A 288,358-nucleotide genomic window follows, 5' to 3' on the forward strand; every position below is an offset into this window, starting at 1 on the left:
TCATTCATTGAGGATGTCAAAAGAAGAAATGTTGCAAGGAGCAGTCTGTTACTGACATCGATCTCTCGCCCTTCTCATCAATGATTGGAATCAAGCACAACATAGTTAGGAAGGTGAGAGGTTAATGTCAGTAGTAGATTGCTCCTCGCAACGTTCCTTCTTTCGGTGTCCTCAATGAATGATTTAAACTGATTTTTCTGCAGACCATATGAATTCACTTTAGTGCAGACTGTTTGGGAATAGAGGTTATGTTTAAGTGCCTACGTGCACTCTTGTGTTTCATATTGCAGTCTGTTTAAGGTAGAAGTTTTGGAATATCTAAGTGCCTTTTGTGCACATTTATATTGTTCATCTCCCAGTTGGCAAAAAAAAAAAATGTTTTGACAGTATAGTTTCACCCTGACGTTTTTTTCTATTATAGTCTTGCTTAAGCTCAGGGAGCCCCCCTTTTTTCCCTTTCCAATGAGCCAAAGCATGAAGAAATTTATTTTGATATGCCAAAGCGGAGTACATGAGAACAATTCAATTGTTTATGTGATTTTTATCCAATGTAATTGGCAGGGCTGGTGCATCCCAATAGGCCAGACAGGCAGCCACCTAGGGGTGCTCAGAGGCTCCAAGCACCTCCGGGTCCATATGCTGCCCATCTGCCCCCCTGCTCAGTCTTCCTGGGTCTGTGCTTCTGCTGGAAGGCTGAGCAGGGGCAGCATGTGCACTCTCAGAGGCACACGCACCGCTTGCCCATGACAGGCAGACCGGGGGCTGCATGCGAGAAGACTGAGCAGGGGCTGCAGCTGAGCAGTGGTGCACAGTGCACTCTTGGAGGTGCTCAGAGACTGCTCTAAAAGGGGCAGTCTCCGAGCATCTCTCCAGCAGCGAATGCACTGCTTCCCCACAGCCCCCTGTCAAGTCGGCTGATTCAATAACGAGGCCTTGTTGATACAAAGTAGCTAGTTTATTGATATCATTGTTCTCGACTACAAGGAGATTGAAAGACTGAGGATCATGCAGTAGAATGTAATCATATAAGGTACACTTCAAAGGGATTCTTGAGGGGGGGGGTGCTATGCGGGGCACATTCACACATTGATGTTACAATTTCGTTCTCAGGCCTGTTCTGGCCTTGAGCGTCTCCTCCCCCGATGCCCAGCCTGAGAAAGCACTATAATCTCTTTCACATATTCCCATTTCAAAGCAAACTACATAACAAAGGAAAGGAGGAGGGGAAAGGAGAGTTCCAGCTAGCAGCATTGGCATACAGTATGGCTTTTACCCAGGGTGCTTTTCTCCTGAACCAAAGATGAAGTACAGACTTGACCAGAGTTAAAGCAGACTTGACACCCCCACTCAGCCTTCTCAGGCAGACTTGTGCAGTGCCATCTAAGAGGCACTCAGAGACTGCCCTCCATATGGCAGTCTTTGAGTGCCTTCCAAGAGTGCACTGTGCATGGCCACCATCGCACCTGCCCTCCTCGCAGGGTGGGGGGTGGGGTGGCGGGGCAGGCATAGGTGCGGGGGAGGTGGCCTGGGGCACCAGAAACCCTAGCGCTGGCCCTGGTAATCGGATAAACTGCAAAGAAACATCTTTTAATTTTGTGAGTCCAGCAACTGTTTGATATGCATATGATTTTATTTACAAATCTTACATTGCTATTTCATGAATTTTATTCTCTTTGTAGTGACAATCAAGTCCTTACATAAACTCAAGAGCTCCCAAAATGAAGCTCCCAGCATTACATCTATCTTGATCCGAAGTAGCTTCTCTTCCCACATTTCGTGGCTCTCACCCTTTCACTGTAGAGTATGAAGCATGTTCCTACAAGGGATTTCGACTCAGCAGAGCACATAACACAAGGTGGATGGAATCCAGTTGCAATGAAATACTATTGTGAGTTTTGGAGGCTCCCCAAGATCTCAAGAGGAGGTTCCTTCTCAGACCTGCCACTTGGAATCCATCAGGGGGATGGCAACAACTGGACCAAGAGCTTCATAACTGCATCTAATGAGAGCTCACTGTTTGATGGACTCTCTCATGTCCGCAATCTGTGCCGCAAGTCTTGTCCAATTTCAGATGTGTCCTGGGTCTTGCCTGGGACCTAATAGATGACAATATCCTCACTTAAAGGAGTCACCAGGATGTCCAAAGGACTTCCTGTTTCCAGTTTGGTGTAGTGAATAAGTGCACAGACTCTAATCTACGACAACCAGGTTTGATTCCCCAGTTCTCCATATGCATCTGCTGAGTGACCTTGGATCAGTCACAGTTCTTGAAAGAGCAGTTCTCTCTCAACTCCACCTACCTCACAGAGTGTCTGTTGTGCGGAGGGGGAAGGGAAAGGAGATTGCGAGCTGCTCTGAGACTCTGAGTGAAATCCAATCTCCTCCTCCTTCTGAATATACTTGATTATTAAGAAATTCTTCAAAAGCCAACTCTGTTACTCCCACCTGCAGAGGCTAGATAGCTGCCCTACCAGAAACAGGGACTCTCCCTTGTGGGGTGCACTTTTCCATGGAATCCTCTCATAGTCAGAAGGGACCTCCAGGGTCATTTAGTCCAATCCCCTGTGGAATGCAGGAAATTCGCAAATACCTCCCCCCCCTCCCAGTTACCTCTGCTCCAGCAGTTGGCAAAAAAAAAAAAAAGGCCCTGGAGGATCCCTGGCCAACCCGATCTGGAGAAAATTGCTTCTATCCTGACACCAAAGTGGTGACCAGCATTTCTCCCTCAGCCTTCTTGCCTGGGACTTACATTGCTAAACTTTCAGCAGATCTCCTCCTGGCTTAGGAACTTGTTTTAGTTTGTTTTCATTGGTCGTTTTCCCACTGACCTTACTCCGGAGCGACGTCCCTCTTCACCGCGCAGCGTCTGCGCGGATTTCGCACCAACTGCTCCGCAGAACCCGGAAGAGCCGCAAAGTCCCGCGGCTTTTGCGTCGCAAATGTAAACCGCCAAAAACCAGTTTACATTTGCGACGCAAAAGCCACGGGACTTTGCGGCTCTTCCGGGTTCTGCGGAGCAATTGGTGTGAAATCTGCACAGACGCTGCGCGGTGAAGAGGGACGTCGCTCCGGAGTAAGGTCAGTGCGAAAACGCCCATTGTGTGCTATTCTCATTTACTCTTCATATTGTGTTTTTAAAAGTATCTATCACTCAGCTTCCTTAATTTATAGGAAGTGAGTCTTTGCTGGAGAGTAATGTATGAATAGCGATACTTGCACTTTAAGCTTTCCTTAATGGCATCAAGATGTGGGTGATTTAATTACCTATAACAGAGGTAAAGAGTTCTGGAGCAGAGCTGCCAGCCGCCATGAATGTTGCTCCCGCAACATCTTCACTGAGATGCAAACGCTGTGAAGAAAAAAAAGGGAGAGTGTCTTTACAGGAAGCAAAACAGAAAAAGTCCCCAGTCAGAATCTCCTCCAAAGCAGAACAGTGTGGAACTGAGGCTGCAACCGAATCCTCTTTCCACTCCCCAGTACTGCAACATCATCCCAAAGCAGGAGAATATTTGGAGGAGAGATGTCTGGAGGTTGTGGCTCAAGATCTTCATTATGGTTGCCAATTCTGTGCTTGAACATTCCTAGAGGTTTGGGGGTAGAGTGTGGAGAGGGCAGGACTTGGAATGGGGAGAGACCTTGGCAGGATATAATTCCCTAGAATTAACCCCCCAAAGCAGCCTTTTTCTCTAAGCGAACTGACCTCCGTAGTCTAGAGATCAGCTATAACTTCAGGAGGCCTGCAGGCCCCACCTGGAGGTCTAAATCCAAAGAGATCCATGGAATAAGGTTGAACTACGGAATAACAACAAAATGCGAATAAATAACTAACACCACATCACTATATACAAATCTGAATATTTCAATAGTTCATACGCACAACATTATGGTCCCTCAATTACACACAGGAACAGTCCACTGCAGAAAAATTCTCATAAATGTCCTTAAAGTGCAAAGTTCTTCTCAACCCCAGATGAGTGGGGGAAAGTGCTTGCGCCGATCCTATGCTTGATTAAAGTACTTTCAAAAATCTCTTGTCGATTTCAATTTCAATTCAATTCGGCATACAGAGATGTGGTGTTAGTTATTTATTCGCATTTTGTTGTTATTCCGTGGTTCAACCTTATCCCCCTTCTGCTGGCCCAGGTCCCAGGCAGGCAGGGGTGATGAGGTGCCTCTGCCTCGCTCCACGGCCTGGTTGCTACCAGGCCACGGACCGCTACTGGTCTGCAGCCGGGTGGTTTTATTCAGTAGAAGTTTTAAAATCTTTACTTAATTCCTCTTTTTTCATCAAAGCCTTAGGACACCATTAGCTGGATCCCAGGGATCCTTTCTGCTAATGGATATGGCTTCTCCTAGCAGAAAACTCTTGCCCACCAGGAATAGGTGCCTTATGGGCAGGGTTGCCAGCTCTGGGTTGGGAAATATTTGGATATATCAGGGTGGAGCCCGGGGAGGGCAGGGACCTCAGCAGGAGATGTTGCCGTAGAATCCATCCTCCAAAGCGGCCATTTTCTTCCGGAGAACTGATCTTGGTTGCCTATTTATGAATTGTAACAGTGGGAGATCTCCAGGTGTCACCTGGAGGCTGGCAACCTCGAGGGGCGGGACGGTGGCTCAGTGGTAGAGCATCTGCTTGGGAAGCAGAAGGTCCCAAGTTCAATCCCTGGCATCTCCAACTAAAAGGGTCCAGGCAAACAGGTGTGAAAAACCTCAGCTTGAGACCCTGGAGAGCCGCTGCCAGTTTGAGAAGACAATACTGACTTTGATGGACCAAAGGTCTGATTCAGTATAAGGCAGCTTCATATGTTCATATGTTATGGCACATATCTATAGGATCATGGAACATATCTATAGGATCCAGCCCCACCTCTCTGGTTGTTTATCACTAAAAGTCAACACGATACTACCTGAGAGTGGTAGCTTGAATTTAGGAAATAATGATTAATGTTATAAATATATATTTGTCTTCTGGAAACTACACTAACAGCCTGGGCCATGCAGCTCCTCTGTATACAAATTTAATGCAACTATGTTGATAGTTTCTTAATAAATTGTTTCAAATTCCAAATTTCATACACCCAATGGTAGCGCATATAATTCCTGAACTTTCTAATTTACTTTTGACAGTGATGCGAGAAGTATAAAGTAGGAACAGTTCAAATATTCAGGGAAATTATGCTCCTAGAAATATCTGAATACCAACAACTTCTGCCAGAGGACAAAACAGAGGGAGATCTTTCAAGTTCTCCAGAACTCCATAAGGATGGGTGTTCATTTTTAAAAAGACAGAAAAAAAAGAGTTGGGAAGACAAAATTTTTAGGGCACTCCAGAGATGCTCCAAGTCTGCAGCTTGCAGAGTTCCAAAGTGCATAGAATATGTAGCCTTTTTCAGATGTGTGTAGCTTTGATACACATGAATATGCCTCAGATTTCTTTAAGGGAACATATTCCATACATATCTAAGCTGTACATGTATGGGATATAGGTTTTTCCCTATTCACACAAAATGGCAACCATGTTGATCAGGAGTAGCACGCTCTCCTGTTTATGCATAGTGAAAGCACCAAAACTGAACATCTTAAAAGAGCCTGCATTGCACACTTAATTGCACACTTAATTGCTGCTGAGTGCAAAACAGGTTTTTCATCATCAAATTGCTCACAGAAATGAACACTCTAAAGCCAGTCAAACAATTTATACATCAAAGATGATGGAAAGTATAAAGATTACAATTCTGGGTCACTGCAATCTGTTAATAAATATGGGAAGGTAGTACCAGCAGATACTTACTTCACAAATCTTTTCCAATGAAGGGACAAAGAAATCATCACAAACGATCGCCAAAGCATAGAACATGTAGACAGCCTGGAAAAAAACAGAACATACTCTATGTAGAAGGGCCAGTTTAAATAGGATACTATCCCAATTCCATTATTTCAAATTATTTAATCTTCAAAGGACTCAGGACTCAGCTGCCTGTTGGTTTTGAAAGACACCAGAGGAATATCTACACTGCAGACTTAAACTGGGTTAACAGCAATCCCTGCTTCCCAGAGAACCATGGGAACTGTAGTTTTGCAACGGCTGCTAGAGAAACCTCTCATAATCCTCACTCTCCATGTTTCCATTCCTACTATTATTTATAGCAATTTGCTATAAAATAAATAAGTGCGTATAATGTAGAAACATCCTAAAGTGAATTTCAAGGGAATTGAAAACAAATCAGCCAGTATCATAATGCCCCTGTATAAATCGATGGTGCGGTCTCATTTGGAATACTGTGTACAATTCTGGTCACCGCACCTCAAAAAGGATATTATAGCATTGGAGAAAGTCCAGAAAAGGGCAACTAGAATGATTAAAGGGTTGGAACACTTTCCCTATGAAGAAAGGTTGAAACGCTTGGGGCTCTTTAGCTTGGAGAAACGTCGACTGCGGGGTGACATGATAGAGGTTTACAAGATTATGCATGGAATGGAGAAAGTAGAGAAAGAAGTACTTTTCTCCCTTTCTCACAATACAAGAACTCATGGGCATTCAATGAAATTGCTGAGCAGTCAGGTTAAAACGGATAAAAGGAAGTATTTCTTCACCCAAAGGGTGATTAACATGTGGAATTCACTGCCACAGGAGGTGTTGGTGGCTACAAGCATAGCCAGCTTCAAGAGGGGGTTAGATAAAAATATGGAGCAGAGGTCCATCAGTGGCTATTAGCCACAGCGTGTGTGTGTGTGTGTGTGTATTTTTTGGCCACTGTGTGGCACAGAGTGTTGGACTGGATGGGCCATTGGCCTGATCCAACATGGCTTCTCTTATGTTCTTAAAGTGCAGTTGATGCATTTCCAAATACCTGCAATACAATATGCATGAAGGTATCACTAGTGCTGATAACCTACATTCATCCAGCACTCCACACCACAGAAAGGCATCAGCCCACAGACAGGCTCAGCCATCTGCCTTATCAGCTATGCCAGAACAACAATAACTGCATCTTTTAGTGTCAGGACTCAAGTCCACCAGCAGCTCTTGAACCAATGCAGCACAGAAACACCACCCAGGTCTGGTTAAATGAAAGAACAACTGGAAGATCAGTCACACCAAACCAGCAAGTCTTCCTATCCCCATATGCTAACCTAGGGGAGATGATACATCCTGCCCCCTATAAAAGGTTTCCAGTTGAGCTAGTTTGTTGATCAGAGCAATTAGGATACCTATCTGACCTTGGTCATCCTCCATCTCCACAATAACCCCTCTCTACAGGAATTGGGTCTGACATCTAGAGTCTCTTCACATGGGCTTCCCATATGTTTGGTTTAGCACCTCATTAAGGAAAACAGCCATGTCGACAGGTCCTTCATTCACCAGGTATGTCCCTGAGGAATATAGGAATCCTGATGAAGCTACACAACACTGGGTATTCTGAGCAAGGATTCTCTAGAAGCAGTTGAATAGGATGGGGTCTGGACTCCCCTTGGCTCCAAGAGGTATTTAAGGACCTCTGACACCATCCACAAATTAATTAACCGCCAGGACAGCAGTACACAGTTAAATGAGATGCCATTAACTGAGGCATCTGCAAAAATGAGCGTCACTAATGAACAAAAAACAAGGCTGCAGACATTACTATGTGGGATGGCAAGTGAAATGGCGTCATTATTTAGTGTGGGGGCCTAGTTGATAGCAGAGTAACCCCCATTGTTAGACACCTCCCATTTGTTCCTCTGTCTATCCGGATTAATCCAGTTCCTCTTCACAGTAGAAATGCATCAGTGTCTCCCTTTGGCTTCTTTGCAGTTCAAATCCGAAAATATTAAGAGAAGCCCTACGAGAGTGAAGAAGCTGAGCTGGAGAGGCAGCCGAGCGTTTGGGAACTCAAGAGCAATTATTCAGATGAGGCTCAGAGTCTGCTCGAGAGCAAGCCCAGATCACAGGGCCAGTTGGAAGGCAGAGCCAATTGCCAGGCAGGTAATCGAAAGAAAAGCAGGTGAACAGGCAGGGAAGCTGATGGGTAGAAAAGAGAGAAGACAGGCAAGGGCACTAGAAGCAAAGCGGAGTGAGCCACATGGGCAAGACCAGAGTTTGGCTGTGGTTCGGCGTTCAGTCAAAAAACAGAAATGTGGAGAGCTCTACTCAACAAGTGCAACTGGATGCCTATTCTGTGGAGGGGGTGGCAGGTCAGACCCCGCCCCTCCAGCAAGTTCTCATGGGAGACTAGCTACTGCACTTCCAAGGGGGCTGGACTGGGTCTTGGACAATACTCCCTCTAAAGCTGTAGAGCAAAAATTCACCTTTGTGAGCTACTGGAATTAAAGTTGTGAGCCACTGCATAGATTAGTTTGCTCTGGGGCCATTTTTCCTGAGGTAAGACAAAAGTGTACCGGAGGCTAAAAAACTGTGAACTAGCTCACACTAACTCAGCTTAGAGGGAACAGTGGTCTTGGGCTGAAGAAAAGGCTGTCCAGGGCAAGCAGAGCTTTGCTGGGAGCTGAACACCAACACTGGCTCTCCTTTCTCTAGAGAGCCAGTTTGGTGTAGTGGTGAAGTGTGCGGACTCTTATCTGGGAGAACCGGGTTTGATTCCCCACTCCTCCACTTGCAGCTGCTGGAATGGCCTTGGGTCAGCCATAGCCCTGGCAGAGGTTGTCCTTGAAAGGGCAGCTGCTGTGAGAGCCCTCTCAGCCCCACCCACCTCACATGGTGTCTTTTGTGGGGGAGGGAGATAAAGAAGATTGTGAGCCGCTCTGAGACTCTTCGGAGTGGAGGGCGGGATATAAATCCAAAATCTTCATCTACTTCACAAGGTGTCTGTTGTGGGGGAGGAAGGGAAAGGAGATTGTGAGCCGCTGAGACTCTTCGGAGTGGAGGGCGGGATATAAATCCAATATCTTCATCTACCTCACAGGGTGTCTGTTGTGGGGGAAGAAGGGACAGGAGATTGTGAGCCGCTCTGAGACTCTTCGGAGTGGAGGGCGGGATATAAATCCAATATCTTCATCTATCTCACAGGGTGTCTGTTGCGGGGGAGGAAGGGAAAGGAGATTGTGAGCCGCTGAGACTCTTTGGAGTGGAGGGCGGGATATAAATCCAATATCTTCATCTATCTCACAGGGTGTCTGTTGTGGGGGAGGAAGGGAAAGGAGATTGTGAGCCGCTCTGAGACTCTTCGGAGTGGAGGGCGGGATATAAATCCAATATCTTCATCTATCTCACAGGGTGTCTGTTGTGGGGGAGGAAGGGAAAGGAGCTTGTGAGCCGCTCTGAGACTCTTCGGGGTGGAGGATGGGATATAAATCCAATATCTTCTTCTTCTTCTAGTCTGTGGCCTCGAGCTTCTCACTACAGAGGGAGCCAGTATACAGAGCGGCCAGCCACCTTCCCCTTCCCGTTCAAATCCCAGCCAATCCTGACAGAGGCCTCGTGAAAAAAACCTGGTTCTCTAAAATTTATTGTCTGTTTAAAAATTTGGTTCAGACTTCGGATGTGGCCTGTTTGGTCAATACAATTCAGAAACGGCCTTGCTAAAGCTGGAGCACCCTGGCCTTGTGAAACCACAGATAACACCCAGCGGGAGGGAGGAGGAAGATATGTGGTCCCAGCTTCCAATTAGCCGCATTCCATTCAGTTAAGGTCTAGGATTCTCACCTGTGAGAAAGAGGGAACCAAGCTGCAGATAGTTTTGCTTCTTCTCCCCCTGGTCAGATCACTGTTTAGGTCATCAGCTTTGCTACTGGCCTGACAAATTCATCTGGGGTCCCTATTGATCTTTAGGCCTGAGACCATAAGGGTCTTCATTTACGGACAGACTGCATCTTATTCAATCTTTCGTATTTCCCAAATGGTTATTTTTATTTCACTCCATCCTGACCACTTTATCTTCTGAGCTCATCAATTCATGGCAAAAAAGTTTGAACTCCTTTTTGCAGCAGCACAAGAAACCCAGATGCACAAGGGTGGCCTAAATTTTCTTGACCTACGCACTTACTAACAAACATAATGAAAATGATACAGAAAGGTGATCCAGCCAACTGGCTGAAACTTCTATTCATACTCCATTCACCTTTGACCATTCAAGAAGTAATTTGAACAGACTCTCACTCCCGTCCTGCCTCAATTTAACATCTATTTAACATCTATGCTTCGCATATGGGACACAGACAAATTTTTTCCAGGTACCTCTAGATACTCATCTTTTCTGTTTCAGAGACGGTTTCTTCCTGGCAATGATTCCAAAATAGCCAAGATCTGGAGACCAGCTGATTTGACACAATTAGTGGATATAGCCTCCGAATCTGGACTTTTACCCAAAACAACGCTGGAACACAAGCTACACAACTCTGTTCCTTGGTTTTTCTATCTGCAACAATCAGTATGCAACAACAACTCTTAATCTTCCAAAAATCATGACTTCTCATTCCTTCTTTGAAACTTTTCTCAACAATTCGGAAAATACTTCAAAAGGACTGATACCATGTTTTGTTTTGTTTTGTAAAAGTTTTTCTCAGTGTCTATCTGGAATTTAATTTTCTTTTGAAAAGACCCTAATTAAGAATTAGAACTCTTGGACTGGATTCCATAGTTTAATGACTGGAAGTAGATGACTAAGTACTAAAAAAAAATCATTTATTGTTCCATATGTTCCAGCTCATCTCCCTCTCTGGCTGCATTTCTAGCACTGATGCACTATCACTGATTTTACTCAGTCTGAAATCAACACATTATTTCACTTGGAGAGACCCCTCTCTTCAGTTTAAACAGATGAAAAGGGGGGTGGGGGTGGGGAGGAGAGAAACCTAACAGTGCAGCATGCAATCTTTATTCGTGGAAAGGAACAAGAGTCCAGTAGCACCTAAGAAAATTTGTGGCAGGGCATGAGCTTTTGTGGGTCACTCCTCATTTTTCAGATAAAGCTAGAATGTGAGTCCACTGGTCCTTATATCTTGGAGAGTGGAGAGATTTCAGATGACAAAAGACAATAGCAGGCACTGGTAATGAGACCAGAAACCTAGGTCTCAATTTAATCCTGGAGGATGCATTGAGCTTCCTCAATTGCAATTCAGTAGTCTCTCTATTTCTAATCTCCCTTTGAAATTCCTTTGTAAGAGAATGGTTACTCTTAGGTCAGCAACTGTATGTCCTGGAAGGTTAAATGTTCCCCCAATGGTTTTTGAATGTTTTGTTTTCTAATGTCAGACTTATGCCCATTTATTCTTTGCATCCTCCTGGATTGAATCCTTTTGGACCAAACTGAGACCTAGGTTTCCTGTCTCAGTGTTCGGGTGTGGCAGGATCAGACAAACCAGTTCACAACGAACCACGAATTGGCCATTTTAAACTCAAATCATGATTCATGTTTTGGTTCATTCCCATCCCTACTCATAAGGCTTCTTTTTCTTACCCAATACTTAGGCTCATAACAACACAAAACATTTACAAATCAAAACACCACACTCACCAAGTCCTGACTGCTATTATTTAACAGCAGCTACCTCATGAAAGCTGAGTAGTGGTTAGAGATTCATAACTAGGATCTAGGAGACTCAGGTTTGAACCCCCATTCTGCTGCGGAAGCTCACTGGATGACTCTGGGCCAGTCATCTACATTCAGGCTGCAATCACACACAAAGATGCACTTTCAGTCCACTTCCAATGCCCTTTCCAACTGGATTTTGCCAGTTTACACAGCAAAATCCATTTGGAAAGTGCACTGAAAGTGGATTGAGAGGGCATTATTTAGTGTGTGTGATCACAGATTAATTTACCTCACAGACTGCTGAGAGGATAAAATGGAGGAAAAGAGAATGCTGCTCTTGGTCCCCATGTAGGAGAAACACTGGATATAAATGAAGTAAATATATAATAAGTATAGTTGAAGGGGGAAGGCAGATAAAAGATAGGGTTAGTGGGTGAGAAAGAGAGAAGGAGAGAAGAAAACAGGAAAAGGTGAGGATATGGCAGGCTATAGGAGGGAAAAGAAGAAGTACCGCATACGGAAAGAGATACAGGGGAAAGTGAGGTGCTCCTCCCAAGTCCTTGAGTGTTCTCCAGGACCTCATTGCACAACTGGACCTGGCAGACTGAGCCAAACTGCCAGGGTAGGGAAGAAGGGAAAGCTGAAGACACTGAAGCAGATAAAGGTAGATGAAGATGTTGGATTTAAACCCCGCTCTATACCCTGAATTTCAGAGTCTCAGATTGGCTCACAACCTTCTTTCCCTTCCTCCCCCACAACAGACACCTTGTGAGGTGGGTGGGGCTGAAAGAGCTCTCACAGAAACTGCACTTTCAAGGACAACTCTGCGAGAACTATGACTGACCAAAGGCCATTCCAGCAGCTGTAAGTGGAGGAGTGGGGAATCAAATCCGGTTCTCCCAGATAGACCACTACACCAAACTGGCTCTCAAGCAGGTTGGCTGGTCTTACAGGTGGGGAGAAGAGAAGAAAGCAGGAAAACAGAGATGCCAAGGGGGCTGCCGGAGAAGGTAAAGATGGTTAAATGAGATGGCCCCTTAGCGTTGTCATGTTCCAGAGATCAATTTCCTTGGAGAAAATGGCTGTGCTGAAAGGTGGAGTGTATGAAATTATCCTCTGCTAAGGTCCCTCCCCTCCCCAAACACCACCATCCCAGGCTCCACCCCCAAAATCTCCAGATATTTCCCAACCCAGGTCTGGCAAACCTATGGCCTCCCTGCAAGTCCTTGCAGGCCCTCCACTTGTCTATATGTAATCTGCATGAGGGATGTCTCTGTGAAGGTGAGAATTCCGCCTTCTGTGGCTCAGGCACTGGAATGGAGCTCGGTAGGTAAGGGGTGCATGGTAGAAAAGGGGCAGGATGCAATGGTGCCTGGGTAGGGGATGCTACAATGAATGTTGCCTGGCAGGTCATCGGAACAGCATGGAAAGGGCTGTGGCTTAGGGGGAGAGCATCTTTGCATGCAAAGGGTTCCGGCTTCAATCCTTAGCATCTCCAGCTAAAACAATCAGGGAGCAGGTGATGTGAAAGTCCTCTGTCTGAGGCTCAGGAAAGCCACTGTCAGTTAGAGGAGACAAGATCAATTTTGATAGATCAAGGGTCTGACTCAGTAGAAGGCAGCTTCATACGAGCTAACGGCAAAATCCCCAGTTAAGCCAAACAGACAATATCCTTGGTTTTGGCCACATGCCTCCAGGTGTCACTCCTTCCCTTCGATGCCGAAAAGGTGCTGAAGTCCTGAAACCTCAGGTCCAAATGAGACCCTGACGTCCCTCTGTTTGCCTTTATTTGAGAGCAGAGAAACTGTGATATCTGAGCACAGCAAATAAACGTCTTTTCTCTGTATAGCAAGCCAAACAATAATGCCTGGTTGCCTCGTTACAGCTTAGAATGTTCCATTACAAAATCTAGCACCTAATAACCAGCAAACTTGATCAGGTTTGCAGCCCATTAGATGACTTGCCAGTTCTCTCGTACCAGGGCAGTCATCCGCTTGGAATTCTTCTCTCACTACAAGAAAGTCTGCAATGGAGAGGAAATGCTGATCACTCAAGAGACATAAACCTTGGGCCAATATAAACATGCAAAAAATAGTATGCGGTACAGTCCTTCCTTGACAGTGTCACTTCAGACTGCAGCTGAGAGACGGCTGAACATTTACTTTTGATTTATTCAGATCATTTCTTATCCTGCTTTTATCCCCAGTGCTGACCCAAAGTGAAGTTTGAAAAATGTAAATACAATTTAAACAAACAAAACAGAGTATTAAACAAGCAGAAAAAAACAAGTGGCAAGCCCTGTTTCCCTATAGCAAGAAAGCTCCCTATATGTGGAAAGGACCATTCCGGAGAAAATATTAATCTACAACCTGAATATTTCGAAGTTTTGGCAACTTTTGATTTACTCATTTTCCTTTCCCCCACTATATGTTGTATGCATTTATTCTGTAATAGTCTGTCTCGTGTTACTGTCAGAAACAGTGCCTGTCAGTTAACTGACTATAATATTTTTAATTTCATTTGGTAACATTAAATCATAGAATCATAACAGTTGGAAGAGACTTCCAGGGTCATCTAGACCAACCCCCTGCACAATGTAGGAAACTCACAAACACCTCCCCCTAAATTCACAGATCTTCATTGCTGTCAAATGGCCATGTAGCCTCTGTTGAAAAACCTCCAAGGAAGGAGAGAAGAGCACACCACCTCCCGAGGAAGCCTGTTCCACTTAGGAACCGCTATAACAGTTAGGAAGTTCTTCCTAACGTTGAGCCGGAAACTATTTTGATTTAATTTCAACCCACTGGTTCTGGTCCTACCTTCTGGGGCAACGGAAAACAATTGCACACCATTCTCTAGATCAGGGGCTCTAGATCATCTAGAGCAGGGATGGCCAATGGTAGCTCCCCAGATGTTTTTTGCCTACAACTCCCATCACCCCCAGCCATTGGCCATGCTTGCTGGGGCTGATGGGAGTTGTAGGCAAAAAACAACTGGAGCGCTACTATTGCCACCTCTGCTCTAGATGACAGCCCTTCAAGTACTTGAAGATGGTGATCACATCACCTCTCAGCCGCCTCCTCTCTAGGCTAAACATGCCCAGCTCCTTCAACCTTTCTTCATAGGACTTGGTCTCCAGACCCCTCACCATCTTCATCGCCCTCCTCTGGACCCATTCCAGCTTGTCTATATCCTTCTTAAAATGTGGTGCGCAAAACTGAGCACAATACTCCAGGTGAGGTCTTACCAGAGCAGAGTAAAGCGATACCATCACTTCATGTGATCTGGACACTATACTTCTGTTGATACAGCCCAAAATTGCATTTTGTCTTTTTAGCCACCACATCAAACCTCACAAAAGCTGCGGTGATGCTAGAATAACTGGGGCTGAAATGCCCTGAATATTTATTATTTGAATATGCAGGGGGGAGGGGTTGGGGGGGGGGTTGGAAGAGAAGCAATGTGCTTATGTCCTCATGTGCGTGTTTTTATATTAATTGGCACAAGTTACAAGATGATTCTGCTTGTCACTCAGAGATTTAACCTCTAGAGGCTCAAAGGATGGAAGATGCAAACAACATGCTTGCAACCTTGTAAAAGATATCTCTGTAAGGGCAATTTGGACAGTTTTTCTTTTATAACCAGGGACAGGCACCTGGAAATAGGAACAATCCCCAATGAATGGGAACAGCTGGAGTGCGTAGACGTCACCGCCTGGAGGAAAAACATCTCTGACGAAGGGGCCAGGCATTCTGTGCCTCAGTGGTAGCCCTGAGAGTGGAGGAGCAGCGCAGAGCTCTCTTGCGGTGAAGTGTCACTCTGGGACATGAAGGCTTCCTGAGCCATCTCAGCAGAGCTTTTTAAATAGGCGTGTTAATATTTAATTTTGTTTTCTGTTTTTAACATAGTGCAGGATTGCTAACACAAGCAGCAAAGCGAGGAAACGGCAAGCAAGGACGTGCCCAAACGTGACCTCGTACTGCAGAAAACCAAAAGGGTACATGACATAAACCGGGGAGGGATGAATTAATGGCCTGTTGGTTGGGACAGAATCCTCATGATTGCAGCTACATAAGCTGCATATAAAAGTTGGGGGTGGAATCCCCCTCACTGAATAAGCAGTCCACAAAAACTCAAGTCTATTTTCTTCAGCCAAGCAAAAAAGAAGCACTAATGGCAAGAAAGCACACAACTCCCCCTCTTATTTGAAAATTGATTTTAATTATAATGGAATTGAACATAAGACTATGAAACACTCAGCCACGTGGATCAGTTTCCTAACAAGCCTGCTCAAGGTGACCACGGCCCCCACGTGGCTCTTCCTACCTCACAGCCACCTCCACAAGTGACGCCAGATGCCTTCATGAAATCTCCAGCATGCTGTGAAAATGATGTACGCCAACCATTTCCTTTTCAAGCGATAATCTCTCAAAGTGGCTATTAATTAAATTAATGGGGTTTATTCGGTTATAATAATCCGACGGATATAACTTTTCAATTCCCATGAACAGATGTGGATTTAAAAGTTACATGTTATTAGTCCTCAGCTGCTATTATTACTGTAAAGAAACACAGCATACAGGTTCCCTGTTTAAAAATACGCTTTCCGAAGAAAGAAGAAGGGAAGTTTTATGAGGGCGGGTGTAAACTCCCTAGTGAATCAAATCAAAGGAAATTCTCCAAGAATGAATCATTCTTTCCATGCTTTGTGATGTGTAAGAGCTCCGAATCCTCTGATGATCTTTGCTAGATAGATCATAGATCTTTGCTAGATAGATTTAGATCTGATCTATACAAGAAACACAAGTTTTGAAATCCACAGAGCAGGTTATGTGGGGGAAAGAAACGTTAGGGATGCTTTGAGGAAGAAAAGGGCAGTTGGGGGAAAGGTTAAACACCCCTCCCCATCTCTCTGCTTCAATTCACCCCCTCCTGATGCTTCTTTATGGCAAAGAATGAGCTGTTGAAGATTTCTTACATGCATTCGTGTGCACCATGGGGTCTCTCCCACATTTGAGTAAGGACAGAACTATATATTACAAGACAAAAAGGGGTTTCTCGCAGTATGATTGCCTTACAATGCAAATGCAAAAATGGGGGGAGGCATCTGCTGCACAGGGGTACTTAACCCCTTCCCCACCCCGTCTCCCTTGTAAATGCCTCCCCAATGTTTTAAATTTGGGTCCCCCCCCCCTAGTCAGAGCATCGGGATCCAAACCAAACAAATTTGAGGAAAAACAGCTGGGAAGAAAAAGTGAGTCCCTATAGGATGAAGTACTTCTAACCGAAACTCCCTCTAAGCTGTGGAGTCTTGTGAGCAAGAATTCTACTTTGTGAGCTACTGGCAATAAAAATGTGAGCTGCTGCATTCGTTTGCTCTGGGGCCATCCTTCCTGAGCTGAGACAAAAATTTGTGAGCCGGAGGCTAAATAAACTGTGAGATTGCTCACACTAACTCAGTTTAGAGGGAACACTCCTTCCAACCATCCAAAAAAACCTCATCCACAAGCGCCTGCCTCTACATTTTGTTTGTGTTTAAGTTCACTAGTTTCCTATTATCTAACTGTACCGCTATATATTCTTGTTTTTATTCCTTCTGTATCATGTTTCTCTTAATATGCCAATAAAGACAGACTGATTGATTGACGGATAATTCCATGCATTCCCATCATCAGGTTTGATTGACGAATAATTCCATGCATTCCCATCATCAACCCACACAGGTTTCAGAATAGGCATTTGTTGAGGTATTTAATCATTCTGCTTTTAGACTGTTCATCTGAGCAGAGCCTTCTTCAGGTGCCAACATACAAATGGGCAAAATCAACAACTGTTCATGCGTGTCCCTTCAGTGTTGTGGCTCCCACCTTGTGGAATGGTCTGCCTTAGAAGGTCAGGAAAACTCCCAATTTTCTGGCTGTCTGCAAACTATGCAAAGTGGATGATTATTTGTCAGAGATGCTGTAGGCTGATCCTGCATGGAGGAGGGGGTTGGACTAGATGGTCTGTATGGCCCCTTCCAACTCTATGATTCTATGATTCAAGAGGGCCTTTTTGCACACGAAAAGGGGACTATATTAGAATGAAATGGTTCAAAAAGTTGCATTGGTAAAGGGATAGGCACTGTGGCCTATTCTGTTATTTTGCTACACCGTTTTAAATTTCTGCTTGTTTCCAGATTTCTGTAGTCCAAATCCTATCGCACTCTTCATTGGAGGTCCCATTCCATTGATTGTACTTGATGTACACCATGTAAACCATCTTGAGTCTCAGAGAGAAAGGTGGACAATAACTAACCTAAATAAATAAATGCCCTTAATAGTAAAGGAAAGGCTATGTGCCACATTTAAAAATGAAAGAAAAAGGCAGCCACATACCTAAAACATGGGATGGGGGAGACTGATGGCTGTTAATAGGCAGGTCTCTCATTTCAGTTACAAGCCAAGAGGAAGCTGGGCTCAACTGTGCTGAGACCAAAAGAGAGTCTGTCTTAAGAAGGCTGAGACCAAAAGGATAGCTATGATGTCTCCAATCCAAACGCTATGCAAATTCTGTGTCTTTGCAAAGGAGATTTGACCCCTCTTCCTTCTGTTTGTGAGCTTAGTTATGGTAATACAGTCCTTAATTCCTACCCTTAGAAGTGTATTTGTGCAAGCTATTTAAAAACCTTCAACATACCAAAACTTTTACATGGGCACATCCTTTCAAAAGGTCTATTTTGTCCTTGTGGTACAGAGGCGATAGAGATGGTGTCCTCTGTGCTGCTGTTGTGTAACTACTGCAAAGGAGTGAGAGCTGATGTAATTGCTCCATTCTTGACTACAGTACCACCTGATTACCCTTTTTTCCCCCTTGCTGAAGAGAATGTAACGTATCACTGAAAAAGTGCCTCTCTTTCTCAGTGTATCCACTGAGTCTAGATTCTGAATGCTGAATGAAGTCTGTTAATCAAACACGTACAATTGCTTTATTTTGTTTTAATGATTATGTTATTGAATGGCATATGGACTGTATAAAACTATCATGTCTTTTTGAGTAGTTGGCAGTCTCTGAGAGGGCATAGTGCTTCATAGGGAATTCAGGCAAAACAGGAGAGCACTTCAGAAGGAAGAAACAGATTCCAGCAAGAGGGATGTCAGTGTGGTGACTCTTTAGTGACCATGGCTAGCAGCCACTGATAGACCTGTCCTTCCTGAATCTGTCTAATGTCCTTTTAAAGCTGCCTTTACCTGTGGCCATCATTGCATCCTCTGGCAGCAAAATCCACATCTTAATCACTCACTGTATAAAGAAATATTTCCTTCTTTATTAGTCAGTCTAATACGAACATAAGGATCATGTGGAAGCCACTGTATCTGCTAAAGGGAGGAACACTTGAACATGAGGTACTGACGGATCCTTCCATAAAAGAAGAGCTCTCCTTTATGAGGAAGAGGCACCTGACACTCCAAGAGAACATCCAGATGGCCAGTGTTGTGCTGGAGATGAGGGTAATGTATTATGTATTGTAACGTCACTGGCGGAAGTGGAGTGCAGCTTCTTAAGTCTTGGAAGCCACACCTAGGTTAATGGATAAAAACCTGGCCGAATGTTCTGTGCCTTTCCCCGCCTGGACTAAAGAGGAGCACAGCTGTGCTCAAGAATCCCTTGGCAAATTATCCCCTGGGAAGATGGATGATCATCAACTGGGAAGTGAGAACACAATAGGAATATGCAAGAAGGGGAGATGACAAGCAGCTACCAAACCAAGGAATGAATGGGTAGTATAGAGTAAGGTGGCAAAACCACACTGGGACATTGGAGAAGAACTTCTTACTCCTCCAGGCAGCTTAGAATCTAGGCACTAAAGCAAAGAGGTTCCTGGTTCAGTGCTCAGATTAGACTAACAGATATCCAGGAACCTCCTGCATACAAATAAATACAGTGCATATCTGTTCATCTGTTACTTTCTCCCTATGGGGAGGAGAAGAGTGCATATGCGACTTGCGAATTCTCCCGGGCATTTAAATGCTGAACTGGCCCAGTTGCCTGGAAAATATGCCTGTTAAATCAGCCTCAGTGTAGCTCTGACTCAAGATCAATTCAAAATGGATTCAAACCCCTCAAAGGAGACTTAGTGTTTCTGCAAAAGCTTTTAATGTACTGGCATGAGAACTGATAAGAATAAGCACAACAGAAGACAGTAACAACTTGCTGTAAGAACCCTTGCAAACACGCTGGTTCCAATGAGCACCCCTGAATCAAAAACAGCCCGCTAAAGGAAGTGAGAGATTCCTTTCTGCCGAAAAACTAAAATGTTAATTTAAAAAATGCTGGTGGTATTTCAGGCACAAGGCTTACTGCTGATTCATGTTCTGGATTTGCTGACTGCTTTTTAAACCTTCTGATTAATTTTACAGACTGCTTCACATTTTCCCTTCTACAGTGTCTCCCTCACCTGCCCCGAGATCTTTTGAAGGAAAATGATTAAAACCATTCTTAATAATCCAAGCAGTAAATATATACATTTGTATATAGGAAAATGGGGACTCACACAGAAAGCGTGCAAGAATACTGCTCCGTGCCGTCGATCCTCATTTGTGAAGATGTCGCTTGGGAATTCATTGAGAGCTGAGAAGGAATAGAAAAAGAGTCAAGCTACTGGAGACAGTGCGTTCATCGTAAAAACACTTTAATGAAATGAGTCAAGTGCCACTTTAGCTTGGTGAACCTTGTGTGGTCCCCTGCCATGGAAACCATTCAACTCTTTCATGTTACTTTTAATTTATTTCATCTGTCCCCAGGCCATTTAAAGCTTTCAGTGTTCTATTCCATGATCCTGGGCAGCATGGGGAAATTGTACCCCCATATAACAACAAAAGAAGTCCTGTGGCACCTTGAAGCCTAACCAAATTTATTATGTCAAAAGCTTCTGTGAACCAAAGACCTCCTTGGGGAGGGACGGTGGCTCAGTGGTAGAGCATCTGCTTGGGAAGCAGACGGTCCCAGGTTCAATCCCAAAAAAGGGTCCAGGCAAAAAGGCATGAAAAACCTCAGCTTGAGACCTGGAGAGCCGCTGCCAGTCTGAGAAGACAATACTGACTTTGATGGACTGAGGGTCTGATTCAGTATAAGGCAGCTTCATATGTTCATTTGATGAGAGGCAGAGTGTAAACGTACTGGCCAAGGGGCGCTGTTTACACACAACAGCATATATCACATTAGAAAGTGTCCCACAATGAGCTCAATGAAATTAGAAAGTGTACTGGCCAAGGGGCATTGTTTACAAACAACGGCATATATCACATTAGAAAGTACTGGCCAAGGGGCATTAGAATGTACTGGACATTAGAATGTACTGGCCAGGGGGCATTGTTTACACACAACAGCATATATCACATCAGAAAGTCGCAAAATGAGCACAATGAAAGCGTCTCAGCAAATGAGCTCATGCTGGGATCACTGATGTTGCTGGACCAGCCTGGGTTAGTGTGCCAGCGAGACCCACCATTCTGCAGAAATCAGAGTGTCAGTTCAGAACCTGGGAGCTCCAGAGGACAGAGCCGGCAATAGGGGGTTGCTGCAGGCACTAGTCCCTGGAATTGTATTTTCATTGGATGGTCTACTGTCTGTAAATAAGGGTTGGCATACCACTAATAGCTAGGGTTGCCAACCTCCAGGTGGGATCTGGGTCTCTCCTGGAATTCCAACTGACATTCACATGACAGCAATCAGTTCTGCTGGAGAAAATGGAAATAACAGAAAAACCACCGGAAGCAATTAAATTTACACAGAAACGGGGTGGTTTGCCATTGCCTTCCCCAGTCATCTACACTTTCCCCTCAACAAGCTGGGTACTCATTTTACCAACCTTGGAAGGATGGAAGGCTGAGTCAACCTGAGCCGGCTACCTGAACCCAGCTTCCGCCGGGATCGAACTTGTGAGCAGAGCTTAGGACTGCAGTGCTGCAGCGTTACCACTCTGCGCCACGGGGCTCTTATAAATATGTTTTAGTGCAAGCTTAAATGAAACTTAAACAAAACAAAACTAAGGAACACTGAACTTTCAACATATGAATTTTCCCACAGTCTTTCAGTAGCCCTATAAATTGGCTTCCTTCGAGTAGACTTAGTTGTGGGTGAACACTTTTTCCCTCAGTGCCCGACTTTTCCTGAAAGACTGTGTGGGAAAATTCATATGTTGAAAGCTCAATGTTCCTTAGTTTTGTTTTGTTTAAGTTTCATTTAAGCTTGCACTAAAACGTATTTATACACGTTTCCATGTACATTTCATTGCTTCTGGTGGTTTTCCTGTTATTTCCATTGATTCCACCGGTTCCAGTTGTTTTGATCATCACTGCTGGAGAAAATGGCTGCCCTCCCCAGGCTCCACCTCCAAAATCTCCGGAAACTTTCTCAACATGGAGTTGGCCATGCTAGGCCCGGAAAGAGGGAACCTGGAGATCCCTGATGATCTGCCGGAGAGCTTTTGGCTAGAGACAGTAGGTGATACGTGGGGATATTTTGCTGTTTTCCCTGCCGATTATGTCTTGAAGAAGGTAACTTTGGGTACCTGTCTAATCTTGCCTAACTGCCCCTACATTTTAGGAATCCTTGTAGTAAATCCTGCAGATGCCCCACTCTGAAAGACTGCTGAAAATGGGTCGTATGATATATCAGTTCTTAGCTATAGACCATGGTCTGTGGATGTCCCTCTTCCCTTCATGCTGGCCATACTGCACAGTCCCTATGAAAGAGAATACGTGGCCACCGATGAGATATTAAGAACGGAAACAAGAAGAAACTAGTGCTGAAGCATTTTAATTTCCCTGGACATTCGGTAATAGACTTATAGTACCTTAGCAGGGAACTTTCAGAGGGAGATTCCAGGGGGAAGCTGATTATCTGGAGTTTATTTGATGTGACGCTCCCAGTCATAGACTTAAGAGGGACTTGGGATAGCTGGTTCTCTACGATCCCCCCCTCCTTCTAATAGGTTTATATGATGCATTCTTCTTTGCCAATTCATCAACAACTAGGAACAATCCGCATACATTTAGAGTGAATCTTTTACTCTTGACTGGATCTTGTTGTCATTTGCGTTCTTAACAATCCTAAGCATGCCTACATGAAAGTAAGTCCTATTTTAGTCAAACGCTTACTCTCAGGGAAGTGTTCTTAGGGCTGCAGCCATAACGTCTCATACTTTCTTATCTGTTTTTGTGATAGCTCATCTTTCCGTTCTGCTGTCTGTAGTTCTGCCAACTGAATATAACATGCGATCCAGATACTGGAGCCGTAAACAGACAAAACAGGTATTTCTACAAACCTCAGAAATGCCCCAGGTTTGCAGAAAAACCTGAAATAAAAAAACAAACACACTGGGGGTTAAAAACCCCAAATGATAAAAGGTATGTCTGTAGCTTTAAGAAAGGATGCTCTCAGTGGCCTGGCTTGGCAACCACAGCAGTTTTGCAAGTATTCCTGACTTGGTTTCTGTCAGTAAAAGGTAAGGGGAGGGCCCTTCTCAGAGCAACTTTGGTCTTGGAGGGAATGCTCATTGGGGTCAGGCCTGGCAGAAACCTTCAGGCAGCTTGCGATTACCCAACCTGCGTGACTCACCCTGGCCTAGCTGCTTGCCACCCTATGAAAGCCAGTGTGGTATTGTGATTAGAACTTAAGACCAGGGCCTAGGAGATCCAGGTTCAAATCACCAATCTGCCATGGAAGCTCACTGTGACCTAGGCCCAGTCACATACTTTCAGTCTTATCTATCTCACATGATTGCCGCAAGGAGAAAAGGGAGGAGAGGCTAATGATGTAAACTACTTTGTCCCCACTGTGGAGAAAGGCAACGTATAAATAGATTAAATAAATAACAAAAATATAGATAAAGATGAGATGTAGATAAAAGTTATGAGACAGGGAAAGAGAAGATCTGGGGACTCCCAAGAAGAAGGAAAGATGGACTAGTATAGGTAGAGGAATACAGGGAAAAAGTGCCCCCAGCAAGTCCTTGAGGGTTCTCTGCCATGCAAGTGGCCCTGGTCACAGTTTTCCCAGGTAGAGGCTGCTGGGTGGGGGGAGGGAAAGTTGAAGATGGGAAAGTTGAAAAGAAAGGAAGGTTGGCTGTTGGTTGGGAAGGAGAGAAAGAAGCAGGAAAAGAAGAGAAGAAGAGATTGGAATTATACCCTGTCCTTCATTGCCCAAAGGAGTCTCAGAGCGGTTTACAATCTCTTTTTTCTTTCCCTCCCCACAACAGACACCCTGTGAGGTAGGTGGGGCTGAGAGAGCTCTGACAGAAATTGCTCTTGAGAGGAACAGCTCTGTGAGAACTTGTGACTAACTCAAGGAAGATCACATCGGTAGATGCATGTGAAAGAGTGGGGAATCAAACTCAGTTCTCCCAGTCCGCACACTTAACTACTACACCAAACTGGCTCTGGGGGCTTTTAGAAAGGAAAAAAAAAACCATGCAGGAGGGGAAGATGAGATGTCCACTGCGAGTCCATGTGGGCTCGCTACTTATCAATATATCTAATTCTCATTCTAATTCTTATTCTGATCATATATCTAATTCTCAACCTAAGAATATGTAAATCTGAAGATCAGAGTCACAAATGGACAAAACAGATCTTTCAACAAATCTGAAGAAAACCAATAGTCTAAAACAAACAAACAAACAAACAAAAACCAAAGTTGAGGAGCTTTGAAAAAACCCCAAATGATAAAAGGAGCACATGTAGCTTTAAGAAACAACTACCCTCAGTAGGCATGACTAGGCAACCACAACTGTTTTGCCATCATTCCAGGCTTGGCAGGGGAAGGGACCAGGGCCCCTTCCCAAGGCTTGTTTTGGCCTTTGAGGAAGGACTCATTGGGGCCAGGCCCGGCAGCAACCAACTTGCTACCACTAGACTTGCATGACTGACCCAGGCCCATATGCTTAATACTGTCCAGCAGAAGCCACCTCACCAAAGCCAGCATCATGAAATGGTTAGAGCTTCAGACTAGAATCTGGAAGACCCATCTGAATCCCCAATCTGACATGGAGGTTCATTCAGTGATCTCGGCTAGCTATATAGTCACATACTAATCTACCTCACTGGGTTGTTGTAAGGATAAAACAAAGGAGAAAAGAATGATGTAAGCTGCTTTGGGTCCCCACTGCGGAGAAAGGTGGGGTAGAAATGAAGTAAATAAACACATGAAGCTGCCTTCTACTGAATCAGACCTTTGGTCCATCAAAGTCAGTACTACCTACTCAGACTGGCAGCAGTTCTCCAGGGTCATAGGCTAATGTCACCTCCTACCAGATCTTTTAACTGGAGATACCAGGAGTTGAAGCTAGGACTTTCTGCATGCCAAGCAGATGCTCTACCTCTGAGCCACAGCCCCCCTAAATAATAATATATATAAATAGCAAATATAGCTGAAGATGGGGGCAGATAAAAGGAAGGTTGCTGGGTGGGTCAGAAGGAGAAAAGAAAGCAAGGCCAGGTGAGGTTATGGGGCTGATAGGAAGAAGGACAAGAGGGAATAGTGTGGGGAAATGGATACAAGGGAAATAAGGTGCCCCTCACAAGTCCTTCTGGGTTTTCTATTGCACAACTGGGCCTGACCCAGCGACCGGCAGCATGCAACCGGGCCACTCTTTTCCCAGGTAGAGGCTGACAGGGAAGGAAGGAAAATTTAAGAGGGGGAGGAGAAAAAGGCAGGTTGGCTGGTGTGTGATAAGGAGAGACATACATAAGTGTCATCAAGTTGCAACCAACATGGCACTTCCAGCATGGGGCTTTCCATTTGAGTGAGAAGCATAGGTAGTTTGCCAGTGCCTTCCTCTGCAGTGTCTTCCAAGTACCAACTCAGCTTAACTTCTGAGACCTGATAAGATAGGGCTATACCATGCCACCATGACATGGAAGGAGGCAGGAAAAGAGAGAGGCCAAGGAGGCTTTCAGGGAAGGGGAAAAGGGATAGTGAGGAAAGGAGAAATGAAATCCCCCTCCTCCACAAATCCTTGCAGGTTCCCATTTGTTACATTATATTATCAAAGCTAATCTCTACAATTAAACATCTGTCAATCATAAATCAACAATTATACTTTTACAGCTCAAATATTTAAAGCATATATAAAATAAAAAAACAATAAAATGGATTATTATTATTATTATTATTATTTTAAAGGGGTTTTTATTTCAAAAGGTAGAAGGTAGGGGTACAAAAATATTCAGTCCAAAGTGAAGCTATAGTTTTGATCAGAGAGCCAGGCAATAAGATCTATAGTACCATGCCTCTTTTTCTCCAAGTACAACTAAAGGATTTCTGTCCCCCGTGGTGTAAAGGGACCTGAGTGTTAGAAAGGAAGCAACAGCATTTTTGATCCTAAGGCAACAACAGCCTTTTGATCACAAGCGTTTTGATCCTGAGATAACAGACTCCTCACTTTAAAAAAAAAAAGAAGAGATCAAAGGCTTATGCTATCTATCATCCTCTTTCCAGCAGCAGCCAGCTAGGCCTCTCTGGGATGCTTTGAAGCAGAAGGGTCAAAGACCATGCCATGGGTCCTCTGCATCTATGGGGTTCACAGCCCCTCCACACTAGTTGGGGGACGGTGGCTCAGTGGTAGAGCATCTGCTTGGTAAGCAGAAGGTCCCAGGTTCAATCCCCGGCATCTCCAACTAAAAAGGGTCCAGGCAAATAGGTATGAAAAACCTTAGCTTGAGACCCTGGAGAGCCGCTGCCAGTCTGAGTAGACAATACTGACTTTGATGGACCGAGGGTCTGATTCAGTATAAGGCAGCTTCATATGTTCATAGTTATCAATCACTGAATTTTATTTATTTATTTATACCCTGCCTTTCTCTGTTGTTGCCCCTGAGGACTTGATCTGCCCCTGAGGACTCTGATCAGGGCTTTGAAGGCCATTGCTGGTTGGTTGCAGCAGAACCAGTTGAAACTAAATCCAACGAAGGCGGAAGTCCTGTTCCTGAGTGAAGGTGAGGAGCTTGGGGGTGATCCTGGATGCCTCATTTTCTAGGGAGGCCCAGGTCACCACAGTTGCTAGGTCTGCCTTCTTCCATTTCCAACAGATTAGGCAATTGGTCCCCTAACTCTTCCCCCAGGACTTGGCTACAGTGACCCATGCAGTGGCTCATGATAGCCACAAGGTATAGATGGAACACTCTGTCTGGGGCAGTGAAGCTCTGTCTCCTTGGTGCTTGGAGGGGGGGCAACAGTGGGAGAACTTCTGGGGTTCTGGCCTTACTAGTGGAGCTCCTGATGGCCCCTGGGTTTTGGCCACTGTTGGACTGGATGGGTCACTGGTCTGGTCCAGCAAGCTTCTCTTATGTTCTTAACTGGAGAACCCACTGTAGAAGAAGATATTGGATTTCTATCCCGCCCTCCACTCCGAAGAGTCTCACAATCTCCTTTACCTTCCTCCCCCACAACAGACACCCTGTGAGGTGGGTGGGGCTGGAGAGGGCTCTCACAGCAGCTGCCCTTTCAAGGACAACCTCTGCCAGAGCTATGGCTGACCCAAGGCCATTCCAGCAGGTGCAAGTGGAGGAGTGGGGAATCAAACCCGGTTCTCCCAGATAAGAGTCCGCACACTGAACCACTACACCAAATTGTACTATCCTAACCAGAATAACTCCTTTCCTTGCCCACTGATTTCAGTGGTCTTGGAATGGTGTAACGAGCAGGAGAGAACAAAATGACCTCTGCTTTCTCATTGATAAAGATGTATCATATCCCTCCTGTACTGTTGTCATTTTAATACATTAAGGAAGAAAAGCGAACTCTTTTGCCCTTTCTCATAGGGAAGGTGCTCCAGATCTTTACTATTTGGGTTGGCTTTGCCCATTTTCATAGCAAAGAAAGTGCACTCTGTTTGGTAGGAAGTACAATATAATTTCCCCCTCCGATCAAAGGAGCTGCAGGCTTATACTATAGTAAACTACTCATTAGTAAAATTACGAACACTACTCAGAGGGCGTTTGCACAAGGCTACATACACAGCGTGCCAACAGACTGCAATCTATATGGTGGGAAAACACATCAGGCAGGTTTCCTAGGTTGCTCAATGACAGGCAGGAGATAAAGCTGTTTGTTAATCAAAAGACATCTGATGGCATCCGTTCAATCAAACTCTGCTACACTGATGTGTTAAGTGGGTTCATGAGCACATCAAGGTTGACAGCTGTTTATGTGGTCACACAGGCATGCACTGCAAATTGACTCCAAAACCGGGCAACCTGAGAAGCCAGTTCTCCTACGATAACACAAGGCTGGATTCTGCTGAGCTTCAAAACGTCAGGTTCCCTGACAATGTGTTATCTTTTTCATGTATTCACAAATCTATCCAACAGGTGTTGTAGTGTCTGCCTTGCATGCTTGCTTGGAACTATATTTTCCCAAGCTGTGCAGCAGGGTGGTTATCACCGGGAGCTGGCTTAGCTGGTAGTTATAACAATGAGTTAGAATAGTGGAGGGGAGAACACATTGTAACCTTGATGTCTTGCATTTACACCAAAGTCCGAGAACTAGGGTTGCCAAGTCCTCTTCATCCCCCAGCGGGGGACATTTGTGTGCGCAACGTGCGCGCACAACTAAGTTACGTCACCCGGAAGTGACGTCATCAAAATGGCGGTACCTATTGTACCATAGAGTTTTACCTCCCAAATGGCTAGAGCATCTGGGAAAACCAGAGTTTTCCCAGAAACACCTAGAACGGCCCCACACACGCGGCACCATTTTGATGACGTCACTTCCAGGTGAAGTCATTGCGCCAGCAACGCAGGGGGAGGTACCTGGAGATTCCCTGCCCGAACCGGGGGCTTGGCAGCCCTACTGAGAACTATAACGCATGGGGGGGGGGAACTTAGCTTTTGTGCACTATTTGTTTCCTATAATAATCGTCATTGTTTGTATTCAAACCATTCTCAGTAATGGCCCTTCGGCAGAAGGTCATTGCTATGTATCTGATTTCCAATAAACCTTGACCCTGTTTATATGTGCTTGGATACTTTGGGTCAGCAACTGGCAAAACCTTACGCAAAGCAAGCTTCAGGTCTAGCTGGCCCTAGTTCAAGATGGGTAGCCGTGTTAGTGTGTCTACAGCGGCAGAAAAGGGCCAGAGTTCAGTAGTACCTTCAAGACTAGTTTTTAAGGTGCTTCTGGACTCTTCCTCTGCATTACGAGAAAGTTCTCTGCTGCTGATCTCAGCAAGAGGGAAAGTACCAGCTCCTAGAACTTTCTTTGGAAACTTACTGGCAACCAAGAGAACGGGTTTCATGTGCAGCTCATGCCAAGAAATGCTTGGGCTGCCACATTCTGGACTAACTGTAGTTTTTGTTCCCAATTTAAAAGTTTTATTGAATTTCAAATACAGGAAAAGGGGGGAGGAAAGAGTCATACAGGGAGATATGAGAAAATCAGGGTTGGAGGGGGAGAAAAATGTCTCTCTTGCTTACATTTTCTTTCTTATTACAAACATGTCTAAACCTATTAATTCTCAGTCTGTATATCATTTACAGTTTATATCTTCCATTTTATTTCTTATAACATTCTATCTTTTTATAACTCTATCTTTGGCTTACAAATACACATTTCTGTATAATATGCAGTACTCATTCCTTATCTTATATTCTTATATACAAATATGTTGCCATTTACTTGCCTCAAATTCCAAATTCATACTACACCCAACCAATCCTACAGCGGCTGCCAGATCTTATTGTCTTGTATATTTCCTTCTCATAATTACTAATTGTAGTTTTTGAACTGCCTTTAAAACAGGTTCATATAGCTCACTTTGTGGTAATCTAACCAGGAGTATCAAGGTCATGGAAGACAGTGATCAAACATCTCCATTTTTCTCCCTTTCTCACAGTGCAAGAACTTATGGGCACTCAGTGAAACGGATGAGCCGATCAAAAGAACTCACCCAAAGAGTAATTAACATGCAGAATTCACCACTACAAGAAGCGGTGGTAGCTACAAGCATCGATCAGTTAGAGATCAACTGTAATTTTAGGAGAATGCCAGACCCTACCGGGAGTACAGCAAACACTCCCACTATAGCAGAACACCACCCAGTCTGGGACCCCAGTTCCCCGCTGCTACGTGAAAGGCCAGCAGGGGAGAAATGAGGGGCTCTTCAGCATTGTGTGTCATTTCCAGCTCAGAACTATAAGTGATGTCATCACATTATGTCAGTGCTCTAGCGTTCACCCCCAACTCTATGGTTTAATCACAGAATTTTGGGTAAATCCTAGAATACTGCCCCCAACATGATAATGTTGGTTTCTGTTTTGCGCTGGAAGTGATATTGTGTGTTGGGCACAACACTGAAAAAATTGTCCCTGCCCCCAAATGTTCCCATAGCTGGCAACCCTAATCTGGAGGTTGGTGACCATATTCATGAATGTATTTACTTATTTGATCCAATTTGTACCCTACCACTGCCTCAACGAGCGAGGCTCAGGGTGGCATACAACAAAGTAAAATGCAGTTCTCTCAGCTGAGAGTATTGTGTGTTTTAGTCTTGACCCCCCCCCCAAAAGCTTCCTGTGGGACAAAGGGGCTTTGATGTTGAGTGAGGCACCAATAGGTGACCAAGCAGGGTCTTGAGGGGATTTTTTTGACCAGTACCATAATGAAGAAGAACAAAAAGAAGGTATTGGATTTATGTCCCGCCCTCCACCCCGAAGAATCTCAGAGCGGCTCACAATCTCCTTTCCCTTCCTCCCCCACAACAGACACCCTGTGAGGTAGATGAAGATACTGGATTTATATCCCGTCCTCCACTCCAAAGAGTCTCAGAGCGGCTCACAATCTCCTTTCCCTTCCTCCCCCACAACAGACACCCTGTGAGGTAGATGAAGATATTGGATTTATATCCTGCCCTCCACTCTGAAGAGTCTCAGAGCGGCTCACAATCTCCTTTCCCTTCCTCCCCCACAACAGACACCCTGTGAGGTAGATGAAGATGTTGGATTTATATCCCGCCCTCCACTCCGAAGAGTCTCAGAGAGGCTCACGATCTCCTTTACCTTCCTCCCCCACAACAGACACCCTGTGAGGTAGATGAAGATATTGGATTTATATCCCGCCCTCCACTCCGAAGAGTCTCAGAGCGGCTCACAACCTCCTCTACCTTCCTCCCCCACAACAGACACCCTGTGAGGTAGATGAAGATATTGGATTTATATCCCGCCCTCCACTCTGAAGAGTCTCAGAGCGGCTCACAATCTCCTTTACCTTCCTCCCCCACAACAGACACCCTATGAGGTAGATGAAGATATTGGATTTATATCCCGCCCTCCACTCCAAAGAGTCTCAGAGCGGCTCACCATCTCCTTTACCTTCCTCCCCCACAACAGACACACTGTGAGGTAGATGAAGATGTTGGATTTATATCCCGCCCTCCACTCCGAAGAGTCTCAGAGTGGCTCACGATCTCCTTTACCTTCCTCTCCCACAACAGACACCCTGTGAGGTAGATGAAGATATTGGATTTATATCCCGCCCTCCACTCCGAAGAGTCTCAGAGCGGCTCACAACCTCCTCTACCTTCCTCCCCCACAACAGACGCCCTGTGAGGTGGGAGGGGAAGAGAGGGCTCTCACAGCAGCTGCCTTTTCAAGGACAACCTCTGCCAGAGCTATGGCTGACCCAAGGCCATGCTAGCAGGTGCAAGTGGAGGAGTGGGGAATCAAACCCGGTTCTCCCAGATAAGAGTCCGCACACTTAACCACTACACCAAACTGGCTCTCCATTTGCAGACTCCTGATGTAATAGTTTGTTTTACAGAAGGGTGTGCGAATGTGCAACTTCACAGGCAGCAGCTTCGTGGCCACTGAGGTAACTCTGGAATTAGCCCTTAGTATTCCTCACAAAAATGCCCTCCGCCAGGCTGGTCTCGATTTCCTATCCCTCTTCTGAAGTGCTAAGAGCACACTTATTCTGATACACTAAATAGCTTTTCTGTAGGAGGAGCTCTAGATTCAAGCTGTACATTAAAGCCTGATTAATAAGGAAGGCCACTTAATCCCTTTGTATAAATCCAACTGAATGGAAGGTTTTCATCCCAGTTGATTAAAAAGGAGATATCTTGTTTTTAATCCTAAAAGTAGGGCTCGCAGAATGGTAAAGTTTGTTTTTTTTATTTTTAAAAAATTCGGAAGAGACACGGCTGAAACAAATTTAATAACTGAAAAATTAAAAGGTGGTGATGTAAGATGTTTTATGTAATTGATAATACTGTTCAATGTAATATAATTCAGCACCCGTAACTATATGCCGTGGGGCAAGCAATCTTGGCTGGAAGAAAAACGAAGCAGCCTAGCAAAATATCAGTAAAAACAGAGGGCGTGCTCTCTGGCGGGTTTTTCACTGTCTCTGGAGTAACATTTCTAAGTATTCTAATCCCTGCGTGAAAGCTCAATAATACTTATTTTAGCCAGTTTTCCTTACCCCAGCCATGGTTTCCATCCCCCAGTGCCTGCCCACAATCCACTTATTTATTTTTATATATTTATCTTAGTATATTTCTATTCCGCCCATTCCCCATAGGGCTCAGAGCGGAGTACAACGTATAATAAAACAATAAAATACAATACAATATTTTATAAACAGACAACTCAGCAGCACTCAGAAAATTTTACCATAATCACATATTACCCAGCCTGGCCGTCTCACATCATGATATCCCATAGAGATGACAGATATTATTCTGTTTTATAGCACAGGTGACAATGCTGGCAGGGGAAGGCAACCAGATCAAGAACAGACGCCCGCAGCCTCAGCTAAAAGCCTGTTGGAACAGCTCCGTTTTACAGTCCCTACGGAAGGCTAATAAGCCAGGTAGGGCCCGGATCTTTGTAGGGAGCTGATTCCACCAGGTCGGGGCCAGGACTGAAAAAGCCCTGGCCCTAGTTGAGGCAAGGCGGGCGTCTCTTGGGCCGGGGACGGCCAACAGATGTTTGGAGGCCGAACGTAACAATCTCCCGGGCATATATGGAAGGAGACGGTCCCGCAGGTATGTTGGTCCCAGGCCACGTAAGGACTTCTTGTCCCAAAACAAATCTGAACTCCAGCAGTCCTCAAAGTTACAGGACTGTTCTTTATAATTCTGGAGGGCTTGGACTCCGTTGAACAATTTAAATTCTCAGATCAATTTCAGAGGAAGGTCTGCTGCTGCCAGGGCTGGTTCCATTTTGGAAGACCCCTGGGAAGATGCTGCCCAGCAGGCACTATCCCAGGACCTCAGGGGAGGGACGGTGGCTCAGTGGTAGAGCATCTGCTTGGGAAGCAGAAGGTCCCAGGTTCAATCCCTGGCATCTCCAAAAAAGGGTCCAGGCAAATAGGTGTGAAAAACCTCAGCTTGAGACCCTGGAGAGCCGCTGCCAGAGAAGACAATACTGACTTTGATGGACCCAGGGTCTGATTCAGTATAAGGCAGCTTCATATGTTCATATGATATGACCGACCAAGACCCAGAGGTGAGGCACATGGATGGCAGATCTGTTTGATTTATTTGCTTCATTTATACCCTGCCTTTCTGCCAAATGGGGAACCAAAGCGGTTTATACTGTTCTCTCATTCTCAACAGCTGGCCATCAGTTCCACGCAGAGAGATCTCTTCCAGTGGAATCGTAACCCAGGCCTTAAACAGAAACTCAGTCTCCTCCACCGGAAGAGACCAAGGCAACATGAAAGTGAACATTTAATGCTGTTATTAAAGGCCTAAGTAATGCAAAGGATCTTGCCTCTGCAGAGCAGTCAACAAATGGTGTGTTTTTGCTAGGAGGGTGTTCCATGGGTCGGTGCCACAACTAAAAAGACTCAGCCAGGCACCCTTGGAAGAGTTAAATTAACACAAGGAAGGAATTCAGGCCAGAGAATCCCCTAGGGATGGGGGTGTCAACTGGGCTGGAAGTTATTTGCTTTATTCAATTATTTGCTTTAAAAACTGTTTTAACAATTATACATTTACTGACCTGACTGCCCAATCTGCCCTGTGGGCTGTCTGACGCCGCAGGCATGGGATACACAGCTGTAGGTGCGCTCTCAACCTGTGTTTGCCTACCAAGAGGGTCTCCCACAGGGATGGGTTAGAGGATACCATGGCTGCTTTGGCAGTGGCTGCTGCATCCCCCGATTCCAAATCATCCCAGTGAGCTCAGGAACCTACAGCGCCCCTCTGAATAGCTGGTGTGTGTGTGTGTGTGTGTGTCACAAGAGCTGTTTATTCTCTGTGTTCCCACAACTGCCCCCTCAAAACACAGGGGAATTATAGGGGAATGGGAGGGGAGCTCAGAAACAATGTATTCATATCAATCAGACCTTAGATTCTGGTCTCTCTGGCTGCCTTCTGTCCCATTTTTAATTCTGTGTGAACCACTGCAACTGTATTCAGCTATTTTTTTAAAGCACTCCCAAGTTATGCAGCTTTATGAAGGTCCAAAAGGTCAAGATCATAGGCAGGATGGCACTTAACTAATCAGAACTTTGAGGAATCAAATAGCCTGGCTCTATTTCTTTGACAGGCAGAGTAGGTCTCTCTCCCCAATCCCCAAGCAGAGCGGTAGCCTGTATGGTGAGTATTCCCATGAGGTCGCCTTGCCCTGATCCATTCAGGCAGTCCACTGGTATTAGGAATACAGGCAGACAATGAGTTGATGCAGGGTTTGGGCTCCAAAGGAAAGAGCATGGGATGGCTTCCGCTTACTGAGCTGCAGACCTTCAAACACTACTTTGGCATCATGGAACATAAAAACATAAGAGAAGCCATGTTGGATCAGGCCAATGGCCCATCCACTCCAACACTCTGTATCACACAGTGGCCAAAATACACACACACACACACACACTGTGGCTAATAACCACTGATGGACTTCTGCTCCATATTTTTATCCAATGCCCTCTTGAAGCTGGCTATGCTTGCAGCCGCCACCACCTCCTGTGGCAGTGAATTCCACATGTTAATCACCCTTTGGATGAAGAAGTACTTCCTTTTATCCGTTCTAACCTGACTGCTCAGCGCTTTCATTGAATGCCCACGAGTTCTTGTATTGTGAGAAAGGGAGAAAAAGGACTTCTTTCTTTACTTTCTCCATCCCATGTATAATCTTGTAAACCTCTATCATGTCACCCTGCAGTCAACGTTTCTCCAAGCTAAAGAGCCCCAAGCGTTTTAACCTTTCTTCATAGAGAAAGTATTCCAAACCTTTAATCATTCCAGTTGCCCTTTTCTGCACTTTTTCTAATGCTATAATATCCTTTTTGAAGTGCGGTGACCAGGATTGCACGCAGTACTCCAAATGAGACCGCACCATCGATTTATACAGGGGCATTATGATACTGGCTGATTTGTTTTCAATTTCCTTCCTAATAATTCCCAGCATGGCGTTGGCCTTTTTTATTGCAGTCGCACACTGTCTTGACATTTTCAGTGAGTTATCTACCATGACCCCAAGATCTCTCTCTTGGTCAGTCTCTGCCAGTTCACAACCCATAAACTTGTATTTGTAGCTGGGATTCTTGGCTCCAATGTGCATTATTTTGCACTTGGCCACACTGAACCTCATCTGTCACGTTGACTCCCATTCACCCAGCCTCAACAGATTCCTTTGGAGTGCCTCACAATCTTCTCTGGTTCTCACCACCCTGAACAATTTAGTGTCATCTGCAAACTTGGCCACTTCACTGCTTACTCCCAACTCCAGATCATTAATGAACAAGTTAAAGAGCATGGGACCCAGTACTGAGCCCTGCAGCACCCCACTGCTTACCGTCTTCCACTGCGAAGACTGCCCATTTATACTCACTCTTCCTATTAATTAGTCAGTTTTTGATCCACAAGAGGACCTGTCCTTTTACTCCATGACTCTCAAGCTTACTAAGGAGCCTTTGATGAGGAACTTTATCAAAAGCTTTCTGGAAGTCAAGGTAAACAACATCTATTGGGTCCCCTTTGTCCACATGTTTGTTCACCCCCTCAAAGAACTGTAACAGGTTAGTGAGGCAAGATCTTCCCTTACAGAACCCATGCTGAGTCTTCCTCAATAACTTGTGTTCATCAATGTGCCTACTCATTCTGTCCTTGATAATGGTTTCTACCAACTTTCCTGGTATTGAAGTCAGACTGATTGGCCTGTAATTTCCCGGATCTCCTATGGAACTCTTTTTAAAAATGGGGGTGACATTTGCTACCTTCCAGTCCTCAGGAACAGAGGCATATTTCAATGAAAGATTACATATTTTTGTCAGGAGATCCATAAGTTCAACTTTGAGTTCTTTCAGAACTCTTGGATGTATGCCATCCAGACCCGGTGACTTATTAGTTTTTAATTTGTCAATCAGTTGTAGGACCTCCTCTCTTGTCACCTCAATCTGACTCAGGTCTTTCAACACCCCTTCCAAAATTAGTGGTTCTGGAGCGGGCAAACACTTCTCGTCTTCCACAGTGGAGGCAAAAAATGCATTCAGCTTCTCAGCCATTTCCCTATCCTCCTTCAGTAATCCTTTGACCCCTTGGTCATCCAAGGGCCCCACTGCCTCCCTGGCAGGTTTCCTGCTTCTAATATATTTGAAGAAATTTTTATTGTTGGTCTTTATGTTTTTTGCAATATGCTCCTCATAGTCCCTTTTTGCCTGCCTGATCACAGTCTTGCATTTGATTTGCCACAGCCTGTGTTCCCTTTTATTAATCTCACTTGGACTAGCTTTCCACTGCTTAAAGGAGTCCTTCTTACCTTTTACAGCTTCCATTACTTTGTTTGTTAACCATGCAGGCCTTCTCTTATACCTGTTTGTGCCTTTCCTAACTTGTGGTATATATTTTATATGAGCTTCTAGGATTGTAGCTTTAAATAGCCTCCAAGCTTCCCCAAGGGTTTTGACTGTATTTACCTTTCCTTTCCGTTTCCTCTCCACATGCTTCCTCATCTCAGAGAATTTACCCCTTTAAAGTTAAACCTGGTTGTGCTGGTCTTTTGGAGCAACTCCCTATTTATACAAATGGTGAAATCAATAACATTATGGTCACTGCTCCCAAGCGGTGCGATCACTTTTACATCTCTCACCAAGTCTTGGGCGTTACTTAGGACCAAATCCAGGATTGCCCCACTCCTGGTAGGTTCTGTGACCATCTGTTCCATAGCACAGTCACTGAGAGCATCTAGAAACTCAATCTTTCTCTCGACCTGAACACATATTGACTCAATCAATCTGCGGGTAGTTAAAATCACCTATTACGACACAGTTTTTACATTCAGCTGTTTTTACATTCAGCTATCTTTAATTCTTCCATCATATTATAATTGTCCTCTATCTTTTGATTTGGTGGGCGATAACAAACTCCCATAGTTAAATTTCCTTTTGGGCCCTCTATTTCAACCAAAAGCATTTCTAGAAGGGAATCTAATTCTCTGACCTCAGTCTTACTGGACTGTATACCCTCTCTGACATACAGAGCCACCCCACCTACTACCCTTCCCTCCCTATCCTTCCGATATAACTTATAACCAGGAATCACCATGTCCCACTGATTTTCCTCATTCCACCAAGTTTCTGAAATTCCCACAATGTCTATGTTTTCCCCCAACACTAAACATTCCAACTCACCAATTTTACTTCAAACCCTTCTAGCATTTGTATACAAACATCTATCATTTCCCAGGCAAGTTAGACCCGCAACCTTCCTCCTGCTGCCTTGAGACTTTGGCAGGCAGCCCATACTGTTTGTCACCATCTCAGTGGACAACTCTGATCCATTACCTGGTAGAAAAGTAACAGCTAACCCTCCATCTCTTTGAGATGAGTCCTCCCAGACCAGAGACATTTCATCTCCTGTCGGCTTTCCCCCAAGATTAGTTTAAAAACTGCACTGCCACCTTTTTGATTTTAAGCGCCAGCAGCCTGGTTCCATCTGGGGACAAGTGGAGACCGTCTCTTTTGTACAGCTCCCGCTTGTTCCAGAAAGCATCCCAGTGCCTAACAAACTTAAAACCTTCCTCCCTACACCATCGTCTCATCCACACATTGAGGCTTCTAATTTGTGCCTGGAAGAAACCTCCGACAGAAGCCTCTCCCATCATGCTACACTACTGCAACGTGGAAAGGGTCCCTGTACCCACACAGAAAGAATGGATGACTTTGATGTGCTCACTAGAAGAAATCTGTCTGCAAATACATTGTAATGCTCCTCCTGTATAGATTACAGGACTGACTAGAGATGGCTGTGGGACTATACATAATTCAACTTTGCTTCTCTCATCCATCTGGTGGTGCTGGTGGGGAAATGTCTGGCTAACCCACTCTGACAGCAATGTTTGCTGCCGCTGCCCAGAGAGCTGCCCAAAGATGGCTGCCTTCTGAGAGGCCCCAGATGGAGCCCAAAAGCTCTCTGAGAAGTCTCTACTCTCCAGGGAGCCTGCAACCACCACCTTCATGGGAGTACAGCATCAGGGTCATCTGGAGGCATGGTGGCAGCAGAAGTCTCTTTATTTGTCATCGTCCCCTCCCCAGGGCCTCATGTGGCCGCCAAGTGCAAGGAGTTCAGAGAGCTGCCTCCTCTGAAGCCTCACTCACTTGAAAACTTCAAGCATCTTTCGCTGAGCAGGAGGCCAGCAGCTAATTTGGGTTTTTCTCCAGGGCCTGTTACGGCTGGTGAAGGCGCCACCACCTCTAACCCTGCCTAGCCTTTTTAACTGATTCTGTTGAGGCAGTGGCTATTTCAAACTAGATGATGGGAATCAGGAATAAAGCGAGAAAAACTGAAACTCAGTCCAGCCAAGACTGATGGGCTATTGGTGAATAGTACCGACAACCAGAAACCGAGGAAAATATGCTCAAGATGAGTTAGTGCTCCTCCTGGGGTACAAGTGAGCAGCTAGGGTATTAGTATTGGATCAGTGCTTCCAGAGGGTTTCATCTGTGCCATGCAAAACGTTTAACCAAGTCTGCTTGGTTCCCCAGCTGTGTTCCTTCCTGGAAAAACAACAAGATCTGACTACAGTTACGGTTGTGCCTGCTGTGATCACATCCAGTTTAAGTTACTTCAGTGTGTGGGGCTAATTTTAAAGACTATTCCGAAACTTCAGTTGGTTCAGAATGCAGCTGCGAGACTGCTGGATTGCTGAGCAAGTCATACCCCTGGGAACGTATCTCATCAGTTTAGAAAGAACTTCACCAGCTGCCCAATCATTTGAGGTCAAAATTGTGCCTTCTGGGCATTCAGAAGTTTGGAATGAGGGTGGCAAAAGAATTTCCAGGTCTGAGATGAGCAGACCGAGCCATCCAGACTGTTGCAGAGGCCATGCCCCCTCCATACTCCCCTTCTCCTGAGTTCAGCTGCTTGGCTGCTAGGACCAGGACCTTTTCTGCCTTGGCCTGTCTTCTGTGAAGCCCCCCCCCCCAACCTCCAATCTGCCTGGTGCCAACCCGGGCGAGTTTAACATACCAATGGATGACATTTTTATTTGCCCAGACCTTTGGTACTAGATAACTGTTCTTTGGGTTTTTATCCTCTGAATGACCACAGCTGGTAAGATCTGTGAATATGAACATATGAAGTTGCCTTATACTGAATCAGACCCTCGGTCCATCAAAGTCAGTATTGTCTACTCAGACTGGCAGCGGCTCTCCAAGGGTCTCAAGCTGAGGTTTTTCAAGCCTGTTTGCCTGGACCCTTTTTAGTTGGAGATGCCAGGGATTGAACCTGGGACCTTCTGCTTACTGAGCAGATGCTCTACCACTGAGCCACCATCCCTCCCATGCTCTCCAGGGTCTCAAGCTGAGGTTTTTCACACCTCTTTGCCTGGACCCTTTTTAGTTGGAGATGCCAGCGATTGAACCTGGGACCTCCTGCTTACCAAGCAGATGCTCTACCACTGAGCCACCGTCCCTCCCTTATTAAAATGGAACTTCCTGTTCAGAGTTGATACTTCTGATTATCAGGCCAAATCATTTTGTTTAACAGATCTTTGAACATATGAACATATGAAGCTGCCTTATACTGAATCAGACCTTCGGTCCATCAAAGTCAGTATTGTCTACTCAGACTGGCAGTGGCTCTCCAAGGTCTCAAGCTGAGTTTTTTCACACCTCTTTGCCTGGACCCTTTTGTGTTGGAGATGCCAGGGATTGAACCTGAGACCTTCTGCTTACCAAGCAGATGCTATACCACTGAGCCACCATCCCTCCCCAACGGCTGTATCTATTGTTACTAATGCTGCACTGTTTAGCACAGGCTCTTTGTTGTAGCTTTAATATTGATACATCTCTTTTATTATTATTGATTTCTTGAGCTTTACTGTATTTTTATGGAACTTTTGTGAGGCACCCTTAATGACTCTGTTGGGAAATAAGACTTAGAAAGGTGTAACTCTGCTTAAGACAGCTATATTCACAATTTCATAAGAGAGTTAACAATTTAAAGCAAAGACTTTCTGATTCAGCTTTTTTGATTGTACACTGGCTGTTGTCAGGAACCTAAGAAACAACGGCACAGGGAAAAAAGGGAGCCCGGTCCACATTTCCCGCCCTCCCCCATACCATTTCCCCCTCATGTTTCAGGATCTGCTTAGGCATATGATCACAGCAAATATCCCACAGTTTCTTTTATGAAAGAGATAAATAAATAAAATGCAAATTTCACGCTTCAAGGATTGCTAATTAGGCACCCAGGAGACAAAACCCAGTTGGTTAACATTAATACATTTATTCAGGTAGATCATAAAAAAAATAAGGAGTGATTAGAACACAGCTCCTTAGAAGGCAATAAGGAGATTCTGTGCATATTCTTCAGTCAGTTCCAGCTCTAGCTGTACCACTCCCCCCCCCCCCAAAAAAAGGATCACCAAACATTCCTAAAGGAGATGGTCCCTAGCACAAGCAGCTTTTTGAGATTAAAGTAACAGAAAATACACACTAAAACAGAAGAAGGGCCAAAGGAGGCAAAATTACAGAGTACACGGGCATGGGCCTTCTCTGTTATAGCCCCGTGCCTTTGGAATCAACTTCCGGAGGAGGTACGGGCCCTGCGGAATTTGGACCAATTCCGCAGGGCCTGTAAGACCATCCTTTTCAAGCAGGCTTTTGTAGACGTTGATAGGATGGCTGTTTAATCCACCAATGATTTATCTAGTGACCCCTGCCATAATATAAGTGTACAGAATAACATCAGGAAGATCACCGCCGTTTAAATTATGGAATGACCCAGACATTCGAACTGGTTTTAGATTGTTGTTTTAAATTAATGTATAATTTCAATGTTTGTTTTAAATCACCTTATATTGTATATTCTATATTGTATAATTTTATTGAACTGTTGTTAGCCGCCCTGAGCCTGCCTAGGCGGGGAGGGCGGGATATAAATAAAATTTATTATTATTATTATTATTATAAGAAGTGATTTAGTAATTAAAACAGACACAAACTGATGAGAAGAGTTTAGAAAGTAAACATGTTTGCAAGAAGCACAGCTCAAGCGTCATGAATATTGTGCGCTATTCTCTGGCCGTTTTCCCACTCACGTTTTACTGGCGCCACGACCATCCTGACGCCGGCGAATCTGCCTGGATTTCGCAACAGAAGCGCCGGCGCTCCCAGAAGCGCCGGCGCTTTCCGTCGCTAAGCCAGCGCAAACGTTTTCCTGCATCTTTGCGATTTCCGTTTGCGCTGGCTTAGCGACGGAAGTAGCCGGCGCTTCTGGGAGCGCCGGAGCTTCTGATGCGAAATCCAGGCAGATTCGCCGGCGTCAGGATGGTCGTGGCGCCAGTAAAAGGTGAGTGGGAAAACGGCCTCTGCATTCTGCTCTGTTTGGTTCCTTTTTCCTTTGAAGTAACTTGAATCCAGCCCTTTTTCTGATGCACATACAATGGGTAAATTGGCGGAGTAAATATTGCAACACATTCCAACATGCCTATATTTGCTTGCATTTATGTTGGCTAGCTAGAGACTTGGCCTGGGATGACTACGCTGGCTCTGAGACAAGAAAGGGAATCCAGAAACATGATCCAAGGTTTCCATGCTCCCTGCCAACCAATCCAAATTCAAGATATATAAAAAGACTTGTCTGAACAAAAAGAGCTAAATAAATATTACCTCCCCACCACTGGAACGGATCAAAGCGTGTCATTCTTCCTTGTTATTAGGGAGGTCAGAGAGGGAACAACTTTTAACATAAATCTGGAGTCGCTCAGCACATTTAAAAGGGATCACTTCACAGTGAAGAGAGACGCCTTTTACAACTCATGGCTAGCATTGGAATCTATGAGGTTTGCAAAGGCAACCCTTTACCATTTGGGGGGCAAATTATGCCACTCTTTTAATAACTTTTGTGGTCATATGGACTTATAAACTCCAGTTAGATCCAAACTGCTCTGCTCACCATACCCAGAATGCATGCATCAATAACACAACTGGCTCTCACTGTTCTTTCGCTCCCCTCTGCTCTGCTCTTATTCCAATACTGTCCCATATTCGGGGCCAAACTATACACAGTGGCAAACTATACACACTGCCACCATTTAAAAGTGGTTTCAAAATGACATGAGGTCCTGATCCTGAGTGCTCTTGCTTCTCCCCAGCCTCCACCACGGTGGATTTGGCACTGTGATGGTGCAGGGGGAGGGGAGACCAGAGCGCCTCAGCACACCACACCCCAGGCTCAATCAAGGCCACCATGTCATTTGTAACTCACTTTAAAATGATGTTGACATCTGCACAGCAGACAAGAGGATTTGCCACATCTAGTTTGGCCTTCAGTCCTTATTCTTTGTGTGTAAAACAATTTTATTTTGCAATATATTGTTATAATACTTTTAAAAATTAATATAAAATCGACACCAACACATTACATTTTTTTTCCCTTCCCTTCCCTTTCCTCCTCTCCTCTCATCTTTTCAAGACCCCCGCCGGTGTTTACTTAATTACTAAAAAACCCCCAAGGTAATTCTAATCCTAGAATCTTCAAATTAAAAGCCTTATAACCAACATAAAAGAAATAGAAACTAAAGAAAAAACTAAACCCTATAAATTCATTATAGTCTATCCTTACTCTTATCATTTAACCCTTATCAAAGAAGATAAAAAAAAATACAAATCACACAGTAAAAAGAAAAAACCCAAAGAAAATTATTCCTTTGTATTTTTAGTACATTAGTCCACAGGATTTCAACTGTTGTCAAAAATCACTAAATGTCCCTTTACCTTCCAGCATTTTTCCACATATTTTTGAAATTTCTCCCATTCACGTTTACATTTCTCCAAATCATAGTCATTTAAGATTCTTGTAAGTTGTCCATTTCACTCCAAGACAAAACTTTCAAAATCCAGTCCCATTTTTCTGGTATAACCTTCAGTTCCTATTCTATGCCACTGAAGGCAGACAAGGATCTCTAACTTCATGGTTCTTAACCTTGAATCTGCTACTTCCTACCAAACATGTAATAGGATCATGGAACGTCCACCAAACTGCAGGAAAAACTGAGCACATGAAAACAGCTCCCTTGACAAGGCACCTTTGTCAATGGAGGTACGCTACATGCATACAATGCACAGATCTTAGGCATACATTCAATGAGGCCCTTGTGCCAGGAGGAAAAGGAAAGCACCAGTCGTTTCTGACTCTGGCGTGACGTTGCTTCCACAACGTTTTAATGGCAGACTTTTAACAGGGTGGTTTGCCACTGCCTTCCCAAGTCATCTACACTTTCCGCTCAGCAAGCTGGGTACTCATTTTACCAACCTCAGAAGGATGGAAGGCTGAGTCAACCTCGGGCCGGCTATCTGAAAACCCAGCTTCCACCAGGAATCGAACTCAGGTCGTGAGGGGGGAAGCAGTCTAGGCTCTCAAATTTTATCCTCAGGGTGAGGTGAGCAGTATATACCTGCTCTTCCCCACAGGCCATCCATTGCAGGTGGGGATAAGGACCTGCCTAGCACCTAACCGCCCGCCTCCAATTGCTACTAAAAGCTCTCAATGCCTCACTCCCAATTTGAAGATAGTTCTCTAGGAGTATCTATAGTCTACCTCCAGTTCCCACATTCTTCAGCCAATACAGAAGGATCTCATCGTTGACAGGGTCCAAAGCTGCTGACAGCAGAGATGCCGTGAGACTCACCACAGCCACGACTAGTGTCATGGGTGCTGGGGGCCCTGCAGAAGAAGCCGAGCCTGCAGAAGAAACTGTGCCCCTGCCACCTGCACCAGTGCCCCTGCCTCCTGCTGGAGAAGATCCAAGCCCCCCTGCCTCGCCCTCTCGGGTGGCTCGTGTGAGTGACCGCCTTCGTCAGGACCTCAGGGATCGGAGGAGGGCGGCACGCTCACGAGCAAGACGCTCCCTGAGCCCTGAGTTTTGAAAGGATTCTGGCCCTTCTAGGAGTGAGGGTGCTTGAGTCTCAGCAGGATCCTGGCTGTCCTCTGAGTCAGCAATTAGCCCAAATGGGCAACAGACAGCAGAGGGCTATATAGCTGTGGGCTTTTAGAGAAGGCTTTGTGGAAGCAACTAGTCACTTACCTGACGTTCTAGCATCCACTTCGGCTTCTGACTTCGGCTTCTGGACCCCCTGACTCTGGCATTGACTTCTGAACCCCCTGACTTCGGCTTCTGAACCTCTGACCTACGATACCTGGACTGTGATTTGGTTTTGGTGCTTTGGACCCTCCTTGCTACCCAGCTACAGACCTTGGACTGCCCCTGGACTTCGCCTGGCCTGGCCCCAGCCCATGACAACTATCTGCCAACAGAGCTGTGCATCTCCTTGCCTCAAGAAGCTGCCAAACAAGAAGCAATGCTGGGTGGAGGCACAGGCGGGATTGCTGAGCATCCCCCTTCCACTCACCAGACCCTTTGCTCCTTCCTCCAACCTGGCTGCCACGTCCCCCCGCCCCCGCCACTGCTGCCACGCAGAAGGCTCCCCTGCCTCTCCTCCTCCTTTGGCACTGTGTTGTACACGTGATGGATGGCCCAACAAATAGGGTGGGGGCTGCAGGAAGCCGCCCACCCACTGAGAGGTCAGCTCCTTGCTTGTGCCAGACAGACAGGAAAATAACAGAGCCAGTTGGAGTTTAAGCCTCCCTAATTGACTGGTCCACGAGAACCGCACATCTTCTGCATCACACATCTTCTGCATAGCTCCTGGCACTGATTATCAATCAGGTTGACTGAAGTAGGGTCAGAAGTGTAGTTCATCTAGGTAATCTTTCCCACTCAGGAGCATCTAAAGTTCATTTGGAGTACTGTGTACAATTCTGGTCACCACATCTCATAAAAGATATAATAGCATTGGGAAAAGTCCAGAAAAGGGCAATTAGAATGATTAAAGGGTTGGAACACTTTCCCTATGAAGAAAGGTTAAAATGCTTGGGGCTCTCTAGCTTGGAGAAACGTCAACTGAGGAGTGACATGATAAAGTTTTACAAGACTACACATGGGACAGAGAAGGTAGAGAATGAAGTACTTTTCTCCCTTTCTCACTATACAAGAACTTGTGGGTGCTCAATGAAATTGCTGAACGGTCAGGTTAGAACGGATAAGGAAGTACTTCTTCACCCAAAGGGTGATTAACACATGGAATTCACTGCCACAGGAAGTGGTGGTGGCTACAAGCATAGTCAGTTTCAAGAGGGGATTGAATAAACAAATGGAGCAGAGGTCCATCAGTGACTATTAGCCACAGCGTATTGTTGGAACTCTCTGTCTGTGTAGAGCGATGTTCTGCATTCTTGGTGCTTGGGAGGGGCAACAGTGGGAGGGCTTCTAGTGTCCTGGCCCCACTGATGGACCTCCTGATGGCACCTGGTTTTTTTTGGTCACTGTGTGACACAGAGTGTTGGAGTGGATGGGCCATTGGCCTGATCCAACATAGAATCATAGAGTTGGAAGGGATCTCTAGGGTCATCTAGTCCAACCCCCTGCTTAATGCAGGAAACTAACAAACACCTCCCCCTAAATTCACGGGATCTTCATTGCTGTCAGATGGCCATCTAGCCTCTGTTTAAAAACCTCCATGGCTTCTCTTATGTTCTTAGCCACAACCTGTTCAACCTCTTCTAAAATCAGGAGACTGTAAAAAATAGTTCAGAAGAGATCATAAAGATGTTCAGAAAAATGGCAAAAAGGTAGTAATTATAGGTAAGATCCAGACCAATCAAACACCAGCACTTGTAGAATCATAGAACCATAGAGTTGGAAGGGACCTCCAGGGTCAGTCAGGCCGACCCCCTGCATAATTCAAGAAATTCAAAAATACCTCCCCAACACACACTCCATTACCTTGCTTCATGCCCAGAAAATTCTTCTTGTGAAGAAGAATTGTGAAGAATTAGAAGAAAGCTTAAGTCTAGTGGCACCTTTAAGACCAACAAATTTTGATTCTGGGTATAAGCTTTCATGATGAGGGCAGAAAAGTGGGCTATAGAGCGAGAGAGACAGGGAGGGAGGGAGGAAGCAGTGCCGGATTAAACCCTGTGGAGACCCCTAGGAAGTCAAAATCTCAGGGGACCTCTCACAAATTATCTCAGAATCGGTGCACCCGTCCCACTGCCCACAGCCCTGTTGCAGCCTGCAGGCACCTTCTCAAAATCCCCTTTGACAAAACTGTGGGGGAGAGGCAGAGAGAGAGGCAAACTTGGTGATGACGCCAGCAGCAGCCACACCAGGCAAGATGAGCAAAGTTGCTGACTGCTCATGCAGGCTGGGAGGGCTGCAAGCAGGGTGAAACCAGGGGGGAAAGCCAGCCCGGAGCCCCTAAGAGCATGGGGTCCTGGGCTAGTGCCTACTTGGCCTAATTGTTAATCCGGCCCAGGGAGGGAGGGAGGGAGGGAGGGAGGGAGGGAGGGAGGAAGGAAGGAAGGAAGGAAGGAAGGAAGGAAGGAAGGAAGGAAGGAAGGAAGGAAGGAAGGAAGGAAGGAAGGAAGGAGGGAAGGAGGGAGGGAAAGAGGGAAGGAGGGAGGGAAGGAGGGAGGGAGGGAAAGAGGGAAGGAGGGAAGGAGGGAAGGAGGGAGGGAAGGAGGGAGGGAGGGAAGGAAGGAAGGAAGGAAGGAAGGAAGGAAGGAAGGAAGGAAGGAAGGAAGGAAGGAAGGAAGGAAGGAAGGAAGGAAGTTTCACCTGTCTTGGGGAAAAGTTGTAGATATCTGTCTTTTCTGTTCCCAAAAAACAAACCAAGAACTCCGTGTGTAGAATGGGTCCAGCCTCAATTATGCTGGTCATGAAGAAACATTACAGAGAGCTGCAATAAAATAGGCAGCAGACAGTTTCCCTCCCACTCACGGTAAAGTCTACACTGCAAAAGTAGTTCAGATTTCAATTAATGCTTCAAAACCTAGCAGCAGTTTATGGCTGTACTAGAGAGAGAGAGAGAGAGAGTGTCTCAGTGCAGACCATCAAGCCAAGCCAGGGTGATCTGAACTTCCAAATGAACAAGGGATTCAGCATTCCTAGTTATAATCCTTTGGGGTTTCTTTCAGACTATCAGTTCTGTACTATTATTCTGAACTTTTAGGCTTGGCATATTTTCTTACTCCCTTAAACAATGTGTGCTACAGGCACCCTCTTTGTTCCTGCTCTGTAGTGCTATGATGCCATCTGGATTATGCCAGGTGAGATGCCAAAGCCATCGTTGGGGCAGACCTGACGGACATCTGATGCTTCTGAAGGTTACGATCCTTTGCTTTTAACCAGTCAAATAAAGCAAAACAGGCAATGGAATGGATGGCTACATCAGTGACGGCCCCAAATTGAAAAATTAGCATTCAAGCCTCCTAGGCAGCCGTGTTGGTCTGAAGTAGTAGAACAAAATAGGAGTCAACTGCACCTTTAAGACCAACTTAGTTTTATTCAGAACGGAAGCTTTCGTCTGAAGTTGGTCTTAAAGGTGCAACTGACTCCTATTTCATTCAAGCCTCCGTCAGGTCAGCTCTGGCGAGTACTTGGATGGGAGACCACCAAGGGTTGCTACACAGAGGCAGGCAATGGGAAACCGCTTCTGAACGTCTCTTGCATTGAAAACCCTACAGGGTTGCCACCAGTTGGCTGCGACTTGATGACCCTTTCCAACACCATGTGCCTTATGACAACATCACTTGATGTCCCTCAGTGACTGTCTAGATCCTGATCAATTTTCTCAAGCACACTGTAGCATGGATTCAGGGGAATTGTACCCTCCCACATCTGCAAAAAAAAGTGTGGTAAGCCTGGAGAAGCATCATTTTTAGAAAAAGGTGTGGTGTTTTGTTTTTTTAATTTTTACTAAAAATGATGCTTCTCCAGGCTTATCACACTGCACTAATCTAGAACATGCATTATGCACAATGAAAGTTAAAAGAAAAGGCAACCTAAGTATCCTCACCAGGGATAAATTCACACTCAAGGAGACTCAGCCAATAGAAGGAAGAGAGGCTTGTCTCAGTAGCTCTGTTGTGTAATTGAGAGTCTGGCAAAGTAAGCTCTCCCTCCCCCCCTCCTCCCCAAAGGAGGAGCCCCAGTCAATGGAGAAAAGAGAGGCTTTGCTTTATAGCTCCTGTGCAACTGAGCAAGCCTGGCAAAGCAAGCTGTGATGCAGAAGAAAGCAAGAAAGAGGGAGAAGGAAGCAGATGACAGCCATTTGCTCAGGGGTCTGATAAGAGCCCTCCGGGGGCCTGATTTGGCCCCTGGGCCACACGTTTCACACCCCTGATACATATTTACTTTTCTGATGTGTGCTGGGAGACAAACTCTGCAAAGCGTCCACAGTCATGCATGTTCCTGACCTGTCCGATCAATATCTTCCTTCATCAAATCGGGCTCGGCCGCCCTGAGCCACTTGTGGGAAGGGCGGGATATAAGTTACGGAATGAATGAATGAATGAATGAATGAATAAATAAATAAATACTCAATTTAATATTGACCAACTTGACTTAATATTGACCAACTTGACTTAATATTGACCAATTTGACTTAATATTGACCAACAGGCAAGAGATGGTAGATGGAGTGGAGGTGGTGGGGACCTTAGAGGGAAGTGACCATGTCCTGTTAGAATTTGGCTGTGTGGGACCAAAGAAAGTTCATAGCCATACATGTATGTTAGGTGTATGCTTGAAGAGATTTGTATAAACTGAATCGAAAACACAGCTGCAAGTTATATGAATTGCACAATTAACTTTAATCCTACAACACTTAATAGGGCCAGTGTAGTTCATCTACTAGATTTCAGTGGGTCAGACTTTTATAAATACAGAGGCATGAGAAGAATTGTTACATGGGCAAGGAGCAAGTGAGGGGGTGGGCTCCCTTCAAACAAGAGTTCTCACTATTCCAACAAGAAGGAAACATGGTAGGGGATCCAAAAAGCCAATGTGGATCAGCAGAGAACTCTGTGATATGCTGAAGGAGAAAAAGGAAATGTCTAAGAAGGCAAGGACATACCTCTAAAGAAGAGTATATGCAGGATGCTAGGCACTGCAGGTCAGTTTTCAGAGAAGTCAAAGTTCACAGTGAGCTAAAGCAGGCCATGGAGGCTCACTACAACAAGAAAATCTTCTTCTGATATATGAAGAGCAAACACAAGATAAAAGAAGCGATGGGCCCACTCTTGGGTGAAAATGGAGCAACTTTGACAGAAAGAAAGCAGAAAGGCTTAATGTCTATTTTGCCTCAGTTTTTTCCTTGAAGATGAGAACAAACTCATCTAGAAATGGTAATAGGCAAGGCATGGCATCCAGGCTGCTGGCTAACATGGACAGAAACATAGCTGAGAAGCATCTGGCTACAATAAATGAGTACAAATCCCCTGGGTCACATGGTATTCACCCAAGAGTGCTCAAAGAACTTTCTCAGAGAACTTACAGAACCTTTGTCCATCATCTTCCAGACCTCTTGGAGGATAGGAGATGTACCACAAGACTGGAGGAGGGCAGATGTTATCTCTGTTTTCATAAAAGGGAGAAGGGATGACCCAGGAAATTACAGGCCAGTCAGTCTGATCTCTGTCCCAGAGAAGATATTGGAGCAAATTTTAAAGGGATCAACCTGTGAGCACCTAAAGGACAACTTGGTGATCTGGGGAAGTCAGCATGGATTTGCCCCCAGCAGGCCCTGACAGACCAGCCTCATTTCCTTCTTTGATGGAGCGATGCACTTACTAGATCAAAGGAATGCTGTTGATGTTGTTTACCTGAATTTCAGTAAAGCTTCTGACAGGATTCCGCATGATGTTCTGATGGGTGAACTAGAGGACTGTGGACTGGACTGGTGGATAGGGAACTGGTTGGAGAACTGCACTCAAAGAGTAGTTGTCAGTGGCATTTCATCTGGATGAAGGGAGGTGTCCAGTGGGGCTCAGTTCTGGACCCAGTACTTTTTAAATATTTTTATCAGTGATCTGGATGAGGGTGTGGATGGGCTACTCATTAAAATATGAGCAGCCAGTGTGATGCAGGAACAAAAAAGGTTAATGTGATCTTGGGGTGTATCAATAGAGGCATAACATCCAAATTACAAGATGTCCTACTCCCACTGTACACTGGAGTGTTATGTGCAGTTCTGGCGGCCTCTATTCAAAAAGGATGTGGACAGAATATAGAGTGGGTGCAAAGGAGAGCGATGAGGTTGATCAGGGGCTTGGAGACCAAGCCCTATGAGGAAAGGCTGAGGGGATTTGGTATAAGGTTTTGCCAGTTATCTATCCAAACGACTCGTTCTCATAATAAAATGGTAAAGAGTTTATTGAAATCATATACAGAGCATGACCTTGTGCTTTGGACAGCCAAAGTCAGGAATGACGAAAGCAATTCAGTTACTTAGAATTATAGTCCAAAAACCCAATGCAAAAAGTCTCCACCCATGTCTGCTGGTTCTCAGGAAAGGTGATACTCAGAAATATTTAGCATTAAGGTCAGAGACGATTCCCTACGTCCCCATCGTCAGGACAACATGATAAGTGAGCAAGCCATTTCTAAAATACATACAACTAGAAAGCATTCTCTTCCCCCATCCATCCTGCACATGTCTTGGAAGTTAGATACAGGTTTCTTTAGGCAGCTACAAGAAATGAAAGTTAACACAGTTCAGAGCAAACAGAAACCAGCAACTAATGTTGTTACAAAACCATGGCAGGCTCATCCTAACACTTGGGAATGTTCAATTTGGAGAAAAGGAGTTTGAAAGGGGATATGATTGCTCTCTTTAAGTATCTGTCACTTAGAGGGCAGGGAGCTTTTCCTGTTGGCAGCAGAGGATAGGACTTGCAATAATGGGTCTAAATTAAGGGCGCCACTGTAAACCTGTAGATGGGAGACAACCTACTAGATTGAGATTTATTGCATGGGGCCAAAGACCCTTACAAATCTGGTATACAACCAGGATATCAAAACAAGTCAAAAAACAAACACCACCAGCAAAAAACTTTACTAAAATATGACTACTAAGATGTTTGGCTATATTCTTAATAGTCCTTTAATTTACACAACCACACCTATTGCTTTACAATTTTGGAATGGCGCTATTAAGTCCTAACAGGCAGGAGACAGAGCCAGTGCAGTTCAGATCTTATTCTCGCAGTTGTACCACATTCACTGGAACTCCCCGGATCAAATCTTGCACCATCCAAAGAATTCCCTCCACACAGGTAACTGCATCAGAGAGAAGGGTTCTAGCCTAGTCTTCTCCCTAACAAGCTAGTTTTCATTGTGGAGGGAATTCCTGAACAGAAGAGCATTCGAATACAAGGGCCCCTCAAGTTCCACAGCCACCTTTGGAAGAAGGAAGCTGCAAACCAACCCGTAAAACGTCTGCTGTGAAAACGTTGTGATGCAATGTCACCTCAGAGTTGGAAACAGAGTTGGATGGGGTTGTCATATGACATCTCAGAAGTGGACAGCCCCGGAATAACATGAGGCCCATTGATAGGAAAGGAAACATTTCAAGGGGAGATCTCCACATTTAGAGGCCCTAATCCTCTGAATCCCAGAGCCAGAAGGCAACATTCATATAATCACAGAATCACAGAGTTGGAAGGGACCTCCAGGGTCATCTAGTCCAACCCCCTGCACAATGCAGGAAATTCACAAATACCGTCCCCCCTAAATTCATTAGAGGAAGGCCTTGGCTATGCCCTGTTGTTGGCTTTCCAGAGGAACTGGGGCCACTATGTGAGACAGGAGGCTGGAGCTAGATGAACCCTCACTGGTCTGATTCAGCAGGGCTCCTTCTTATGTTCTTATTTTGCTGCCAGAGGATGTAGTGCTGAGCACAACACGTCACTGGTGGTGGATTTGCTCAACGGGGACAAAAGAGTTCAGGATGCTTTGAAAAGATACAAGATAGAAAAACCAGATTGGATCCCATCCTATATGCCTTTGGACATATAGACATATGAAGCTGCCTTATACTGAATCAGACCCTCGGTCCATCAAAATCAGTATTGTCTCCTCAGACTGACGTATGTGACCATATGTCTCCAACAAGGAAGGGGGGGAAGCCCCTTGTGTAATCAATCTTATCCAAGAGAAGTCTACTTTCCACTAGGCTCTAATTGAACTTTCCTTCTCTCTTTTAAGAAGCTATTACTGAGATTGGAGCCCGTGGACCTGCAAAGGAAGGCTTACTTAATTGAGCTGCAAAGAAAGATGGGCAGGCAGAATCACAAAACCCCCTTCCCCATGGCTTACGGCAGCCTTAGCCAAGTCTATTAATTAGAAAGAAAAAGCAGTGGGATGAAGCAGATCAAGTTATTGCTGATATGCTGCCATTATTTAGCCCAAATGAGTGTTTGCAGCTGGTCTTGAAAGAAAAGCAAATCATGATGCACACTACATCTGTACACTTCTCCCAAAGATATCATTATAGTTCACCCCATCTTGAGTTTAATCTTCAAAAGAAGTCCATAAGAAGTGAACAGTCCACAAATGTTTTTAATAACTGCTGTTTCCACAGCATAAAAGAAGATAAAAAGAATCAACCACATCTTTCTTGCTCTCCCCAGGAAAAGGTACAGAAAAGGACAAGTAAAATGATTAAGGGAATGAACACCTTCCCTATGAAGAAAGATCAAAGAGTTTTGACCTCTTTAGCTTGGAGAAACGACAATTGAGAGGTGACATAACAGAGGTTTACAAAATTATGCATGGGATAGAGAAAGCAGAGAAATGCCTTTCTCCCATTCCCACATTACAAGAACTCATGAGTACTCAATGAAATTAATGAACAGTAGGTTTAAAACAGATCAAAGGAAGTTCTTCTCCACTCAAAGAATAATTAACATGCAGAATTCATTGTGGTAGGAGGTGGTGGCGGCTATAAGCATGGAAGGTTTCAAGAAGGGATTGGAAAAGCGTATGGAGCAGAGATTCATCAGTGGCTATTAGCCACAAGGTATAGTCCCATGGCGCAGAGTGATAAAGCTGCAGTACTGCAGTCCAAACTCTCCGCTCATGACCTGAGTTCGATCCCGGCAGAAGCTGAGTTCAGGTAGCCGACTCAAGGTTGACTCAGAATTCCATCCTTCCGAGGTCGGTAAAATGAGTACACAGCTAGCTGGGGGGAAAGTGTAGATGAATGGGGAAGGCAATGGCAAACCACCCCGTAAAAAGTCTGCTGTGAAAACATTGTGATGCAATGTCACCTCAGAGTTGGAAACAACTGGTGCTTGCACAGGGGACTACCTTTACCTTTATAGCTAGAACACTCTGTCTGGGGGCAGTGATGCTCTGTATTCTTGGTGCTTGGGTGGGGGGCTCAACAGCGCAAGGGTTCGTGGAGTCCTGGTCCCTCTGGTGGACCACCTGATGGCACCTGGGTTTGGGCCACTGTGTGACGCAGAGTGTTTGACTGGATGGGCCATTGGCCTGATCCAGCATGTCTTACGTTCTTCCAACCTTCAGAGGCAATGAATTTTTCCTCACGGGCTATTTGGTTCCAGATCTGATGCTGCTGAGAAGCAATTTTTTCCCCACTTGCCCACATTCTTGTGGCATATTTCTGCATCTCCTGAATCTTCACAGCTTTCATACAACCTTTTCCAAACTTGGTTGGCTGCAAAGTTCTGGGGAAAAAATTAGGCAAAGCTTGGGTGGTCACTGTGGGGGCGGGAACATCTAGATTTCCCCAGTGCTGCAAACATGGCAGTTACCTTCCTTTCCCCGCTGCCCTACCGCTGCCATCTCTCTCCCATGCCAAGCATATATCGCTATGGTAATTACAGGTTTTAAAAATCCCCCAAAGGCCTCTGGTGGCAAATGTGGGGCTGGGAGGGGGAATGAAAAACACAGGGCTACCTGGAAGCCCTGTTGCTGCTGTGTTACTTTGGTGTCAGGCAGTAAGGGGGCTCCCAGAGAGAAGGGTCACCACGTGAGTCAGCCCAAAAAGTTGCTAAGGATAAGCCCAGATAGACAACTGACAGGAGGGAGGCGGCTATTAGCACTACTGTTTCTTGGAATTTCCTTCACATTTCTCGCTCTCTCAGGGGGCGGGGGATAAAAGATAATAAGTACCACTTTTAGTTGTTTTCTTACTAGCACTCTACGATTCCATCGTGGCTTCCTTTCACCCCTGCGATTCTGGGAGCTTCCTCACAGATATGCCAGAACTGCAAACTGGCAACTGGGCTTTCTGCTTCTGCCTTGTGCTTACAAGCGGCTTGTGAGGTAAGTACTGAGGTAAGAAGCTGCTGACTGGGGAGGTTTCTCCACTGCATTGAGAAAGCCCCTTCTCCTCTGGTGGGCCATTATCCACAGGGCTTTTTTTGTAGAAAAAGCCCTGCACGGACTCATTTGCATATTAGGCCACACCCCTTGATGCCAAGCCAGCCGGCACTGCGTACCTGCTTTAAAACAACAACAAAAAACCCTGATTATCCATATGGGGGATTCTGAGCTCCAGGCTGAGGAGATGCCACCCAGCTTTCTTTCCTCTTCTCAGCTTCCTACTATCCAGTTGCAACTCCAGGGATCTTCCTTGGCTCAGCTGCTTCTAGCCATTATATACCACCTCCTGACAAATTTTCCAGTTTCTTCTTACACAACGGCTATATCTTGCAAGATGAGGGAATAGTTACACCGCAAGGGGGCAGGGGGGCTCCTTGAAGGCCATCCACTGTGAATAAGTGGGGCCATGTTAGACTTCAACTTCAGGGTTGCCGCTGCATTTTTTAAAAATATCCTGCAGCCTTTATTACTCATTTCACCAACCAATTTATCCTCATCAACTAACAATGAGCTTACAATGAGATTCTCTGTCTATTTTTATGTGGTGGCTTAAAAATAGCTTTCACATTCTGCTAATCAGCTTTTTTATGTCTTATTGGAACAGCGGGCCTCAAGTGAGCAGTTATTATCATAGGTGTCAAAGGTACACAATGCATCATATTAAAATGCAGAGGCCCTTTCTTATTGGACTCTCCCTCTGAGCTATGCAAAGCCAAGAAAGGGAAAAAATCTGCATTGAAAGAATGGCAAGGCAATGTGGGAGGAAGTGTTAATTGGAGCTCTTGTGGAACAAAATGGTTTTGATGAGGGATTAGGGTGGAGTTTAATGATGAATAATGGCAGCCATTCCAAGGAGGTGGAGGGAGAGGAGGGGGAGCAGAAGGAGCAAGAGGAGGAGTTGGCTTTATACCCTGCCCTTCACTACCCAAAAGAGTCTCTGAGCGGTTTACAATCTCCTTCACTTCCTCTCCTCACAACAGATACCTTGTGAGGTAGGTGGGACTGAGAAAGTGCTAGGAGAACTTGTGACTCATCCAAGGTCATCCCACTGGCTGCATGTAGAGAAGTGGGGAATCAAACCCAGATCTCCAGATTAGATTCTGCCATTTTTAACCAGTACACTAAAATGGCTCTCGAAATACACCACAGCAAGCACAGTATAAGGTACAAAACTAGAGTTGCCAAGTCTTCAGCTATGTCAGGAGATTTCCCGCTGGCAATTCCTGCTGCCAGTCTGTGCTCCATTGGCTAGTGGTAGAAATTTCTTTTTTTAAAAAAAAAAATTACCTTTGGTGCAATGGCATTATGTAACTTCCTGGGGAAAACAGGGGATGCTGTCATGCTTCTCTAGGTTCTATGGTTTTACTATTAAGTTTCCAGAAATCCCTAGAGCAGCATGACATAAATTCTGGGTTTCCCCCTAGAAGTAATGAGACAATGTCATCCTTATGGAGAGCCAGTTTGGTATAGTGGTTAAGTGTGCGGACTCTTATCTGGGAGAACCGGGTTTGATTTCCCACTCCTCCACTTGCACCTGCTAGCATGGCCTTGGGTCAGCCAGAGCTCTGGCAGAGGTTGTCCTTGAAAGGGCAGCCCTCTCCAGCCCCACCCACCTCACAGGGTGTCTGTTGTGGGGGGAGGAAGGTAAAGGAGATTGTGAGCCGCTCTGAGACTCTTCGGAGTGGGGCGGGATATAAATCCAATATCTTCATCTACCTCACAGGGTGTCTGTTGTGGGGGGGGGGGAGGTGAAGGAGATTGTGAGCCTCTCTGAGACTCTTCGGAGTGGAGGGCGGGATATAAATCCAATATCTTCATCTACCTCACAGGGTGTCTGTTGCGGGGGGGGGGGGGTAAAGGAGATTTTTAGCCGCTCTGAGACTCTTCGGAGTGGAGGGCGGGATATAAATCCAATATCTTCATCTACCTCACAGGGTGTCTGTTGCGGGTGGGGGGGGGAAGGTAAAGGAGATTTTGAGCCGCTCTGAGACTCTTCGGAGTGGAGGGCGGGATATAAATCCAATATCTTCTTCTTCTTCTTATGTCCCCCACCCCCAAACCAGGTCTCTGCCCTCTCAGCTCCTGCCAGTTGCCAGCCACTGATAGTAACCCTAAGTAAACCCCTAGTAACCCAAAGCAAAGTGAAAAACAGAAAAGGGGACTTCTTTTTCCACTGGGCCAGCCTTTTCACTCACCACTTCTAAAATACTTCCCTTAATACTGGCTTATTTGAATAAGGCAATTGCCTTATAAGGTTGGAGATTTGAAGGTCCAGGGAAGAAATGGAAAATACTGGGAAACAGTCAAAGGCAACACAATAGTCACCATGCATAGGGCTAATCCTGATTTGAATGGGAAGCACCCATGCAAGAACAGAAAGACCTCATCTCCACTTCAGTATTGATCTTCCCTCAATCAGCCAAAAGTCACCCTAATGTAGGGCTTGATTTCAGCAGCTTTAAGGCTGGGAACAGATACATTCATCAGGCTGGCACATTTCTAAGATCATAATATGTGTGCTGCTGCTGGTGGAAAGTGCCATCTAGTCACAGCTGACCTAAGGCGACCCTGTACAGTCTTCAAGGCAATGGACATTCACAGGTGGTTTGCCATTACCTGCTTCCATGCCACAGGCCTGGTAGTCCTTAGAGATCCCCATCCAATACTTGCCAGGGTTAACTTTCAAAATCTGATGATATCAAGCTAGCCTGGCCAATCAGCTTCAGGGTAATCTACATATTCAGAACATGGAAAGTAAAATCACAGAACTGGAAGGGGCCTCTAGGGTCATCTAGTCCATCTCCTTGCACAATGCAGGAAATTCACAAATACCTCCCCCCACACCCCCAGTGACCTCTGCTCCACACCCAGAGGATGGCCAAAAAAACCCCACTCCTTCCAGGATCTCTGTCCAATCTGGCCTGGAGAAAATTGCTTCCAGATCCCAAAGGTCATGGCACAGAGATAGTGTTGGTCACCCTCACAGATGATCTCCTCGGCCTTGTATGGCCGAGGACCAGCCTACCTGAGGGACCGTCTCTCCCCATACGAACCCCAGAGGGCACTGAGGTCAGCTGGAAAAAATAAAATGACTATCCTTGGGCCGAAAGAGATCAAGTTTCAGAATACCAGAGCACGGGCCTTTTCAATCGCGGCCCCTGCCCTATGGAATCAGCTCCCTGAGGAGGTGCGGGCCCTGCGGAACCTTGATCAGTTCCGCAGGGCCTGCAAGACTGCCCTCTTTAAACGAGCATATATCGACTGCTGAATTGTTGTTAACTAAGGACCCGCCAACATGGTCCTGTTTTAAGGACCTATGTCATCATGGAATTTGTTTAAACTGGCAGAAACTAGCGTCAAAATGCCATCATTGCTGCCAGATCAATTCAAATTATGATTTTTTAAATACATCAACTGGTTTTTAAATAATGTTTAAAGTTCTACTGTTAAATCTAATGTTTTTATTTATTATTGTATATGTACGAAATGTTGTTAGCCGCCCTGAGCCTGCCTAGGTGGGGAGGGCGGGATACAAATAAAATTTTACTTACTTTTACTTACTTACTTACAGTGTCAGCTGGATTGAGGTGGGTGGGGGATGCTGCTGTGGTTAAATCTCACAGCAGTATTTGACACAGCTGACTATGATCTTCTGACTCACTGCCTCACCAATGTGGGAGTTTGTGCGGTGGCCTTACAGTGGTTTACCTCGTGGTCAGGAACAGAAGGTGGGACTAGGGGATATAGAGTGTCGCCTGGGTACCTTCTGATGTGTGCGGAAGGTTCCCCAAGGAGCAATCCAATGTTATTTAACATCTACATGCACCCCCTTGCCCAGCTGGTGTAGACTTCAGGCTGCAGTGTCCCTAGTATGTTGACAACACCCACCCATATCTGTCATTGGATGGCCACCCAGATACCACCCCCAATAATCTGTCCAAGGATGTGGAGACAGTGGTGGGGCAGCTAAAAAAGAGCAGGCTGAGATTGCATCCAGTAAAGATGGAGGTTCTGCGGCTGGGAGAGAGCTTCAGGGGTGGAGTGCAGACTTCCCACTCTCAATGGGATGCCACTGATACTGGTGCCATCCGTCGGGAGTTTGGGCATGATTCAGGATGCCTCCTTGCCTATAGAGGCCCAGGTCACGAATATTGCTAGACCGGTGTTTTTCCATCTACCTCAAGTTAGCAGGGCCAGATCTAGGGGGGAGCAGAGGGTGCGCTTGCCCGGGTGCCACTGGAGAGGGGTGCACCAAATTGGGTGTGGAGTCCATTCTGTTCTGTGGGTCCATAAGATAGAATGGGCCCATAAGGGGGTGTCATATTTTGATTCCCCCTCAAAAAACCTGTAGATCCGGTCCTGCAAGCTTGGCAATTGGCCCCTTTCCTGTTGTACCCTGACCTAGCCACTGTAATCCGTACAACGATTACCTTCAGGCTACACTACTGTAACTCACTCATGTGACTGGCCTGCCCTTAAGACTGGCCTAGAAGCTCCAGCTGGTACAGAATCCTGATGGGAACTCCATGGACAGCACATACATAACCTGCGCTGTGCCAGCTACACTGGCTCTCAGTGAAATAAACTGAACAAATTAATAGAGAGTAGTTGGTAAATTTGAGATGAATTTGTAGAGAAGATTATGAGATATAGCCAGTTCAGCTTTCTTAACGAGCCTGGAAAAATAACAGATCACCCAGATCTGATTCGTTCAGTCAATTGGCTTTTAACTTAATGCTGTCTAAAGATCCAGAGCGTCTTAGCTTCCTCAACAACTTACTTGTAAAATATTCCATTCCTGATGACCTTCTCGCTGTCTCAGTAGACAAGCGGCATCTTAGAGATTGGGTATTTAAGTGCGATGCCTTGTTAGACCGACAAATAATTTTAAAATGTCAGTCAGCACTTTGGTTTAAACTATTTAAGAATGATCATTCTAGGTCTCCCTACTTGGCTAGTATAGCTAACCATAAACTCAGAGTTGCCTTCACATCCTTGCGCTTTGAAACAATGCCTACGGCAGTGCTTGCTAGCCGCTATAGTAAAATCCCTAAGGAACAGCGACTTTGCATCTGTGGCATTTCTGTGAGTGAGGATTTACCTCATTACATTCTTAACTGTCCACTGTATGCTCAACCCAGGGTAAAAATTCTCTCTGGGACATTAATTAATCTACATGCCTATTCAGATCCTGAGAAGATTGTACTTCTGTTAGCTGACGTTGATGTCAATATATCTCACAGAATGGCATTGTATGCCCTTGCAGTGAAGAAACTACGGGCCAAAGCTGTTTGTACAGGTGCTAATTAATTACTGATTCTGTGGCTATTTTATGATTGTAATTTCTGTTCTTATTTTGTGGTGTATTTTGCTCGGTTTGTTTTATCTGTGGTCTTCAGTACAATTTGTTTCACGGTTATATGATATTTCACTTATATTGTATCCCATTTGTATATTTTATCTTTACGGATTTTTTGATATTTTTGTTTGTGATAGCCTATGGCTTAATACAAATAAATAAAAGTACTAAGTATAAGCTTTCTTAATGTTCTTAGCTGTAGAGACTAAACAGGCCAAGCCACCTTTTAGGCAGCCTTTAGCTCCCTTTATAGCATGACAAGAGAAGACAATGTATCCAGGGAAAGAAATGTCCTCCAAAAGCCCATGTTTCTTGAACTAAAATTAGCATAGCGGATAACCCCAAGATGGGAGAACACTTCGTGGAGAAATGGTTTCCTTTTTTGAACTTTGTTAATAATAGTGTTACTAAGAAATGTAAAATGCCAAAGAGATATTTGAATTTTATTTTATATTGACAGGCATTCATATGAACTGCGAATGAGTATAATTGGCAGTCCATCCAGGTGTAAGGGAAGGGTTAGGCGCCCCCACTTTTAAAAAATATATTATTACTATTATTATTAGTGTGTATATGTATTGTGATTATTGTTATTTATTGTCTGTTCAAGCAGTATATATATGTAATCAGATCCATGCCTATGATACATGACTATAATGTATACAATAATTGTTGTTATTATAAAATAATAAACTTTAAGTTAAAAAAAAAATTATGTCAAAGGCACACCCCAAAAAGTTTGATATTCCTTGCATCTTGATTTTACAGACTAACCCACGACATTCCAAGAGGCAATTTTAAAATAGGGAGATAATCCACTGTAGAGAGATTTGAATTTGGGAGAAGCAAAGAAGTTGAAAAGTTAGAGGAGAAAGAATGATCACTTTGAGATCTAAAAGTACAGAAGGAATACTTTTCCGTCAGATGCCAACCTGACGGGCCAACAACATAGAGGGCATACAGGCTGACACCTTCCCCTGATGTTGCCTCCTGGCTCTGGGATTCAGAGGTTGACGCCTCCGAATATGGAGGTTCCCTTGAGTCACCATTGCTAGTTGCCATTGATAGACCTGCCCTCTGTGAATCTGTCTCATTCCCTTTTAAAGCTGTCTACACCTGTGACTATTACTCGGGCAGCAAATTCCACATTTTTTTTTTTGCTTGTTGTATGAAGAAGTATTTCCTTTTGTCTGTCCTGAACCTACTGCCCGTCAGCTTCATTGGATGCCCTCGAGCCCTAATATTTGGGGAGAGGGAGGGAAAGTTCTCTTTGTCCGCTCTCTCTGTCCTGTGCATAATTTTATAAACCTTGATCATGTCCCCCTTTGGTCGTCTCTAAAAGTCCCTGTCTCATTAGCCTCTCCATAAAGGATAGGTGCTTCAGTCCCTTAATCTGAGCCAGTTTGGTGTAGTGGTTAAGTGTGCGGACTCTTATCTGAGAGAACCGGGTTTGATTCCCCACTTCTCCACTTGCAGCTACTAGCATGGCCTTGGGTCAGCCATAGCTCTGGCAGAGGTTGTCCTTGAAAGGGCAGCTGCTGTGAGAGCCCTCTCCAGCCCCACCCACCTCACAGGGTGTCTGTTGTGGGGGAGGAAGGGAAAGGAGATTGTGAGCCGCTCTGAGACTCTCTGGAGTGGAGGGCGGGATATAAATCCAATATCTTCATCTACCTCACAGGGTGTCTGTTGTGGGGGGGGGGGAGGGAAAGGAGATTGTGAGCTGCTCTGAGACTCTCTGGAGTGGAGGGCGGGATATAAATCCAATATCTTCATCTACCTCACAGGGTGTCTGTTGTGGGGGAGGAAGGTAAAGGAGATTGTGAGCCGCTCTGAGACTCTTCGGAGTGGAGGGCAGGATATAAATCCAATATCTTCATCTACCTCACAGGGTGTCTGTTGTGGGGGAGGAAGGTAAAGGAGATTGTGAGCCGCTCTGAGACTCTTTGGAGTGGAGGGCGGGATATAAATCCAATATTATCATCTTCTTCTTCTTCTTGTTTCTCTCTTCTGTACTGTGCTCTGCAATGGTGACCAGACAGCACACAGTATTCCAAGTGTGGCCACACCACAGCTCTAGGTCCTGTGTTAGGCTTACCCCAACCTACTTTTCATCCTTTTCCCTGTACTTCTTCTGCCCCTTTGCCCTTGCGTTAGTACTTTGTTTCCAGTCCTTGGGTCCCTTCCTCAGACCACAGTCTCTTCTGTACCTCCCCTTCAGCCACCTTGCTCTTTGCCAGCATTCTCCCATCGAGAGTTTCAGCTGTCTGTCTCTCTGCCTACTACTCCAGCTACTACAGATATACTAGATTTTATACCTGAGGAAGAATAAGCAAATGGGGAAATTTCTGCATAGCAGCACAGAAAAAAATACCATAGATTGGGGAGGAGGGATTAACTGTGATGAGGACTGGAAGAGAATGCCCAAGGGCCTGACGGAATCTGGTGGTCTTTTAGAGAAGGTTAGATGATCATTTCATGGAGATAACTTAAATGGATTATACCTCTGGGGCAGGAGGCTTGACCAGAAACCTTTTAAGGTCACTTCCAGTCACATATCCTTGGGTTTGGTAAGAATAGCTTTAGACAGGATGTCTGCTTCTGGCAAGGAGTTGAACTTGATGACATGTGAGTTCCTATCCAAGTCAATGTTTCTTCAACTCTTCCTTCCAATGAAACAACTCTAGTCCTTAGGAACTGTGTAAGGTTATATACATCCAGAACAACCTTTGACTTCCCTCGCAGGAGCTGCATATGTTGCCAATGTTCCATTGTCTGCTGTTAAACTAAGATGTTCTCTACCATTCTGATAACAGCATTGTTGCTTGCCTGATGCACCTTACTCTGAAGACTGTGGTATAAATTTCAGGTCCAGTGGCACCTTGATAGAGGTCACAGTCTTATATCACTCACCAGTTCTACCCCCAAAACTGTTTTCCATTCTTGCTCCTTGACAATAACCTCCACACACACTGCTCCATGGAGATTTTAGTGTTCATGATGTTCCCTTTGACTAAGGCCCTTTTCACACTTACCAGTGGAAACCGGAAGGGAGTCGGTATCGTGCCGCTTGCAGTAATCCGAGACAGGGATGGGAGTTTTCAGACACGTGTTTTTTTTTCCGGTAGGGTTCCGTGATTGAACCGAGCCATTTCACACTGTTCCGCTCTTATCTCGCTTCCACCAGCGCCAGCCGTTTTTGCCTGCCGGCTCGCGATCTCCAGCTTATTTTTTTTTTTTGGAACGTCGGCTAAGATCGCTATAGCGCTATAGCGATGTATCACAACAGCAACACCATAGAGATGGCTAGGCTCTATTGAGATAAGTTACCAGGTTTCAGCAGTGGCGATATCTGGCATCTTAATGGAGCCCAGGCATCCCTATGGTGATGCTGTTGTGATACGTCACTATAGTGCTATAGCGATCTTAGCCCGACGTTCCAAAAAAAAAAAGCCGGAGATCGCGCGCACCGGCGGGCGAAAAAGGGCACGAAAACTGCTCCCGGGTTAGATACTGGACATTTCACACAGCACCCCATAGCGATTTCAACCCGGAAGGAGGGGTTGAAAAGTGGAAGAAGCTGCTCTTTGTTTGTAACGACTCAGGCATGCCTCACTACTGGGACAGCCGCGGGAGTGTGTGAAAAGGTGAGAGTATTCCGGTAGCAGCCAGTTACTGAATCGGGTCTGTCTGAAATGCCAGCAGAAACCCGTTACTGTTCAGTAACTGACCAGCTTCCATACCGGAATACATAGACTGTGTGAAAAAGCCCTAAGTTACTGCCCATTTTCCTTCCCAAATCTCTCAATTTGGGGTGTTTTACCCATCCTTGAACTCCCTCTCCGTGCTGCCTTCGATTCTCTTTTTGATTTTGGCTTCAGCAAGGATTAGTCTGTCTCTGACCTCTCAAGTTATCTGACCATCCTTACTGCCTTCAGTGTGGTGCCTGGGTCACCATCTCTGTGCTCTGCTGCTTGGTTGTTCCATAACGTGCAGTCCATCGATTCAGGAGCTCATGTAACTGGAATGAAGCCACGCTTCCTTTGCTTATCATGACTGTCACACAAATCTGTTCCTGACCAACAGAAACACTCAGTAAAGTCCAATGGAGGAGGAAGGAAAAAAAATTATTGCAATAAATGGTGAGCAGAGGCAAGCCAAAGCCTGCATACTAAGCTGCTCTACCCCCTTTTCAGGGTGGGCAATACGTTATATAACCTTGATGACACATTGGCACGTTAGCATATAATTGGCTGCAACATCTAGCATTATTTCATTGCAAGAGCCAACTACACACTACTGAAACATTTTGCCAGGTTGGCATCAATGTTCCCTCTAAGCTGCAGAGTCTTGTGAGCAAAAATTCTACTTTGTAAGCTTCTGGAATTAAAAGTTGTGAGCTCCTGCATAAATTATCGTGCTCTGGGGTCCTCCTTCCTGAGTTAAGACAAAAATGTGTGAGGTGGAGGCTAAAAATCTGTGAGCTAGTTCACGCTAACTCAGTTTAGAGGGAACACTGGTTGGCATCAGTTCAATGGTCAGGATTTATGTTGCAGAAATAAATTCTACTTTGCATGCATCTTGACCATATAAATCCAGTTTGGGCTCTAAGAACCGCCTACTTCTATTGTTACTTAGAAACACAGTAGAGATTCAATAAGGCACAGTGCAAGTCATGTTTCTGTTATAGATAAGACTGGAATGTTGGTAACTCTTCTGTCTTCACTTCTTCTCAATCAGGCCTAGACATGTATTAACCCTTAAGGATGTTATTTAAGCATACTTGTGGCCTCACCCCTAACTCTTTTACCCCCCCCCCCACTTGCTATCTCTCTAATGTAAAATTTTAGATTGTACTTGTACAGCAAGGGTACTAAGCAAGCAAGGAAATAAATAAAAGTTTGAATGTTTATGAATGTTCCATGACATCACAACAGCTCATTTAATATCAAAAAAGTTTGCAATCTGACAGATTGAAGTAATATGTAGGTTTTAGTCCATGGTCCACAGGCTACATATGTCCTGTCACAGCCATGTTGTGTGGCCTGGATCAGAATGTGCAGTTTGGTATTATGATCTCCCCCCCAACACACACAACCAGCATGCCTCCTTCCCAGTCCTAGGGCAGTTGTGGCAAGAGGCTTCCTAGGAGGGGAGGGGAGTGCACATTCTGATTTCTCCTCCTGGGGGAAACAACGGGCTGTGCCCCAGCCATGATACAGAAGCTTACAGATCAGCAGGGTGAGGAAACAGAATGCAACCAGGGGTCTGATTCTCCCCGCCCCCCCCCCGCCCTAATTTCTTGTATTCCAGTGGCTTCTGTTTCATTTAACTTAAGAAGAGCCCTTCTGGATCAAACCAGCGGCCAGAAGCCCAGCCTCCTGTCTCACAGTGATCAACCCCATCCTTCCCAGGCTCCACCCCCAAAATCTCCAAGAATTTTCCAGCCCAGAACTGGCAGTCCTACCAACCAGTTACCCTGGAAGACCAACAGCAAGCCACAGAAGTTGAGGCCTTCCCCTAATGTTGCCTCCTGTCGCCGTCATTCGGAGGTTTACTGCCTCTAAATATGGAGGTTCCCTTTAGTCACCACGGCTAGTAGCCACTGATGGACCTATCTTTTGTGGTGAAATTGCTCCCTCGGAAGTCCCTGGGATGCAATGGGGGAAACTTCCCATCTCAAGAGGGGCAGATTACTGCCTCTCTGACCCTGCCCTTTGTGGAACAGAAACAAAGAAATTCCCCATAGGGTCTGGAAAGAGAACACATCTCTCAGTCTAGACAACAGCTAAGAAATGCCTCTAACACCATTATTATCATCCATAACTAAACAGATGACATCAAGGGGCAGAGCCAGGTGATGTCACAGGTGGAGCTTTTTTGTAGCAAGAACTCCTTTGCATTTTTGGCCACACCCCCCCCCCCCAATGTAGCAAATCCTCCTGGAGCTTACAGTAGGCCCTGTACTAAGAGCCCTGTAAGCTCTTGGATTGGCTACATCAAGGGTGTGTGGCCTAACATGCAAAGGAGTTCCTGCTACAAAAAAAGCCCTGCAAAAAGAGATTCAAACTTTGGGTTGTCCTCACCCCCTATCAAATATATAGGACTACATTTTTTGAGATACAAACCATGGAGAGAGGGGATAAAGGAAGAGCTAGGTTTGGTTCTGGATTGTTTTCTTCTGTTATACGCATCCCTCTGTAATTAATTCTCCCCCTCCGGATTAGCAGTGTATCAAACGGTGGTGGACTGATGCTATCATTAGCAATGCCATTAAATTGTGACAGCAACAGATCACACTCCAGGGTTTGTTTATGATATGCCCCCCTCTTCTCAGATGCATTAGTGGTTTCCAAGGAGATCCCACAGCGAGGTCAAACGGGAAGAGGGCTGGTCTTGGTTTTACAATCCTCGGATGTAAATCGAAGCTATGTCAGGGATTCACCACAGAAGGCAGATGAAAAGGGAAAGGAGCCCTGGCTCTTCATTTCCTGCGTGCAAAGGGAGAACTGAAGTGGCTTGCCTCTCAGAATTCTTGCACGAGGGACCCAGACCTGTATTTGCATCAACAGCAGCTGAACACAGAGGCGAGCGGTGTCCTCATATGACCTGTCAAAACAGTATCTTCATTTGAGCCAAGAATCAGTGACCAATAACAGCACAAAAAAAGATTCTGCAGTTAATACGCAGCTCTACTGGGACCTATGAAAGACAAGGTTGAGGGAATGAAGCTGAAGTCCTCTGTATTGCTGAGAGAAATGGATTCATAAAACATCTTCAGAAATAGATGAAGCAGGATTTTTTTTAAAAAACCAGGGTGGCTTTAAATTAATGTCTCCTTGAACATTCAAGGATATATTTTTTAAAAAGTGACAGTCTGGCTCTTCGTCTCAAATATCTAATCTAAGCCATGGTTTGAATGACTGGGCTTGCATGGTTTTTGTGTACCATTACTGGATTCTCTGTTGTTTGGATTGCACTAACCATAACACAGCATGACTAAGTATTGCTCTGATACAGTGTTTTAATGTATTTTAATATTATATGCTGTATGTTCAGGATACTGTTGTTAGCCACCCTGAGCCCTGTTTCCAGGGAATGGGCGGCCTAGCAAATCAAAAGAAATGGTGGTGGTGGTGGTGGAGGAGGATGTGAGGGCGATCTGGCTGTGAAATCTGCCACCCCATTGATCGCCAGAGTTGATTTGGCTGATGTGGCTGGCTTGGAGGGCGTCCCCTTCCTCACTGCTCCATGGGCATCCCTCCTGAAGCTGCACACTTGGTGGAAGAGGACGACCATCCCAGATGATAATGATGATGATCATGTACCATGACATCCAAATAAGATACACTGCAGTTAGAGCTGGTGCCGGTGCATCCCAGTATGCCAGGTAGGCAGCCTCCTAGGGCACTACTTGTCTTCAGAGGTGGCCGGTGGGCGCCCCCTGTGGGCACCCCCTCCCCACATACACCCTGCTACCCCCAGTGCCCCTTCCCCCCCCCACCACCGCACTCGTCCTTGCTGCCCACCTCTGAGCACACATGCTGCCCCGCCAACTCCGCTCTGCCTTCCCAGGTCTGTGCTGCCAGCATGGTGGTGAGGGGGCTGGGGGCTTAGGGCACCAGAAACCCTGGTTAGAGCTCATCTGCAAACCTTGGTTTGAAACCATAGCCTGAAATGGATAGGCAAGCATCTCAGCAGAGAAGATGGGCTATAAATAAAGCCGATAAATAAATAGACCATGCTTTGGAAGTTAGCACTAACCATAGTTTGCCGGATCTGACCACTGGGCAAATTAAAGTTATAGCAACCTAGAAAAGAAGGCACAAAAGAATAAGGAGAAATTTCAGAAGTGTTTTACGCCAGATATCTTCTGTAAAAAGCTGCTTCCACACAGAATCGACTCCCCATTTCATTGCCGCCATTTCACAGAGCCACCAAATGAGAATTCTTTTCATGCTTTCCCCTCCTCACTTCTCCCACTGGAAGGTTTCTTAAAAACCACTTGTAATAGCCATGCTGTTATAGTGCTTGTCCAGGGACATAGCTAGGGTTGCCAGCTCTAGATTGGGAGATACCTGGAGATTTTGGGGTGGAGCCTGAAGAGGATGGGGTATGGAGTGGGACCGCAGTAGGATGCAATACCATAAAGCCCAGCCTCTAATGCAGCCATTTTCTCCAGGGGTACTGATATCTTTATCTAGAAATCAGTTGTAATAGCAGGAGATCTCATCCTGGAGGTTGGCAACCCTAGGAGCAGCATCCTCCACCTTTTCCCACAATGGGCCTTTAAAAAGCCTCAGTTACCAAGAGGAGGGGGGGGGTTGCTCACACACTGGTCTCTCTCTTCTGGCTGTCTTAGAGGGTGATCTGGCTAGGGGGGAATAATGGAGAAAGAGAGGGTGAACATAAGAACATAAGAGAAGCCATATTGGATGAGACCAATGGCCCATCCACTCCTACATTCTGTGTCACACAGCAGCCAAAGCCCAGGAGGTCCACCAGTGGGGCCAGAACTTTAGAAGCCCTCCCACTGTGGCCCCCCAAGTACCAAGAATACAGAGCATGACTGGCCCAGGCAGAGTGTTCCATCTATAACTTGTGGCTGATAGCCACTCATGGACCTCTGCTCTCCATATGTTTATCCACTCCCTTCTTGAAACCATGCTTGTAGCTGCCGCCACTTCCTACAGCAGTGAATTCTGCATGTTAATTACTCTTTTGGTGAAGAAGGAGTTCCTTGATCTGTTCTAAACCTACTAATTAATTTCATTGAGTGCCCATGAGTTCTTGTATTGTAAAAAATGAAGAAAAGTACTCCGCCATTCTCTAGGTTCCCTATCCCATGCATAATTCTGTAAACCGCTATCATCATGGTCAGAGGCTGGAATGTAACCTCCATATGCAAAGGCTGTAGATGTTGGAATGCCACTTGCTTGTGTCTCATAGTGGGGACAGTTGCACCCTTCATAAAACACTTGTTGATTTCTCAAAAACATATAGTTAGCCATGACAGAAAATGGAATGCTGAACTAGATGGTTGCCCGAGGTCACAGCTCACCTAGGCTTCTGAAAACCTGGGCCAGGCTTAGCTAAAATTTGGACTTGTGAGTCTCCATAGCGAAAAGATTGAGAAGTGCTGCTGTATAGCAATACACCCAGTATTGGGAGGAAGAGGAAACGACAGTGGTTGGACATAGGGAGATGTGGAAATCCACTTCTCCCCATTCACACTTTTCCCAACCCTTCTTTTGGTACACTTTTTCAGAAAGAATGTACCAAAGCAAGTTTGGGGAAACGTACGGTGAACTTAGAAAACAGAGAAAGTCAGGGGAAGCACAGCAATGTCTTGTGGAAGGTAAAATAAAACCCCCGACTAGCTTGGGGTTGGAGGGGAGGGAAAGTCCCAGACAAGAGCTCTAGCGGAAGCCACTATGAATATGGCCACTCTATTGGAATGTTAATTAATTACCAGCAGCCAGCCATGAAAGCAATGGCTGAAGAGAGCCATAGTTGCATTTCCCAGAACAACACCACTTTACTAATTCACCCCAAATTGCTTTATGCGGTGTCATGAGCCACAAATGGGACAGCCCCACAAAAATACCGAGTTTAGTCTTGCTCACTTCCACAATTGTTGGGGGAAACATCACGCATGAAAGCTGTTCACGCCATAAAAGGATGATAACCCTGGGAAGAAGAATGTTGGAGCTGCAAGCAGAGCCTGTGAGGCAGGATCATGGGAACTCTGTGTACATTTTAAGGCTACCCCTTTAGATTCTTCATGAACAGGCAGGAATGCAATGTTGTGGTGGCTGATAGCTGCCTGAACAGACATCACAAATGTTTAAAGCAGGGGTCCCCAACATGGTCCCCATGGGTGCCCACCAAGTGTCAAAAGTGGATGGGGCCAGGTGAGTAGGGTTGCCAAGTCCAATTCAAGAAATATCTGGGGACTTTGGGGGTGGAGCCAGGAGATGTTAGGGGTGGAGCCAAGATCAAGGCTGTGACAAGCATCATTGAACGCCAAAGGGAGTTCTGGCCATCACATTTAAAGGGACGGCACACCTTTTCAATTCCTTCCTTCCATAGGAAATAATGAAGGATAGGGGCACCTTCTTTTGGGGCTCATAGAATTGGACCCCCTAGTCCAATCTTTTTGAAACTTGGTGGGTATTTTGGGGAGAGGCACTAGATGCTGTACTGAAAATTTGGTGCCTCTACCCCAAAAAACAGCCCCTCCAGAGCCCCAGATACCTGCAGATCAATTCTCCATGATTTTCTATGGGAATAAATCTCCATAGGGAATAATAGAGTTCCCAGCAGACATTTCCCTCCCCTCCCCCACTTTCTGACAACCCTGAAGTGGAGGGGGGAGGGCCTCCAAACTGGGGGATCCCCTGCCCCCACCTGGCAACCCTACAGGTGAGGCTTTTGCCCAGCAAGGCCTTTTATTGGCTATTGGAGAACAGATTGGCTTTGCATATTTTTTTTTTTTTTAAATGTTGGTTTGGCAAGAGTTGCCCCCACAACACAAGGATCTTCCCTGCCTGGCTGAAGTTTGTGGCTGGCTCCGCCTCCTGCTGCACCAAACACACTGCGTCAGGACTTCAAAGGGGCCTGCAGGCTCAAAGGGATTACCAACCTCCCGATGGTGGCTGGAGATCTCCTGGGATTACAACTGATCTCTAGGCAGCAGAGATCAGCTCCCCTGGAGAAAATAGCCACTTTGGAAGGTGGCGTCTATGGCATCATATCCCACTCAAGTCCCCCCTCCTCAAACCCCACTCTCCTCAGGTGCCACCTCCCCAAATCTCCAAGTATTCTACAATCTGAAGCTGGCAACCCTGTTTGCGGTGCATTAACATAGATGAATTTTCAAGTAAGAGAACAAAGGATTTAAAGACGTTACCTTCAAATATAAATCCTATGCACCTCCTTGAGAATAAGCCCTCCTGAATGCTCCTCTGTAACAAAACATTCTCTCTGTATTGACCAGGGAGAAGACTGGCCTTCTCTATGATGTGTGTGTGTGGGGGGGTGTGCTGTTGTTTATATGGGAAAACACTGGAGGAGGAAGACTCCCCTGCAGCTTAAAGTGGTACAGCCCAGACATGAGTTCACTCATTGAAAAAGACAATGGTCTTATTTCTACGCAAACATATATAGCATCGGACTGAATGTCAACACAGTGAATTGGTACTTAAGGAACATGGGCTTCTTTGAGATTTTGCCAAGTACTTCATTTTTCTTTCTTTGGGCAAGAAGGAAACATGTGTTGATGTGTTCTGTTACAGACTCATCCAATTCTTCTATGTTTTCAGTTATGCACTAAAAGACTGCTTCTCACATAGAGAATCTGAACAAAATGAGCTAGTCCCAGCCTGGGCCTGGGCCTGAGGGAAAGGGCGGCACAGCCCAGAGAAAAGTTTGAGCCCAGTGGCACCTTCGAGACCAACTGATCTACCAAGCAACTGTGAGCAAGGGAGGAGCGTTGTTCTTCTGACTGCCCTTCAACCTGATTCAGCGCTGGATTTATGCCCTCAGCGGCGTTACTAGGGCGGGGTCAAGGGGGCCATCGGCCCTCCCCCAGAGAATTCTCATTGGCCCCAGGCACTGACCCATGACCCCCCCCCCCATAGGAAGGGGCTGGCCCTGGGACTAGAACGCTGCTGCTGTGTGTGGGCTGGCCGGGATTCTGAAACCGGGACCGCGCTGCCGCCGGCTCAGCTAAAAGCATGTGGGTGAGTGGGGGAAACTTAAATGCTGCAAAACTGGTATCTTGGATTATGGGGGCTGGTCATGTGACCAGAGGGTGGATGAGGGAGGGGCCATGTGAAGTGGGCGGGGTTGTGTGCAGAGGGGGTGACGCAGCCCTCCAAAAGGGGTGATGCCCAATGGAGGGGGTGACTTGAATCAGTTACACCCCAGGGTGCAACCCACCCTAGTGACGCCTCTGTATGCCCTTAAGGTTTTGCCAAAGTTTGGCCCTTTTGACTGCCACGATGCAACTTCCTGTTACTGGACCAAACAGCTGATGCTCAACACAATTGCAGGATATAATACAACCACTTCCTATATACCTTCCAAATACATCCGAACTTTGCACGATAGCAAGCTGAGAACGTGTTCTGTGCGCCCAAGCCTGACAAGATGGTTTTTATTCCCTGAACGTATCGTTTAATAATTTAATAGTTTGTATCGTTTTAATAAGTTTTGACAGGAGCTGCTTTGAGCACAGGAAAAGTAGGTTATAAATGTTTCATTAATTGGCAGGTCTTGCCTATGTCGAGATGGAACTGCTGGGGCCTGTACAGAAATGAACTATTGTTTACCAACATGATGTTAGGCTTGGCTTTGGTATTTCACAGTGGCGAGAAATATATGCCCTGATCCGAATTAGCCCAGGCTAGCATGATCTTGTCAGAACTATGGCTCTTAAGCAGGGTCAGTCTTAGACAATGTCTGGATGGGAGACCATCGAGGAATACCAGAGTCACTATGCAAGACGCAGGCAACGGCAAACCGCCTCTGAACGTCTCTTGCATTGTAAACCCCATGAGGTCACCATATGTCGGATGTGACTTGATGGCAAATTTTTAAAACCTTCATTGGTAAAAACAGACATTCTTAAGAACTGCAGATAAGATCATTCATTTCAGTGGAGCTGGCACCGGAAAACATCCCCTGGATTGCACCCTCCTGTTAATCTGCGAGACAAAGTTTTAACCAATAAGGTTGAAAGTTAAAGGTACACTTTTTGGAGACTGTGTTGGTACTTGTATGTTAGTGTAACAGAAGAGTTTTTTTTTTTTTTTAAAAGAGAAGAATTTAAACAGCAGGTTGGCTTCTAACTATGGCTGGGAGCTTGTACTTGGCTAAGTGAAGAAGAAGATGATATTGGATTTATATCCCGCCCTCCACTCTGAAAAGTCTCAGAGCGGCTCACGATCTCCTTTCCCTTCCTCCCCCACAACAGACACCCTGTGAGGTAGATGAAGATATTGGATTTATATCCCGCCCTCCACTCAGAGCAGCTCACAATCTCCATTACCTTCCTCCCCCACAACAGACACCCTGTGAGGTGGGTGGGGCTGGAGAGGGATCTCATAGCAGCTGCCCTTTTAAGGACAGAGTCTCAGAGCGGCCTACAATCTCCTTTACCTTCCTCCCCCACAACAGACACCCTGTGAGGTGGGTGGGGTTGGAGAAGGCTCTCATAGCAGCTGCCCTTTCAAGGACAACCTCTGCCAGAGCTATGGCTGAACCAAGGCCATTCCAGCAGGTGCAAGTGGAGGAGTGGGGAATCAAACCCGATTCTCCCAGATAAGAGCCCGCACACTTAACCACTACACCAAACTGGCTCTCATTTATTCAGTATCTCAAGACATCTATACTGTAGGACAACTAATTAGCTGATTGATTCATTATAAGGTAGATTAATCAAAATTCTGTAGCTGGACTAACAACTGTGTTACCTATGAAATAACAAACCTGTTATTTTTTTTACGTGTTCAATATTCTGAAAAGGAAGCAACTTAACCCTGGCTCACGGAATCAAAGCCAACAACTTATTCTTGAAGAATTGCAAGCAAAGTGAGTTATCTCTACTCTTGCCCTTTATGAGCAGGACTCCAGCTGAGCAAAGTGAGGAGGGATCAGCCTAAGAAGCAGCTCAGCCTCAGCAGACGTACTTCACCCACTCAAGACTAACGGAAGGCCCAGAGGTCAGTGGTGGAGCACACCTTTCCAAGGACTGGTTTTATTAGACACTCCTGTTTTAATATTTTATTTACTTTTTAGATTTGAATATTTTTGACTGTGACCTTTGAATTCTATGAATTGTGTGAGTAATGTTGTATTTTGATAATTGATACATTCTGAGCGTAAGACATTTGGTCATAGAAGTTAATAAAGGAAATGGAAATGACTTTGCAAGGAGAATGTCCTAAAGTCAGTTCTGAAAATCACCAATGGAAAGACTTCTTCCAGACACCTTAAAGCCTTACTGCCTCTCAAAGATAGGACTGATTTCTCACCACTCCAGTAAATCCCTGGAAATTTGGGGGAAGGGTAAAGTTTGGGGAAAGAGAGGAAATATCATAGAGTCTGTCCCCCAAAAGTGCCATTTCCTCCAGTGGAACTGCTCTCTGTTGTCTGGAGATCAGTTATAAGTCCAGGAAAACCCCAGGCCCTATCAAGAGGTTGGAAAACTTAGGTCAGATGCATAATGAGGCCACTTCACCTGTTTAGCAACAACACATGGAGGAAGGCGAGGCCAGAGGGTTGCCAATCCCCAGCTTGGGGGGGGGGGGGGAGGCAAAGCCACTGTGTATAAACATCGAAACAATCTTGAAAAAAATCACAACACTTAATGTACTCACAATATCACACTAATATGCATTACAAAAGTTCAATATAAGTCACAAGCAAGCACAGAAATGGTGCAGTGCCATGTGCACAGTCCAAGCTGAAAGTCCAACTGGTAAAGCTCAAAAAAGTGATGCAATCATCAATATTTTTTGTAGGAGGACATCTTCCGTTCCAGTGAACTGACTAGAATCCACTATGGACCAAAGTCCAACATGTATACGAGAAGTCGCTAAATGAGCATCTCTGGATAGTTGGACCTCATTTTCTCCGAAAGCTTCATCTAATAATATATAATAAAATAATAGTATAATAAAATATAATATTATAATATAAATATTATAATAAATAGTATAATAAAATACTGCATTTAAATACCAACATTTGTGATAATCATTTTAACCTAGGGAACACCCCCCCCCCAAAAAAATGTTTAATGTGTATAATGGAGAATTGATCTGTGGGTATCTGGGGTTCTAGGGGGCTGTTTTTTGAGGTAGAGGCATAGCATCTGGTGCCTCTCCTCAAAAAACTCCCCAAGTTTCAAAAAGATTGGACCAGGGGCCCCAATTCTATGAGCTCCAAGACAAGGTTGCCCACATCTTCCATTATTTCCAATAAAGGGAAGGCATTTAAAAGGAGTGTGGTCCATTTAAATATGATGACCAGAATTCCCTTTGGAGTTCAATTGTACTTGTCACAAGTACAATTGTACTTGTACTTGTACTTGGAGTTCAATTGTACTTGGCTCCACCCCCAAAGTCCCCAGATATTTCCTGAATCGGACCTAGTAACCCGAGGTAAGGGTTCCAGATATTAGAATGAGGAGAGAAAATCAGGCATCAGGCAAAGCACCTCAACAGTGACAATAGTGACCAGATTTTTTTAAAAGTAGGCCTAATTCCAGAGTGATACTTGAACAGTGGATATTTGAACAGAAGCAGCCCATCATATGTTGATAAGACTTCTTGGTCCAGCTTACAGTGAATCAACAGAAAGATGTTCAAACACCGACATTTGTGATAATCTGTTTTGAGATGCTAGCTCGGAATTCAGTGAATCTGTTACACCTGTTGTTACCTGGTCCAATCTTTTTGAAACTTGGGACTCTTTAGCTTGGAGAAACGTCGACTGCGGGGTGACATGATAGAGGTTTACAAGATTATGCATGGGATGGAGAAAGTAGAGAAAGAGGTACTTTTCTCCCTTTCTCACAATACAAGAACTCGTGGGCATTCGATGAAATTGCTGAGTAGTTGGGTTAGAACAGATAAAAGGAAGTCCTTCACCCAAAGGAAGTTCTTCACCCAAAGGGTGATTAACACGTGGAATTCACTGCCACAGGAGGTGGTGGCGGCCACAAGCATGGCCACCTTCAAGAGGTGTTTAGATAAAAATATGGAGCAGAGGTCCATCAGTGGCTATTAGCCACAATGCGTGTGTGTGTGTGTGTGTGTGTGTGTGTGTGTGTATATATATATATATAAAATTTTGGCAACTGTGTGACACAGAGTGTTGGACTGGATGGGCCATTGGCCTGATCCAACATGGCTTCTCTTATGTTCTTATCGTATAATGACTGTCTAGTGCTAATTTTTTTTTTTTAATTGCAGACGCCCCCATGGCCAGGGGGTGGCTGCTTGCTGGGAAACTAGGGGAAGGAAACTGTGGGGAAAGCTGGCCATTGCAACAACTGCACCAGCGGCAGGAAAACCACACCAATCTGTCTCTGCATGGAAACCTATGACTATATCACTGTAAACAAAGCTGCCCGTTGCCCTCGCTCTGAATAGGAGGTGATAGTGCACAAATGCATCTCTGTTGCCCAGGCAACTGCTTGTACTGTGCAGGCAGATCCATTACATATCAGTGCTGCCCGTCGCAGGCCTTATGCCCTGGTTCCAGTATGGCTGTTCATAACTTTGAGGCAGACCTGATACGGCCATGCATTGCTTCAGTGCTACCTAACTGTACTTAGGACTGTCACCTGACTAAAGAATCTTAGCTGACTAACTGTATCATATTTAATTGATCAATTAATGGAATAAATCTGCACACAGCTGTATATATAGTTGGAAGGGACCTCAAGGGTCCTCTAGTCCAACTCCCTGCACAATGCAGGAAATTACAATTACCTCCCCCCCACACACACCCCCAATGCCCAGAAGACGGGGAGAGGGGGACCACTCCACTGGCCTGGAGACAAATTGCTGCCTGATCCCAAAGTGGCAAACAGCATTTCCCTGGGTGTGTCAGAAATACAAGTGAGAACAATAGTATCTTATAAGTGAGAACAATAGTAGTGAAAAAGTACCCTTTGTTATATAATGTGCACATTATGTCATAGATGGAAGATTTGTGCATTACATAACAAAGTGTGTGTGTGTGTGTGTCCCCCCTTTAGAACTATTGTTTCAATTTATACAGACATATAAAAAGCTTTTGAGTGTCAGGGAAGTGGGAATTGACTGTTTTGAGCTGCTAGCTTCCACCAGAAGTCTCTGAAAATACAGTGAAAATAGTTAACAATCTACACTCCCACCCTGCATCTGCTCCCAGTTAATTGAAAGGGGCACATTTTTAACTGATCAAAATGTCTTTAATTGACTGGCTAAATGTTGCAGTTCTATCATTAATGAGATTGGGTTAGGATGCTCTAAAGCAGCATTTCTCTAACAGGGGCCTGAGGACACCCTCCGAGGGGGGGGGGGGCACAAGGAACAGGGGAACAGACTAATCAGAAAATAAAACAACAGGCTAATAAAAAGTCAAATTCTTACAGTTTTCTCAAAACAGAAACAGGGGAAAAGGACAGCCTGGCTTCCCCCTCTTTTACAACGGACAGGAATTTACAGAGCCGCTGTCTACAGTCTCCAACAGGGCTAGTCTGTCCATTAGGCAGCCCTAGGCAGCTGTCTAGGGTGCGACCCTAGGGCTGCCAGTTTGGGTCCTCCCCCCACCCTTGTCTCCTCAGTAAGAGAAACAGGTGAGCATGGTGGCACGGAATGGCTCCTGAGCCTCAGAGCACATGCGCCGCTCAGCCGTCATCACTCAGCCTCCTGGGTTCCAGAAGCTTCTGGAAGCAAAGGCCCGGGAGGTTGAATGATAGATGCTGGGTGGTGCATGCACTCTGAGGCACAGGAGCCATGCTGCCACCATGGTGCTCACCCTTGCCAGGGGTGCGGGCCTCGCTTCGGGCGCTAGATGCCCTGGTCTCCAAGTATCCAGATCACCAGTAAGACAGGTTTTAGGCTGAGACTGACTGACCCAAGATGACCCAACAAGCCTCTGCTGCAAAGTGGGGATTTGAACCTTGGTCTCCCAGATTCTAGTCCAAAACTGCTCCATGCTGGTTGTTAGCAGCTCTGTGATTATTCTCAACTGAAGCTGGGGTTTTGTATGACTTTGGGTCCTCTTCTGTTTCTATAAGCTGCTCCTTCCTCAGTTCTTTTTTTCTTTTCCAAATTGAAAGTCATTCTGTTACTTTAGGAACATAAAATATGACTATGGACAATTTTACTTGGCATGAAACAATTACGGTATTCCTATTTCCTCTCCACAGTGTTTAATTGTTGTTAGCCACCCTCGGCCTGCTTCGGCAGGGAGGGCGGGATATAAACGTGAAGAATAAATAAAAAACTCATTCTCATAAAAAGAATTGAAAAGGGAAGGAAGTGTATAGAAGGGAGTGTAGGACTAAGTTTCAATGAATGGGCAGGACCTAGGACTTGCTTGTCCTCAGTGCACAGAAATTAGAATAATCTGATATCATACATATTTTTTAGAAATGCTTTGGAAAATATTTGAACACCTTGTCTTAAAATATTTTATCTATCATGTTAAAATAAAACATTCCATAATCAATTTATTTTATTTTTTTTTAATTTTTCCAATTTTTCAGGGAAAAAAAAACAAAAAAAGGCTTCAGGAAAAAAATGGGGGGGGGGGAACGTTTTTCCCCCAGAATTTTTCCGGTTTTTTTCCAGGCCTTCACACCTTTACTCAGACAGGACACATCTCTTCAGAAAAAAAGCCCTCCTCCTGACCAGCGGCATGTTAAAAATATTTATTTTAGGAGCACAAATACTATGGCTGCCAGTTGGGTAAATTAACGTGTATTGTTAAGAAATGAAAGCAGAGATGATCAGTTTCTGTATTCTGGCTGGTCCCTCCATCAGAGATATTGCTGAGGCTAGTGCAACCCACCACAGACCCCAAGACAATTGTTCTACTAACAAATTTATCATCCCTTAGCAGCAAAGGCATCAGATAGATGAGGCAGAACTGCTTGTACTCCCGTCCCCTGCTGGCACTCAATGGGGTGGCAGGGGAAATGGCGTCACATGACATCATTTCCAGCAGAAAAACTGGAAGACATGTCACACTGTCCTGTGATGCTCTAGGAATCACCCAGATCTCTGTCATGGGTCAGCCTGAAACAAGCAACGCTGAGCCAAGGCCCAGTTATGCGAGATCCATCTACCCTTCAAGCACCAGAGACAAGCTTAGAAGAGAGCTGCAAGCAAGGAGACACAGCACACATCTCCTAGCCCACTGCCAGCAGCCTGGAGTAGTTGCAGCAGGACTCCCAAGCTGCAGGCTGTTAACAAGGGCTTGTTAGGAAGTGCCTATAAAACCCAGTGCTGGGAGCCTGCACGTTGCGGAAGCAAGAAGTCATCGACCCCTTGATTCAGTGACTACAGTGGTGAACTCTGCTTTGTTCCTGCAACCCTTGGACTGGCTTTCACTCTGCACTTGTGAATAATCTTAGACAGTTGGACTTTGCTTCCTGTATAACACTTTGAACTGGATTCTGCTTGCTCAGTAACTGACGTTTGACTCTGGCATTTGGCTTGAACTGACCCTAGATTCTGACAATCTCTATGGTAAAAACTATAGAAGTTGGGAAGGGAATTCCTAGACCTCCAGTTTTTCAGCTAGAATTGATGTGGCATCATGAGATGCCATTCCCCCTGTCTCTGCCCAATCTTCTTGCAAAGGACTGGCAACCCTAGATCTAAGATTTCAACTGAGGGGGCTAAGGAATGAATGTGCTTCCTTAAATATCTGACTGAGAGGCAAGCTATTGGTGTTTTAAAATGGCTGGACGATATCGATGTAGACCTGCCAGTACAAGTCCGGTTTGGCTCTCTGTCTCCAAAGTGGCCTTCAGAATTCTCAGCAGACAAAGCCTTAAATTTCTCAATAGACAAAGCCTTAAAGCCTCTCCTTCCTTGGAGGTTTTTAAACAGAGGCTAGAGGGCCAGCTGACAGCAATGCAGATCCTGTGAATTGAGGGGGAGGTGTTTGTGAATTTCCTGCATAGGTTGGACTAGATGATCCTAAAGGTCCCTTCCAACTCCACAAATGAGACAGCTTTTCACATGATTAGAGGAACACAAGCTAGGTTCTCAGACACTTTAAACGGTAACTAACTAATGATCAGAACAAAGTTTGAGTCCAGTGGCACCTTTGAGATCAAGTACATGAAAGCTTATATCAAGAATTAAACTTCATTGGTCTTAAAGGTGCCACACAAACTTTGTTCTGTTGTATCGGACCAACACGGCTAGCCACCTGTAAAATGAACAGGGAACCTAAATTGCAGAATGCCAGAACAGAAAAAATTAGCTAACTGGAGTGCGACTGATGAACACATGCGGTACTTCATTCTATCGTTTTCTCAACGCAAGAATAAACTGTTCTATTAATTTAAACTACAAAATTGTAACCAATTAACATTAAATCCACCTTTAAGCAGGAAAGAGATACTGGCCAGAAAAACCAGGGACAGCGTAAGAAGTATTGACATTCTCATCATTGCAGTGCAGAAATCAAATTGTGCTTCAGAGCCCCCTCTGACTCAGTAGTGCCTGAGGGGGAGGGGGTTCACAGGAAATATCCCACCTCCAAAGGGACAGGGGTGGGGATTCACAACCTTTCTGTGACACATTGGGGGGCAGTGGTAGAACTGTGGCACCATCAAGCACTTAGGGCCTGACTGTATGTTACGTTACCATGACACCCTCCCTGGGTCAGCCGCGAGGGCTTTTGATCAATCTGTGTTTGGAATTCAGTTCCCAGGTATATGGCAGCCCTAGGGATGCCAGCCTCCAGGTGGGGCCTGGGGATCCCCTGTAATTACAGCTCATCTCCAGACTACAGAGATCAGTTCTTCTGGAGAAGATGGAAACTCTGGAGAAGAGACTCTGTGGCACTGTACCCACCCCCCCCACTGAGGTCCCTGTCCTCTCCAGGCTCCACCCCCAAATCTCCAGGAGTTTCCCAACCTGGAGCTGGCACCCCCACCCCCCCATCGCCTGCTGGTGGCCAGGAGGGACCCGGCAACCCCACCCAATGCAGATGAAGACTGCAGCATGCATGGAGAAGGGGCTTTGCCTCTCCTGCCGGAGCCCATTTCCTGAATGCACCCCACCTCCAAGGAGCCACTATTTGCCACCCTGTGCAAAGCTACCTGTAGCCATCAGGACAATGTAACCCACAGGTAGGTCCTGAGTGGTGAGTAGAATCTAGTGCTGCTGGAGCAGAGCTGTTCCCTGCAACCCACCCCATCGCTTTGCCTTGCAGGATAAGCGCAGCCATCTGTGCTTCTCTCTCTCAGATTTTCTAAATATGTAATCCATATTACTGTTTAGATGTGGTTGACGGATCAGGCTTAAGCTAAAATTTTCAAATGCACGGATCTAAGTGGGACTTCTCAAGGAGAGCTAATTCCAGGTTACAGGGTTAAGTGGGCAGGGCCAGACGGGGCTATTTGCCCAGCAGGGCTTCTGATTGGCCACTGGAGATTTGATTGTTGGGCATATTTCTATAAACACCGCTTTGCAAGCAGCTGCCTCTTCAGCACAAGCATCTGCACTGAGTGACAGAAGGAAAGCTCAAGCTGGACAGCCGTCTTTGGCTGTCTGCAGCAGTAGAAAAGAGCAAGAGCACCTTAACAACTAACAACGTTTGTGGCAAAGGATGAGCTTTCATCAGCCATTGGTCACTTCTTCAGTTAAGCAGAAAAGCTGTGGGTATGCAAAAAATATTTACAGATTTTATAGATTGTGCATTTTAAAAGGGATACTATATATACATTTAAAAAGGAATCCTATTAAAACAGCTTCTGCCTGACAGAGAGCCAGTTTGGTGTAGTGGTTAAGTGTGCGGACTCTTATCTGGGAGAACCGGGTTTGATTCCCCACTCCTCCACTTGCACCTGCTGGCATGGCCTTGGGTCAGCCAGAGCTCTGGCAGAGGTTGTCCTTGAAAGGGCAGCTGCTGTGAGAGCCCTCAGCCCCACCCACCTCACAGGGTGTCTGTTGTGGAGGGGGGAAGGTAAAGGAGATTGTGAGCCACTCTGAGACTCTGTCCTTGAAAGGGCAGCTGCTGTGAGAGCCCTCTCCAGCCCCACCTACCTCACAGGGTGTCTGTTGTGGGGGAGGAAGATAAAGGAGATTGTGAGCCACTCTGAGCCTCTGTCCTTGAAAGGGCAGCTGCTGTGAGAGCCCTCTCAGCCCCACCCACCTCACAGGGTGTCTGTTGTGGGGGAGGAAGATAAAGGAGATTGTGAGCCACTCTGAGCCTCTGTCCTTGAAAGGGCAGCTGCTGTGAGAGCCCTCTCCAGCCCCACCTACCTCACAGGGTGTCTGTTGTGGGGGAGGAAGATAAAGGAGATTGTGAGCCACTCTGAGCCTCTGTCCTTGAAAGGGCAGCTGCTGTGAGAGCCCTCTCCAGCCCCACCTACCTCACAGGGTATCTGTTGCGGGGGAGAAAGGTAAAGGAGATTGTAGCCGCTCTGAGACTCTGTCCTTGAAAGGGCAGCTGCTGTGAGAGCCCTCTCCAGCCCCACCCACCTCACAGGGTGTCTGTTGTGGGGGAGGAAGGTAAAGGAGATTGTAGGCTGCTCTGAGACTCTGTCCTTGAAAGGGCAGCTGCTGTGAGAGCCCTCTCAGTCCCACCCACCTCACAGGGTGTCATAGGGGAGGAAGGGAAAGGCGATTGTGAGCCGCTCTGAGACTCTGTCCTTGAAAGGGCAGCTGCTGTGAGAGCCCTCTCAGCCCCACCCACCTCACAGGGTGTCAGTTGTGGGGGAGGAAGGCAAAGGAGATTGTAGGCTGCTCTGAGACTCTGTCCTTGAAAGGGCAGCTGCTGTGAGAGCCCTCTCCAGCCCCACCCACCTCACAGGGTGTCTGTTTTGGGGGAGGAAGGTAAAGGAGATTGTGAGCCTCTTTGGAGTGGAGGGCGGCATATAAATCCAATATCTTCTTCATCTTCTTCTTCTCCTGACATATAGAAAAGCCACTCCTAGAATTATGCATGACCTCACTCTCAGACATTCTGTGGCCGGCTCCACCTTCTGTGGCAGTCATTGTGTATTTGCACCAGTGTCTGGATTCCATTTTGTAGTTGCCCTCAGTCTCAAAAAGGTTGGGGACCCCAATCTAGGCAGTCTGTGACAGAGTTAGAAATGAATAAATGGCAGCTGGTCTCATGCGCACTGCTTTCGGACACTGTGGTGGAGTATTCACATGTCAGCAACAGACCAAGTCAAGGGCTGGGCTGACCCGTCCCCACACCCAGCGAAGAAACCAGTCGGCTTTTCAGAGACTTGGTGACACATAAGCTTTTAAAAGGCAGAGGTAGCATCTACCAGAAGACAAAAAAGACACCATTCAAACAAATAACACAGCAACTGTGATCCTTGAGCATATAGATCAAGATGGGTAGCCATGTTAGTCTGTCTGCAACAGCAGAAAAGAGTACAGTAGTACCCTGAGGATTAACAAAACTTGTGGCAGCGTATGAGCTTTCATGAGTAGCTGAAGAAGCAAACAGTGACTCACAAAATGCTCCTTTAACACCACTGCCCACCATCAAGCGCCTGGGTGTGCTTCTGGATGCCTCCTTATTGATGCAGGCCCAGATCACAAATGCTGCTTGACTGGCATTTCTTCAACTGTGACAGGTCTGGCAACTGGCCCTCTTCCTGTTTTGTCCTGACCTAGCCACAATCCATGCAATGGAGACCTTCAGGCTAGATTACTGTAACTAGCTCTGCATAGGGTTACCCTTGAGACTGACCCGAAAACTACAACTGGTCCAGAATGCAGTGGCTTGGGTTCTTACTGGAACCCCATTGACAGCACATATACAACCAGTGCTTTGCCAGCTGAACTAACTCCAACATGCTGGCATTAACCTTTAAGGTTCTAAACCAGGGGTGTCAAAATGTGGCCCAGGGGCTGGATCAGGCCCCTAGAGGACTTCTATCAGGCCCATGAGCAAGTCTGCTCCCTTCTCCCTCTCCCTTGTTTCCTTCTGCATCACAACTTGCTTTGCCAGGCTTATACAATCACACAGGAGCTACAGCGCAAAGTTTCTATTTTCTCCATTGGCTGAGGCTCCACTCTTGGGGAGGAAGGGGGAAAGCAATCCAGGGTTGCTATCTCAATCGCATAGCAGAGCTACTAAGCCAAGCCTCTCTTCCTTCTATTGGCTGAGGCTCCTTCCCCTTCTCATCCCCTCCTCAGTTCTTCCTTTGCCGAGTTCCCTCGATCACACAGGATACAAAGCACCTTTAAGGCCAACAAAGTTTTATTCAAGGTATTAACTTTCTGCCTTGCTACACACACACATACACAGAGAGAGAGAGAGAGAGATTTGTTGGTTTGTTATGCCAGGGCTTTCCTGGGTGCAACTGGGTTTGCTTCCCTCTTTTCACTGTATTTATGCCTTCATGATCCAGTTTTTCTCAGTGGGAAAGCAATGAGAACTATTTAGATGAGGAATAACAAGTCACTGAGTATGTGTCCAGACCAAGTTCACCCAGCACATTTCCTTTGTAGAGTGCGAATCTTTTAAGAACATTTTAATAATAATAATAATAATAAGTTTTTATTTATACCCCCCCCTCCCCCCCCCCCAAGGCAGGCTCAGGGCAGCTTACAAAGCATGATATAATATCATATAACAATAAAGATAAAAAAATCAGTAAACAATGGCATAAATACAATATATAAATTAATATTAAAATTAATCTAAAAACAATATAATGGTGCTACAATCTCTGTTTGTCCAAGATAGCGTAATATTAGTTCTGGTTCCATCTTAAAAGGCTAATTGGAAGAGGGCGGTTTTGCAGGCCCTACGGAACTGATTAAGATCCCGTAGGGCCCGAACCTCTTCCGGCAGCTGATTCCACCATTGGGGCGCTTTTATGGAGAAGGCCTGCTCCCTGGTTGTTTTTAGTTTGGCCTCCTTAGGCCCAGGGATTTCCAAAAGATTTTGTGAGCTGGAGCGCAGTGCTCTCTGGGGAACATATGGAGAGAGGCGGTCCCTAAGGTAGGCAGGTCCTCGGCCATATAGGGCTTTAAAGGTAATAACCAGCACCTTGTAACGAACCCGGTATACAATTGGCAGCCAGTGCAGTTCCCGCAGCCTAGGTCGCACATGTTCCCACCGAGGTAGTCCCACTAGCAGCCTGGCTGCTGCATTCTGCACTAGCTGCAGTTTCCGAGTTCGGTACAGGGGCAGTCCCATGTAGAGGGCATTACAGTAGTCCAATCTCGAGGTGACTGTCGCATGAATCACTGTTTCCAGGTCGCCTCGTTCCAAGAAGGGGGCCAACTGCCTCGCCCGTCTAAGATGAAAAAAGGCGGATTTGGCAGTGGCAGCTATCTGGGCCTCCATTGTCAGGGAACACTCCAGTAGCACTCCCAAGCTCCTGACCTCGCGCACTGGTACCAGTGGCGCCCCGTCAAAAGCTGGAAGGGAGATCCCTCCTTCCGGACCGCTGCTTTTAAAGCTTTTAAAGAAAAAAACAATTTAATTGTGTTGGTCTGTGTCAGTTATAAAGTTTATATCTCTGCTAACTGATATTACATTAGGTCAGATCCAGTCAGAGAGCCAGTTTGGTGTGGTGGTTAAGTGTGCAGACTCCTGTCTGGGAGAACTGGGTTTGATTTCCCATTTCTCCACTTACAGCTTTGGGTTAGCCATAGCTATCGCAGGAGTTGTCCTTGAAAGGGCAGCTGCTGTGAGAGCTCTCTCAGCCCTCAGTCTCAAAAAGGTGTCTGTTTTAGAGGGAGAAGATATGGGAGATTGTATGCCACTCTGAGTCTCTGATTCAGAGAGAAGGGTGGTGTATTGATCTGCAGCCTTCTTCTTCTGCAATCTCACATAATAAATAAACTTTGTTTGACACCCCTGTCCTAAATGTTCTGAGACCAATGTATCTATGAGACTGCCTCTTCTAGTATACCCCCAGAAGAACATTATGCTCTGGGGAGAAGATTCTTCTCGTGACTCCTGAATCGAAAGATATCTGGATGTCCTTCAGCCCTGGCACCTAATCTTAATAGGTACCCACATGGCTCAACAAGGTCTCATTTAGGTCAGATCTGGCCCTCACGACAGATGAGTTCGACACCCTTGACATACACTATGGGTCACAAAGCATCTAAGAGGTTTTTGCTCCAAAAACCACAGTGCCAACGATAGGAACCTCAAACTACTTGTGTTGAGAATTCCCTATTTGAATGCCATAATACTGTCAACAAAAGTTGGCCCAGGTTAACTCAGGGTATGACTGGAGGGGGTGGGGGAGAATACATGGTCAGAAATTCTTGTCACTCTGGACATATTAAAATTGTTGCTACAAGGAATGAATTTATTATAATGGCTAAGTGATCCTGAAAAAGAAGCTTACTTCCTTTAGAATCAGAGAACTACAGGTTTAGAAGAATAGAATCATAGAACCATAGAGTTGGAAGGGGCCATACAGACCATCTAGCCCAACCCCGTGCTCTATGCAGGATCAGCCTAAAGCATCTCCGACAAATAATTGTTTTGAAGACTGCCAATGAAGGGGAGCTCACCACCTTCCTAGGCAGCTGGTTCCACTTCTGAACTACTCTAACTGTAAAAGAGATTTTCCTAATATCGAGCCAGTACCTTTCCACTTGTAATCTGAGCCCATTGCTTCAGGTCCTATCCTTGGCTGCCAAGTGGAACAGCTCCTTGCCCTCCTGCAACCCACTGTCACTGGGGAACTGAGAATCTTAGCCAAGCTTTTTCATTCATTCCCCCCTCAAAAAAAGGGGGACTCAGGCTTCAAACACCTAGAATTTTTCAGTGCTGGAAAATGCACATATAAAAGTGAGGAAACAGAGTATATTGTACTGTAATATTGTATATCCACAAAGAAGTGACTTAATTTATCAGTTTCTCTCTTGTGGAACCATTGTGTGTGCACAACTGTAAGTATATTAAGAATGAGGGGGGCCATATGTCTTGGTGAGAATTTCTGGGGGGGGGAGGGGGGAGATGAAACACAACAGCAGCCTGGATGGGTTACCAACTTCCAGGCAGGGCCTAGAGTTCTTCCCAAAATCAGAACTGATTTTCAGGCCACCAGAGATCAGTTTCTCTGGAGGACATGGCAGCTTCAGAGGGCAGATTCTATGGCAGCACATCTCTGCTGAGCAACTTTCCCTTACCACTCAGCCATTGTCCCAAAATCTCCAGAAATTTCCCAAGGTGCAGTTGGCAACCATAGAACGGGTAGATGTATATGTGTGTTCAATAAAGAAGTCCCTTCAAGACAGCAGGTCATGGGGTCCAGGTGGGCTGCCTCCACCTCCCTCTGTTCACCGCAGTTCCTACGTGCCCCACTTGGGGCTCCCCCAATCCCCTCTTTTACATCCTGATTCCACCCTTCACACAAGTCAAGAATTCCTGCTGGGTACAGAAGTGCCAGATGATCCACAGCAGGGTGGCATCACCCAAAAAAGTATGCCGTGTACAGGGGTGTTCAGTCTCAGTTCAGGGTTTACAGTCTATGTCATACACCCTTGGCTTGGGGCTTTAAAATTTGGCTCCTGGAAAGAGAAAAACAGGGTTCCGACCTGTAACTGATGATCTTTGAGTGGTCATCTGTGCAGTCACACTACCCGCCCTCCTTCCCCTCCGCTGCCGGTCCATCTTGAGGGGGGTTACGCAGCGGCCAGAAGGAACTGGCGGGATGTCCGCTCCCGTCTCAGTGAGCATGCGCAGTGGGGCTTCTGGGCATGCGCACTGGGACGTAGGCGCGGAAATCCGCAGTTTTGAAGTTTACCGATCGTGATTGGCGCTGGCGCCTCATCCCATCAGTGTGACTGCACAGAGACCACGAAGAAGATGTAAACATTCTCTTCTGGGGACAGAATTACATAGTTAGCTGGAAGTTCAGCATGAACACTGAACAGCCTGCAGTGGTTGCCCATCAGCAAAGGATAAACGTGTGAGCTGAAGTGTATAGAGGGTAGGCATCACGGGGTTACAGTCAGAGTGCCACACTAGGATCTCAGAGGCCCACATTCAGATCCTCACTCTGCCATGGAAGGTTGCTGGGAGACTGTGGGCTGGTCACATACTTTCAACCCAACCTACTTCACAGGGATGTTATGGGGATAAAATGGAGAAGGGGGAATGTTGTAAGCCACTTTGATTCCCCAGAAAGAAAAGAGTGGACATTAAATGACGTTAAATAAGCAATCAAAACATAGCGAAAGACTGCTTTTGTCCATTAACGGCAGAGCTAACTGAACCTCCAGATCTTCGACTTACTCTGTTGGCCCTTTGGTTAAAGCAAGGCTTGTGCTCATATGAAGCTGCCTTATACTGAATCAGACCGTCAGTCCACCAAGGTCAGTCTTGTCTCTTCCGGGTTTTTCCACAGAGGTGGTTTTCATCAGTTCTGGCCCCATACTGCTTCAGGTTCCTTGCTGATTTGCACAGGTGTTTTGGTGTCAATAGGGTTCCCTTTGGGTTTTCACAATTTTGTCGGGAGCACTTTTGCCCCCATCTTTTTTACAAACCAGTTTGGAGTCACCTTTGCTCCTCATCAGTAATGCTTTCATTGACGTTTTCTGTTTTGCTCACTGATGCCCATCAATGCCCACCTTTCACTGTCAAACCAGGCCCTCCCATCCCTCTCGCCTTTCCCCTCCACCCTAATTTCATTTTCTTTCTTCTTTTTGAAAAATTCAAAGCAATATTAATAGTGCAGTATAAGAATGGGGCTATCCTACCCAGTCATACAGCAGGAGACTAGGAAGGGCCTCTACTGGTTGCCACCACTCTAGTAAAGACCCATGACCACTGTGTCTTCCTTCTTACCAAGTACCTTTTAACCATGACAGAAGAGATGTAAGGACCCAGGCAGTATAACAATAACAAATTTATTGTTAAGTGCTCAAAGCAGCAAGTGGTTTTAATTACTAGTTCAACAGTGAAAGGCAGAAACAGTAAAGGTGATACAAAGCAAAATAACAGCCCTAACACGACTAGCTATATGTTCCTTTGCTGTAATGTCATCACGGTGATATAAAGCAAACTAACAGCCCTAACACAACTAGCTATATGTTCCTTTCCGTAATGTCATCACCTCAGGTGAGGGCACACTCCTGACTGCAGCCTTTCCAGTAGTTCCCAGCCTCCTGCTGGGGGTGGGTTTTCCCCAGTTTGTAGGCCCCCAACCCGCAGGCACAGAGTTGCCCCTGGGGATCCCCGCCCCCAAAGAGCTCCATTGCATGCCATGTGCCCAGTGTGGTGACATCACCCATAAGTGACATCATCATGCCGGGCATGTCACACAGGGGACGCCCTAACAATTTGGGTAAAAACTCTGTGGTGCCATAGAGTTTACAATACACACATGCAAAGAGAGACAAATGTCTCCTGTTTATTTCTTTTAACATTCAATGGCTATCTCTATATGTCCTACAAAGCCATCTTCTTGCCCTAGCAATAGAAAATTCTTCTTTTAAAAATGACGGCATTCTCTCTGTATATTCCTGATTCTTTTGGCAGGTCTAGAACAAATAAACCGGCTCTGCACCTGAAATAATGCAGAGAAAGAAAGGGCGGGCATGTGGAGTAACCATAAGCAAGCCACTTCCCATGTCTGGAAATTGACTACTGAAAAATCCATAATAAGTCAAGCATGCAGAAAAGCTCCCAGACCGGTAACAGCTCTCCATGGAGGTCTTTCACATTGCCTACTACTTCTCCTTTTAACTGGAGATGCTGGGGACTGAACATGGGACCTTCTGCATGCCTATCAGTTGCTCTGCCACTGAACACATGCCTCCCTCCCCCTTGTGCTTCTTCCTACTTTCTCATAAGGAGTAAAGCCATTGGAAGGCCATACACGATTCTCAGGTGCTTTCACTGAGGGGTACTTATTATTCAGAACCGAGCCTGCAAATCCACGAGAAGCAAGATGAATGATGCAAATCACACTAATCATAGCTCTGCTGATCCTCTGCAATCTCCCTTCAAAAGGCATTGCTGTTTCCAGTGCTGATCAGAAGAAAACTGTGCAGGAAGATGGCAATGATTTCCCTACATAACAAAGCAGAACAAGATGCAAATCTGAATCTCTGCGCTGTTACTGTCTAGATCAGGGGTGACAAACTCATTTGTTATGAGGGCCAGGTCTGACATAAATGAGACCTTTTGGGGTCAGGCCATGCATGTCACAAAATAGATGTCACAAAATGTGATATCACAAAATGTAATATCAGGTAGCGGAGATATAACCTTTATAAAAGACATAGACAAACACAAAGATTTCTTTTAAAACGTAAAAGATTCTTAGAAGATTAGCATTCTTGCAATATGCAGAAAAGATAAGAGGCGGGCAAGGCAGTTGGCTCCCTTCCTGGATCGCGACGATCTAGCAACAGTGATCCATGCTACGGTCACCTCGAGGTTGGACTACTGCAATGCCCTCTACATGGGGCTGCCCCTGTGCCGAACTCGGAAATTGCAGTTGGTGCAGAATGCCACGGCCCAGCTGTTATTGGGGCTCCCAAGATGGGATCACATTCGGCCGGGTCTTCAGGTTCTGCACTGGCTGCCAATAATATACCGCGTCCGGTACAAGGTGCTGGTCATTACCTTTAAAGCCCTATATGGTCTAGGACCTGCCTACCTGAAGGACCGTCTCTCCCCACATGTTCCCCAGAGAGTACTGAGATCGGGAACCCAAAATCTTCTTGTTATCCCTGGGCCAAAAGAAGCCTGCCTAAAATCTACTAGGGACAGGGCCTTCTCTGTTATTGCCCCTACATGGTGGAACCAGCTGCCAGAGGAGGTGAGGGCCCTGCGGGACCTTACTCAGTTCCGCAGGGCCTGTAAGACAACCCTCTTCTGGCTAGCTTACACCTAACTAACATAGGAAATTAAATGTAGCTCTATCAGATTCTTGCTATGCATACTGCTGCAATGCTTAATGTTTTAATGTTTTGAATGTTTTAAATGTTTAAATATCTTAAATACCTAACTTAAAATTTTATGTTTGATTTACCTGTTGTAAGCCACCCTGAGCCACCTTGGTAGGAAGGGTGGGATATAAATTATAAATAAATAAATAAAATATTTTGTTTATTTAACTATCTCTGACAACTGACATCTCCTGCTCTCACTTATTGCATCAAAATCTGGAGACAACGTCTGTGCTGTAGCAATCTTGAGTATGCTGTTCAGGTGTTGTTCAGGTGTGCGTGTCTGTAAGTTGCAAACCTACTTTCCATGCATTGACATTTATTACAGAAATCTCATGGTCAATGCCTTGAGTCTAAAACCCAGGAGAAAACACAACATGGTTGTGAGCTTTTGTACATAAGCTGCTTCATGTGCTGGCCAGCCAATGGAGGAAACAGAGGCTTTCCTCCATAGCTCCTCTGTGATTGAGCAAGCCTGGCAAAGCAAGCTGTGATGCAGAAAGAAGCAAGAGAGAGAGAAGGAAGCAGATGACAGTGAGGTGCTCGTGGGCTGATAAGAGCCCTCCGGGGGCTTAAGTTTGGGCCGCAAGTTTGACACCCCTGGTCTAGATACTAATACAGTCCTTTTGTGTGCTTACGACCTGTTGGTCTTCAAACATTAACAAATGACTGAGAATGAAACTGCACTGTGCAGAACTGCTTACAGAATCACAGAATCACAGTTGGAAGGGGCCATACAGGCCATCTAGTCCACCCCCCTGCTCAATGCAGGATCAGCCTAGAGCATCCCTGACAAGTGTTAGTTCAACTGCTGCTTGAATACTGCCAGTAGCTGATTTCACTGTTGAACTACCTTTACTATAAAACAGTTTTTCCTAATATCGAGCCAGTACCTTCCCACCCCTAATTTAAACCTGTTATTGTGAGTCCTTTCCTCTGCTACCAACAGGAATAGCTCCCTGTCCTCCTTTAAGTGACAGCCCTTCAAATACTTAGAGAGAGCAATCTTCTCCCCCCCCCCCATCTCCTCTTCTCCAGACTAAACATTCCCAAGCCCCTGAGCCTTTCCTTGAAAGGGCTTGGTCTCCAGCCCTGTGTGGCAGTTCTTGCCATGAGACGTGTACGTCTATGGGCTATGCATGGGAAGTAGCATTACCAACTCTGGATTAGGAAATTCCAGGAGTTTTAGGGGGTGCAGCATTATGAGGGTGGAGTATTCAATGGGGCACAATGCCCTAGATTCCACCCTCCAGAGCAGCCATTTCTCTAGGAAAAATGATCTCTGTAGTCCAGAGATCATATCCAGGATATTTCCAGGTCATGCCTGGAGGCTGGCAACCCTATTGGGAGGAGAGGCAGATTTTTGTGCTGCTACACACATTATATCATCAGTTCCTTCACAATAGTTACCAAAACTGTTTTAAGTAATGGTGACTGGGGACCCCTGGTTAGCTCATAATGCAGAAGAAGTATGGTTAAAACCAGAAGGGAAAGGGAAATCCAGAAGGCAGGAGAGTCTAATGCTGGCTTCCCAGCCCCTTTACTAACAAGGAACTTGGGGAGTGCTGCCCTGACCATCTAGTAGTCTTCAATAAGGGTGACTCTAGAGAACAAAAAAGCCAGACAAAGATCAAGCTTCTCCATCAGATGCAAAGCAGCAGGCTTGTATAGCCTCAATTTACCTTGCAATCATGCAGCAAAGGCAGAAGGTGTCAGCCTCCACTACATTTCACCATTCTAACCTGGGCTCCCTTCTTTGCTATCAGACTTTAAAGGGGAGAGAGAAGGTGTGTTATTAGTGGACACACGGTTCCTCCTTTCAATGGCTAATATCAAAGCAGCAAGCTTGGTTTCAAATAGCAAAACCTCTCTCCCTTCCCAAGGCAACGAAGCCAAAGTTTGCATTTTATCTGGGTCCTTAGAGCACAGTGTATTGGTCCATCACTGATTGCCACTTTACCCGATACTAATCAGTGGCACAAGAAAGGAACTTCCCCTCAAAGCCTACATGGAAGTTTCTGGAATATGTTTGTTCTTGAGATCAGGTAATACAAAGAACGTTCAAACCACTTAGCATCAGAAACTTTTCCTCGGTTCCTTAAATCCTTCCTGTCAACATAGCATCCCCTCTCCTCCATCAAATGAGAGGGAGATTTGGAAAGGAAAGGTCCCCTGTGCAAGCCCCAGTCATTTCCAACTCTGGGGTGACGTCGCATCGCAGCGTTTTCACGGCAGACTTTTTACGGGGTGGTTTGCCATTGCCTTCCCCAGTCATCTACACTTTCGCCCTAGCAAGCTGGGTACTCATTTGACCGACCTCAGAAGAAAGGAAGGCTGAGTCAACCTCGAGCCGGCTACCTGAAAACCCAGCTACCGCCGGGGATCGAACTCAGGTCGTGAGCAGAGCTTAGGACTGCAGGACTGCAGCTTTAACACTCTGCGCCACGGGGCTCGTTTCAAAGGAAGATTTGGGAGAGGGTCTAATTTTAAAAGTTAAAGCAGTCCCCAAAAGCCTTGCCATGCCTGCCCACAAGTTTGCCTCACTGCAGCTTTTCCCTTTTCAGCATATTCTTTCATTTGGTGTATCTTTATCCCACCCTTTCTCCAAGGAGCTCTGGGTGCCATTCCTTGTTTTGTTGTCCTCATTGTCATCCTCTCAACAACCCTATGAGGTAGGGCTGCAAGCAGGAGTGGGTACGGGAAGGGCCCGTCATCCACATGCCCCCCTCGCCTTAAAAACAGGACTCCCCAATCCCCTCTTCCTTTGGGGCAAGAGGAAATTTGTCTTCAAACCCTCAAATTTTCTACCACCCTCTGTTTTTTTTGCATAAGAAACTGCTGCAAGCAGGTGCCTCAAACTGTTTGCCAATCTAAAACTCTCTGATATCCACTATAGACACACTTGCTCTAAAAGTCCTTTTCCAGCACTCAGTATTTGTTTATTCAAAAGCAGTCCACATTAAGTAAAACAATCACGAGATGCATCTGTAATTTCATCACCACCATGAGAATTTTTTTTTATCACACCTGCCATCCACTTACAACGAATCTCAAAGTAAAATCAAGAGGAACAATTTCAGAATGGAAAAGGCGGCATTTTGCGAGGGGAGGAAGGTAGAAATCAAGCCTGATTGTATGAAAAGGCAGCAGCCATGTGGGGAAATCGTTTGAGGGCGCAGCTGGGTCCCACTTACCCAGGGACTGCTCAAAGACGGCAATGCAGATACTGCTGGAAAGACGGGCTCCATCTGACAGGAAATCTGAATCCAAACAGTATCCAAAACACAAGCCCTCTACTGTAAGGGGTGGGGGGAGGTTATACATTGCTAATGGAACGTCTAGTAGAAGGTCACACTAACGTAACTAGCACGCGTACACAAATTCTGAAAAGCAGAACCAAAATCCATGTTTTGAGAGCCCTATCCACAATGGGGGGGGGGGGGGTTGGCGGGGGGGGTGGAATCCTGTTATGGATACAATTTATTCATAATTCGCCCATCCTTAAAGCAGAGTTCTCCAGATTTTGAAAATACAAGTTCCATAGCAGATATATGGTGGCGATGAGATTCTTGGCAGATAAACCATTTGCAGACTGATCCTTCTGAAGGCAGAAAGTTCCAAACCATAAATGCAGTAGAAGAAGATGAAGAAGATATTGGATTTATATCCTGCCCTCCACTCCAAAGAGTCTCAGAGCGGCTCACAATCTCCTTTCCCTTCCTCCCCCACAACAGACACCCTGTGAGGTAGATGAAGATATTGGATTTATATCCCGCCCTCCACTCCGAAGAGTCTCAGAGCGGCTCACAATCTCCTTTACCTTCCCCCCCCCCACAACAGACGCCCTGTGAGGTAAATGAAGATATTGGATTTATATCCCACTCTCCAGTCCAAAGAGTCTCAGAGCGGCTCACATCTCCTTTACCTTCCTCCCCCACAACAGACACCCTGTGAGGTGGGTGGGGCTGGAGAGGGCTCTCACAGCAGCTGCCCTTTCAAGGACAACCTCTGCCAGAGCTATGGCTGACCCAAGGCCATGCTAGCAGGTGCAAGTGGAGGAGTGGGGAATCAAACCCGGTTCTCCCAGACAAGAGCCCGCACACTTAACCACTACACCAAACTTGCTATGTCAAAAAAGCCCCAAAGAAACCAGATGTTCAAAATAAGACTTAAAAAATGAAATGTTTGACAGCATCCACAGTTTTCCAAAATTTCTCTGTTGCTGCAGGTTTTGAAATTTCCAAAATTTCTCTGTTGCTGCAGGTTGCTGGTCTCCCAACTGGTCCCCATGGAAGGAAAGAGAGGATTTACTGTGTTTAATTCAATTTAATTTAATTTTTGGATTTATTCCCTGCCCTATCCCGCAAGCATTTCCTGAATGAAGACCTTGTGAAACTTGTATGCATAATCTGAAGTCCAGTAGAGCCCTGAATACTGATTAGATCTATAATTCTGCCCCAATGGACTTAAAAGTACAGCACTAGTATCTGGAGACCAAGTCCATGAGGAAGAGTTGAAGGAGCTGGGGATGTATAGCCTGGAGAGGAGGAGGCTGAGAGGTGATATGATCACCATCTTCAAGTCTTATAGAGGATGGGGTGGAATTGTTTTCTGTGGCCCCAGGAGGTAGGACCAGAACCAGTGGATTGAAATTACATCAAAAGAGTTTCCAGCTCAACATTAGGAAGAACTCCCTGACCGTTAGAGTGATTCCCCAGTGGAAAAGGCTTCTTTGGGAGGTGGTGGGCTCTCCTTCCTTGGAGGTTTCTAAGCAGAGGCTAGATGGCCATCTGACAGCAATGAAGATCCTGTGAATTTGGGGGGAGGTGTTTGTGAGTTTCCTGCATTGTGCAGGGAGTTGGACTAGATGACCCTGGAGGTCCCTTCCAACTCTATGATTCTATGATGAAGGTAGCATTTCAAAAATATTTCTACCACTGATATGTCTATATGGGACTCAAATGTAAAGGGAGCTCTAGAAAATAACATCAGAACACTCCATCTTCATTGTCGCAGGAGACAAAGCAGAAGAAGACAACCATACGATACAACCTTAGCAAGTTGTCTGACATTCTTAGGAGAAACTGGATCTGGTAAAGCTGATAGTCTGGCTACAAAATCCCTTCCTGGATGCTTGGCTTATTTCAGCAGAGCTCTCCTTATGCTCTGATCTCTCCACTGTGTGACCAGGACTGGTTCTCCAGCCAAGCCCCCCAAGTAACTGATCAGAAAGCACAATGAAGAGGGTGACAATGCCCCACAGCGGCTCAGGTCACTCCCAGCCCGGTCTGAAGCATCAGGGATCACAGATTGGCACCTGCATCATCAGTGTGGCAACATGGAATGGACTTAGCTTGGACCAAGCTGGCTGTTTGTACAGGAGGAGACAATGAATGCCCAGAACCAGAAGTGATTGAGATATCTATACCAACTTTATCAGTTGCAAAGTAGTGGACACAAAGGGAATATTGACAACTGATATAAGTTGAACCCTACAAGATAACAAAATTTCAGTAACACCACATTTTGTTTCTGATGATGTACTGTATTATATTTCTGTTTGTAACCCACCCTCAGCCTGCCTTGGTGGGATGAGTGGGACAGAAATCCCATAAACAAACAAACAAACATCAAGGCACAACCAATGAGGTGAAGGAGACAGCCATAGGCCCACCACAGGCCCATTGAGGGACGGTGGCTCAGTGGTAGAGCATCTGCTTGGGAAGTAGAAGGTCCCAGGTTCAATCCCTGGCATCTCCAAAAAAGGATCCAGGCAAATAGGTGTGAAAAACCTCAGCTTGAGACCCTGGAGAGTCGCTGCCAGTCTGAGAAGACGATACTGACTTTGTTGGACCAAGGGTCTGATTCAGTATAAGGCAGCTTCATATGTTCACCATGTTAATTTGCATTCATTAGAAAGGCTCATTAATATTTATTTCCCTGTCACTAAAGCAAGAGGACTTTGATACTTTTTACCCACATAACAATGATAGGACACTCCACCAAACTCAAATAATTATTCTAATCATTCTAACTATTCCAGTGACTCCAAAAAACTGTTAACCAGAAGGAAAGGAGGATGGATGAGCACCCTGGAACTCCTGAGAAAGGAAACTCATGGAAGAGAATAAAATTCTCCATTCTCCAGTGGTTCTTAGGATGCTGAAGTCTAGGCTGTTGGGGAAAAGCTGTCAGCACTAAGGCAGGAACACCAAACGATTGATCAGTGTTCACTTGCTGGAGTCCCTTTCAACCAATAGGAGCATCCCAAGAAGTCAGTATCATTATATAACAATGCAAGGTAAACTTATGGACAGATTTCCATGTGGATCCCCTATAAACTGATTCCATGTCAGGAAGAAAAGACAATCAGCTGCAGAAGTAACTGTGTTCCTGGGAGAATGAATCATATCAGCCTCTGGTAGATCTCTACCCTGAGCCTTGTATGCTGCAGATGTACAGCCTTTAATCCAACATCTGAACATCAACATGGAGATTTGGGACCCCAAGGAGGATTTTCTAATTAAAACAAACCTCAGTGATTACCAATAACTCAGCATACCTTGAACATCTAAAAGTGAAAATCACTCTCTCAGTGGGGTACTTGGTAACGTCAGACTGAAGCAACCTGACTTCTTTTGAACTATTAAAAGGAGAATTTACTCTAAGAATAAGGATGTGCTTGGTTGGTCTTAGGGAGAGACCCAACGTTCCCTGTGTACCAACAAAGCGTCCAGTTTGAGGGAACCTACATACTTATGGAATTGCCACTAGGAAAACAATTTTGAAGTGAATTCCCTAAGTGGACTAGTAACTCAAATGTTCAAAAAGACCCAAATCAGAACACTGAGTACAAAACTAGGAAACCTGCAGATGGTGGAAGATTTAATGAAACACTCTCTTCCCAGAAATGACTTACATGAACTCTCCTCCCAGAAATGACTTACATGAAAGAGCTGGAGGAAAGGACTGTATTCAATTAGCACTGCCACTGCTGACAAGACCACCATTAATATCAGGATGTCTGACCTAACCCTTACTCAAGGCCACTCAACAGTAAAGAATGGAAGTCCCTAATATGAACTTCAGGTATCTCTAAACACCAAGAAACTTAATGGCTGCTTTATAGTGTACTGTCAGGGTATAAATAACAGGGACTTGGATGTTCCCACCATAGTCTCCCCCCCCCCACACACACACACATACGTAAGACATCTAGCTGCAGTAAGTCTGGACAAGGATCAGGCATGGATGGGGTCTTAAGATAAGAGATATGGAAGAAATGGGGTTGACAAGAGGGAAGGCCAGACCACTGGAACAGATCCCAAAACCTTCTGTAGTCCCTCCGGGGTCCTATGGGGAAGGGGAGGTGATAATTGCTCCTTGATCTATACCTCTTTGTACTACCTTCAGGGGGAGTTTCATGGAGGCAGAGAAGTCTTAGGGTGTGATAACACAGCGGATTTGATCCACCAATACTACACACACGGATGTAATGTTCATGTGTCTTTGCCGGCTGCGACTGTCCCCCACAGTGTATTGCCCTTACCCCAATGTAGGACTAGTTGCCGCCACATTAAATAGTTCCCGGCATGCTTCAGTGACATATTTCCAGCCATCTGAACAGCCAGGGCACACCATGCTTGCACCGTGCATGTGCAGGAGCATTTGGAACACTCCTCTGGCGCATGTGCGTCCCATGCAGGAGTCGGTGGCCTCCTGGGAGCTGTGTGGTCACCACAGTGCACCGCTTTTAAGATTGGCTTTCTTCAAGCTGAGGCCACCATGGCAAATTCCTCATGTAACCACACCCTTAGTGGTTACTCACTAAGAAAATGCCGTCTCCTTTTGCTTATGGGTACCTATGAGGTAGCTGACTTGCGGCACAAAGAAATCTAGGTACAGGGCTCATTTTAATTACATTTCTGTTTGAGGATGTCTGTATAAGACTTCCATTCCGCTTGGTTTATGTTATGTATTGACTTTAAAGTGTACCGCATGGCGAGCCCTACAGAAGGCGACCCCAGGGTCCCCGGATGTAGCTCGCGATTCACCCCGCCCACCAAGACCTGTGACGGGAAGTTTGGATGGACCAGGATTGGCTGGGTCAATTCAGGGGGGCAGTTCCGGGCAATGTATATAAGCGGAGCCCGGCCCGCGTGCTCTCTCTCTTGTTATGTGCTCACAATAAAGAATGTTGCCTTCCAACCGTCTCGGCTTGCAGTACATTACAGTTTAATTTACATCTGTTTAGCCAGTCTGCTGTTACAGAGGACATTCACATTACAAGGACTGACCACATGGGCTGCAAGATACAGTTCCACTTCATTTTGGATTTCCACTGCTACTGAGTGAAGCACCTGTGCCCAAGTTTCCTCATGTCAGTTAATCAACCTGATTACCATGTATGTCAGCCCATTCTGACTCTCCAACTGACTTTGGAAGGAAGAACTAGCCCAATTTTACCCCTCTCAGTTCCAGCTGAAAGCTATGATCCTAATTTCTGGTCTGGAACTGAATCCCTGAGCTGGTTGACCCCCAGGGGTGAACTCCCTCCTTGCCTAGACCAATGTCCATCCCAAGGAGTCCTTTCTTAGGGACCCAAAGAGGGGACCTTCATGCTGTCCAAATGGAAGGTCTATGCAAACGGAGAGAAAATGTTGTGAGCATCATAAACTGTTTTAATTAAGTACACTTCCAACAAACCCACTGAAGCTACAAAGTCCCCTTTGGTATAATGGCTCTGAATGTCTCCCTTCAGAACTTCCCATCTGCACATCCAATTAAATATCCAGTGGCCAGTCAGAAGCCCTGCTGGGCAAAAGTCCCACCTGGCCCCTCCCACTTTTCAAAAACTCTTGGTTGGTACCAGGAAATGTGTCAGTGGGTGTTCTGGTGCCCACAAACACTATGTTAAGGACTCTAAGGAGCTCAGAGTGATGGAAATAGCTTTCCCCTTCTTCCAGTTAATCTCCACAACATCCTGTGTAGTGGAGTAGGCTGAGAGAGAACATTGTGGCAGACTGGGTATTTGAACCTAGAGTTCCCAAGACCTAGTTCAATACTCTGACTAGTACACTGCAATGAACACACACCACATGTTTATTTAGCACATCCCTTTAACCAACCAGGTACATGCAGGGGTGTCGAACTCATTTGTTACAAGGGCCGAATCTGACATAAATGGGACTTCATGGGGCTGGGCCATGCATGTCATTAAATGAAATGCCAGATAGCAGAAATATAAATTTTATAAAGGACACAGACAAACACAGAGATATTATTTTTTATTTAAAATACAAACATGCTTAAAGCTCTTGCAATATTTGGTTTAAAATGCAAAGGTGGAGGAATAGTAGAATTTGACAATGCGATTTTTAAAATACAACATCAAGAAAAAGCACAAGGATCGCAGCAGAAACTAAAAATATAAACTAAAAGTATAAAATGCCCTGAGCCTAGGAAAATATGAAATGGCTGGACATTGCAAGCTTCTCCCTCTCCCCCTCCCCACACACACATACTGGGTTTACTCAGATTGGCAATGGCTCTCCTTTTGGCTATGGGTTCCCATTTTAGAGTACTCACTAGGCACCAGTGTCCAAGTCCATTCAGCAGACACAAGCTGACTCAAAGCAAGGACATAATCACAGGAAGCACCAGCTTCAGCTGACCATAGGAATGCTGGAAAGTGAAACTGAACTCCACTCCATTAAATGCATTACAACACAGACAAAGTTGCAAGGAAAATGTGGAATGGATGCCTGTCTGGCCACAGAAACCTGAATGGAAAACCCATTCCACATTTTCTTTGCAGCTATGCAAGCCCAGAAAAGCTTCCTGTTGCAGCTGGCAAAGCCAAGGCAGAAGGAGCCGGGAATTTCAGCAGCCTCAGAGTTTCAAAGTGTGAGGACAGGAGGGGGGAAGAGGGCGAAGAAAAGAAAGTGGGCCTGATTAAAACAAGGATCCGCTTTTTAAACCAGTATATATGTTCATCTCTCTTTCCTGTAGAACAAAATTCGAGTCCAGTGGCACCCTTAAGACCAACAAAGTTTAATTCTGGATATAAGCTTTTGTGTGCATGCACACTTCTTCAGGAAACTTTGCCCATCTTAAAGGTGCCACTGGACTCAAACTTTGTTCTATTGCTTTAGATCAACATAACTACCACCTGAATCTTATTTTTCTTGCAGTCTTTTCCCTCTTTACAAATAGCAACGGCATCATATGTGTGGCTGCCAGAATATAGATGGTGCCTGGCCATTTCATATGCCCAGCCATTTCATATTTTGTTAGGCTCAGGGCATTTTATAGTTTTAGTTTCTGCTGCGATCCTTGTGCTTTTTCTTGATGTTGTATTTTTAAAAGTTTAATTCTGGGTATAAGCTTTTGTGTGCATGCACACTTCTTCAGGAAACTTTGCCCATCTTAAAGGTGCCACTGAACTCAAACTTTGTTCTATTGCTTTAGATCAACATAACTACCACCTGAATCTTTTTCTCGTGCAGTCTTTTCCCTCTTTACAAATAGCAACGGCATCATATGTGTGGCTGCCAGAATATAGATGGTGCCTGGAGATCTCCGAGAATTACAGTGGATCTCCAGACTACAGAGATCACTTCCCCCAAAGAGAAAATGGATGCTTTAGAAAGCAGATTCTATGACAGGTCCCGGGCCATATAGGGCTTTAAAGGTCGTGACCAGCACCTTGAACTGATTGCCACAGGTTGGATGTGCACCCGTAAAGGCAGCTCCAGTACCAACCTGGCTGCAGCATTCTGCACCAGTTACAGCTTCCGGGTCCATGTCAAGGGCAACCCCATGTAGAGGGCGTTACAGCAGTCTATTCTTGAGGTGACCGTTGCGTGGATTACTGTGGCTAAGTCGCTGCGCTCCAGGTATGCAGCCAACTGCCTTATCTGCCTAAGATGGTAAAATGCAGATTTGGCAGTGGCAGCCATCTGGGCCTCCATAGATAATGAAAGCTCCAGGAGTACCCCTAGGCTCTTGACCGAAGCTGGCTCTAAAGGCTCCCATTGAAGGTCAGCAGAGGGATCGCTCTTCCCCAGTCACCACGATTTAGGCACAGAACCTCTGTCTTTGCTGGGTTCAATTTCAGTTGACTCTGTCTGAGCCATTTCACTACAGCTTGTAGTGCCCTGTCCAGATTTTCCAGGATGCAGTCAGCCCGGCCACCCATCAAAAGATAGAGTTGAGTGTCATCCGCATATTGGTGACCATGGCATCTATGGTACCATGGCATTTTTACCATGAATCCTAGAGTGTCCCCCAGAGCGATGTGCCTGGCGTGATGACATCACTTCCGGGTGACATTATCACACTGCATGTGCAAAGCACACAAGAGAGAGGAGTCCCCCACCAGAGCGGCAGAGGGACTTTGAAGCTCTATACACAACACGCTTCATGTTGTAGCATGACCAACTGTAAGTCCACAATCACCAGCTAAAAACCAGTGGTCTAGTGTGACTAGGAAACAGGCCCGGCACTAGGGCCTCGGGCGCCCCAGGCTGGCACCTGCCCCGTTCACCTCTGCCTGCCCTACCACCGCACTCCAACCCGTGGGAAGGGCAGGCATGGCGAAGCAGTAGAGGAGGTCTGGGTGGGCTCCTGGAGCCTGCACAGTGTGGTCTCAAAGCGCCTCCAAGACCGCACTGTGCTTTGTGTGGCTCACCCGCAGCCCCTATTCAGACTTCCTGGGCAGACCTGAGAAGGCTGAGCAGGGGCTGCGGGTGAGCCGCCCCGCCTGGTGGCTCTCACCAGGTGGGGGGTGTTCTCCTCTGAGCTCAGCTTCCCTCGTGAGGGAAGCCGGGCTCAGAGAAGCCACACCACCCGGCTGCTTTCACCTGAAGACGAGAGCGGCTGGGCGAGGGTTGTTCTCCTCTGAATTCGGCTTCCCTCGCAAGGGAAACCAGGCTTGTTGGAGAGCACATAGCCACGTGCTGTCTTGGTGCTCTCAGCTACTAAGGTCTGCAGCCTAGGAAGCGGAGAGCAGCAAGGCAGGGGGAGGAGGCACCCAACTGCATTCCATAGTCGAGGTGGTGCCCTAAGCTTACCTCACCTACTCCCACACGCTGGCCATGCTAGGAAATAGAACCCAAAATTTAATTCAAACACTAGTAAGGTCCACAACTTTCCCATGGACTTGCACATGGCTGCCTTTCAATGCCCACAGATATATGAAAGACATCTAATCAGAAGCAAACTTGCGTTCGAGAGTTCTGACACTACGAGCAGACAGACAATTCCCGCAGTATGTGGGCCCTCCCTCCATTTCCTGCTGAGCCTCTCTTGCAAGGGATTATTCCAGTAGTTCCTAACAAACATTATTCTTTCTTGCAGGCTCAAATAGAGTTCCCTCTTATCCTGCCAGCTCTCTCCCTCTCCCCTCGAGCTTTTTTGAATCTTTGCTTAATCAATTTGATCTGTGATCACCCCTCACTCTGTTACCCCATGGAATCTGCTGGGACTAACCTCTATCGACAACAGAAATGGCTTCTCTCAGATCTCAACCTTTTATCTCCCTTTTCACTTTTGCTTGGCTGTTTTTTTTGAGAAGGCTGTTCTGGAAAGGGAAAGAAGAGGAATCCTTCACTGCATCTGCATATTTGCTTTGGCAGAGTTCAATAGGAGTTGTGCAGAACCACCAGGTCAACAATAACCATCCCCTGCTAGGCACTGCTTGGCAATCGATCTCCAGCTAGGCAATGGATTCCACAAACAAGCTACACAGCAATCTGGGAGGCGCTGTCATCAGAACCAAACAAACAGTGTTGACAAAGGATGTGCAGAGCAAAACCATGAGCAGGAACTCACACACCACGGGCGCATTCACACACTAAATAACGCGCTTTGCAATTGGATTTTTACTGTGTAGGAAAGCAAAATCCACTTGCAAACAGTTACCGTGTGAAAGCACCCAACGATAATTTTGTATCCCAGAAGCTACTGTGGTTGACCTCACCTGCTTGTTGTTCTCAGAACCCCCTCAGTGCTCATATTTATTTCTCAAGAGCAAAATTTACCCAGTTAGGTTTCATCCTCGGGCTGACCCCTTGTCAATACACCCTGAAAAGCAGAAGTAGGGTTGCCAGCTCAGGACTGTGAAGTTGTTGGAGATTTGGGGGGTGGGGCCAGGGGAGGGCAGGGCTTGGGGAGGACAGAAACCTCAGTGGGGTGCAATGCCATAGAATTCATCTTCCAAAGCAGCCATTTTCTCCAGGGGAACCGATCTTTTACCTGGAGATCAGCTGTAATCCTGAGAGATCAGCAACCCTAGGCAGAAGGCACCGTTGCACTGACCAGTAAAGCGAGAAGTTCAGCTCCTGTGGGCATTTTTAAAATTGAACTGAGGTGGTTCACACCAAAACAAATCAGCCAGTATCATAATGCCCCTTTATAAATCGATGGCGCGGTCTCATTTGGAATACTGTGTGCAATTCTGGTCACCACACCTCAAAAAGGATATTATAGCGTTGGGGAAAGTGCAGAAAAGGGCAACTAGAATGATTACAGGTTTGGAACACTTTCCCTATGAAGAAAGGTTGAAACGCTTGGGGCTCTTTAGCTTGGAGAAACGTCGACTGCGGGGTGACATGATAGAGGTTTACAAGATAATTGCATGGGATGGAGAAAGTAGAGAAAGAAGAACTTTTCTCCCTTTCTCACAATACAAGAACTCATGGGCATTCAATGAAATTGCTGAGCAGTCAGGTTAGAACGGATAAAAGGAGGTACTTCTTCACCCAAAGGGTGATTAACATGTGGAATTCACTGCCACAGGAGGTGGTGGCGGCCACAAGCATAGCCAGCTTCAAGAGGGGGTTAGATAAAAATATGGAGCAGAGGTCCATCAGTGGCTATTAGCCACAGTGTGTATGTATATGTGTATGTGTGTATATATATATATATATATATGTGTGTGTGTGTATAAATTTTTTGGCCACTGTGTGACACAGAGTGTTGGACTGGATGGGCCATTGGCCTGATCCAACATGGCTTCTCTTATGTTCTTCTGTGACACAGAGTGTTGGACTGGATGGGCCATTGGCCTGATCCAACATGGCTTCTCTTATGTTCTTCTGTGACACAGAGTGTTGGACTGGATGGGCCATTGGCCTGATCCAACATGGCTTCTCTTATGTTCTTATGTGACACAGAGTGTTGGACTGGAGGGGCCACTGGCCTGATTCAACATGGCTTCTCTTATGTTCTTATGTGACACAGAGTGTTGGACTGGATGGGCCATTGGCCTGATCCAACATGGCTTCTCTTCTGTTCTTATGTGACACAGAGTGTTGGACTGGATGGGCCATTGGCCTGATCCAACATGGCTTCTCTTATGTTCTTCTGTGACACAGAGTGTTGGACTGGATGGGCCATTGGCCTGATCCAACACGGCTTCTCTTATGTTCTAATATTCTTAGCATAAATCCAGCCATATGAAAATGAAACAAACAAGCAAAATAATGAATATTCAGATGCAACAGAATCGAAATGCCATTCATCAGGGTACCAGTCAGAGTCAAAAGGAATCTACTTTTATACTGATATCATACTTACTACACAAAATCGTGTGTTCCTATCAGCTTATCATTGGCTGGGGAGGAGCCAGTGCAGCAAAAGGAACTCAAAGTTTTCACAGGATGGTGGGGTTTGGGGGTGGTGGTGGGGATGGGGGGGGGTATGCCCACTGGATACACTGGCATGCAGGAACGACAAATGACTTGGATGGTTTCCATCACAATGTGTCATAACTACATCACTAAACACTGAAATAATGGTGAATACACAGTGGATTTAGAATGACAGTTTCTGGCACTGATGTGTCAGGTTTTGCTCAGTATCCATCAGTTAGACTTCTCTGAGATGTACAGAAAAAGCTTTAATGGAAGATCAGAAGCAAACACTGGTGGGAAGATACCTTGCCAGAACTGACTTAATCGAAACTACACAGGTATTTATAAGCAGACAAAACGATTCTATGTTGCGTGGCCAAACTTCACACACTGTACACATTTAAAACAATTCCCAAGCCTTCGCAGTATTTACATTCAGTTCGAGGTTAGCTCTCTGGGGGCAGGAGCATCTGTCTGTACCAGTCCAGTTCATTTCCATGGATACCAGATAAAGACATTCATTAAAATAACACGCTGAAGCTGATGCTGCTGCCCCCCTACAAGCTACAAAACAGAAGTCTGGTTACGGGGAGGGACGGTGGCTCAGTGGTAGAGCATCTGCTTGGTAAGCAGAAGGTCCCAGGTTCAATCCCCGGCATTTCCAACTAAAAAGGGTCCAGACAAATAGGCATGAAAAACCTCAGCTTGAGACCCTGGAGAGCAGGGGAGGGACGGTGGCTCAGTGGTAGAGCATCTGCTTGGTAAGCAGAAGGTCCCAGGTTCAATCCCCGGCATTTCCAACTAAAAAGGGTCCAGACAAATAGGCATGAAAAACCTCAGCTTGAGACCCTGGAGAGCCGCTGCCAGTCTGAGTAGACAATACTGACTTTGATGGACCGAGGGTCTGATTCAGTATAAGGCAGCTTCATATGTTCATATGTACATGATAACTATAAGGTGAGTAATATAATTAGTGGATATGAAATGAATATATATATGATGAATACATGCCAAAGAATATGAATAAAAAAAGAAACGTGACAACAACCCTATGTGAAATAAGTAAAAACATGATTAAAAAGCAGTGACAATAATGCTGAGGGTTAGTCTCTCACTTGTCTCAGAATCACAGCACATAAAACTCATGACAATGACCCAGTTTCTGACAGTCTCTTGAACTGGAATGATGGAGCATTGAGTGGAATAACAGTCATGTTATTCCCCCCCCCCCCCATTTTGGGGCCCCGGAAAGAGTGAGCAGCAGTCCAAGCCAGTCTCATGGGACCGCAGCCAGCACCCTCTGAGTCTGGGAGTCAGTCAAACATGGCTGCGGGAGGCCGGATGCGGGTCTCACCCTGGATGGGAGGACAGCTGTGAGAAGGCGTGTGCCCAGTAGTTGCGCCTTCCCAGCTTCCTTCCCCCCAAGGGCCAATGAGCTGCTCAGTCTGATGGGGGCATTTATGTATTTCGTCGATTTGTATTCCGCCCTTTCCCAAGAATGGGCTCAGGGTGGATAACATCATTTTAAAATAAGTTTAAATTATACAGTTAAAGACAAATAAAATAGCAATATTTCAAGCAATACACAAGTTATAAACCAAACTCTAGATCAGGGGTCCTCAAACTTTTTAAATAGGGGGCCAGTTCACTGTCCCTCAGACTGTTGGAGGGCCAGACTGCCGTTACTGTACAAGGCCGCGGGCCATCAGTTCTCCGTCTTCTGCATCTCTCTCCCTTCCCCACACCACACACCCCGGCCTGGGAACTCACCTCACCTCGGTATCACCTCACACTCTGTCTCTGCCGCCTCAGCCCAGTGCCAGAAGTGTGCATTGCTAACGCGAGTTTAGGTCGAACGTCACTTCCGGTCTGATTTTGCCATAACCTGGCGGGCCGCATAAACGTCCTCAGCGGGCCGCATCTGGCCCGCGGGCCATAGTTTGAGAACCCCTGCTCTAGATGGTGGCATAGTTAATACATTTGCAGCATGCTAAGGTCTGTGACTATAGTTGACGGTGACGCAGCAGAGATGGTGTCATAGCATAGAGGCTGACCGATGGAGTGGGATGCCCGCTGCCTCAACCGAAGGCCTAGCAGAATAGCTTTGTTTTGCAGGCCCTGCAAAAAGGAAGTAATTCAGTGAGGGCCCAGATTTCTACAGGAAACTGATTCCACCAAGCCAGGGCCAAGGCTGAAAAGGCCCTGGCCCTGGTCAAGGCAGGCCGGCGATCTTCAGGCCAGGTACAGTCAATAGGAATTGTGAGCTAGATCTTAGTGCTCAATCTTCAGGGCACATGTGGGGAGAGGTGGTCCTGTAAATATTTCAGTCCCAGACGGCACAGGGCTTTAAGTGTCAGAACTAAGACCTTGAAACAGATCCAGTACTCAACTGGCAGCCAGTGCAGTTGACACAGTGCTGACTGGATGTGTGCCCAGATAGGTACTGTTGTCAACAGCTGAGCCACTGCATTCTGCACCCGCTGGAGCTTCCGGATGAGTCTCAAAGGTAAGCCTGTGAAGAGCGAGTTACAGTAATCCAATCTGAAAGTGACCATCGCATGGATCACTGAGGCCAGGGGGCTAGTTGCCTGGCCTGCCAAAGATGATAAAAGGCAGACCATGACTTATAGGTTGAACTTCAGAAAGGCAAACTTTGATAAACTTAGAACTATGCTGGGTAAAATCCCATGGTCAGAAATACTTAGGAGAAAGGGGGTTCAGGAGGGGTGGGAGTTTCTTAAAAGCAAAATACTGAAAGCGCAATCACAGACGATTCCTATGAGAAGAAAAAATGGAAAAAGCCTAAAGAAGCCGAAGTGGCTCCATAAACAGCTCTCTAAAGAAAAATAAAAAAGACTCCTTTAGGAACTGGAAGGAGAGCCTTATAACCAAGAATGAATTTAAACAAACCATCAGTGCTTGTAGAGAAAAAGTTAGGAAAGCTAAAGCTCAGTATGAGCTTAGGCTGGCCAAAGATGCTAAAAACAACAAAAAAGGGTTCTTTTCTTATGTCCAGAGTAAGAAAAAGAGCAAGGACATGGTAGGCCCATTGCGAGGGCAAGAAAGTGAAATTGTAATGAGTAATGAAGAGAGGGCGGAACTGCTCAATTCCAACTTTTTCTCAGTCTTCTCTTCTGAGGGGAATGGCAACAACATGGCAAAAACAGAACATATAAGGAGAGTATGAAGTTCCAACCTAGGATCAGCATAGGGGTAGTACATAAACACCTAGTTTCTTTAAATGAAACTAAGTCTTCAGGCCCAGATGAATTGCATCCAAGGGTCCTAAAAGAGCTTGCGGATGTAATTTCTGAGCCTCTGGCTATTATTTTTGAGAATTCTTGGAGAACAGGAGAGGTGCCAGAAGATTGGAGGCAGGCGAATGTTGTCCCCATCTTCAAGAAGGGGAAAAAAGACCATCTGGGTAACTACCGACCCATCAGCTTGACGTCTATAGCTGGAAAAGTTTTAGAATAAATCATCAAACAGACGGTCCTGGAACATTTAGAAAGAATGGATGTGATTACTAAGAGCCAGCATGGTTTTCTCAAGAACAAGTCATGTCAGACTAAGAAAGTGACTACCTTGCTGGATCAGGGGAATGCTGTAGACGTCATTTATCTTGATTTCAGTAAGGCTTTTGATAAGGTTTCACATACTACCCTTGTTGACAAGTTGGTAAAATGTGGTTTGGATCCTGTTACCGTTAGATGGATCTGTAACTGGTTGACAGATCGCACCCAAAGAGTGCTTGTGAATGGATCTTCATCCTCTTGGAGAGGAGTGATAAGTGGAGAACCTCAAGGATCTGTCCTGGGACCTGTTTTGTTCAACATCTTTATCAATGATTTGGATGAAGGAATAGAGGGGATGCTTATTAAATTTGCAGATGATACTAAATTGGGAGGGGCTGCAAACACAGAAGAAGACAGAAACAGGATACAGGATGACCTTGACAGGCTGGAAAATTGGGCTAAAATCAATAAAATGAATTTTAACAGGGATAAATGTAAAGTTCTGCATTTAGGTAGGAAAAAGCCAATGCATGGTTATAGGATGGGGGAGACTTCTCTTAGCAGTAGTGTGTGCGAAAAGGATCTAGGGGTCTTAGTGGATCATATGCTGAACTTGACTCAACAGTGTGATGGGGTGGCTAAAAAGGCAAATGCAATTTTGGGCTGCATCAACAGAAGTATAGTGTCCAGATCACGTGATGCGATGGTATCGCTTTACTCTGCTCTGGTAAGACCTCACCTGGAGTATTGTGTTCAGTTTTGGGCACCGCATTTTAAAAAGGATATTGACAAGCTAGAACAGGTCCAGAGGAGGGCGATGAAGATGGTGAGGGGTCTGGAGACCAAGTCCTATGAGGAAAGGTTGAAGGAGCTGGGGATGTTTAGCCTGAAGAGGAGACGGCTGAGAGATGATATGATCACCATCTTCAAGTACTTGAAGGGCTGTCATATAGAGGATGGTGTGGAATTGTTTTCTGTGGCCCCGGAAGGTAGGACCCGAACCAAAAGAGTTTCCGGCTCAACATTAGGAAGAACTTCCTGACCGTTAGAGCGGTTCCTCAGTGGAGCAGGCTTCTCCTCAGGAGGTTGTGGATCTCCTTCCTTGGAGGTTTTTAAATAGAGGCTAGATGGCCATCTAACAGCAATAATGATCCTGTGAATTTAGTGGGAAGGTGTTTGTGAGTTTCCTGCATTGTGCAGGGGTTGGACTAGATGACCCTAGAGATCCCTTCCAACTCTATGATTCTATGATGCTAAAGGCACTGTGACCTGTGCCTCCATTCAGAGTGAGGCATCCAGTGTCACTCCCAAGCTCTTCACCTTCTGAGCCAGGACAAGAGGTGCACTGTCCAGGGCTGGGAGCCGGATGCCCGACCCTACTCCCCTCCTCGGGCCACGCACAGGACCTCCATCTTCTTTAAGCTACAGAGAATTTAAGCAAACTGACACAGCAAACCAAGGTCGTTTTCGCACTCACCTTAATCAGCAGCGACGACCCTCTTCACCGTGCAGGATCTGCGCGGATTTCACACTAATTGCCGCGGAGCACCCAGAAGAGCCGGAAAGTCCCGGCGCTTTTGCGGCGCAAATGGAAACCACCAAAAACCAGTTTCCATTTGCGCCGCAAAAGCACCGGGACTTTCTGGCTCTTCTGGGTGCTCCGCGGCAATTAGTGCGAAATCCACGCAGATCCTGCGCGGTGAAGAGGGTCGTCGCTGCTGATTAAGGTGAGTGCGAAAACGACCCAACAGAATGATACTGTTCTCATTTAAAAATTGGAGGCGCAGATGTAATTACTTTCTAATGCTCACTTTTGGCTTACCCTGAGTACCGTAAACAACATTAAATGAATACACACAGGTTTTTATAGAGGGCGTTTTCGCACTTACCTTAAGCCAGAGCGACGTCCCTCTTCACCACGCAGTGTCTGCACGGTTTTCGCACTAATTGCAACGCAGCACCTGGAAGAGCCGCAAAGTTCCACGGCTTTTGCGTCGCAAATGTAAACTGGTTTTTGGCGGTTTACATTTGCGACGCAAAAGCCGCGGGACTTTGCGGCTCTTCCAGGTGCTGCGGAGCAATTAGTGCAAAAACCGTGCAGACGCTGCGCGGTGAAGAGGGACGTCTTAAGGTAAGTGCGAAAACGCTCAGTGTTTTTACACCCCATGCGCAGACTTATTTATTTATTTATTTATTTATTTATTTTGATTTATATCCCGCCCTACCCCACCGAAGCAGGCTCAGGGCGACTCACAACACAGAATTCTAACAATAAAATTGCTAGTTCCATCAGCCAAAACAACTCCTAAATTCTATTCCTCTCCTGACTTCCTTCCAGTGTGTATCAATTGTTCCATATCAGCAGTATCCTAGATTGGGTGTGCCACTGACGTCTACCTAGAGGACTACCAGGCATCTAACAGTTCACTCCGGTCACAGCTACGGTGGATGCTACCGAATATTTTGGGGAACAAGTACTTGCTTCTGTACTGATAAGAGATTAAGTGCAGCCTGTGCTTTCTAGAATGTCTGTTAATACCTAGAGGCAGAGATTTTGCATAACAGGATGCTCTTCCAGCTCATGGACAGGCAACATGAAGTGCACAGGCCAAATGCTGGACAGTGTGGAGCCCACTTGAGATTTTTTTAGCAAAACCATTTTAGAGTTGTTCAAGTTTAATTCCACTACAGCCTGAAACTGGGGAGTTCTGAAGAACTGCTGATGAATGGAAACTAGCGATGAATGTTTCCATTATATTCAATTTATGTTTGAGTTGCATCCAATATTTGCACGTCAAACATGAACCATCTTGACTCTGGCATTCGGTGATAATGTTGCTGTGTCATAGATCATGTCGCCTCGTAGATTATGTGGACCGCTATTTTTTTAAAATTAGACATCCCTTCTCTGTCTAATGTATTTGATTTAAAAATGTGGACATTCTGAGCGCAGATACCGCTGAGCCAAAATATGATTAATGAAAAAAGCCCACTTTTTTCAATGTAGGATAATTTGAAACTTAAAAGCTGGATGTGGGCGGAGGGAATACGTAGTTCCAGATTTAGATCATATGATGAAAGCCAGACATGTAAGATATACACAGCTCAGGATAAGGGAAGAGTAAGGGGGAGGATCCAGGCAACAAAATAAGCTCTTTTGGAATCTTCATGCCTATTTGTAGAGGCACATATACACTGCCTATTTGTAGAGGCAGGCTCACAAATGCTCAAGGAAGCAGATCTAAAACAAACGTTGCAATATTATGAAAACACAAGTGTAGGAAAATAGAAACGATTATCAAGATCTTTAACTGTTACCCAATAAACTCCCACCAGGAACACAGCAGGGAAGGCATAATTGCCGGCTCTGGAAACATTCAGATTAATTGGAAACAGTTTGTTAGGAGATCCGCTTTCCGGAATGATGATCTACAGTTCAGGAGACTTACTTTAAACTACAACAATTGCCTTTCCCCCAATAGGAATCCAAACACCGGCCACTGCAAACTGGTCTCCTTCCACCCTTTGAGAAAAAAAGATACATACAACCCAACAGAGCAAAAATTCACAAAGCAGAAAGCTCAGAGTTGATCTTGATGGGCAGCTTTTGCTTGACAGATGTTAACCTGCCAGAACATACAGAAACTTTGGAAGCTTTAGGATTATCCAGACCGCACTTGCAGAAGAGACACACATTCCTTTCCTCCTGGGAAACTGAAGGCAACAAAGAAAGCCTACGTGGTTTTTGCTAGACACTGATGTTTTCATTCATTGCTTTTCAACTCCAAGCTCATAGATCTAAACAAAGTCATACCAGGGATGGCAATCCCCAGTTGGGGGCGGGGGATCCTCTGGATTGGAGGCCCTCCTCCCACTTTAGGGTTTTCATAAAGGGACACTCCATTATACCCTAATTTCGCTGGGCACTCCATTATACCCTATGGAGACTGGTTCCCATAAGGTATAATGGAGAATCAATCTGTAGATGTCTGGGGCTTGGGGGGCTCTTTTCTGAAGTAGAGGCACCAAATTTTCAGCATGTCATCTAGTGCCTCTGCTCAAAAAACCAAGTTTCAAAAAGATTGGTCTAGGGCGTCCCAGAAGAAGGTGCCTCTACCCTCCATGATTTCTGATGAAGGGAAGGCATTTTAAAGGAGCATGGTCCCTTTAAATGTGGTGGCCAGAACTCCCTTTGGAGTTCAGTCATGCTTGTCGCAACCTTGCCCCTGGCTCCACCACCAAAGTCCCCGAATATTTCCTGAGTTGGACCTGGCAACCCTAAGTCACACGATGGGAATGACCACGAGCACCAGGTATCTGTCTACAGCTGACCCAGCCAGCACCCGGGGCCAACGGCATCACACCATCCAGCACTATATGTTATTGCTGATGCAGAAAACGCCAGTGATACACAAGTGCTTTTTTGCAGCATACGCATCAAGAGTGGTAGAGACGCATACCACGCACATGCATATTTGAACAGCCATGGAACTACCTTTGGGTTAGGCTTCCCAGCCTCAGGTGTTCCCACTTCTGAGGTGCTTGAAGAGCTGTGTGCACATGCTTGTACTAGTCGCTCACCTGAATCAGTTGGTGTAGAAAACAGCTACATCAGTGGGGCGGGGGAGGTGCCTTCCCTGGGGTGGCGGGCATGGCAGAGCACCCTAGCACCACCCTCCGAGTGTCAAAAAGACTGGACCAACCAGGGGGTCCAATTCTATGAGCCTCAAAAGAAGATGCCCCTATCCATTATTTCCAATGGAGGGGAGGCATTTAAAAGGTGTGTGGTCCCTTTGAACATATGAACATATGAAGCTGCCTTATACTGAATCAGACCCTCAGTCCATCAAAGTCAGTATTGTCTTCTCAGACTGGCAACGGCTCTCCAGGGTCTCAAGCTGAGGCTTTTCATACCTATTTGCCTGGACCCTTTTTTGGAGATGCCAGGGATTGAACCTGGGACCTTCTGCTTCCCAAGCAGATGCTCTACCACTGAGCCACCGTCCCTCCCTTTAAATGTGATGGCCAGAACTCCTCCCTTTGGAGTTCAATCATGTTTGTCACAACCTTGCTACTGGCTCCACCCCCAAAGTCCCCAGATATTTCTTGAATTGGACCTGGCAAACCCTACCTGCTTTTATAGCAGCAGACATGTTAATCTAGTCCAGGCCCACTGGCTGGAACCAGTCCATCCAGGGCTCTTATCCATCCAGTGAGCACCTGGTCGTTACCTTTATTGCCTGACGACAGAGGTTATATGTTATGTGCTAGTGCTAGTGCCTAACTTGTGGTGGAAGTGGGAGGGTGGGCATCAACGAGATGCTTTAAGGAAATACTGTAAGAGTGTTAATGTGTCTAAGCATGTTTGTATTTTGAGTAAAAAATAATATAGTTAATTGAGTTTGCCTGCGTCCTTTATCAAGTTTCTATCTCCCTTACCTGGCATTACATTTTTATGGCATGCATGGCCCAGCCAGACAAAGCGACATTTATGTCAAATCCATCCCTCGAGTCTAGTGCAACACTGAGAGCTAGTCTTTCAGCGTTGTGTTTTGACACTTTAAAAGGTAAACCGTGCATGAGACAAGCACATGTTGGGAGGGACGGTGGCTCAGTGGTAGAGCATCTGCTTGGGAAGCAGAAGGTCTCAGGTTCAATCCCTGGCATCTCCAAAAAAAGGGTCCAGGCAAATAGGTGTGAAAAAGCCTCAGCTTGAGACCCTGGAGAGCCGCTGCCAGTCTGAGAAGACAATACTGACTTTGATGGACCAAAGGTCTGATTCAGTATAAGGCAGCTTCATATGTTCTTATATGTAAGCAATGAATCATACAGGTTCCGAGGGGTCATTTTGTAGAAAAATAGGTGGTGGAGAGCTCATCCAAGGATTGTTATGCAGCTGCACCTACTATTCAATGGGCAAGGTAGGAAGGAGGAGGGGAAACCGTCAGAAAGGTTCAGGAGCTGCACTCCTGTGAGCTCCTGCTGAATCCGAGGCCTGCAGGGACCAGATCAGAGAACTAATAGTAATGCTGTTTAGCGTTGCCAGCCAAGTTCTTCATTCCAGCAGAAGCAAAATGGAAAATGGAGCAATGTTGCGATGCTCTAGGAATTCCCTGATCTCTACAGTAAAACCATAGAGATCTGGAGGATCCCTACAGCATCGTGAACTCACTTCCACATGCAATCAGAAGTGACGTAGCCAGCCGTTGCCTCCCACCCCTCACCCCCGTTTTGCGCCTGCTGGAGTGAAGAGCAGTGATGGGGGAGGGGGGGGTTCCCACCACAGCAGGCAATCGGGTAAAGCTTGCAGCTCCCTGTTCAGAACACTAAAAAGTGCTATATAAATGCTAAGTATTATAAACCTGCTAGTTAGTGGCAATGCAATCATTTGCAAGGGAAAAAGAAACATCACTGTTAAAAGCTTCCTGGTCACCAATTCAACAACTAGTTCGAATCAGTAGGCTGATATGCAAACTTCATCAATTAACTGGGACGTTCTACACGTACAGCTAGAAGTCCCCAAACATAAATAAAACCCCGACAGTCGCCTACCATTACAATTTCTGATAATATTTTTGAGAAATACTTTTGCAAGGATAATTGTGGCAGGGGATAAGAGGACAAGAGAGCCATTACTTATACGTCCTGCAGCCTGCCCAATTCCAGAACACATTTCAAAGCATTCTGACATTATGGTATACTTTCATCTAGCACTGTACCAGCATTTGGCAACTCCAAAACGACAACAGCAAGAGGAGGAAGAGGAGGCAGAGTTTAATTTATACCCCACATCTTACAACCTCCTTCCCTTCCTCTCCCCACAACAAGTTAACAACAGTTGTTTCCATTTGCAGCTGTATGTCAATTAGTATATATGCCCCCCACCAGCGGCCAGAGGGGACCAGGCAGCCGTACCTAACTGAACTGTTACAGTTCTGAACCAATACTCCCTGTAAATTCTGGATTCTTAGGAGCAAAAATTCTACTTTGTGAGCTACTGGCATTAAAGTCGTTAGTGAGCGATTTGGCTACTGCATAAATTAGTTTGCTCTGGGGCCATCCATCCTGAGCTAAGACAAAACTGTGTGAGCTGGAGGCTAAAAAACCGTGAGCCAGCTCACACTAACTCAGAGGGAACACTGGTTCTGACATATGAAGGGGCGGTTATTCATGAAAATGGAAGGAACTATTCATGTATGGAAAGTGAAAGAACTTCATGGGTAGGATCCAACACATTAGAGTTCATTAACAAATTTAAGACGGCTTGGATTCCTTCATCACTATTGATGTTAACATCTTGCATAACCCATGCTTAGAGATGGTAATAATTTCTTCCATAATCTCATTTCACCCTCCACCAGACTTGTATATTCAATTTTGTTGTTAGTTAGTTAGGAATATCCCACTCTCTCTCTCTCTCTCTGTATAAACAGATTGCTCCTTGCGCTGGATCGTATTTTGCACTGGCCTCTGTTTGTAATATTCCCCTCCCCAGCTATATTTAAAATCAGACCCAATGTTTGTATGCTTCATGCTTCTTAAACTGACTCACAAAGGCTTCTCCTGAAATAAACTCTAGAAGAGACTAAGGTGCTTCTCCTGTGTAATTGTGCTTGAAGACTTCTCTGTGTGTACACCTGCGTGCACAAGGTGCTCCTAAATCAATCTGCTGCAGGTGGCGTGGCTTTCCAAAATCCAGAGAATTATCAGACCTATGCAAACAAGAGAGCATATATACAATGGTGGAGCCCAAAAGACGACATCCTGATCAGGCAAACCTGGCTGTTAACTTGACAGTCAAGTTTATTAGTACGAGGAGCCATAAGCATCTAAGATTAGTGACTTCAAATGACAATGAAACAGGGATGTGAAATGTCGCACTGTGATTCTGGATGTCACAGCTGCAGTGCTGTAAGAGGTTACAGCAATATCCCCAGCTCCTTCAAGGGGCACAACAGAAGGGACAGACATCCCAGTTTGCGTGACTCAGTGATCGCATTGACTTTATGCATTCCGACAGACCTTCCCAGCACGCAGCTCGCTCAGCTATTACTCTAGCAAGTCCAACGACTGTTTCTGGCTGTACAGCGTATATATTTCATAGGGGTATAGAATCAAGATTTTCAGGTTCCAGAAACAAAGAATCCTCTGCTTTGCTTGGCAGCCCCTGCCAGCTATTGACCTTAGTCACTGCAAAAGTTTTGTGGCTCAATAACAAACTGAATTTGTCCAACCTTCAGTGCCAAAAGATATCCAAAAATACTTCATATTCACAAGGCGAAAAGGGCTTATACTTAGATAATCTCTTAATCCAGCCTTGCAATTTGCAATTTAGCAATTCATCTGGGACAAGATAATGCCTTCTCTAATGCAAACGCCCAGAGTGGCAAACTACTTGGTTGGACACGTTCAATTGCTAGGATTGCCAAGTCCCCCTGGCCACTGGCGGGGGATGGGAGGTCAAGGTTGCCAGATCCAGGTTCGGAAACTTCCAGAGATTTGGGGATGAAGACTAGGGAGGATAAGAGACCTCAGTGGGGTATCATGCCATAGAGCAGGGATGTCAAATGTCCACCCTGTGGGCCTGATCTGACCCTCCAGAGGGCTTCCACGCAGCCCGCCATGGTCTGCTTCCCTCTCCCTCTCTCCTGCTTCTGTCACCACCATTTTTTGTTTTCTCCATGGGATTGAGGCAGCCGAGCAAAGCAGCCTCTCCTCACTCTTCCCCAAGAGAGAGGGAGTCTCAGCCAACGGAGGATATTAGCTCTGTAGCTCTGCTTGGAGCATGGAGGCACACCATCCACCAGGCTGTCTCTTCCTTTGAGAACGCACGCATAGCTGGTCTTGAGGACAAAAGGAGATTGAGGAAGAATCGCACTGCTACAGCACCAACCCCAAATCAGACTTTTCCCTGCAGCCACTGTGGCCGGATCTGCCTGTCCCGCATTGGTCTTGTCAGCCACCAGCGAGCCTGCAGCAGACGTGGACTACTGCACCCTTCTTAAATCTTCGTTCGCGAAGTCAAGCCAAGAGAGAGAGAGAGAGCTCTGCTATGTGATTGAGAAAGCCTGGCGTAGCTGGAGCTCTCCTCAAGCAAAGCTAGAGCTGTTCCAGGCTCTCTCAGTCACACAGCAGAGTTAGAGAGCCAAGCTCTTCCATTGGCTGAGGCTGCCCCCCCGCCCGCCCTTGGGGAAGAGAGAAATGCTGTTTTGCTGGCACATTTAAGATCAACACCATTTTATTCAAGGTAAGAGCTTTCTGACTTGCTTCTCTCTCTCTCTCCCTTGTTAAACTGGTTTTGCCAGGTCTGGGTTCCCTCTTTTTTTCCACTGTATTCATGCTCTTTCTCACTGGGAAAGCAGTGTGAACTATTTAGATGAGGAATAACAAGAAGCCAGTGAGGTGGAGACTGGGGATTTTGAATTTAGGCTTCCCAGATAGTAGGCTGATACCAACGAGTATACATTGCTGTCTCCCTATTTTTGCACTGCCTCATAAGAACTGCAGTTATTTTTCTGGGGTAGACTATAGTTTCGTAGATAAACACATAGCCCTCAATCTGTGCCATGGTGCCTTCTCACGTTCTTGACCAGCACACAAAGAAACTTATGTACAAAAGCTCACAATGCCCAACCATTTCATGTTTTCCCCTGGGTCCTAGGGCACACAGCATTGACCATGAGATTTCTGTAATGAATGGCAATAAATCAGAAGTAGGTTTGCAGCTTACAGATACATACCTAAACAACACCTGAACAGCATACTCAAGATTGCTACAGCACAGACATTGTGTCTCCAGATTCTGATGCAATACTTCAGACCGATAAGTGTCAGTTACCAGAGACTGTCAAATAACCAAAATATTGCAAGAATGCTGTTTTCAGCATGTTTTCTTTCAAGTTTTTTTTTTTTTTAAAATCTTTAAATGTGTTTGTCTTTGCCCTTTGTAAAGTTTACATCTCTGCTACCTGGCATTACATTTTATGACACACGTGGCCCAGCCCAACAACCCAGGTATGTCAGATCCATTTCTCATAACAAATGAGATCAAGACCCCTGCCATAGAGTCCACCCTCCATTTTTCCCCCAGGGAAAGTGATCTCTATAGTTTGGAGGGAAGCTGTAATTCTGGGGGAATTTGAAGGCTTATACCCCTATCAATTGCCCTGATTGTCCTTGCAGAACAAGGATTAGATGACCACTCTCTCAAACCTTATTTGGAAGACCCTTGTTATCTTTTTCCCTCCACCCCCATAAACCAACCAGTATGTGCTCTTTAAACCTTTTGCAATAGCTTTCATCCAGCAGAAGGGGTTGTAAACATTTTGTACTCTAAAATAACTCCACTCACTTCCCTTTGCTGATCCATGCTCGAAATTTTAATGCTTGTACCTCTTTTAACCTTAATGAGGCCATCCTTCTGTTTAATGCCTGTTAAAACCCACCTTTCCCATGAAATTTGACTCATCCTCTTAGTCTCTAACTGAAAACGCAGCCAAAAATACATGTAACTGCCTTTTGCTAACATTTTCCTGATGTTCACACACGCCAAATGTCAGCCCTTAAAAGAAAGACAAGTTTCCTCAGATGCACATGGGATCGCTTGAGGGCACGCAGATTTCCATTTTTTATTTGAGCAATTATGCAACTGAACAAATCAGAAACAATGTCCAAAAAGGAAATGAAGGAATGTTACAAATATGAGCAGATACATGCATTTCATTTTTCCTTTTAATTTTATTTAGTTTATATCTTGCCCTTCCCACCAAAGCGGCTCAGGGCGGCTCACAACACAAAAATTCTAACATAGGATTAAGTTTTAAAATACATCAATTTACAACATTTAAACAATAGACCAGTAAAAACAGTAAAACAGTAAAACAAAGCCATTTACCAAAGTACCATACTACAGCCTTCTATTTGAAATTTTCAAGTATTGATCAGTTGTATGCCAACAGGAAGAGGACTGTCTTACAGGCTCTGCGGAACTGCCCAAGGTCCCGCAGGGCCCTCACCTCTTCCGGTAGCTGGTTCCACCAGCAAGGGGCTGTGATTGAAAAGGCCCTGTCTCTGGACGATTTAAGTCGGGCCTCCTTTGGCCCGGGGATTGCAAGCAGGTTTTGAGAACGAAGTAAATGCTTACACCTGCAGAAGACTGTGGTGCTTCAATGCGAAACCGATCATAACATTATGAAGTAGGAACTAACTCCGGTTTTTAAACTGCCACGTCCAAGAATCTTTTATTTCCTGCATTGCCTCTTATGATCCAGCAGGCATAGTACAAAGCAGCTGGTAGACCATAACATGTAGCTTTTGTCATAAGTCACATGAAAATGTCACTAAAGGTCAGAGAAAAAGGACACATTTTTAAAATGCTCTTAAATTTGGTTCTATTATGCTGGGTTCTTAAATTAATCATAAATTTGATTATGGTGCAGCCAACATGTTGGGGAGTATGTTAAAAGCTCCCCCATTTAAACTCGAGTACTTCTGCACAGTAACTAGAATTGCCAGCCTTCCGGTGGGGCCTGGAGATCTTCCATAATTAGAATCAAATTCCAGATTGCAGAGATCACTGCCCCTGGAGAAGTGTGGTGCAAGGTTTGGTGTGGAGAGCCAATTTGGTGTAGTGGTTAAGTGTGCGGACTCTTATCTGAGAGAACTGGGTTTGATTCCCCGCTCCTCCACTTGCACCTGCTGGAATGGCCTTGGGTCAGCCATAGCTCTGGCAGAGGTTGTCCTTGAAAGGGCAGCTTCTGTCAGAGCTCTCTCAGCCCCACCCACCTCACAGGGTGTCTGTTGTGGGGGAGGAAGGTAAAGGAGATTGTGAGCCACTCTGAGACTCTTCTGAGTGGAGGGCGGGATATAAATCCAATATCTTCATCTACCTCACAGGGTGTCTGTTGGGGAGGAAGGGAAAGGAGATTGTGAGCCGCTCTGAGACTCTTCGGAGTGGAGGGTGGGATATAAATCCAATATCTTCATCTTCAAGGTGGACTCTATGGTCTTATACCATGCTGAGGTCCCTCTCCACACTCTGTCCCCAAATCTCCAGGAACATTCCAACCAAGAATTAGCTATCCTGCCCTGCACTGATGTTGTTGTTCAGCATGCTCCAACCCAAACAATGTACACAGTGGTGTTACAGTATTGCTTTGAACAGGTGGGCATTGCTATATGTGTGCATGATGCCTGCATGGTGTGGTGGGTAAGAGCAGTGAACTCTAATCTAGAGAACCAGGTTTGATCCCTCACAAATAAATACCACATGATTCCACAGGAAGTCTGCTGGGTGACCTTGGACCAGTCACGGTTCTCTCTGAACTCTCTCAGCCCTACCTGCCTCACAAGGTGTCTGTGGTGGAGAGAGAAAGGAAAGGAGATTGTAAACTGCTTTGAGATTCCTTAATGTAGAGAAAAGCAGGGTACAAAAACCTACTCTTCTTCTTCTTGTTTCTGAGGTATTTGTTGACTGAAAAACTATTATTCAGGGACAGTTCTTACACTGCTTGCCTCACGTATCCCGACTCCCATGTGGAAGATTTTCAAGAGGCTTCCCACAAGGTACTATAAACACAGAAAGAAGCTGTTAGCAGCTGTGTGGGTCTCAAAGTAAGATCCAAAAATCAGAAATACAATCTACATAATGCCTTTGATTAGGACCAACCAAATGTCACCTAACAGTATGAGATCTTTCGAGTTCAATAGAACCTGAATCATCCAGCCCGATGAAGTGAACTCAAAAGCTTGCATGCTGTTAGGTGACATTTGGTTAGTCCTATTAAACATTATATGGGAATTGTGTTCTCATTTTTGGATTTTCCATGAGGTGGAAAGAGAAGATCTGGTCCTGAATGGAAGTCTCATGAGAAACAGGAGTCGAAGTAAAATGGCTTCCAAACAAGGAACGATGGAGAGGAGTTGTGGTTCACTGGCAGAGAATCTGCTTGACATGCAGAAAGTCCCAGGTTCAATCCCCCTCATCTCCAGTTAAAAGCAGGAATCATCTCCAGATTCAGCATGAGCTCACAGGAGCACAGTTCCTGAACCTTTCTGAGGGTTCCCCCTCCTCCTTCCCATCTACCTTGACCTTGAGTAGTAGGTGCAGCTGCATAACAATCCCTGGATTAGACGAGCAGGCAGCTGGCCAACCACGAGGGGCTTTGCCATGCCCCCAGCAGCCCTCATTAACCCCTGGAGAAACCCGCGCCACTCTTTCTCCACTTTTATAGAGCCAGTTTGGTGTAATGGTTAAGTGTGCGGACTCTTATCTGGGAGAATTGGGTTTGATTCCCCACTCCTCCACTTGCACCTGCTGGAAAGGCCTTTGGTTAACCATAGCTCTGGCAGAGGTTGTCCTTGAAAGGGCAGCTGCTGTGAGAGCCCTCTCAGCCCCACCCACCTCACAGGGTGTCTGTTGTGGGGGGAAAAGATATAGGAGATTGTAAACCGCTTTGAGTCTCTGATTCAGAGAGAAGGGTGGGGTATAAATCTGCAGTTCTTCTTCTTATGTGATTTTGGGCAGTGGGTGGCTCACTGGCCTTTTGACTGGGCGAGGGGGCAGCCCAGAAGAACCTGGGCCAGCAAGGCCTGCTTGGGCTGGCTGGATCTCTAGCCAGCCCAAGCAGGCCTCGCTCGCCTGGGGCTCTCCTTTCTTGAGTCAGGTTTCTTTTGGCTGGTGGGGGCACCTGTTATCATCACTGAAATTTTTATCAGGGGCTCACAAACTATCTGAAAGCAAACTATAAAACTCAGTTTTTAGGAATCAGCACCACTCATGCCTAGGGTTTAATGAGCCAAATCAGATCAAAATTCTCAAAGGAAGTCAGCTTTTTGTTTCAGGAATCCTTGTATTCTGACCAATATCTCCTCACACTTTTGGGTGGATCATCATCACAGTACATGAATAGCTATTAAGTGGCTGAGAACAGACAGGCATTTAAAGCTGCCCGGGGGGGCTGGAGGCAGGCGGTCCAAAAAAGTGCATCCACATGAGCACATCGCCAACTCGGAAAGGTACCACTTTGAAAGTGATGCCTCTGGGCACCTCTGAGGCTGTTTGGTTGGCTGGGAAGTCCCCAGAGAGCACCCAGGGAGCTGCGGATGGGACGCATGAATGTTCCAGACACTCCCCGGGTGCCCACGCCCTGCTCCTTTTCCAAGTGTCATCCAGAAGCTCTGTGGCGCTTTATTTCTGGCCAGCTCTCTTTGGGGCAGCTTCAAAACGCCCCGAACCAGCCATCTCCTATCAGCCAGTGTTCCTCAAAATAAGACGCAAAGTGACTGAAATGCCCAAACGCTCTGAAGCAATGACTTTTCTATGCACTCTTAGTAGGGTGAAAACCCATTAAATTCAGTGAAGCTAATTAACTGGGCAAATGCATAAAATTGGGTTGTCGCTACATGTAAGCTTGGCTCAAGCACACCAGTTAGATGGGTGCCCCAGTAGTGAGAGTGTCAGATTAGGATCTGAGAGACCCAAGTTCAAATCCCCACTCTGCCATGGATGCTCCCTCTCTAAGTGAATGAAGGAGGGAGGGGAGAATGACAGAAGCCACTTTGGGTTCCAACTGCAGAAAAAAGCAGGGTATATATACCTAAATAAATTAATATTATAATATGCAAATCGGCATTTGAAAGGGCAAAGTGCTTCAGATCCACTGCTTCGTTTTAATCCTTACAACATCTCTGTAAAATAGGCTGGTCTTCCTACCCCTATACTACAGATGAAGAACTGAGACTGAAACAAAATTCATTTCCTTTATATCCCATCTTTCTCCCCAGTAGGGGCCCAAAGCATCTGACATTGTTCTCCTCTCCTCTAGCCTTACAATGACCTTGTGAGGAAGGTTAGACTGAGAGTCATGTGACTGGCCCAAGATCATCCAGAAAGTTTCCAATGGCAGAGCGGAGATTCAAATCTGGATTTCCCAGATCCTAGTCTGCTAGTTTAACCCCTGTACCATGCTGGCTCTCTGAAACTTGGTGACCTCATGACAGAAAAGGGATTCACACTTAGGAACTGTGCAGTTCATGGCTCAGACTCTTAGAAAGGAGAACCATCCACATCTGTTAAAAAACACTGCTTCCTTCTCGCCTTGCTCTGATTTCAGAATAACTGAACGCATTTATAGGAAACGGCACAGAGTGAATAAACTGTGACTGAAAGCCTCGCCAAGCTCCCGCCTGCCTGAGGATAATCTTTATGACATAACAGCGAATGAGCATAATGTGCACGCGCGTGGCTGACTCAGGGAGAAGAGCGAGCCGCAGCGCAGCAAGGTTACCCTCACGACTCCAGACAAGCTGGCATTCCTATTTCCAGCACCATTATCAGGCTCTATTTAATGCTGACAGCCGTTGCCACACCAATTGTGCCACTGTAATTTCCTCATTTCATTCCAGTCAGCTGGGGTTGCTGAAGGATGCATATCCTCATCCTCCCCGGTCGAGAAACGCTCCTTTGGGGCTCTAACTTGCTGAAGGTTGTCCAAGCGAAGGATGATGGGAGTTTTTAGCTAAGTTGCACACATGTGGCGCCTCTGCCGTTGCCCACGGCCTCCCAACTTGTTTACAGAGTCAGCTGAGGAAAGCAGAGCCAAGGGTTACAGGCCAGTTTGGAACAGAGGACAGGAAAGAAGGATCCTGCTCAGGAAACAGAACAACATCCAGTCACTCTTCTGGCCTTCTTGCATCAGTTTCTCCCATATAACATCCGAAACAAGGAGCCCTGCTTTCTAACCACCTACCCAAGACCAATTTCTGAGTCTGGGCAAACTATGGATAATCCCCTGGAATAACAGTTCATCTCCGGACTACAGAGATCAGTTCCCCCAGAGAAAATGGATGCTTTGGAGGGTGGACCCCTTTGGAGGGTTGCTTTGTACCCCTCTGAAGTCCCTATCCCACCCAGGCTCCACCCCCAAATCTCCAGGAGTTTCCCCACTTGGAGCTGGCAACCTGCCTCCCTACACTGCTGGCCAAGGAGGAGTTGGCAGGCCTAGGGCAAACATACTTGGCTGTCCCATTCTTCCTTACAATCCAGATGCCCCGTCCACAGTGTCCATGCAGTTTCCTCAGGAACAGAGAGCCCACCAACAGAGGAAGGAACCAGAGTGCTAGGGCTCTTAAGACAAGGGCAAGAGGCAGGTCTCAGTGGATGCGTCTTGAGAAACAGCCTCAAAAAGCTCAGAACGGCTACAGAAACTGAAAATATATGGAATATAGAGAGGGGGCTTTGTTTAACCGTAGCATACAATTGTGCCCCCAATCTAGGCACAGCGAGTGACATTCTAGTCAGGACTGCCAGCTCCAGCTTGGGAAATCCATGGAGATTTTAGGGACAGAGTCTGGGGAGGGCAGAGATTGGGAGCGGAGGGAGCTCAGAGGGCATATCATCCCATGCAGTCTACAATCCACAGCTGCCGTGTACTACAGAGGAACGGATCTCTGTAGTCTGGAGATCAGTCGTAACTCCGGAAGAACTCCAGGCCCCACCTGGAGGACGTTGCTGTACAGGATTTGCGAAACAGCATCCAGTTTCCAAAGCATCTGTACGAAACAGTTTCCAAAGCATCTGTACGTTGCTGTACAGGATTTGGGTTGTATATCCAACCAGAAGTTTAAAAAAGCAGAACTGAAGCAAAGCGTAAGTATTAACATATTAAATGATGAAAAAATACACGTACACTGTATACGCATTCTACATGCATTCACTGTAACATGTAACCATTGCTAGTGCTTCTCCCATATTCTGGAGAACCAGGGAGTTCATATGCTTCCATTACAAAAATCCCTCTTACCGACTCACCTACAACACCCACGTGCGCCCCTCTTCTCTCCCACCAACACACACACACCTTGTTTTCACTGCTGCCTCCTACGACTGAATGCACCTCCATACAAAAAAAGAAGTAGTCCACTGCACGGAATGCCAAGGTTAGGCCAGAACCCTATTCTTACTGGAAAGGTTTGTTGTTGTCGTTGTTATTTTTAATACAGAGGTGCATTCTGTCTTGGTATCCCCCACCTGGAGTGTGCAGTGGTTTAGTCCACACACAGGATGAGCACTTCAGCAATCGGGGGGGGGGGGGGGATACAAGGTTTCCAACCTACTGTCTGAGGAAGGGTGCTTGGCACACGAAAGCTCACAATGCCAGAGTGTCCCTTCTGACCTCCGGTGATGAACTGACACCACTTCTGGGCACACAACGAGCAACGGCAGGATGTCAGGCCACTGCCAATGCTTCCCCCCCCTCATTAACCACCATTCCTTCTCCCCCACTGGCCAGCTGAGCAGCAGTAGGAAGCACTCATGCATGGCGGAGGATCTCCAACAGCAGGGGCTTGGTGAGCTCATATTCAGAGCGCAAATCCCAAAATATAAGCCAGACACTCTGGAATGTGAGGATACCGATACTTCTAAACATCACAAAATTAGTAACAAATGAGTAGAGAAAACAAGCTGATCATCCACAGAAGTTACTGTGCGCTTGGCACCAGACGTGACTCTAATGCTTTGTGGATGCTTGTAATGGGTGACTCCGGTTTAAGGTCTTTGGTCCCGCCCCCCAAGCAAGGTACACCTGGCCCCTGTTGTCAGTGATCCAAGCCCAGCCCTTGTCATGAGTCCAGGGGAGGGTAACTAGCATTATATTATAGCATTGGAGAAAGTCCAGAAAAGGGCAACTAGAATGATTAAAGGGTTGGAACACTTTCCCTATGAAGAAAGGTTGAAACGCTTGGGGCTCTTTAGCTTGGAGAAACGTCGACTGCGGGGTGACATGAGAGAGGTTTACAAGATTATGCATGGGATGGAGAAAGTAGAGAAAGGAGTCCTTTTCTCCCTTTCTCACAATACAAGAACTCGTGGGCATTCGATGAAATTGCTGAGCAGACAGGTTAAAACGGATAAAAGGAAGAACTACTTCACCCAAAGGGTGATTAACATGTGGAATTCACTGCCACAGGAGGTGGTGGCGGCCACAAGTATGGCCACCTTCAAGAGGGGGTTAGATAAAAATATGGAGCAGAGGTCCATCAGTGACTATTAGCCACAGTGTGTGTGTGTGTGTGTGTATATTGGCCACTGTGTGACACAGAGTGTTGGACTGGATGGGCCATTGGCCTGATCCAACATGGCTTCTCTTATGTTCTTATGTACCACCTCTCACACTGCAGATGGCTGAAAGCCCCACAGTGCATCAATCCCTTCTTGATTGTGCTGACCCCAAAACTGATTTGGGGTAACTTAACAAGAGCACTAGCCATGAGGCCACTAGAATTTATAGATATCACAGATTTCTAAAGGAATGATATCCTAAGGAAGTCCCATGCTTCAAGGAGATAACCATGGCACATCTGTCATGATGTACTTGCCGAACATGTGTGTCCTGATGTACTTTTCATAACCTTTGTAGAAAGTTCACCAGCTGGTCAGAGAACAGCCAGTTAATGTAACTGAAGAAAAAGTAGCATCGTCACCTTTTAATTATCACTAAATCATCTCTTAATCAATGTTCCCTCTAAGCTGCAGAGTCTTGTAAGCAAAATTTCTATTTTGTGAGCTACTGGCATTAAAGTTGTGAGCCACTGCATAGATTATTGTATTCTAGGGTCATCCTTCCTGAGCTAAGACAAAAATGTGTGAGCTGGAGGCTAAAAATCTGTGAGCTAGCTCACGCTAACTCAGCTTAGAGGGAAGACTGCTCTTAATCTAGTTTGAGCAGCTAATGAGCATTATCAGACATCTCTCTCAGCATACCTGTGTTTGACTCATCAAATCGTTTGGAGAACCAATTACTTATCTATAGAATCATCACACAATGAAGTTATTATTTATCCAACTTAATGGATGCCACCTTATCTATTAAGAAAGCATCACACAGGGTTGATCAGGCTTACAGAATCATAGGCTGGGTCTGGACAGCCAATCTGAGCTGTGTCCAGATTGAAATTGTACAGTCAAACACACACATCTGCCTCACTCCTGCTCTTAACCTTGTCCTTTGCCGTCTTCCTGGCACTTCAAAAATCTACCACTTACAAAGTGGTAGCAAATCCAGGGCACCTTTCCCAGCCATCCCGGAGTGCCAGGGAAGTGCCTCCCCTTTGCTTGTGCGGTTTGACCGCTCCTCCCCAGCATGTCCAGCCTGTCCCTGTTCCAGCAGTGGGCCATGCACACCGTCTGACCAACCCTGGGGGACTTTCCCCTCTGCCAGCTTTCTTCTGGGAGAGGAGGCTGCTGCCCTAGGCTGCCAGTCTGGATGCAGCTATAGAGTTGGAAGGGACCTTCAGGGTGATCTAGTCCAGCCCCCTGCACAATGCAGGAAATTCACAAATACCTCCCCCCACGCACACCCAGTGACCTCTGGGTAGCAAAACAACAACAACAACAGGATCCCTGGCCAAACTGGACTGGAGAAAAACTGGTGCCTGAACTCAAGACAGCTAACAGCATTTCCCTGGGCATGTAAGAAGGGGCCACAAGAACAAGGCACTGATGCAACCCTTCCTATCCTCCCTCCCATGATCTGCCTAAGTTCACAGAATCAGCATTGCTGTCAGATGGCCATCTAGCCTCTGTCTGAAAATCTCCAAAGAAGGAGAGCCCATCACCCCAAGGAAGCGTGTTCCACTGAGGGATTGCTCTGTCAGGAAGTTCTTCCTAAGGTTTAGCTGGAAATTTTAACCTGCTGGTTCCAGTCCAACCTTCTGGGGCCTCAGAAAACAACTCCATACCATCCTCTATATGACAGCCCTTCAAGTACTTGAAGATGGTGATCATATCACCTCTCAGTCATCTCCTCTCCAGGCTAAACATACCCAGATTCTGTGGCAGGACTGTCAAAAGGATCTAGCTGAGATTTCTGTGTGTTTTTGTGTGTTGGCTTCCAAATCTTTCTAAAGCATTCTGAGATAGCTATTTGAAATATTGTTTGCTTGAAAGCTCATATATTCAGTCATGTTTGAGAAACATTAGGAGAGTTGATTTTTCTCACGTGCATTTTTTTCAGTACTTATAAGGTTAATTTTGCCCTGAGCTGGATAACCCAAGCTAACTGATCTCATCAGATCTTAGAAGCTAAACTGGGTTGACCTTAGTCAGTATTTGGATGGGAGACCATCAAAGAATACCAGGGACACGATGCAGAATCAAGCGATGGCAAACACCTTTTAATGTCTCATGCCTCAAAAATCCTATGGGGTTGCCATAAATCAGCTGTGACATGATGGCAAAAAGGGTTAATTTCAGGGCTTTTTTGTAGAAAAAGCCCAGCAGGAACTCATTTGCATATTAGGCCACATCCCTGACACCAAGCCAGCCGGATCTACATTCCTTTGCATTCCTGCTCAAAAGAAGCCCCAGTTAATGTGTACTTGTTTCTATTTCTTATTATTTTCTTACTTCTTATTATTTCTTATTATTAACAAAAAGAGTTAAAGTTTCGTCTAGTTTGCCGACACAAGGTTAAACACAGACCTCACTTACTGCAGATAAAGTTGCCCTCTTAGCAGGCCTTTTCTATGTCAACCCATTTGAAGTCTCAGTGGCCACTCGGCTAAAGAAAATAATTCTTGTACAAGCTAATTGGTACAGGCTTTTTAACAGGATATGGAATAATTATCCTGTTACACGTCCTCATTGGGCTGCAGGTTTAGGTAGAGCAAATCATGGATCTCTTCTTTCCTGAACGCAATCCCCCAGCAATTTTTTTTTAACTCTCTTAATATTTTTTAGTTGATAAACACATACCTTTTGGCTGTACTACACACTACAAGCCCAATGCCAGGAACAATTCTACTCTAAAGCCGCATCCTCACTACAAGATTAAAATAGAGAATGCTGGAAACTCAAAAAAGAGCATAACTAGGAATACAACAGCAAATCGTTAGCTCCTTTGCCAGACTATGATCCTCAGGATGCTTTGGGGGAAGCTATGACTGTAAAACTGGCACAAAACTGATATACGTTAAATACCCATGTTGTTTGTTTAACACAGGGATCAAAGCGAGGCACTGTATGAGACTCATTCTATGGAAAGGCGCCATTGCCAGGTGGAGCAGAATCCTTCCTGTACTGCTAGATTTTTATCTGCAGTGAGCATATGAACATATGAAGCTGCCTTATACTGAATCAGACCCTCAGTCCATCAAAGTCAGTATTGTCTACTCAGACTGGCAGCGGCTCTCCAGGGTCTCAAGCTGAGGTTTTTCACACTTATTTGCCTGGACCCTTTTAGTTGGAGATGCTGAGGATTGAACCTGGGACCTTCTGCTTACCAAGCTGATGCTCTACCACTGAACCACCGTCCCCCCCTCCAGTGAGGGCTGTCCCCCTCCCCCCTCACATACAAAATGTAATCTATCTTTCTTCTGCTGTATGTACACAACACAGTATTTGCCCACCAAGCTTAGCATCTCAGCAACCCAACAGGTTTTCATTTGTAAAACCTTTGTTGATGACCCAACTGTTCAGAAAAACAAATCCCCTGAGTGACACTGTGGTGTTGCGGTTGCCGGGTGACACTGGCCCAGTCACACACCATAAAGCCTTGGGATCATTTTGTAGAAAAAGAGATGCTGGAGCTCATCAGCACAACTCATTTGCAAATGTCACACAGCCCTGACATCGCTGGAAGGTGTACTAGATTATGTCAGCTCAGCATCTACCTTAAAGTGGTTCTTGAATTATAACTGTCATAATAAAACCTTACTCCCATCATACTTTTTACATTAATTTCTCCTATGTGGCCACAGCAGCATGAAGATGGAAGATTTCCATCTGTCTGCTGCTTTATATGTTTTGGTTATTTCCCCTTTTTTTGTGGGAAAAAATATTAGAAAGTTTGTCAAATCTTAAGAGTTCAGCAAAATTCTCACAGGGGGTTTGAACAATGGAACCCAGAAGCAAGTATTGGGGGTGGGAGGGAGAGAAAGAAAGAGCACAATAAAATTTAGAGGTTCCAGAGCTCTATTCCTGTGAGTTCCCGCCCAAAATGAGGCCTGATAAAGCCTATCCTCCCTCACAGAGTTGTTGTGAGGGTAAAATGAGAAGAGCATTACAGGTCACTCTGGGTCCCCAATGAAAAGATAAATGGGGTATAATTGTAGTAAATAAGTATTAAAACACTCCACCTACTAATATTCAAAGCACATGCAAGCTTGCCTGCCAACAAGGAGATTTAAAAATTATTCTGCAAAGAATATTTCCAGTGTGAAACATGGCACATTTCAGCCTGCACTGAAAAAAAGGCAGACTGAAAACTGGTAGGAGAAAATATCTGCAATAATAGATGTTTGTTTCTTTAAGAAACTAGTTTCATTTTGATGAATGAATGAGAGGAAATTACTCTTCAAAAACAGAACGTAAAAAGCATTTCAAGAATTCAGCAGCACAAATTGTTTAGAGTGAAGAGCTAATATTTTAAGAGTGGCATAGTTGGTTTCATATACCTGTTTCCTGACCTGGGGGCAAACACTAGAAAGAAAATTTTCTCCAAGTTTTCAATGGTTGAGAGTACGTACCCCTGTTTCATACCCTATAGATGCACACAGACCCAAACCCCCAAAACAATTTTGGCTCTGCTTTTAAATTTTTACTTTGTAAATACACGCAGACAATGGGAGAATGCAACCCATTGGTCCAGGAAGAAAGGCTGCCAGTTCAGAGTTTGAGTTGCTGATATGCAGGGCTTTTTTGCAGCAGGAACTCCTTTGCATGTTAGGCTGCACCCAATGTAGCCAATTCTCCAAGTAGAAGAAGAAGAAGAAGATATTGGATTTATATCCCGCCCTCCACTCAGAAGAGTCTCAGAGCGGCTCACAATCTCCTTTACCTTCCTCCCCCCACAACAGACACCCTGTGAGGTAGATGAAGATATTGGATTTATATCCCGCCCTCCACTCCGAAGAGTCTCAGAGCAGTTCACAATCTCCTTTACCTTCCTCCTCCACAACAGATACCCTGTGAGGTGGGTGGGGCTGGAGAGGGCTCTCACAGCAGCTGCCCTTTCAAGGACAACCTCTGCCAGGGCTATGGCTGACCCAAGGCCATTCCAGCAGGTACAAGTGGAGGAGTGGGGAATCAAACCCGGTTCTCCCAGATAAGAGTCTGCACACTTAACCACTACACCAAACTGGCTCTCCGCTACACCAAACTGGCTTAGTACAAGTAGGCCCTGTACTAAGAGCCCTGCAGTCTCTTGGAGGATTGGCTACATCAGAGGGGTTTGATCTAATATGCAAAGGAGTTCCTGCTATTAAAAAAGCCCTGTTATGTACGTTTGTAACGCAAGACATGAATGTGCATTCATTGTGTGGGTAAAGAACCTGTAGTGACCATTGTTAAAATGTTCCATCTGACTTCACTCTTATGGGAACTCTCTGCCAAACAATCTACAGTATTTTACCTAATATGGCACTCTTTCTTGTCCTGAAGCATATGTAATACGCAGATGGACCTCCCGCTGAATCTTACGTAATAGTCCTTCATCTGTCTGAAGGTAATTCAGGATGTGGGAACCCTGTAAATATTCGAGATGAACAAAGATGCAATGTATATTTGCGTCTCAGGTGCCCCAATTTCAGTTGAACCTGAATTTGGTTCCCTCCAACTTATACAAGAAAGCGGCCAAGGGCTTTAAGCTGGGCATAATTACAGGCGAACAAGATGAATGGACGTGTTCTTTTCAAATCAACTCTGTAACTCCACTTAAGCCAGGCTGCAACTAAAGGAACCCCACTGGGAAGAGGAAGGGGGAAAAACAGACAGCAAAAGAGCTTTTAAAAATCTGCAATGATTTTTATGCATGGAGGGATCAGAAAAATGGTCCATGCTAGCCCTCACCGTTTATAAATCAAACAATGTCAACATCAAATGCCATAAATCAAACTACTGGACAGCGGAATTGTTCATTTACTTCAGGTAAAATGCCTTTGTTCTCTCATTGAAGATGACACTTCTTGTGTGTGACTTGGGATGAGTTTAAATGAATCCATTCTTGTGTGTGTGTGTGTTTTTGCCACAAATGTGCTTCATTTTTGTCTCTTTCAAAGCCAAAGAAGGGGTTCAACACCGCATCAATTTGACCTTGAACTAGCACATGCATCTCAGAAATTAAATCACATGTTGTGAAATTAGAGTTAATTTATGTTGCACCAACATATCCCCAGATTTGCCATTTTGGTCCATGGGACTTTTGCTCATCTATCTAAAGCATGTAATTTACAATTTTCCAAGCTTTTCCTGGCCCCAGGATGGCTCAGTTAGCTGTCATCAGGGGAAGGGCCTTCTCAGTTGTGGCCCATACCCTGTAGAATGCACTCTTGGATGAGCATTTTAATATTTTAATGTTAATATTGTATATTCGTGATATGTTTCATGTTGTTTTTACCTTATTGTTTTTAATGATGTTGCAAGTCACCAACTCAACGATGTTGCAAGCCACCAACTCAACCTTCAGGTGAGTGGTGATTCAGTTCAGATCTCAGCGCCAACACCAACAATAAGAGGTCCTTGGCAGCTTAGATCTTCCATATAAGGAAGGAGGAGACATAACATGGGGAAGGGCAAGAATAAGCCATTTTTGCATCAAAAAAAGATTATCTGAAAGAAAGTACTGAATGTTGGTTGAAAATTTCAGGTCATTCAAAAGAGGAACTTCCATACTGGAAGTGTGAACATGGCAAAAAGTGGTACAGTCCTATCTGAAACACTGGAAGAGAAAACTGCACATTTAAGGCTTTACTGGATGTGGAGGCATCTGTGTGTAAGAATTATGTCTGCCGCTGAGTTGCAATAAAATTGGGCTAAAAAAAATCTAAAGTGTATTTGTTATAGAAAAGAGAGTAGCGCTGAATCCTTCTCCTGTGCATTTCCCCTGAATCTGATTGTAAGCTTTTTTTAATTTGAGAGCCAGATCCAAGTAGGCAGCCGTGTTGGTCTGAAGTAGAAGAACAAAATAGGAGTCAATTGCACCTTTAAGACCAGCGTAGTTTAATTCAGAGCGTAAGCTTCCGTGTGCATGCACACTTCTTCAGACGAGGAATGAGGTACAGGAAGCAGAGACACATATAGCTGGTGGGGTTTGGAATGCAAAGTGGCACAAAGTTAAAATCCAAAAGCAGAATAGTAAAATTAACAAATTCAGAAAACCTTTGATCTGCGTTGCATTAGCGTGGGAAACCATAAAACAGTAACATGTCAGAATGTGAGAATGCCTGTTAATTATTCTATTGCTAATAAACCTGGGTCAAAAAGAAGGCATTTCTTTCCCAGAAGTTTTTCCTATCCAACTAATTTACCATTTTTGAGAGCCACTTTGGTGTTGCGACTAAGTGCGTGGACTCTTATTTGGGAGAACCAGGTTTGATTCCCCACTCCTCCACTTGCACCTGCTGGAATGGCCTTGGGTCAGCCAGAGCTCTCACAGAGGTTGTCCTTGAAAGGGCAGCTCCTGTGAGAGTCTTCTCAGCCCCACCCACCTCACACGGTGTCTGTTGTGGGGGAGGAAGATAAAGGAGATTGTAAGCTGCTCTGAGTCTCTGATTCAGAAAGAAGGGCGGGGTATAAATCTGCAATTCTTCTTCTTTTTCTCCTGATGAGACTCCAAGAGGGATAACAACACCCATGTAGGTGACTTCTGTGCAGGCTTTTTGCTCAGTTTTGAGCTGCAGCTGATTATTTCCAAGCTTCTAGATGACCCTGGCGATCCCTTCAAACTCAGTGGGCTTTTTCACACAGTCTATGTATTCCGGTATGGAAGCTGGTCAGTTACTGAACAGTAACGGGTTTCTGCTGGCATTTCAGACAGACCCGATTCAGTAACTGGCTGCTACCGGAATACTCTCACCTTTTCACACACTCCCGCGGCTGTCCCAGTAGTGAGGCGTGCCTGAGTCGTTACAAACAAAGAGCAGCTTCTTCCACTTTTCAACCCCTCCTTCCGGGTTGAAATCACTATGGGGTGCTGTGTGAAATGTCCAGTATCTAACCCGGGAGCAGTTTTCGCGCCCTTTTTTGTCCACCGGTGCGTGCGATCTCCGGCTTTTTTTGGGGGGGGGGAACGTTGGGCTAATATCGCTATAGCGCTATAGTGACGTATCACAACAGCATCACCATAGGGATGCCTGGGCTCCATTAAGATGCCAGATATCGCCACCGCTGAAACCTGGTAACCTATCTCAATAGAGCCTAGCCATCTCTATGGTGTTGCTGTTGTGATACATCGCTATAGCGCTATAGCGATCTTAGCCCGACATTCCAAAAAAAAAAAATAAGCTGGAGATCGCGAGCCGGCAGGCAAAAACGGCTGGTGCTGGTGGAAGCGAGATAAGAGCGGAACAGTGTGAAATGGCTCGCTTCAATCACGGAACCCTACCAGAAAAAAAAAACATGTGTCTGAAAACTCCCATCCCTGTCTCGGATTACTGCAAGTGGCACAATACCAACTCCCTTCCGGTTTCCACTGGTAAGTGTGAAAAGGGCCTATGTTTCTATGATTCCACACAGCATCATTGCCTGTTTGTTGTATTTATGTGGCTTCCACACTCTTTGCAAACTGTTTTTGAGTTGATGTTTCCTGGCAGTAGGCAGCTGAAGGGCATTTGCCTTCTCTGTAGAAGGCATGCTGTGCTTCAAAAAGTGCCACTGACTTCAGTGCCCCACCCACCTCCTAAAGACAACTGGTGGATGCCAGAAAACGTGTCAGTGGGCACCATGGCACCCATTGGCACTACACTGCAGATCTAGCAAGTCCTCCAGGAGGGAAGCCAAAGTGGTGTGGCCCCATCTTGTCAGATATCAGAAGCAAAGCAGGGTTGGTACTTGGGCAGGAGGCCTCCAAAGAAGATCATGCAGAGGACCTCTGCTTCTCACTTGCCTTGAAAGTGCCTTGGTTGGGCTGCTATGAGTCAACTGCAACTTGACAGAACTTACATGTGTTGTAGGTTGTCCAAATTACCAGCTTTCCTTTTTTAAAAAGAAAAAAAAAAGGTCTCTAGTCCTTTTAGTTGCCGAATCACTTTTTTCCCTTCCATCTCCCTGTGGAAGACTCCTTAGAGAAAAAACAGTTTCACAAAGCAGTTGTACAGGTAATCAGAGGCATATGGAAGGATTCCACGCCCACCTCCTGCCCATTTCAATGTGTTCTTATTTATTTTAAAAACAGTCAAATCCCTGCTTTTTAACAGCTGAGTGGCATACCCAGTTCTGACACATGGGCACGCTGCCACAGCATCTGTTTCAGCCTTCACTGAACAACCGTCACAACGATTACTGAGAGAAGTATTCCTGACTCTGCATTGAATGAATTCATAGCCCTTTTGGAAATACAATGAAAGGGGAGATCTGAGGGCACTCACGGGGGAGGGAAAATCGAGTTCGCCCCACTAGCACATCACTGGTTCCACATTGCACCTCTCTCCAGCAGTCCCCCAGCCACTTTCATCTCATTCCCCTCTCAGCAGTCGGGGTTGCCTACAAGTCCAAAGTGACTGTCAGGGTCTCATAAGACTCCATCATGGGACCTTCTCTGCCATTTTTGGGTTGCTGCTAAGGTCCCCAGATTTAGAAAGAGTGTAATGCGAAACTTGCTGATGTGTTTAGAGCCTGTTTTCAATGCATCACAGAAAATAAGATTCACCAGATGCACTGACAAAGGTCTGCCAGTAAATTCCAAAGCACCCCAAGTGCAACCCAACCGGAAGTGGGGAGGGACGGTGACTCAGTGGTAGAGCATCTGCTTGGGAAGCAGAAGGTCCCAGGTTCAATCCCCGGCATCTCCAACTAAAAAGAGTCCAGGCAAAGAGGCGTGAAAAAACTCAGCTTGAGACCCTGGAGAGCCGCTGCCAGTCTGAGTAGACAATACTGACTTTGATGGACCAAGGGTCTGATTCAGTATAAGGCAGCTTCATATGTCCATATGTCCCCAAAATGGCAGCCAAGATCTCATACACACTAAATAACACACTTTCAATCCACTTTCGATGTGCTTCGCAACTGGATTTCACTGTGTGAAATGGCAAAATCCGCTTACAAACGGTCGCTGAAGTGGATTGAAACTGCATTATTCAGCATGTGTGAAAGCACTCAAGTCAACATTGAGTTGTGAAGGGATTTGTATTCCTCCCTATTATCTATGGGATGGGGATAGTTTGTCCCACCTCCCTGAAATATGGGATGAAAGATCTCTAGGTGACACAATTCATACAAATTTAATCTCAACCAGTGGAAGAATTGTATTTCCAAGCAGTGTTTCCCACTGAAACCAATGGGAACTACTGAACACATGAAATTGCTTTATACTAACTCAGACTACCAGTCCATCAAGGTCAGTACTGTCTGCTCAGGCTGACAGCAGCTCTCCAGGGTCTCAGGTGGGAGTTCTTTCACATCACCTGATGTCTGGTTCTTTTAGCTGAAGATGCCAGGAATTGAAGCTGGGACCTTCTGCATGCCAAGCAGATGCTTGAAGACTGAACCACAGCCCCTCCCCAATCAAACTGATTTTCTAATAATCCAGCTCAGGTTTTTAAAAACATTTTATTTATTTACTAGCAGTAAAGCCCGTTGTAGGAAAAATACAACAGGCCCTAGAAGCCAGTTTGGTGTAGTGGTTAAGTGTGCAGACTCTTATCTGGGAGAACCAGGTTTGATTCCCCACTCCTCCACTTGCAGCTGCTGGAATGGCCTTGGGTCAGCCATAGCTCTCGCAGGAGTTGTTCTTGAAAGGGCAGCTTCTGTGAGAGCCCTCTCAGCCCCACCCACCTCACAGGGTGTCTGTTGTGGGGGGAGAAGATATAGGAGATTGTAAGCCGCTCTGAGTCTCTGATTCAGAGAGAAGGGCGAAGTATAAATCTGCAGTCTTCTTCTTCTTCTTCTACAAAAATATTTTTTGGGGGGAGAGGGGGGGGAAGGTGATGAATGTGTAGGTGGCAGGAAGGAAGACAAAGAATGAAAGGAAAAGAGAGATTCAGAGACAGAATGTGAGAGAGAACCATGTGAGGTTGCAGAAAAGGGCAAGAGACCGGTAACACCTTATAGTCAAGCAATATTTGTGGCAGGGTATGAGCTTTTCTGAGTCACTGAGTAGTGACTCAGACAAGCTCCTAACCTGCCACCAATTTTGTTAGTCTTGAAGGTGCTACTGTGGTTTTTGCTGTTTTCTACTGCTACAGACAGACCAACGTGACTACCCATCTGGATCTATCTCCTGTAAGACTGGTTAGGCTGAGAGGCAGTGACGGGCCACGTCCTTTCTGCCCCAACTACAGTCACTTCTGGTTGGACCAATCATGAGCTGTCCTCACAGAGCCACAAGAAACACATCCTTCAAAGAAGCCTCACTAAACAGCAAAAGCTAATTAGGGTCGCTAGCCCTCTAACCCCAAGTATAACAACCCAGTTACACCCTCAGCATCAAAGACTATGTGGCCATGAGACTGTGCACAATTGTTGTAAGTGTGGCTGCTAGCATGGAGGACAGCAGTTGTTCCCCTGAAGCATGAGGAAAGCCTCAATGCTGGAGGGTAGAATCATGCCTAATATTGTCAGACATCTCCACATACACAATCTGGGCACAAAGCTCCCTGGTTGCTTACCAATTAGAAAAGACAAGGATGGGGAATCAAACATATAAAGCAATACCAATAGTCTCCTTTTTGGTTGGCACAGAAGTATGAAAAAGAGGGGTGGGTACTCCAATACAGGGCCGAAGCAGACAAAAAACATGATGCTGTGTTGTTGGGTTTTTTAAAAAAATTATTCCACACAAAGATCCCAACGCATTTCACACGCTGCTTCACCAGGAGATCTAAAATACCTGTGCAGGTATAGGGAGCTTTGTGTGAAATATTCTTTCCCCACCGCACTATCGTTTTTATTCTCTGCTTTGGTACAAAGTACAGAATCTTTTCATATAAACGGCACCGTAAATTATATTCCACTGAATGACGAGTTCTAAGCATCTGAAAACGGAATGTTTTCCTACTACCCCCCCCCCCTCCAAAAAATATTAGTCCAATGCAAAGGTATGGGGGTTTTTATCTTTACAAATATTAAATATTAATTTGAATTCGACATTTTCAGGGATAATGGAATGGAATCACAGAGTTGAAAGGGGCCATGCAAGCCATCTAGCCCAACCTCCTGCTCAATGCAGAATCAGTTCAGAACATCCTTGACCAGTTTTTGTCCAGCCACTCCTTAAAGACTGACAGTGAGGGAAAGCTCACCATCTCCTTATGTAGCTGATTTCACTGTTGAACAGCTCCTACTGCAAAAAAGAAGTTTTTCCTAATATCCAGCCAGTTCCTTCCTGCCCTTAAGGCAGACCCATTTTTGCAAGTCCTCTCGTCCGCTGCCAACAGCAACAGCTGCCTGCTCTCCTCTAAGTGACAGCCCTTCAAATACTTCAATAATAATAATAATAATAAATTTTATTTCTATCCCGCCCTCCCCACCTTAGCGGGCTCAGGGCGGCTAACAGCCCTGATTCAAGAGAGCAATCACGTCCCCCCTCAATCTCTTCTTCTCCAGACTGAACATTCCCAAGTCCCTCAGCCTTTCCTCACAGGGCTTAGCCTCTAGGCTCTTGATCAGCCTCGCTGCTCTCCTCTGCACCCATTTCATTCTGTCCACATCCCTCTTTACATAAGGTCTCCAGAACTACACACGATACTCCAGGTGAGGCCTGACCAATGCAGCGTACAGTGAAACTATGACATCTTTGGACATTATGCCTCTGTTGATACACCCCAAGATCGTATTAGCCTTTTTTGTCGCTGCATCACACTGGCTGCTCATATTAAATTTATGGCTCACCCATACCTCGAGATCCTGTTCATGCACACTGCTACCAAGAAATTAAATTTGAATCTTCTTCACATCCACCCACTTTTCCACCTTGTTCAGATCTCACTAAATTCTGTCTCTATCATAACAGCTAAATGCACTGTGACTTCTGTCCTAAGGTTGCCAGCTCTGGATTGGGAAAAACCAGAACTTTGAGTGGGGAGGGGTTTAGGGAGGGGAGGAACTGCAATGGGGTATAATGCTATACAGTCCACCTTCCAAAGTGTCTATTTTCTCCACATGAATGTCACCTGAAGTTCAGTTGTGATCCCAGAAGATCTCTAGCCATCACCTGAGGGTTGGCTCCACCTCCAAAATCTCCAGGTATTTACCAACCTGGAGCTGGCAACCATAGGAATAAGGGCTAGCAATTGGAGCTGGAGAGGGAGAGACTCACAACTCTGTTGAAAAAGGATTCTTGCTGTACAGCCAGGGAGCAGCTATTCATATCAGTTATGGTAGATAAACCAACAAGCAAGAGTTATGTTGCCATATGGTTGGCAACACTAGGCTTGGTAGCTAAATTGCCCTACAATTGTCCATACATTATCACATGTTTCTAAAAATCTGTAATGAAATATTTTCTGGATTCTAGTGCTAGGAGAATTAGCTTTAGGGCTGTGGCCAAAAGAGCTGTACCATTCAAGGAAAGATAGTGCTAGGAGAATGTACAAATATTTTGGTTTTCTGATCTCATTATTTCCCTCCCTTTTTATGTGAATACAGCATTATTTGTGGATCCACAAAGAAGCAGCCTGACTAAATACTCACAATACAAGAACTCGTGGACACTCAATGAAATTGCTGAGCAGTTGGGTTAGAATGGATAAAGGAAGTCCTTCTTCACCCAAAGGGTGTTTAACACGTGGAATTCATTGCCACAGGAGGTGGTGGCAGTTACAAGCATAGACAGCTTCAAGAGGAGATTGGATAAACACATGGAGCAGAGGTCCATCAGTGGATATTAGCCACAGCATATTGATGGAACTGTCTGGAGCAGTGATACACCGCATTCTTGGTGCTTGGGGGTGGGTGGGACAACAGTGGGAGAGTTTCTAGTGTCTTGGTCCCACTGATGGACCTCCTGATGGCACCTGGGGTTTTTTTGGCCACTGTGTGACACAGAGTGTTGGACTGGATGGGCCTTTGGCTTGATCCAACATGGCTTCTCTTATGTTCTTATGTGACACAGAGTGTTAGACTGGATGGGCCACTGGCCTGATCCAACATGGCTTCTCTTATGTTCTTATGTGACACAGAGTGTTAGACTGGATGGGCCACTGGCCTGATCCAACATGGCTTCTCTTATGTTCTTATGAATGATTCAGCACTTCCTTCTCAACAAGCATAAGATGCCAGGTCTCCCGTATCTGCAGCAATGGCATAGTAGGGATTCACCCTTTTCCTTTCAGAGTGCTCCAGGGTCACAGAGATCTGCAACCCATAACATTTCCCCTTATACAGGGCTGTCAGGTCCACAGAGACCACAGAGACTCTGCCAAGCCAGAAGTTAAGCAAAAACAAACAGGAAATTTGGGCCACAGTCCAGCAGGGCATTTCTCAGCACAAACCCCACGAATGAATGAAGATGCACAAGTCAAAGAACTTGCCAATGATTTCTGTGACTCTCATTCATTTCCATGGGAGTAATCCTTGAAGAACTACCCACTTCATAATTACCCCAAATTTTCTTCATAATTACCCCAAACATAAACATGTTGATCTGAAGAAATAGAACAAAGCTTAGCCTTTTAAGTCCAACAATGTTTACTTCTTGGTATAAGTTTCCATGTGCATGCCCACTTTTTCAGATACATTGAACCAAGACTTCCTCAACCATTACATATAGGTAGAGAGAGTGTGGGAGGGGTTAGTTGCCAGGAAGCACTAATTAGGAGTCAAAATATATTTTGACTCTAATTAGCCCTTCCTGGCAACTAACCCCAGGCCCCGCCCACGCTCTACCTATATATAATACTTGAGGAAGTCTATTTTAATGTAGCTGAAGAAGTGTGCATTTATACAGGCTTCTACCTATAAGTAAGGTTCGAGGAAGTTTGTTTTAATGAACCCGAGGAAGTCTTGTGATCTTACCATGCTGCTTGCGCTAGTCTGAAGCCTTCCTCTGGCTCAAGGAACCTTCCTCCTATGGAAGTCCTTGGGTGGAAGAGCCAGGCCTGTTGGTGGAAGCATCAGACTTGCCTAAGTGGTAGAGTTGTCAACCTCCAGGTGGGACCTGGAGACCTCCCCATAAAGTCTACAGTTTCTCTTCAAACTGCAGTGCAGAAACAGTTCCTCTGGAGAAAATGGCTGCTTTGAAGGGTAGACTTTACGGCATTATACCCCAACGAGGTCCTTCCCTCCCTGAACTCTGCCCTCCCCAGGCTCCACCCCCAAATCTCCAGGAATTTCCCAACCTGGAATTGGCAACAACACTGAGCGGGTTCAGGATACAAGCCGATGTAAGTTACATTTACAAATCCATCTGACAATTCAAATGCGTTGGGTTGAAGAGTTTCTTCAACAGAACCTCATTTCAACAGACCGGAATTACTCCAAGCAGACCCCAGAAAGAAGAAAATGATTATTGCGGGCATCCTATTATTATGCAAGAAGGCATGAGAAGATTGCCTTCGAGGGGAGGCTTTTTTTAAAAAAGGCACCACCTTTTTGGTGCTGAAAATAGAGCATGCTCATCCAACTGCCTCAGCAATGTTATTACGGATTAAGGAAGAAATTAGATGCACAACGGCAGAGTATGAACTGTACTTAACAAGACTTCCCCTGAGCTTTTAACCTTTATAATCCTGAGATGACTACAGAAAATCCTTTTCTGCCTCTGTGACTCTGAAAAAAGATTTCTAATCCACCCTCCCCGTTTTATCATACACATTTTTTTTATACAAGTCTTGACCCTTCGGTTTTCATTGTCATGGTTTAAGCAAAACAAACATTGATAATTGTGCATTTGAAATATGAAAGAAACCTCACCCGCTTTTATCTAGAAGAGAGGCTTTGATAATTCTGTGCAGAGCTGGAGAGATTTTTATCTTTTAATTAAGATAAAGGAGCAGAAATGTATTTTAAAAAAAAGTCAGAAGAGAAAAACCCGACATGGGTAAAATTAAAAAAAAAGGCAAATCAAATAAATAAACACAAATAGAAACTCTTCCCAAGCAAACCTCCCCCCTCAAAGTCCATGTTTATATTACATCTTACACAGAGAGTAAGTATCACAGACAAGATAGCTGAAAAGTTTGTTACGCGAACACATCGTTATCTGAGACTCCAGAGAAACATTTTTAATTCCCACGGTGTATCTCTGTATGCTCAGCTCTGAGCAACAGCTGCACCACCTCTGACATTCTACCAGCCTCCCACTCTGGAGGTGACATTAAGGAGGGATAATCAACATTCACATATCATATGTCCAGGATTATAAACCCGAAAAAGGCACAGAGGCACAAAAGCTGTGTTTCTGCAGCTCAGCAGCAAGGTATCTTGAGCGTCACAAGCCTGCTGAAACCACGCATGGGGGAAGGCCAAAGCCAGTCCTACCTGGCTCAGTGCAGTTCTTGAGATAGAGAAATTCGGTCTCCTCAGGATTATCCGTGACATTTTCTTCGCCTTCCTGAAGCAGCCGCCGTCCAAGCCACTTGTCATTAATTTCCAAAGCAGAGTTCAGAACACTGTAACCTAAAGGACAAAAATACTTGATATCAATGTCAGGGTCTGGGGGTGGGAGGTAGGAACACACAGAACCCCATTCACGCAGCTACATGGAAGAGGAGTCATACTGGAGCAGGGGTCTGCAACCTTTCTGAGCCCGTGGGCACCTTTAGAATTCTGACGCACAATCACAAAATGGCTGCCAATTTAAGGCAGTGGGATCAACCACAAAATGGCTGCTGCAAGAGACAGAGCCAACCAAAAATGTCAAGGAGTGAGGTTATCTATAGCTTCAGAAGCAACTCTTCAGCATTTCAGACAGAAGCTGTTTAACAGGATGCCTTTTAATATACACAGCCAACCAGAAGCCTTTCTGGGCAAAAGTCCCACCTAGCCTTGCCCACTTTGTAAACTTGGGAGGGCACCAGGAAATGTGCTGGGGACACCTGTACTGAAGCAAGAGAATGGCCAAGCTCCCTGTTCAGATTCCAAAAACAAACCTACATGCCCTCAGCACCCGGAGGTTCCATTTAACCACTGTAGCTAACAGCAGTTGTCGAACTCATCCTTTGTGATTTGGTCTAATCTCTTTTTAAGGTCATTTAAGATGGTGACCCTCACGACAGCAATGATACGTTCATCACACATTCTGAGAGGAAGCATTTCGACCAAAGAATAAACAGTTCTAGATGCAAGAGAGGAGCCTTGCTGTTGAACCCTCCTCAGGTGATCTGTTTTGCAGGCAGAAAGGGCAGTTACTTTCACTACTTGCACTACAATGGGAACATCTCAATTCCCTCTTTCAACAGGTACATTCCACATCAGGAAGAGGATCCTTGAACATGGTCATAACCCCAGCACATAACCTAGCTAAAACATAAGGGAATTGCTGACTAGGAAGGTCTATGGAGACTGCAGCCCGGTGGGCAATGCTGGATGGAGACTTCCCACATTCCTGAGATAGGCTGGCAAAGAACCACTGACACAGGCAGAGAAATAACTTGGGAACTCTTGGTTCAGCCAAACCAAAAACTGCACTGCAGGAAACCACAAAAATCAAGTTAAAGGGAAAAAGGGGAATGAAAGAATGAAACTAACAGTCATGAACAAAATCTAGATTGGCGAGGGAAGATGAGAGCCATGCTGCCCTGAGAAATCCGTGATGAAGATCTCCTTCTTTTAAAACACCAAAAGATTAAAAGCAGCCAGAGGAGCTCCTAGTTGGGGTAGAGGGATGGGAGTCAGAGAGGCCAGTCCTTCCTTTCTGTATCATCTTCCCAATCTCAGTCCCCTCCCTCTCCGCCATGGGATACCTTTGGTTCAAACAAGGTGGCCACCGCACCAGGCCACAATTTCAGTGGCCAATCCTGCTTTGTCTAAGGCCAGATGTCAGATTACGTCAAATGTGGATTTGCACATAAAGAAAACTGCTTGGCCTTTCCCTGGCCAATCCCCCCATACTTGCTTCCCTACATTAAGGCCCCAAACTCACTTGTTCACTTGCTCCCCTCCAGTCTGGCCCCTCCCTCCCAGAACTCTGGCAAAGAGAAGGATTCACACATGAAGGCCTACAGAACATACACAGGGTGACGTGTTGTTTTTACATGGGGGAGCAAGACGCATCAGCCCTGGTTCTGCTCACCCTTTGGTCTGTTTTTCTTTCCATATTCTTTTCCAGCGTATTAGTCTTCAGGCTCCCTGCCCCACAGAGATGCCAGCCTCCAGGTGGCACCTGGGTATCCCCCAGAATTACAGCTCATCTCCAGAGTAGAGAGATCTGTTCCCCTGGAGAAAATGAATGCTTTGGAGGGTGGTCTCTAGGGCACTGTGCCCCACCAAGCTTCCTGTCCTCCCCAGGCTCCACCCCCAAATCTCCAGGAATTTCACAGCCTCCATCTGGCAACCCTACCCCCCATCCCCTCCTGGAGGCCAGGGGGAGGGATCTGGGAACCCTACCTCTCCATTCCTTCTTTGCAACTCTCGAGTTCCTCCGCCCATCACCCTTGATAGCTTTCCTCCTCTACGCCAGCTCTGGGTTGGGAGATTCCTGGAGTTTTGGGGAGGCAGAGCCAGGGGGGGGACTTCAGCAGAGTGCAGTGCCATAGAGACCAACTTCCAAAACAGCCGTTATCTCCACAGGAATTGATTTTTCTCAGCTGGAGGCCAGGGGATCTCTCACCACCACCTGGAGTTTGGCAACCCTACATTTTTTCCTCCCCTTCCACCTCCTGGATAAAGTAAATTGGCATCATATATGCCTGCCCCACCTGTCCTGCCAACACCAAGAGTTGGGCCTCCCTCCAGAAGCAGAGCGGAAGAGACACTCTGAGGGTGTGTGTGCACATGGGGACATGCCAATATGTGGTCTGAGTTCTCTGTACTATGGATCTGCTTGCTCTGCAGTTTGGCTCACTGTTCTGAGTGATGTGCTGCTTCGCACGGACTCTGAATACCCTGCCATGGATCTGATGATTATCCCGCAACAAGGCTCACTTTCCTGATACACCTACTCTGTATGTGTTTGAAGTGCAATGCTCTGGATTCATTGATTATCGTTTAAACTAGAGACTCTCAGCGTCACTTTTCTCAATCGATAAAATTGATTCATTATTCCAGGATGTATTCAAAATGCTTCTCTCCATAATCAAACGCCACATATTTTGGGTTATATCGTTGATTAAATATGTAAACTACAGTGGTGTCATCTGCTTGAGCTGTAGGCTGGCCCACAGCCACAGTGGGACATCCCATGGTCACGCCCCCAATTTTCTATTCATGCCCCACAAGTGAATGGCTGCCAGTGAGTAGGCTGTTCAAGAGCTCTCTACCAGTTCCTAGGAAAAGACAGCTCAGAGGGCATTTAAATGCCTTTTGAGTTCCCTTCTCTGGGGCAAGAAAGTTTAGAAGGGCATTCAAGAGTGGTACCTTCAACACCTGGCGAGACACCTGAGCAGGCATTTAATTGCCTTTAGAAGAGTGGTACCTTCAATACATCTCCAAGAATCCCCCTTTCTGCTAGCCCAGTCCTGCTAAATACCACGTAGGTCATGATGAGTCTTTCAAAAGCATCCCCATGAGCATTTATGTTCCTCAAAGGCTCATGGGGATGCTTCTGAAAGACTCACCATGACCTAGGTGGTATACAGCAGGCCTGGACTAGCAGAAAGGGGGATTCTTGGAGATGTATTGAAAGTACCACTCTTCTAAAGGCAATTAAATGCCAGCTCAGCTGTCTTGCCGGGTGGATTGTGGGAGACATGGTTCTGTTTTGTGCTTGAACTGGGGTTCATTTGTCAGTTCATGCCCATCCCTAGATGTCACTATTGATATCACCATGCTGGGGGGCATGATGCCCCCCCCAAAAAAAATTTCACAGCCCCACAAACTATGGGGCTGACTGCAGGGCCTTTTTAATGCCTTCTTTGTGCTCATGGCAGAATAGCAATCTGGAGTGTGGGTCGTTTCTCTGGGCTTGCCTATTATCGTGACCAGGTACACTGCTTGATGAGATTAGTAAATACTTTGAAGAGTTGTGCATCTTCGATGAATACAGCAGGTTGTATTTGACTCTGCCCCTTTACCCTTTCACTCCACCCTTTCCCCCTTGGCTCTGATCCTTGTTACTCGAGCTCGACCCCTTGATCCCACTGGGCTCTGCCCTTTGACCCCTCTGGCCACACCCCAAAGTGGGGTGACCCCAGGCAAGGGCGGCCTCAGTCCTTATGAGATTTGTGTCACAGTCTCCCAAAAGTCGGCAACCCTAGAGGCAAATAGCAGCTCAAGAAGAGGAAAGAGTAAAATCAGTAAAACAACGTAAAATATCACACACACCCCTGACAAACTTCAATCCAAAATGAGGCCCTTCTATAGAGACTGTTAATCTTTAAAAATGGATGTCAAAGGTCCCTTCTATTTTGGCCTTGAAAAACAGCAATCTTTGGTGAGGAAAAAAATCAAGAGGAATTTCAAATGAGTCAATTCACCTTGCCTGGTCTTAGTCTTTCTTAACTCAGGTATCTAAAATCCTTTGAACTAAAGCTGCCAGGGACTGAACCTATGGCCCTCTGAACAAAACACAAGTATGTGCTCTACTACTAGGGCTGCCATTGGTCAATTTCAGGCTGGGAAAGTCCTGGAAATTTGAGGTGGAGCCTAGGGAGGATGGGGACCTCCATGGGGTACAAGGCCATGGAATTCAGCCTCCAAAACACCCATTCTGGGGAACTGATCTTTGTAGTCTGGAGATGAGCTGTAATTCCAAGGGATCCCCAGGTCTCACCTGGAGGCTGGCATCCCTGTGAGCTGCAGCCCCTCCACACGCACGTACAGTTACTGCATTTGCTTTCCCCCCTGCTCAAGAGAAGGCAAAAATGTAAAAGACAGAAGCACCATTTTTTAAAGAAGCAAAAACAAAAGAGGCATCTGGTGGTTAGAAGCATGATAAGGGACAATGGGGTCTAGCATTTTTGAGGCTGTTCAATTCTAACAAGCAGCCTTTTCTCTGCTTGCACATTGCAAGGAGTGTTCTGGAAGGTACCCAGACATGCATGGCCAGGTTCTATGGCAGACTGTGCTGCGGGTGCACCCCCTTCCTTCCCTGCTTTGCTTTGGAGGGGGCGCCGGAGCAGTGCACTGGCAGCATCAACACAAACACATGGCCCCCGTCCAAAGCGTTTTTTGACGAGAGCCTGTTCATCCTGGAAAATTGCATGTTGCTCTGATTAAGCAGAGAGCGCATGTTCATGCGCCAGCAACATCTGGCATGGCTGCAAACATTGCAAAAACAGCAGGGTGCCCATTGTGAGCTGCACAGCTCAGGGCTCAGCCCCTCTCAGTAAAGGGTGAGAGAGTTCTGTGCCAAGTTTCCATTACAAAAAAATCACACTCTTTTCTTGCTGTAGTTAAACACATTGCAGCTCTTCCCTCCCTCTCTCCTTTCTCACTGGGCTTTTGCCTTGTCAGACTCAGAGAGGGAGGAACAAAAAAAAAAATCATCTGGACACCAAGGGCCTTTTTTTCTGGAAAAAGAGGAGCTGAACTCTCAAGACGGAAATGAAGGAGAAACACATGGGTGCCCCTCATGAACTTTTAAATGTTTTTTGAGAATTTTGTTTCCGCAAAGAGATTCCACAACTCGGTTCCACTATGTTCCCTTAGGGGAAGAAGCCCTGTGGACACCCATTCGCCAATCCAACCAAATAAAAAAACTGTTTGCTTTTCAATAGTCCAGGCTCCTGCCTTTTCACTCGGCCCTGCTCCTGGTCTTTCCAAAGCCATCAGCACACAGAAATCCAGCAGTTCAAGCTTCCCCCCAAATTTATTACTTATGATTATTTTAATTTAATTTCTATCCCACCCTCCCTGCAACTGGGCTCAGGGCGAGTTATAACTTAAAAAAAAACTATAACAATGATCGGATTAAAACTTTAGAAACATCTGCTCCAATCAGAAGAACAATAAAGATGGCAATCTAAGAAACTTGTCGCCATGCCACGTGCCAGGAAATTTATCTCCATGTCAGGAAAATGCCTCACCTGCTAAATGCTTGCACATCCAACTGCTGTTAGAAGCACAGGATAACAAAGAAGAAAGGATGTGGCTCTGTCCAGTTCATGCTGGATCAAAATGGAAGTTCTAAAATGGCCTGGGTCCTCCATTGTGTGAATGCCAACTAGAGGACAGTGTGTGGTGTCTATAGCTAGACAAACAGCACTCCAGGCTACTTCAACTAGTGGTGTTCCCAATGTCCTGAGATGCGTATGATAATGCAGTTGCCCCCTCCTCCTCCCCTTCCCCCTCCACCTAGGCAAGAGAAATACGTTATGCCTTTAATTGTTGCCATTCAGGTAGCGATTCAACAGGTGCTGCTTTCCTCATTACTCCACCCTCCACAGCAGGATAGCTGTGTGTGTGTGTGGAATCTGTGTCCATAACACAGCAGCTGAAGGGAAGGTCTGTTGCCAGGAAAACAGGAAACAATCCTAAACCAGAATAACCTAAACCAGATAATTTTGGAAAACTCAAGAAAAGCGTCTGTAAGTGCCTTGAATCCCGTGTTCTAGGAGTAAGTTTTTTAAAAAAGGTAAAGGTGCAAGCACCGGTCGTTTTCAACTCTGGGGTGACATTGCATCATGACGTTTTCACAGCAGACTTTTTAATGAGGTGGTTTGCCATTGCCTCCCCCAATCATCTACACTTTCCCCGCAGCAAGCTGGGTACTCATTTTACCCACCTCGGAAGGATGGAAGGCTGAGTCAACCTCGAGCCGGCTACCTAAACCCAGCTTCCACCGGGATCAAACTCAGATCGTGAGCAGAGGGCTCCGACTGCAGTACTGCAGCTTTACCACTCTGCCACGGGGCTGCTTTCTAGGAGTAAAGTGGCATATCGATATGATAAATAAACTGTATTGACAACTCTGAAATCTGCAACTCCATTTTACACACCTGTACAGCAACCAGGAAGCAGGAGGCAGAAGTAAGCAGGGCACGATTCCCCCCTTGGGTTCAGTAAGAACGATGCTTTGCATTTATACAGCACTTCTTTAATTTTCAAAGCACTTAAGAGACATTCTCATTTTGTAATCCTTCTAGCAACTTTTCAAGTTAAGTCAATATTACAGTCCCCGTATTTCAGATGAAAACGCTGAGGCTGAAAGAAAACTGCTTGTCTAAATCTACATAGTGAGTTCATGACAGAGCTGACATTCACACCAGGGACTTCCTCAACTCTGTCCATTCTCTGTGTGTGTGTGTGTGTGTGTGTATGTGTGTGTGTGTGTTAAGTGTTGTCAAATCACAGCAAACTTATATCAACTTCATAGGGTTTTCAAGGCAAGAGACATAGCAACCTTCAAATTCCTTAGCGGTCTCCTATCCAAATACTAAACAGTGCCCGGGCTTCTTCTTTGTAGTAAAAACTCCTTTGCATATTAGGCCACACACCTCTGATGTAGCCAATCCTCCTGGAGCTTACAGTAGGCCCTGTACGAAGAGCCCTGTAAGCTCTTGGAGGATTGGCTGCATTAGGGGCGTGTGGCCTAATATGCAAAGGAGTTCCTGCTACAGAAAAGTCCTGAACAGTGCCATCCCTGCTTAGCTTGCAATATCTGTCTGTTACTGTGACACAGAAAGCTGAAATGGAACACTGAATTTGCTCCCAAAAGTTCTTCTCAAAACTCTCATCTCCCAATATGGCTGTCCAAAATTCAGCAGGTATTCTCTGAATATTCAAGTGCAGCCAAATAATCAGCATCTATATTCATCGATAGCCAACAGTGGTTCCTATCAGCATTAGCTATTCTATTTCAAATATTTGACATTTGCTTTAGAACAGAATTTGATAACTGACAGCGATAATTTTTGTGAAATATTTAATATTTATTCTGCATTTGACGATAGCCTCATTTTGCTCCGTGTGTCCTGTGCCTGACAAGTTTACAAAATTCTGTAGGAGACACCCACAAAAAAACAAACAAGACAAGAGATGCTAACATACCACGAACACTCTAATCACAATAAAACGACACATTCAAAATTTTGCTATATTTAAAAGCTGTGAAATTCTAGCAAATGTTATTTCAACATCTGCAAATATTCATTTCAGGCTGGTGTTCACTGAACACCTTAGGAAACCTCTTCCAACCATCTTCAGTGATGTGTGTCTGGTCAAACTAAAAATTCATCAGAGAGACAGAATAAAAGAAATCCATCACAAAACATTCATGCCTCCAAAGTGCTGCTTAACTACAGCAATGTGACATATTTTATTTGTTTTCCACAGGTATCATTTGCCATTTCTGTTTGGACAATCTCAGCTGCTAATCCAGATGTAAAGTGGACACAAACAATCCCATGAGCTTCTTAAATTTCATTCACACCAGTCTTGTAACTAAGGACAGAATAAGAGAATATGATCCACTTTCATACTTAATCATAATCAAATATGCTTTCACAACCAAACCCCAATTCAGGGACAAAGCTAAGTATCAGCTTCTGCCAGTCCTCGGTTAGAAGCCAAATTGTGGCTTGAGCTTCCAAAGAAGCAACAGGAATGAATTTGAGCTCATGCTAATAGGTCATCTTTCCTTGTCTTTCCATTCAGTACATGCTGCAATGCTAGAAGTGTAGAAACATCCTTAGCTCTATTAGGGTTTGTAGAATCTTTCGGAATCAAGTGCCGTGTTCTACTGGAGAAAGTTTTCCTTCCAGACGTTTCGTCCTCAGCTGCGGAGAACATCCTCAGTGGCGTTGCAGCCGGAGCAGTCGCTCAGACCTTCTTGGCTGCTGTGCATTGAGTGGGGCCAGGGCTGCTGGAGAGCTGCTATTTGTAGGCTGGAGGGGGTGTGATGAAAGGGCAATTGGTTTGTGGATGTGCCCATTGTTTGGTGGGGCTTCCTGGAAGGGTAGTGATAAGGAAACTGGCTGTTGAATGTGACCATTGTTCTGTGTTAATTGCTGGGAGGGTTGGAAGGGGTTTGAAGATAAGGAAGATGGTTGTTGACTGTGCTGATTGTTCTGTGGAATTTGCTGGTTGTTCTGAGACTTTCTGCAATTTATAGTCTGTAGGGTGTTTTGCAGAGCTGGGTACCAAGATTGGTGGATGAAAATGCCTTCTTCCTTTCTGTTAAAATTGTGCTCCCAGCAATTAACACAGAACAATGGTCACATTCAACAGCCAGTTTCCTTATCACTACCCTTCCAGGAAGCCCCACCAAACAATGGGCACATCCACAAACCAATTGCCCTTTCATCACACCCCCTCCAGCCTAGAAATAGCAGCTCTCCAGCAGCCCTGGCCCCACTCAATGCACAGCAGCCAAGAAGGTCAGAGCGCCTGCTCCGGCTGCAACGCCACTGAGGATTTTCTCCGCAGCTGAGAACGAAACGTCTGGAAGGAAAACTTTCTCCAGTAGAACACGGCACTTGATCCCGAAAGATTCTACAAACCCTAATGATGTTACCAGCCGTGAAAACCTGAAATCTTTGATCCTTAGCTCTGATTAAGTCACACAATACAGCAAATCAAAGTTAGCACTAACCATAGCTTGCAAACCCACTTCAAACTATGCTGATGATGGTCACAAACCACAGCTTGTTCATTTAGCCCTAACACCAAACCACGTTGTGTTATTGTTTTGCCATACTAGAAAATGCCTGGTTCACTTTCCACTGCACTTTCTCTCTTGCTAGCTGCCAACTTGGTCCAAGGTTTCTTCCTGTTGCATCTCTGTGGTTACAAACAGGTTATCTGTTTGTTCAGCATCTTCTACATGGCCTCCTCCTCATGATACATAACCGTGCAGTCTGATGTCTCAAAACCTGCCTCTTGCTTCTCTCTTACAGATGGAATAGTTTTAAAAGAATGCAAGAGCCCCATCAGGGGGAATTCCGACCCAGCGTGCAACCGTTAAATAGATTCTTTTCAAAGGGGGGGGGGGGTTTACAGTAACTCTTATGGAGCTCTTAATGACTCTCTAGGGTTGCCAATTCCCAGGCAGGGCCTGGAGATCTTCCAGAATTACAAAGATCAGTTGTCCTAGAGAAAATGGCTGCCGTGGAGGGTGGACCTTGTGAAATGGTACCCTCCCCAAGCCCCACCATTCCCTGGTCCCACTCCCAACTCTCCAGGCATTTCCCATCTCAGATCTGACAACCCTAAATCCTCCTTATAGAGGACGCTGTTGGGTTGCTTTTGTTCCCTTGTAAAGTTTAAATGGGAGAGGCAAGGTAAAGATCACTTCTAGGGACTTCTTGGTCCAACTAATCTAAAGTTTTCAGTCTAGAAAAAAGACAACTAAGGTTTATAAAATATAGACATATGATGGGAAAAGTTAATAGAGGTCGTTTTCGCAATTACCTTATTCCGGAGCGACGTCCCTCTTCACCGCGCAGCGTCTGCACGGATTTTGCACTACTTGCTCCGCAGAACCGGGAAGTCCCGCGGCTTTTGCATCGCAAATGTAAACCGCCAAAAACCAGTTTACATTTGCAACGCAAAAGCCACAGGACTTCCGGGTTCTGCGGAGCAAGTAGTGCGAAATCCGCGCAGACGCTGCGCAGTGAAGAGGGACGTCGCTCCGGAATAAGGTAAGTGCGAAAACGACCAGAGATAACTCTTCTCTCTCCCATAATACTAGAATGTGGGGCATCCAATTAACTTGCTGGGCAGGGCAGACTAAAGGAAATGCTTCTTCCGTCAATGAGTGAGTCAGCTGTGGGCGTGACACTAGCCACAAGCACAGATGAACAGATCCATGGAAGAGAAGTCCATCAATGGCTACTAGCCATGGTTAGTAAGAGGAACCTCCACATTCAGGTGTAGTGCCCTCTTAATACTAGGCCCAGGAATCAACATCAGGAGAAGGCCTTGGCCTCCATGCCCAGTTTGCCCTTCAGGACAACTCCCACCTTTGAAAAGTCAATCTACTGGATGGCTGCTGTGCGAAGCAGGATGCCAGACTAAATGAAGCACGGTCTGATCCAGCAGAGCTCTTAGGTTCTTCTCAACTTGTTGTTCTATGTTTTGCAGTCATCATGGAATCCCTACGAACTATGAAGTCAGTACTCTCTTCGCTCTTTGGAGCTGGGTCTTTGGGGCATTTCTTTTACCTACTGAGAGAACACAGGATACTGACTCATTATGTTAATCCTGCACTGTCTTGGTGATGCAGCAGCATCCGGGGCTCAGGAATGAGCTGTCCGCAAGAAAGATCTGCTTGTTCAGAGGCAAAAGCCCTCTTTCCATCTTACCGTGAAAGCACTTACAATTTGGTGTACAGTTTGGAACAGTCAGTTTGGTGCAGTAGTTAAGAGCAGTGGACTCTAATCTAGGAGAACTGGGTTTGATTCCCCACTCTCTACGTGTAGCCTACTGTGTGATCTTGGGTCACTCACAGTTCTCCCAAGAGCAGTTCTCTCAGGGCTCTTTCAGCCCCACTGACCTCACAGGGTGTCTGTTGTGGGGAAAGGAAAGAAGGAGATTGTATACTGCTCTGAGACTTCGACTGAAGGGTGAGATATAAATCCAATTTCCTCCTCCTCCTCCTTCAGTTTGGTGTAGTGGTTAAGTGCGTGGACTCTTATCTGGGAGAACCGGGTTTGATTCCCCACTCCTCCACTTGCACCTGCTAGCATGGCCTTGGGTCAGCCGTAGCTCTGGAAGAGGTTGTCCTTGAAAGGGCAGCTGTTGTGAGAGCTCTCTCCAGCCCCACCCACCTCACAGGGTGTTTGTTGTGGGGGAGGAAGGTAAAGGAGATTGTGAGCCACTCTGAGACTCTTTGGAGAGGAGGGCGGGATATAAATCCAATATCTTCATCTACCTCACAGGGTGTCTGTTGTGGGGGAGGAAGGTAAAGGAGATTGTGAGCCGCTCTGAGACTCTTCGGAGTGGAGGGCAGGATATAAATCCAATATCTTCTTCTTCTTCATTGCTCTTCCATAATTTTAGCTGCTGTTCAGATGAGCACTTCTTTATCTACAAAATACTCTTCTAGCCATTTTTGTTTTGGGGGAAGGGAAAAGCCCCCAGGTATGGGCACGACTAATTATGACAATGCAGAGGAATTGTCATCAGGAACTTTTCAAATCAAACAAGCAAAGAGAAAGCCCTGACTTTTCGAAAGGCCAGAGCAAGCTGAAAGGCAGACCATCATGAAAACCTCTGAACTTCTCTCACTAATGGAACTCACTCTAATTAGCTTGCAGAACTCTCACTAGCTCATCCCTGCTTCCTGCAGGCTGGCACTTGGTGCTTCCATGGAGTCAGAGATGATTCAAGAGATACAAAGCAATCTCTCTCTCTCTCTCTCTCTCTCCAGGTCACTTCTTCTGGCAGACGTGTCATAGCGCAAGCAAAGGCTCTCAGGAGTTTCAAGCCAGAACAAACATTTTTGGGGTAAGGGCTTAAGCTGAGTCAGGACATGCCAAAGCTTAGCTGTTTGGGTTTCAAGACAAATGTGAATTACATTAGTAGGAAGGTGACTTGTGCGCAGGGAATGTTTTCATAACTATTGAGTTATCACATTCCACATGGGGCTGTCCTTGAAGATAAACCAGAAGGTTCAACTGGCACAAGATGCAGCAGCCAGGTTATACCTAGGGCTAGATCATACGTTGGCTATAACTTAACAGCACCTTCTACTATTCCCTTGGAATATGTACTATCTGTGCTTACCTATTTACTTCCAGACTCAAGAAAAGGCACTGGTCCTGATCTTCCACAGCCTGGAGCCCTCACACCAAATAGATCACTATCGTTTTCGCAAACAGCTTACCTCGCAGTCACAATCCTGTTCCTTCCGCAGCGTCCGGTCGGATTTCCCACCATCTGCGCCGGAGTTACAGGAAGTGCCGCAGCTTCTGCGTAGCAAACGTAAACTGGGTTTTAGCGGTTTACGTTTGCTACACAAAAGCCGCGGCACTTCCTGTAACTCCGGCGCAGATGGTGGGAAATCCAACCGGACGCTGCGGAGGGAACAGGATTGTGACTGCGAGGTAAAATGTGTGCGAAAACGGTACAGGTCTCTCAATATACTCCCCAAGCCCCACCGTGCTCCTCAGATGCCTCCCCTTGAGTTTGGCTTGGGCAACATCCTTTTTGATGACAGGCCCTTAATCACAAAATCATGGAGGACACGCAGTGGCTAACTTTGCTTTCTACTTTCCAGAGGATTTATAAAGAATCAGAGACTTTTTTGAAGGGAGTTTAACAACATGGCAAATCTTTTGGTGGATGGTTGCAGAATTTATAAGAGCCTTGCAAACCTAATTAGGAGGGCTTTAAACTAAATCTTATGGGGTAGGAGACAAGACTAATCTTGAGAGAACAATTTCTGATATATTTATGTCACATTAAACAGTTGAATTAATAGTCATACTTCCACACACATAAGAACATAAGAAGAGCCCTGCTGGATCAAACCAGAATAGACCACCTAGTCCAGCACCCTGTCTCTCACAGTGGCCAACCAGTTCCTCTGGACAGCCAACAACATAGAGGGCATAGAGGTTGAGGCCTTCCCCTGAAGTTGCCTCCCGGTTCTGGGATTCAGAGGTTTAATGCCTCTGAATGCAGAGGTTCCCCTCAGCCACCATGGCTAGTAGTCACTGATAGATTTCTCCTCCATGAATCTATCTAATCCCCTTTTAAAGCTATTTACTCCTGTGGCCATCACGACATCCTCTGGCAGTGAATTCCACATTTGAATCATTCTGTGTAAAGTAGTATTTCATTTTGTCCTTCCTGAACCTACTGACCATCAGCTTAACTGGATGCCCTCAAGTTCTAGGATTTTGGGAGAAGGAGAAAAATTTCTCTTTGTCAACTGTCTCTACACCATGCATCCTATATATATATATATATGTATATATATAAGCGATACAGTATTGGCTGTAGTCATAACCAAGAGGCTTTGAAGTGATAGGCTATTTAATCAGACTAAACATTATGGAAATTAACAGTGTGCTATGAACATATATGAACATATGAAGCTGCCTTATACTGAATCAGACCTTTGGTCCATCAAAGTCAGTCTTGTCTTCTCAGACTGGCAGCAGCTCTCCAGGGTCTCAAGCTGAGGCTTTTTCACACCTATTTGCCTGGACCCTTTTTTGGAGATGCCAGGGATTGAACCTGGGACCTTCTGCTTCCCAAGCAGATGCTCTACCACTGAGCCACCGTCCCTCCCCAAATGTAAAGTAATTATTGCCCCCATCTCCAATTGCCATGTGCAGCAGTTGGCATAAGCAGGCATGTGTAGAAGTCTTAGAAGAAGCCATTTATCTACAATACAGCACATCATCAGCTGCCCAAGGAAAAATGATTAGTTTATGACCATCTTATGAATCCTCTACAGATTTAATCAAGAAAGGAGTGAGGCAGGGTTCAGAAACTATGTTGGGAAAGACAGGGTGGGTGGGGGAGACAGGAATTTATCAGTGCCTTAATTACTGTAATGGGAGATTTCTAAATTACACCTGCTTGCAAATCACTTCCTCCAAACCAGAAATTATCCCACAATACCACATAGATAGATGTGAGAGGTTATTACATAGTGAAGGGAAAGCACTCTCCAAGACATGCAAAGTGTCTGCAGACTCTGCGTTCGGAGAACTATTCTTGGCACAGAGCTACTTAATTCCTCCCAAGGCCCTACTTTTCTGTAGCGAGAGGAGATGGGGTTTAAAACTGTCTGGATAGGAAGCCCCCCCCCAGCACTCTGGCCCCTTCTCTTGGAAAGTACTCCTTTCTCTGTAGTAAAAGATTCTGGAATTTAAACCTGCCTAAGCATTCTCAGCGTGATCCTAAGCCATTACACCCTTCTAAATCAATGAGCTTAGAAGGATAATAACTCTGCTTAGGATTTGGCCTTCCTTTAATATTAAGCTTATATGACCAAACGTCTTAAGCATAAAAGCAATACATCACGGCGGAACAATGAAATGTATAAACTTATAAAAATGTATAAAAGACGTAGGAGAATGAGATATAATAGCCAAAATCTGTAAAAGACAAGAAACGACAATCAAAAGCAAAAGATCAGTAAAACCTAAGCAGAATTTTTAAAAAACCACTCCGATAAAAGGTATAATTACTCATAAAGTCAGCAAGATAGTACTCATTTTAGCATTCTAAGGAGATCACTATTGTCAAATAGTTTGCAAGAGACCAAGTTATTTACTATATGCCTCTGGATGCCTGAATCTCAGTTTTTTTCCAGTGTGTGTGGGGGGGGGGGGAGAGACAAGAGTGGATAGGGAGTTTTTTTTCCTGTTTGCGAGTAAAATATGCTCAGAGGCATGTTCTCCTCTCCTACCAGCAATGGAAGAGCAAGTAAACCCGCAGAAATCCATTGGCAACCTTACATAATCTAATCACTGACATTATGGTCTCCTGTCCTATCTACAGGGTCTGGAATGTCTTATGAAACATGTAAGTGAGAGACTGCAAATTCCAGAAGGCTGCCTTCATGTTTTACACAGTACATCATTTTTTCAAAGGGTAATCCAAGATCAGAACTGCGCAATCCTTCCAGATTATCTTTCATTATAGCCTGACATGGAGAACGGCTCCTTCCACAGACGTCAGTAGTGTATGCAACATACTTCCAAAAAACAAAAACAAAAAAGCTGCATCCTGTCTCCCAATGAACACAAGATTTCCATAATGAATTGCTTCATATGTGACCATCCCAGCTAAGAGTCTTCGGGGAGCAGATTAGGAAGGAGATGCAAATCAGAAGGAACCTCAGCAGGAATCTTGGTAAATGCTGAAAGCAAATGTTCAAAGCGAATTTCCATTTCGACAGAGGTAATACATTTTCAGGGTGCAAACACGAAAGCCTCTTTGAAATCTGCACATTTCGCAGTCAGAATCAACACACTGGTCAGGCTTATAAATAGCCCTTTGTCTGGCTGTGGCAAAAATTGCCTTCAAGCGGGGAAGCTGTATGGAGACAAGTCCTTCTTCCCATTCAGCCGTGAGAATTATGAATCATTCAAGAGGGCCTTTCTATGCATTCAAGAGGGTAACACCACACAAAATCACTCACAAAGTTACCTGGATAAATTATTAGGGACTGTGGCCTATACTACTGTGCATAGTTCACTCTAAGTGGGATCCTACTATGTAATTCTGCATCATCTAATGTATCGTGTTAACACTTATGCTTTGTGTTGCTTCAGTTTCTCCAATTCAATTTGAGTACCAGTGATAAAGGCCAACAAGAAATAAATATTAAATAATAAATCTAATTGGATGAGGGGCACATCTAACCTTTCTGTGTCAGTCTTGTGCAGAGTTGCTGCACCCTGGCTAGGGCCACAGGGCCCTGCCCCACCACCAATCAGCTGGCCAGCAGGGGGACCTACTGACCAATGGAGGAGAAGTCTAGGCTGGCGTCACACTGAAATCACTGTCAATCGCCTCACTTCTGGCACCCACCCTTGTCTCACCAGCGACATAGGACACTCTGATATTTGGGCAAAAATGTTACGGTGAAATGGATTCTGCCACTGAGTTTTTCCCAAATACCAGTGACCTCAACATTACAATGACATCACTTCCGGTGCATATCAGAAGTGACATCGCTGTATCACCAACAACATGGCTGCCACACTGGCCTGTGCCTTCCCCACTGCTGGTAAGTCCCCACACACACACAGCCCATCAGCTGCCAGAAGGGACCTCATCCTGGGTACATTTGCAATACATTTCAGGCCTCAACTGTGCCCTCCTTTTTTCTTTTGCAAATGCAGCCTCAGGAACCGGGTGCGGAAGCAAGGATAACCCTTCCCTACCTTGCCAGTATTTTACTGGAAAAAGTTCCCTTGCATTGTTTTTACTCCATAGCCTTTTCCCCAGCAGAATTAAAAGTTGCTCTGGGTGGCTTTTTCAGTTAAAAGCTTGACTCGTTATAGAGTGCACAGAGCAGGTCCAGGTCCATAGTTCCTCAGTCCCTATGTGTGCAATGCCCTGTACAGATCACGACCGTAACTGTGATGTGCATGGAGGAGGGACTTTAGTCTTCTCCCTGCACCTTTTCCCAAACCTAAAACAGTCTAGGACAGGGGTGGCCAGCGGTAGCTCTCCAGATGTTTTTTGCCTACAACTCCCATCAGCCCCAGCCATTGGCCATGCTGGCTGGGGCTGATGGGAGTTGTAGGGGAAAAACATCTGGAGAGCTATCGTTGGCCACCCCTGGTCTAGGAAGGTGCTACTCGGCCTGCCAGAGAAAGCTGACATGTAAATGAGCAATCTGATAATGGTAACTCTGGATGTCAATTGTTCTTATTTTTGAAGCTTGTACCATCCCTAGATCATGTGCTGGTTATGTTAGGCATGGGAATAGGCTACACCACAAATCTACACCACAAATATACTAGGCTACTTTATACCAAGACAGATCCAAGGTCCATCATCCCTAGAACCATCAGCAACACTCCAACTTCTCAACCAGTTAGGGGGAGATGGTTTCCCTCTGCCTGCCTGATGGTGGCACTCCAGAGATCTTATTACAATAAGAGAGGCTAGGAGAAAAAGGGGTACACCTCTGGGCATACAGACATTACAGGCTTAAACTGCTATGACAACCACTGCCTGTTCTCAAGGAACGTTGGTAATTGCTGCTCAGAGGGCAGAGAAAGGAAGCAACTCTTTAACACTTCCGAAGATCTTTCAATAATAATAATAATAATAATAATAATAAATTTTATTTTATATCCCGCCCTCCCCCGCCGAGGCAGGCTCAGGGCGGCTCACAGGACATGGTATATACCATGATTACAATAAAAGACAGTCATTACAACAAAAGACAGTTAAAATATAATTAAATTACATTGATAAATTAAGTTAAATAAGTCAGTTAAAACCATTATAGATTATAGAATTAAGGTGCTACAGTTCGATATATGAATAAGGATGGCTGGGTGTCATTACCCGGGTTCCATCTTAAAAGCAAGCTGAAAGAGGACGGTTTTGCAAGCCCTGCGAAACTGATTGAGGTCTCGCAGGGCTCGCACCTCCTCTGGTAGCTGATTCCACCATTGGGGAGCCATTGTTGAGAAGGCCTGCTCCCTCGTTGTTTTCAGTCTGGCCTCCCTTGGTCCAGAGATTTTTAAAAGATTTTGAGAACTAGATCTCAGTGCTCTCTGAGGAACATATGGAGAGAGGCGGTCCCTAAGGTAGGCAGGTCCTCGGCCATATAGGGCTTTAAAGGTAATATAGGGCTTTCAAGAGAAACCAGAGCAGATAAAGAGGTCTGTAGACACCCTGAGGCCTGAGTGATGGGATGGGATATAACTAAGTGGAAGAGCAGGTGTCTGGCAGGCAAAAAAGTCCCTGGAATTCACTTCTGGGCATCCCCAGTTAAAATCTCTTAGGTTACAGGACTGCCAGCCAGTGGATGGCAACCAGTGTGCGTCTAAGGGGTCATTATGGAAAACCTGGAAGTGATGTCATACTTCTCTAGGAATTGCCAGAAATGGTGGTAAAACTATAGAGTTCCTGGTGATTCCTACAGAGGTATGACACCATTTCTGGGAGTTCCCTGGAAGTAACATCATGCTGTTTCAAGACAGTGATGTTTTAATTTTTTTTTTTTTTTACCTTCTACTGGCTGCTGAGGTGCTGGTAGGCAACAGGAGCTAGGGACAGGAGAGCTCTTCAATGTTCTTCATGTCTAAACACGAAGACTGAACCGATCTCCTTCCTAGAAGGAAGGGGGCATTGCTATTTAAAATACGGGCATCCAAGTATTTTTAGCTATTACTATTCCACTGCTGCTCAGGATTGTTAACTTTCCCACTAGAACATTTGTTTCTTTAATGATTTACACTGTAGAAACACAAAGTCTGGACACTGTTGATATTATTCCTGACATTTGGCAGATGCAGCGTGTCAGGCTGGCTTCTGTCTGTCGGTCAGATGCTACATCTCCCAGGTTGGAAGCTCTATCAGCGCTGCTCTTTCCCAAATATGGTGCAAACCATCAGCCTCCCTGGAGACACAGTTCGTCGTGCAGTTATCTACTTCTAGCCATTTTCATTCCAGCGAGTTGAATTCATGCCATTAGGCTAGTGGCCCTCCGTGTGATCTCATCAGGACTGGCACAGAAAAGACTTATTCCGTTGCTTTACTGCGGTTAAAGAATCCAGGATAAGAACACAAGACAAGCCATGTTGGATCAGGCCAATGGATCCAGTCCAACACTCTTGTCACACAGCGGCCAAAAAAACCAAGTGCCATCAAGAGGTCCACCAGTGAGGCCAGGACACTAGAAGCCCTTCTAGCACCAAGAAGACAGAGCATCACTGCCCCAGACAGGGAGTTCCAACAATAAGCTGTGGCTAATAGCCACTGATGGACTTCTGCTCCATATGCTTATCCTGGCAAAACAGGATTGACTCTGGCAAGTACTTGGATGGGAGATCTCCTTGGAATACCCGCAGTTGGGAGGTGGGGCAGGCTTTATTCAGCCACCTCTCCAAATATCCTCCAGGCCCCTCGTAGGAGTCAGTCATCAGAAGTTGCCATGACTTCCAGGTGCAGACACACACACGCTCGCATTCTAAAAATACAAAAATCCCTCCCCCCCCTCAAAAAAAAAGAGCTTGAAGAACACAAGAAAAAAAAATTACTCCCTTGGAATTACAGCTCATCTGCAGACTACAGAAATCAGTTCCCCTGGAGAAGATGTATGCTTTGGAGGGGGGGCTCTGTGTCATTGTACCCTGCTGAGGTCCCCATCCTCCCCAGGCTGCATCCCCAAATCTCTAGAAGTTTCCCAAACTAGAGCTGGAAACCCCATCAACCGCGCCCCTCCAGCAGGGGCCAGGCCTAAGTACAAGCCCAAAAGGACTGCGCCAAAGACCAGTCATATCCAGAGATCTACTACTGATGCTGTGGGAGTCGGACTGTTTGCACATGGTCAAAAAAGCACACAGTTTAGGTTCTCATTGAAGACAAGAAGTCATAAGAAGAAGACTGCAGATTTATACCCTGCCCTTCTCTCTGAATCAGAGACTCAGAGCAGCTCACAATCTCCTATATCTTCCCCCGCCCCCACAACAGACACCCTGTGAGGTGGGTGGGGCTGGAGAGGGCTCTCACAGCAGCTGCCCTTTCGAGGACAACCTCTGCCAGAGCTATGGCTGACCCAAGGCCATTCCAGCAGATGCAAGTGGAGGAGTGAGGAATCAAACCCAGTTCTCCCAGATAAGAGTCTGCACACTTAACCACTACACCAAACTGGCTCTCAGTTGGGACACTTTAGGACTGCACTGTAAGAGACTGGTCCTAAGAATACTTTCCTGGGAGTATGCTCCCCTAAATAAAATGAGCAGACCTGCTTAGACTTCTTCCCTTGAAGATACACACAAATTGGATCAACAAAGAGAAGCATAACATTGTCACTATAGTATAGTCTCTAATATACTTGTATAGGGAGTGGTCTGGACTACAGTATATATAGTTTCTACTGTCTATTGTTCCAAGTTGGATCCTACAATGTATCATCTGCATCACTTTGTGTCACATTAATACTTATGCTTTGCCTCGGTTCTGTTTCAGATTTCTACATAGTGCAGTTTATTGCAGGGGTGTTAAATGTCTAGCCCACAGGCCTAATCTAACCATCAGAGGGTTCAATCAGGCCTGCCAGCAACCGGCGATCACCTGCTTCCTTCTCCCTCGCCTGCTTCCTTCAGTTGCCATTATTTCTCCCATGATGAGGCAGCTGAGCAAAGCAGCCTCTCGCTCTTTCCCTCTTCGCCCCTACTTCTTCCCAAAGGGAGGAGGAGCCTCAGCCAATGGTGGAGCTTGGCTCTGTAGCTCTGCTGTGTGATTGAGATAGCCTGGGGTGCCAGGCTTTCTCAATCACCTAGCAGAGCTACTGAGCCAAGCCTCTCTTTGTCTGTTGGCTGAGGCCCTTCCCTCTCCTCATCCCCTAGGGCAGGGGTCCTCAAACTTTTTAAATAGGGGGCCAGTTCACTGTCTCTCAGACTGTTGGAGGGCCGGACTGTTGTGGTGGCTGCCGTTACTGTACAAGGCTGTGGGCCATCAGTTCTCCGTCTTCTGCATCTCTCTCCCTTCCCCACACCACACACCCCAGCCTGGGAACTCACCTCACCTCGGTATCGCCTCACACTCTGTCTCTGCCGCCTCAGCCCAGTGCCGGAAGTGTGCATTGCTAATGCGAGTTTAGGTCAAACGTCACTTCCGGTCTGATTTTGCCATAACCCGGCGGGCCGCATAAACGTCCTCAGCGGGCTGCATCTGGCCCGCGGGCCGTAGTTTGAGGACCCCTGCCCTAGGGAAAGAGGGAGAGCTTTTTTTGTCCAGTTTCCTCAATCCTATGGAAGAGATACAAAGAAAGCAGCTTTACGATCAGCAACGTTTTATTTTGGGTTTAAGCTTTTTGCCTTACTACAGGGAGAGAGAGGTTTTTGGGGCTGTTATGTCAGGGCTCTCCTGGGTGCAACTGGATTTGCCTCCCCCTTTTCACTGTGTTCATGCCTTCAGCCAGGATTAGGCTGAAAGTGTGTCCAGACCAAGCTCACCCAGCACATTTCCTTTTATCTTTTATCTTTCACATTTCACATTTTCCTTTGATTTCCTTTGATTGATTGGGGATTTTGAACTTAAGACTTCCCAGTGAGTAGGCTGATGCTGAACACTATACATGGCTGTCTCTTTAATCTTGCACTGCCACACAGGAGTTGTAGTTATTTCTCTGGGTAGTCTGGTAGACAAAAGAATAGTCTGTGTCATGGTGACTTCACATGTTCTTGACCAGCACACAAAGCAGTTTATGTACAAAAGCTCTCCTTTACACTCCAGAAAAACATTCAGCATTCCAAAACCCTTCTTGCACCATGGTTACTGTGGACTCATCTGAATTTGGCCTGCCTCTTTGGTGTGGTTCTGGTACCACACTGGGATTAGAGAAACCTGGCCATTTGCTTCTTGGCATTTTGGTGTGCCAACTGGCTTGACTGTAACTACCAGGTCCCTTTTTTGTGCATCTGTTTGACTGGAACAATCCACATCATGGTTGCTTCAGTTGCCGAGCCTTCCTTTCAAGTACATTCACTGCACTTTTAAGAAGTTTTGGGGCAGATCTTAACAGAACCCAAATCTCTTCTCGCTGCTCACCCTTCTCCAGGGAGAGAGACACAAACTGCTCCAGAAGGCCTGGGCACAAAAACATTCACTATACATCTTTAAAAAAAACCAACCTGAAAATATCTTTAAAAAAATTGATTTTTATAAAGAAAAATCTTATAATTTGCAAACTGTGACTGCTTACCTGAATAACAACAACAAAATTTGTAGCATAAAAGCAGAGCCTTAAGTTGACAAGGAGCTAAAATATTTTCTTGGTTTAGGGTTTGTAGAATCTTTCGGGATCAAGTGCCGTGTTCTACTGGAGAAAGTTTTCCTTCCAGACGTTTTGTTCTCAGCTGCGGAGAACATCCTCAGTGGCGTTGCAGCCGGAGCAGGCGCTCAGACCTTCTTGGCTGCTGTGCATCCCACTCAATGCATAGCAGCCTGCAACGCCACTGAGGATGTTCTCTGCAGCTGAGAACAAAACGTCTGGAAGGAAAACTTTCTCCAGTAGAACACGGCACTTGATCCCGAAAGATTCTACAAACCCTAATGATGTTACCAGCCGTGAAAACCTGAAATCTTTGTTTTCTTGGTTTGTTTGCAGCATTTGTAAGCCACCCTTCTCAACCAAGGGGCATGTACCATCATAAGCAAATCTGAATGCCTAGTGCCAGGAGACTGATCTCAGCAGACTACCTGGGAACAGGAAGAAGGCCAACTCCAGGTTTCTTGAGCCTCTGAGCAGTAACTTCCAGCAGCCTACTAGTCCTCACCAACGTTCCCTCTATTTTTTCCCTTTGCTGAGCAGAGCAGTTCCCACCCTGAGCAGATTATCACTTCAAATGGGTAGTGCGAGACCCTGCGTGGCTCCAGATTGCTGCTGAGCAAGGCTTCCTGTCTTAATAAGTGGCTTCCTGTCTTAATAAGCTTGGACCGAGCGCTGGTCCTCACCCTATCACCAAAGCTGGTCTGTAGTTGTCACACACACGGCAATTCCCTTTATTGGCATTATAAAAAGTGTCAGCATAGATAAGAGCAGGATAAAAAGGAAACGCAGAAATTGAGCATGCACACGTATAAAAACACATCCCATATTTCAATTCAATTTCTTTAAAGTTACAAATGAAATCATTATAAAATAGCTTAGTTTACCATAGTACTACGTATAAGTAGACCTGCTTGGAGGAACTTTGCCACCTTTCAATAATATAACTGGTAGTGTGTGCAATGTTGTCACTAGAGTGTCGGACTAAGACCTGTGTGACCGCACATTCAAATCCCCACTCAACCATGGGAGCTCACTGGGTGACTTCCAGGCCACATGCTCTCAGCCTAATCCACCTCACAGGGTTGTTACGAGGATAAAACAGAGGAGAGGTGAATGATGTCAGTGACTCTGGATCTCCAGTGAAGAGAAAGACAAGTTTGTGGTTTAAGAGCTCTGTCACACAGAGACCCCTATGAAACTCTGCTGGAAAGATCTTGGTTCAAGTTCCCATAATCAAAAGTCAGAACTGTACAGCGGCAGAAATCTGGCTTCTGTATCCACCGTTCCTTCTCTGTGGTATGAATAGCAGGGCACTATTCATGAATACTGAACTTTACAGACCTTTACAGGCCTTCAAAAAGGTTTATGAGACTTTTAATGACTGAATTATTTTTTTTAATGATTTGTTCCATTCCATGTTGTGAGTTTACCAGACATATTAGCCAGTTTGGTGTAGTGGTTAAGTGTGCGGACTCTTATCTGGGAAAACCGGGTTTGATTCCCCACTCCTCCACTTGCACCTGCTGGAATGGCCTTGGGTCAGCCAGAGCTCTGGCAGAGGTTGTCCTTGAAAGGGCAGCTGCTGTGAGAGCCCTCTCCAGCCCCACCCACCTCACAGGGTGTCTGTTGTGGGGGAGGAAGGTAAAGGAGATTGTGAGCTGCTCTGAGACTCTTCGGAGTGGAGGGCGGGATATAAATCCAATATCTTCATCTACCTCACAGGGTGTCTGTTGTGGGAGGGGGGGGAGGTAAAGGAGATTGTGAGCTGCTCTGAGACTCTTCGGAGTGGAGGGCGGGATATAAATCCAATATCTTCTTCTTCATTTTCAATCCGTTATTTTTGGTTTGGAAAAACAAAATGTGTTACCTAGAGGGGTGCCTTAGACATTCTGATGCCTTCAGTGAAATGTCTGGAAATGTTCTTCCAATGAACCTCAAAGGTTCCTTCCCTTGTGATTCCTCTGTCACCTTGCAGCTACATTCCACCTGGTCACCTGCCAGATGCTCAAGGGCCAGCAAACTCAGGCCTTGGTCCCTGGAGAAAATGGAAGTATCTGGAAGCAGAGAAGGTGCACCAGCATGAGGCCGAAGGTGCAGCACAAGCCCAGGTCAATGCTACAGTTCTTCAGGTTGAAGGCCATGGGAAGGTGTGGCTGGGAAGCTACCCAGAAGACAACAATGAAGTCAGGATGCAAACAGGCTGAAAGAACTAGGAGGGCAACCCAGTTGCTTGCATTGGAGACACCAGCTTGTATCCTACTATTTCAGTCAGCCAAGCTGAAGCCTTCCTTTGGCCCAAGGAGCCTTTCTCCAGAGCTCTTTCGCCAGGTCCAGTGGCCACTTGTTTAGTGGGATGGCTCCTTGGCTCAGTACAGTGCTCAGATACAAACCATCATGCCTAAACTACAGGAGTGCAATAGACCTGAGAGCTATATAACAAGCACTGAGATGGAAATCAGCTCTTCAGGACCTCCTGATTCCAAAGACCAGCAGGAGTCTGGTTCACAGCATTTGTACCCCGGTGTTAGTTCCCTCCTCCAGTCAACAGACCCCCAACAGTGCACAAAATCAGTGACTAACCCACAGCTCCACTATGCCTCTGAATCGCCTCATAAACTGAAACTTCCTCTTTCCCACAGCGTTACCAGGTCCACCCTGATGAATACAAGTTGTTGACAGAGAGAGAAGCTCAGAGGGATTTTCCTGCTGAAATGGACAGAAACCCCACCAGTGTCCTATTTGGCCTCCAAAATCAGAAGGCCATGAATGTTGTAGACCCCAGTGGCGTCACTAGGGCGGGGCCAAGGGGGCCATCGGCCCTCCCCCAGAGCATTCTCATTGGCCCCAGGCACTGACCCATGACCCCCCCCCAACAGGAAGGGGCTGGCCCTGGGACTAGAACGCTGCTGCTGTGTGTGGGCTGGCCGGGATTCTGAAACCGGGGCCGCGCAGCTAAAAGCGTGTGGGTGAGTGGGGGAAACTTAAATGCTGCAAAACTGGTATCTTGGATTACGGGGGCTGTTCATGTGACCAGAGGGTGGATGAGGGAGGGGCCATGTGAAGTGGGCGGGGTTGTGTGCGGAGGGGGTGACGCAGCCCTCCAAAAGGGGTGATGCCCAATGGGGGGGGTGACTTGAATCAGTTACACCCCAGGGTGCAACCCACCCTAGTGACGCCTCTGGTAGACCCTACTGCTGCTGAATGCCCCATCCCAGATCAAGGAGCTTCACCAGCTCCTTGGTCTTCCTAGGATCTAAGGGCCTTGAATGGTCCCTTGCACTGAAACCAAGAGAACCCAAATTAGATCCCGTTACATGGCCGTACGAGGCTGGGGCTCAATGGTAAAGCATCTGCTTTGCATGCAGAAGGCTCCAGGTTCAATCCCCAACATCTTCACTTTAAAGGATCAGGTAATAGGAGATGTGAAAGACCACTACCCAAGAGCCACTGCCAGTCTGAGTAGACAATACTGACCCCGATGGACTGATGGTCTGATTCAGCATGGCAGCTTCATGTTTGGGTGTGTTCTGTTGCAGGAATGATGGAAAAGAAATTATAGTTCTCTGCCATTATTACATCTGCTGAGTGCCAGCCAGCGATGATATTCCCAGTGACAGAAAGCCTTCTAACACCTGAAGGCCTAGGAAGAAATAGAGGATTTCACCCTAACATACCCTGACTAATTTGCAAAGCACTACAGATAAAATCAATTGCATTCACTCCCACTTGGATACCTTGTTAATGAAAGATGGAACAACTGTTGCTAAGGGTTCTACTTATCATGTCGGTACCTTTCAGCTGCTGCAAACGGAGGATGCACACCGAGCATTCAGAAGGAGAGCGACAAGCCTGTTTTTTCAGTATTTGCCCTTTCTGGCTAGTTAAATCCGTCAAAGGGGAACCGGTCCAGTGGATGGGACATACTATAAATGTTCCCTTAGCAGAAAGAAGAGGGCCTATGGCTTTGAGGGTGGTTGTTGAAGATGGTTGCTTCTTTTTTTAAAAAAAAAATCCACAGTCATATGGATATAAACAACTTTAGACTAGTCTCTAATTTGCCACTTCAGGAAAGTGACTATTTAAAAAAGTGGTGGTGTCTCTGTCCCAGATGTTTCTGGATGGCACTCTTTCTCTTTTCTAACATGGTTTCTGATCTGGTTATGGGACAGAAATCAACCAGGTTGCTCTACGGGATGATCGATGCTGGTCTGCTGAAGGGGTGCTGGTATCCCAGTTGGCTCTCCTTGACCTTTCCCTTGCTTTCATTCACCATGGAATCCTTCTGGCCTAACTGGAAGAGATGGGTAAGGCACAGAGCATCTTACCAAAGTTCCATTACTTTCCAGCAAGTCTCAAAAGGTAATTCTGCCCCTGGACATCTAGCCAATGGAGTACAACAGGCCTCTATTCTCCCAATTATTTTAAACATTTTTTAACATCAGGAGCCTTGAGAATTGAAGTGTGGTTCCATCAACATGTGGTGATTCTCAGCTCGCTCTTTCCTTTCCCTTGAATTCTCAACAGCCAATTCCACATAGTGAATGCTTGTTTGGAGACAGAGAAGGCAGAGGACGGTGGCTCAGTGATAGAGCATCTGCTTGGTAAGCAGAAGGTCCCAGGTCAATCCCCAGCATCTCGCAACTTAAAAGGGTCCAGGCAGGTAGGTGGGAAAAGCCTCAGCTTGAGATCCTGGAGAGCCGCTGCCAGTCTGAGTAGACAATACTGACTTTGATGGACCGAAGGTCTGATTCAGTATAAGGCAGCTTCATATGTTCAAAGGCACACGAAAGTGAAATTTAATCCAGGTAAGACAGACTTGGGTAACCTGACCTGGATGACCGATGCTTGCCCAATCTTGGCAGATCTTGGAAGCTAAGCAGGGTTAGCCCTGATTAGCACATGGATGGGAGACCACCAAGAAAGCCCAGGGTTGCAATACAGAAGCAAGCAATGGCAAACCACCTCTGAATCTCTCCTTCCTTGAAAACCCTACAGGGTTGCTCTAAGGTGGCTGCAACTTGAAGGCACTTTTCACCAAGAGAGAAGTGTTGTTGACTGCGACATAGTAGCCCAAACTGGGCTACTGCAAAACACTGTACATGGGTCTACCACTGAATGGTCAACTAATACAGATTACAGCAGCCGGGATGTAAACAGGCAGCTATCAGCATGAACAGATTGATTGGTCACTAGTGATTTTTTTCTGGGTTCAGTTACCGATGTTGACCTTTAAAAACCCTAAATGGTTTAGGCTCAAAGCACCATGAACTGCTTCAGCTCACGTGCACCTACCTAGGACTTGTGCTAGGCCCGTGAATTACTTATCCAGCAGGGCCAGAAATGCCACTGACCTGGCAGGTCCTCAAATTGTGGAATCCCCTCCAGTCAGCGGTGTACATCAAGCCCCGTGGCCCAGAGTGGTAAAGCTGCAGTACTGCAGTCCAAGCTCTGCGCACGACCTGAGTCCGATCCCGGCGGAAGCTGGGTTCAGGTAGCCGGCTCAAGGTTGACTCCGCCTTCCATCCTTCTGAGGTTGGTAAAATGAGTCCCCAGCTTGCTGGGGGGGAAGCGTAGATGACTGGGGAAGGCGATGGCAAACCACCCCGTAATAAAAAGTCTGCCAAGAAAATGTGATGTGGCATCACCCCGTGGGTCAGTAATGACTCGGTGCTTGTACAGGTGCTTTACCTTTAGAGGTGTGCATACCTCTTTGCTGGCTTCTGGGCAGGATTTGAAGATTTCTCTCTTCCAGAGTTCTTTTTTCAGGGCTTTCTTTTTTAAGGGCAGAGGGTGGGTGGAAACTGACTGTAAAGGTTTTTAGAAGACTGCTCTGACGTTCTACATCATGCCTCTATTTTGAAGCTGCTTTTACTTTATTCTATACTGTTCTTTTATTCTGCTACTCTTATATAGATTTTATACTTGGTTTTGCTGTCTGAATCTAACTAGAACATTCTTGTGCCTGCTACTTTTAGCTTTAGGGATTAATATATACATTATATTGCAATGTTTATAGCAATTGTGTTCCACTTTTGTTTTGTAAGTTGCCCAGAACTCCTTTTGGAGTGGAAGCATGGGATAATAGATTTCTAAATGTTACAGCAAACTCAGCCCACAGGATTCCCAGTTTGCGCCCTCCCACAGTCCAAAGAACGCCCAAAGAGCCATGCAGGATCAAACCTCCATCTTATCTAGTATCGTGTTTCCCCAAGTGGCCAGTCAGAAGCTCCTGGTGAACCCAGTCCCTTCCTGCTTTGGCTCCAAAAACTGCAGGGACCTGGCAAGGCAGGCGGGATGGCAGAGCCCCATCTCATCAGATCTCAGAAGCTAAACAGGTGAGAGGCCACCAAGGAAGCCTCTGCAGAGGAAGGCAATGGCAAACCACCTCTGCTTCTCACTTGGTGTAGTGGGTAAGTGTTAAGCCAGTTTGGTGTAGTGGTTAAGTGTGTGGCCTCTTATCTGGGAGAACCGGGTTTGATTCCCCACTCCTCCACTTGCACCTGCTGGAATGGCCTTGGGTCAGCCAGAGCTCTGGCAGAGTTGTCCTTGAAAGGGCAGCTGCTGTGAGAGCCCTCTCCAGCCCCACCCACCTCACAGGGTGTCTGTTGTGGGGGAAGAAGGTAAAGGAGATTGTAAGCCGCTCTGAGACTCTTCGGAGTGGAGGGCGGAATATAAATCCAATTTCTTCTTCTTCTTGCCTTGAAAGCTCCTTGCAGAGCTCACCATAAGTCAGCTGCAACTGGATGGAACTTTATACATATGCACAACTGGCATGTTTACACACGCACACAACTGGCATGGGCCAAACTAAACAAGGCTGCCTCCCTAGTCTGCCATGGGGACATGGTGCCATTTTACAACCTGGATTTTTTTTTCCTTTCAAAACACCATAGCACCCCAAACTTGGAGCCCCTCATCCTCCAACGCTGGCGTCCTCAGCAGGATTTAAAAAACCCCAAACCATGGCATTTTAAAAGATAAAAATCCAGGCTGCAAAATGCCCCCACAGCCCCACGGCAGGCTTGCGGACGTGGTCTCATCCAGTTTGGTTCTGTCTCTAAATATGGGAACTATATTTAGCAACCTTGTCTAGCTGCAGTAGACAGCTACCCTCTGTGAACATATCTGATCTCCTTTCAAAGCCACTGTCCTGAGTGTATGTGTGTCCTCACACTGTGGCAGCAAGACACCTTGCTTGCTGTTTGAGCCCTATGAAGGCCCCCGGGGGTCCGCAGCACCAATTACACACCGCATTTAAACGAAGGCTACTTTCAGCGGCTGCTGCCATCTGCTGTGGCAGTCTCCTAGAAGGGAAGCGAGCGGCGACATCAACTTCAGCTGCATGGTAATTAGTTTAACGTATTAATTAACTCCAGCTCCACTGTCACCTTGAAATTGTTTTGGCTGGCCGCTGAGACTGCTTCAACCAGCCACAGCACTTCATATTCTTCCTCAGCAAATGTCTTCAATGTAAACAAAGGCATTAAGCTCATTTAAAGAATAGTTGAGTCACCACCAAGATAAGCTCCTTGTAAACTAAATGGAAACACAAGAACCTGAAGTAGATGTCTACTACAGAGTTGGTAACACCTACGTTTTCCAGAGAATGCCAAGTGGTGTCTAAGTATGTTTGGGCCCACAGAGCCATGGCCATGGGGAAATGCTTCACAGAATGTTCGAGAGACAGTAAAGCAGCCGGGAGGGAGAAAAGATCCTTCTTTACTTTCTACATTTATGTCCCGTTTTTCTGCCAGCACCTGTTTTTCTGGCAGCTTGCAATTTTTAAAGAATGACTTAAAATCGGATAGATATGAAAAGAAGATCTGGTTGTTGGGAGAAGGCAAAAGAAGCGTAGTAACAGTGACAATCCTAAACAGGGCTGCTACATTCGAAGCCTACTGACTTCCCTGGAATTCAAAGGGCATAAATGTGTTCAGGAATGCACTGCTGATCTGACTTGTTACACAGCAAGCACGTGGAAGTCCTTGAATTGCACCCTGAAACAGACAACTAATTGGGTGGCTGAGTGGGCTTCCATCTCCCTCCTCTCCTGAGCAGACAAACGGCTACATTCTCTGCCTGTCACATCTCTGTTGGTCTGAAGCAGTTGAACAAAGCAGGAGTCAAGTTCACCTTTAAGACCAACCAAGTTTTTAGAACGTAAGCTTTCGCGTGCTTTCTTAGAGAGCACACGACGGCTTACGTTCTAAATAAAACTTGGTTGGTCTTAAAGGTGAAACTTGACTCCTGCTTTGCTCAGGGAAAGCCATGTGTCAGCCCTCTCAGTCCTCAAAGGTATGGCAAAGTGTCCCGATTTCCTCACTTCCTTAGGACTACACCCCTGAGCCTAATCACGATAGAGACATGCGGCACTTTATGGCTCATTGCCTGCCAAAATATAATCAATTGCAGCTAATTAAGGCAGATATCTCAATCCTTAAAGCAGCAGGAAAGTGTTTCCTGGGAGGTGACTTTGTCTTGGGTTTCTTTGCTAGCCTTTTCAGAATTAGCACGCACATCACCATCATTTAGGATGACAGACTCTCTGCAGGAAGAAAAGATCAGAACAGGCAGCAGTGGAGCCCATGCTTTTGATAGATGGGCTGCTTTTTTTCTGAATTAAAACTAGTCATGTTTCACGCTTACACTCCTTAAGGGTAGAACAAAGTTGGAGTCCAGTGGCACCTTTAAGACCAACAGAGTTTAATTCTGGATAGAACCTTTTGTGCGCATGCACACTTCTTTAGATGCGTGCATGTGAGAGCTTATACCCAAAACGAAGCTTGGTTGGTCTTAAAAGATGCCACTGGACACCAACCTTGTTCTGTTGTTTCAGAACAACACAGCTACTCACCTGAACTCAAAAGTGTGTGTGTGTACACCTGAGTGTATGATGGGCATCCTCCTTGGGTGTATTCACAGTACACTAAATAACGTTTTGCAACTGGATTTTTGCTAATCTCACACAGTAAAAATCCAGCTGCAAAACGCATTGTTTAGCGTAGTGTGAACACACCCCTTGTAACCGCATGACAGCCCAGTTCTGAGTGCTTCGTCTCCTCTCTAACCAACCATTCAGGTTTCTAGGACTGGGTCATCTGTCAGCTGCAGCACGGACTGTCACAGGTCCTTGTTATGTCTTTATCCCTCCTTCAGGATGATCCAGTCGGTCGGATACTGACCAAGAGAAGAGGTGTGGCTCAGTGCTGCATGGCGTCTTCCCATCCTGAGATGCCTGGAGTGACGGATGCAGGGCCAACCTCGACATACCCTGAGATGGGGAAGTTGATGGGGTCCAGGGCTTCTGACAGGGCCCACTGTCACCTGGCCTCTTCACCCTCCTGTGCCACCTGTCCATGCACCTTTCCCTGCCAGTTTTCTTTCAAGCACTCCAGCCATGCTCCCAACACTTATGGGGCAGTGCATGCAGGTGTCACACAGAGACAACTCTCCTTGATGGCTACAGCTGCTGTATGCAACAGCCAGTGCCATGGGGGAGAGGCTATGGATGCGGTAGAGGTGGCTCTTATTACAAGTGGCAAGAAGGCTTGTGAGAAGCAGAAGGATCTATAGAGGTGGGAATACACACGGGTGGGTGAGTGGAGGTATGGGAGGGGAGGTTGCAGGCAGAAGGGGGCCCCTTAGCACTGTCTGCCCAGGACCTCCCATTACCTGGAACTGGCAGGGGATGGCTGCATCTAACACGATTCATTTGTTCATAGGTCATCTCCTTTTGCAGCAACATTGGCCATTCCAGCAACCAGTTCAGGATTTAAAGGTTACTATAATGTGATTGGATCACAAGATATCCCAGGCCAGGAAAGGCCTGCACCTGAGATACTGAAGGAGTCACAACCAATCAGAGAATCCAGCATTTTCCATTTTAACTTGTACAGAATTCAGTTTCTCTCAGCACACAATTTGGGTTGCCTAGATGCAGAATTATTTTCTTTCATTTTTAGTCAAGAGTTCGTCCAATCCTGCGTGCAGAGGATGCTAAGTTCTTTCTGCTTCTGATTGCTCTGAATGTGCTGTTTTTCAAGGTAAACGCCTCCAAAATCTCAGTTTATGTCACATTGCAAACAGATAACAAGCAACTATAGGTGAGAATACCTCCCTACGTAACTGCTTCCCTCCACTTCCTTGCTTTATGCCTTAAAAAGGAAATCTGTGCAACATCTTGCAATGACATGTTTGGTAGTTAAAATTCACAACCATGATTAATGCCAAGAATGCTATTCAATATGCTGACAGGCCATTACAATAGTTAGCCAATGCATTTCAAGAGCATTGCCGAGCTAAATGGCTACAAGGCACCAATTCAGGGCTTTTTTTTGTAGCAGGAACTCCTTTACATATTAGGCCACCCACCCCTGATGTAGCCAATCCTCCTGGAGATTACAGTAGGCCCTGTACGAAGAGCTCTGTACGCTCCAGGAGGATTGGCTACATCAGGGGTGTGTGGCCTAATATGCAAAGAAGTTCGTGCTACAGTAAAAACCCTGGGGAAAGTGGTACAGGAAAAGATACCATTATAATTTTTATTTCATTTCTTAATATTCTGTGAGCATCAGCTGTCTTGTGAAGTTGTAAGAGTACAGAGTGTACCAAGTAATTTTTATAAACTGCAAGAAGTTGTTATTTATTTATTTGATTTATTAATCACCCTAGCCCAGATCACGCCAGGCTCTGGACAATGTACAAGGGCATAATGCCATAAAACCATACACAAGTTATTGTGTTTTTTTTAAAGCTATTATAGAGCTTAAATAGATTAAAAACCAAAAACGGGGGGGGGGGGGGGGGTAAAAAACCCAGATGGCATCCTATGTGTTTTCTGCTCCCATTGTGTACTACAAAGGCATGGGGGGCTTACATAGTGTCTGGGGGTTAAGGAGAAAAGGGGAGGGTGCCAACCAGTAAAAACTGTTGCTGCCTCAACCAAGGAGATCCAGTTTGGTGTAGTGGTTAAGTGTGCGGACTCTTATCTGGGAGAACCGGGTTTGATTCCCCACTCCTCCACTTGCACCTGCTGGCATGGCCTTGGGTCAGCCATAGCTCTGGCAGAGGTTGTCCTTGAAAGGGCAGCTGCTGAGAGAGCCCTCTCCAGCCCCACCCACCTCACAGGGTGTCTATTGTGGGGGAGGAAGGTAAAGGAGATTGTGAGCCGCTCTGAGACTCTTCGGAGTGGAGGGCGGGATATAAATCCAATATCTTCATCTACCTCACAGGGTGTCTGTTGTGGGGGAGGAAGGTAAAGGAGATTGTGAGCCGCTCTGAGACTCTGAATCCAATATCTTCTTCTTCTTCAAAAGCCTGGCGGAACATCTCTGCTTAACAGGCCCTGCAGAACTGCATAAGATCCCACAGGGCCCTGATGCCATTTGGCAGAGAGTTCCACCAGGTTGGGGCCACGACCAAAAAGGTCCTGGCCCTGGTTGAGGACAGCTGGATGTCTCTAGGGCTGGGAATCACCAGTAAGTTGTTGTCAGTACAGCACAAAGTAACATCAGGAGGTGTGGCCTAATATGCAAATGAGTTCCTGCTGGGCTTTTTCTACCAAAAAAGCCCTTAAAGTCAGTACTGTCTACTCAGACTGGCAGCAGCTCTCCAGACTGAAGTCTCTCGCATCACCTCCAACCTGATCCTAAACTGGAGATGCCAGGGACTGAACCTGGGACCTTCTGCATTCCCAGGAGATGCTCTACCAAGCTCTGACAATAATTGGATCTCCAGGATTTTAAAAGCTTCACTATGAAAAATCAGAATGATTCAAGTAAAGGTGCAGAAATCAGATTTTAGAACCATGGATTTTGACAGATGCAAGAGAACTGACAAGAATAACCTGGAGGCTGTTTTTGTGAGCTATTGGTGAAAGAGTACAGCACAGAGAGGAAACTGGAAAGAACACAAGCTTCTTGTGAGGTGGGCTGAAAATTCAAGATGAGCTCAGTAAGCTAGAGATCTGGACTGACAGTGCAATTTCTATCAACCATGACGAAAAAGGACCGATGAGATGCAAGTTCAAATCTCCAAGCATCAGCTAGCCTTCAGGGAAGCCACGGCCTCTCATGCACAACACTCACCTGGAGTATTGTGTTCAGTTTGGGGCACCACATTTTAAGAAGGATATAGACAAGCTGGAACAGGTCCAGAAGAGGGCGACGAAGATGGTGAGGGGTCTGGAGACCAAGTCCTATGAGGAAAGGTTGAAGGAGCTGGGGATGTTTAGTCTGGAGAGGAGATGTCTGAGAGGTGATATGATCACCATCTTCAAGTACCTGAAGGGCTGTCATATAGAGGATGGTGTGCAATTGTTTTCTGTGGCCCCGGAAGGTAGGACCAGAACCAATGGGTTGAAATTAAATCAAAAGAGTTTCCAGTTCAACATTAGGAAGAACTTCCTGACTGTTAGAGCGATTCCTCAATGGAACAGGCTTCCTCGAGAGGTGGTGGGCTCGCCTTCCTTGGAGGTTTTTAAACAGAGGCTAGATGGCCATCTGACAGCAATGACGATCCTGTGAAATTAGGCACAGGTGTTTGTGAGTTTCCTGCATTGTGCAGGGGGTTGGACTACATGACCCTTCCAACTCTATGATTCTATCTCACAATATTGTTGGGAGGATAAAATGGGAATTCATCCCCCAGTTACTTGGAAGAAGAGCAGCATATGAATGTATGAAAATCAGGAAGTCGCAGGCAACAATTAAAGCAGGGGGAGCCGATGAGGCAGCAGCCCTTCGAAGATTCAGGAATCATTTTGCTGTTGTTGTTCAGTTGCACAGTCGAGTCCGACTCTTTGTGACCCCCTGGACAAAGTCACGCCAGGCCCTCCTGTCTCCCACCATCATCCGAAGCCTGCTCAAATTCATGTTTGTTATATCAGTAACGCTGTCCAGACATCTCATCTTTTGCCGTCCCCTTCTTCTTTTGCCTTCTGTCTTTCCCAGCATCAGGGTCTTCTCCAGGGAGGGCTCCCTTCTCATTTGGTGGCCAAAGAATTTGAGCTTCAGCTTCAGCATCTGACCTTCCATGGAACAGTCTGGGTTGATTTCCCTTAGGACTGACTGATTGGATCTTCTCGCAGTCCAAGGGACTCTCAAGATTCTTCTCCAGCACCACAGCTCGAAAGCATCTATTCTTCTGCGCTCGGCCTTCCTTATGGTCCAGCTCTCACAGCCATACATTACTACTGGAAATACCATCGCTTTGACTATACGGACTTTTGTTGGAAGGGTGATGTCTCTACTTTTTATTATACTGCCCAGGTCAGGAATCATACCAGATACCCAAGAGAAGACGTAACATAAGCAACATGATGTGATAATTAAGAGTTAGGGTGGCACAGGCCATTTCCACAGGGGCATCATTTCCACACTCAGGAAGTTTCAGTTTCATACTTTTACTGGCATAAAAGCAGCGGCACTCAGAAAGTAACAAGACTACTCTATTCAGAACTACTTAGGACATGGGGAAAACTTTACCAAGACAGCTACTTGGAGGCTAAATTCACCCCAAATTTAGCCTCCAAGAAAAGAGTTAAAGAAAAAACAATGCTGATGCATTTTAGGTATTTGAAAATGATTTTGACAAAGTGGACTTTATGGACTTCTGGTGGAGAAAACAGCAAACCACCTGAGGCTTCAAGATACCAAACCTCAGAGAGGAAACTTCTTATCTTGTATGTGTGACAAATCCCAGGAGCCTAGAAATTTCATTGTGGCACCTAGTATTTTCAGAAGTATTTTATTGCAAGTGTCTCCTGGTGACTCTTAACAGAAGTACAAAGCTTTATTTAGGTAAGGGATAGAAGTTAGCTTTTTGTGATGATGACCAGGACTACCCCATATTTTATTGTACGCTGTAACTTTTTAAAAACGACCAGAAACTTGAAGATCGAGGATTAAGAACATGAGACGAGCCAGACTGGATCCAACCACTGGTCCATCTAGGCCAGCATGCTGTCTCACACAGCAGCCACCCAGTTCCTCTGGAGGGCATGTAGGCCGAGGCCTTCCCCTGAGGGTACCCCCTGGCTCTGGGATGCAGAGGCTTAGTGCCCTTGAATGTGGAGGTTCCCCTCGGGATTAGGCTTTTTTGGTAGCAAAATTTTAAAAGTATGATCATTTTATACTATTAAACCCTGAAGGTTGAAAAATTCTGAATTTTGGGAGTGGTACCTAAAGCCACAGAAAATGTCAGGGCCTGGATTATATAATCCAATATGTTAGAAAAACAGCATTTGTGGCAAATCAAGACAGTTGGTTCCTCTGCCTAGCAGCTCTGGTCATGTGAACAAGCCAGTGCTTCTTACGTTTTTTGAGCTGAACATCATCTGCTACCTTCGAAGTCCCTCCCCAGACTGGCATTAGAGACCAGTTCCACAACACAGGGGTAAATATCCTTGCACTTGGCTCTTTGATCTTCTCCAACACCATCATTAAAGAAGAGAGCAAGACATCTCTGCTTCTCTTGAAACTGCACAAAGGGAGGAGAGAAGCCAGAGCTCTTCTCAAATCAGGTTGGGGAGATGTGACATGAAAAATAACACATGTTCCTGCCCCCCCTCCAAAAAAAATACAATGAGAATTCTTTGCTCGGCTGGTGGGAAGGGAGCTTCCCATGCCTGGGGATCCCATCCCTTTCTGGAAATGCGCATCCCCTTTCCAAGTGTTCCATACATCCCAAAATTTGAGAACAGGAGAAAGCAAGTTCACGTGGGTTAAAGCTTAAATGCACAAAGCTAAGAGAACCATTTTCACATTGCAGATATTTAAAATAACAGAAGCATTATCGCATGCAATTTTCAGCAGTGGACACAAATGGGACACTAAACAGCCAGTGGTGAACCTATACGCTCCATTCTATTTAATTAGAGACACATTTTATCAGCTCTTACTTTTCACATTTTCAGCTTGGAGACCGTTGCTCTAACCTCTTCCCAAAAGGACAAAAAAGCAGCCTAGTGCCAGTTCCACTTTCACTACTCAAACCAAACCAAACAAGGATGAAAACAAGAGGCATTAAGATAGGGCTGCCAGCTCAAGACTGTGAAGCACCTGGAGATTTTGGGGGTACAGACTGAGAGGGCGGGGAGAGACTTCAAAGGGCTATAATGCCACCTTCCAAACCAGCCATTTTCTCCAGGAGAACCAATCTCTGTTGCCTTTGTAATCCCAGGAGATCGCCAGCAACTACCTGGAGGTTGGGAACCCTAGTTTAAGTGCAGAGCCCAAAACATCTTTCTCCCATCCCTTTTTAACATCTTGGTGAAGAGTTCTGACAAACTCAAAAGCTCTCATACTCTTTTGTGTCATTTTAGTTCAAGGATCCCCAACCTTTTCTAACCCACAGGCACCTTTGGAATTCTGACACAAGGACGGCTGCCATGGGAGACAGAGCCAGCCACACAGAGAGAAACTCCCTTCTTCTACTTCCTTTCCCTAGGCTGCTACTGCAGCTTCCTAGTGACTCTTTGTTTCTTGCGTCCTGACTCTTCCTCCCCATCCATCCTTCCCTCCCTCTCTCTCTCTCTCTCTCTCTCACACACACACACACAGGGGGAGAGAGGAGGGGCTGTTTTTGTATCTCTCCTGCTTTTGCTTCCTTCTCCTTCCTTCTCCGGGGCTGTTCCTCCTCTTTTAGGGAAGGAAAAGGAAGAGAGTTCCATGGAAGCTTCAAGACTAGGGTTCCAGGTCTGGGGGTGGATCCGGGAGAGGGTGGGGTTTGGGGAGGGGACGGGCCTCAGCATGGTACAATGTCATAGAGTCCACCATTCAAAGCAGCCATTTTCTCCTGGGGAGCTGATCTCTACCAGCTGGAGTTGTAAAAGTGGGAGATCTCCAGGCCCCACCTAGAGGCTGGCAACCCTACAATACCAACAACGTTTTATTCCAGGTATAAGCTTCCCTTCTTTGGAGGGAAGGAGGGTGGATGGATTCTTCTGAAAAGCACAATGTACACTGAGGAAATTATTTTGGCTTATTCTGAAAAGTTTTTGTTTTTATTAGATGTCTCTGTTCCTATCAGGATTTATTTTCTTTTTTTAAAAGACCACGATTAGAACACTTGGATTAGTGCTTATATCTTGGAGAGTGGAGTGATTTCAGATGCCAAATGATAACAGCACACATTGGTAACGAGACAGGAAAACGAACTCAATTCAATACAGGATGATGCCTTGTCTTGAACTTAATTATCAACTGCAATTCAGTCATCTATCTTTCTAATCTCCCTTTGAAATTCCTTTGTAAGAGCACCACTACTCTTCGATCAGAAAGTGAATGTTGTGGTTTCTAATGTCAGACTTATGTTCATTTATTCTTTGCATCTTTGCGCACTGAATCCTCCTGGATGGAACTGAGACCTAGGTCTCCTGTCTCATTACCAATGCTGATATCTCCATGCCTACTACCCCTCTGCGTATCGCACCTAATCTAATCAACTGCTATTATCATTCACCTGCTATTGCATTTGACATCTGAAATCACTTTTATAAAGATTATATTTCTGGTACTTTCTGTTACAGGGACCCCCCAAGGCGCAGAGTGGTAAGCTGCAGTACTGCAGTCCAAGTTCTGCTCACAACCTGAGTTTGATCCCAGCAGAAGCTGGGTTCAGGTAGCCGGCTTGAGGTCGACTCAGTTTTCCGTCCTTCCGAGGTCAGTAAAATAAGTACCCAGCTTGCTGGGGGGGAAGTGTAGATAACTGGGGAAGGCAATGGCAAACCACCCCGTAAAAAGTCTGCCATGAAAACGCTGTGAAAGCGACATCACCCCAGAGTTGGAAATGACCGGTGCTTGCACAGGGGACTACCTTTCTGTGTTACATTTTATGTCGCCCATGGCCCAGCCCAACAAAGGGGCATTTATGTCAAATCTGGCCCTCATAACAAATGAGTCCAACACCTGTGTAATAGAAGGTACTGCCTGAATCTCAGGTCCAGATTATGTTCCATCTGCATCAGAAGTATTTTATTACATTTATTGTATTTCTGTATTGAATGTTACCAGCCGAGCCTGGTCATAGGGAGAGCAGGATACAAATCCAATTTAATTAATTAATTTATGCCCATTTTTTGCAATTGTAGAATGATGGGCCCGGTCATTCCGTTTTTGGACACAGGACAACACATTAGAGTCCTAAGACGACTAGTGCTGTAATATTTACTAAATGTTTATGCTAATTGTTGGAATTCTGGTTTAAGACCTTTGGTCAAATAAGCTAATAAAACGATTACATAAGAACATAAGAGAAGCCATGTTAGATCAGGCCAATGGCCCATCCAGTCCAACACTCTGTATCACACAGTGGCAAAAAAAAATTTATATATACACACACACTGTGGCTAATAGCCACTGATGGACCTCTGCTCCATATTTTTATCTAAACCCCTCTCGAAGCTGGCTATGCTTGTGGCTGCCACCACCTCCTGTGGCAGTGAATTCCACATGTTAATCACCCTTTAGGTGAAGAAGTACTTCCTTTTATCCGTTTTAACCTGTCTGCTCAGCAATTTCATTGAATGCCCACGAGTTCTTGTATTGCGAGTAAGGGAGAAAAGTACTTCTTTCTCTGCTTTCTCCATCCCATGCATTATCTTGTAAACCTCTATCATGTCACCCTGCAGTCGACGTTTCTCCAAGCTTAAGAGTCCCAAGCGTTTCAACCTTTCTTCATAGGGAAAGTGTTCCAGCCCTTTAATCATTCTAGTTGCCCTTTTCTGGACTTTCTCCAGATTGATTGACATTAGAGCCTAAGTAACACTGCTGCAACTCAGCAGTAATGTTACTCCTGCATTCAGCATATGTTAAAAATCTATCATGAAAGGCCTTTAGAAACCAGGACTCAGCAGAGACATGGCACAGAAGATTCTCCAAAACTCCTAAAAGCCATAGCACAGAGGAACAAAAAACAAAACCTACACAGCCTACGGTCAAAAATGTTACCCGTCTCTGTCTCACATCTAAAACTTCCTTTGACATCAAATGGGAAAACTGTAGGAAGCCAGTGCAAAGAAAATCCACTTCGGGGATCAGAGAGAGAATACCTCTGTGGGTATTCATCTTCTTTGCTTCGCAATCTAGAACTTACTTTTCCGTGCTCCTCCTCCTCAGAGGTGGTTGCAATTCTGTGGCGTTCAAGTAAGCCACTGAAAGAGAAAAACCCAAACTACCACATGATTTGTGGGTAGTTATAGCCACAACTTCTCCCTATCTTTTCTGCCCACAGGTTGGAAGGAACATGGATGTTCTGAAGACGGAAGCAGCAATGTAGTAAAAAAAATAAAAAATCAAAGAAAACCACAACAAAAACAAAAATAAGCTCTTTAAGTCACACCAATTTCAATATGCGAACTAAGCATATGCTGAAATCTCTTCAAGTTAATTCAATAACATTTAAAAGTGCTTACCCGTTGGATTATGTCCCTAATAGTTAAAGACAGAGGAACCAGCCCCGTAGCTAAGAGTCAAAGAGGGAGGGGCCACGGGGGTGAGAGCAAGAAGCTAGAGAGGCTGGGGGCCACCCCTCTCCTCCCCCCCCCCCCCCACAGTGCGATTTAAATTGCATGTAAGCTCCAGTTCCCCTTCTGCCTTTCCTGGAGTTCAGTCTGCAGTGATCAACTTCCAGTTCTGAAGTTCAAAAGAAGGCTGATTTGTATCTCTGCGCTCCCTCCCCATTTCCCTGCTTTCCTGTGCCCTTCCCTAACCCGGAGCAGCAGGGAACAAGCGCGGCTTGCACATGCTGGCTGGGGGAGACATGTCCTGGCTGCCCTCCTCCCTCCCTCCGTCTAGCTGAAAGGACTCTAGCTGCCCCTGCAGCCTGTGCAGTCGAGGGGCCTCTCCTCTCAACCACCCAAGAACTTAGCATTCAGGTTCATGGAGGTGGAAAACGCCCCCAGCTCTTCATGGCCGGACTAAGGGCTGCTGGGAGCAGGGGGTGGGGCTGGCTGCCCACCTACCCACCCAACTTTCAGAATCTCTACTCAAGAGTGCTTCAGGGGAGAGCTTGCTGGTGCCGCTACCTGTTTCATGTGCTGAGGTGATTGGGGTGAGGGGTCCTGAGGGGGGAGCCAAGACTTGGGGAGGGGGGGTATAAAATCCACATGGGGGCTTGGGGAGGCGGGGCGTAAATCCCACAAGGAGGCGGGGTGTAAAATCCACATGGGGCGCTATGGGCCTGAGGGGGGCATAAAATCCACATGGGGGCTTGGGGAGGGGGGCATAAAATCCACAAGGAGGCGGGGCCCTCTGGCCACATGGGACGCTATGGGCCTGAGAGGAACCATGCCTTCAGAACAGAAAGGAAGTTCCTAAACATATTTGACACAAAATTTGTTCCCCAGAGAGTACTGAGGTCGGGGACGCAAAACCTTCTCACCATCCCCAGGCCTAAGGAAGTCCGTCTTAAGACAACCAGAGACAGGGCCTTTTCTATAATGGCCCCTACATGGTGGAACCAGCTGCCGGAGGAGGTGAGGGCCCTGCGGGACCTTACTCAGTTCCGCAGGGCCTGTAAGACAACCTTCTTCCGGCTAGCCTACACCTGACTGGGAAACAAATGTAGCTTATTAGACTTCTGCTAATTATATTGTATAGATTTGATGTTAAGATTTTATGGTTTTTAGGTTTTTAAATGTTCTGACTTTTAAATGTTTATATATGTAAATGTTAATTTAAACTCTGTTTTATCGTTTGCTGTGAGCCACCCTGAGCCATTTTTATGGGAAGGGCGGGATACAAGTCATAGAATTAAATAAATAAATAAATAAATAAATAAATAAATAAATAAATAAATAAATAAATAAATAAATAAATAAATAAATAAAATGATTTCAAAAGTAGTGATCCACATTAATCCAGAAATAGAGTTTCTGTGCATCTACAATACCTCTGTGTTCACATGTGTAGTCTGTGTAGACAATACTGACTTTGATGGGGGTCTGATAAATAAGTATAATATAAATATATTGGATTTATATCCCGCCCTCCACTCCAAAGAGTCTCAGAGCGGCTCACAATCTCCTTTACCTTCCTCCCCCACAACAGACACCCTGTGAGGTGGGTGGGGCTGGAGAGGGCTCTCACAGCAGCTGCCCTTTCAAGGACAACCTCTGCCAGAGCTATGGCTGACCCAAGGCCATGCTAGCAGGTGCAAGTGGAGGAGTGGGGAATCAAACCCGGTTCTCCCAGATAAGAGTCTGCACACTGAACCACTACACCAAACTGGCTCTCATTCAGTATAAGGCAGCATATGTTCATATACGTTCATAAGACCTACTCGGTTTATGGGGAGGGGAAATGGGTCAGTGGAAGAGGATGTTTTTTTTCTGTGTAGCGCCAACTATGAAGTTTTAATTGCTTAATTGTTTAAGTTTTATCATTTTTAAAATTGTAATCTGTTATTGTCATTTTTAAATGATTGTTAGCCGCTCTGAGTCCACTGTGCAGAGGGCAGGATAAAAATCTAAAGTACATAAAAAATAAATGTATAAGGTCCCAGGTTCAAACCCCCATCATCTCAAGCTAAAAGGCTTCAGTAGTCGGTGATGTGAAGGACTTCTGCTTAAAGACCCTGGAGAACCACTAGGGGTGACAGATCTTCCCTGTCACCAACAGGGGATGAGGGAGTTGGGTTCCCGGATCCAAGTTGGGAAACTCGTGGAGATTTGCAGGTGGAGCCTGGGGAAGACGGAGACCTCAGTGGGATACAGTGCCATGGAGTCCAGCCTCCAAAACACCCATTCTCTTCTGAGGAACTGATCTGTGTAGTCTGAAGATGAGCTATAATTCCAGGGGATCCCCAGGTCCCACCTGAAGAGCCACAACCAGTCAGGGACAACAACACTAACCTAGATGGACAAATAACATAAAACAGTTTCAAGTGTTCTGGTCACCTGTTCTAAACTTCAGAGCGCAGGTCTAGAGGTCATTGGTCCTGCTTCCCGCAAGCCCATGTTTGCACATGGGCTTCCCCTAGCAGCTTTTGAGTTTTGCCCTACAAGCATCTTGGATGCTGCCCCACCTCCTTCCAGCTGCCGCTGATGGCTGGGGGCTGGGACTCCCTTGTGAAGACCACCAGCCCTTCCCATCTCCACCCAGGGCTTACCTGGCCTGGCCAGGCTTTCCAAGTTGTTTGTGCACCTTTTTGCTTCCAGCCATGCCTCAGGGCTTTCCTCACGAGGGGTGGTTTCACACAGGAGATGTGCCCTGACCTAGCCCTGCCTCCCATTCGGATTAAAAGTGCACAATCACACAAGCACATCTGCCCTCTGAGCCGCACCTGCTCTCACCCCGTCTCCAGACTCCTCCTATCCGCAACAAAAAGCTACCTGTATTTTCCCGGTATCATCCCCCTGTAGGTCGCATAATCGGCTACTGTCTGAATGCGCCAGGGTGACTCATATGCAGCAAGGTCGGGGGTTTCTTTCCCCTCTCCCCTCTCTGAGGTGCGCTTCTCCGCTTCTTTGATGGTGCACACACACAGGGGCCTTTTTTAAAGAGACAACTCTTTCTGCAATGGGTCCCTGCTTGAGCTGGGATAGCAGTGTGAATGAAGATATTGGATTTATATCCCGCCCTCCACTCCAAAGAGTCTCAGAGCGGCTCACAATCTCCTTTCCCTTCCTCCCCCACAAGACACCCTGTGAGGTGGGTGGGGCTGGAGAGGGCTCTCACAGCAGCTGCCCTTTCAAGGACAACCTCTGCCAGAGCTATGGCTGACCCAAGGCCAATCCAGCAGGTGCACGTGGAGGAGTGGGGAATCAAACCCGGTTCTCCCAGATAAGAGTCCGCACACTTAACCACTACACCAAACTGGCTCTCCATGGGATGGAGAACCACTCACCGCTGCCGGGATCCAGCCACAGCAGGGGCTGTCTGATAGTCCAGAAACGGTTCAAACTGCAGATTTTTTTGGAACGGGATAAAATCGTGTCAGTTTTACAGTGTGAAACCAGCCAAGGTGCACTTTCTGCTCTCAGGTAAGTGGATTCTCTCTCTGGCCTGTTCCTGTCACATCTGCCCATATTGTTTCATTTCTGGTGTTTATACGCTTTTGCTTTGGTTATTTTCTAATGCAAGGAGAATCTGAACTCAGTCCAGCCAACTAAGCTGGGAGCCAGTTCTATGTCATGGTTGAAATGCTAGACCAGGATCCGGGGACCCCGGTTTGAATCCCTGCTGTCACGGAAAGTGACCCTGGGTCAATCACACACCATGAGCCTCACAGGTTTGCACATGAAAAGGAAATGTGAGGAGCTCTGGGTCTCCATTGGGGTGAAAGGTGGGAAATAATGAAGTACATTAAAAGAATCTCTCATTAATGTTTTGTAACTATCATCAGAAATCTAATCAAATGACCTTCTGAAAAGTCCAGCCTTACACAGTTGCTCCAAAATTCAACCATTTGACAAACTCACAAAGGCTGTTTTGCAAAGCTCCCTCAGTGGGCCAGTTACGCAACCGCAGCCTCACCCACCTCGCAGGGCAGTGACGAGGATAAAATGGAGAAGGTGGGAAAATGCTTTATGCCACTTGACGTCCCAATGTGGAGAAAAGTAGGGCATAAATAAATACTTCACTAAAACTATGCTGATTCATATTATTGTCAGGGCAGTTCCCATGACATAAAGGATTGAAATTTGGGACATGTATAATCCAAGACATATGAATTATTAAGTCTCTAAAAATAGGACGTTTGTAAATCTGCCTCTCAAAATTGGTGACTTAAAAGTATGGATGACAACAACGTTTGTAATTACCTGGTTTGAAGATGGCTTAGTCTTCTTTGCACATGCTTATATGCAGCGGGAAACTGGAGGCATTCTCTGGGCTGCAGAAACTGCTCAGTCCCCATGGAAGCCAAGCTGAAATCTCACTGATGGCTCCCTGTGAATCATGAGCTAGAAGCAGGAGAACCAAGAGTTCTTCTGGGGAAGCATTTAATTAATCTTGGTTTTGTTTTTAATTCCCCCCCCCCCTCTGCATTGGAATGCTGTTATACAGTTGCAAAACAAGAAGAAAAAGACGGGGGAAATTCACGTCTCAAAAGAAAGCGGGAGTTTAACGTTTTTTAACAAAGGTATGCCACGTATACATGTATTAAACACGGATTCGTCACATTAAAATGTGCGCTGTACTTTTTAAAATTATGAGTGTATATTTTTTTCTTTTGCCATAGGTCACAGGTAACTTATGGTGACCCCGTGGGGTTGTCAAGGCAGGGAACATCCAGAGGTGGTTTGCCGTTTCCTGCCTCTGCATCATGACTCTGGTATTCCTTGGTGATCCCCCATCCAAAGACTAGGCAGAGCTGCTTCGCTTTCAAGATCTGACAAAATCGGGCTAGCCTGGGCTATATATAGAATCACTTATATAAAAATACTAACAGTTTAAAATCCAATATTTTTCTTTTAAAACACTTTTTAAAAAATCATTAGGGTTTGTAGAATCTTTCGGGCTCAAGTGCCGTGTTCTACTGGAGAAAGTTTTTCTTCCAGACGTTTCGTTCTCAGCTGCGGAGAACATCCTCAGTGGCGTTGCAGCCGGAGCAGGCGCTCAGACCTTCTTGGCTGCTGTGCATTGAGTGGGGCCAGGGCTGCTGGAGAGCTGCTATTTCTAGGCTGGAGGGGGTGTGATGAAAGGGCAATTAGTTTGTGGATGTGCCCATTGTTTGGTGGGGCTTCCTGGAAGGGTAGTGATAAGGAAACTGGCTGTTGAATGTGACCATTGTTCCGTGTTAATTGCTGGGAGGGTTGGAAGGGGTTTGAAGATAAGGAAGATGGTTGTTGACTGTGCTGATTGTTCTGTGGAATTTGCTGGCTGTTCTGAGGATGTTCTCCGCAGCTGAGAACGAAACGTCTGGAAGGAAAACTTTCTCCAGTAGAACACGGCACTTGATCCCGAAAGATTCTACAAACCCTAATGATGTTACCAGCCGTGAAAACCTGAAATCTTTGATAACTTTTTAAAAACCATGTTTCCTGAAATAAAGAACATTTTATTGATTTATTTATTTGTTTGTTCGTTCGATTTATATCCCGCCCTACCCCACCAAAGCGGGCTCAGGGTGGCTTACAACACAGAATGCTAACAGTAAATCAGTTTAAAATACATTAATGATTATACAATAAAATACATAAAACTCACATTAATATACTATGCTACCTCTTCCTTACGTCAATTCTTCAAGTATTCCAGGGTTCAAATATTCTGATGTTCATAAGTTTAAATATTCAGGCATCCCGGTATCGGTCAGTTGTATGCCAACTGGAAGAGGGCTGTTTTACAGGCCCCGCGGAACTGTTCAAGGTTCCGCAGGGCCCTCACCTCCTCCAGGAGCTGGTTCCACCAACAGGGGGCTGCAATCGAAAAGGCCCTGTCTCTGGTCGCTTTCAGACGGGCCTCCTTTGGCCCAGGGATTATAAGGAGGTTCTGAGACCCCGATCTCAGCACTCTCTGGGGAACATGTGGGGAGAGACGATCCCTAAGGTAACATTTTGAAACAATAATACACTGCAATTATTACAGCACGGCACAGCAAAAAATAAAACCAGTTTTTTAAAAAATAGTTTCCCCAAAAGAAACATTAAGGCTCAAACGCTGCATTATCACCACTCACTATGAGAAAGACCCCTCTCAGGAAAAGGCAAGCTTTACTACAAGAACTCTCTCAGAGAACTCAAAAACATGGAACTGACTCTGAAGTCAGCAGCGGTGAGGTCACCCAACATAAAGTATAATCCAAAATGGCTAAGACATTTTCATAAAGCAAGAGAGAATATCTGGCACGCATACAGCCCTGGCAGTGAACACTTGGTTAAACAGGGTACTGTAAATGCACTCCCAAAATGGTCAGATATTTTCTGTCACCTACAAATCTGAAATGCGGCACACATATTTTAAAATCCTGATTCTTAGAAAAGGCTGAAGAGGCAACAATGGCATGTTTTGCCTTAGAAACCTTACCTGTCTCCCAAAATGGCTAAGGTACTACTAACACATTCCTGAGAATGCTAAATTGTGAACATGCAAAGTCAAGGCACTGTGATCTTCAACATAAAAGGGAACAAGCTGAGTATCCAAAAGGAATAATGGAGGAAAGGATAAGTTACATAGCAATGTCCCACACATACATATTCAAATCTCCACCACCAGGATTCTATAAATTCAGGGGCTCAACACACATGAAGTTGCCTTATACTAAATCAGACCATCAGTCCACCAAGGTCTACTCAGACCGGCAGCTGGTCTCCAGGGTCTCAGGCAAAGATCTTTCACATCTCTTACTGCCTGGTCCTTTTAGAAGATGGCGGGTGCCTGTGAAGCAGAGGCTTTGCCACTGAGTCAAAGTCAGGCTCAGGCAGGCTTTAACGGACTCTCAACCATTCTTAGTTTTCCATACCTCCTGGAGCACACTCAGTCTCCATTATGTCTCTTCTCTTGGTTAATTTACAAAGTCATCCCTCCCCTCCCCCCCCCCACACACACACTGAGAAAATCTACTGAGTAGGTAAAGGCCCTTCCATCAGTTGTGTGGCCTGTTTTGCCGCTTTTGAGATTGGCATGGGACAATTTTGAAACATTTAAATAAATTTGAATAAATAACATTCCCCAACAAGGGGAACCAATACATAACCTTGCAAATACCGTCACATCAGATAAGCATGGGACAATTTTGACAGTCATTGAGTACAAGGAGAAGGCTTGTAGTGAAGTACCGTAAATCTTTGGTCTATCAAAGTCAGTACTGCCTACTGTCTACGGGAGTGGCTCTCTAGGGTCTCAGCTGGAGGTCTTCTGCATCTCCTACTAGCTGGTCCTTTTGACTGGAGATGTGAGGGATTGAACATGGGGAGTTTCTGCACACAAAGCAGACACTCTGTTAAAATGCTAAAGCCCCTGTCTTCTCACAACTAGCACTGCAGCACAAAAGGAGCCACGCACAGGATAGAATCTGCTGATAGTTCGGTTGCCTCTTCACACACTTTGGTATCACCTTTGCATTTTGAGCGGGCACTTCCAATACCAGCCAGGAACATCTGTCTACCCTTGCAGAACACAGCCTGCATTTAATAGTATTTACATAAATCAATACCAGGTTCATAGTGCCCCTATTATATTCCTGCCTTTGTGGTTTGCACAGTTGTACATTCAACTTTGCACTTTCCAATTTCAAATGCAAATATAAATCTCTTGCCAGAATCTGCCTGCATTTCTTTGTTCTACACCTTCCGTAGCTGTGACCAGAAATAAGAAAAATGAAGACTGAAATTAAAGCAGGTCATCAAATTGATACTCTGAAGCTATCATCATTTCCAAAAAGAAAAAGAAAAATCCTCTAGCATATTCTCATAGAACTGCTCCACTGTATTTCACTGCAGCACAGAGATATTAAAACTGTGTCACACGGTTCACTTTCCCAAAGCCAAACAATTCATTATCTCCATACAAAAATCTGGAACAGCACACTAGGCTGTGTGACTCAATGGCTCTGGCTGTATGAAGAAAGAGACAATAGGTAAATTCAGAGGCATTTTCCTTTGTGCCAAAGGTGGGTGATGCATTGTGAAAAGCCTTTTCCGTTCACAAAGTCCAACTGCATTCAGGGGATTACAACAACAACAAAAAAATCTAATGAATAGCTCTTCCACTGGAGTTATATGGCAGTAACTAAACCTAACTCGGTGATATTTGCAACTCCTGGAAAACACTTCCACAATGCTTCCAAAGCAAGGTCGTCGCCTGCATTCTTCCACGCTGGCGCCTGAACCCAGCCGATGGTCGCATTGCATGGAAAGGAGAAACATGGTTCCAAGTAAGTTCAGACTCCAGCAAGCCTGCCCACAGAGGGGGACAGAAATGTGATAGTAGATCAAGGGTATGGCTAAGAGATCCATGAATCAGGCTGCACTGGTCTGAATCTCACCTCTGCCCACAATTCCTGGGGTGGCTCTCGGGCAGCCAACTCTCCCTAAGGCTCCCCGGATGCCCTGCAGGGAATAATCGTCACGCTGTCCTTGATTACAAGGTGGTGGTTCAAATGACTACAATGTGGACGCATTACATAAATGCAACATACATAACATTACAAGATGGCCCCAGATCCTCACTGTTAAAGTCAGACTTTTATCTGATTTAAAAAAGGGGGGAAACAAAAACAAAACCCTTAGCTCTTGAGTTTGTTGACTGGCCTGTTTGCATCAATCTCCATCCCTACGGCACCTAGACAAAGATTTCAAATGGGACTTCCTCCCAAGGCTCAGAGACACCTGCTCGGGATGTCTTGGGTTGGGGGCCGGGCCAGGCTGAGAATCCTTTTCTTTCCCACAAACTGACTCCAAAAGGTGAAGCAGATTTCTGCAACGGGCCCCGGCTCCTCGCCCTCCCAGCCAGCCGGCAGCCAAGCACCTGCTTTAGGGAGGGCACCTTTAACATTCGGGAAGGGCCACAGTCAGGGATTCAAGAGGACGGTGGCGCTGCAGACATTTCCCTCGGGGTGCCCGGGCGCAATCGGGGCCAGCCCAAGCCAGACTCGCCTGCGCTGGAGAGGCTCGAAAGCGGCAGCGCGGCGAGGGCCCAACAACTCCTCCTAACTGCAGGCAGCACGAGAGGCAAGGAAGTTGACTCGGGCCGGGGCTGGAGCCGTCGCTGCGCCTTCCGTGGCCCGGGCCGGGGGGAGGGGGGGGGGGTCTGCCCCGAGGGAGCTGCGCCACGTGGGCCGGAGAGCTGCCCGCCCGCCCGCCCCCCAGCGGCCCGAGCCCCACAAGCGTGCCACACTCACCGGGGGCGCGGGGGCGGGCGCAGGCGAGCAGCAGCAGCAGCAGCAGGAGCGAGGCCAGGGCGCACAGCTGGCCCAGCAGCCGCTCTTTCCTCCGCCGGCCAGCCCGGCCCCGGCGCGGCGGCGGCGGCGGCAGCAGCAGCATCGCCACGGACGGAGCGCCCAGCCGCTCCCCGCCCGTCCTGCCCGCGCCTCGCCGCGCTCTGGGGCAGCTCCTCACTCCGCGCCGCCTCCGAGCCGCGCCGCCGTCGCTGCTGCTGCTGCCGCTGCCTGGAGAGCCGGGCCGGCGCGAGGCGGCGCGGGGGGGGCGAGGCGCTGCGCCATGGGCTGGGCTCCCCGGCTGCCTCGCGCTCCTGCCGCCGCTCAGCTCAGCTCCGCCGAGCCTCAGCCCCGCCGCTCCCGCCCGCCCGCCCGGCCCGCCCCCGAGCCTCTGCCCCCGCCCGAAGCCCCTCCGCGCCTGCTGCACAGCGCCCGTGGCCACCCAGGATGCCAGCCTCCGCGGGGAGGGCCGGTGGCTCAGTGGTAGAGCATCTGCTTGGGAAGCAGAAGGTCCCGTGTTCAATCCCTGGCATCTCCAACACAAAAGGGGTCCAGGCAAATAGGTGTGAAAAACCTCAGCTGGAGACCCTGGAGAGCAGGGGAGGGACGGTGGCTCAGTGGCAGAGCCTCTGCTTGGCAAGCAGAAGGTCCCGGGTTCAATCCCTGGCATCTCCAAAAAAAGGGTCCAGGCAAGTAGGCGTGAAAAACCTCAGCTTGAGACCCTGGAGAGCAGGGGAGGGACGGTGGCTCAGTGGTAGAGCATCTGCTTGGGAAGCAGAAGGTCCCAGGTTCTCAACCCCTGGCATCTCCAAAAAAGGGCCCAGGCAAATAGGGGTGAAAAACCTCAGCTTGAGACCCTGGAGAGCAGGGGAGGGACAGTGGCTCAGTGGTAGAGCCTCTGCTTGGCAAGCAGAAGGTCCCGGGTTCAACCCCCGGCATCTCCAAAAAAAGGGTCCAGGCAAATACATGTGAAAAACCTCAGCTTGAAACCCTGAAGAGCAGGGAAGGGCCGGTGGCTCAGTGGCAGAGCCTCTGCTTGGCAAGCAGAAGGTCCCGGGTTCAATCCCCGGCATCTCCAAAAAAGGGTCCAGGCAAATACATGTGAAAAACCTCAGCTTGAGACCCTGGAGAGCAGGGGAGGGACGGTGGCTCAGTGGTAGAGCCTCTGCTTGGCAAGCAGAAGGTCCCGGGTTCAATCCCTGCCATCTCCAAAAAAGGGTCCAGGCAAATACATGTGAAAAACCTCAGCTTGAGACCCTGGAGAGCAGGGGAGGGACGGTGGCTCAGTGGTAGAGCCTCTGCTTGGCAAGCAGAAGGTCCCGGGTTCAATCCCTGCCATCTCCAAAAAAGGGTCCAGGCAAATACATGTGAAAAACCTCAGCTTGAGACCCTGGAGAGCAGGGAAGGGCCGGTGGCTCAGTGGCAGAGCCTCTGCTTGGCAAGCAGAAGGTCCCGGGTTCAATCCCTGGCATCTCCAAAAAGGGTGAAAATCCTCAGCTTGAGACCCTGGAGAGCCGCTGCCAGTCTGAGAAGACAAGACTGACTTTGATGGACCGAGGGTCTGATTCAGTAGAAGGCAGCTTCATATGTTCATATGTTAGGGGAGGGATGGTGGCTCAGTGGTAGAGCATCTGCTTGGGAAGCAGAAGGTCCCGGGTTCAATCCCCGGCATCTCCAAAAAAGGGTCCAGGCAAGTAGGCGTGAAAATCCTCAGCTTGAGACCCTGGAGAGCCGCTGCCAGTCTGAGAAGACAATACTGACTTTGATGGACCGAGGGTCTGATTCAGTAGAAGGCAGCTTCATATGTTCATATGTCTAAGGGGAGGGACGGTGGCTCAGTGGTAGAGCATCAGCTTGGGAAGCAGAAGGTCCCAGGTTCAATCCCTGGCATCTCCAACTAAAAAGGGTCCAGGCAAACAGGCATGAAAAACCTCAGCTTGAGACCCTGGAGAGCAGGGGAGGGATGGTGGCTCAGTGGTAGAGCATCTGCTTGGGAAGCAGAAGGTCCCAGATTTAATCTCCGGCATCTCCAAAAACGGTCCAGGCAAGTAGGCGTGAAAATCCTCAGCTTGAGACCCTGGAGAGCTGCTGCCAGTCTGAGAAGACAATACTGACTTTGATGGACCCAGGGTCTGATTCAGTATAAGGCAACTTCATATGTACAGCTGCACAGATCGGTTCCCCTGGGGAAAATGGAGGTGGGGGAGGGAGACACTTTAGGACAGTATTCCTCTGAGGAGCCTCCCCTCGCTGCCTCCATCCAAAAATCTCCAAGAGTTTCCCAGCCTGGGTCTGGCAACCAGTCATCACCCCACCCCCAATCTTGTGCTGCTGGCCACAGAGGCCCTGACAAGCCTCCCAGATTGAGCCCCCCCCCCACACACACACACATACAGGGCCTTTCTACACTGGCTACCTTCCTCTCCCTCTCCCTGATTCACGAGTGCATGCTCCTGAGCATGAGGCCCATCACTTAGCACTCGCGGCAATGTGTGAGTGACTGTCACAAACTGGGGTTAGGCAGGCAGGAGGTGAGGGTAGCGTGGCAGAGTTCTCTTTGTGGCAGCTCATTTACCACCTGTCAAGGAGCATATATCGCTTGATGTTGCAGTCGTCAGATGATGGAATGCGTGATGGGCAATAGATTCAGGAAGGACGGAAGAAAGGCCTTCTTTAGTCATTGAGAAATTAAATTGGGAATTCACTAGATGGTAGCTAGGAGCCCGGCTTGCTTTAAAAGGAGATTAGACAAACTCATGGAAGACAAGAAGAAGAGGCCCATCAATGGTTTCTAAGCAAGATCTATGTATGTATTTAATTCATTTGTGCCCTGCCTTTCTCCCCAATGGAGACCCAAAGTGGCTTACATAATTCCCTTCCATTTTATCTTCATAATCACCCTGTGAGGTAGGTTAGGCTGAGAGAGTATTGCCCAAAATCACCCAGTGAGCTTCCATGACACAAGTGAGGATTTGAACCCAGAGTCTCCCAAGTACTAGTCTGAGGCTGATTCCGCACTCGCTTTTCTCCGGGGCAGGCTTCTGTTTCTGGGCGGAGCAAACTGGCAATTTTGCACCAGTTTTGCACCCGCGATTTGCCCCCCTGCAGAGTAAACCTGTGGGGTTTGCCCCACACAAAATGCCAGGGTGGAGCAACTGGTGCAAAATCACCAGTTTGCTCCGCCCAGAAACAGAAGCCTGCCCCGGAGAAAGGCGAGTGCGGAATCAGCCTCAGACTAGTACTTGGGAGATTCGGGGTTCAAATCCTCACTTGTGTCATGGAAGCTCACTGTGTGATTTTGTGCAATACTCTCTCAGCCTAACCTACCTTACAGGGTGATTATGAAGATAAAGTGGAAGGGGTCCTGTTAGGTGACAATGAAAAATTGATATCAAAAGTATATAAGTTATTATTGAAATGGTCTACAGAAGAAGAAGTAGTAAAGTCTCAAATGGTCAAATGGGCAATTAATGTGAATAGAGAAATACAAATGGAAACATGGGAGCACCTCTGGAAGAACTCAATGAAGATATCAACTTGTCAAAGCATTAAGGAGAACTGTTTTAAAATGATGTATAGGTGGTATATGACTCCGAAAAAATTGGCTAAGATAAGTAAGAAAATGTCGGATAGATGTTGGAAATGTAAAAAACATGAAGGTTCTTTCTTCCATATGTGGTGGACATGTGAAAAAGCGAAAGAATTCTGGAAGATGATACAACAAGAAATCACCAAAATTTTGGGCTATGATTTTAAGAAAATTGCAGAGACGTTTTTACTTGGATTACAATTAGAAAAATACCCAAAAGAAGACAGGACTTTAATTTGGTACCTGTTATCAGCTGCTAGGACTTTGTACGCGCAGCTTTGGAAGCAAGAAAAAATACCAGAGAAATGGGAATGGACCATGAAAGTTTTATCGTGGTGTGAAATGGACAAATTAACCAGAACACTAAGAGACTATGATCTAGAGATATTCAAAAGGGAGTGGAGAAAATTTAAAGGATATATGGAGAAAACTTGGAAAGTAAAGAATTATTGGACAATTTTTTAGTTGTAAGAATATATATATGGAACTTTGAGCAGTCAGAAGTGCCTTTAGTATGGATTTGAACTTATAACCTCGGGGAAGTCAACATTGGAGGGAGGGGGGATGGAAATGTCATATGGGTTAATGTGAAAAAAGAAAAAAAAATTAAGAAATAGATAAGTTTTGTAACCATATGCTACCAATAAATTGTTTAAAACAAAAAAAATGAAGATAAAGTGGAAGGGAATTATGTAAGCCACTTTGGGTCTCCATTGGGGAGAAAGGCAGGGCACAAATGAATTAAATACATAAATAAATAAATCTTGCTTAGAAACCATTGGACATGGACATATGAAGCTGCCTTCTACTGAATCAGACTCTTGGTCCATCAAAGTCAGTATTGTCTACTCAGATTGGCAGTGGCTCTCCAGGGTCTCAAGCTGAGGTTTTTCACACCTATTGGCCTGGACCCTTTTTTGGAGATGCCGGGGATTGAACCTGGGACTTTCTGCTTACCAAGCAGATGCTCTCTCTACCACTGAGCCACCGTCCCTCCCTAATGGACCTCCTCTTCTTGTCCTCCACGAGTTTGTCTAATCTCCTTTTAAAGCCACCCGGGCTCCTAGCTGTCATCTAGAGAATTCCCAATTTAATTTCTCGATGACTAAAGAAGGCCAGTTTGCTCCGCCCAGAAACGGAAGCCTGCCCTGGAGAAGGTGAGTGCGGAATCAGCCTTACAGTCTTAGCCACTACATCACACTGGCAACACACATCCCTTTAGATGACTAAAGGGAGGCTTCCATTTTCTGAAGCAGCAAACCTCAGAATCTTTGTCCTGGGGGGCAACATCAGGGCAGAGGCCTTGCCCTCCCGTACCCTGCTTGTGGGCCTTCCAGGGCATCTGATTGGCCACTGGGTGAAGCAGGACAATGGACAGGATGGACCACTGATCTCATCTGACTGGGCACCATTTACGTTCTTAGGCCTCCAGGCAGGAAGGAGCTGAGCAGTTTTCATTGAAAAAAAGTTGCACTGGCTGGCAAGGAAACACAAGGATAAACTACTTTTAAAGGGGTAGGGTTTCCTCCCTGTAAACCTGGCAGTTGCGCCGCCCTCGGGCTTCTGCTTCCCCCAGCTCAAGCAATCAGTTCCCCACCAATTGCTGTGCAGGTGCATTTGGAACTGTGACTCCCTCCAGTTTCCCTCACAGCTTCCTGCTCTTGTTTTTTTTAGAGATCAAGAAGCTATGAAGGAAATTGGAGAGAGCCATGGATCAAAATGCGCCTGGTGGGGAATTGATTGCTTGAGCTGGGGAAAGCAGAAGCCCAGGGGGTGGAGCAACTGCTAGTGAGGAATCAGTCTGGGCCTGCTCCTATAACCCAGTCACGGGAAATAAGGGCAAGTTCAAGGCTTAGGCCTCCTTTGTTAAAGCCCCCCCTCCCACTCACACACCTTAGCTTAAGCAAATTATTTATTACAACAGAGAAAATACAGATTTGCACACAGGGTATGGAACTCCCCATTGCCAAACTCCTCTCCCTTCCCAAACCAAAGTTCCAGTAGAACAAAACAGGAGCCAATTGCACCTTTAAGACCAACTTCGTTTTATTCAAAACGTAAGCTTTCGTGTGCTTGGAGCACACGAAAGCTTACATTCTGAATAAAACGAAGTTGGTCTTAAAGGCGCAATTGGCTCCTGTTTTGTTCTGCTACTTCAGACCAACACGGCTGCCTGTTTGGATCTATCGACAAAGTTGCAGGAGTCAGAGTTCCAGGAGTGCTGTTTCCTGTTGAGGCTGGTCCAGCCACAGTCCCTCAGAAGCCAGGGTTGCCAGTCTACCTTGCTGTCAGGGGTGGGGGGGTGGATCTTGGAGCTGCTCCAGTTTTCTTACTGCAGTGCCAGCGGTCCATATGATTCTCTAGGATTTAGTTTGCATGCACATGAAAGCTTATACCCAGAATAAAACTTTGCTGATCATGGCACTAGACTCAAAACTATTCTAAGGATATCAAAGGGTAAGGGGCATTAATGCTACAGGGCTTGGCTGGTAGCAAACTGAACAGAGGAAAATGGAACCGTCCTAAAAATTTATTTATTTATTTATTTATTTTGGACAGAGGTTTTCTAAAAAGAGTTTCCTACTATGTTTCAGAAAGAGCTTTCCTTCAGAGGCTCTTCACAACGGAACACAACACATGCAGGACTAAATCATACTTTTTATGTTCGCCAGTCCGAATGTCTTTAAAAGCTTTTCTTCCTAATAACTTTGTTAACAGAAATGTTGAAAAAAACCTTTTTGTTTTGCTTTTTAAGTACTAAAATCATAAGCAGTTTATATTCAATTTTTTTTTTAAATGTTGTATAAAAAAATCCAGGGAACTTCAGTAAATAGCCCAAAACTATTAATCTGATAGACCTATTCCTATTCAAAACAATCCTACTTTTCCAGAACTAATTTTTCTATATTTTGTCTGAATGGCAGTACCAGCCTTTGGGTCTCCTTGATCTATCATCTGCTTCCAGTACTGTTTGATTATTCTCTTCTCTGTATGATCTTTAAATGTTCTGTGCCTTTTATGATGCTTCCATTAAAGGTTGTTTCTCTTTTCTTTTTTCTCAGTCCAGTGGGGTTTCCCAAGGTTCTGGTGAGGTCCTTTGTTTTAGATTCTCATATCCAGACGTTTGACATTAATTATAACATGTCTATGCTGAGAATATTTAATTGTTCTCTCTGATTTGTCATCTTTTGTTCATCTTTCATCTTGGCTTCTTGCTATTTTCCCCTGGCTGTCTTTCAAATTAGTCTTCCAAAGGCAGAAGGAACGTTAGATTCAGCAAACCACAGCTGGAGCTCAGCTGGCAGCACGGACCCTTCCCAGCTCCTCCGGTCTTCTGCATTCCCCAGAATGCTGCCCTGGAGGACTGGGGGCCACTCAGCCATAGCTGGGCTGCATTACGGGGCAGGGAAGTTAACTGGTGTAAGAAAACCCACACCAATTGTGTGTTTCTCAGAAGGGCCCAGGTTTATTTTTCCCTCCAGACTTTTCCTGCTTCTTCTTTTCTCCATCTATGTTACCATTTCTTCTTCCCTAGAGCTTTTGGTGGTTTTTTTCCTTCTCATATAACCAAGTCTTTATCCTTTTCGGAGATGGAACATTGCAAGCCTGGCCTATTTTCTTTCAGTTGTGCAATTCTAATACTCTTTGTAGTCTCTTGTCTCCCTGTTGCCCTCTGCTACTCACTTGGGGAGGGGTGTTGTATGCAAATATTATGTTTCTCCATTTTTCCGATCTCTTACTGTCTACATTTTCCTTGTCAGACTCCCCCCCCCCTTAGGATTCGATTACTTCCTTCTACTGTATTCCATCCCACTTGCCTTTTCCTCTCTGACCACCCTTTGTTCTCACCCTCACCCTTCACTTTCTTCTGGTTCTTTCCTGTTTTTTTCTATTCTCACTCCCCTCCTGAAACTCTCTGCTTGGAAGAAATTCTTTAACAGCTGACATGTGTTCATTGATCCCCACCTCACCCCATTCTAAAAAATGCCTCATGTAGTTTTCTCCTCCAGCAGTTTCTAGTTGGCTTGTTTTATTTTGGTTTGGGCCTAGGGTTGCCAAGTCCAATTCAAGAAATATCTGGGGACTTTGGGGGTGGAGCCAGGAGACTTTGGGGGTGGAGCCAGGAGACATTAGGGGTGGAGCAAAGATCAAGGCTGTGACAAGCACAATTGAACTCCAAAAGGAGTTCTGGCCATCAAATTTAAAGGGATGGAACACCTTTTTAATTCCTTCCTTCCATAGGAAATAATGGATAGGGGCACCTTCTTTTGGGGCTGCCTGGTCCAATCTTTTTGAAACTTGGGAGGTATTTTGGGGAGAGGCACTGGATGCTATACTAAAAATTTGGTGCCCCTACCCCCAAAAACAGCCCCCCCAGAAACAGCCCCCCCAGAGCCCCAGATACCCGCGGATCAATTCTCCATGATTTTCTATGGGAATAAATCTCCATAGGGAATAACAGAGTTCCCAGCAGACATTTCCCTCCCCTCCCCTCCCCCTGCTTTCTGACGACCTTGAAGCGAGGGGAGGGCCTCCAAACCGGGGGATCCCCTGCCCCCACCTGGGGATTGGCAACCCTATTTGGGCCTGTCTCTTTATATGAGTTGTACAGCAGAGTTTTACTCCCCCCCCCCCAAAAAAAGCATTTTGCAAACAATAAATACTATTACCATTCTTCAAAAAACCCTATGTCCATTATCTTATAATACTTATACAGTAAGTTGTGAGTCATGTTATCGGAGAACAATTCAACTTATTTCTAGCTGTGACAAATACATTTTTTAAAACAAGGCCTTTTTCAGAAGGAACTGGGCGCAAGAGTTATCGGATTCTGGTCTCTACAGGATCCCATCATCAAAACGTTTGGATTGTTTGTTTCTTCCGGGGAAACCATGGCAACAGTGCCTCTAGAACACGGCTCCTTTCCCAAAGTCCAGGCCTCATCTGAGGCACGAGAAAGTTTGTGACATGTCGCTCACGTTTATAAATCCACTGCCTGAGGTTTTTATCAAATGACTTTGCTTCTTTTTTGGCTTTGCCCCCCACCCCACCCCCCAGACAGATAAAGAGTCTGGCAACAATAGGATGGGAAACTAAGGGCCACTTTTTCCTTTTTAATAGCAAATCAGAATGGCAACGGCAAACAGTTAACTAGTGGCATGGTCAAGACTCTTGACCATGCCCAGCCCCGTAGCTAAGAGTCAAAGAGGGAGGGGGCCACAGAGGGCCGTAGGAGGGGGCCTTGGGGTGAGAGCAAGAAGCTGAAGAGGCTGGGGGCCACCCCTCTCCCCTCTCATGTCAGCTCCAATGCCCCTCTCATGTCACCCCTCTCATGTCAGCTCCGATGCCCCTTCTACCTTTCCTGAAGCTCAGCCTGCAGTGATCAACTTCCAATTCTGAAGTTCAAAAGAAGGCTGATTTGTATCTCTGCGCTCCCTCCCCTTTTCCCTGCTTTCCTGTGCCCTTCCCCAACCGGGAGCAGCAGGGAACACATGTGGCTTGTAAACGCTGGCTGGGGGAGACATGTCCTGGCCACCCTCCTTCCTCCCCACCCCGAAAGGACTCTAGTTAGGGTTGCCAAGTCCAATTCAAGAAATATCTGGGGACTTTGGGGGTGGAGCCAGGAGACATTGGGGGCAGAGCCAAGAGCAAGGATGTGACAAGCATAATTGAACTCCAAGGGAGTTCTGGCCATCACATTTAAAGGGACAGCATGCCTTTTTAAATGCCTTCCTTCCATAGGAAATAATGAAGGATAGGGGCACCTTCTTTTGGGGCTCATAGAATTGGACCCCCTGGTCCAATCTTTTGGAAACTTGGAAGGTATTTTGGGGAGAGGCACTAGATGGTATACTGAAAATTTGGTGCCTTTATCTCAAAAAACAGCCCCCCCAGAGCCCCCGATACCCGTGGATCAATTCCCCATTATTCCCTATGGGAATCGTTCATGGAGGTGCATGATGGCTGTGGGGGCGGGGCTTCTCCTGCCGGCCAGCTGGCTAAAACCGGGGGATCCCCCTCTGGGACCTGGGGATTGGGAAGCCTAACTCTAGTTGCCCTTGCATCCTGTGCAATCTAGGGGCCTCTCCCACCCACCCAAGAAGTTCAGGCTCGTGGTGGAAAACAAGGCAGCACTTGGAGCCCCCAGCTCTTCATGGCCGGACTAAGGGCTGCTGGGAGCAGGGGGTGGGGCTGGCTGCCCACCTACCCACCCAACTTTCAGAATCTCTACTCAAGAGTGCTTCAGGGGAGAGCTTGCTGGTGCCGCTACCTGTTTCATGTGCTGAGGTGCAGGGGGAGGGGGGAGCCAAGACTTGGGGAGGAGAGCCGTAAAATCCACAAGGAGGCTGGGCCCTCTGGGCCCCATAGGGTGCTACGGGCCAGGTCAAGACCAAGGGTCATGCACAACCCCTCCCTTGCTGAACCGTGGGCAAGCCACCCCGCCTCTGGGCAGAGGCAACTCAAAGTGGCTCGCACTTGGCCGGCACAGCAATCAGGATATCCCCCCCAAAAAAACCCCACACACAGCTTAAGTGGAGTATCTATCTTGGCAATCCCGAAAGCAGTCAGCATTTCTCACACACACACCCGCCGCCATGCTACACAGCTTCAGGGGGGTTTCTGTGAGGACCTCTACCCCAACTGGGTTGCTGAATGGTGCTCACCGAGCCACATAACACCATCAACAAACCAGAATATAGTGACCAGTCTAACCAATGGCACCACCCCAGCCAATTCAATCCACTTAACCACAGTGCATGGTAGGCAAAAACCAACCGGCCAATCAGAAAAGGGTGAAAGATTCCTAACACCACCACCACCACCGACAACAGGGGGCAACAGCATCTGCCTGCACTATAGTCTATAGAGAGGGCGAGAGGGTAGGCTGAGCAGAAGGCAAAGACTGAGAGGATGGGTGCAAAGCTGGCCATTGGCACATGCTGGTTCTGCCCCCTGCCAAGGGACCAGCTACAGAACACAGCCCAGTTCTTCCTCCTTTCGAGGAGGCAAAGGCAACCCACCAGCAGCACATCCAGTGTCCTTGCTGCAGGTAGGAGCCGAAATTTGTAAAATGCACTCACTGAGGATTCAGGAAGGCTGGTCTCAGACTAGCTATAAACTACTCATTAATTATTTGTGGGGGGGAGGCGGGGAGACTCAGATGGGTTAATGAGTGGGGAAAACACTGTATGACTAATGGTAAGCTTTAAGAAAGGACAAGGTACATTTATGAAGAACATTCCTTTGTGACTCCAGGGTACTTGAGACTTGCTAGGCAGGCTTTCCTCAGTGATGGAGATTATACAGCAGTGTGAACTTTTTCCCTGTGTATGATAGCCGCAGCAGTCTGCAAATGTACAACACGAGTGCATATTCAAAATCTCTTAACCCTTTAATGACAACCATCTGTGTGCACTAAAAGTGTACACTTACTGCACTTTTGCTTCAAAAATTGCAAATGTCTGAAAAGGTTAGTCCTCTGGAAAACGGCCAGGAGTTCACTGCACACCTGTGGTCTACACTCTGCCCGTCTCTATAAACCATAGTCAGCGTGCGTGGCACTGTCTGAAACAATGAGCCAAAAAAGAGGCCCTTGTCCCATCAAGCTTACCATTTGAACTTTTTAAAAGGGAGGGGAAGTGTGGTGAAATGGTGAAGAGCGGTGAACTCTAATCTGGAGATCCTCGCAGGGTGTCTGTTGGGGGTGGGGGGGAAGGTAAATGAGATTGTGACCCCTCTGAGATTCAGAGTATAGGGCGTGATATAAATCCAGTATCTTCATCTACTTGCTGGCAGGTAGGCAAGGTTGCAGAAAATAGGGGGAGGTTGCCATGCTGGTGATATGTGTGCCTTGCAGGTGGGGGTGGGGGTTGAAGCCAGTGGTTTAAGGCCCACTCGTGACAGTGAAGAAGACACACACATTAACACACTTGGGAGGTACATAAGAGTTCAAAGATGACACGGTCAAATCTGTGGGAGAGAAGCGCTAACTCATAATCTGAACTCTTGCAAATCTTGCAAGAGGAATCAAGTAAGTTCCCTCATATTTTCTTCTCCTGTGCCAAGACCCCTTTCTCCTTTGTTCTTTTTTCCTCCCTCTTCTCCCCTTTACACATTTCTGTGCCAGTTCTTGCTGCCTGTGTTTGGGCATTTGGACACAGAGGATACAGCTGTTCTAATGTCCAAGGTACAGTTTCATCAGACTGAACTTCTTGCTTCCATCAAGGAGCTGCAGAACTGCTCACATCAAATGACCGTCATGACAGCCAAAGTCTTTGAGTCCCATCTTCCTAGACTCTGAAAACCCCTATGGTGTGTTGATGCGGCGAGTGAGTTTCAGAAGAAGAGGTTTTTATACCCTTTTCTCTCCCCTAAGCAGTCTCATACAATCACATTCCCTTCCTCTCACAATAGGCACCTTGTGAGGTAGGAGAGACTAAGGGAGTTGTGAGAGAACAATGACTAGCCCAAGGTCACCCAGGAGGCTTTGGGGAATCAAACTTGGTTCTCCAGATTAGAATTCACTACAGTTTAGAATCTTAACCACTACACCATGTTGGTTTGAAGATTCCTAAAGGAAAATCTTCTGTAAAGTCACGGATGTCAGTTAGGGTTTCAGATGTGAGCCAACGCATAAACAAAACAAATGTTTGCCGTGAGTGAAGGTAACAGGATACGCAATGTGAACTTTTATACAAGCGTCTTGGATCCTTCTCAAGTGCAGCTTCATCATGATAACGCTCTTGGATTTCTGTCAAACGTTCAGCTCTTCAGGATGTGGTTGATCTAAGTAGGAGATCAGGAAAAGAACATCAAGTGCTGTCACAAATGTACACATACGAATTCCCATCTTGTACACAAGAAAGATTACTCTCAGATCTGCTTGGACAGAGTCAAACATGGCACCCAACCTCATAGGGTTTTTTTGGTGGGAGTGGGAAGTGCCAAGAAGTTGCAGCTGACTTATGGTCACCTTGTAGGGTTATCAAGGCACGAGATGTTCAGATATTGTTTGCTGCATAGAGACCCTGGCATTCCTTGGCAGTCTCCCATCCAAATACTAACTAGGGCCTATCCTGCATAGAAGATGAAGAAGATATTGGATTTATATCCCGCCCTCCACTTCGAAGAGTCTCAGAGCGGCTCACAATCTCCTTTACCTCCCCCCCACCACAACAGAGACCCTGTGAGGTGGGTGGGGCTGAGAGGGCTCTCACAGCAGCTGCCCTTTCAAGGACAGAGTCTCAGAGTGGCCTACAATCTCCTTTATCTTCCTCCCCCACAACAGACACCCTGTGAGGTGGGTGGGGCTGGAGAGGGCTCTCACAGCAGCTGCCCTTTCAAGGACAACCTCTGCCAGAGCTATGGCTGACCCAAGGCCATTCCAGCAGGCGCAAGTGGAGGAGTGGGGAATCAAACCCGGTTCTCCCAGATAAGAGTCCGCACACTTCACCACTACACCAAACTGGCTCTCTTAGCTTCCATGAGCGAACAGGAAAGGGCTAGTCTGAGTCATCCAGCTAAGGGACACAGTTCTTTTACATTGACATAAGCAGATTTGTCCAGGGATGGATCTTTAATATAACTAACCAATTCAACTAAAAACGTAAAGGTCTAAATGATTCTAAAGCATTTAGAATTGCAACAAAGAAAAAATGTTTATATGAGCTTTTTTGTAGTAGATACACTTGCATGTGAAGAGGGTCTTATTTCCACCACACAATTTGGCCTGAAAATTAAAGGTCTAAATGATTCTAAATCATTCAACAAAAACATGGTTATTTTGGATCCTGGCTTTGAGTTACTAGACAGAAGCGGCATGATGTGCTGATGTTCACCGTTTCTGTACTAGAAACAGGAATTCACTACAGTCAGCTGATCCCTCACTGCTATTCTCGCCAGTCTGTTTCCTTTTACTTCTAGAAATCTGTTTACTTCATGAAAATCTCTCAGCTCAGCAAGCAGCTCCCAGTCCCAGGTTAAGACAGAGGCATCCCATTCAAGGAGATAATGCCTCTACACGCTTAGAGTGTACACCCCCTCAATGACCAGGCATGCCGAAGCGCTCGATCGAAACAAGAGGAGACCACATCTTCCTGCCTTCTCCTTTCTAGCCTAATTGCAAGTATCAAGCGTAGCAGCTGCTGCATCTCTGGATGCCGTAACATGCGATGGCAGTGTAGGCTTTTTGAAATACGGGGACTGAAACTTCTGCACTTTCTTGCCTTACTAAAGAACTTCATATGCACAGCTTCATTTCCAATGTGACATGTCCTGACGATACATTCACTCCCCTGTGTTAGGGCTCTCACACAACATAGCAGTGATGGTGTGAATGCACATCTCCTGGTGGCACAAAAGTCAGGAACCACACAGACGGAGCCAAACCATGCTCTTCTGCTGTATCTGTATGAATGTGCCATCAAGATGCAGCTGACTTACGGCAATCCCAGCAGGGGGGCTTTCAAACCAAGTGAAAATCAGAGGCAGTTTGTCATTGCCTTCCTCTGCAGAGTCTTCCTTGGTGGTGGCCCTCCACTCAAGTACTGGCCCTGCTTAGCTTCTAAAAACTGACAAGATTCCCACACCATCCCACATCCCTGCTGTGTTATAAGATCTCCTTATATGGAACTGCTGTAAGCAGACATCTGTAACAAGCAGAAAGATCCACTGTCACTCAGGGCCTAGTGGGATGCTTTCTTTTTTACTTCACAGGTGTTAATTATGCACCAGATTGTCACCACTGTGCTTGTGAAGCTTTTATCAACTGCTTTGAAGTGGTACTTTCTAGCCTTGATTCAGGCACATCCATGCACAGCTAATGGCACTGGGTGGAAATGTGCATCAGCATAAAAATGGCCAATCTGTTCAAAAAAGGACTGGCTGAACATTCTGATTCATATACACACACCCAGAAGTTTATTTCTGAGAGCTGATTGGGGTACCTCTCTGTATTCTGCAGGAGGATCAGATACTATTTGTCCTGGACCAAAAGAAGTTACCAGCAGGAGGGTAAATGACATTGCCAGCTCTCTCTTCCAAAAATCATCCCCAGAAATTTGCTTCAGACTTCCCTTCCCCTTCCCCCAAATTTGCAGGCGCCTGATTCAGTTTTTGTGAACAATAAACATGTCAGTATGCATGGCCTGTAATTAAATTAGCTTACATGCATGACTTTGTCCACAAAGCACTGGAGAGTAAAGGTTTCTGCTGAGGGGATGTTCCCTGCTATTGGAGTAATTGGCACTGCAAACTTGAAACTGAAAAGGAAGTTGGATCCCAAGGGGCGAACAGATTTCACGTAATAGTGCCACAGGCACAAAAGGGCCAGAGGATGAAAAAGCAGAGCTGTTCCTTATGAAAGTAGTAATAGCAACAGCGCTACCAATTAGCAGGGTTCTCCAGTCCAAAACCTTCATCACTCACTTATTTTTAAATCTCTCGGGCCCCTCAGCTGGTTCACAGTGCATACTTATTAGAATCACCAGAGGATTCCATCCCTCAGGCTTGGATTTTCCTTGCAAACCGAGAGAACCCGAGACAACCAAAGACACTACTGCAAGTCCATTGCTTTGCAAGCTATCACGGATCAAACACATGGATGGGCTGTTAAGGGCATCTCATGTGGTCACCAAAGGAATACTTTTCAACAGGGTCTGTCTGTGATAATTCAGGGTGGAGATATCCACAATGCAATCCTCTATAGATAGCAAGATTTGAGTCCAGTAAGTCCTTAAAGGAACAACAAGATTTCCAGCTTATAAACTTCTGAAAGCCCCTCCTGTAAGTCTTGTTAGTCTTTAAGGTGCTATTGGACGGGAATCTTGCTCTTTCGCCCTGGACTAATATGGCTACCCACCTGAAACTATAACCTACATGCAGTTACTCCAGACTAAGTCCCATTCAAATCAAGACAGAAAGGACAACATATGAACATATGAAGCTGCCTTCTACTGAATCAGACCCTCGGTCCATCAAAGTCAGTATTATCTTCTCAGACTGGCAGCGGCTCTCCAGGGTCTCAAGCTGAGGTTTTTCACACCTATTTGCCTGGACCCTTTTTTGGAGATGCTGGGGATTGAACCTGGGACCTTCTGCTTCCCAAGCAGATGCTCTACCACTGAGCCACTGTCCCTCCCCCAAGGAGTAATTCTGCATACAACTGCCTTACAAGGCGTTGTTGTAGATAAGACACACCAGTCTTACAATACCGTATGAACCACAATGTTCTTTGGAGATGAATGCAGGAAGAATGTAATGGGAGGGGGGAGGCAGACTAGTAGCATAAGGCTGTACAACAAAGGTTCCTTTTGGACTGTTTCCTGACAGACAACCAAACATGAAGTTCTGCCTCAAATGTCAACATAACCTGTTTAACTATATTGGTCACGGCTGTTGTGCTGCAAATCAGTCGTGTGGGATGGGCTAAATGTGGGATACAAAGTGTGGGGAAACTATAGCGCTTGTTCATAGTCCAGCCATAGATGGCATATTTGCCTTCCTTTGCTAATGTTATTTAGCCATTCATGTTATTTAGCTATTAATCAGCCAGTATCATAATGCCCCTGTATAAATTGATGGTGGTCTCATTTGGAATACTGTGTGCAATTCTGGTCACCGCACCTCAAAAAGGATATTATAGCATTGGAAAAAGTGCAGAAAAGGGCAACTAGAATGATTACAGGTTTGGAACACTTTCCCTATGAAGAAAGGTTAAAACGCTTGGGGCTCTTTAGCTTGGAGAAACGTCGACTGCGGGGTGACATGATAGAGGTTTACAAGATTATGCATGGGATGGAGAAAGTAGAGAAAGAAGTCCTTTTCTCCCTTTCTCACAATACATGAACTCGTGGACATTCAATGAAATTGCTGAGCAGTCAGGTTAAAACAGATAAAAGGAAGTACTTCTTCACCCAAAGGGTGATTAACGTGTGGAATTCACTGCCACAAGAGGCAGTGGCGGCTACAAACATAGACAGCTTCAAGAGGGGGTTAGATAAAAATATGGAGCAGAAGTCCATCAGTGGCTATTAGCCACAGTGTGTATATATATATATATAATTTTTTTGGCCACTGTGTGACACAGAGTGTTGGACTGGATGGGCCATTGGCCTGATCCAACATGGCTTCTCTTATGTGCTTATGACACAGAGTGTTGGACTGGAGGGGCCAATGGTCTGAGCCAACATGGCTTCTCTTATGTTCTTATGTGACACAGAGTGTTGGACTGGAGGGGCCAATGGCCTGATCCAACAGGGCTTCTCTTATGTTCTTATGTGACACAGAGTGTTGGACTGGATGGGCCATTGGCCTGATCCAACATGGCTTCCCTTATGTTCTTATGTACATTTTGCAGGTATTATTTAAACATATAAATTATTTACTTGAATTTGAACTGGATTTTTTCCCCATTTATGTTTTCCTGGGAAACCCTGCCACGTTGGTCAAGCATTTGCTTGGTTTGCAGGAGGTCCCAGGTTCAATATCCAGCATCTCCAGTTGAAAGGATCAGGCTGTGGTTGATGTGAAATAGAGAGCCTGAGGAGCCAGTACTGATCTTGATGGGTCAGCTTCACGCGCTCATTGTTGGAAGGGTTTCTTTTTTTTTTTTTTTCTGGGATAACATTTTTATTAAAGAGATTTTAAAACAGAGAGATTTTAAAAACCTAGAAAATATTAGGAAAAAGAAACAGAAACATAGAACTAAACAGCAAAACAAGCGGGATAGAAAAAGAAAAGAAAATATAAAGTGACTTCCAATTTCTCCACACCAAACAGAAGTAAAATTACAAACTTAACACTCTTTAGTACCAAAAAATAAATTTCTCCTTTTTTTGACATCTAATCTTTTTGTCACCCTAAATCCACATCTCATAAGTTCATCCCCCCATTTCCTGCAAAAGGTCTATAAAGGGTTTCCAGTTCACGATAAATATAGATAATGTCTTCTCTCTAGTCAAGGAAGTCAATTTAGCCATCTCTGCAAGTTCCATCATCTTCACCAGCCATTCCTTTGTAGTGGGTCATGTTGAACTTTTCCATTTTTGTGTATATATTAATCTCGCTGCTGTCATCATGTATAAAAACATTAGTCTTTAGCAGGGCTTTTTTTCTGAGGGAATGAGTCAGAATGGAGTTCCAGAACCTCTTTGTGGAAACAACATTCTTAAAAAATGTTTAAAGGTTCATAAGGGGCACCCATGTGTTTTTCCTTAATTTTCCTCTTAAGAGTTCTGGCACCTCTTTCTCCAGGGGAAAAAAAAGGCCCTGGTTTAATATCTTTTGAATTCAAGAGTGTATTTGTGTTCAGTTTTCGTTGACTTTATTACATGTCCACCAAAAATGATGTTAAAAATCCCTTTATTTTGTTCACATTTCCAACATCTATTTGAAGTATTTTTACACATTTTAGCTAATTTCTCTGGGGACATATACCATCTGTACATCATTTTATAAAAATTCTCTTTAAGACTGGAGCCTAATGTAAATTTGAGGCTTTTCCTCTACATTATTTTCCCATTGTTCCATTTTTATATTATAGCCAAAGTTTTTAACCCATTTTATCATAGACGCACACATTTCTCTTCTGTTTCAAATTTCAATAAAAGTTTATACATTTTGGCAATAACATGCTCATCATTTGTATATAATTCTATTTCAAATTCAGTCTTAGATTCTTCAAAACCATAAGATTTTTTTATCTGCTTTTATTCTAATTGTGCATTAAAAAACATTGACAAGTGTATCCTTCTGTTATCACATCTTCTCTTAGTATAATTTTACATCCCTCTTGAGAGAAGTCTAATATGTCATAATATGTTAATCACTTACGTTTGGTTATTATTTCTAGGGTTTATATTTATATATATATATATATATATATATATATATATATATATATAACTATTTATAGGGTTGCCAGGTCCCCTTGCTGTCGCAGCGGGGAGATTTGGAGGCGTTTGGGGGGTGGGGGTGGCAACATCCCCAATGCAATAGTGTCACCCAGAAGTGATGTCATCATGTTGACAACAACGTGAGTGACACTCTGGGTTATGGGTAAAATTCGATGGGATTTTTGCCTGCAAAACCATGGAGTTTGCCCAAAAACCAGAGCATCGCTGTACAATGTTCCTGGTGCAAGGACGTATTTGCAGAAGTGACATTGGTGATGTTGCCCAGTGACGTCCCTGTTTGGGGGTGGAGTTTCCCCCGCTGGTCAGGAGCAGATTGAAGTCCCCAGGGAACCCCGGCTGGAACCTGAGGGCCAGCACCCAGCTTTCATATCTATCAAACGCTTCCTGTGTCGAAAGCCACAAAGATGTTTTTGGACAAAGCTTAAGTTCACATTTATTCCATATTCTCAGAATGGCACATCTTATAGAATGGTTTTTAAAAGCCACATTAACCTTATCATACCACAAATATCTGTGCCAACCAAATTTCAAATTGTGACCTTCTAACTCCAATAGCCTTTTTATCAGCAGCACCCATTCTTTCATCCAAACTGACCAACATGCAGCAAAGTATAGTTTCTAATCAGGTAGAACCAGGCCTCTTCTTTCCTTTTCATCTTGTAATACCTAATATTTAACACGTGGTTTCCCTCCTTGCCATATAAATTTTGATACGTGCTTCTGCCATTGTTTAAATAGTACATCAGATGTCAAAACAGGTATTGGCTGAAACAAAAACAACATTCAGGGTAAGACATTCATTTTAATCCCAGATATGTTCCCAGCAAAGACAATTGTACTTTATTTCATCTTGACATATCTTTTAAAACTTCATTCCATGTCTTGGTATATAACTATTTTAAAATAACATACAATTCATATTTGTCAGTGTAATACCCAAACAACTTCTTTTCAACCTTGAAACCAATTTTATTCATCAGTTGTATTTGTTCTTGTGTTTTTAGGGTTTTGTTAACATGTTGTTTTCTGTTTATTAATTTGAAAATCCACTAACACACCAGATTCTTTCAATGTAGTTATTAATATCTCAATTCCCTTCAAAGGATTTTCCAAAACGAATACCAAGTCATCTGCTTAGGTTCTTAGCTTATAAGTCTCTCTTTAATTTTTATACCTCCAATCCTCTCATCATTTCCTTTAATTTCCTCTTATCATTTCTTACACACCCAGGGAAATGCTGTTTGCCATTTTGGAGTCAGGCAGCAATTTCTATCCAGGCCAGTTTTGCCCAGGAACCTCGAGTTTTTTTTTGTTTTTGTTTTTTCTTCTGGGTGTATGGGAGGGGAATTATTTGTGAATTTCCTGTAAGGGGTTCAACTAGATGGCTGTGGAGGTTTCTTCCAACTCTATGATTCTATGATCCTGTGTCTCTGTTCAATATTTCAAGGATCGAGATAAGAAGAGCGGGGACAGTGGGCAGCCTAGTAAACTTTTATTTATTTATTTATTTTATTCGATTTATATCCCGCCCTCCCCACCGAGGCGGGCTCAGGGCGGCTTACAACAGAAAAAAGCTAACAGAGATCAATTTAAATACGTTAATAATTATACAATAAAATACATAAAAACCTAAAAATACATAAAACTCACATCGATATACACTATGCTACGTTTCCTTAAACCAGTCTTTCAAATTTTCCAGTATTCAATAATCTGATGTTCGAGATTTAATATTCAGGCATTCCGATCACAATTAATTATATGCCAACCGGAAGAGGGTTGTTTTACAGGCCCTGCGGAACTGTTCAAGGTTCCGCAGGGCCCTCACCTCACCTCCTCAACTTCTTCTTCTTCCCTAATGGTGGTAGCCAAATGGAGCTCTCCCATTGGCTTAGGGGTGCATTCCATGCATTCCATAAACCACAGCCCATCATAGCTCAGTCAGCATCTCTGGCCTCCCATTGGATGACTCCCCTGTCCCAGCCTACTGCAGGACGGGGAATGTTGAACAAACTGCCAAAACAATCCTTTCTCAGAGACAAGACACATCTCCAATGGTTTGCTGTGTTCTCTCTGTCAACTGGCCTCAGAAAGGGTTGCCGCCCTATTGCAGCCTCACAAGAGGTATCATGGCTGTTGCTAGCAACAGACCTCTGCTGCCCCATCAACAGCCAGCACACACAGCCTTCAAAGGCCACCAAAATAGCCAGGGAGCCACTGCCACCACTGTAATGTGACTAGGTGGTAAGGCCTGGCCCTGCCAGGAGTGTTTCCTCAGAGGCCATGGCAGCCACCTCTTTCCTGTCACCCCTCCCTCCCTCCTCCCTTCAGCCTTGCCCCAGGACAGACAAGGATTGGCCCACTGGGGAAGCTGCTACCCAGAGGCTGTTGCTAGGCAGTAAAGGGAGAGCCCACAGATGAATATAATTCTACAGAGCCCACCCTACAAAGCAGTTATTTTCTCCAGGATGGGGAGAGAGATCTGTTGTCATAAGTTCAGTTGTGATCCCAGGAGATCTTCAGGTTCCACCTGGAGGTTGGCTACCCTAGGCCTAGCAGTATCCCCTGGGTGACTTGATGCCACCTGACTGGCATGACTTAACTAAGCTTGGCTTCTTGCTCCCGTTCAGCAGCAGCGCCCCTATGACAGCCAGTGTGACTTAGCAGTTGCCAACTCCAGGTTAGGAAATTCCTGGAGATTTAAGGAGTGGAGCCTGGAGGGGGCGGGACCTCAGACAGGCACAATGCCATAGACCCTCCAAATCAGCCATCTCCTCCTGGGGACCACTTTTTTCCAATCTTCAGGAGAGGGCTGGAGATCACTCAGAATTACAACTGCTCTCCAGATGGCAGAGATCAACTCCCCTTGAAATGGGAGGGGGGAGTGAATGCCTTCATTTGGGTGGGTTGGAAGACTGCAGATGTGGGGGGACAATCACCCAGAGCCTCTTTCTAGAGCCCGTTATATTTTTATTTACAGTGGGCCATAATAATAATAATAATCCTTCAACTGTCTTTTAGGTAAAAACCCACTTTGGCCTCCCATGAATACATTCTTGCAAAATAATTTTCAATCTTTCAGCTAAAATAGTTGTAAACAACTTATAGTTGTTATTTAATAATGATATTAGTCTGTAATTTCTTGTCGAAGTCAAATTTTGTCCCTCTTTCGGTATTAGTGATGGACTGGCCTCTTTCCATGTCTCTGGCATCTTTCCTCCCTGTAAGATGGTGTTCATTGTGTTTTGTAAGGCTGTGAAATTTCATCCTTAAAGCACTTATAATACAAACCTGATAAACCAGGGGTGCCAAACGCGTGGTCTGTGGGATGGAACCTTGGAGGGCTCAGATCCGTCTTGTGAGCAACTGACTTCCTGACTGCTGGAGATGTGTGGGCTGGATGGGCCTAGTTGCTCACGGGATGGATAAGAGCCCTGGACAGGCTGATTCTCTCCCATGGGCTGTATGCTCGACACCCCTCCATTAAAGATAGCCCCACTGACTGAGAGTGAAGATTTATATCCAAGCCTTCTGGGGCTCAGACCTGGGCAAGTTGGGAAAAAGTTCCTTTTCACAGCCTGGTTACATGGAACTGGTGTCCAAGAAACATGTGGTTGATCTCACAATTTCCCTTTCATCTACAGAGATAACATCAAGCCTTATTTTGGGCAGGAGCTCACAGGAGCAGAGCTCTGGAACCTCTGAATTTTATTGTGCTTTTTCTTTGTCCACCCCCCCCCCCCAAAAAAAATTACTTGCTTCTGGGCTCCATTGTTTAAAGCCCCCATGAGAATTTTGCTGAACTCTAAGATTTGACAAACTTTCTAATATTTTCCCCTACAAAAAGAAACAGGGAAATAGCCAAAACATATAAAGCAAACAGATGGAAATCTTCATCATGCCACTGTGGTCACATGTTGTTGTTGTTCAGTTGCGCAGTTGAGTCTGACTCTTTGCGACCCCGTTGACAAAGTCACGCCAGGCCTCCTACCATTCTCTGAAGTCTGTGGCCACATAGGAGAAAGTAATTTAAAAAGTATGAAGGGAGTAAGGTTTTATTAGGACAATTCTAATTCAAGAAGCATTTGAAGGTAGATGCTGAGCTGACATAATCTAGTACACCTTCCGGCGATGTCAGGGGTGTGTGGCAGATGCAAATATGCGAATGAGTTGTGCCGTTTTTCTACAAAATGACCCCTGGATAACACCAACCAGAAATCATCTCTGAGCTGGTGCTTTTCCAGTAAATTAGAGATGTCAGCCGGCCATGTTCCTCACCAGAAGTCCCATTGTTGGAAGGGTTTCTCACATGTTCACTGTGTGGACCTGCCCCTATTATACAGAGAGATGGTTGGCAAGGGGAAGGGTTAAAACCTAAAAGCAAAGGGGTTATGTGGTGGGGGGGGAGTGCTCAGCCCCTCCCCTCTCCAGTAGCTCTTGATTGGCAGGGTTTTTTTTCCTAGTTCACTTTTATCCCACTCGGTCTTGAAGGAAACCAGGGAGGTATAAATGATTGTCTGTACCCCATTTGACCCTTACAACAAACCTTACAGTAGACAGTTACGCCTGAAAGGAGAGTACCTGATCAACCAGTCAATATCATGGTCTGAAGGGGGATTTGAATACGGTTTCCCAGATCCTAGCCCAGCCCTTTAACTTCTTCACCATACTGAAACTCATCCAGGTATTGGATCTCTGGTTGAGAGAAAACTCAGGCTGCAAGGTGACACAGCAGGGGTGGCAGTCACTGGTACTCTGTACTCCCCAGACCATGCACCGTTTTTTGATTTTTAAAATCCAGCCCAACCTCACAGTCCCTTCTTTCTGCACCATTGGAGCAGTTGCACTTCTAAGCTTCGAGAATTGAGAGCCAGTTTGGTGTAGTGGTTAAGCGTGCGGACTCTTATCTGGGAGCACCGGGTTTGATTCCCCACTCTTCCACTTGCAGCTGCTGGAATGGCCTTGGGTCAGCCATAGCTCTGGCAGAGGTTGTCCTTGAAAGGGCAGCTGCTGTGAGAGCCCCCTCCAGCCCCACCCACCTCGCAGGGTGTCTGTTGTGGGGGAGGAAGGTAAAGGAGATTGTGAGCCGCTCTGAGACTCTTCGGAGTGGAGGGCGGGATATAAATCCAATATCTTCATCTACCTCACAGGGTGTCTGTTGTGGGGGAGGAAGGTAAAGGAGATCTCGAGCCGCTCTGAGACTGTTTGGAGTGGAGGGCGGGATATAAATCCAATATCTTCATCTACCTCACAGGGTGTCTGTTGTGGGAGCGGAAGGTAAAGGAGATTGTGAGCCACTCTGAGATTTGGAGTGGAGGGTGGGATATAAATCCAATATCTTCATCTACCTCACAGGGTGTCTGTTGTGGGGGAGGAAGGTAAAGGAGATTGTGAGCCACTCTGGGATTTGGAGTGGAGGGTGGGATATAAATCCAATATCGTCATCTACCTCACAGGGTGTCTGTTGACGGGGGGAAGGTAAAGGAGATTGTGAGCCACTCTGAGACTGTTTGGAGTGGAGGGCGGGATATAAATCCAATATCATCTTCTTCTTTTTCTTCTTCTTCTTCTTCTGTGGTCACAGTGACATTTGGCCCTAAGAAACATGCCTCCATCATCATAATTAAATAGCCTAAACACAGATAAATGCTTTTAAAATTGGCCTCAGTCACACAAAATAAAACCTATATGCATAACTTTAATTACATCTGCAAAGGGCACTTGTCCACAGAACGAAATGAAGAATTCAGTGTATGCTGGGCTTGGCCTCCTTGGAAAGGTTTTTAGCTAGGAACTGTCCAACCACATAACGGCTTGGCCTGTAGCTGAAAGAAATCTCACTCAACTCATTCACTTGCTGGAGTCAATGAGTTGGATCCTGCTGATCTGGATCATGAGTGGAGTGCACTTTCATTAGCAGATCCGATCCATGGGATCCAGCCCAGACTGAGGACTTGTAAGCCAGTTTGTGATGTTCCATGGTAATTGCAGGCCATGCTGCTAAATTAGCTGAGGTTGGGACTGCTCTACTGTTCTCCCTAGCAAGGCCACAAGAAGCGTGAATTCCTTCAAGCAAACAGCCTGGCCTTTAAACGACTGCTCCTTTGAAATTATAATAGCATTAAGCTCATTATCGACATCCCCAGACTTTAAGTCAGCAACTTCATTAAATTCTGAGGTCACCACTCTTAATGCCAGCCAGTTCCATTCACCTGAGCAAAGGCATTCAGCATACACAGTCATCACAACATGAAAAGAAATCATCATGTCCTCTGCAATTCTACCCTCCCAGGCCTATGTGAGTCAAACGGATGGCTTTTGGCTTTCTTTCGCCTCTTGAACCAGCTTACTTACACAAACTGGGAGTGGGGCCCCCAGAAATCTGAAAGAGCAGAAGGTTTGGGGAACCTGCAAACTCCCAACTAGGTGGGAGGTGAAACTAAGGTGAAGTGTGTTGCTCAGGAACACGTCAGAATACATGGGTGCAGAGAAGCCCCTGTACCTTAGACAGAATGGCCGTTTTCGCACTAGCGTTTACTCCGGCGTAGCACCCCATTTACCTCCGGATCTTTTCCTGGTTTTCGCACCTGTTGCTCCGGCGCTGTGGTTTGCTCCGGTGCTGCAGGGGTTTCACGCCGGAGTATCTTGATCCACCTGCTTCCGGAGTTTTTGAAAACTCCACGCCGGATCGACTGCTTTGTGGGCGTCACCCTCTCCCTTTCCGTCCTCCCACCCCATCCACCCCCTTGGCCAATCATCAGCCCTTCGCGGCGCTTCCCAAAAGTGCCCGCACGGCCATTTTTTTTTAAACTTCATATTTCTTGCGTAATAGCGATATTATTGCTTTTCCGCTGTTGCATTATTTCGTTAGTTCGTTAGGTCCCCGTTGCAGCTGCAAGTGCCAGCCGGGGAGGGGGAAGAGCGCGGAGGAAATCCCAGCTTCGCCACCCGGGAGGGAGTGAGGCTGGGAAGGGAAGAACCTGCCACACACACACACACTAGTGCTGGGAGGCTTAAATGTAAAAGCTTTCTCCAGTTTGAACAACGTGTAGTGTATCGCCATAACCATTTCGTTATGGCGCAACCATTTCGTTAGTTCGTTAGGTCGCCGTTGCAGCTGCAAGCGCCAGCCGGGGAAAGGGCAGAGCGCGGAGGAAATCCCAGCTTCGCCACCCGGGAGGGAGCGAGGCTGGGAAGGGAAGAACCTGCCAAACACACACACACTAGTGCTGGGAGGCTTAAATGTAAAAGCTTTCTCCAGTTTGAACAACGTGTAGTGTGTCGCCATAACCATTTCGTTATAACGCAACCATTTCATTATGGCGCAACCATTTCATTAGTTCGTTAGGTCGCCGTTGCAGCTGCAAGCGCCAGCCGGGGAAAGGGCAGAGCGCGGAGGAAATCCCAGCTTCGCCACCCGGGAGGGAGCGATGCTGGGAAGGGAAGAACCTGCCACACACACACACACTAGTGCTGGGAGGCTTAAATGTAAAAGCTTTCTCCAGTTTGAACAACAAGTAGTGTATCGCCATAACCATTTCATTATGTTACGTTGTTACGTAGTTACGCAACCAGACTTACACTTAAAAAAAAAATGATTGACAGGGCATCGAACTCAAGTCGATGCTAGTGCGAAAACGATTTGAGCCGGGGCTTCATGGAAAGCGACTCCACTAAAGAGGCAATGTGCGAAAACGAGAAAAATGATCCGGACATAATTGCGCCGCGGAATAAGGGGAGCAAACGCTAAGTGCGAAAACGACCCATGTGTGGTAGATACAGTATGCCTCCGTGTGGAACAGCAGTCATTTCACTACGGGGGAAATAACAGCAACAACAGGAACGCTGTGGAATGCACAGATCCCAGTAGCAGGATAAGGGTTTCCAGGCCTCCCCTGGCCACCATGGGGGGTAGAGGTGCTAAATCCAGGCTGGGAAACTCCTGGAGATTTGGGATGGGGCCTGGGAGGACAGTGATTTCTGTGGGTTACAACGCCATAGACTGAATCACCCCCTCAAAAAAGCATCCATTTTCTCCAGGGGAACTGATCTCTGCAATCTGGAGATGATCCGCAATTCTGGGGAGTCCCCAGGCCCCACCTGGAGGCTGGCATCCCTTGTTACCAGACAGTCCACCCGTCCTTGTTTTTTTTCCTAATTTGCAGTGCCTAATCCCTGTGATGCAGAGTAAGCCGGGTTCGGGTAGCCAGCTCAAGGTGGACTCCGCCTTCCATCCTTCAGAGGTCAGTAAAATGAGTACCCAGCTTGCTGGGGGTAAAATGTAGATGTTTGGGGCAAGGCAATGGCAAGCCACCCCGTAAAATGTCTGCCGTTAAAATGTCATGATGCGACATCACCCCAGAGTTGGAAACGATTGGTGTTTGCACAAGGAAACCTTTACCTTTAATCCTGAAAAAAACACATGGTATTCTTTATGCTTCTGAAAATTATGTGGGTGACAATGTGCCTTTAAGTAGTGAAATTGTAAATATGGGAGGGGGGGATCTAGGTTTTTATCAACCACTCCACACATATATACCCCCTGCCACCTTCTATCTATCTATCTATCTATCTATCTATCTATCTATCTATCTATCTATCTATCTATCTATCTGTCTGTCTGTCTGTCTGTCTGTCTGTCTGTCTGTCTGTCTGTCTGTCTGTCTGTCTGTCTGTCTGTCTGTCTGTCTGTCTGTCTGTCTGCCTGCCTCCACACATATATACCCCCTGCCACCTTCTATCTATCTATCTATCTATCTATCTATCTATCTATCTATCTATCTATCTATCTATCTATCTATCTATCTATCTATCTATCTATCTATCTATCTATCTATCTATCTACCTACCTACCTACCTACCTACCAACCTACCTACCTATCTATCTACCTATCTGCCTGCCTGCCTGCCTGCCTGCCTGTCTGTCTGTCTGTCTGTCTGTCTGTCTGTCTGTATCTATCTATCTATCTATCTATCTATCTATCTATCTATCTATCTATCTATCTATCTATCTATCTATCTATCTATCTATCTATCTATCTATCTATCTATCTAATCGGATTTCCCAGTAATTCTAGAACTGTATTATTGTAAGCTATATTAAAGTTTCTTTTTGGGGGTATCTCCTGCTCAGTTTCCTACAAACGTTAAAGGAAAAGTACCTAAGTTCCTGACTTCCTTGTTCTACTGTATCCTACATCTCAAACCCCCACAGAGCTGTCGACTCATGTTTCTCCCCAGCCCAGACTGAGGTGTAAAAATCCCCTTCCCCCCTTAGGTTAGATTTCTTACGCTTCTGACAATGTACCTGTCTAATGTATGACAAGCCCCATCAAGCAGTGACCGTGAGAGAAGGGATGATGTGCCCACCATGTGTGCTGAGCCACATCCGAGGAGACCAACCCCCGGACAGGGAGCGCCAGGCCTGCGCATGGCAGTGTCTCTTGCTGCGCCCTTTGCTACTGTGCAGGCTCCCAGGAGAAAAGAGTGATTAGAAGTGACAGGTGGCAATAACGCAGTTGCATGCCACAGAGAAGGCTCCCATAGCAACTCTCGCCATGGATGCCCACAGAAGGGCTTGGAGAGTCAGGAAAGCAATGTTGACTAAAGGTCCAGTTTTCTTTTCCACAGTATGCTTTGAAGACACAAGTCCATTCCGGTGTGTTAAAGCTTTTGCATTTCTCACCATTCCAAAATTTATGTCTGAGCAGCTGGCAGTTTCCAAGAGTAATGTGAAGCATGGCTATTTTTGTGGGGAAAACATAAACCTTTTTCGCACACAGCTTACCTCGCAGTCACAATCCTGTCCCCTCCGCAGCGTCTGTTGGATTTCCCACCATCTGCGCCGGAGTTACAGGAAGTGCCGTGGCTTTTGCATAGCAAACGTAAACTGGGTTTTAGCGGTTTACGTTTGCTACGCAAAAGCTGCAGCACTTCCTGTAACTTCGGCGCAGATGGTGGGAAATCTGACCAGACGCTGTGGAGGGATCAGGATTGTGACTGCGAGGTGAGCTGTGCGCGAAAATGGTCATCTAATCAAGTCCATGTCCAGCAGACCCCCCCCCCCCACAACGTCTGGCTTTACAACAGAGGAGGGACAATGCCTCATTTACCAACAGTTCTTTTGATATATTAAGCAAATAAACAACTCCCTCTTACTCCCCATGATGTTGCAGGATTGCTGCTAGGGCTGCCAACTTCCAGGTGGGGCCTGGAGACCGCCTGAAATTACAATTGATCTCTAGACTGCAGAGACCAGCTCCCCTGGAGAAAAAAATGGCTGCTTTGGAGCGTGGACTCTGTGATATCATACCCTACCTCTCCAGCCTCCAACTCCAGATCTCCAGGAATTTCCCAACCCTGAGTTGGTAACCCTATTGCCTGAGCTTCTGATTGTTCCAAAGCTTCCTTCTCATGTTGTCCAGGGCAAGGAATTAAATCCATGAGAAGATAAAGGCTGTGGGCACCCACACACTTTTCTCCCCTACTCTAAATATTAATTGATCCTGTTTCATAACATGTTCTTCCAATCTCATTATTATTTTCTTGTTGCATCTGAGAGAACAACTGCCTCCGTTCCTGAGGACTGGAAGGTAGCAAATGTCACCCCCATCTTTAAAAAGGGTTCCAGAGGAGATCCGGGAAACTTCAGGCCAGTCAGTCTGACTTCAATACCGGGAAAGTTGGTAGAAACCATTATCAAGGACAGAATGAATAGGCACATTGATGAACACAAGTTATTGAGGAAGACTCAGCATGGGTTCTGTAAGGGAAGATCTTGCCTCACTAACCTGTTACAGTTCTTTGAGGGGGTGAACAAGCATGTGGACAAAGGGGACCCAATAGATGTTGTTTACCTTGACTTCCAGAAAGCTTTTGATAAAGTTCCTCATCAAAGGCTCCTTAGTAAGCTCGAGAGTCATGGAGTAAAAGGACAGGTCCTCTTGTGGATCAAAAACTGACTAATTAATAGGAAGCAGAGAGTGAGTATAAATGGGCTTGGTGAGTGGGCGTCAACATTGCAGATGAGATTCAATGTGACCAAGTGCAAAGTAATGCACATTGGGGCCAAGAATCCCAGCTACAAATACAAGTTTATGGGTTGTGAACTGGCAGAGACTGACCAAGAGAGAGATCTTGGGGTCATGGTAGATAACTCACTGAAAATGTCAAGACAGTGTGCGATTGCAATAAAAAAAGGCCAATGCCATGCTGGGAATTATTAGGAAGGGAACTGAAAACAAATCAGCCAGTATCATAATGCCCCTGTATAAATCGGTGGTGTGGTCTCATTTGGGGTACTGTGTGCAATTCTGGTCACTGCACCTCAAAAAGGATATTATAGCATTGGAAAAAGTGCAGAAAAGGGCAACTAGAATGATTAAAGGTTTCCCTATGAAGAAAGGTTAAAAAGCTTGGGGCTCTTTAGCTTGGAGAAACATCGACTGCGGGGTGACATGACAGAGGCTTACAAGATTATGCATGGGATGGAGAAAGTAGAGAAAGAAGTCCTTTTCTCCCTTTCTCACAATACAAGAACTCGTGGGCATTCAATGAAATTGCTGAGCAGTCAGGTTAAAACAGATAAAAGGAAGTACTTCTTCACCCAAAGGGTGATTGACATGCGGAATTCACTGCCACAGGAGGTGGTGGCGGCTGCAAGCATAGCCAGCTTCAAGAGGGGATTGGATAAAAATATGGAGCAGAGGTCCATCAGTGGCTATTAGCCACAGTGTGTGTGTGTATATATATATATATTGGCCACTGTGTGATACAGAGTGTTGGACTGGATGGGCCATTGACCTGATCCAACATGGCTTCTCTTATGTTCTTAGGAGCAAACACTACAAAATCATTATATATATATATATATATATATATATATATATATATATATATATATATATATATATATATGCAATGATCCTGCATGGAAGATGCCCCTAAGTGGTATTAGGCTCCGCCTCCTTCCTTCTAATCTTGATCTAAGCCCCGCCCTCAACCTCAAGAGATCAGTGACTTCACTACTTAAATGTGAACCACAAGAGGGAGGGGTTGTTAAAACCACTTGGACTAATTGGTAGCAAAAAAAAAAATCCTCTGTGGAAGTCATTAGAAACTACACTTTTGGTGCTTTAATGCTGAAAAGGAATTGTTTAAATTGATCTAGGGTAGTACTCTATTAGGCATGTTGGATAAATTTTGAAGAGACTGACGGTGTGTGTGTGGGGGGATGTCTTTATCCCAGAAAAAAAAATTGAACATTTTTGGGGAAATGGAAATGTATTAAGTACTTCCTTTTCTTTCAGGTCTAAATTATTTTATTGCTTAATAAAATAAACAAGGTCAGACTATAAAATGATACCACTTGGCATAGTTACTGAATTTGAAACTAGAAATAATTTGAGCAAAACTACAAATTTGAAACTAGAAATAATTTGAGCAAAACTACAAATATAGCTAATACTTAGGAAATAACTAAAAACTCCTACACCCTGTGCTAACTTAATCTGAGAGGCAGGAAGGAAAGAAGGTTAAAAACAAATTCTGTAGTAAACGATTGAAAGGGTTTTTTTACTTGAAAATCAGTCTTATACAGTCACAACAGATAGAGTTACAAGCACGTTTGGATTGCAGTTTAAAGTTTATAACATTGAATACATTTATAACTCAACACATTAGTATAGTAATTGTTGATAAAATTATTCAGATTTAAACAAAAAATGATACCATTGAAAATTCAGGGTATGTATCCATAGTAAACTTAGGAATTCTCATTATCTAGTGCAGGGCTGTAAAACTAATTTGTCATAAGGGTTGGATCTCATATAAATGGGATTTTATGGGGCTAGGCCATGTATATTGTAAAATGTAATGCAAGGTAGCAGAGATATAAACTTTATAAAAGATACAGATAAACTCTTATCTATCTATCTATCTATCTATCTATCTATCTATCTATCTATCTATCTATCTATCTATCTATCTATCTATCAAATACAAACATGCTTAAAACTCTTGCAATATTTTGTTTAGAATAGAAAGGTGGGGGAATAGTGGGATCTGGCAATGCAGTTTTTAAAACAAAACATCAAGAAAAAGCACAAGGATCACAGAATAAACTAAAAATATAAACTAAAAATATAAAATGTTCTGAGCCTATGAAAATATTAAACGACTGGGCATTGCAAGCTTATTCCTGTCCCTGGGTCTACTCGGATTGGCAATGGCTCTCCAGTGTAACATCCCCCTTTGGCTGTGGGTTCCCAGGTTAGAGTACTCACTTGGCACCAGTTCTCAGGTCCATTTAGAAGAAACAAGCCGGCTCAAAGCATCAACCCTTTATTTGTAAGGAGACAATGCCAGCAAGCAACCACTTCAGCTGGCTATACAAACACAGGAAAGTGAAACTACTTGAGCTCCACTCCATTGAAATACATTGCAGCATAAAGTTGCAAGGAAAACATGGAATGGATTTCCCATTAAGGTCTCTTTATAGAAATTCCATTCCCTATTTTCTTTGCAGCTTTGTGAGCCCAGAAGAGCTTCCTGCTTGAAGCAGGCAAAGACAAGGCAGAAGGAGCTGGGAACTTCAGCAGGCCCTGAGCTTCAAAGGGTGAGGACAGGAGGGGGAGAAAAGAGTCTCATGGGCCTGATTAAAGCCCTGGGCAGGCTGGTTGGAGCCCACGGGTCATAAGTTTGACACCCCTGATTTAGTGCCATAACTGTTTTCATACTATACATTCTGAATGTTACTAGATGTTTCACTCATTTCACAAAAAAAGCAGTAATTGATAGGTTGCTCCTCAAATCTTCCCAATTTTTGAAAAAAAATCTAGAAAGTCCTCAGACTTTTTCATGCTATACATGTGGAATGGGTAAAATTCATCAAAAACATCATTTCACTCATTACAAAGGGTTTTAAAATGAGTTTTTTTCCCCAGCACCCTTCAGAATCTTTCCATTTTCAAAAATGTCTTTGGGGAAAAGATTTTTTTTTTTCATTTTTCCAGATTCAAACCCACCCACCCCAGAAATTTCAAATCTCTAATTATTATTACTACAAAACCTAAGCCTAAACTCTTCACAGTTTCTCATCATTTTATACAAGTTATGACAAAAGTGTTATTGGGAGGAGGAGATCGGCTTTATATGCCACCCTTCATTCAGAGTAGCTTCCAATCTCCTTTCCTTCCTCTTCCCACAACCTTGCAAAGGTAACCCTGGTTGCCATCACCAAACCCAAAACTTGAACCCTAACCTTTTTTTTTTCACAAAACCATTTTTTATTTAAATATAATGTTTGTATACAGAGAATAACATTGATACAGTAATGCCTTAATTTTCATTACTCATACATACTGTTATATAGAGTAAGGTTGTACAGCTATAGAGTGATCACAAAAAAAGAATATTCTTGTGGATAACCCGTTGGTTAAGTGAAGAAGAAAGAGTGGTGTCGTCTTCTATCTTATCTAGAATTGGATACCACTTTGCATAGAAGTCATTAGCTGCCTTTATCGGGTCTATGGTGTCAATATCTGCTGTGATTTTCTCCATCGTGATGAAATCTCAAATTTTAAGGATCCAATTATCTGTAGACAAATTGAGCTTAGATTTCCAGTTCAGGGCTATTATATTCTTGGCTGCTGTTATAAGTGAGATAATAAGGGATAGTTTAGACTTTGTAGCCTTTACAGAATGCCAATCATTTAGAATGATGATCTCTACTTGTCTTGGGATAGTGGTTCCGGTTATGTATTCTACTTGGGTAATAATCTTTTGCCAAAAAGAGTTGACAATCGGGCAGTCCCACCAACAGTGTAACAATGAAGCTTTCCTGCCACAGTTTCGCCAACAAAGTGGGGAATAACTAGAGTTGATGCTGGCGAAGTGGGAGGGAGTGCGGTACCATCTTGACATAATTTTGTAGTTCTGTTGAAAAATTCCTATAGTCTTGCAGACTTCTGATTCCCATATGGCTTCCTTTGAACCCTAACCTAACTTCTTTCCAACTTCTCATAAAAAGCGCCATTTAATTGCATATTGGAGCCAGTCCAGGCAGCAACTACCCTGACCCGGATAACTTGATCTTATTAGATCTCAGAAGCTAAGTATGGTCACCCCTGGTCAGCATTTGGATGGAAAACCACCAAGGAATATCAGGGTCACGACACGAAGGCAGGTATGCCAACCCACCTCTGAAAGTCTTTTGCCTTAAAAACCCTACAGGGTCCATGGCAAGAGATGAGCCACTGCCTTCCTCTGCATGGCAGCCCCTGAATTCCTTGGTGGTCTCCCATTCAAGTGCCAACTCCGGCCAACCCTGTTTGGCTTCCAGGTTCTGATGAGCTCTGGCTAAGATGGACTATTCAGGCTGCCGTGGTCTGCATAGGCATCCCCAAAAAGCTACAACCTGACCCCCCCAAAACTAATTTATGTAAGGTTTAAATTACATCAGCATCACATCAGAAGAACTATGAACTCTACCCAGAGAAATGTGTTCTAGGCACACTGACATGCATTAAACATAGATAGGATTCAGCTCCAGAATGCGCCTGCTTCACTGAAAACAATGGAAATAAACTAGTTATGACTCACTTGAATCCCATTAATTTAAATGAGCCCTTTATACGGAATCTGAACATGTTTATTCAGAAGTAGGTTTTATTGACTGCATATGTATGTGCCATCAAGTTGCTTCCATAGGCAACCCTATGAATTAACAATGATCTCCAAAATGTCTTTATCATTGACAGCATTGCGCAAGTCTTATAAACGGAGGGCCTTCACGGCTCCCTTTATAGAGTCCATCCATTCCTCTTTTCATGCTGCCTTCAGCTTTTCCTGGCATTATTGTCTTTTCTCGTTACTCGTTTTCTCATGAAATGGCCAAAGTAACACCCAGGAGGATAGAGTTAAAATTCAACAAGATCTGAACAATCTGGAGAAGTGGGCAGTTGCAATTCAACAAAGATAAGTGCAAAGTCTTACATCTGGGCCACAAAAATGTGAAGCACAAATACTGGATGGGGGATGCGCTTTTGGGAAGTAGTGTGTGCAAAAGAGATCTTGGGGTACTAGTGGACTGTAAACTAAATGTGAGCAGTCAGTGTGATGCCATGACAAAAAAAGGCAAATTCAATCCTGGGCTATGTATCAAAAGGACTATCGCATCAAAATCACAGGAGGTCATCGCTCCGCTGCATACGGCCTTGGTCAGGCCACACCTGGAATACTGTGTCCATTTCTGGAGGCCTCACTTCAAAAAAGATGTGGACAAAATTGAGTGGGTGCCGAAAAGAGCAATGAGGATGATCAAGGGCCTGGAGGAAGAATCTTACGAGGAGAGCCTTGGGAATGTTCAGTCTGGAGAAGAGGAGATTGAGGGGGGACATATTTGAAAGGCTGTCATTTAGAGGAGGGCAAGGAGCTGCTCTACTTGGCAGCCGAGGATAGGACCCCAAGCAATGGGCTCAAATTACAAGCAGAAGAGTACCAGCTGGATATTGGGGGGGGGGCAGATTTACAGTAGGAGTAGTTCAGAGGTGGAACCAGCTGCCCAGAGGTGGAACCAGGGCACACTGTGTGAACCACGCTGCTACTGCCAAGCTCATAAATAAAGGGGGAGCCGAAACTGGTGCCCCCCCCCCGGGCCACACACTAGGCAGCCGCCTCAGGCTGCCTAATGGATGCACCGGCCCTGCCTTGGAGTGTGTACTGTATGGCAACACACATCCCTGGTGAGATCCCTTCTCTTCTCCCCCCTCCCCAGTCTCCACCCCCAAATCTCCAGGAATTTCCCATCCCAGAAGTGACACCCCTATTCTCCCTGATTTAAAGTCCCTATAACGTGCAGATCCCTGCCAGAGAGGGCTCTGAACCCTGGGTTGAGATTTAGGGGAGAAGTCTGAGGAGGGAGTTTAGCAAGGATGTAAAGCAATAGAGTTCATCTGCCAAAGCTGCCTTTTTCTCCAGGGGGAAGTGATCTCTGTATATAGAGATAAATTGTAATTCCAGGAGAACTCTAGGTCCCACCTGGGGGTTGGCAACCCAATGCTATTCGTAAGGGCAAGGCAACAAGGCAGGGCAATCAGAGTCACATAATTTCTTGCTTACAGCAACTGACTTGCCTGTCATTCGTGTCTTAGACTTGGAGAAGGACTTTGTGAATGAATGCCCCATGGGTAGATTTGTCCTGTGGCAAGAGAATGGACTAGATCAAAGAAAATAATCCCGGCTGAGAATTGTCAGTTTGAAATCCTCAGCCTTGCCCGGTTCTACTGCCATGGGCCCCTTCTGGAAAACTGTTACTCCCTAAAGAGAGCAATTAACTTTCAAAAAGCCATTAACAGACCTTAAATTAAGTAGGCCTTGAAGCTTGAAACTGTGACTGCATGGAGCAATCTTCCCAACATTCCAAAAATGACACTGGATGAAGAGAACCAGCTGTGGCCAAGGTGAAACTTCAGTGCTGACATGCCGGATTCAGTGTGCTCTCTGTTGATGGTTTAATGCATAGTGATGGGTGGCTCCGGGGTTACCAGCTCTGGGCTGGGGAATACCTGGAGATTTTGGGGGTTGGAGCCGGGGGTTTGGGGAGGATCTTCAGCAGGATACAATGCCATACAGCTCACCCTCCAAAGCAGCCATTTTATCCACGGAAACGAATTTTATTGTCTTTAAGTGTAATAGTGGGAGATCTCCAGGCCCTCCCTGGAGGCTGCAGCCCTAGTGGATATAAAAAATAGTCCCCTGTGCAAGTACCAGTCATTTCCGACTCTGGGGTAACGTCGCATCACGACGTTTTCACGGCAGACTTTTTACGGGGTGGTTTGCCATTGCCTTCCCCAGTCATCTACACTCCCCCCCCCCCCCCACGGCAAGCTGGGGACTCATTTGACCGACCTCGGAAGGATGGAAGGCTGAGTCAACCTGGAGACAGCTACCTGAACCCAGCTTCCGCCAGGATTGAATGCAGGTTGTGAGCAGAGTTTAGGACTGCGGTACTGCAGCTTTACCGCTCTGCGCCACGGGGCTGCTCCAGTGGATATAGGGAGACCTTTTCCCTGAAAGAGTGGGATTGGATGATCTTTTAGTGTGGGTCGCATGTTGACCCATTTCCTTGCTTCTTTTCAAAAGCCCACCAACCAGTTATGGTTGACCCGCACATCCCCCAGCGGGAGGAAGGGAGAAGGCAGAATATACTGCCAAGCTCAAAGCAGGGAGAAAGACAAGAAACGAGCAGGTACGTGGGATCCCTTTAACCTTTAGAGAAAAGGCAGCTTGACTAAGAACAACAGTAGATGTAAGTTCTACTGCCTCTTCGTATCTCGCAAGGGCAAATGTGAGAAGCCAAAACTCGCAGCATGAAACACTCTGCTGCAGGGAATGAGATGGTTTCCAGCTGCCTGTTGTCCTTGGGGCTGCCGACTGCTAAGATATGTTTTTCATTCTCGGGCCGTGTGCACGCACACACATGCTAACTGAGGTATGAACTGCAAATATTATGAGAAACAAAAGTGGTTCAGCAACAGCTATCTCTAAACAGTAGGGCTTCCTACACCAGTAAAGCTTAACCACTAACTCCCAGAGAGGTGTTTGTAATTCCCCGCATGGGGATATTGCACAAGTGTGCAGTGTTAAAAAGCTGATAAATTGTTGAGTAAAGCAACAGTTGTACGCCTGGGATCCTTCCATATGCCCTGCCCGCAGCTGCCAACAGCAGAGGGAAGGGCCGGCATTTGCACCTGGCTGCGATCACCTGAGTGCTTCAACAGCCAAGGAGTGCCTCCATTTACATCCCCGGGTGCCAGTTCTAGCAAGCAGCTTCCATCAGCAAAGGGAGGAGCCTGTTCTCAGTTCCCCTTTATGTTAATATAATGCGGTTCTTGTGTACCATTTTGATTAGTTAGTCATCTTGTATATCCTAAAGGAAAAGCCAGGTATAAATCAAAGCAATAAATGCAAGAAGTCGCTGATCCACTTTACGCCTCAGATAGGGCCTCTTCATACAAGTTAACTTAATCAAAGGGTAGATTATTTCAGGAGGGCAGCCATGTTGGGCTGTGGTAGAACAGCTAGAGTGGAGTCAATCAGCAAGGTTTGGGGGCGAGGTAGAAGCTTTCGAGAGTCAAAGTAGTGTCATGCCCCTCCTCTTCCACCCCACCCCCAGGCCACTGTTGCCCCCCCCCCACCATGGCCGCTCTCGGCAGGTAAGGCTGGAGGTCTCAGAATGGATGGGGCCAAGTTGATGTCACCCTGGGGCTCCCTCCCCTGGCTGGGGTGGCTTGCATCAGCCCTTGTCTCTTGCCTCTGTGACCTGCAGCTTCACTCCTCCTCAGACCTCCATTCCAGCCTTCTTTTATTTCCCTCCTTGTGTCCCTCCTCCCTTCCCACTGGCTGCATCCCTGTATCCCCCACTCCAGCTGAGGGTGTTGTTGGCGCTGGCCCTATTTCCCTGGCCTAGGCAAGGGCCTCCACACATGGGGGGTTTTTTTGCCACAGTTGCAAGGCAGCCAACAGACTCGGACGTCTGCCTGGCCACCCAAGACTGGACACTTCAGTGGGCGGGGGCCTCAGCCGTTGGCCAGAGAGAGACACCGAGGCTCCAGTGGGCGACTCTGTGGTGCAGGCCTCGGACTCACAGTTGGGGCCGGTTCACTCACCGGCTGTCAACTTCAGGGCAGGGTGGCTGTAACACCTCTTCCTCACCCTGTGCATTGCTGCTGGGCTCCCCCAGCTCCCTGGCGGTTCATCGCTCTGCTGGTTGAGTGAGGCCATTAGCTGAGGGTGCCAGGGTGGCCAGGGCTTGCTCCCTGCTGTGAGGGCCATGGGGAGGGCTCAGGGGCTCCTTTCCAAATTCCAGATGGGAGTTGCCAGGACATACCCCCTCCCTTCTGCTGTCTGCTGTTGGGTCACCCTTAAAGAGACGGGATAGGCAATCCGCGACACGATGATCCTTCTCAGCCTGGTGTTGTACTGTAAAACAGAAAAGCAGAAGAAGAAGAAGAAGAAGAAGAAGAAGAAGAATAATTGCAGATTTATACCCCGCCCTTCTCTCTGAATCAGAGACTTAGAGCGGCTTACAATCTCCTATATCTTCTCCCCCCACAACAGACACCCTGTGAGGTGGGTGGGGCTGAGAGGGCTCTCACAGCAGCTGCCCTTTCAAGGACAACCTCTGCCAGAGCTATGGCTGACCCAAGGCCATTCCAGCAGCTGCATGTGGAGGAGTGGAGAATCAAACCTGGTTCTCCCAGATAAGAGTCCACTCACTTAACCACTACACCAAAAGCAGGAGTGACATATACCATCTTAAGATGTGGGGGTTGCTATCCTTCACGTGCACCAACCCAAGGAGGGGGGCATGGTCCACAACCAGCCGAAAGGGGTCATTGGTGAGATAATACTGGAGGGCCCCATGACCTACTTCACTGCCAAGGGCTTTTTTCCACCATGGATTAGTTGTGCTCAGCTGGTGGCAGTTTTTGACTGATGAATAGCACAGGCCGTTCCTGACGCTCCTCTCCTTGTGTGAGGGCTGCCCCGAGCCTGATGTATCAGTACGCAGTGAAAAGGGGTGTGAGAAGTCAGGGTTGTGCAACACCGGCTCCGGGGAGAGGGTGGACCCGAGCATCTGGAAGGCAGTTTCTTGTTTCGTGCTCCAACCGTCTACAAAAAACGTTTGGTTGCGTTTTTTGTAGACAGTTGTTAGTGGGGAGGTGGCAGCATAGGTGAAATGGGGGATGAACTTGCTATAATAGCCAACAAAGCCAAGGAACCACCTTAGCTTTCACTTTCTGTGTGGGTGGGGCTGTCTGGCTTTGGAACAAGGACTATGGGGCTTCTCCAAGCACTCTGGGAGAGGTCGATGACCCCAAAATGTTGCATCTCCTCGACCATGCGAAGGAGAAGAGGAGGAGATTGGGTTGATATTGATACCTTGCCCTTCACTTGAAGTCAGAGCAGCTTACATCCTCCTTCCCCTCCTCTCCCCATAACCCTGTGAGGTAGGTGGGGCTGAGAGGGCTCTGAGAGAACTGCTCTTGAGAGGACAGTTTTGTAAGAGTATGTGGTTGATCCAAGGTCACCCAGCAGCTGCATGTGGAGGAGTGGGGAATCCAACCCAGTTCTCCCAGATTAGAGTTCACATACTTTGGCCCACGATTCTGCTCTAGATAAGGCCTCAACGTCATTCTGAGCTTGAGCGGCTATTTCGTAAGCTAAGTCCGCTGCCTGTGTGCCACTTCAGAGATAGTATCATTTAGGTTTTTTTTTAAGTTCCTCATGAATAGGGGCTGTAGCGGACCAAAAGAGTATTTTCAAGCTTAGAGATGGTGTCAAAAAAGGTTTTGCTGGAAAGGGCTTCATTCTCCTCGCACGGAGAGGGATATTCACCCGCCATTTTCCCTGAGGCTTCTTGGGCCTTGGGAGAGGTATGACGTTTTTCCCCTGACCGGAGATATTGGAGCAAGTCCTGGGAATTCTTTTTCGTAATGGACTTACCCAGGTTTCATTTGACCATCTCTTGGTGGCGGTGAAAGGTCCAGGGACCGGAGGAGGGGTGATTTATATGGATTGTGGAAGGAGCTGTTCTTTCAGGCGTCTGCCATCTGCCACGACGCCCCGCCCCTCAGAGTTCACATACTTAACCACTACACCAAGCTAGCTCTCAAAGGAATTGACATAGGAAAAAGGAATTAACCTAGCCTTTTCACTGACAGGCTAGTTTTCTATGTGGAGGAGTGTGGATATAAAAATATTATTAATACTTTCCCAGGAACTTGGTAAATCTGGTTTGGGGCAGATGTCTTTCTGATCACTCTATGGCAATTAGTCTGCACCTCTAAGCAAACAAAATCTCGCTCACAGAGTCCTGCATCCTCTGTAGGTGTGACAATTATTGAGGTTCTGTGGGAAGATGCTGCGTAGGTTAAACTCTTCAATTTAATCTCCACAAATCTATTGAATTCTGTATTCATATCTGTATCCTGAATTCTGTATTCTTTGTTTTCCCAATTGTCCCAGATAAACTATTCCAGAGTTTTACACAACTAATCATTAGTTACCTTTCAAAAATCTGCAATTCTGGATATATGTTCTTTATGGCAAGAGGGTCTCTTGCCATTGTTTAACTTTAATGTATTGCAGAAATGCCCTGTAGTAACCTGAAGTGCTTAATCTTACACTGCTTTTGCTTGCCATCACTATCTCTTTCAGTACCAAGCACAAGTATTGTTCTGCCTAGTCTCTGAGGGAGCCAAAGTCGGTCGTCTGGCTCACAGTGATTATGTCTACACCTGCTCACTGGACATGGGAACTAGACTATGGGAGGAGGGATTGCTCGCTTGGTGCCTTTGGCTTTGAAATGTAATGGTTAACCAAAAGGTATATGAAGGGACCAGTTCCTGCCATTGTCAGTTTTCGCAAGAAGCATCTTACCCCTGAGGTCTCAGTATTTCAATAAAGCACTTAAATGACCCTGGAGTGTGTTGATAGCTGAAAGTCTGGGGACTTGACACTTTATTATATTTAGGTATTATTAGATAAATAATAATATAATAATAATACTGTGTTTTTTGCATTGTTGATTTGAGTCAGCATGTGGTCAATATTTTTACATTCTCTCAGCCAGCTTGGACACTATAGATATAGTAAATCCAGTGCTGTGCAGTAATTCAAGTGCTGGATGAGGATGTGGGAGAACCCAGTTAGGATCCCCACCCAGCCACTGAAAGTAACTGAATGGCTTTGGGCCATTTGCTGTTAGCCTAACCTACCTGACAGGGTTGTTGTTGAGAGGATAAAATGGAGGAGGGGAGGATGGTGTTGTAAGCAACTTCGTGTGGCCATTGTGGAGAAAAACACAACACAAATAGAATAAATGCAGTACTGCACAGGGAAGTCTCGTTAAACCAACAGAACATGGAGGAATGCATAGGACTGCAGGCTAACTTCAGTAATAGCCAACTTATAACCATTAGTCCCTTTTCACAGTACTCTGACATCCTAGCATTTTTCTGTGGCAATTGCAGAAGGGGGAGGGGGGGAGAATGGGGTTTATTTTTAACTTTTATTTGCCCCACCTCCTTAACCACACTATCATGAGGAGGAGAATAAGGTCTTATATATTTTGCCTCACTTTTCACTGCCATCAAATACCCTTAAAGGCAAGCCACACTTTTTATTTATATCCTGTTAGCTTGGTTTATACTAGGCATAAAAGAGACAGACATTAACACTGAACTTTGGAGACCCATCAGAATTGAAGGACTGATTCACACAACTCAGAGGATGCCTGAAAAGTGTGAACATCATATGTATGCTGGTACTAAACTATGATTAGTACCAAACAATATTCTAAAATAAAGTTTGGCAGCAACAACCAAAAGCTGTTGTTAAGAACCTAAGATCATAAGAGAAGCCATGTTGGATCAGGACAGTGGCCCATCCAGTCCAACTCTCTGTCACACAGTAGCAAAAAAAAAAAATGCCATCAGGAGGTCCACCAGTGGGGCCAGGACACTAGAAGCCAACCCACTGTGGCCCCCACAAGCACCAAGAATATAGAGCATCACTTGCCCCAGACAGAAAGTTCCTTGTGGCTAATAGCCCCTGACTGACCTCTGCTCCATATGATTATCCAATCCTCTCTTGAAGCCATCTATGCAAGTAGCTGCCACCACCTCCTGTGGCAGTGAATTCCAAGTGTTAATCACTCTTTGGGTGAAGAAGTACTTCCTTTTATCCATTCTAACTCAACTGCTCAGCAATTTCATTGAGTACCCATGAGTTCTTGTATTGTGAGAAAGGGAGAAAAGTACTTCTTTCTCTATATTCTCTATCCCATGCCTAATCTTGTAAACCTCTGTCATGTCATCCCTCAGTTGACGTTTCTTCAAGCTAAAGAGAAGAGAAGAAGAAGAATTGCAGATTTATACCCCGCCCTTCTCTCTTAATCAGAAACTCAAAGCATCTCACAACCTCCTATACCTTCTCCCTCCACAACAGACACTCTGTGAGGTGGGTGGGGCTGGAGAGGGCTCTCACAGCAGCTGCCCTTTCAAGGACAGAGGCTCAGAGCGGCCTACAATCTCCTTTACCTTCCTCCCCCACAACAGAAACCCTGTGAGATGGGTGGGGCTGAGAGGGCTTTCACAGCAGCTGCCCTTTCAAGGACAAAGTCTCAGAGCAGCCTACAATCTCCTTTCCCTTCCTCCCCCACAACAGACACCCTGTGAGGTGGGTGGGGCTCTCCCAGAAGCTGCCCTTTCAAGGACAACCTCTGCCAGAGCTATGGCTGACCCAAGGCCATTACAGCAGGTGCAAGTGGAGGAGTGGGGAATCAAACCCGGTTCTCCCAGATAAGAGTCCGCACACTTAACCACTACACCAGGGATGTAAAACTCATTTGTTAGAAGGGCTGGATCTGACACAAATGGGACTTTGTGGAGCCGGGCCAAGAGTATCATAAAATATGTCAGGTAGTGGAGATATAAACTTTATAATGGACACAGACAAACCCAATTAAAGATATTTTTTAAAACTTAAAATACAAACTTGCTTAAAACCCTTCCAATGGTTTAAATTGGAAAGGTGGGGGACTAGTGGAATTTGGCAATGCAATTTTTAAAATTAAACATCAAGAAAAAGCACAAGGCTCTGACTCTGTGGAAACAATGAAATGGCATTGTGAACTTCTCCCCACCAGTCTACTCAGATTGGCAAAGCCTTTCCAGTATAATATCCCCCTTTGGCTGTGGGTTCCCACATTAGAGTACTCACTAGGTTAAGTCCATTCAGGAGAGATAAGCTGGCTGAAAGCATCAACCCTTGTTTGCAAGGACACAACTCCAGGAAGCACGAGTTTCAGCTAGCTATAGGAAAGCTGAAAGTGTAACCATCTCCACTCCATTTGAAACCATTGCAGAGTACAGACAAAGCTGCAAGGAAAATGTGGAATGGATCTTAAAATCCACCCCACATTTTCCTTGCAGCAGCCAGCAAAGAAAGGCAGGAAGAACCTGGGGCTCAGCCTGTAAGCTTCAAAGGGTGCTTCAAAGAGCCTTTAAAGCTCCCAGGCTGAAACTGAAAGAGTACGAGTCTGGAAGCTTCAAAGAGCCTGAGAGCTGTAAGAGCCTGGGAGCTTCAAAGGTTAAGGACAGGAGGGGGAGAAAAGAGCCCTGCTGGCCTGATCAAAGCCTTGGGTGGGCTGGACCTGGCCTGCAGGCTGGGTGTTTGACACCCACACACTACACCAAACTGGCAAAAGAGCCCCAAACGCTTTAACTATTCTTCATAGGGAAAGTGTTACAACCCTTTAATCGTTCAAATTATCCTTTTCTGCACTTTTTCCAATGTTATAATTTCTTTTTTGAGGTGTGGTGACCGGAATGGTACACAGTATTCCAAAAGAGGCCGCACCATCAATTTAAATAAGGGCATTATGAAACTGCCTGAGTCGTTTTGAATTTCCTTCCTAATAATCCCCAGCATAGCATTGGCCTTTTTATTGCAGTTGCACACTGTCTCAATATTTTCAGTTAGTTATCTACCATGACTCCAAGATCTCCAATGTTCTTGTTCCTCCCCACTCCCAATAAGTAAGCCAAGAAAAGATGGCTGATCTCGTAAGACATAATGCTGTGTCTGGTTGCCTCTCCAGTTCATGGTCTTTGTGGGAAGGAGTTCAAGAGAAGGGGCAAAATGGAAATTGAAACTGCAGCACTGTCCATGGTTCTGATTCTCTCTCTCTCTCTCTCTCTCTCTCTCTGTTGCCCCCAAACTTGGAAAAGGGTAAAAAGCCAGCATTATTTTGGTAATTCTTCACAACCTCCCCCTCTCCCATTACTGACATATGTTCTGAGACAAAAATAAATGCCTCTTTTACACCAAGAATGCTGTGTTGCTGAGTGCATGAACTGAACTGACAACTGAAGAATCAAGTGTGGAGTGATATGAGTACACTTTCTAAAAATCCTCAAAGGATGTCTCTGCTAACCAAAAAGTCTTCTTTGACAGTTTGTCCAATTGACATCATTGGCAAACAGTTTTTGCAAAAACATTTTCTCTGACATGCAATTTTGTCACTGTTGGAGAACCTTTAGAAGACTTTATAATAATTTTTATAAAATATCACATCCAATTTAAAAAATTTAAGAGCTGTAGACTTTGAGTCCAGCACACATATGCTGTACACGCTTTGCAGGCATCCTTCTGAGTTGTGTGAATCAGTCCTTCAATTCTGGTGAGTCTCCAAAGAGTGTGAAGTTCACTTGCTATGGAGCAGCCATCAAGAAACCACTCTGTGTGCCCTCCTTTTTGCTGATGGGTTAGAGATGCTACAAGTCAGAAAAGTGTGTGTTCTAAATCAGCCCAAAAGATGCTTCAGAAGTTGCAAAGTCCTGCACAAAGTTCAGCCAGAGGCATCTAGTCCAAAATGTGCAGTTTCAGGGGAAATCAACAAGGAAAACAGCATTCAAACAGCAAAAATCTTGCTGTGACTTACCAACAGTGCTTATCTGAGAAATTAAACATGACAGGCCATCTTGGCTTAAACAGAAGCTTGGATTTCCTTGCTAACTAAAACCTCCAATAGCTCTACAGGACCTGCTTTTTAGAAAATGTAATTTGCTTTTATCGGATATCAACCTTGTACGTATCAATTAATTTTCACTTCAACTATCTCATTCCGTCATTTTGTTTATTGGTGTGAACCTCTGCTTTCTGCCATCATCCCTTAGGTGTCACTGTTAATTCTGTTGATTTATTAAGAGATTTGCACCTAAAAACCCTAACTTTTCAACTCCTTCCTTTCCCCTTGACCTTGAAAATATACTTGTGAAAGACTGATGGCATAATTTATGCCATTCCTCTCTGCATCAACTGCCTCCCTCTGGTTCAGTCATGTAACTCTCCAAAGTGGCTCACAGTTAAAAACTACAATAAAAACGGTAAACAGAGAGCAAACTAAACTGATAGAAGCATTAAAATGTGAACAAAAACAGCACAAAGTTAAGGCCAACAAATCATGGCAACATCATAACAGCAATAACAGGAAATAATCTCACAATCACAGAACAATAAAATTCAAAAACAAAAACAACCAAATCTATCATCAGCAAAAACCATAACAGAAATACAATCAGAACAGAATTCAAAACACAGTTTATTTATACTCTCCTTTTCTCCTTGATGAGTACTAAAAAACATTGTTCACCCCCTGCCATGTTTTACTCACAGTCTTGTCAGGTAGGTTTGAGTGTCAGCAGTATCCCAGATCGTAGTCCAACACCTGTGCCTCGAACCATGAGGACAGGTGAAATGTGGCTTGGTTTCAGTGAAAAGAAGTCCTATTCCAACAGCTTCTGGAGTTCCTCAACAGTATTAACAGAGACAAAAGTTATACAGTACAAATGGGACAAATAAAAGTCAACCGGCAGTGCCTTACCAGGAAAGAGGTCCTGCTGGAGAGCATAATAAAAATGCTGACTCAATGTACAGCAGCAATGACAGCAGCACATTATCTATTTAAGGTTATTAGGAAAGGGATTGTAGCACTGGAAAAAGTGCAGAAAGGGGAACCCAAATGACTTGAGTTGTTGGCAGCATCTTCATCTACCTCACAGGGTGTCTGTTGTGAGGGAGGAAGGGAAAGGAGATTGTGAGCCGCTCTGAGACTCTTCGGAGTGGAGGGTGGGATATAAATCCAATATCTTCATCTACCTCACAGGGTGTCTGTTGTGAGGGAGGAAGGGAAAGGAGATTGTGAGCCACTCTGAGACTCTTTGGAGTGGAGGGCGGGATATAAATCCAATATCTTCATCTACCTCACAGGGTGTCTGTTGTGGGGGAGGAAGGGAAAGGAGATTGTGAGCCGCTCTGAGACTCTTCGGAGTGGAGGGCGGGATATAAATCCAATATCTTCATCTACCTCACAGGGTGTCTGTTGCGGGGGAGGAAGGGAAAGGAGATTGTGAGCCGCTCTGAAACTCTTCGGAGTGGAGGGCGGGATATAAATCCAATATCTTCATCTACCTCACAGGGTGTCTGTTGTGAGGGAGGAAGGGAAAGGAGATTGTGAGCCACTCTGAGACTCTTCGGAGTGGAGGGCGGGATATAAATCCAATATCTTCATCTACCTCACAGGGTGTCTGTTGCGGGGGAGGAAGGGAAAGGAGATTGTGAGCCGCTCTGAGACTCTTCGGAGTGGAGGGCGGGATATAAATCCAATATCTTCATCTACCTCACAGGGTGTCTGTTGCGGGGGAGGAAGGGAAAGGAGATTGTGAGCTGCTCTGAGACTCTTCGGAGTGGAGGGCGGGATATAAATCCAATATCTTCATCTTCATCTTCATCTTCCTGATAAGGAATTTCTACGAAGTCTGGGACTTTGGGGTTTAGAGAAAAGATGACCATGAGGTGGCATAACAGAGATTCAGAAAATTATTCATGAAGCAGGGGAAACTGATAGAGACAGTTTTGTCTCCCTCTCCCAGAATACTAGAATTCCAGTTAAGTTAGATGGGCAGTTAATCTCAGCACAGATCAAAGGAAATAGTTCTTAACTCGAAAGGTAATCAACCTGTGGAATTCACGGCCACAGGATGTGGTGATGGCAAAGACTTCCAAAGAGCGTTGGACAAAGACATGGACGACTATTACACATGATGACTAAGTGGGGTTTTCATGTTTGAAGGTGGTCCCAGTGTATTCAGGGCAACCAGAGAGGGAGGCTTTGGCATTGGATACTGTGGACCACCTAGGCAAATAAGTGGATCACCTAGACAAACAAGAGAGCCAGTTTGGTGTAGTAATTAAGTGCATGGATTCTTATCTGGGAGAACTGGGTTTGATTCCCCACTCCTCCACTTGCACCTGCTAGCATGGCCTTGGGTCAGCCATAGCTCTGGCAGAGGTTGTCCTTGAAAGGACAGCTGCTGTGAGAGCCCTCTCAGCCCCACCCACCTCACAGGGTGTCTGTTGTGGGGGAGGAAGGTAAAGGAGATTGTGAGCCGCTCTGAGACTCTTCGGAGTGGAGGGCAGGATATAAATCCAATTTCTTCTTCTTCTAGATTAACAACCCTGTAAAAAGTATGCCAAGAAAACATTGTGATGCGATGTCACCACATGGGTTAGTAACTATTCAGTGCTTGCACAGGGGACTACCTTTATGAACATATAGAAGATGAAGATATTGGATTTATATCCCGCCCTCCACTCCGAAGAGTCTCAGAGCGGCTCACAATCTCCTTTCCCTTCCTCCCCCACAACAGACACCCTGTGAGGTGGGTGGGGCTGGAGAGGGCTCTCACAGCAGCTGCCCTTTCAAGGACAACTTCTGCCAAAGCTAGGCTGACCCAAGGCCATGCTAGCAGGTGCAAGTGGAGGAGTGGGGAATCAAACCTGGTTCTCCCAGATAAGAGTCCGCACACTTAACCACTACACCAAACTTGCTCTCCTTATACTGAATCAGAATCAGACTGATTCCTTATGCTGAATCAGACCCTCGGTCCATCAAAGTCAGTATTGTCTACTCAGACTGGCAGCGGCTCTCCAGGGTCTCAAGCTGAGGTTTTTCATGCCTACTTGCTTGAACCCTTTTAAGTTGGAGATGCCAGGGATTGAACCTGGGACCTTCTGCTTCCCAAGCAGATGCTCTACCACTGAGCCACCATCTCTCCTTTACCTTTACAATGAATCAAGCTGATCTTTCTCTAGATGCTAAAATGAGACTGCTGTACTTTGCTCACATTATGAGAAGACAAGAGTCCCTGGAAAAGACAATAATGCTAGGAAAAGAGGAAGGCAGCCGGAAAAGAGGAAGACCCGACATGAGATGGATGGACTCAATTGAGGAAGTCACAGTCTTCTGTCTGCAAGGACTGAGCAAGGCTGCTAACAAGAGGGCATTTGGGAGGTCAGTTATCCACAGGGTGACCATAAATTGGAAGTGAATTAACAGCACTTAGCAAACACACACACACATTCACAACATGAAGTTTCTCCCCAGTAATTTGGAAAGAGATCCAAATAAAAATGTAGAAGCTGATATCTGCATGATGGCTATTACTGTGCTCTGCCCCATCCGTATCAATGGAACAAACTTTGCACTGGACGATGTCCTTTACCACTAGGGAAGGACATTATGTGGATCTAAAAACTCTTACAGGATTTATCCCTTTGATAGTGCACAAGATTTGCCGTTATTAGTGTACATGAAAGCAAGCAAAACCATCTGAGTAATTTACTGGATTTTCAGCTGTCCGGGCACTGGGGTGACATCTGGACATGCAGTGTTCAGATTCATAGTCATTTCAAGGCAGATGAATGGGATCAATGTATTATGACTGATTAACTGCGCGCTTTTTTTTTTTTTACTCTTATGAGCGTATCATTATGAGTGATGGTCCATCCAACTCATTATTATGCCATTAAGCCTCGTGAATTATCGCTGCTAACAATGCTCTTCTGAATAATGAACCGTACTTTCATTAGTTTTAGTTTTATGGAGCAGATACATTATTTACATTAAACATATTTATTAGACTGAAAAATAAGAATTGTATTATACATTATAATCTGCGCTGGTTTGTTTTCCTCTGGGCCCTTACCATTGCACATTTTCAAAACCACATTGTCCTTCCAAGACCAGCAGAAATCAGCAATGCTTCCTTCCAAGGGTCACTTTGCAACAGCTGCAGCGTCCATGTTGCTTGGTTGAGCAGGTGTCCCCCCCCCTGCCCACTCTAAGGGCAGCTGAACTCAGCAAATGCACCAAAAAACAGGCATTCTAATTTTGGTGTTAAATGTTTGTTCCAGTACTTATCTGCTGTTTCTTGATAAAGAGGGGACACTGAATCTTACCAAGAGCCAGTTTGGTGTAGTGGTTAAGTGCGCGGACCCTTATCTGGGAGAACCAGGTTTGATTCTCACCAACAAGGGAGAATTGATTGAAGAAGTTGAAATAGTGGGCACCCTGGGCAGTAGTGACCATGTGATTTCGGAATTTACATTCTTAGGGAACGGAAAAGCTATACGTAGTCAGACTTATAGGTTGGACTTCAGAAAGGCAAACTTCGATAAACTTAGAACTATGCTGGGTAAAATCCCATGGTCAGAAATACTTAGGAGCAAGGGGGTTCAGGAGGGGTGGGAGTTTCTTAAAAGCGAAATACTGAAAGTGCAATCACAGACGATTCCTATGAGAAGAAAAAATGGAAAAAGCCTAAAGAAGCTGAAGTGGCTCCATGGACAGCTCTCTAAAGACTTGAGAAATAAAAAAGACTCCTTTAGGAATTGGAAGGAGGGCCTTATAACGAAGGATGAATATAAACAAATCACCAGTGCTTGTAGAGAAAAAGTTAGGAAACCTAAAGCTCAGTATGAGCTTAGGCTGGCCAAAGATGCTAAACACAACAAAAAAGGGTTCTTTTCTTATGTTCAGAGTAAGAAAAAGAGCAAGGACATGGTAGGCCCATTGCGAGGGCAAGAAAGTGAAATTGTAACAGGTAATTAAGAGAGGGCGGAACTGCTCAATTCCTACTTTTTCTCAGTCTTCTCTTCTGAGGGGAATGGTGCTCAACATGGCAAAAACAGAGCATATAAGGAGATTATGAAGTTCCAACCTAGGCTCAGCAGAGGGGTAGTACATAAACACCTAGTTTCTTTAAATGAAACTAAGTCCTCAGGGCCAGATGAATTGCATCCAAGGGTTCTAAAAGAGCTTGCGAATGTAATTTCTGAGCCTCTGGCTATTACTTTTGAGAATTCTTGGACAACAGGAGAGGTGTTGGAAGATTGGAGGCGGGCGAATGTTGTCCCCATCTTCAAGAAGGGGAAAAAAGACCATCCAGGTAACTACCGACCCGTCAGCTTGACATCTATACCTGGAAAAGTTTTAGAACAAATCATCAAACCATCAGTCCTGGAACATTTTGAAAGAATGGATGTGATTACTAAGAGCCAGCATGGGTTTCTCAAGAACAAGTCATGTCAGACTAACCTGCTCTCTTTTTTTGAGAAAGAGACTATCTTGCTGGATCAGGGGAATGCTGTAGACATCGTTTATCTTGATTTCAGTAAGGCTTTTGATAAGGTTCCTCATACTATCCTTGTTGACAAGTTGGTAAAATGTGGTTTGGATCCTGTTACCGTTAGGTGGATCTGTAACTGGTTGACAGATCGCACCCAAAAAGTGCTTCCTCATCCTCTTGGAGAGGAGTGACAAGTGGAGTGCCTCAAGGATCTGTCCTGGGACCTGTTTTGTTCAACATCTTTATCAATGATTTGGATGAAGGAATTGAGGGAATGCTTATTGAATTTGCAGATGATACTAAATTGGGAGGGGCTGCAAACACAGAAGAAGACAGAAACAGGATGACCTTGACAGGCTGGAAAACTGGACTAAAATCAATAAAATGAATTTTAACGAGGATAAATGTAAAGTTCTCCATTTAGGTAGGAAAAATCCAATTCATGGTTATAGGATGGGGGAGACTTGTCTTAGCAGCAGTATGTGCGAAAAGGATCTTAGTGGATCAAATGCTGAACATGAGTCAACAGTGTGATGCGGTGGCTAAAAAGGCAAATGCAATTTTGGCTATATCAACAGAAGTATAGTGTCCAGATCACGTGATGTGATGGTATTGCTTTACTCTGCTCTGGTAAGACTTCACCTGGAGTATTGTGTTCAATTTTGGGCACCACATTTTAAGAAGGATATAGGCAAGTTGGAACGGGTCCAGAGGAGGGCGAAGAAGATGGTGAGGCATCTGGAGACCGCGTCCTATGAGGAAAGATTGAAGGAGCTGGGGATGTTTAGCCTGGAGAGAAGGCGGCTGAGAGGTGATATGATCACCATCTTCAAGTACTTGAGGGGCTGTCATATAGAGGATGGTGTGGAATTGTTTTCTGTGGCCCCGGAAGGTAGGACCCGAACCAATGGATGAAATTAAATCAATAGAGTTTCTTGCTCAACATGAGGAAGAACTTCCTGACCGTTAGAGTGATTCCTCAGTGGAGCAGGCTTCCTCAGGAGGTGGGGGGGCTCTCCTTCCTTGGAGGTTTTTAAACAGAGGCTAGATGGCCATCTGACAGCAATGAAGATCCTGTGAATTTAGGGGGAAGTGTTTGTGAATTTCCTGCATTGTGCAAGGGGTTGGACTAGATGACCCTAGAGGTCCCTTCCAACTCTATGATTCTATGATTCCCTACTCCTCCATTTGCAGCTGCTGGAATGGCCTTGCGTTAGCCATAGCTATCACAGGAGTTGTCCTTGAAAGGGCAGCTTCTGGGAGAGCTCTCTCAGCCTCACCCACCTCACAGGGTGTCTGTTGTGGGGGAAGGAGATAAAGGAGATTGTAAACCACTCTGAGACTCTTGATTCAGAGAGAAAGGTGGGGTATAAATCTGCAGTCTTCTTCAAAGATCTTTATTAAAAGCACATTTCCCCCCCCTTGTATTGTTTTATTCACACCTCTTGTGCTATCATGTTCTCTAATGTAAAATTGTCTGACCTCTGTGAGGATAAGGAAAGCTGTAACTGGGCCAGCTGCAGAGAAGTTTAAGGTTTTCCTATACTTGGAAGACTCTGACAAGAGCCCCACAACTGTAGTTCCCCAGTAGGGTTGGAATTGGAATTGTCAGTAGGGACAGAATGTTAAGAGCAAGAGACGACCACTAGAAGGAGAGAGATAATAAATTAACCTACAGTAGCCTCTCAGTGGTTATGAAATCCTGATTGGGGAGATTTGGTGGAGAAGGTAGGAATCAAGGGCATCCACCAAAATCATTGTAGTGGGGCAAGGTCACTCCACTCTTGCTCAGTAGCTGAAGCGCAAACAAACAAACGCTGTGATATGCTGGCTAACACATTTAGTAAAACCTTTTACAAAGTCATATAAATCTTTTAGACACATTGTAAAGAAGTACAACTTTACAATATTACAAAGAAAATTCCATCCAATGAGCATCCGGATATAGGCTCGTTTTATCTAAAGTCTTCCTCAAGGAGTATTCCTATTTCCTTCAAAATTATCAGCCTCTTGTGACAATTCAGTGTTGACGTTGGGAGCAAGCCAGGCCTCGACCTCTTCTCGAAACAGATGCAAAAGCCTTCTGAGATGGGCTGGCAAAATGCTCTCTACAACTGCTTTATTTCCTTCAACATTTATCATCCTAGAATAAGCCATGGTGATTATAATGAGATACAACACAAAGCTGAACAAAAATAAATTATTTTTTAACGCACAGTTCTGGCTGCAGCCACTAACGGCACAGGGAAGTCTGAGCTTAGCAAAAAGCACTCGAGGACCAGCTAGACTTCCCTTTCTCCAAGACAGAAGCAAACTTGCTTAACAGATGGTACAGCCAAGCCAGCACACTGATAGCTGCTACAGAAATGGCCAGCCCGCAGGCAGTTTTCTCCAGTACTCCAGCCTTTCTCTCTTCCTTTCCTTGCACCCAGCTCAGCCAGATCTTGCAAAGCAGTAGTTAGGGTGCTGCAGCAAGAGAAAACAATCTTTCCCTCTTTTAATTTCTCTCCCTCTTTCCCACATGTTTCTCATTCATTTCTTCCTCCCTTCACCTTTTTTTTTCCATGTCTCCCCCTCCCTCCCACTTTATTTTCACTTATTTGTCTCAAGACTTCTTCATCCCTAACCTGCTTGGCAACAGGATGTATCGAAGAGCAGTAGAGTAGCAAGCCTTTGTCAGAATTTTGAACAGAAGGCACTGGGCTTGCTAAGCACTGTAGATTGCATTGGTGCTGCTGGGCTCCCAACCCCACCCCCCACACTCACATACACTTGGGCTATGCTTGACATCAGCTGGCATTGCCACCACGGCACTGGGTTTCCTGGGCAATGGTTCTGCTGGGCTTGCAAAAATGCCTTCCCACCTTCAGTTTCTACCGCAGAGATTCTCTTGTTTGACTTTAGTCCTTTGGAAACATTGGGGCATGGGGGCACCTTCTTGGGTGTGTGTGTGTGTGTTTCTTAACATCCAGTCTGGGGAAATTTCTGATCACTATTTTGTGATGCTCTGGCTTGTGTCAGTTAGTAAAAGTTCATACAAAGGTAGACTCCTCCTTGGGATGATCAGCTCATGGGCTTCAAAACGGAAAACAGAAGCCCTCCCAAGTGATACGATGGAAATTGTTTTTTTGCCATCAAATCACAGTCGACTTCTTTCTTTCTTTCTTTCTTTCTTTCTTTCTTTCTTTCTTTCTTTCTTTCTTTCTTTCTTTCTTTCTTTCTTTCTTTCTTTCTTTCTTTCTTTGGATTTATATTCTGCCCTTTCCCAAATTGGGCTCAGGCCGGATTCCAACATATCAAACAGTAAAACCAATAATTGCACTACTACAAAAAAACAGTAAAACTGTTAAAACAATTAAAAACATTAAAAATTAAAACAGTTCAGCCAGTAGCAGCATGGATAGTGTGGACACTTATGGCAATCCTGCAGGGTTTTCAAGGCAAGAGATGTTCAGAGGTGGTTTGTTGTTGCCTGCTTCCATGACACCCCTTGCTTAGCTTCTGGCAAGGCCAGGCTGTCCTGAGACTATCCAAGGTCAGGGCTAGGCTTTGAGGACTGTGACTGGCCCAAGGTCACCCAGCAAGCTTCCATGGCAGAGTGGGAATTCAAACCTGGATTTCCAGGATCCTAGTCTGACACTTTAACCACTACACCTTGCTGGCTCTCGCGATGGAATAGCATGTTGGAATTTGATTTTTGTTTTTTACTGACATGATTATGTCCCTTGAGGAGCCTTACAGTCAACAGATCAACATCTGCTCATGGTCCCTAGTCCAAAGCAGATTTGCTTAGCCTTGACCAGAGCCAGAGCCTGGTAGAACACTCTCTCAAGCAAGATCAAGCCTGTGGGACTTGTCACAATTCTGCAGGGCCTGTAAAACAGATATGTTCTGCCAGACCTATAGTTGAGGTGGTAGAGATCCAACTCCATCGGTCTCCCTTACTCTTCTTTGGTGACATCTCCCCTACTCTTCTTTTATGACATCTATGTGGTGCTGTCTGTTTGTTATTCTTTGCCACCTGCCCAATATCTTGGTCCATCTATGGACATATGTCATGATCGTAGGCCTAGTGAGGCCTACAGGCTCCAGGGAAGCCTGTGTTAGAGTAGTAACCAGGCCGACATTTCCCAGGATCCCATCTGTCTCTCTGATTGGGTGGGATATTAGTACAGAGAGATGCTACATTCATGGTGATCAAAGTAGCTCCATCGGAGATCTCAAGTCCCTCTACCATCTGTATAAAATGTCTAGTGTCCCTGATATATGTGTCCATTCCCAAAACAAAGGGTTGAAGGAAGGAATCAATATATCTGTATAGAGGTTCAAGAATGGAATTCAAACCCGACACAATGGGGTGCCCAAGCGGAGGGAAACTGAACTTGAGTATTTTAGGTACATACTCAACAGTATGTTTTAGGTACATACTCAACAGTACATACAGAACAGTCATTCCATTTCCATTTCCTTTATTAGCTTCTGTGACCAAAGGTCTTAAGTTCAACCAGAATGTATCAAATATCAAACGTACAACATTACTCACAAATGCACAGAATTCAAAGGTTACAGTTATTCTAGAATGTTCATTCCTCAAGAATCTCTATAGGCTGTGATCTATTGTGCCCAAAGCCTCAGCCATCCAACACAATTTTAATAATATCTGCAATCTGTCTAGTGGGATCACATTCTAAGATCAAATAATTTTCTTTATCTGCTAGTTGTCTATTTCTTTGCAGTAATTCTCCTCATTCATGACTACAATCACCCCTTCTTTATCTGCAGGCTTTATCACAATACTGCCATCTTTTGCCAGATCCCTAAATGCTTGTGATTCCTCTCAAGCCAGATTATTCCAAGAACTGCAATCATTGGCTTCAATTCTTGTAATGTCTCTACTTACAACCTTTTCAAAAGCAGTGATGCAGGGATTAAATACATTGGGGTGGAAAGTAGAGTGGGGTCAAAAGGCGGGTTTTTCACAGTTAGGCTCACTCCCATAAAGTTTATGTAGTTTAATTTGATGAATGAGCTTGAAAAGGTCAACTTTGGTTTTAAAGGGGTCATAGATGGGGGCTAGAACAAAGCCTAATCCCAAACTGAGCACTTTACCTCCACTAGCTGAAAGTACTCTGCTTGACAAATTAACAATTAAGTCTTTAACCTCCCCTTTTTCTGCTGAGCCTTACAGAAAAAAAAAAAATCACTGTAATTCCTTCTGGTATCGTAAAAGCTGATTCCACTCCGGTGAGGCTCTGGTTCTAACCTCCCTATCTGAGTCTTCCTCTCCAGAGATAGCCATTGACTCCTCAGAGGTTTCTAAATCAGAAAATGTCTGCACAGGATTAGCGCATATCACCCTTTTCTTTTGAAGCTCAGATTTGGACCACCAGCTGTATTCTGAGGCCGTTTTCGCACTAGCGTTTGCTCCAGCGTAGCGCCCCATTTACCTCCGGATCTTCTCTTGGATTTCGCACATGTTGCTCCGGCGCTGCGGTTTGCTCTGGCGCTTCAGGGATTTTACGCCGGAGTATGTTTTTCAGCATGCTGCCGGAGTTTCCGAAAACCTCCGGATCCACTCCGGATCCACTCAGCGGAGTTTGCTGTGCGAAATCCATCCACGCCGGATCGACTGCTTTGTGGGCGTCACCCTCTCCCTTTCCGTCCTCCCACCCCATCCACCCGCTTGGCCAATCATCAGCCTTTCGCGGCGCTTCCCCAAAGTGCCGGCACGGCCATTTTTTTTTAAAACTTCACAGTTTTGCGTAATAGCGATATTTCGAAATTAACAAATAGAAAAAAAAAAAACCCCTCCTGGAATAGCCTCAATTGCCACTTCAATTGGTTTTGTTAGAATTTTTTTAATTGACTTTAGTTGCGTTATTTCGCTGTTGCGTTATCTCGATAATGCGAAAGCGAACATTGTTTGGGGGGGGGGGGAATCTAGTGCCGGTGCAGGCCAAAGCGTTCATGTCTGTGTGTTTTAAAAAGGGAATGCCTCCCTCAGCTGTGCCACCAGGATTTCTGGACCTGCACAAAATCACCATGTATAAAATGGGAAGTTGGAGTCCTGCATTCTTCTCCCTGGCTACATTCCGCTCGGTTAGAAAATAGACGGGAGCTCGCTCTTCACACACTCCACAGAAGGGGAAGGAGAGAATGGGGCGGGGGGGGGGAGCTCTGGCAGCAGGAATCAGTCAGGTCCCCGTTGCAAGCGCCACCCGGGGAGGGGAAAGAGAGCGGAGGAAATTTGGGGGGGGGAATCTAGTGCTTCAGAATTTGGGGGGGGAATCTAGTGCTAGGATTCTCCACTGTGAATGCTTCTGTTAATACATGAAGGGCTGTGGAGGATTCTACAGCTGCAGCCAATCCATAAGCAGCAGCAGCACACGTGATGCGGTTTGTCCACGAAAAGAAGGGGAGGGATCAGCTCGATGTTACGTTAGTACGTCATTACGCAACCAGACTTGCGCTTAAAAAAAAAAAGATTGACAGGGCATCGAACTCAGGTCGATGCCAGTGGGAAAATGATTTGAGCCGGGGCTTCAGGGAAGGCGACTCCGCAAAGAGTCACTAGTGGGAAAACGAGAAAAATGATCCGGACATAATTGCGCCGCGGAAAAAGGGGAGCAAACGCTAAGTGCGAAAACAGCCTGAGAGTAATCTCTCAGGTCATGGTTCAGCGTTTTGATCTTAATGTCCCAAGTTTTGTTCTCAAATTCCTTAACAAATTATTCAACCTCCTTTAATTTTCTATAAAATACAGGCCGGGAACACATATCTTTCAATGAAGGTTCCAGAGTTTTGATCTTTTATACCTCTTGTTTTGAGCTATCAATAACCAAGAGTGTAAGATCAATTGAACACTTGTTCAGGATAGCTGTCCACCTTTCTCTGAAGCCAACGTTGCCAGGGATTTGTTAATTCTTAACCCCCTTGCAATTTTATTGAGTATTTGGTAAGAGATACCCAGGGCTTTCTTTGTAGAAATAGCCCAGCAAGAACTCGTTTGCATATTATGCCTCACACCCCTGACATCACCATTGTTTCACACAGGGCTTTTGTGTGGGAAGAACCCAGCAGGGGGGCTCATTTCCATATTAGGCCACACCCCCTGGTGCCAAGCCAGCCGGAACTGCGTTCCTGTGTGTTCCTGCTTTTAAAAAGCCCTGGAGAAACCACCTGTAACTGAAGCCTCACCTCTTTCTTTTTCATGTACTCATATTGCTCCCAATCAGCCCTTGTCTCACCTCTATTCTCCCCTGGCATAGTGGGCGTATCTGATAGAACCCATTCTTTCTCCCCATCAGTAAATGCAAATACGCCATCACATTGGGCCACAACTCCCAATGGGAAAGAACCACAAAATGGGAGAAGGTAAGAGTATGCTAGAAAATATACACCAAGTACTATAAGCCCAAATTACTGAGGCAACTATAAATACTTCAAATAGTAATAATTCATTCAAAATTCAATTAATCATAATTCATGCAATATCCGTGGTAATCAGACAGAATCCATCATCAGCAATCCACAAATTCATAAATCATCAACAGTCCACAAATGTTCAGCATGCATCCACTTAAGAGGTCAAAGTTTTGGTATAAACTTATCCAAAATGTGAGTTTAATCCATATGGAATGACCATATTTAATCTGTATATTCACACTGATTCCTCTCTAAGTAGAATCCTCTGATCATACTCTTACATAACCTTCTCCTGTTTTGTATTTCTAACCTCCAGGTGAGGCATGGAGATGCTCTGGAATTCTAACTGCTCTCTAAACATTAGTCCCTCAGGAGAAAATGGCCATTTTGAAGGGTGCACACTGACCCACCAAGCTATCTCCCTTCCTCAAGCCCCACCCTCCCCAGACTCCAATCCCCCAATCTCCCGGAATTTTCCAACCTGGAATTGGCAACCCTACACTGCAGAAGTGTCGCCTCATCATCCTTAGTTCAGGAATCCATAGGATGGGGATAGATGGTTTCTCTCCATAGTCCTAGGAGAGAGGAGTGTTTTTACCCATTTCCTAGGCTCTCTGTCAAATTTCCGCAACACTTCCTTCTCCATTTTGAAATCTGAAAAAAAAACAATTTGTGAACAGCAAGCCTGAACGGAAGGGGCAAAATGGCCAGGAGCAAGTAGGTCAGGCAGCTGTCATCTGGTATTACCATAGGCAGCGCTGGGAAAATCCCCAGCTGGTGCTGAGCAAAATGAGGGCGAAAAGGGGGGGAAATGCTCAAAGATGTACCATCTCCAGACATGTTCAGCAGCCCAGCAAGGGAAGAATCTGTGCTGGCTATCTTGTATCGTGCACACCTATGACCACTTGTAGTATAAGAGAGCCAGTACGGAAAGAATTTCAGAATATTTCAGCCTCATGCAGCGGGCATGTGACTTGTACGTGTGTGTGTGAGACAGAGAGCGAGAGAGGCCCAGTTTTCACAGAGGTAGTATAACTGTACCCAGCTTGCTGGGGGTAAAGTGTAGGTGACTGAGGAAGGCAATGGCAATCCACCCCGTTAAAAGTCTGCCATGAAAACATCTTGATGCGACATCACCTCAGAGCTGGAAACGACTGGTGCTTGCATAGGGGACTACCTTTACCTTTTTAGTATAGCTGTAACTGGGCTGTACCATTTTGACTGCTGGTGGAAGCTCACATATGTTTCTCTGTGCACAATAATTCCTGGACACAGAAAGCTAGGAAGAAAGGTTCTAGCTAAAGATGCCAGCCTCCAGATTGGAGCTCAGCTTCAGGCTATAATTTTAATTTAATTTAATTTGTGATTTATACCCCACCCTATCGGCTCAGGGCGACTTACAACATTAAAACATTGCAGTAACAATAAATAAAACATCCAATCAAACACAACAAATTTAAAATATCTCATAAACATCATGCATAAAATAGGTCACAACGCCAACAATAACACAGCCAGAAGCCACCGTTCAGCAGCTGGTATGACTTCAGCTGGTTAACACCATTTAGCACAGCTTCAGGTCATTGACACCACTCAGATCCTTGACCAACTCACGCACAAGAATAGCAAAGCGCTGAGGGAAGGTTTCAGAGGACGTCCAGTAAATTAAAAGCCTGGTGGAAGAGCTCGGTCTTACAGGCCCTGCAAAATTTAGGTAAGTTCCACTACAGAGATGAGTTCCCCTGGAGAAAACTGATGCTTTGGATAGAACTGTATGGCACTGTCCTCCCCAGAATCCATCTCCAAATCTCCAGGAGTTTCCCAACCTGGATCCAGTAACCCTACCTGCCCATTCCCTACAAGGAGCTACGGCGACCTGGCAACTCTAGCTGCGAAGACATATTGTACTGGTGGAGACTAGAAACAATTAAAACAATCATTCTCTCTCACTACAGGGCATCCCTATATCTTTACTTCTCTGAGGAAAGGTAGGGATTGCTGACATTTCTCAGCACCTTCATCACGCTACATTTCCCAAGATTCTTTGATGAAGCCATGTCAATTACACAGGCCTAAAGTGGATACAAAGCCTACACAAATAGAAACTGCCCAAGAGAAGCACTCTGATAGAAAATGGCTTGGCAATGTGATCTAAAAGGAGCTGGAACTAACAATATCAGTAATGCCTTGCACCACAACTTCTGGGCTTCCTCCTCAATCTGTAAAGGGAAAGGACTCCACAACAAGGGTGAGTGTAGTTATGTGTGGACTTTGGGACCTTGATTAACCTTTTGATTAACTTCCGAAGGCAGAATTGTTGTCCCTTGTTCCTAGGGTTGCCAAGTCCAATTCAAGAAATATCTGGGGACTTTGGGGGTGGAGCCAGGAGACTTTGGGGGTGGAGCCAGGAACAAGGGTGTGACAAGCATAATTGAACTCCAAGGGAGTTCTGGCCATCACATTTAAAGGGACAGGACACCTTTTTAAATGTCTTCCTTCCTTAGGAAATAATGAAGGATAGGGGCATCTTCTTTTGAGGCTCATAGAGCTGGATCCCCTTGTCCAATTGTTTTGAAACTTGGGGGGTACTTTGGGGAGAGGCACTAGATACTATACTGAAAATTTGGTGCCTCTACCTCAAAAAACAGCTCCCCTGAGCCCCTGAAACCTCCAGATCAATTCCCCATTATACCCTATGAGAATTGATCTCCACATAGGGAATAATGAAGTGCTCAGCAGAGGTTTCCCTCCCCCACCCCACCCCGTTTCTGGCTACTCGGAAGCGAGGGATTGGCCTCTCTACTCACAAGTTGCTGCCAACTTCTTCAAAGTAACACAGACACACCATCCCAAGAGGAAGCCTTTCAATTGGGGATTGAAGCCTCCGGAGCTGGAAAGGCACATGGTCCTCTAGGGGCGGGGCTTCCCCCTGCTGGCCAGCTGACTGGGGGCGGGAAGGAGCCTGGGAAAGCGGAAGAACCCCTGCTGGAACCCAGCAAGCCTACTTGTTCCCTTCCAGTCTAGCAACAGATCCTTCCTGACTATTATAAGCAAGGTACACCCCTTACCTCCTGGGACCTTTTCACTGTGCCACACCAAACAGCCACTTCGGTGGCTTGCCTGAAGAACCAGCCCTACTGGCTATGCGTACCTGGCTCCCTTGGGCACTCTAGGCCTCTCTGCCTCGACGGCAAAACGAGGAAGATACTAACACATCACTGGGCCTTGGCATGTTTCCAGCTGCCAGCAGCGGAGGAGGAGTTGGCAGGCATAGCCTAAATCCATCATCAACGCCTGGGCCAGTGCCGGCTGGGCGTGAGTTAAGCCCCTGTGGTGGTGCTGCCACTCAGCGTAATGTCAATATGTGTTAATAGCCTGATTGTGCAGATAAGTTTTGAGGCCAGGGCGGAAGGCGCTCCAGGACTAGCAACATCTAAGTCAACCCTGCTGCATTCCATCAACTGCGCTGAAGTCTAGTCTAGTTAGTAGTAGCAAGCACATTAATGAGGCGGTAAACAGTAGGGTTGCCAGGACTGCTGGAAGGGTGCGTGTGTGTACCTGGGAAGGGTGGAGTCTGGACGGAGAATGTGGCATCACTTCTTGATGATACCCTAGGTATTTTCCCTACTGTCTACAGTAAAGGCCACAGAGACAAAGGAAAATCCCTAGAATGTCACTATGGAGACCATTTTTCTCCTGCTCATCCATTCCTTGAGGGTGGGGGATTGTTTATGAATTAACATCTTATTGAAAATTTGTAATAAACTCCAATGCATAACAAAAACATGAGTAATTTTGCATGTCACCAACGACAGAAAACTAATAATGATAACGATAATAACAATAATTCAGTAGTAGTAGTATATCAAAGGTACAGCACACAGAGGCACAGTGAAGGATGGTTTGGACCTAGGCATTAATTATGTTATGAACCTAAAACATATCGAAAAAGGTTACCATAGACACAAGTCATTGACTATTCTGGGGCATTCTTGATTATTTGCTAAGCACTCAAAAATGGGAGCCATATGGGAGCAAAGTTTGAGGGCGAATTGGGCTTTTCAAGATATTTGATGTTGTCAGTAAGTTTTGCCAACATATATAGATCCCACAGCTTCTTGTGCCACATAGAGATGGTAGGTGGAGACATAGATTTCCAGGTTCTTGCAATTACTGATTGGGCTGCATATAAAACAAAGGAGGCCCTAGCTGTTAAGGGATATGGCCAAGTGTTAAAGAGTATTCATTCAGAAAGAGGACCTCCAGAGTTGGTGAGGGGGTCATGTTCATAATTATTTGGATTTGAGTGAATACCAAAAGTTTGCAATCAAAAGGCATTGCATGGGGGGGGGCAGTTATGACAAGAAGCAGGGTGGGGAGAGTTACACACCATGGGTGAGCAAATGGTAAGTCTAGTTAACATGGCAACTTCCTCCAAAAAAGGGTGGGAAACAATAACTGGTTCCAGACTTTAACTAGGCTTTTTAGTATTTGCAGTGAAGTACTAGGAATGCCTTCCAGGTGTCAGGTCCTTGTTTCCAGGGCTCACCTCATCACAGTCAGCAGTGCTCCTATTTTAACGATCCCCAGGCATGCCTTCCAGCACTCGCAGAGCTGTTCCTGGCTGCAGTTCTTAGCCCAATTTTTCTCCCTCTTTGCTTTTCTCACCCCTCTCAGGAAAAAAAGGCAACTGTTTCTTAGGCCAAAGGGGGCTGCAGGAATAGTCTACATTCATCACTGCTTCGTCGACCAAAGTGTCGTCCCCACTCCTGGGCCAGACTCCATCTTGGAGCAAACTAGAGAGTCATGATAGTAATTAAGCACAATACAATGCCAACTCGTGACGAGGTAGCCAGGCCCTCAAGAGAAATGCCACACTTTGTCATCAAGGGCTTGTATTGTGACTCTATGAGATTTCTCCACACCCAGGCTTGAAAGAACAAGAGGTAATTTTGTGACAATAACCTGTCATTCCATGCCACTCATGGAGGATCCCAAATAATACAGACCTGCCCAGGAAATTAATCAAATCTTCAGTCAGCAGACTAATTTCCTCTCCTGCCCCTAGCAACAAGGAAACCTGGTTCCCGCCACAGGCAAGATTCCTTTTTAGCCTGCTATTTTAGATTGAGTATCACTCAAAGCCTGAACTCTCCCTAGAAGCTACAATGACTTTGGTCACATAACGAGAAGACAAAAGTTGCTGAAAAAGACAATCATGCTAGGCAAAGCTGAAGAGGAAGACTCAACATGAGATGAATTGACTCCATCAAGGAAGCCATGAAGGCCCTCGGCTTGCAAAACCTGAGCAAGCTGTTGACAAGAGGACATTTTGGAGGTCACTAATTCATAGGGTTGCCATACGAGGGAAGCAGCTTGATGGCACTTAGTACGCACATCACCCCAAACTGTCCCTCCTCCAGCACAATTTTTGACAATGCTCACACTTCAGGATCAGGGAACACATGAGACTTTCTCACACACCTCTATTCTATAAGTTATAGAATAAAATAAATAAATAAATAAATAAATAAATAAATAAATAAATAAATAAATAAATCTCTCTCTCTTTCTCTGTCCCTCCAACCATGGCCGGAGCTAGGCTTTCTGGTGCCCTAGGCAAATAATCCACTAGCCCCCCCCCCCATTATTAAAAATATAGGGAAATTGAAGAGCGCCAAACCTGAAACTTTTCACATTTTTTAATTTACTGATTTTTAATTTAATTTTTTTCCAAAAAAATGTGATGTTATAAAAAAATTCTGCTCCATATACTAACTGTTGCCAGAATTCTGTACGCCAGATATTGGAAGACCTATAATATCCCAAATAGGAATGAGTTTATAGTTAAATTAACGGAGACAGTAGAAATGGATCTTTTAACCACGAGGTTGAGAGATGGTAATATTACGGAATGTAATGATACTTGGAAATCGGTGTATGAATGGGTGGAACATTTAAGATTTGAATAGATAGAACAAGATACAAGTGTTAGTAAGTTATCTATACGTTCCTTTGGAAATGGTGGTGGGTATGCTGAATTCTCTGAGTATGTATGTTTGGCTATGTTATATGCTGTATGTATAATATAATAAAACAATTTATTTATAAAAAAAATAAAAAAATAAAAAAAATTGTGAGAAGAAGTGCTTGCCGGTCATGTTAGGAAGGAGGGTGGCAGGATAGGATGAGGTGGGAGGCCAAGTCACACATTGGGGAGAGGGGGGTGGCTTGGCTTTGTTGAGGGCAGCTTGGTGATGGGAGAGGACAAGGGGACAGTGGTCAGGAGCCAGAGTCATGCGTCAGGGAGGGGGGCCCCAGTGGTGCCCCCTAGGCCAGGTGGCGTTCTAGGTGACTGCCTACTTTGCCTACTCCCACACACCGGCCCTGCCTCCAACTCTTCTCACTCTCAGCCCATTTCCTCTGTTTCTTTTGCTCCAGCTCTCTTGATTGCTCGCCCTGACTGTCCTCCATCCCCTTGCAACTCAGCTCTTTCCCTCTTTCCATGAACCAATCCTTCCCTTTCCCCCTAGTGCTGCTGTGGCTTGCCTTGCTCCCATGAGTGGGGAAGTAAGAACCCATGTGGGTGTTTGGAGAGACAATATAGCTTGTGTCAGCCCTGTTTCCTCTAAAAAGAGACAGAGAAGAGTGTGAGAGACTGCCAGTCATGATTTACCTGCTGCAGATTAACTATTTGCTACAAGCAGCAGATCGTGCCTAAGACTGGTCTTTTTAGCCCCTAAAGGAAGCTTAAATCGGATGTCGCCTGGATCACGCAGCCTAACCAAGGTGAACAGTTGCCGTCCATGAACTAGCAAAGGAGAAACCAAAAGAACCAGGTCTGCCTGTACTGTTAAGTCCTTCTGTTCAAGGAGGGGCAGTGGCACAGTGGTAGAGCACCTGCTTGGCACACCGAAGGCCCGTGGTTCAATCCCCAGCATTGCCACTTAGAAGGAGCAGGTAGCAGGTGTCAGCCTGAGACTCTGTAGACCCTCTGCTGGAGCGATTAGACCAGACTGACCTTGAGGGACTGATGCAGTATAAGGCAACTTCCTGTGTTCATGCATGTCCATGGAGCAAGGCTGGTTCTGTTCAGCAGGCAAGGACTGATGGATTGCCCAAATCTAATGGGAAATCTATGCCCAGCCTCAAATCCCCCTCTTGCAAGTGGTAGGCACAGGCCCTGGACCCTCCACCTCCTCCTAAGGAGCTGTGCCTTCTCAGAGTTGTTTCCAGCACAGGCCAACTGATGCCCCAACACAGCTCAGCAACTGAAGCCCTCGACCCTTCCATTGTAGGGTTGACGGAAGGGAAACTCGTATGCCGTGAGGCGGAAACAAATGTGGTACCTGACGACATCTTCAAATCAAACTTTTCAACTTTAGTTAGCCACCATGTCAGTTTTTGAAACAATGCAGATTAAAGTCAAACAAGGCAAATGAGGACAATTACAAAAAAACTGACCTAGTAGCGTGTGGCGGTGAAAGAGTTAAGGGCAGGATATTGGGGGAGGAGCCTGTGGTACCCTCCTTCCCATGGTGCCCTAAGCACATGCTTATTTTGCTGAATGGTTAACCCAGGGCTGTCCCAGCAGAATGATTTCTGGAGCAGCCCCAACTTAAGCAGCTGCCCTACAGCCAAGCGCTGCACGTCTTGTCGCAAAGGGCATGCATTGTGCGAACCAGCCCAACGTCATCGCTCCACTGGAGTCAAATAAGAGCCACTCCCTCTGCAGGTGGATTTTTGCACTGATTGGCATGTGCTTGGTTTCTCTTTGAGCCCACCGGTTGGGGGAATGTGTCGGGTATGACATTTGCCATTTAACAGCCGAAATCTTCTGTCAATAGCAGCCAGCTTCGGTGGATTAGCCGCTTAAAGACACAAAACACCGAGCTGCCTGCCAAAGAGAAACTCTCCGCCCCTCCCCCATTAGTTCTTTCAAAACCAGCTCTTGCTATGCTTGGATTTTCCCTGGATACAGTTGAAAAGTGACTTGGTTTTGATTGCTTCCATTGGCTGCTGTAATCAAAGACCTCGCAAAAAAGCAGTGCATTAAAAATCCATTAGAACAGCCATGTATGCATTGCTAAGGCTTTCTTATAGAGCCCCATGCAGTTTCCAGACATACAACAGAGAACTTGAAGCTCATCCATGAAAAAGCACGCAGCTGTACTTATTGGTGCCACCGGAGCAAGAGGGCAGGATGGCTCTGATCTGTTGGTGTCAAAACTGGGCAATGCAAACAACTCTAGGGCACAATCCAGGGGAAGGTCTCCTGTCCTAGCCCTAGTGAAATGAAGGGGCACTGGGAAAGAAGAAGAAGACGACAATGACGACTGCATATTTATACCCCGCCCTTCTCTCTGAATCAGAGACTCAGAACGGCTCACAATCTCCTATATCTGCTCCCTCCACAACAGATACCCTGTGAGGTAGGTGGGGCTGAGAGAGCTCTCACAGCAGCTGCCCTTTCAAGGACAACCTCTGCCAGAGCTCTGGCTGACCCAAGGCCATTCCAGCAGGTGCAAGTGGAGGAGTGGGGAATCAAACCCGGTTCTCCCAGATAAGAGTCCGCGCACTTCACCATTACACCAAACTGGCTCTCTTGCACAACTCCTCAATATTCCAGGAGTGCTTGGGTGGGAAAACGTCTGGCCAGATTGTGCCAGAAAGGCCATTTCTACTTATCTCTACTTGCGAGCCTGGACAGTAAACATGGGGGGTAGAACTCTGTGGTGATCTCTTGAGGTCCAAAGCCCTGCATTGAAGATGTCAACTAAGCATTTGGCTGAACACTCCCAATCTTTAGTGAGGGAGAGAAAAAGCAATGATGATGATGATGAAGATGACAACAATGACTATTATTATTATTATTACAGGGCCTTTTTCAACACAGGAGAATCCAGGTCTCGTGTGTAGATGTAAAGAGGAGGCTTGGAGATGAGGCTTCGGTTGCCAGTTTTTAAAGCCAGTCCCTCTAGCTGTCCCTTGGATGATGTCTGTTTGATCTGCGAGCTATTACTAGGTAATGTTATGTAAATTCATGCCAATGGAAATCTTCAGCTGCCCATTTCCACTCAACGAACCTCTATTAATAGGGTTGTCAGGCAATCAGGAGGAGGTTCGGGGTGGGGACATGGAGAGGCAATGTCTCTGTGCTGCTATGTCATTTCCAAAGAAAACCCAGAGGTGAGATAGGGTAGCTCTAGGAATTGCAGGAAACACTATGGTAGTTTTACTATAGATGTTTCCAGCAATTCCTAGAGCTACCTATCCCACTTCTGGCAGCAGCAGGAGTTTTTAAAAAACCCTTTGATGTCATATATGCCACTACATCACTTCTGAAATGTTGTAGAGTAGCTCTAGGAATTGTTGGAAACACTATGATAAAACTACAATAGTGTTTCTAGCATAGTGACCGATTTCCCACTCACCTTGTTTTGGTCTCGTTGCTCCTTTTCCCTGCTGGATTTTGCAAGCTGCCCCGAGCTGGTGAGTTGCCCCGCTCCTTTCCAAGTTTCCTCCACGGCAGACAGAAACCGGTTTTCAGAGGATCCTGCCTGCTGCGGAGGGAACTTGAAGAGAGGCAGAGCGACTCGCTGGTCCAGGGCAGTTTGTGCAAAACCCAGCAGCAGAGGAGAGTGAGAGCGGTGTAAGTTTAGTGGGAAATCAGTCTGAGTTTCAAGTAAGTGATGTAGCGGCAGATATGACATTTGGAGCAGTGTGGCAGGCAAGGGCAGCTGCCATACTGGGAGGCAGCCCAAGCTGTTCCCCCCCTGCCTGGTTGGCAACCTTCGTTGAGACCCCAAGTGGCCTGGCCAGTCTTTTCTGCCCTTCCTGAAATGGTACGTGTGATAGGAACAGAGATCAGAAGATCTGTTGCTCTGGAGCCTTGTTTCATGTGCTCTGTAACCAGCGCTCTGCTTGCCTCTGAAGGGCCCTCCTTCACCAGCAATAAAGTCAACCGAAAGCAGGTCATTCCGAGCAAGCGGGAAACATCTTGTTCTGTGCTGGATGTTCACGAACTCTCCCTGCACCCAGCCAACTTTTGCAAGCAGTGTTTCTCAGAGCACTGACTTGCAGATACCTCAGAAGATTCAGCCGCTTCCCCATTTGTGTTCAGTTGCAAAAGGGATCGCCCTACTCACCTCCCACCCCACCCCACAAGCAGCAAGCATACAACAACATACGGTAATCTGGTATCGTGTGGATCTAGGGTTGCCAAGTCCAATTCAAGAAATAGCTGGGGACTATGGGGGTGGAGCCAGGAGACATTAGGGGCGGAGCCAAGATCAAGGCTGTGACAAGCATCATTGAACTGCAAAGGGAGTTCTGGCCATCACATTTAAAGGGACGGCACACCTTTTCAATTCCTTCCTTCCATAGGAAATTGTGAAGGATAGGGGCTCCTTCTTTTGGGGCTCATAGAATTAGACCCCCTGGTCCAATCTTTTTGAAACTTGGGGGGTATTTTGGGGAGAGGCACTAGATGCTATACTGAAAATTTGGTGCCTCTACCCCAAAAAACAGCCCCCCCAGAGCCCCAGATACCCGCAGATCAATTCTCCATGATTTTCTATGGGAATAAATCCCCATAGGGAATAATAGAGTTCCCAGCAGACATTTCCCTCCCCTCCCCCTGCTTTCTGACAGACCCTGAAGCGGGGGGGAGGGCCTCCAAACCGGGGGATCCCCTGCCCCCACCTGGGGATTGGCAACCCTATGTGGATCAGTTCTGATACATATTAGGCAGCTACGGGGCTCATGTGGTGGAGGAGCAGTAGGGATATTGCTTCCCTGTACCAGGCACCTATAATAAGGTATGATGTGGGAGCAGCCCGAATTTATGTGATCTTTCTGCACAGTAATGAAGTGCTTTGGGTATAGAGGGAAGGGGCACCTTCATTGTTCCTCCACTATGCAAAAGCAGGAAATGCATGAACTGGACTTGTGGTGATCAGGACACACTGCTCCTGAGGTGGCAAATATGTCAGGGAGGAGGGTTGTAGCCTGACATGCTATTTCCCCATGTTTAGGGAATATTTTGTATAGAGGAACAGCTAATCCTAGCTCCACCTGTGGTTTCAAATGATACAACCCAGACACTGCTTTACAGACTCCATCAGCGTTTGAACAGACAAGATAAAAACAATGCAAACTCACTTCGCTTCTGGCTGTACATAGGATGGAGAAGGTGTTTCTAATGTTCAACCTCAGCTCAGATTTATTACCCAAGCCCAGGCTCTCTGCTTTGCTATTGATATTAAATAGCGGAATAGCAAAACTTATGGGCAGTCAAAGGGTTAACTCCCACTGTTTTCCCTGCATGCCCTTGAGGCAAATTGAGGCTGCATGTGCTTGCATGTTATAGATTGACAAGTGACAGGTGTTCACAATAAACAATTTTTATTAGTAACATATGGTAGCAAAACTATATCTACATCTTATAAAGACTTAAAAAAAGAGAAATTCTTCTACCCCATATCTTACTTTTCCCCCACCCCTCCCCCCGTTACTTGACCCCCGCCAGTGTTATTTACTTAAAAATATATATATATTAAAGGTACCTTTAACTATTAAAAAACCAAAAATTATACATTTGTTTTAAAAAGATAAAAAACTTAATCATTATCAAAAATTGTCCAATGTCCTTTTATTTTCCACTCTGACAAGTGACAGGTGTGAGCTTTCTCTTGTCTATTAGAGCACTGGCAAAATTTCCAGTTCCTGATTCCATATGCAGGACTCGTCCTAACATCACCAAAATGGAGCAGCTGACCCATCCTATAATTATTGAACTCCCAAGATCACATGATGTAGCAGTGGGAGGGGACAGTCTAGGCCTGTAATCATGGACAGTCTGTAATCATGGTGCATACCATGTCTTGTTTGCCGCCCTGAGCCTGCCTTTGGCGGGGGAGGGCGGGATATAAAAATAAAATTATTATTATTATTATTATTATTATTATTATTATTATTAGCCCTCTATTCCTTGCCACCATTTCACAAAGTGGCAGGGCAGGAATGGGTGGGTTCAATAATGCACCAAACAGTTTGTGTCATTTCTGGTATGAAACCATAAAGTCTTGGGTGAATCCTAGATTGTTGCCCTGGCATGATGACATCACTTGCTATTTTACATTGGAGAGTGTGTTCCCACCCCCAAATTCTCTTGGCAACCCTACAAGACTGGGAGACTGACAAATTAGAACCTTCATAGGTCGTGGCTGGGATTTATTCTAAGGTACATCCTTTTGGCACAAAACTAAGCAAACAAACAAGAAAACACCACTTTTCTCTCACAAATTTCACCGAGGGGCCAAATCTATAAGCTTCACGCATGGATTTAGGATAACTGTGGCTTTTACCTTTTGTACATTCAATTTTTAATAGACATATATAGCTATTTCAGGAAACTTTAAGCTGAGAAGCAGCACAGCAGTGCAAAATATTAATACAAAAACAATAACCGTGAGCTACCTAGGATTGTAGGCCACCTGGTTTTGGAGCAGTCTCTAGGCACAGAAGGGAAAGGAGGGTGCAACATCAGTCCTTGTAACTGGCTAGCAGCATGAAGCCTCCTCGACCAGTTCTGTTATCAATGTAGGGTTGCCAAGTCCAATTCAAGAAATAGCTGGGGACTTTAGGGGTGGAGCCAGGAGACTTTGGGGGTGGAGCCAGGAGACATTAGGGGTGGAGCCAAGATCAAGGCTGTGACAAGCATAACTGAACTCCAAAGGGAGTTTTGGACCTCACATTTAAAGGGATGGCACACCTTTTCAATTCCTTCCTTCCCAAGGAAATAATGAAGTATAGGGGCACCTTCTTTTGGGGCTCATAGAATTGGACCCCCGGTTCCAATCTTTTTGAAACTTGGGGGGTATTTTGGGGAGAGGCACTAGATGCTATACTGCAAATTTGGTGCCTCTACCCCAAAAAACAGCCCCTCCAGAGCCCCAGATACCCATGGATCAATTCTCCATGATTTTCTATGGGAATAAATCTCCATAGGGAATAATAGAGTTCCCAGCAGACATTTCCCTCCCCCTCCCCCGCTTTCTGAGGACCCTGAAGGGGGGAGAGGGCCTCCAAACCAGGGGATCCCCTGCCCCCACCTGGGGATTGGCAACCCTATATCAATGCCAGGAACTTTGCCTTCTGCTCATGGCTGGGCAACTGAGCCACATTTTCTCCTTGCTTCTCTTCTCTTCTTTTCTTTCTTTTTGTATTTTGTGTGTGTGCACAAGTGTGTGTATGCACCTGGAAGTCATGGTGACCTCTGGTGACTGACCCCTACTGGAGGCCTGGAGTTAGGGTTGCCAGGTCTGTGTTGGGAAATACTTAGAGACTTTGGGGGTGGGGCCAGGAGAGGATGGAGTTTGGGCAGGGGAGGGGAGGGGCCTCAGCAGGGTCCAATGCCAAAGAGTCCCCCCTCCAAAGCAGCCATTGTCTCCAGGGGAGCTGATCTCTGCCAGCTGGGGATCTAGGGTTGCCAAGTCCAATTCAAGAATTATCTGGGGACTTTAGGGGTGGAGCCAGGAGACACTGGGGGCAGAGCCAGGAACAAGGGTGTGACAAGCATAATTGAACTCCAAGAGAGTTCTGGCCATCACATTTCAAGGGACAGCACACCTTTTTAAATGTCTTCCTTCCATAGGAAATAATGAAGGATAGGGGCACCTTCTTTTGGGGCTCATAGAATTGGACCCCCTCGTCCAATCGTTTTGAAACTTGGGGGGTACTTTGGGGAGAGGCACTAGATGCTATACTAAAATTTTGGTGCCTCTACCTAAAAAAACAGCTCCCCCAGAGCCCCCGAAACCTCCCAATCAATTCCCATTATACCCTATGAGAATCGATCTCCACATAGGGAATAATGAAGACCTTTCCCTCTCCTTCTCCCCCCCCCCCGTTTCTGGCGAATCTGATGCAGGGGATTGGCCTCTCTACTCATGAGTTGCTACCAGCTTCTTCACATCAACACAGACACACCATTCCAAGTTGAAGCCTTTCAATTGGAGACTGAAGCCTCCAGAGGTAGAAAGGCACATGATCCTCTGGGGGCCGGGCTTCCTCCCTCCCCCGCCAGCCAGCTGACTGGGGGCGGGAAGCAGCCTGGGAAAGCGGAAGAACCCCCACTGGGACCTGGGGATTGGCAAGCCTATGGGGATCAGTTGTAAAAGTGGGAGCTCTCCAGGCCCCACCTGGAGGCTGGCAACCCTACCTGGATAATATTCAGAGAGGAAGCCTGCCCCTTCCTCCCAACTACTGGTATTTAAAGGTCTCCCATCCAAATATTTGCCAGAGTCAACCCTGCCTAGCTTGCAAGATCTGATGAGATTAGGCTTGCCTGGGTGATTTCTGATTCAAGTTCTAGTTCCATCTCCACTGCAAGCCCAGTCATCAAATTCCAGGGATGATCGCAGAGGCCCTCAATTGAAGTCCCCCTTTCCCCACTGAGCTTCTGGATTCAGGTCCAGTTGCTCACCCTTCTGGCCTCACCACTTCAGGGTGTCAGCAGATTTACTGTTCATGCCTCCCATAATTACTGCTTGCTAATCACTGAGGCCATGAACCACTGCGACCTTTCGCAGACCATTAAAGGGCCAGTCCACCGCCGCTAGGGTTTCTCGTCGCAGTCTGGAAGCTGCTGCCTCCTTCTCTCCCAAACTTCTCATGGCCCAGTGTTAGCAAGATTAATGCCTGGGCTGGCAACAGCTTTCTGTTCTATGTTTGAGCAGTGCCTTGCAGTTAACACCTCCCTTCCCAACAGGCTCCCCTAGTCTGAGACATTTGCTGGTGCAAGTGCAGCCTTCATCTCCTCCACTTCGCTTCTGGCCTCCCAGTTTCCCAAGAGTTAAAGTGCTTGTATATGGAAGAAAAATAAATGAACTTCAGCTAATTTGTTTTTCCATCGCCAGTAGGCATTGCTGGAAAACTCTATGGAGGAGATCAAAGTGATAGGGTTTGGAAGGACAGTGTAAATGTTTATGCCCTGCAAAGGAACAAGCTGCATTCCTCCGGCTCAGGAGGAGATTAAGGCTGCCATGCAATGCTCACGTACTTGGGAGTAAGTCCCATTGAACTCAGTAGGGCTTATTTCTGAAGAAAAACAGGCATAGGATCGGGCGGCCTGAACCCTTCCCCCTAAAAACACAGGCCCGGCCGAGGTGAAATCACAAGGCAGGCGCGCAGGCCAACCCAAGTCAGGCACGTTTCAGTCCTCCTGGCCTAAATGGTCAAGTTTTAAGAACAGGCTTAAACCACAGGACTTAAAAGCATGTCGCTGCAGCAGGATCAGGCCCATGGATTATGTGCTCGACTGGCTAAAATCTCTTAGTAGTTTTCACATAGGAAAATTTGTCCCTACCTCTGTGTTCAGAGCCGTAGCAGAAGCTCTGTGACTAATTATGACATTGGCTCCCCTCCCAGAGATCTGTAGAGAAACCTGGCTTTTCTGCGATATTATTACTGTTAAGTTTGGATGTATTTTTAGCATTAAAAAGATACAGTTCTAGTTTGTAATTTTTAATAGAGAAGAACCGACAAATAAAAAGGAGAACATGATAACAGTTGCATCCAATGCTGCCTCTAAGTGGTAGAGTCTTGTGAGCAAAAATTCTATTTCGTGGGCTACTGACATTAAAGTTGTGAGCTGCTGCGTAAACTAGTTTGCTCTTGAGCCAGGCTTCCTGAGCGAAAACAAAAACGTGTGAGCTGGAGGCTAAACAACTGTGAACTAGCTCACACTAACTCAGCTTAGAGGAAACACTGGTATCTATAAAATTATGAATGGTATGGATAGAGTCCTTTCACTCACTGACAAATGCACAACATGGGGAGCCAGAATAGAACACCATTTGACTACACACACAAACACACACCCCTGCACCTGATGTGCGTAGAACCCTGTTTGGCCCAGACGATAGTTATGCAGGATAATTGGGTTGCCTCTAATGGCTCTTGAGCTTGTGGTCATCCAGTGAAACAAATGGCTTGGTAGCAGCTTCAAGAGAGAATAAAAGATGTAACTTCCTCACACCACTACAGTGATGGAAAACACGGTGCTGCTGGCCTATTGCTAAGATGCTTCTAAAATGATGCTGACACATTCACGATGAACAAGTTTAGAAATGGTGACCAGTCATGGTAGGTACTAAATGGAACTCCCAAGAAGACCCGCAATTGATCATTTTGTCCCTGTCCCCTCCATCTCAGCGTCTACTCAAATTTCATCAGTAAGCCTTTTGCTACAACAGACTCTTGCTATTCCTCTATCTAACTTCTGTCTCCAGGACATATTTGGTCCCCTACTTCTGCTCCATTTCCTGTCAATATCAAGAATCTGTTCCCCAGGCCTTACAATCCCTCCTCCTTCTCAAAGCCACCCCAATTTGACTTCGTTTGGGTTCCCAGTTGCCCCTCCTGACATAACTTGGTACTGACCCTTAGTACCAAGCCCTTTTACCCTATAACTAGGAACAGAACCCTTCCCCAGGATGTGCCCTTTGTTTGTACCACTACTACTTTTTGGGGGGCTTGTAGAGTTCCCATCTAGGTAGCACATGTGATCCTACGCTTTCTCTCCTTGCAGTTATTTTCACTTGGTCACCTGGACCCCTGCTTTGGCGTTGGACACTACTAGGCTTCAGAGTTGTTAGCTATGAGCCTCCCACTCGGTCCTTGCTTCTTTTCCTGCTCTCCTCCTCTTCCTTCAGAGGGGAGTGACTTACTATCTAATTGGTGTGAAGCACAGAGCACTTGGTATTCTTTTTATTGCATAAATAGGCTAATTCTCTTCCTCCAAGATTCTATCGTTCCTATTAAACCTCCTTTCTGATTTCACCCTAGCTGGATTTTTGTATTCCTTCTCAACCTCTAATGGTGCATTCCTGCTTAGTTACAGATCTAAGTATCGGTGTTTGAGTCATTGCTTAGCATGGAGGATTTCTTTTTTCAGCTTTGAAAATCAAATCCTCAGCTCCTTTGGCAGGGAAGTTTCCCTGTGGGACGCTGCACTCAGGCCCCTGGCAGTCAAGAGCAATAAGACCCGGCAGTTTCACCACTGAAGCGGAGGCGTGGGGCGTGGGGGGGGGCGTCACTTGGCCTTTCAGCAGCAACCGTGACCAGGGTCAGCTCACCCGTTGCCTCCTCCTGCACCACCACCAGAGGCAATGGGGGAGCCTATGATGATCACAGTTGGCACTATCAGCGGAGTGACCTCCGCAGTGCTTGCTCCCAGCATGGCAGGGGCAAGTTGCTTTGGCTCCCCAGTCCTCAGGCAAGGAGTGAGCAGCTAGAGAGAGAAAGGTCATTTCTTTATATTGGGCTGTTTTAGTGTGGAGTGTCATGAAGAGGGACACTGTGTTCCGTTCAGAGTTGCAGCATTGCTTTCCTGCTTAGTCACTAATCCCAAGTATCGGAGTAGCCCAAGTGCTCCCCGAAGGAAAGTGATACTTTCCACCATCAAGTATGCCAGCATGTGTCTAGGGCACACGTGTCTTCTGACCATATGCAGTAATGGGTCAGCAGCAACCTCAGGTGAAAAAGTGGCAAGATCCATGCCTGTAACATCCAATATCACTAGTGCTGCCAGGCCCTGCACCACCATGTGGAATGTGACAAAACTGTCCTCTGCACAGGACTAAAGGCCTACGCCAGGATGAGCACAGATCCCTTGTCCAGGCTAGCCTTTTCACTGAGCCTGCTGCTGCAGCTGCTCCACACGTTGCCTCCTGATTGGGATCAGGAGGGAAGACCATTTGATAGCAGCAGAGGAGTTTATAGGCTTACTCTTTCGAACGTTTGCTTTGGCCGCGGTCACACTCACCATTAAATCCATCCCTAACCCGTCGCTATTATACCCCGCAGCTTTTTTACAACGAATTTCCTGATCAGACATCCCTCCATCCTTCAGTTCTAAGCAGCGTTGGTCCTGTCGTTGGTTGATCAGAGGTCTCAACCGGACCTCATTTTTTGAGATGGCATTCCGCACTCGCGCAAGCACAGTGCCGTGGGATATCGTGCTTGGCTTTTTTTTTAAAAAAAAAAGGTGCCAGAAAAGGTGGGCGATCTGCCCCCACCCCCATTTAAACACCCAGAAAGGAAGAGGAAGCCCAGGAGTTCTCTTTGCTGTCTCTCTGCCAGGTGGAGAGACAGCAAAGATGGGTCATCTTCCTCCCCCCCCCCATTTAAACACCCCGCCGTGGTGTTTAAATGGGGAGGGGAGCACGGCAACTCTCTTTGCTGTCTCTCCACCTGGCGGGGAGACAGCAAAGGTGGGTGATCTGCCTCCCGCCCCATTTAGGAAAGGTCCCCTGTGCAAGCACCAGTCGTTTTCGACTCTGGGGTGATGCGGCTTTCACAGAGTTTTCACGGCAGACCTTTTATGGGGTGGTTTGCCATTACCTTCCCCGGTCATTACACTCCCCCCCCCCCCCCCGCAAGCTGTGTACATATTTTACCGACCTTGGAAGGTTGAGTCAACAATTGCTGGCGCAATGATATCATTTGGAGTGGGCTCTCGTAGGGAAGTGGATGTGCGCTTGTGACGAGTCGGCCACAATGGAGCGTTCAAACATAGAAAGTTCGCGCGGGAGTCGTCAGAAGCATTCTTATTCCGGATTTAACGTACTATCAAAAAAGTCCCCATCTCAGTCGTGGCAGTTCGGGACACGAACAAGCCAACGACCATTGCCAGATGCTGATGTTTGGACAACCACATAAAATCCGACATGCATCTGGCTTTCATCCATGCCCATCTCGTCAGTTTATGTGCGTCTGACCTCGGCCTTTGTGTACTTGGCCCAGAGGCCCTCTTTTCACATTCCATTTTGTAGCACTACAGACAACACTAATGAAAAGAAATAGGAATGATGAGGAGGTGAGGGCCCTGCGAGACCTTGGCCAGTTCCGCAGGGCCTGTAAGACAGCCCTTTTCCGGCTGGCCTATAACTAACTGGCATTAGAAACTCTATAGAAGATTGCAGTGTAGTAGTCTGATTGATCGCCTGTTTTTATGTTCTACCATTTTACTGTTTTAACAGTGTAATTTGTTGTATTTCAAATCCAAAACCTATGTTAGTTTTTATGTGTTGTAGACCGCCCTGAGCCACTTCGGTGGGAAGGGCGGGATATAAATTGAAATAAACTGAAACTGAAATCCAAGAACTGCAGACAAGATGTGCTGAATGGGAGATGCAATATCAAGGGAGCTCCCTCCATGCATTCGGAGGGAGCAGCCTTCAGTGGAGCCAAGAGAAGTGCCAGGCATTCCTAGTGCCTCAAACAGGCAGAAACCGACACAAGAAGAGGCCTGCTAGATCAGCAGAAGACAAGTTCCACAACTGCATCATTCATTTCAGTCCCTTCACTTCCCCCGGCCTGTATACCAATAGAAGTCCCAGTCAGCGCAGAGTTACCCAGCTGTTCTTCTACAGGAGCATCATGTGGTGCACGCGGAACCATCAGCCCTTGGCATCATTCCTTTGGCATTCACTGCAGTGCTCCTGCCGAGAGAAAATAAAGGCGGGGAAGATGCATGAGTGGCAACAACTTATACTGATGGTACTTAGAACCCACTCTTTCCAAATGGTTCAAAAACCACTTTGAGCATCGCTTGGGACCAAGTCCAGGATAGCTTTCCCTCTAGCCAACTTCACGACTAACTATTCCAAGGCACGATCCCTTGTGGCACCTTGAAGTTTTGTCATTCTGTCACAACCTTATTAACCAGGCAGTGTGAGGGTCAATGTGAGTGGTAGTTGGTTTCTGTTTCCATCCCAAGATCTTGTTTTCAGGTTTCTGCTCAAGGGGGCAATAGAGCTTCTAAGGTTTTAAGTTACTTTCCAGGCTTGCTGTCCCCATCTATAGTGAGCCTTTGGTGGAGTTTATTTGGAAACACCCAGTACATCCGTGTTCCCATTAGTCAACAAACACTTCGGCTCCACATCTTGGCTTGCTTTTGCCTAGATTCCCTTCCCAAGCATCCCAAGCACATATATTTCAGTACAACCCTTTATTTGTTTATTTATTTGATTGGGGGGGGGTGTTGTTGCGCACCTGAAGGGTCTCTGTTGGGTTTCTGATGCAATTTCACTTCCTGGAGAGCCGGTTTGGTGTAGTGGTTCTGTGTGCGGACTCTTATCTGGGAGAACCGGGTTTGATTCCCCAATCCTCCACTTGCAGCTGCTGGAATGGCCTTGGGTCAGCTATAGCCCTGGCAGAGGTTGTCCTTGAAAGGGCAGCTGCTGTGAGAGCCCTCTCCAGCCCCACCCACCTCGCAGGGTGACTGTTGTGGGGGAGGAAGGTAAAGGAGATTGTAGGCCGCTCTGAGACTCTGTCCTTGACAGGGCAGCTGCTGTGAGAGCCCTCTCCAGCCCCACCCACCTCACAGGGTGTCTGTTGTGGGGGAGGAAGGTAAAGGAGATTGTGAGCCGCTCTGAGACTCTTTGGAGTGGAGGGTGGGATATAAATCCAATATCATCTTCTTCTTCTTCTGTTGTCATGAGTTAATTAAGTGTTTGTATTTGCATGCTGATGTTTAGCCAGTGAGCAAGTAGAGCCAATGAGAATGTATGCACGTACTTCCCACCAAGGCTAGGTGTCAATATGCATAGTAACCATCGAGGAAGAGCCCTAATAGGCTAATCCATATATTTGGGTGGTGGTCTAAGGGAAACCATTTGGTCAGTTTTATTGCCCTTTGTGTAAAGCCCTTAGATCTCCATGCAGCTGAAGTTAGGACTCCAGAGAGTCGAGATGTAGTCTAGAAGCTAGACATGATATTGAATCCTTCTTTGTTTTCTAGAAATCCCAGTCATACCTTTTCCTCATTAGTAAAGTAAACTACTTTGATTCTTAAGCTAAACCGTGTGCTTGGCTGTTATTTCGTGGTTCTCTCCACGTTACTCTGCTAATAGTATATTTAAATCCCAACAGTCTCATGATGACTCACAACATTAAACCAACAAGGTTAAAAAACCCATAATAACAAATATAAAATACTACCATACTACTACCAGAGCAGCCGAAACACGTGGTTACCCTCCAGATGCCAACTAAAACAATCCAGCTGTGCATGCCCTGCAGAACTAGAGAAGTCTGGCAGGGCATGGGTGTCATCTAAGAGAGCATTCCACAAGGTAGGGGACACAATGGAGAAGGCCCTTCCCCTGGTGACAACTAACTGAGCCATCCTGGGGCCAGGCACCTGCAAGAGGCCCCTAGATGATGACCAAAGGGAATGTGGGGGGTTGTAACAGGAGAGATGGTTCCATAGCTATGAGGGTCCCAGACCATTAAGGGCTTTAAAGGTTAACACCAACACTTTTAATTGGATCTGGAGACTAATTGGCAGCTGCCAAAGAGTTGGAGTACTATGAGCTCACCATGATGGCAGCTGCATTCTGGACCTGGCAGCTGGAGCAACCTGGCAGCTGAATTCTGGACCATCTGCGGTTCCCAAAGCATTGTCAAGGGTAGAAGAAGAAGATGAAGAAGAAGATATTGGATTTATATCCCGCCCTCCATTCCGAAGAGTCTCAGAGTGGCTCACAATCTCCTTTACCTTCCTCCCCCACAACAGACACCCTGTGAGGTGGGTGGGGCTGGAGAGGGCTCTCGCAGCAGCTGCCCTTTCAAGGACAACCTCTGCCAGAGCTATGGCTAACCCAAACCATGCTAGCAGGTGCAATTGGAGGAGTGGGGAATCAAACCCAGATAAGAGTCCGCACACTTAGCCACTACACCAAACTGGCTCTCCAAGGTAGCCCTACGTAGAGCGAATTGCAGTAGTCCAATCTGGAGGTGACCATTGCATGGATCAATGTGGCAAGATCTAACCCAGATAAATAAAGAGCCAGCTGGTGGGCCTGGGGTAGGTGAAAAAAATGCTCACTATCCTACCGTGGACACTTTTTAAATCCAGCGATGACCCAGAATCCAACCACACCCCGAGGCACTGGACACCATCGAGTCTTGGGAGTGACCCTCCAGCTAGCATCTCAGTACCTTTCCCAGCCACATGGCCTCTGTCTTGAATGGATTCCACTTCAACCCGCTCCCCCTTGGACGGCTGCATCCAGGCACCGGAATTGTGCTGAGAGCTCTGCTGCTGGCTGCTTATTCAGCAGGACGAGCTGAATATCATCAGCATATTGACAGCACCCAACTCCGAACCTCCTGATGATCTCAGCAAGAGGGTGCATATATATGTTAAATAACATTGGAGAGAGGATCCAACCTTGTGGGACCCCACAGTTCAGGTCTTGTTAGGAAGCCCTCTCTTTCCCAATAGAGAGTGTCCCTGAAGGAACAAGGAGAGCCAACTGAGGGCAATGCTCCATATCGCAGGGAGGCAAGGCATTTGATTGGGACCAAATGCTCAATTGTATCAAAGGCTGCTGATAAATCCAGAAGGATCAACAGGGCCAGTGTGCTTTCATCCAGATGTAAATAGAGATAATCTAGTCAACAAAAGTGACCAGTCCCGAAGTCTCAGTCCCAAAGACAGGCGTGAAGCCTGACTGAAAAAGGTCCAGGGCAGATGTCTCATCCAGGGAAACCTGGAGCTGCTTGGCCACTGCTCGGTCAATTACCTTCCCCAGAAAAGGTAGATTAGACACTGGGCAGTAACTGGGCAGCTCCTTTATATCTAAAGAGGGTTTCTGTCCAGATCTGCAGGTCAGTCAGGACCACCAGGCTGGAACTCGGGGTCCAGGGCTACCATTCAGCCTTTCTGAAGGTCTCCCGTAGCCTCAGACATCACCAAGAAAGGAGGTTCACGCACCTTCACCCTGTGATGCATGGATGCTCACTTTGGATAGGCCTCCCTCACAGATCTCTCTCTCTATTCTAGTGGCCTTTCTTGTCCAGCTGCCTTGTGTTTTGGTTCCTCCTTGGCTCTGATTCCCTTTGCCTGATTTGAACTTGTAACCCCTCCCCACTCCCGCCAGCTGGTTCTAGTCTCCCTCACCCCAGCAGGTGTTGCCCCCCTAGGCCCCGTAGGGTCAGGTGGAGGGCACTATGATCCTTGACTGGGGCCTCCTTGATTCTGAGGAAGTTGGCATCTGCCTCCTTTCCTCCCTTTCTGTGTGGAGGTGGCTGGATGTTGGGGATCTCCTCAGGAGGTGCCTGCCTTCAAGGGGCAGACTGGATGCTCAGGTGTGTTGGGGAAGCCCAGGGAGGTGGAAGGCAAGTTTTGGGGTCCACTCTATGGCACGGTACCCCATTGAGGTCCCTCCCCAGGCTGTATCCCCAAATCTCCAAGAGTTTCCCAACCGGGATCCGGCAGCCCCGCTCCCCATCTCCCACTGGTGCCCAGGAGACACCAGGCAACCCTCTTGCAGATTGTCTTCAGTCAGTTCCTGCCGCTGACTGAACGCTTGACTCCATGGCTTGAACTTTATCCCTGGCATGGAGGTCACAGATGGGAATTGATTTACAACTTCCAAGAAGGAACAACCTCGGAGGATGAGTGATGGATCCTTTGCAGCTGAGGCATTCCTGCCCTGAAAGTCATCTTGGCTGTTTTATTAGCTAGAAATCAGCATTTCCTTTTACTACTTAGCAGGGCTCTTTTTGTAGCAGGAGCTTCTTTGCATATTAGGCCACACCTCCCTGATGTAGCCAATCCTTCTGGAGCTTACATGGCTCTTCTTACAGGTCCTATTGTAAGCTCTTGGAAGATTGGCTACATGGGGGGGAGGGGTGTGTGACCTAATATCTTTGTAAAACAACAGATCAGGATTGGCCCTACTGTTGGGCAGAGTGAAGCCGCCTCCCCATAAATAAGATTTGGGGGCACCCTTAAAGTGAGAGACATCAAATTGTTGTTAATTTATATTTTCTCTTAGAGCACGTTGAGATTTTTTTCAGGCTCCAATCTGCCTTGACCCAGCCCTCTTTTTAATCTGTTTTCTCCTGTATCGTGACCAATAAATATATTTATTGTTTAAATAAAAATTGTGTTCTGGGATGGGCGTATTCTGACCGACTGAACTGCTCTGCCATTGTACCTCTCCTATTTGCTTCAAAGAAATGCTGGTTCTTGCTTCTCCAGGTCTGTGGTGTTTGTACTGAAAACAAATTGGGGGAGCGGAAATAAATAAGTAGTACTCCAGTTTCTGTTGTTTCATACTTGTCTTTCTGTCTGTTGTTTGAAACAATCTGGGGGTGATTTTTATTGCTTTGCATGACTGTTATTTTAGTACATTTTTACACGGCCCTTCCTTCCCAGGCTTTCAAGGCCCTGAACATGGTTTTCCCCTCTTCTCCTCACAACAACCCTATAAGGCAGGCAAGACTGACTGGCCCAAGTCACCCGGGGAAAGGGCTGCCATCCTCCAGGTGAGGCCTGGAGATTTCCCAGAATTATAATTGATTTCCAGACCACAGAGCTCAGTTCCCCTAGAGAAAATGGCTGCTTTGGACAGAGGATTCTAAGACGTTATCCCTTTCTGAAGTCCCTCCCTTCCCCAAATTCTGCCCTCCCCAGGCTCCATCTCCAGGTCTTCAAGAATTTTCCAAGCCGGAGTTGGCAAGCCTGCTCTGTGAGTCTTTGTGAAGAGTGGGTCTCCCTAGGTGTCACCTGAGACTCTAACCACTACACCCTACAGACTCTCAATGGACCTGTGCAGCTACTATGCCAGCTTAGCTCTCTTAAGGCCTAATAGAGACAGAGGATTTTCCAGGCCTGACTCCAGAGATCCTGTTAACCCAGAGATGCCAGAGGCTCAGTCTGGGAGGTTCCACTTTAGCAGTCTTCAATCTATGTGTTATGATGATACCCAGATGGGTTGCAGAGCTAGGGTTGCCAGGTCTGTGTAGGAAAAGACCTGGAGACTTTGGGGGTGGATCCAGGAGAGGGTGCGGTTTGGGGAGGGGCCTCAGTCTGGCACAATGCCAGAGAGTCCACCTTCATAGCAGCCATTTCCTCCAGGGGAGCTGATCTCTGCCAGCTGCAAATCTGTTGAAGGCTGGCAACCCTATGGACTGGGCCGTCTGTTGTGAGCTCTTCACAGCTGCCATTTATCTGGCTTGCTTTTTGGAAGGAAATGTGCTTCTGTGAATGCCTGGACAGCAAGGGTGCCATGTCCTCTTCCTTTCTTGAGATGCCTGCTGTTGGTCAACTTGGCAAGGTGGTGCAGCGGCAGGCCTCATTTTGGGCAGGAGCGCCCAGGAGTGGAGCTCCAGAACCTCTACATTTTATTGTGCTCTTTCTTTCTTAAACACTCCCCCCCCCCCCCAGTATTTGCTTCTGGGCTCCTTTGTTCAAACCCCCTGTGATAATTTTGCTGAACTCTAAGATTTGACAAACTTCCTAACGTTTTTTTCCTCACAAAAAATGAGAAAATAACCAAAACCTTTAAAGCAGACGGATAGAAATCTTTTGGTTTAAACGATTTATTGATAACATATGGTAACAATGTCTAATTATATCATTACTATCCCTAACCCATATGATATTTCCCAATCCCCCCTCCCTCTGTTACTGGACTCCCGCCGAAGTTATGTATTTGAGTTCAGTTATAAAGGTACCCTTAACCAATTAAAGTTCAATATCTCTCTTTTCTCATACTCATTGTTAAAAAATTCTCCGATGTCCTTTTACATTCCACTCTTTCTCTATATATCCTCTAAATTTCTTCCACTCCTTTTCGAATACTTCCAAATCATAGTCTCTTAAAGTTCTTGTTAGTTTGTCCATCTCACTCCACGATAAAACTTTCACGATCCAATCCAATTTCTCTGGTATTTTTCCTTGCTTCCACAACTGCGCATACAGTGTCCTAGCAGCTGAGAGCAAGTACCAAATTAGAGTGAGCAGACGGATAGAAATCTTCATCATGCCACTGTGGACACATGTTGTTGTTGTTCAGTCACACAGTCGAGTCCGACTCTTTGCAACCCCATGGACAAAGTCACAGAGATGAAAGTAATTTAAAAAGTATGAAAGGAGCAAGGTTTTATTATAACAATTATAATTCAAGAAGCATTTTAAGGTAGACGCTGAATGGATATAATTTTGTACACCGTCCAGTGACGTCAGGGCTGTGTGGTACATGCAAATGAGCTGTGCTAATGAGCTCCGGCATCTCTTTTTCTACAGAACGACCCCTGTGAGGAGGAATCCACTCCAGCCCCTTAAGTGTGCCCCTCACGACAGCCTGTCGCCCAGAGCTCTGATCCTGGCTCCAGTTCCCGGCTCCCTCCCCTCCTGCTGCAAGAAATCTTGGCCTCGACTCCAGTGTGCTCATCTATAAGGCTGCCAGATCAGGCCCGGGAAATACCTGGAGATGTTGAGGCTGAAGCCCGAGGAGGATGGGCTTGGGAGGGGAGGGGCTTTGGTGTGGTAGTCCAAAGAAGCCATTTTCTCCAGGGGAACTGGTCTCTGTCACCTGGAGGGCAGTTGTAGCCCCAGGAGATCTCCAGCCAGCACCTGGAGGCTGGCAACCCTATGTACCAAGTGCTCATAACACTGTTTTTATTTAGTTGTTTACTTTACTTGGTTGGTGTAATGGTTAAGTGTGTGGACTCTTATCTGGGAGAACCGGTTTGATTCCCCACTCCTCCACTTGCACCTGCTGGAATGGCCTTGGGTCAGCCATAGCTCTCTTATCTGGGAGAACCGGGTTTGATTCCCCACTCCTCCACTTGCACCTGCTGGAATGGCCTTGGGTCAACCATAGCTCTGGCAGAGGTTGTCCTTGAAAGGGCAGCTGCTGTCAGAGCCCTCTCAGCCCCACCCACCTCACAGGGTGTCTGTTGTGGGGGAGGAAGATAAAAGAGATTGTGAGCCGCTCTGAGACTCTTCGGAGTGGAGGGCGGGATATAAATCCAATATATTCATCTACCTCACAGGGTGTCTGTTGTGGGGGAGGAAGGGAAAGGAGATTGTGAGCTGCTCTGAGACTCTTCGGAGTGGAGGGCGGGATATAAATCCAATATCTTCATCTACCTCACAGGGTGTCTGTTGTGGGGGAGGAAGGGAAAGGAGATTGTGAGCTGCTCTGAGACTCTTCGGAGTGGAGGGCGGGATATAAATCCAATATCATCTTCTTCTTCTTCGTGTATACCTCGTATTTCTCCCCAATTGGGACTCGAAGCAGCTTCATTATTTCCCTTCCCTCCGTTTTATCCTCACAACCACCACCCTGTGAGGTAGGTGAGGCTGAGAGGGTAAAACTGGCCCCAGGTCACCCAGCAAGCTCTTCCATGGCAGAGCAAGGATTCAAACCTGGGTCTCCCAGGGCCTCCTCATACTGTCACCTGGGGCTTAAAGGCCTACCTTGAGCCATGGAGGGTTGCCCTGCCCTGGGTGAGCCAGGCTGGCCCCACCTCAACAGACTTCAGAAGCTAGGGTTGCCAAGTCCAATTCAAGAAATATCTGGGGACTTTGGGGGCGGAGGCAGGAGACATTGGGGGTGGAGCCAGGAACAAGGGTGTGACAAGCATAATTGAACTCCAAGGGAGTTCTGGCCATCACATTTAAAGGGACAGCACGCCTTTTTAAATGCCTTTCTTCCATAGGAAGCAATGAAGGATAGGGGCACCATATTTGGGGGCTCATAGAATTGGACCCTCTGGTCCAATCGTTTTGAAACTTGGGGGGGGTATTTTGGGGAGAGGCACTAGATGCTATACTAAAAATGTGGTGCATCTACCTAAAAAAATAGCCCCCCCAGAGCCCCCAATACCCGCTGATCAATCCCCCATTGTTCCTTATGGGAATCATTCTCCATAGGGAATAATAGAGTGCCCAGTAGACATTTCCCTCCCGCCCCCAAACCAGGGAATCCCCTGCCCCCTCCCTCTCTCTCACACACAAATACTTACTGGGTCTTGTTCCTGCAGAACTTGACTCGCTCTGAAACCGAAAGCAAAAGAAAGGGAGGGGCCCTTCTCTGAGGAAACTGTTACTGATCCTTTCCCATGAAGTCCTTCCTGCTCAGCCTTAAAGGCACACATTTTAAAAACTGTTTGCAGGTTTCTAAACCTGCAGGAGCTCTACCACTACAGAATGACTGTGGGGGCGGGGCTTCCCCCGCCGGCCAGCTGGGGAGCAGCCTGTCAAAACGGGGGATCCCCCGCTTGGCCCTGGGGATTGGGAAGCCTATCAGAAGCTCTGCAGGGTCCACCCTGCTCAGGACTTGGAGGGGAGGACGCCCAGGCAGGCAACAGCAAACCACCTCTGCAGGTCTTTTGCCTAGAAAACCCTGTAGGGGGGCCAGAAAGTCAGCGGCCACTCAATGCCACTTTGCAGAACCACCAGTGGAGGAGGACTTCAGCACCTGGCCCAGCGCCTCTTTGTTCAGGAGATCCCCTTTAATTCAAGAGGCAAGTGATGTATTTAATTCATTCAAATCTGCCCCGCCTTTCTCCCCAAGGGGGGCTCAAAGCAGCTGACATCCTTCTCCTCACCTCCATTTTGCCCTCATTATCCCCCTGTGAGGGAGATGAGGCGGGGAGAACATGACTGGCCCAGGGTCCCTCAGACATAGGGTTGCCAATCCCCAGGTGGGGGCAGGGGATCCCCCGGTTTGGAGGCCCTCCCCCCGCTTCAGGGTTGTCAGAAAACAGGGGGAGGGGAGGGAAATGTCTGCTGGGAACTCTATTATTCCCTATGGAGATTTACTCCCATAGAAAATCATGGAGAATTGATCTACGGGTATCTGGGACTCTGGGGGCCCCCATTTTTTGGGATAGAGGCACCAAATTTTCAGTATAGCATCCAGTCCCTCCCCCCAAAATACCCCCCAAGTTTCAAAAAGATTGGACCAGGGGATCCAATTCTATGAGCCCCAAAAGAAGGTGCCCCTATCCTTCATTATTTCCTTGGGAAGGAAGGCATTGAAAAGGTGTGCCGTCCCTTTAAATGTAATGGCCAGAACTCCCTTTGGAGTTCAATGATGCTTGTCACAGCCTTGATCTTGGCTCCACCCCCAAAGTCTCCTGGCTCCACCCCCAAAGTCCCCAGATATTTCTTGAATTGGACTTGGCAACCCTACTCAGACAGGTTCTGTGGCATGAGGGGGGATTGGAACTCGAGTCTTCCAGATCCTCTTCCGATACTCTTAAGCGCTACACCACACAGGATTGTTCCCAGGACTGCAGGAGCATCCAGCTTTAAACCAGATTATACCATTTCCAGTGAGGGTTTCCAGGGGTCAAAGAGCAGTCAGTATTTACCAAGGGACTCTCCCAAATCCAAGAGACTGAACGGGAAGAGATCAGAAAGAGGAGTAACACAGCTGCTGAGGGAGTGCCTAACGTTTATGATTTGATTTTCAAACCACACATCCTGGAGCAAACGTTGAGATCCACAAAGCCCTGACACGGCTCCAACGCTATGGAGGGGGTGCCTCTCGGAGGGATGGCGTCCACTGTGCATGAAAAAAATGGTGCTGCCCATTTAATAGGCTTAATAGGAAGAAATCTGCCCTGAAGCTTTTCAGAAGCATGAAGTACCCACCTGATAATTGCTTGCCAATCAATCTGTTCCTGCAATCTTCCTGGAACTCTCCTTTGCGGGTGTCGAAGTATTCCAGCACATCACAGGCAGAGCATCAAAAGTGGAGTGGTAGTGCCCTTGACTTGCCAAGTTTGAAACATACACCGCCAATACCGGTCTGCTGTACAAACTGGGTTGGGTCCCCCAGCTCCATTCTACTAGCAGAGGTGCTTTTGCCTACTGCAAAATGTATCTTACGTTAGAAGAAAGCCAGTTTGGTGACGTGGCTAAGAGTGTGGGCTCTAATCTGGGAGAATCAGGTCTGATCCCCCACTTCTCCACCTGCACTTGCCGGTATGACCTTGAGTCAGTCATAACTCTCAGAGCCGTTCTCGAAAGAGCTCTCTCAGCCCCACATAACTCTCTGGGTGTCTTTTGTGGGGAGGGGAAGGAGAGAGTGTAAGCTGCTCTGAGACTCCAAGTGAATCTAATCTTTCTCGTCTCTTCTTTTCTTTTCTACAATGGATCTGCAGGATCCAACCTAGTGCAAGATGTGTCTTCCTTTAGGGGACAGCTCTTTCTGCCAGAGAAAAGTACCTCCACTAGTTGGAACAGATCTACAGGATCCAACACACGTTTTGTTTCTGTTTCAGCTGCTCCTAAGAAATCAACGGATGAAGTAACCAAACCGAACGGGAAACCAAGGAGCTTGCGTGACTCCAGCCTTTGCATCTGTATCCTTGTTTCCATCTTCTGCATCTGAGCCATCACTGAACGGTGCAAGAATGGGCCCCAGCAGCACCTTTTGCTAAGGGACATGGGGGTTGTTTCTGAATCACAAGACAGCAGAAAAACTTTCAGCAACGTGACAAGCAGCCATCACCCAATGCTCATTCGGCTGCCAGGATTTTGTTCAGTTGCTGGGATCCCCACCCCCAACCTTTTTCAGCCTGTGGCACCTTTGAAATTCTGACAGCGTGTGGTGGGCACAGCCACAACATGGATACCACAAAATGGCTGCCGCACAAGGTGGAGCCAGCCACAAAAATGTCCGCTTCAGTTTATGTTCAGCCACATAGTAAAGATCCTTGTGCTGTGCTGGGATCTGCTGCCCCTCTCTGATACTAGAGGTCTGCATTTGGATTAGCTGGGAGAATTTCAGTTCTGAGGGGAGGGAATTAGATCCTTTTCCTTTCTTGGGGTGGAACACCCAGCCAGAGAACGCCATTGTTGGAAGCAAGTGCCCTGGATTCTCAGGCACTGGATCAGAATGAAACACTATCTAGCAGAAGACATCTTATCACTCAAGAGCACTCTTCCTCAGCCCGTGACAAATGTTTGCATGTACGAAGTCTTAAAACCACTTCCTAGTGAGCTGCAGCAAATGACCTAAAGAAACCACTAATCTTTCCCATGAGGAACTGAACTGAAATGATACGCTGCGAGACATAAAGCTCCTCACAGGAAGAAAAGAGGCACTTTTCAAAGAGAGAACTCCCTTATGGTACAAGCTGAAAGCAGAAATGTACTTGAGTTGTTAACAAGCAGAGGATCAGAACATGTCACTTGGTGTTCAACTCAGCAAGAAGTGGCAGGTGAAAGAAATATCCATTTTCTCTGTTCATTAATGTGAGGATATCGCTTTACTTTGACCTTTTGAAGGAGCTTGTGACAAAATAGCAGTATTTTCCATTCCACCGCTTTCCTCCTCACAACAGTCCTATGAGGTAGGTTAAACTAATAAATCACTGGACCAGGATCAGTACATTTTGTGACTCTCTACAAATTTGACCCCAGCCCTCCCAGGGGCAGAGTTCAACATGCACCACTCCACCCCTATTGGCTCTGAGTGGAGAATCAAGTAATGCCTTTGAAAAAAGCAAAATACTGCCCACACCTAAATGATTTTCTTTCTGATTCAGGGGGGCAGTCATGTCAGTCTGATGCAACAGAACAAAGTTAGAGTCCAGGGGTACCTTTAAGACCCCAAAAGTTTAATTCTGGGTATATGCTTTCATGTGCACACATACTTATTATATCTGCTGAAGTGTGCATGCACACAAACGTTTATACCCAGAATAAAACTTTGTTGGTCTTAAAGGTAGCCCTGGACTCCGACTTTGTTCTGATTTTCTTCCTGGTTAGTCGGAGGCATTTAATATACTCAATTATAAGCAGGTAGGTAAGAAAAGCCCCGTGGCGCAGAGTGGTAAAGCTGCCGTACTGCAGCCTGAGCTCCCTGCTCACAAACCTGAGTTTGATCCCGACAGAAGCTGGGTTCAGGTAGCCAGCTCCAGGTTGACTCAGCCTTCCATCCTTCCAAGGTCGGTAAAATGAGTACCCAGCTTGCTGGGGGAAAAGTGAAGATGACTGGGGAAGGCAATGGCAAACCACCCTGTAAAAAGTCTGCCATGAAAACGTGAAAGCTTGCACAGGGGGACTATCTTTACCTTTAGGTAATAAGAGCATCGATGAAAGAACACAACTAGTCTCCGAACAAGTTTTTCTTCCTTGCACACAAAAGCGTGGCCAATAGTGCCATAACTATGGCCAAACTGGCATGCATATACATTTATATGCCTTTCAAAGATAGAACAGGTGACTAATAATTAATGTAGCTGTTAAATCCACTGCAAAAATGGAAGCAGCACATGAAAATTGGTGTTTTCTTGCCAGAATTGCATTCTCTTCCATGAATCATACACAAGAGGACTGCCCAAGGCAGAAATGCCACCCTCTGAATATAGTCAAAATCTTAGGAATGAATGTAACAAGGAGCTAGATTGCCCTATTTTGCCAAAGCAATGAGATACAGCCTTAAAATACACTCCTGTTAATTTTTTTTTTATCTCAAGCTGTGACTTATTTAGCAAAAAAAAAAATGTTTAGGATATACTGGACACCACAGCACCTTTGTAGTAAAGAAGAAGAAGAAGAAGAAGAAGAAGAAGAAGAAGAAGAAGGACTGAGTGAAGTGTCTAATTGTTGTCGTAACTTACACACAAAAAAAGTAGTCCCCTGTGCAAGCACCAGTTGCTTCTGACTCTGGGGTGACGTCACATCACAACGTTTTCACGGCAGACTTTTTTACGGGACGGTGTGCCATTGGCTTCCCCAGTCACCTATACTTTCCCCCCAGAAAGCTGGGGACTCATTTTACTGACCTCAGAAGGATGGAAGGCTGTCAACCTTGAGCCAGCTACCTAAACGCAGCTTCCGCCGGGATCAAACTCAGGTCATGAGCACAGAGCTTGGACTGCAGTACTGCAGCTTTACGACTCTGCCCCACAGGGCTCCTTAAGTTAGTTGAGGGCGCCCAGATTTGACTGCAGAACTTACAAGATACATCTCTTAAAACATATGCTTTAGGTTTGTCCAGTTACTTGGTCTTTTGGGGAAGAAGTAATTAAAATTTGGTATCAAATCTAAATTTGATAATAGAATATCCATTGATATTTGAAGATGTTTATATACTTTTTACCTGTCTCCTGGAGGCGAACTGATGGTCAGTGAAGATGGATCCTCCATGGTTGCCAAAAGACAAAACTGTAGAGATAAATGCCTTCCTTCCATAATCCAATGAAACACAAGCTGGTCATCATCTGAAATTTTCTCACATGCTCCAGTAAACAATGTAACTTGGGGAGGGAGGGAGGGAAGGAAAGAGAGCTTCCTTTGTCCAGTTCCCTCCATTGATCACACGGGAGAGTTATAAAGAAAGCACTTTTAAGACCAACATTTTTTTTCAAGGTATGGACTTTTTGCCTTGCTACATAGAGAAAGAGTGTTTTGTTGGCTTGTTATGTCTGGGCTCTCCTGGATGCAACTGGATTTGCCTTCCCCTTTTCACTATATTAATGCCTTCTGATCCATGCCTGTATGATCCAGAAGAGGAATAGCAACAAGCCAGGATTAGGCTGAGTCTGTGTGTCCAGACCAAGTTCACCCAGCACATTTCCTTTCCCCCCCCTCTCCCACATTTCACATTTTTCTTTGATTTCCTTTGATTGATTGAGGATTTTGAACTCAGACTTCCCAGATAGCAGGCTGATACTGATGGCTAATCTTGCACTGCCTCATAGGAGTTATAGTAATTTCTCTGGGAAAGACTATAGTTTTGTAGACAAACACATAACCCTCAGTCTGTGTCATGATTTCTTCACATATTCTTGACCAGCATATGAAACAGTTTATGTATAAAAGCTCGCAATGCCCAGCCATATCATGTTTTCCTCTGGGTCCTAGGGCCCTGAGCATGAGATTTCTGTAATAAATGTCAATAAATCAAAAGTAGGTTTGCAACTTACAGATATACACCTGAACAACACTTGAACAGCATACTCAGGATTGCCACAGCACAATTATTTCCAGATTTTGACGCAATAATTCAAGAGCACAAGGTATCAGTTATCAGAAACTGTTAAACAAAATATTGCAAGCATGCTAATGTTTTAAGCATGTTTTATTTTGTTTAAAAATCTTTGTGTTTCTTCGTGCCCTTTCTAAAGTTTATATCTCCACTACCTGGCATTCTGACGCACTTCCAGTGATGGCAAAGGTGTGTGGTATATGCAAATGAGTTATGCTAATGAATTCAGACACCTCTTTTTCTACAAAATGATCCCTGGGCTACAGGATAGTTTTGCCCATTCTTCCTCCAGTTTGGTGTAGTGGGAGAGCCAGTTTGGTGTAGTGGTTAAGTGTGTGGACTCTTATCTGGGAGAACCGGGTTTGATTCCCCACTCCTCCACCTGAAGCTGCTGGAATGGCCTTGGATTAGCCATAACTCTCGCAGTTGTCCTTGAAAAGGCAGCATCTGTGAGAGCTCTCTCAGGCCCACCTACCTCACAGATGTTTGTTTTGTGCAGGGGGGGAGGAAGGTAAAGGTGATTGTGACCGCTCTGAGATTCAGAGTGAAGCGCGGGATATAAATCCGGTATCATCATCATCATAATCTTCTTCTTCCTTACAGTTCTTCTGGTTTGTGTTCACTTTAGTCTTTAAAGTCTCCAGGAATGTTGTTTTTACTTTAGCACTGCGACTATTGGTGTCTGTCTTCACATTTGTTCTCATTTTTTATATTAACAATTAATGACCTCTAATACAATCAGCTCCTAGCCTTGTCTTAACCGAAAGAACAGAACTTCTCCATCTTCTGCTTTCGATTATGTCTTCTATTTGACTTCTGTATTGGCCATCCAGTGACGTTCACATATACAACCGTCTGGTTGCCTGAAACATGTGTTCACAATTAACAAACTGCTTTATTTGAGGCTCCAGCCCAAATTTTCCAAAAAAACATTTTATTCTGTTCTGTTTTCCACTTTTGCGTTCCAGTCACTTAGGATTAAGAACACATCTTGTTTAGGTGTCTGATCAGTTTCTTCCTGGAAACGTGCATAAAAGCTTTCAGTTTCTTCCTCTTCAGCATCTGTAGGTGGGGTGTAAACATGAATGAGGTTATGTTAAGGGTTATGTCAAGGGTTTCCACAAACTCTGGTTGATATTATTCTGTCAGACTTTGCATTACAGCTTGATTGCTTATGCTCCATGTCACCTCGCTATTAGACCAACTCCATTTCTTCTGCTGTGTTAATTTCCAGAGTAAAACGCTTCCGTAATTTTCAGATGGAAAATGTCCTGATCTGCTCCACTTTAGTTTGCTCGCTCCCAGGACTGCAGTGTTTCGACATTCCATTCCTCATTTTATGATTTCAAGTCATGTCATGCCCATGTCGTATTCATGTATGCTGTACTGCTCACTCCCAAGATCGCAATGTTTAAATATTTCATTGCTCATTTTAGGTTTCTTGCTTTTTTTTTTTTAAATGGAGGGAAAATTCAGCTGAGAAACCCTTCCACTTCCGCAACACCCAAACCTCTGTCTTGACTAATCACAGCAAATTGTAAATTGGGCCTACAATATAAGCTGAGTATGCATCTGTGAAGCACAATATTTGTAAGGCTAAAAACCCAGCTGTGTAATTAAAGTCGTGTTTCATTAACACTTGCAAACAGCTGGGAACTCACTAATGCACCGTTCAAAAGTCTATGGTCTGCATTAACAAGCTCCTAGAAGGACAGTTTCCTGCCTGCTGAAGATGGCGGTATAAGGAGGCTTGAACCCAAGCAAGTGCCGCTCAGCCCCAGAACACTCGAGGCCTAGACATGAGGTTGCTGCTCTCAGCATGAGTCACGGCTGCTTTGAGGTTTCTGTGGAAGCGAAGCACCAACTGATGTCTGTGGTCTCCTCCTCCTGAAATTCTCTTTTAATTCTGTTACTACAGCAGAAACCTGGCAAAGCCAGGTGAGGTAATTCCCCTGCTGCAACTTTCACAATGAATGAAAGGAAGCTCTGCAACTTAAACATTCTTAGGCTACGATCCTGCATAACACTCGCCAGGGAGAAAGCCCTACCGAAGTGGGATTGGCATCTGAGTAACTACACAGAGGCCTTGACTTTTGCAAGGACCAGCGCGACGACTCCTCACCAAGACAAACATTTATTGTGATGCATTTATTTATTTCAATATTTCATGCTCTGCTCTTCTCCCCACTGGGGCCCCGAAGCAGCATACGATCCACTCGATCCACACAACAGCTTTCTGAGGCAGCTCAGGTGGAGAGGCAGAAACTGTGTGACTGGCCAAAGGTAGACACGGCAGAGTGGGGATTCGAATCTGGGGCCCAGATGCTACCCTGACACTGGGCTTTTTTTTAAAAGGAACACAGTTCCAGCTGGCTTGAACAGGGCTTTGGCTCAAAAAAAAAAAAAAAAAGGTCTCCGGCAGAGGAAAGGCACTAGGCAGCCATGTGCTCCCAGACTGCGGACTCCATCCTCTCTGCCGCCTCCAGCCTCCAATGAGCTTACGAAGAGAGCGAGAGACGCAAAGTTGTCCACAAGCACCCCCTCCTGGGAGAAGCGGGGCCTGTTGCTGCCTGCTCCATCATATGTGGCTGGCTCTCTCTCCGGCTGTGTTGGGGGCAGGGGGGTGAAACCAAGTCTCTCATTGGGCTGTGTGAGAACACATCCGTGAAATGCAGCTGATGGCACTGCACTGTTTTGTGTCAATATGTGGAAAGTAACCTACCGAATGGGTGATGTCACTTCTGGTGACATCAGGGCGTGTGGCCTAATATGCAAACGAGTTCCTGCCGGACATTTTCTACAGAAAAGGCCCCGTCTAACAGTAATGTGATACAAGAGCACATTCCCAGGTGGTATTCTTGTACATGGCAGTCCATTCCTTCAATTGCTGCAACAGCTTGGAAGGGCTTTCTTGATGGGTCATGTTTCCTGAGGCAGCGGGCTACCTGAGCAGTCAAATATGCCAGGCACGCAGCGGCAGAAACTGAGTGGGGGTGTGTGCGTGAGGCAGAGGCCCAGCTCTGCTCCTTCCAGAGGGGACCCCGCCCCCCCCATCTCTGCAAGTGAGAAATTTAATTTCCTCTCGAATTGGGAGGTCTTATCCCACCTGCCTGTACAGGTCTGTGCATCTCACTGCAAGATCTATGACTGAATCTTACTGAGCCTCCCTTTCCTTTTGAACCAGCATTCCCCAGCTAGATGCTCCTTCTCAAGATGTGCTTTCTGCCCGAGAGGACTGAGCCCTTATTAAGGCCAGTTTGTGTGTGTGTGTGGGGGGAGGGGTTAGAAATGAGGGGGAAAGTATAAACAAGAAAAGCCAGAAGTTCCGGTTCAGACCTGACTGCCGGGGGTGGCCCTCTGGAAGCCACCTTCAATCTTCTCATGGGAGCGTCATAAAACTACTCTGCAGAATGACTCTCTTCTGACCCAAGAGAGCACCCAAACCCCTTCACCCCAACCAGTGTGGTGCAGGGGGCGAGGGTCACTGGTCCTGAGTGTCGGACTAGGATTTGGGTAAACCAGGCATGAACGCGCTGCTCAGCCCTGGGTTCAGATGAAGCCTCTCAGCCTGACAACTCCCAGGGCTGTTAGGAGAGGCCAGGGAAGAGGGAACCACGGATGCCTGCAGTCCTCTTAGAAAGGGTGCATGGAAAGCTATTGGCACAGAAGGCTGCCACCCTGCACGGATGTCCCTCACAGATCCCTCTCCCGCCCTTCTTACTTCTGCTTTATGACCGGTGTACTTCTGTGCTCTCAACACCAGCTCACTTGGGGAAAATCAGGCAACGCTTTACACAGCATGAGGGTTGCCAACATTTAAAGTGCTCCGTCTGGCCATCCCTTTAATATCATCCCGTTGACTGGTGGCATCTCTCAGCCTGACTGACCTCATAGGGCTGGCAGGATAAAATGGAGAAGATGCCATCCGGAGCTCCTTGGAGAAAGGTGGTGTCACTTTATTCGATGCCCTGAAAAGTTCCAGCAGCTGATCTCCATTCATTACCCCTCTGCTCAAAAGGCAGGACATTTCCTGGCCAGTTGGCTTCTTTAGCCAG

The 288,358-nt window shown here is 45.9% G+C and overlaps 1 protein-coding gene and 1 non-coding gene across 2 annotated transcripts; both read right to left on the minus strand.

The window, feature by feature from the left end:
• Positions 1-3,256: 3,256 nt before the first annotated feature.
• Positions 3,257-185,859, minus strand: LOC132582246 (sodium/potassium/calcium exchanger 3-like). Its single transcript, XM_060253783.1, has 6 exons — positions 185,807-185,859; positions 182,647-182,849; positions 142,714-142,851; positions 20,005-20,081; positions 5,792-5,866; positions 3,257-3,349 (listed from the first exon to the last, which is right to left on the minus strand). Exons 1-6 carry the CDS (start codon positions 185,857-185,859, stop codon positions 3,257-3,259), a joined length of 639 nt encoding a protein of 212 aa, XP_060109766.1.
• Positions 39,160-39,234, minus strand: TRNAT-AGU (transfer RNA threonine (anticodon AGU)). Its single transcript has one exon. It is a non-coding gene; the product is annotated as a tRNA-Thr (tRNA).
• Positions 185,860-288,358: the final 102,499 nt, after the last annotated feature.

The sequence above is a fragment of the Heteronotia binoei genome, chromosome 14 (assembly GCF_032191835.1).
Source record: "Heteronotia binoei isolate CCM8104 ecotype False Entrance Well chromosome 14, APGP_CSIRO_Hbin_v1, whole genome shotgun sequence".
Taxonomy (NCBI): domain Eukaryota; kingdom Metazoa; phylum Chordata; class Lepidosauria; order Squamata; family Gekkonidae; genus Heteronotia; species Heteronotia binoei.

Excerpts from the sequence above, each read along its gene's own strand:
- LOC132582246 (XM_060253783.1), bottom strand. The coding sequence starts at position 185,859 with ATGGCTGGAAGCAAAAAGGTGCACAAACAACTTGGAAAGCCTGGCCAG. Across the intron at positions 182,850-185,806 it reads GGAAAGCCTGGCCAGGCCAG|TGGCTTACTTGAACGCCACA; the intron begins GTAAGCCCTGGG and ends TTTCTCTTTCAG. Across the intron at positions 142,852-182,646 it reads TAGATGTGAGACAGAGACGG|GTTACAGTGTTCTGAACTCT; the intron begins GTAACATTTTTG and ends TTTGTCCTTTAG.